The sequence below is a fragment of the Monodelphis domestica genome, chromosome 5 (assembly GCF_027887165.1).
Source record: "Monodelphis domestica isolate mMonDom1 chromosome 5, mMonDom1.pri, whole genome shotgun sequence".
NCBI lineage: Eukaryota > Metazoa > Chordata > Mammalia > Didelphimorphia > Didelphidae > Monodelphis > Monodelphis domestica.
In genome coordinates this window covers 215,027,025-215,278,315 of record NC_077231.1, presented here as the reverse complement: position 1 = coordinate 215,278,315, position 251,291 = coordinate 215,027,025, and the positions used below count along the sequence as shown (strand labels likewise).

Genomic DNA, 251,291 nt, shown 5'->3' with positions numbered 1-251,291 from the left:
GAGAAGGACATGGCAAACTACTACAATATCTCTGCTAAGAAAACCCCAAATGGGGTCACAAAGTCCACAACAAGAAGAGATTCAGGAGTGAATGCGTTCCAGTCTTGGGGAGACAGTCTGCAAAAATATGGAGGTAGGAACATAATAGATAGAGTGCTAGATTTGGTGTCAAGAAGACCTGAGTTTAGATCCTGCCTTAGACACTTTTTAGGCAAGCCACTTAACTGCTCTCAGCATTCTCACTAGGCTGCTCCCATCTGGTCTCTTCCAGAACACAGCCTCTAGGTAGCCTCCCCGAAATGTGTTGTCTCTCTGGGAGAGCTTTCTGCCCTGCCCCTTTCTGGGATTTTCAGCTGGAATACTATTTCTCCATCATGAGAAGATGGGGCTCTGCCTGGCTTTTAACATTTGAAGCCCCGAGGCTTCCTACCGCTCTTCCAGAAAATCATTAGCTCTAGCACACTAAGACTGGCAGGGGCTGGGAGAAGGAGAAGTCCTCTCAGCTTTGGGGGGGGGAGGGGGGAGGGGTTCCTCCATTAATAGGTTCTCTGGGTTCCTCCAAACTCTTGGGATGTGTAGTATATAGAATAGGATCTCTCTTGGCCAAATAGCGAATGCCCACAGGTTTAAGCTTTCCTTTAGAACTAAACCTTCTAGTCCCTGTTAGGGCTCTTACTTTAATTTAAAGTGGGCATTTCTTCCATCTCCCTGTTGTAATTTTTGATGTAGCCCCTGCTCCAGAGCTATTCTCTTAAATCCCACATGAAGAGATTCTAAGGCAGGGGTCCCCAAACTATGGCCTGTGGGCCACATGCGGCCCTCTAAGGCCATGTATCCAGCCCCCACCGCACTTCTGGAAAGAGCACCTCTTCATTGGTGGTCAGTGAGAGGAGCACTGTATGTGGCAGCTCCACAAAGCACGGCATCACTCACGTACAGTACTACTTCCGGTGACATAATCCTTTGCGTAGTGCCTTGTTCTGAGAGTAGCTGAAGGAGAACGAGGTGCAGCACAAAGGATTATATGGCTGCACAATGGAAGACGTCAGCATGGTGAGCAGTGATCTGGGAATGGGGATTCTACACTGTGTATTTTGCTGCCCTGTGTAGTGGTGGCAGTGATAGGCCTGTGCAAGGTGTGACAGGCCCATCCCAGCCAGCGCTGCAGCCTCCACTAACCCAGACAGGGGTATACAGATTTGTTCATCGTTTTTTTAATAGTCTGGCCCTCCAGTGGTCTGAGGGACAGTGAACTGGCCCCCTATGTAAAAAGTCTGAGGGCCCCTGTTCCAAGGGTATCTAAAGGATTGGGGGACATGTTTTTTTAACCTGTACCTTACATTTATAATCAACACTGCTCCAAAGCAGAAGAGTGGTAAGGGCTAGGCAATGGGGTTTAAGTGACTTGCCCAGGGTCACTCAGCTAGGAAGTGTCTGAGGTCACATTTGAACCCAGATTTCCTGTCTCTAGGTCTGGTTCTTAATCTCAATCTAGCTGAGCCACCTAGCTGCCCTTGGTGGTATACTTCTAATGTTCCATAGCTCTTGAGCCCCCATTTTTGTGCTTCCTCCTCCATGATTACCAGTTGTTATTAGTTAGCCATACTTTTAGAAACAGGTATTATGGTATGTTGTCTATGTGGAGTGAGAAATTAGTGCATTATTCCCAAGTTATTAATATCTAAAAGTTGGTGTTTCTGTGACTCTCCTATTGTATCTTTGTTTTTGGATTATTGAAGCTTCTTCCAGGAGGTCAAGCCCAATGGCTATACTGATCCTCTCATTGGCCCCTCCTAGTTCCACCTGAAAGACTCCCCTCCTAGTATTTGTCCCAACTTCTGGATCATTTCTTTAAAATATCAATTTGCTTAGATGTGTCCATTGCAAAGCTATTCTCCAATTTCTTGAAGATGTTAATTAGCTTGAATGTGTTCATCGTAAAGCCAATGTAAAACTATTCAACAAGGTCTCCAACTATTGTAAAATGTTATAATCCCTTCTGGGAGACTTGATTACATCAGGATTCTCTAAGTAAGGGATTTTTCTGTGAAGTTTGGGGCCATTTGTCTTGGGCCAAGGTCTTGAGACAGTGCCCCTTCCCCCATCTCTCTTTCTCAATAAAGCACATATTTTTACTGATGAATTTCCCCAGTCATATATATTTTTTAAAGTAGTAAATGAGGATGAACTTTGGTAAATTTCCATGGTCCCCTCGATTTCCACTCCATACAGTGTCCAAGTTGGAACAAGATATCATGTATAAAAGTCTGACATATTCGCTGACAAGCACATGTAGACCCCAAGGAAAGTAGGCTCAAACATAAAGATCACTAATGGCAAAGGGGTTACTCGTAGCTCCTGGAAGTCCTTTTTTCTGGAGTGCTCAAGATAGTCCCCTCAGGTAAAGTATAGCTTGTCTGCTAGGGTCCTTGAAGAGTCTTGACTTTGTCCTTTCTGATTGCATTCAGTCCAGTCAACTACAGACAACTGAAAGCAGTTGTTGCCCTCCCTAGTCCCAGGAGGAAGCTGCTAGGACATGGAGGTTAAACCAAGGCCAAGATGCCATCATCATTCTTATTCCAAGCAGTTCCTTCTCTCCACTATTATTGTTCAGTCATTTCAGTCATTTCAGATTCTTCTTGACCATATTTGGAGTTTTCTTGGCAAAGATACTGACTGGAGTGGTTTGCCATTTCCTTCTCTAGCTCATTTTACAGATAAGGAAACTGAGGTCAACAGGATTAATCTTTTGCCCAAAGGCACACAGCTATTGAGGCCAGATTTGAACTCAGGTCTTCCTGACTCCACACCTAGGTGCCCCCAGTACTCCCAAGCACCTTAGCAAATGTTCAAATACCTTATTCCACTTAGCTTGCTGGTTTTATATAAGGGCAAGAACAAGTCCTGCAACGAATCTAAACAGATTTCCTATGCAACTCACTGCAGTTCATCCAATGATTTTACTTTTCTTATTTAACCTAAAGCCTAGTTCAAATCTTTTCATACCTACTAAACAATCTGAATATATTGATTATCTGGTTAAATGATAACTGTAGCATCTTGTGATGCAGGGTTAAGTGGGGTTGGGTAATTGTTTGGGTTGCCCCACTCCTTACACTATCCAGCATCCCTCTAGAGCAGTGATGGTGAACCTTTTAGAGACTGAGTACCCAAACTTCAACCTTCACATGCATGCAAGCTGCCCTCTTACCCCAGACAGGAGAGAAAGGAAGCCCTCCCATAAGGCTTGTGAGAAATGTCCTTAGGCACAGTGGAGAGGGGGAGGAAAGCATCCCCTTCTCCACCCACATCCATAGGTTCCCCAATACTGCTCTAGAGAATACCACCACAAACTGCCAAGGCTCTCAGGATGCCCCACTTTTTCTGTCTCAAAATCCTTTCCTACACTTCCCTGAAAAGGGAGGGTTGGAAGAGACAGAGAGGGGGAAGAAAAAGAGACAAAACTATTCTTAGGGGATAAGAACTATCTTGTATGAATACGTGCATGAAAAGTAATTTAGAAGGGGCAGCTGGGTGGTTCAGTAGATTGAGAGCCAGGTGTAGAGATGAGAGGTCCTGGGTTTAAATCTGACCTTAGACACTTCCTAGCTATGTGACCCTGCACAAGTCACTTAACTCCTATTGCCTAGCCCTTACCACTCTGCTGCCTTGGAATAATGAAATATTTGCTATGTTTCAGGCAAGCTGTTAAACATTAGAGATCTGAATACAAAAGAGAGATAATCTTTATCTTCAAAGAGCTAATATTCTAAAAGGAGGAGATGATGAGTGATGTTTAGGAAAGGGTCTTGTGTTCTGGGAAAGTCACAAAGATAATTAATATAGCTACAGAGTAGACAGCTAACAATCCTTACAGAAGCATTGGTAGTATTAATTTGATTTTTGTTCATCTAGCAAGAAGTAGAAGTAGGAGAAGAGACACTTTCTGGATATCAATGTAAAAATTAAAAATAATATACAATAATTTCAATATTATATTTTAAGAGATTCATTAATGATCAATTAGAAATAAAGGAATTAAAAAAGTAACAAAATAAAAACCCATGTACCCACGGCTAATCAACCTGTTCAAAACCCCCGCTTGCCACCATAGTCGCAACCCCATAAGCAAAGAGCATGAGACCAGCAACCCCACTGAATATATCCCTACCTAATGACAGGAAGTCAGTGGGCTCCTGGGAAATGCAGTTTTTAGGGTAACAGATTTCCAATTACATACCAAAGGACCACACAGTCTCTGGAGATCCTACTCAGAAGATACTCCAATAGCAGGGCAGCCACAACTTTGTTCTAATTACCCCTAGATGTGGTCAGCAAAGCTTTTCCAGGCTTTTAGCTCCCTTTCACTTACCTCCCTTTCTCTCCCTTTTCCTCCTTCCCATTACCATATACTCGTCTCCAAAATTATTATATTCTCCCTAACTTGGCCATTGCAGAGTTCTGAATCCTGACAAATATTTCAGGAACTATGTGACTCTGGGCAAGAACTTAATCCTGTTTGCCTCCGTTTCCTCATCTGTAAAATGAGCTGGAGAAGAAAATGGCAAACCACATCAGCATCTTTGCCAAGATGGTTTTTGCCTTCCATCATGCCTGGGAGAAGGCTGCTGGGTTCTATCAAATTTCTGTCAAATGAGTTTGAGGGGAAAAGAAAAAAGGAGCTCTCTACCATTTCCACTACCACAGTATGAGGGCCATTAAAAATCATCCCATCAGACAGGAGGCCCTGGATTCAAATGTGGCCTTAGACACTTCCCAGCTGTGTGACCCTGGGCAAGTCACTTAACCCCCATTGCCTAGTCCTTACCACTCTTCTGCCTTGGAACCAATACACAGTATTGATTCTAAGATGGAAGAGCTATTTGTTATATGAGATGGTTCTTTAGTAGGGAGAAATGGAAGGATGCTGAGGGAAATTATTTTGATGTCAAAAACAAAAGACATCAGTGAAAGTATATTTTTTAAAAGAAAAAAAATTCATCCCATCTACCATGTTATGTCATACATATTTTGCCAACCTCTGGGTTATCAATCCTAGATGATATTAAGTTCTTGATTTCAACAGGTAACTCATAAAACAAACCCACTATTTCCCCAACTGAATCCATGGATCATCACCCTAAGATCTGGCCTTATATGAACTGGATTCAATCTTGATGTAAGCATAAAGAGTATCATGTTCTGTTTGTCTAATTATGATCTTTTCCAGAATTAACTCTGAGAAAATCTCCAAATATAGCTTGTGGTTAGGCCCCTATAGATGAAGGCAAAAAAAGGGGCTCCCTTAAGCCTCAGAGAAGCACTCAAGGTTACAAGAATCTTGGGGGGTATGAACTGCCTTCATTCTGTCCAACAGAAAATGCAAAAACATATAAAAGGGTTCCTAATGACATATTACCAAGCATCAAACTTGAGTACTCACAGTAGCCCATAAACCAGGAACATAATTTTCTTCTCTCTTCTGAATCCCTTTTTCCATAGGAGACTCCGAGCACCGCTCTGATGTATGAGCTCCCCTCAAGAGAGAAACAAACAGGTTTACCAATAAAGTCGTCTTCCCACATTCTGGTGAGTCCCATCTTTCATAGAGATGGGGAAAAGTCCCCCAGATTTATTATGACCATCCTAAAGTTTAGATTTTCTTTGAAAGGAAATGAATTCGGATTTTCTTGAAGATGGCACCCCAACATGTTGGTGAGTCCCACTTTCACCCCCATAGAAACCCAGGGACAAGAAGCATAGTTGGAGCTAAAAGACAGGCACCCTTTGTTCTTAGGTTATGTCCACCACCCAAATAACTCATGGTAATAGTGAGGTGATGAAGTCCAAGCCCAAGGAGGAGTTAGGTGGCCACATGGATAGAGTGCTAAGCCTGGAGTCAAAAAGGCTCCTGAGTCCAAATCTGGATTCAGATACTTATTAGCTATGTGGCCCTGGGCAAGTCACTTAACCCTGTTTGCCTCAGTTTCCTCATCTGTAAAATGAACTGGATAAGAAAATGGCAAACCAGTAAGTATCTAGTCTAGTATCTTTTCCAAGAAAACCCCAAATGGGATTAAGAACAGTCAGATATGACTGAAACAACTGAACAACAGCAAAAGTCCAAATCTCTTGCTTGTCTATTTATGGCTTGAGTTCCTTGCAACTCTTCCATTTCAGAGGCTCTGTGTATGATCCTTTTCTCCCTCACCAATTTTTTTTTTTCCCCAAGAACCCAGCTTCATAGACTCCTAAGTTTAATGTTACTGGAGAACAGTCCTTGAAGTGAGTGCTTCCCAGAAAAAAAAAAATCCCCCTTCTCTATCTAGAAGACTAGATCACAGGACTGTGTTTGCCTAAATACTAACGAGGACTTACTTGCCCATCTCTAACAGAAAGCTAGGTTCAGGAATCTTCAAACCTGGAGTGTCTAGAGTGGCAGTCCCAGAAGAGGAGCTCTCACTACTTCTGTAGAACCTGGACTTTGGGAACTGATCCCCTTTCCATGGCTTCCAAAAGGCCTTCCTTCCCTCTCGTTTCTGTCTCCTTTTTGGTGTTGTCCCAACCTTTAGAGTGTAATATCCTTAAGCACAAGGACTGTCTTTCTTTTTATTACTTGTATCCTGAATGTTTATTACAGTGTCGGGCACATAGTAGGCACTTAATAATTGTTTGTTGTGTGGAGAGCATTCTTTTCTTATCTCCTGCCATCTCTTGGACCAAGGGCTTTCACCTCTGAGGCACTTGTCTAAGGGACTTCCTCTCAGCTACCCTACTGCAGAGATGATGACATCCCAGTGCCAAGCCCTGAGATGCTCATTAATGGCCACACAGCCCCACCTCAGGACCCACATGGGATCCTAGCTCTACCAACAGGCCAGAGGACCATTTACAAGCTGCCTTCTGCAGGTTACAGGACTCTCTGATGGGCTGTCATTCACAGGCCAGTGCCAAGGGCAAGATCTACCCAATCCCTCTGGATCCATCCATCCAGTACACACCAAAGAGTTCTTCTACCATCTGAGAAACCCATCCTCTTGCAGGTGTGCTGCCCGTGCCCTCCCCCAGAAGATAAAATCAAAAGTCCCCAAGAAGTCGTCTTCAGTCAGTGCATTTATGGTTTTACTGGGGGGCTTGTCATGCATGAGTTTGCTCTTACAACAATGGCCAATAAGGAACTGTATTCTGCATGCCAATAAAACTAAACTTTTTTTAAAAGTCCCCCCAGAGACTCGCTTATCCGCTGGCCCAGGGAACTCTTCCAATGAGCCCCACTTAGCAACGCTGCCACTTCTTCCTTTGTCGGTCCCACAGCTAAGCTCATTCATCCCAGAGTTTGAAGTGTGTGTTTGCCGATTCTTCTCCCCCTTTCCGCGCTTCATCCTCCCTTTCCTTAATCCTAACTTCAGAAAAAATAGGAAGAGATCACATCTGTGTTTCTGTTTCCTGCCCTTCGGGGACGGATTTTCTTACAGTTTGGGAAAACAAAACAAGCCTCCCTTGAAAGTTATTGAGCTGGGCTTTCACTAGGTGGCACCCGTGGATTGGTGGAATGAATGCACGCCGGTCCCCTGCTCTATGCTTGCATGGAAGGGAGGAACAGAGACCCCGGGCTGTGCTTATCATCTCAGAGTTCCTCAGTTATGGCAAAGGTGGCATCTTGCATGGAGCACTGCGGCAGATGTCAAACACACACAAGTCTAACGCGGGTCAGCAACATCCTTCATTGAACACCCACCTCTCTATTAAGTCTATGCCACCCCTCCTCCCGCCTCCCAACTTCCTCCAAATGGGTACCATATGTTCGAACCCGAGGGTCCATATACCAGCTGTGGAAAATGGTGGGGGAGCCATCAGTAAACTGCTACACTTGGAGACCCAAGTTCAAATCATCCCTGAGACACATAAAACACCAGAGTCAATGTTAAAAGAAGAGCATGCCAAAAGGCTCTGCTTGCCCTGCTGTGGCCTGCATTCTGCATTTATTTCCATCCCTTTTTTTCCCCTGACTACATAAATATTTTTGGTTTATTATTTATTACTTTTTTATTTATTTTATTTTAATTTCTTATAATTAATTAATAAATTTTATATTTTTATATAAATAATAGACTACTGTTATTTCTACTAGTAACTAGCAGTTACATAAAACTTCTTATAAGGTTCACAGATGTTATCTCATTTTATCCTCTAATAACCTTAGGAGGTAGGAGTTATCACCATCCCCATTTTATAGATGAGGAAACTGAGGCAGACAGAGGTTAAGGAACTTGCCCAGGAACTTGCACATTAGCCTAATACCTCCTAACTGCCACTTCCACCCTGGTATTTTCTTTTTAAAATCTAGTTCATAAGGAGAGCCAGACCTGGAGTCAGGAGATCCTGGGTCCAAATCTGGGCTTAAAATACTTCCTAGCTGTGTGACTCTAGGCAAGTCACTTAACTTCAGTTGCCTAGCCCTTACCTCTCTTCTGCCTTTGAACTGATATTGATGCTAAGACAGAAAGTAAGGGTTTAAAAAAAAATCTAGCGTGTAGCTTCGGATCTCAAACCTGTAATATCCCCAGGCATTTCATCGTGAGAGAGCATCTCTGTCTCTTGAAACAAAGAGGGCTCTGAAGGGCTTTTTGCTCTCTGGGTCCTTTAAGCTCTTTGTTCTCCAACTCCACTAGACTGTGATAGCCTACCGAAAGAGCTAGTGAAGAAAGGAATGAAGGCACGTGATGCTTTTGTGGTGGCCTTTGATGTTGATTTGGGCTTGGGCTGGTGGTGGTGGGAGTTCAGCTTATGCCTCTATGTTCTACTATGTTGTTTATATATTTTGTTCTGCTAAATTCGTTAGTCTGAGGATATGATCCTCTTTCAGGGTCTTTGTCTTTGGTGTTCATAGACTCATAGAATTTTTTGTTTGGAAATCAGTCAATGACAATTTATTAAGTATTTGTTTTGCTCTTGGCATTGTAACAGCTAGCATTTACATAGTGCTTTAAGGCTTGCAAAACACTTTTATAGATATCATTTCATTTTATCTTCACAATCGTGGGAGGCAGATGCTAATATTATTCTCATTTTGTAGATTATTATTATCTATGACATAATATATTTTATCCATGATCCCATTTCAGGGATGTCAAATTCCAATATCCTTTCCTCACTCTCCTGACCCCCCAGTAGTTCATCTACCTGTTCACCAAAGGCTGAAGCTCCTTTGACAAAGGATAAAACATCCCACAGTTAGGTGTCTCAATGGACCATAGGAAGAAGGGAGTTAAAATCTGGTCTCAGACTATCCGTGTGACCCTGGGTGAGTCACTTAACCCTGCTTGCCTCTGTTCTTTTACTATCAAATGAGAAGGAAATGTTAGGCTCCTTTAATATCTTTGCCAAGAAAACTCTAAATAGGATCACAAAAAGTTGACCATCACTGAAATGACTGAACAACAACAAATTCCACAGTTTACTACAAGGCTAGAAACAGATGCAGTGTTTTCCCTGAGAGGTAAACTAGCAAAGTATATTCTGTTAAATTTTTTTTTTAATCCGCAGAGAGGTTTTCTGAAAATTGGCTCTATCAAGAAAATCAGGAAAAGGCAGAAGAATGGATTACTAAAAATTATTCCCTATACACAGGGTCTAGCTCCATATCTCTGTCATAGAATCATTGACTGATTCTGAGAGATTTTTTAAATAATTAAATGTTATTTTATTTCTTCCTAGTTACATATAACAACAGTTTCCAACCATTTTTCAAAGATTAGTGGTTTCAAATTCTCTCTGTCCCTCCCTTCCTCTCCATGTTGATATGATAAGCAATCTTATGTAGATTTTACACATGCAGTTATATAAAACATTTTCCCATAGTAATCTTTTGGAAGGAAATGATTCTGAGAGATTTCCAAAGGACCTTAGAGGTCTTCTAGCCTAAACTCCCAGCCATGAAGGCTTACCCTTTCTCATGCCGTTCACAGGCAGTTATCCAGTTTGCGAAATGAGACACTTCATGAATGTTTGATAATGACAGCTTGGAACTAGAAGTACCCATTAGAACTTTCTGGAGATGGAGGTATTGTTTGTATTGTTTGACCCCAGAAGTAATTGGAACACAGCAATGATAAATCCATAAACTTACTCAGCAACACCAAGAATGATTCTTTACCTCTTTTTTAATATCAATAAAATTTTTTATTTTAATTAAATGCATTTTCAGAAGCTGTTTCTAAAGCCAGTGCAGAAAAATACCAAAATTCACCCAGAAGACATAAGTAGACTTATTTACACCCTTTCATCATTTCTGTTAGAGCATCATAATTCCACCTGAAGATATACTGAAATATGAAATCTTTAATGTATATTTCCTCAGTTTTAATTAGATGCCTAATAATTAAGGTGCATTTTAAAAATAAAAGTGAATGGAATTTCAAATTGTCATAAGTTTATGATTAATTTTTTTGTCCCAGAAAGTTTCACTGTGGGGCTATTCTGACTCTCTTCCCCTGACCATCTACACCTCCCATAGTTTGCTTCTAGTTAGAGGGAGAAATTGGAGCTAGGATGGTAAGAGCAGCTGAATGGTCCCTTTGCCTTCTGGCATGTCCCCAGCACCATATTGGGCACTATGCTGGAATGAAGAACCATCTTTTTTTTCCCTCTCTTATTCTCTTCCCAGTCCCCAAAGCTTCTGAATTGAGAGAGATGTTGGAGGAACATATAATAAATACTACCTTCTACCCACTGATGTAGGATACATCCCACAGTATGCAAATAGTCGTAGATCTGACCTCTGCAGCCCTTTAGACTAACCTATTCCTTCTAGTCAAGAAAATAAGCCCCAAAGGAGGAAAACAATTGGTATATAAGCAGGGCACAAGATCTTCTAGTCTAGTGTGTTTTCTAGTTTACCAAGACATTTTCTGTCCTCCTATCATGAACTGAAATGAGGTAGTCAGACAAGTTCCTGTTGGAACCAAGACTGGTAGTCAGAGAGGGAATCATCAGGATTTTGGCTGAGAGTTCTGATTTGATTTTCTCCGAGCTAGAGGAAGTTTGTTTGGGGGGGCCAGTAGAGATTCTGTTTCCAGCCAGAGAGATGAAGCAGAAGGAAGAGTGGGATTAGAAAAAGAATACCCTACCAGAGATGAACTAGGCACTAGGCACTGGGCATACAAATAACTTCTGAATTTTAGTGGAAATTATTGTTCACTGTTTATCTATCAAATGTTTTTCCTTGAATAAACTTGGCCTTGCTTATCCTCTAGGCTTAGGACTTGTCCATCATTTCTGCTCTTCACTTCTCAACTACTTAAATGTATGCATGATTTCATCCATTCAAGAGATCCCTTCAGAGATGGAGATCAGAACCCATCCGTTGTCTGTCCATCTAGTGTGTCTCTCCTCCTTGGCTCGCCAAAGTCAGCCACAGGGGCTCAGGATCACAAAGGGAAGGAGAAAGAAGGGAAATGAGCATTTGTCTAGCTAGGTCTTACTATGGGCCAGGCACTGTGCTCAGAGCTTTATAGATTTTATCTCCCTTGATCCTCACAACACTGCGAAGTAAATACTCTTATGATCCCCATTTTACAATGAAGGTAACTGAAGCAAACAGAGGTTAAATGACTTTCTCAGGGTCACACATCGAGGATGTGTCTGAGACCCATTTGAACTCAGATCTTCCTTCTTCTAAGCCCAGCCTCCTCTCCATGGCTTTAAGAAATCAGCAGAGGGGGCAGCTGGGTAGCTCAGTGGACTGAGAGCCAGTCCTAGAGATGGGAGGTCCTAGGTTCAAATCTGGCCTCAGACACTTCCCAACTGTGTGACCCTGGGCAAGTCACTTGACCCCCATTGCCTAGCCCTTACCACTCTTCTGCCTTGGAGCCAATACACAGTATTGGCTCCAAGATGGAAGGTGAGGGTTTAAAAAAAAATGATGGCTTCAGAAAAGCTTGGAAAAATTTATATGAACTGATGCTAAGGGAAGTAAGCAGAATCAGGAAAACAACACACAAGATGCCAACAGCAGAAAGGAAAGAATGACCACAAAACAGTGGAACTATGGCCTCAAAGACGATATATGAGAAGGCACCTCATTCCTATTCTGTGGGCTTGGACAACTGCACATAAATGTCAGGGATTAAAAAAAAAATGCCTGTTTAGCTTTGCTGAGATTTTTTGCCCCTCTTTTTTATTTTTTAGTTACAAGGGATATCACTTTGGGAGAAGACGGGGGATATGATACATTGGAAAATCTAGGGGATATAAAAATAAAATATATTCATTTTTAAAATTTAAAGTTCCCTATGTATGTCTGTTATTGTGATTCTCATTTTGCAGATGAAGAAATTAAGATTCAGAGATGATGAGGGACTCTATTTTTAAAAGGGGACATAGAAGAGACACATTTTTTGCTTTTGTTATATTCCAGCATATATCATTATTTTCCTATTCACAATCATTATTATTCTATTCACAATAGAAATTGCATTGATTTTAGGGTTTGATTTAATGTTTTACTCAGAATTTTGTTCATTTATATTTATCAAGGGCTATTAAGCTTATAATCATCAAAGATGAAAACTGGAGCATCCTTTTCACCCTTCTTTGTGCAAGTATGCACACACACACATACACACACAAACATAAATACTTGCCATTTTCCTTCCCTCTTATCACCAACTTAAACACAGGGTTGGCCATGGTTGACCTTAAGTCCAATCCTACCCAGATTCTCCATGGTCCAGTAAAACAGAAAGCTAAGGGCAGGAAGGTAATATTCATTTGCAAGTGGCAGGAAAAAAGAAAAAGACGTATTTGGGGAATTCTCCTGTCCCCAAGTCACAGAACCCACTCTCTCCACTGGTCCATTGTGCTGCCATCTTGCATCATCATTCTCCTTGTAGCCTGAGTACCAATGTTTGAGAGTGGCCAGGGATCATGGGATCAGAGATCTAGACCAGGAAGAGACCTCAGCTGTCTGGAAGAACAACTATTTCATTTAAGAGATAAGGAAAACTAAGGACCAAGATAAATGACTTGCTCAGTCATCTGGATAGTAAGCATTTCAAGAAGAATTTGAACCCAGGTAGTATTAGCAAGCTGCCTCACTGAATCTGGCCAGCAAGAAAGGCAAAGGGATCCTCAGGTGAGAGAGAAGTGAGGAGGACTCGCAAAGTGACTGTGCCATGTTAAAATAGCATCAGAGTGGGGGCAGCTAGGAGGCACAGTAGTGAGAGCACCAAGTCTAGAGAAAGGAGGTCTTGGGTTCAAATTCGACCTCAGACATTTCCTGGCTGTGTGACCCTAGGCAAGACACTGAACCCCAATTATCTAGCCCTAATCATTCTTCTGCTCTGAAACTGATACTTAGTAAGAATTCTAAGGCAGAAGGTAAAGATTTTAAAAAGAAAAAGAAATGGTATCAGAGTGGCCCTGCCATAGAATAAATGGTATTAAAGGAACTAGAATGGTGGGATGTATGAGGCATGGTCATATGGAGCTACAAAAATAACTTGCTAAAAACACTGGTCTAAAAGGGAACAGGAAGTCTTCAGCAAATGCTCTCCTACAGCCCTTACAGAAAAGTACTTAAAAATCAGTAATCAAGAAACACAGCAAGATATCCTACCTTCTGTCTATCTCCCAGTTAACTGTGGCTATGACAGAATGTGATCTTTTGTAGGAAATCGCCTGTGAGATTCTGCCTTTTTCCATTTCATATTTTCATCAAGAATACTTGAAAAAATTAAGCCCCAATGTTTCCCCAACCCCCTCCCATTTATCAAGCATTTTTTTCCCCTTCCCACCTCCCTTTTCCTTACTGGAAAAAAAAAGGAAAGGAAAAGGAAATCCTTTTTAGCATTTATGCAGAACCAAGCCAAAAAAATTCCTATATTGGCCAAGTCCAAAAATATGAGTCTCATCTCACATATTTAGTCTGTCACTTTTCTGTTCTGTCAAAAAGTGGATAGCATTCTTCATCATTCATCTTGGAATCACAAGTGATTATTGCATTAAACAAAGTTCTTAAATCCTTCAAAATTGTTCATTTTTATGATGTTGTGATAGTGTAAATTATTCTAATTCTGATCACTTCATCTGGTATCAGCGCAGACGAGTGTTTCCACATTTCAGTGAAACGATCTCATAATTTCTTAGAGCATGGTAATATTCCATTACATTCATTTGTCATAGTTTGTTAAGTCATTCTCCAAATGATAGATATGCCCTTCGTTTCCAGATCTTTGCCACCACAAAAAAAAAAGAGCAGATTTAAACATTTTTGAACCTGTGGGGCTATTTCCTCCTTCTTTGACTTCCTTAAAGTATAGGCCTAGTAGTGGTCATTGTAGTTCAAAGAATAAGCCTAGTCTTGTAATTTTTGCAGAAGAGTTCACAGCTGTTTTCCAGTACTGATTCATATCTCTACAAATAGTGCATCAGTATGTGTGTTTTCCCATAGCCCTTCCAACATTTATCATTCTCCTTTTCTCTTGACTTTGCCAATCTAATGACACAAGGGGAACCTATGAGTTGTTCTCATTTGAATTTCTCTAATTATTGGTAATACAACATTAGGTTACCTTGGATGTCTTTCCTTAAAAAATAGCTATTTATATCATTTGACCATTTGTCAATGGGGGATTGGCTCTTATTCTTATAAATTTGAATCAGTTCCTTAAATATTTTAGAAATGAGACCTAGAGAAACTTAACTGCCAAGATTTTCCCTCAGTTAACTGTTTTCCTTCTAATCTTAGCTACATTGCATTCATGTTTACAAAAACTTTAATTTCATTTTATCAAATTTACTCATTTTATCATCTTGATCTTCTCTATTCCTTGTTTGATGATGAATTCTCTCCCTAGCCATAAATCTGAAAACAATTTCTTCCTTGATTCTTTCATTTGTTTATGATATGACATTTTATATCTAGTTACGTATCTCTCAATTTGGAGCTCATTATGGTATGTGATGTGAAGTGCTGGTCCATTTCCCAATTTCTGCCAGACTGCTGTCCAGTTTTCGTCAAATGATAAGTCCTTTCCCTGATAGCTGAGATCTTTGGGTTTATTAAAACACTTGGCTTCCAGGTTCATTTGCTTCAATATGCTATGTACCTAAACTGTTCTACTAATCAACCTATTTTTTAACAAACACCAAATTACTTAGATAATTACCACTTTGTCATTTAGTTTGAGATCTAGTATTTCTAGGTTTCCTTCTTTCCCATTATTTTTTATGATTTCCTTTTAGATTTTTCACCTTTGTTTCTCCAGATGAATTTCATTATTTTCTCCAAAGTAATTATCTGGTAAAATGATTGGTACAGCATTATATAAGTGAATTAATTTGGTTAAAATTTTCATTTTTATTATATCGGCTCAGCCTCTTTGCTAATACTTTATTTAAATTTTTTATGTAAATACTTGTTAGGGATGACAGTCTGTCATTTTCTTTCTATATTTTGACTCTCCCTGCTTTAATTATCAAGATTATATTTGTACATTGAAGGAATTTGTCAGAATCTTGTATTTGCTTGAAAACAATTTGGATAATCCTGGCATTAATTGTTTTTTAAATGACTGATAGAATTCTTTTGTAAATCTATCTGCTGTCCCCTGGGTTTTTTCCTTTGGTAGTTCATTTATGGCTTGTTTGATTTCCTTTTCTCAGATAAGTTTGTTTAAATTCTCCATTTCTTGTTCTGTAAATGTTCTGTAAATTAATTAAAATTTTGTAAATACTTGTTCATTTAATTTTGTTACTTTTACTGGACAGAATTAGACAAAATAGTTTCTAATAATATCACATTTCTTTTTCATTTGTTGTGAATTGTCCATTTTAATCTTTTTTTTTTTAAACCCTTATCTTCCTTCTTGGAATCAAACTGTGTATTGGTTCCAAGGCAGAAGAGTGGTAAGGACTAGGCACTGGGGGTTAAGTGACTTGCCCAGAGTCACCCAGCTAGGAAGTGTCTAAGGCCATATTTGAACCCAGAACCTTCTGTCTCTAGGCCTGGCTGTCAATCCACTGCCCCCTCCATTTTGATCTTTGATACTGGTTGTTTCTTCTTTTAAAAATCTAATTAAGTAATGGTTTATTTATTTTAATAGTCCCTTAGTTTTACTTATTTATTAAAATTTCAATTTTCCAAATTACATGTAATAACAATTTGTTACATATCTTTTCTGAAATTACAATATCCAAATTGTTTCCCTTCATTCATTCCCTCCCCACTCCCTGAGATGGTAAGCAATTTGATCTAAGTTATAAATGTATGATCTTGCAAAACATATTTCCATATTGGTCTTATTTTAAGAAAATGTTAATATAAAACCAAAACCCACAAATAAAATGAAGAAAAAATAGTATGCTTTGATCGGCATTCAGACTCTATCAGTTCTTTCTTTGAAAGTGAGTAGCATTCTTTGTCATGAGTCCTTCAGAATTGCCTTGGATAATTGTATTGCCGAGATTAGCTAAATCTTTAACATTTGATCATCATACAATATTGCTATTGCTGTGTACATTGTTTTTAGTCTGCTCACTTCACTCTACATCAGGTCATGTATGTCTTTTCCAGATTTTTCTGAAATCATCCAGCTCATCATTTCTTTTTTTTTAAATTTTATCCTTATTTTATTCCAGAAACAAATTTACATATAAGTTTTCCAAGGTTACATGATTCATATTGTCTCCCTCCCTTTTACTCTCCCCCCTCCCAGAATTGACAAGCAATTCCATTGAGTTATACATGTATTATCTCTTAAAACATATTTCCATATTATACATTTTCATAAGAGAGTAATCCTATAAAAACAAAACCCCAAATCATATACCCAAATAAACAGGTGATAAATCATATGTTCTCATCTGCATTCTTACTCCAATAGTTCTTTCTCTCAAGATGGATAGCATTCTTTTTCATAAGTCCCTCAGAATTGTCCTGTATCATTGTATGCTGTTAATAGCAAAGTCTATCACATTTCATCTCCTACAATGTTTCAGTTACTGTGTATGATGCTCTGGTTCTGATTTTTTTCACTCTGCATCAGTTCACATATGTCTCTCCAGTTCTTTCTAAAACCATCCTGTTCATCATCCCTTATCTGCTTATCATTTCTTAGAGAGATAGTATTCTATCACAATCTTATACCAAAATTTGTTCAGCCATTCCTCAGTTGGTGGATATTTCCTCAATTTACAATTTTTTTTGCCATCACAAAAAGAGCTGCCATAAATATTTTTGTGCAAACAGGTTCTTCCCCCATCCTTAAAAAAAAAAAAGTCTCTTTAGAGTACAGCCCTAGTGGTGGTATTACTGGATCAAAAGGTATGCACAGTTTTATAGCTCTGTGGAGCTCTTTCTAAATTGTCTTCCAGAATGGTTGGATCAATTCACAATTCCACCAACAATGCATCAGTGTCCCAATTTTACCACCACATCCTCTCCAATCTTTACCATTTTCCTTTACTGTCATATTAACCAATCTGAGTTTTACTTATTAAATAAATCAGATGTTTCAAGGGTTTTTTGTTTTTGCTTTCAATTTTTTAAATTTCTTATTTTCAGGATTTGTATTTTGGTGTTTAATTAATGTGTTTAATTTGTTAGTTTTCTCATTTTTAAAAATTGCATTCTATTAAATGTAATGTCTTGTATGTAAATGAACAATGGTGTATGAGGTGATATGGCTAATACTTTTCTATCATTCTCCTTTGCAATGTTTGAAAATGAACTTGTCCAAATTGATGTTGCCTTCTCCCTCTACTTTCAAGGAGATTGGTATTTGCTGGCAGAGGCATTTTCTGATCTTGTTTGGAGGCTATTTTATGTAGGTTAGGATTAGTAATCATCAGTATCAATATCTTTATTTTTGTCAAGCTCCTATGTTGCAACACCAACAACTAGATGAGATAAATCAAGTACAGGCTGTTATAATGTCACAGTCTTCTTTTTTGCTGCTATCCTTTCTAACATTGTATTGATTTTGTAGCCAATCTAGGATCAGGTAGTTAATTCCAAAATGATTCCCATATTGGCAAACTACTGTGGTTTTTTCCTTCTGTTAACATATAGTTTCATTTTTATACTGTTGTTAGTATATACCATTTTTTGTGCTTCTCTTCAAAAAGTATTTATTACATACAGGTGGGAGGCATCTAAGCAACCTAAACACATTTTTTTCCTTTCAGTTTTCACTGCTTTGTCAAGGTATGTATTAACTTAGTTTGAAGGGTATTGTTAAGTTTTGTTTTTTTTTAATGTTTCCATTCAAATGCCCATATATTGAGGATTGGCTCAACATATTCTAGTGGATGACTGTAAGGAAATATTACTGTTCCATAAGGAACAATGAATGTGAAAAACACAGATATGATAAGATATATGAACAGAGGCAGGTGGGTAGCATAGTGGTCAGTGAATCAGGTCTAGTATCAAGAGGACCTGGATTCAAATCTGGCCTTAGACACTTTCTAGCTTTATGATATTGATTCTAAGACAGAAGGTAAGTTTTTTTTGAAGACTTATATGAGTTAATGCAAAAGGAAGTAAGCAGAACTGGAGAAAAGATAAAGTCACTATCACAATGTAAATGAAAAGAAGAGGGGGGAAAATGTGAAATTAATAACCCACCCTGGCCCTGAGAAAGAAGATGAGAAAACAAAACTTTGTCAGGAGGGGTGGTTCTCTGGGAGAGGAGAAGGGAGTAGGATACATTAAATAATGAGGTTTTCAAGGGGTTATGAGATGAGACAGCTAATAGTTTTCTATCATTCTCTGTAATGTTTTGTGGGAGATGTTAAAATGAGTTTCTCTGCTTCATTCATAGAAACAGATGTTGGCACATAAGTTGCAATTATCTTCACTTTAATCTGATTACTTTCTTGTATCATGAATATTGTAAGGCAAAATGATAAAAGTATCTCATCAAATGATGTTGTTGTTGTTGCCTTTTATGTGCAAGTCTGCCCCCAGCTTGTTTGGACTGGAGCAAACTTCAACCATCTCTCTTCCATTTGTCCCCCTCCCCCCCCCAATGTCATTGTAGAGATAGCCCCATCTTTCCAGTTATGTTCCAATCAATTCATTGGCCATAAAATAAAGACTTCAAATTAAAATTTTGTAAACAGTTTAAGAACCATGTGAATCTTAGCACTTCTGCCTGTTTTAGAGGTAGCTGGTACACAGTGGAGAGAGATGGGTCTGGAGTCAAGAAGACTTGATCTCAAATCTGGCCTTAGAAACCTACCAGTTTTGTGACCCTGGGCAATTCATTTAATCTCTGCCTTGGTTTCCTCATCTGTAAAATGGAAATAATTTGTCAACAAAGTTGTTTTGAGGATCAGAGGAGATAATATTGGTAAAAGTGCTTAGCATAGTACCTGCCACATAGTAAGTGCTTGATAAACACATCCTCTTCTCTTCCCTGTGTGAAGATTGGATTTGGCTCTCCCCTGATTGTAACAATGAAGGTACTTAGCTCTTCCCTGATTGTGAAGATTTAAATTGTAACTCATGTCTATTTTTAGATTTTAATGAATTAGAGAAAAAACAATAATAAAGTTCATTTAGAAGAACAAAATATCAAGAATATCAAGGGAAATGAAAAAAATGTGCAGGAAGGTGGCCCAGCAGTACCAGATCTTAAATTGTACTATAAACCAGTCATCAAAACAATATGGTACTGGCTAAGAGACAGAAGGGAGGATCAGTGGAATAGACTTGAGGTAAGTGACCTCAGTAAGACAGTCTATGATAAACCCAAAGATCCCAGCTTTGGGGACAAAAATTCACTATTTGACAAAAACTGCTAGGAAAATTAGAAAACAGTTCGGGAGAGATTAAGTTTAGATGAAAATCTCACCCCCTAACACCAAGATAAATTCAGAATTGGTGAATGACTTGAATATAAAGAAGGAAAAAATAAATTAGGTGAACACAGAATAGTATACTTGTCAGATCTTTGGGAAAAGAAAGATTTTAAGGCCAAGAAAGAGTTAGAAAAAATTACAGTATGTAAAATAAATAATTTTGATTGCATTAAATATAAAAGGTTTTGTACAAGCAAAACCAATGAAAACAAAATTAGAAGGGAGGCAACAAATTGGAGAAAAAATCTTTACAACAAAAAAACTCTGACGAAGGTCTAATTACTCAAATATATAAGGAGCTAAATCAATTGTACAAAAAAATCAAGCCATTCCACAATTGATAAATGGGCAAGGGACATGAATAGGCAATTTTCAGATAAAGAAATCAAAACTACCAATAAGTACATGAAAAAGTGTTCTACATCTCTTATAGAGAAATGCAAGTCAAAACAACTCTGAGGTACCACCTTATGCCTAGCAAATTGGCTAACATGACAGCAAAGGAAAGTAATAAATGTTGGAGGGGATGTGGCAAAATTGGGACATTAATGCATTGCTTTTGGAGTTGTGAATTGATCTAACCATTCTGGATTACAATTTGGAATTATGCCCAAAGGGCACTAAAAGACTGCTTGCCCTTTGATCCAGTCATAGCACTACTGGGTTTATACCCCAAAGAGATCATGAGGAAAAAGACTTGTACAAAAATATTTATAGCTGCGCTCTTTGTGGTGGCAAAAAATTGGAAAATGAGAAGATGCCCTTCAATTGGAGAATGGCTGAACAAATTGTGGTATCTGTTGGTGATGGAATACTATTGTACTAAAAGAAATAATGAACTGGAGGAATTCCATGTGAACTGGAATGACCTCCAGGAATTGATGCAGAGTGAAAGGAGCAGAACCAGGAGAACATTATACACAGAGACTAATACACTGTGGTACAATCGAATGTAATGGACTTCTCTACTAGCAACAATGCAATGATCCAGGACAACTTTGAGGGACTTACAAGAAAGAACACTATCCACATTCAGAGGAAGAACTGTGGGAGTAGAAACATAGAAGAAAAACAACTACTTGATCACATGGGTTGGTTGGGATATAATTGGGGATGTAGACTTTTAACGATCACCCTAGTGCAAATATCGATAATATGGAAATAGGTCTTGATCAAGGACACATGTAAAACCTAGTGGAATTGCACATTGGCTATGGGAGGTGGGTGAGAAGAGGGGAGGGAAAGAACATGAATCTTGTAACCATGGAAAAATATTCTAAAATAATTAATTAAATAAAATTTTCCAAATTCAAAAATAAAATAAACTCAGCTCAAATGTAAAACAAACAAACAAACAAATAAATGATTGGAGAAATAATAATTGTTCATGGATGGGCAGAGTCAATATAATTGAAATGACAAATCTACCTGGTAATGACTAAGAAATAGAAAGGTATAACAATGGAATAGAATAGACACACGACAAACAGCAGTAAAAGATTATAGTTTGTATTTGACAAAATCATAGACCCAAGTTTTAGGTATAAAAAAATCATTATTTGGTAACAATTGCTGGGATAATTAGTAGCTAGTTTAGCAGAATCTACATATAGACCAATATTTTACACCATTCATTAAGATAAGATAAAAATGGATATGTTATCTAGACATAAAATGAGATAAGTAAATCATAAGAACAGGGAACATACTACCTATCAGGTTTATGGATAGAAGAGGAACTTCTGAGTCAACAAGAGATGGAAAGCATTGTGAAATGGAAAGAGAATATTTTTAGTACATTAAATTGATAAGGTTTTGTACAAATAAAACAAATGTTGCCAAGATTAGAAGGAAAGCAGAAAATTGGGGGGGGGGGGAATTATAGACAGCCTTTCAGATAGAGCTGTCATGTAAAATATATGTAGAACTTTATCAAATTTATATTAATAGGAGTCCAATAAATAAAGAGGCAAAAGATATGAAGTCAATTTTCAGATGAAGAAATCAAAGTCATATATAGGTATATGAAAAAATGCTCTAAATCACTACTGATTGTAAACCAAATGTAAATCAAAATAACTGAGATACCACCTCACACCCATCAGACTGACTAAAATGACAAGGGGGCAAAATGATAAATGTAGAAAAATAGGGATACTAATGCACTGTTGGTGGAGCTGTGAATTGATTCAAATATTTTGGAGAGCAATTTGGAATTATACCGAGAATTCTAAAACTGTGTATACCCTTTGACCCAGTACCCTTGCTGAGTCTGTTTCCCAAGGAGATCAGGGAAAGAGGAAATGAACCCAAATGTTCCAAAATATTTGGAGCAGCTCTCTTTGTGAAGGCAAAGAATTGGAAACCAAGGATGTCCATCAATTGGGGAATTGCTGAACAAGTTGTGGTATATGATTATGACAGAATAACACTGAGCCATAAGAAATGATAGAGACTGATTTTTTTTTTTAAACTTGGAAAGAACTACACAAGAGAATGAACAGGGAAATTAATCAAACCAAGAGAACATTATATATAGCCATAGAATTAATGCTGGATGAATAAACTGTCAGTGTTACCTCCAGAAAGTGAACACAAAGGTGAAACATGAAGAATTTAATTTATATGCATGTATTGGTCTCTCTGAAGATATTTTTTACGATGTGGGAAGGAACAGAGACATTTGTGAATGGGACTTCTGTAAATATAAAGAAAAGTAAGATAAACATATAGAAGATTTATTTCATTTGTGTACTATCTTCTTTTTTTCTTTATATATGCTCATTTTTATTGCTTTTATAAAATTAATAATAAATAATTAAAAATTAAATTAAGTTAAAAATTTAAAAACAAAACCTCAAAAAAATCTCATTTTATCTTCATAACAATCCGGCCAGGTAGGTGCCGTTATCATCCCCATTTTGCAGATAAGGAAATTGAAGTACACAGGTTAAGTAACTTGCCCAGTACACACATCTATTAAGTGTCTGAAGCAGAATTTTAACTCGTCTGATTCTAGGTCCTGAAGGCTATCTGCAATCTATCCCCCTAGCTGCTTTGAGGATAGTGTTGAAATGAGTAAGAACTGATTCAAATACTTACTAGCCTTGCGACTGGCTAGGAGCTCTTTTCCCCTCAGTTGCCTTATCTGTAAAATGAGGACAATAATAGCACCAAGAGTGGTTGTGAGGATCAAATGAGATATGTACATATAACTCTGCAAACGTTTGGTTTGCTAACTCCAGGATCTCCAACAACCCAGTATGACACACTGATCTCTTAGGAAGTGTCAGTCAGAAAGTGTTTCTAGAAAAGGCTAGTCTGGAGATTTGCCTCATTTTTTAAAAAACGTCACTTTTCGGCACTGTATTTAATTCTACCAATTAGAAATTCATTTGGATTAATAAACATACTCTTAAAAATACAAATCCCTCTGGGAGGATTAAAAGACTTTCCCATATTAGTGTGAATTAATTAAATCTCATTACTTTCCGCGGCGCTGAGGAAATAGGACTTTTGGTTGGGGATAAGTTAGAGCAGAGTGAGGTGCCAAACTTGGAGATTTAAGCCAATTTGAGAGCCCCACAGCTCAGCTAGATGGGCCTGGAAAAAAGCCCAATCACCCTTATTTTTATTTCTGCCCAGTGTTGCCCTTTACGACCCAGAAAAAATACAAGAAACTTTTCCTTCTCCTCCTCTTGTACTCCTTGCCGCTATTCCCCCCGCCCCAATCTCCCGCCTCCCCAGCTCTCATGCGGGCTTACTACTACTATAACTATGGTTGCTCTACGTCTTGCAGCACGTAGAACTCCATGAGCTGACCTGTGGGGCTGATCACCATTTAAAGCTTTGTTTCTACCTAGTTCCAGAGCCCCGAGCTTTGGGAACGCTGCAGTCTCGTGGAGTTGTCCCAGACTTTTCTAGTTTTAGGATTCCCCAGCAACCCAGCACAGTTAGGGTTTTGCGACTACTTGTTGCAATGAATTGCACGCGAATGTCAGTCGCGGATTTACAGCAGATAAAGAGTTAAATTTTACAAAGAGAGAGAGAGAGAGACCAGCAGAAGGTCCTGTTTACTGTAGTTCCTCCGAGTCCATCAAGTATTCAGAGCCATGGGTTGCCGTGGTAACTGAGTCTGTTCTGCAGCCAGCTCCAGATTAGCTCACTGGAAAAGAGTCAGGATGGGTCAGGCTAGGCAAGGGTGGGAAGTGAGACAGAGAAGGAGGAGGAGGAGGAGGAGGAGGGGAGAGAAGAGGGGGAGGGGAGAGAAAGGGGGAGGGGGAAAGAGGGGAGGGAAAGGGGAAAGGAAGGAGTGGAATGAACGTCACAAGAGATAGTCACAAAGTCAGGAAAGGAAAGGAAAAGAAAGAGGAAAGGGGGGGGAACATCCAGGAGGGCTCTCGAGCCGGAGGGTAGGAGGGGTAAAGGAACCCATCCCGCTGCAAGCAAAGAAAGTCCTTTAAAAGTGGGGAGAATGAATCAAACGCAGAAGCAGCGAGCCCCATGGCTGTGAGAGAGGAAGGGGTCAGTGGGGAAGCCAAGGCGGAGAGAAGGGAAAGAAAGATTTCTCGTGCATTGTGAGAGCCTCCAGTAACAAAAGGGCGGAGGGTCCGGGAGCCATGCAGCCCAATGCTGCTGCCTCCACCTCCCCCACCCCTCCTGCCGCTGGGTCCCGGCTGGACGCCCCCATAATGAACCGTGGGCTGCGAGGAGCCCGTCTGGGGGCCCTGGCAGCGAGCGAGGTGAGTGGGGAGACGCTAGTTGGGGTCCCCGCCCTAGACTCTAGTCCCCTCGGGCAAGTCATTGTCGGGAGAGCGAAGCCGTGGGACCCCAGGAGGGAGGGAGGGGAGTAGGGGGAGAGAAAGGAAATGGCCAAGCTCGACTTGTGGAACTTGGTTCTGGAGGAACTCCCCAGCTGGGAGTGGGCTCAACCCTGTGGGCTTCCTTTGGGATGGCTGAAGAAGCCGGGGTGGGGGTGGGGGTGGGTGTAGATGAGACCGACTTCTCTGTGTGGGTGTAGATGAGATTAAGTTCTCAGTGTGTGTATGTGGATGAGGCTAAATTCTTAGTGTGTGTGTATAGGTGAGGCCAAATTCTTGGTGTTTGGGAGTGTGTGTGTCGTTTTCTGGAGGTGGTATAGTAAAGATGAAGATAGGTTCCCAGAGGACTCCTCAGTTTGTCGCCTATATCTGTAAAGCTATACCACACCTTTTGGGGTGGGGAGGGGAGGGGCAGTGGTTGATAGGGGAAGACTGAGTGATTTTTAAAGTGCTCTGGGGAAGCCAACTGTTCCTCGGGCACCAGCCTCTCTATGGAGCCAGAAGGACCTGGAAAGGGACCCTCCTCCCAACCTTGAGGTTGAGGGAGGGAGAGGTGAGGCCCCTGAAAGTGAAAGGTAACAATAAAAAAGAGGATTATGCGCATACATTCCCCTTGCACCTGTGCCTGAGTTTTTGGTAGTTTGAGTGTTGACATAGCTGGACTTTTCTAGGTGGAAATGATAAATTGTTTGTGTTTCTTTTCCCTCCTTTCTTATTCTGAGGGTAGTGTAGAGGTGGGAAAGATTGAATAAAGGTGAGTTTTGACTGACATCAGATATAAACCGAAGTTCTGTGCATTGCTTGGACCTTGGAAGTGCAATGGTCTTAGTAGTAATGGCTAAGCTGCAGTCATTAGTGAAGGATCTAGGCAGTATATTCTCTGTGAGCAGGAAGGCAGGAATAATTCCTCTTTATAAGAGTGATGGAGAGAAAGGATAATATGCTAACTGCCTGCTAACACCATTTAATTATATTTCAGGGCTATAATCTAAACAGCAACTAACATTTCTTTGTAGTAAGGAGCCAGATTTCAATGAAGTGTCTGTAAATACTTTTTTAGGATTTGGTGGTTTTTGGTGTTGTTTTTTTTAAATACAGCCCTTGACCCCTTTGTCTTTACTGTGGAACAACAAGCAGATAAGTGCTTTTGGGTACAAAGTTTCTGTGCCTTTGTGTCTAAGGGATACAAAGACTAAAACAAAACACAGCCCCTATCCTCCATGAGCTTATGTAGTAGGAGGTAGGGAGAGAGATAACATGTAAATAGATAAGTAAATATAAGATAGAAAGCATGAAGAACTAGGAGGCTCTGAAGACAAGTCCTTAAAGGAAGCTAAGGATTCTAAGATGCAGAAATAAAATGAAAACGAATGACATTCCTTCTTTCCATATGAGCCCAAAGTACCAGAGATCAATCTTACTCTTAAAAGCTTTGGGACTGGGTTGTATGGGATGAAGAAAGTGGAATCTTGAAAGTCATAGAGAGACTTTACTGAGAAAAGGGGTCATGAGAAGCCTGAAGTGGGATGGGGAGACAAGTCTATTGCACTTTGGGAGTTACAAACTTTAAATAACAGAAAGATTGAGATAATTTTAAAATTTAAAGTGTACTTGCTAAAGGTAAAATAGAACTGAATCCATCTCAATGAAGTAAATGGGATACTTTCAGCCATCAGAGTTGAACAGATTGTATGACTTTTGGGGGGCAACAAATTTGGGTCTAGAGATTTCAGCCACTGAGATAAAAAAGAATAGCATTTTGGTTCTGTAGTTTTCATTTTTTCAACAACGAATACTATAAAGAAAAGTTTGCATGGAAAAAAGTCTTCACAAAAATAAAGTAAAGCAGGACTTTGGCACACAGATCTTTTAAAAAGGACACAATGACATAAGGGATACTTTCAATCTTGCTGTGACCTCCAGTCCCTTCATCTTTACCCTGGCCTTATTTTCCTCCCTTCAGAGTCTTGGCCTTACATGTTGACTAATCCATTGTGGCATACTACATTTTGCACCCTTGAATCATACTACCATTATGCCCTGCCAGTTTTCAACCTTGGGTCATCCCCAGCATTCTTCTTCTCCAATCCTTTGGAAAGCTAAATCATAAGGTTTTTTAAATAAAAAAAAAAGACCTTAAATATATCATCTAACACAATTCCCTCATTTTACAGATAAAGAAACTGAGGCAGAGAAGTAAAATCATTTGGTGAAGGTTAGGCCCTTCAAAAAACAAATCTGTTATTTCGACTGAACCCTTTTGAGTTTTTTCTTGATTTAAGACTGTCCTGGTCCCCTAATTATTTTTTCAAATCTACTTTAGTCTCATGCTTCCTACACCAACTTTAGAGATTTATTCTACTGACAAAATTAGGAAGACCAGAGTTCAAGTTCCACTTCTGATACATGCTATCTTCATAACCCTGGCCATGTTACTTAACTCTTTCCTGCCCTACATACCTCTCTAAGAATATAAGTTTCATAGAAAGTATTGATCTATACTGATAGAAGTTACTAACTAGGAATTACTTACACCAATTAGAACCCAGATCTGTTTTTTTTTTTTATTTCTCTATTTACTTTTCAGCCTATAAATTCTATCTGTCAATAAAATTTAAGTATGTTGAAGACAAGTACTATTTGGTTTTTGTCTTCGTATCCCAAGCACCTATCGCAGTGCTTTGCACATAGTAGGCTTTTAATATATGTTCATTGAAGATAGTAATTATTTCCATGACCCTTTGTAAAAGACAGAGTATATAACATCAAAATGCAATTCATTGAAGGCATTGCTCCTAGGAGGTAGAACATTAGTCCTGGCTCATAAGCAAGTGAAGGGAGGTCAGGAAGAGTTTCTAGAACTAGGAGGTAGGTCAGACCAGCAAGGACATAGCCTAAAGTACAAAATTCATAAACATATGTTTATGAATAAACATATATATGATTATGCTTGTTGTTCGGGCATGTCCAGTTCTTCATGACCCTGTGGACCATAGCACACCAATGCTGTTCATGAAATTTTCTTGGTAGAGATTCTGGAGTAGTTTGCCATTTTCTTCTCCAGCTCATTTTACAGGAAACCGAGGCAAACAAGGTTAAATGACTTGCCCAGGGTCACATAGCTAGGAAGTGTTTGAGGCCAAATTTGAACTCAGGTCCTCCTAACTCTAGCCTAATGCTCTATCCACTATACATACATATGTGTATATATGTTGATTTTTACTTCAATCCCAGGAGGTAGGTGCCATTAATATGCCCATTTTAGAGCTGAGGAAACTGAGACTGAGCAGTCATCACTACCTTCTGAACTATTCCCTTGGTCTTACCCAGCATTTTTATCAGACCTAAGGGAGATCCTGACAACCCCCAGGATATAGAATCAGATTAGGAAATCTTAGATCAGTGTCAAGCAAATGTGTAGCCCAAGGGCATAAGGCAGGGATACCAATCTAGAATCCACACCTAGGAGCAAAGAGGAGAAAACAAGCCAGAGTAACATCTTAACATCTGGTAAATCAGCACAACCAAGGCAAGGCTCCTGATCGACAAACAGGGGCCCTTTCTTGGGGTGGTATAGATAAGGGCTAGCATATTTTTTTAGTAGGATCATCGATTTAAAGTTGGAAGGGAATTCAAATACCATTTAGTCCAACCCCCTAATTTTACAGATATAGAAACTGAGTCCCAGTGAAGTTAAGTGACTTGCCAAAAGTCACACATGACAGAGATGGGATCTTTTTTTTTTGTTGTTGTTGTTGTTTTTTAAGTGAGATTAACCTCAGAGTTAAAATCAAGTGGACAGTGGCAAACAAGTATGCAGCAGGGCCTCAAGAACAGCATTTTTTAAAATGTGAGTCTTTGAGATTCTTTCAGGGGGCTTATTATGTATAGAGACAGTCCTGGGCAAAACCAAAGCAAGCAGAGTTTATCTTCCAATACCCTTTCAGTAGTTTTCTCTTCCCTCCAAACAGCCATGGTGACCTGTCTTCTTGGACAATTCATCATACTCTGGACCTTTCTCTCCTCTGCCCTCTACCAAAATTTTCCTGATTTGTGTCTAAGCTTTTATGAAGGTGGAGGGAGTCCAACAGTCTAATTCACAAAAAGGTGTAAATGATGTACAATATATATTAATGTAGTATACCTTTCAGGAAGGTTTGTATGTTAATTGAGGGTTGAGAGGTACCTCCTTAAGCCTATGATTCCCAACCTTTTCAACATGAGACTCCTCCTCTAGATGCTAGTAGTTGTATTATTTAGTTTCCAGTGATTAAAAAAATCCATGGCAACCAAAAATTACTATGAATTGAATTCGGTAATAATCTTAGATTTGTATTTCATTTATAATAATCTTCATATAATTTAAAAATATTAATACTTATATATGTGAGATACATTACTTATTCAGCCTGTGAAAGTATATTTGCTTATTATACTGAGCCATTTAATGAGATAGCTAGTGCTATTTTGTTGTACCTCTCAGAGAAAGGAAGTCTGGTGGATGCCCTGAAATTTCCAGCCCTTGATCTGATTCCACATTCAGCTAGTTTCATTATTTACATTTCAAAGCAACAAGTGTAGAACATCCATTTTCCCAAACATATGCTGTGGGAAGGGAAAAAAAGCATTAAGTGCTTCATAACCCTCCCCCCCCCCCAAGTTCTAGTTACTTATAATAAATATGAAATCAAAAGTCATCTAGGTACTTTTGTATAGATTTGTTTTCCAATTGTTTGTTTGTTCATTTAATCACTCATTCATTTATTTAAAAGACTGGATTTTCTTCTTGCAAGACAAGATTAGATACTGGCAAGATTGCTCCAATTTGTTTAGCATGGGAGTTTTGATCTGTTCCATATCCACCATGGACCATTCTCTTATTCTTGGGCTTCTCTGGAGTTCACCACTTTAAAGTCACGTTTAGTGTGGATACCCAATCAGTTTAATTCACTGCAGCCTAGGACTCCCAAATTTTCAGAGATCCACCAGCCTCAGTTTCCCTAACTGGGATTATAAGTACCTGGATTTATAGTCATAACCCATCATGCCCAGTTTGCAGGTTTGCTTTAGAGTGGTTTCCTAAGTGAGCACTAATAAAGTGTCAGTAATTAAAAACTAGCCCAAACTCCATTATACATTTTCAGAGTTGAAAAGAACTTCAGTGGCCATCAAGCCAACTCACTCCTGAAAAAAAGTCCCATTTACAGCATATGCATCATGGGGTCAATAAACAGTGAGAGCAAAATTACTACCTTTCAGGGCAGGCAATTCCTCTTTGAAAAATTTTCAAGATTCAGTTTGCCTCTTTTACAACAAAATAGCCATTGTTTCACAGTTCTGCATGCTAGCATCAAATAGAACCCTTCTCATTTCTCTTCCCGGTGATAATCCTTGAATATTTTAAGACTGAGAAATACATTGCCCTCCCTCTCCTCCAAGTTACCCATCCCAGTCCCTAGAATTGATCTCTGTGAGCCATGACCCATATATGAAGCCTTTCACCACCTCTTCAGGAAGTTCTCTGGCTCATCAGTGTCCTTTCTAAGATTCAGTAGCTCCATTATTCATACAGCATATTTTATTCCTAATAAAATCAAGATGCTGCTGCTTGATAGTTTTGTGAATTTCTGCATCCCTTGCCTTAACTCTGAAGGCCCCTACTGGGGTCCAAAGGTTGAGAGCTGCTACTTTAATCTAAAACGATGATCCTTCAGTTGTGAAATAGGAGGTACCTCAGGAGTCTAACTGGGGAGAGATTTGGGAGTAGGAGAAGCAAGAAGACCTTCCTGCTACTTTGCAAACCATACTAGATCCTAATAATAATAGCCAACATTTCTGTAGTGTTTTACATTTTATAAAGCACTTTACATAAATTATGATTATCTTATTTATTTGCCCATATAGGCAGCAGCTACCTATTTTGCCTTTGGGTAATGCTGACCCTAAATATAGGGAATAAGATTCTGGCTCCGCTTTTGTCTCTGGTGTGAATCAATAATATATTTGTTTATTTAAATCTTTACTTTCTGTCTTAGTAACAACTTGAAGACAGATGGGCCAGGGATAGACAGTTAGGGTTAAGTGACCTACCTAGGTCTTATGCAGCTAGGAAATATTCAACATCAGATTTGAACCCAGGAGCTCCTGTCACCAGACCTGGCTGTCCATGGAGCTGCTCAAATACACGGTAATTTCAAAGGAGAAAGAGAAAGGGCTAGCACTGGGGAGATCAGGATATGTGGGAGCCCTTGAGCTGAGCCTCGAAGGGAGTTAGGGAAGCCCAAAAGGCAGAGGTGAAGAGGGAGAGCATTCTAGGCTTGGCATATGGCCTGAGCCAAGATACAGAAATGGGAATGTTGTCTATAGCAGCGAGTCAGTTTGGTGAAAACAACACCTGCAAGGGGTAGTAATGTGGATTCAATCTGGGAACCCTGACTGCTGCCAGACTGTAAAGTGCTTTAAATGCCAAACAGACCGTTGGTGTTTTCCTCTAAGAAGTGACCAGGAGGGGCTGAAGTTCCTGCAGCTGGAGAGTGACAAGGTCAGACCTGGGCTTCAGGAAAACATTGGGGCAACTGAGTGAAGGGTGATGTAACTAGAGGAGAGAGCAGACGTAGGCACCCATCAGAAGGCTGCTGAAATAGTCCTGATGAAGGGTGAAGGGATGAAGGAGGGTGCTGGCTTCGGGAGAGATGGAATGTGGAGATGACAAGAATGCAGTGCTTGATTGATTATGGAGGGTGAGGAAGAGTGAAGGGTCAAGGATGACTGTGAAGTGGCAAAGCTGGGTGAGTGGAAGGACAGTGGTGTCCTTCACAGACATTTTAAAGACTTGGAGCCATGATATGTAGCAAAAATTGAGAGAATCAATGCTTTAGAGTAATGGTTCTTGAAGTTTTTGGTCTTTCTTATGCATTTGCACTACTTAAAATTATTGTGGACTCCCCAAAGAACTTTTGTTTAGGTAGCTTATATCTACTAATATTTGAGATTCGCATTAATATAGAGATAATTGAGATTCATATTTGAGATTCATATTAAAACTAGAGATATTTGAGATCAACATGTAGCTTTAATATTAATACTAGAAATGAAAAGTCTTTCTATTAGTATGAAAATAATTTTGACTTCACAGATCCCCTGAAAGGGCTTTGGGGATCCCCTGGGGACTTTGGACCATATTTTGAGAACTCCATTTTGGAACTTTGTTGCATTGGCCCAATCTAATATCTTTTTAAAATGTTGTTCTCACCTCTAATCCTTCTTTCTCACTGCTCCCAAACAAAATTGTTCCAGAATCCTCAAGAGTAGAAAACCTCAACTCTTAGGAGGAAAATAGAATTTATAAAGGCTATACAAGATGAAAATGTTATACTTGTGGTGGGTGGGAGGGAAGTCTCACACATACTGTGGCTGGTCTTCCCTTCTATTTCCTTTGCATGATTCCCAGATGGAAAGATTGACAAGCACATTTTTTCCTTTAAATTACATGGAGCAAAAGCAATAATAAATTGCAAAGCCAGAGCCCAATTTCAAGTTTTAAAGCTATAATATAGAAATACATGAATATATATACATTTCATGTGTGTGTGTGTTACACACACACTATTTCTTGCTGGAAAACAGCAATGGGATGGAGGAGCCACCTTTGCCCCTTTGGGATCCCTCATCTGTGGCTAAAGAATCTCTAAAATGTTCCCTATACCCATCTTTCATCAGCAGATTTGACTAGAATATTTTACCTCCTCACACTGGGGCTTCTGGCCCCAGTTTGTGTTTCTTTGTGTTGGTTGGACTAGACGTAGGCTAGGCATCTTTGTATAACTCTTGAGTCATAAGATCACATTGAATCAAGATCCTGTGGTCCAGGGAGGCTGATGTCTATGACTTCTTCAGATAAGATGACTATATGTGTGTGTGTGTGTGTGTGTGTGTGTATGCATATATATACACACTATATTTTCTAAAAGTCTTTCTTCATGCAGTTTTAAGCTATTAAAGCTTTTGGGACTTTTGGGACACCCTGTACTTTTGCAGAAAAATCTCTAATGCTATTCCTAACATGCCCCACTTTACCCTAAAAAATCAAAAGTTGATTATATTGCTCTTTTCCCCAACATAGTCACTCTGCTAGTAAGTGTCCCAGCCCAGCACAGGACTTCATGCATGACAACTTCCTTTGTGTTTTTAATGTCTTAAAATAGGGAGGATAGGATTATTGCTTTATTGATGGCCTAACTGTGACCCAGAGGGGTTAAGTGATTTGTCCAGGATCACCCAACAAGTCAAGGTTAAAAATCCAGGTCCTGTGATTCCCACCCGGGTCTCATGGAAAAGAATACTGATGATAGTTGAGGAGAAAGAGTTGTTTTCCTGTGGTTTGGTTTGGCGAATTTGGACATGGTTCAGGGGTGGGATAGGATGGAAGACATTCTTAGAACTCACACAGTACACAGAAATATTTAGTTACTCCTCTGCAGCCAGGAACTGTGACAGGAAGAGACTAGCAGTTTATCCAATGTAAGATAGGGGAAAGAGCACTGGGCTTTAGGAGATCTGGTTTTCAATCCTCACTGACTTCATGACCTTAGGCAAGTCACTTAACCTGAACAAAGACTTTTAATTTCTAATATGAGTACTAATTACAAATATGGTAAATATTGATAAGTATGACCCACATAAACAAAAGCTCTTTGAGGATCTGATGCTGTATCCACTGTGCTTCCTAGGGGCCCCCAAACCCTTAACTTTATCTATCTCTCTTCTATTTCCACTAACCAAACATCAGTCTCTGTTGACTCTTTAGGGTTCTGAAAGCTTCTTGACTTGGTGGCATAGTGGGAAGAGCACTGACTGCATTTAGAGTCAGAGAACTTGGGTTGAAATCTTGATTCTTTGTGACCTTAAGCAAGTCACTTAAGTGACTCCCTCCTTTGTGAAATGAGGGGGCTTGCCTAGTTGTCTTCTTTAGGTCTCTTTCATCCCTAAATCTATAACCTTAAAATTCTTACACAGTGGGTGAGATAGTTTGCTCAAGTTTAGAATGAGGTGAGAGAGAGGAGGACTTCTGACCCCAACTCTAAAGTCCCCTTCCTCCCACACTTGCCTGCTCTGTCTTCCACTGGCTCTGTGGTTCTATTTTCTCATCTGTGGTTGTGTGATCTAAGAAATATAAACAAGCTCCCAAGACTTCAAAGACTCACTCAGGGTCTCTGTTTAGCCCTCAGCTGGACAGAGGCATCTAATGGAGTGAAAAGACATCAGAGAAGAGGAATCCTCTTAAAGCAGCCCAAGATAAAGGACACAGAAGTAATCATGCTGGACACTTGAGACCCCAGTTCTTTGGATTTGGCAAGGAGAAGACTCTATCCAGTGCTCTCTACTTCTGGCAAACTGCTAATGGTGGCCAAACTTACTGACTGAGGGCACAAAGATGAGAGGGCATCAGGGAAGGGCAGGGAGCATACAGAGGAAACTTTTCCCCAGGTTTTCAACATCTTCCAGGGTTACATGTCAGGAGAGTATTTGAAGGTTAAAGAAAGGGAATAAGAACAGGTAGGTAGCACAGTGGATAGAGAGCACCAGGTCTGGAGAGGGGAGATTCTGGGTTTAAATCTGGCCTCAGACACTTCCTAGCTGTATAGCTCTGAGCAAGTCACTTAACCCCCATTGCCTAGCCCTATCCCTCTTCTGCCTTGGAACCAATACACAGTACTGATTCTAAAATAGAAGGTAAGGGGGGCAGCTGGGTGGTTCAGTGGATTGAGAGCCAGGTCAAGAGATGGGAGGTCCTAGGTTCAAATTTGACCTCAGACACTTCCCAGCTGTGTGACCCTGGGCAAGTCACTTAACCCCCATTGCCTAGCCTTTACCACTCTTCTGCCTTGGAACTAATACACAGTATTGACTCCAGTATTGATTCCAAGATGGAAGGTAAGGGTTTAAAAATAATAATAATAATAATAGAATGTAAGAAGTTTTTTTATTTATTTGTTTTTTAAAGATGGGGGCTGCTTTTAATATGATTGCTAAGTGAATCAGTGGAGGAAATACTGGCCAGGAGAGAATCAGCATAGCTTAGTGGACAGTTAGCTGATCTTTGAATCAGGCAAACTGGGGCTCAAGTCCTGTCTCTGATACATACTGTCTCAGTGACTCTGGGCCAGTCATTTGATCTCTCAATGTCCAAGGGGCTCTCTTAAGAATTTAAATTGCACCAAAGGTGCTGATCTGCTTTGATTGAGGGAGTGCCTGACCAGGGTTCCTTACACCTATGAAATCACGTATATAGTTTAAAGAAAGAAACAAAATAGTTGCTGGAGGAGCCTTGGGTGAGGCAGAGAAAAGAAGGGAAAATTATGAAAATGATCAATACATAATAATAATATTTGGCACTTGTACATTGCTTTCCATCCAGGATCTCATTTAATAAGCTTCACATCCACTCTATGAAGTAGGTACTCTAGGGTTAATGATCTCCATTTTACAGGTGAGGAAACTGAGACTCCCAGAGATTATATGATTTACCTGTGGCTGTGCAGCTGATATGTCCCAGCCCAGATTCAAATGTCCTGTACCCATGACTTCTTCAACTCCTTAAACCTTCTGTCCCTCTAATGGGGCGTCTGCCCCCACAATCACCAGTGACCCCTTCTTCCAAATCCATTGACCTTTCTCTACTCTCATCCCCCTTGTCATCTGCAGCATTTGAGATTGTAGACCACCTTCCCCCCCTTCCTTCTTCTTCCTGCTCCAAATGATAGTTTTTCTTGGCTTCTTTGATATGATATGATACATGCCTAATTCTCCTCCTCCTCCTTTCTTTATTCTGTTTGATGGAGTCTGAGCTTCCTCCCATTCATTCAATACTTTGGATTGAATAGCTACTGTGCCCTTCTCTGTGCCAGACTCTACCGAAACAAATGCAGGCTGTGGGAATCCCTTCACCAAATGGAAAGAGGTCCGTTAGAGGCTTCTTGGAGAGGGAGAAGGTAATAGCAGTCCCTGAGCTGATAGATTGCCTTGGCCAGTCAGAGCTCATTCTGTATCCAGCTGTTCTGGGGAGGGACCCCTTAAATCAAGAACTCAAGGGACTATTGTTCAAGTAGTGATTTAAATCCTCTTTCAGCCCAAGTAGTGACTGGGCTTGTGAAGGGAAAAGTATGGCAGAATGCCTCCTTTCCAAAAGGCCTGTGGGAATTTGGAGTGACTCTTATCCTGACTGAATAAAGTAATGGGGTTGAAGGAGAGTAGTTTTGATGTGAGAGCAAAGGGTGCCTCTGGAGCCGAGACAGAAAAGATCTTTGCTGCCTCTGGAACCCAAGTGGACTAAGGGAAAAAGCTCAGGGAGGGAACTCAAGTTCTGGTTAAAGGTGAAAGAGAAATTGGGGAGGGGGCAGTCAGGGGGCTCAGTAGATTGAGTCAGGCCCAAAGATAGGAGATCCAGGGTTAAAATATGGCCTCAGATACTTCCTAGCAGTGTGCCCCTTGGCAAATCACTTAATCCCAGTTGCCTAACCCTTATCACACTTCTGCCTTGGAACCAATACTTAATATTGAATCTTTTTTTTTCTAAACTGAATATTGATTCTGAGACACACGGTGACCCTGGGCAAGTGACTTAACCTCCACTGCCCAGCCCTTTCTGCTCTTTTGTCTTAGAACCAATACATAGCATTGTTTCTAAGCCAGAAGGTAAGGATTTGAAAAAAAAAATTTAAGCAAGGAAAACTTATTTCAGTCTTTTTAATGCCAATTTCAAATGCAGTACCATATATACATAATTATATTTTACTAGATATATGATTTCATAGTGTAGAGAGCTATTTGATGAGGAAACTCTTTCTACCAACACAGATCTTTACCTCCTCTGCAATTTATGTTCTTAGTAATATATCTGGGTCACTAAGAGATGAAATGACTTGTCCAAGACCACAGAGCCAATAAGTGTCAGAGAAAGGACTTGAATATAGGTTTTCCTAACTCCAAAGCCAGCCTTCTTACAACTCCGAAGTATAAAGCCCTTAGTAAATGGTCATTGTATTGAATTCTAGGAGTATCTCTTTAGAGGCAATAGAAAACTGACCATCAGCAAAGAAAGCAGCCTTTTGTGAAGAGAGGGCCTTTGCTGGGTCATGGGTTTTATTTTTTTAATTTGATTTTTTGATCATGTGTTTTTTATAAACAAATCTATATTCTATTTTCTTATTGCACTTACTTTTTTTTTTCTACCCATATGTCCAGGATTCCATTGGTCCTGGACCACTCTCTAAATCAGCATTTCTGTGGCATGTAAAATTATTCCAATGATTACTCGCTAATGTTGCTGGATCCATGGAAAGAAGACAATAAGCATTAGAGGCTGCCACTTATGATTAAGAACTAAATAAATGCTTTTTAACAGTATAAAGGGGAAAGGAAAGTAGATACAGGTTGAGGTAAATGGGAGAGGTAAGGCTTATGAGACAGAAAAGCAAATGAAGTGAATAGCAGAGCTAATTCAGGGTTTTTCTCCCTCTGCTGAGACTGAGGAAAGGCAGTACCTTTAGTCCTGACAAACCATCTAAGCTGAAAAGAATCTTAACAGAACATGACTTTTGGGTGGTCCTCTGATGAGGATGTATGGGCTCTGAGAAGAGTTCATTGGAAGGAAACACAGTCTCATCTCAGCCCTCTGCCTGGTGTCTCAGGTGTAGCTAAAGGGCATCCCACGTTCCAATCTCTTGTCCAGTTTTGAGACAGAACACAATTTTGTGTATGCCTTTGGAAAGACAGAAGACTTCCCTCAGGAGAATGCTGGTGCCCCTCTGCCCAAGTATTTCCAGCTCTGAGTCAAGGCTGGAAATTCTCTGTTCATGTAAAGAAAGAAAAAAAGGCAAGGAATATAGAGAAAGTTGGACAGAGGGAAATGGGAGGGAGGAGAAAGGAGGAGAAATGGTAGAGAAAGGGAGTGGGAAAGAGAAGAATTTCAGAACAGTACAGCTGGAACTGGAAAAGGGGTACCAAAAAAACAAACAAAAAATGACCTTAAGGTGTGCTATTTCTAAAATGTTTGGGAACCGCTGGACCCAAACAAGTGTGTGTCCCATGGGATGTATTAAAATTGCTCTTAAAGCTGTATCCTCTATTGCCAGTGACCAGGGCATCTCTAACAGAGCTGGGGGCCCCAAGGAAGGTCATGTATGCGACTTCCCTAGCATATAAGGGAAGATGAACATCCAGAGTAGTCTTGAAGGGGGACATAATTGAAAAAAACAAAAAATACGGTCTAAGGAGTGTATATGGAGGATAATAGGAATTTGCTTTGACAACTGGGTGTGTGGAGAAGACTAACATTTCCTTTTAAAAAAAGGTTTATTTAATTGATTAATTAAGAAAAAAATTTCCATGGTTACATGATTTATGCTCTTTCTCTCCCCCCTCATAGCCAACATGCAATTCAACTGGGTTTTACATGTGTCTTTAATCAATACCTATTAACATATTACTGATATTTGCACTAGGATGATAATTTAGAGTCTACATCCCCAATCCTATCCCCACCAACTCATGTGATTAAGCAGTTGTTTTTCTTCTGTGTTTTTACTCCCACAGTTCCTTCTCTGGGTGTGGATAGTGTTCTTTCTCATAAGTCCCTCAGAATTGTATATCCTAGATCATTGCGTTGCTGCTAATAGAGAAAAGACTAACATTTCCAATCAAATCAACAAATATTTATTGAGGTTCCATCATGTGCCAGAGAATTGATCCTTGCCTTCAAGTTTAGTTGGAGAAATAAAACTAATACAGAAAATTAAATAGCAGTAAAAGACAACCAATAAAAAACTTGCTATTACAGAGAATCTATTTTCAAACTTTTAGGTCTCAGGACCTCTTTATATTCTTTTTTTTTGCCCAACCCTGACCTTCCATCTTAGAATCAATACCATGTATTGGCTCTAAGGCAGAAGAGTGATAAGGTCTAGGCAATGGAGGTTAAGTGACTTGCTCAGAACCACACAGCTAGGAAGTGTCTGAGGCCTGATATGAACCCTGGCTGTCAATCCACTGAACCACCCAGCTACCCCATACCTCTTTATATTCTTAAAAATTATTGAGGTCCCCAAAGATCTTTTATGTGGATTATATCTATCACTATTTACCATATTAAGAAATCTAAATGACCACATCTTAAAATATTTATTAATTTATTTTAAAATAGCAATAACAAACTTATTTCATATTAACATAAATAACATTTTTGTGAAAATAACCATTTTCCAAAGACAAACAAAACTAGTAAGAAAAGTAGCATTGTTTTACATATTTTTGCACATCTCTTTAATGTCTGGCTTAATAGAAGACAGCTGGATTCTCATATTTGCCTCTGTGTTCAGTCTGTTGTGATATGTTGTTTTGGTTAAAGTATATGAAGAAAATCCAGCCTTACACAGATATGCAGTTGGAAAAGAAAGGAGTATTTTAAAAGGCAAATAACACTGAAGTATTATAGAAATAGTTTTAACCTCATGGACCTGTTTAAAGGGTCTCAAGGATGCCGAAGGATCCATGGGCCATACTTTGAGAACTGCTGCAGAAAGCATCCACTGGAAAATGAATTTTACCCAATGATTAATTATGACTGGATGGTAAAGGTACAGGATGAATTGTAAATGTCCAGACCTGCCAACAGCAAATTTGTTTTACTTAACTTTACTTCCTTGGTACAAATGAGGGTTCTGTTCAGGGTAAAGTTGGGAGAGTTATTAGGAAATGACAACAAAGTTTTCAAAAGGCATCAATGAAACATTTCCAAGGAATTAAGAAAAAGAGCAGAACATGAATTGTATGAATAGCAAGTGTTTTAAGAGTTCAGAGGAAAGGTTGTTACAGAAGGCTTTTACGGTAAACAAAGACTTGAGCTGGGTTTTATACACAGTAACCATAGGATTTGAATAAGGACCGACTAGCTGGATAGAATAGCAGGAGCAAAATGATGGAAATGAGAGAGTAGATGAATGAAACATTTTCTTTGGAGTGATGGTTTGGGGGGAACTGAGCAGTTGATAAAGGAAGGCCAGATGAAGTAAAGGTACTTTTGGATTTTGTTCAGTAGGCAACAAGGAGCCATGGGAGGGCTCTGATTGGAAGTGGCATGATCAAATGAGGTTTTTTGAAACACCAGATACAAGATAGACCAGATATTAAAAGATCAAAGTAGAGATACTGCAGTAAGAGATGGGACATATACCGATGACAGCTGAGCTAGCATGGTAACAGGAAAAATGAGAAGGAAAGGAGATTTCAGAAATATTAAGAAAGAAGAATCTGTAGGTCTTGCTGATCAGTTAGGTAGAGCAATGACTTAAAGATAACTCCAGTGTTTCATCTGGTTTCCTTTGGAAGACTGGTGGGACTCAAAACAGGAAAAGGGAAGTCAGGACAGGGAACCAGTTTGGGGAAGGTGGTGGTGGGGGCAACATGAGCTCAGTGTTAGATCTGCTGCATTTAAGAAAACATTGGGATATCCAAGTTTATATGTCCAAAAAGCAGATGGAAATGTGGGACTAATGTTTAGGAGAGAAATCAGAACCTAAGAGACAAGCTGCAAGTCATCTCCAGAAAGGTCATAATTGAAATATGTTCCATCTTCAAAAAAAGGTAGGCAGAAAAACAGAAAATCATTGATCAAATGCTGCCTCAGACAGTTATGACTCTGAGAAAGTCACATAATCTCACTCTGTGACTCAGTTTCTTCATCTGTAAAATGAGGGGGGGTTAGACTCAGTGGTCTATGATTCTGTGAGATTTGAATTCTAGACCCAGCCTTAGCACTGAGTTGTATGACCTTGGCCAAATCAGTGAACTCCTTTGGACTCCAGGCTGTTAATCTCTAAAGTAGGTAGCTGAATTAGATAATCCCTCAAATCCTTCCCATCCTAGAGGTCTATAAATCATTTTTATCTATTTAAAAGTCTCTCCATTTTCTTTGTCACTTGAACTACTATTTGCCAATTTTTTTCTAGTCCTAATATATCCTTTTTCTTTCATTCCCTTTTGAATTTCATTGCTTATTTATAAAGCAGAAAGAAATTGAGTGACCCTATGACAGTGGGGCGAGCCATCAGATCTGGCTAAATTAGAAGGCCTAGACTGGGGTAACTAAATGACTCAGTGGCTAGAGAGGCCAGCTTAGAGATGGGAGATCATGGGTTCAGATTTGACCTCAGACACTTACGAGCTGTGTAACCCTGGGCAAGTCACTTAAATCCAATTGCCTGAGCCTTGCTGCTTTTTTAACCAATGCTTAGTGTCACTTCTTAGATAGAGGGTAAGGGTTTAAAAATTTCATTTTAAAGACTTGGACTGCTGGTTCAGGAAACTAGTCTCTATAGAGAGATCATCAGAAGGAGGTTTGGCATTTCCTGTATGGAAATAATTTCCCTAAATAGATTAATATATGGGAAAGGGATGACCAACTCTCCTCCTGTCAATTCAGCTCTTCCATTGGACTTGCCAAACCTTGTTGTGTCTTACTGGCCTGAGAGGTACTCATTCTGCCTAGCATCATTTTCTTTTTAACTGTTTGGACCTAAGTAAAGAAAGGAAGCCAGTGTCCTTATTCTCTGTATCACTGGATTCAAACAGTAGGTGGTGGGAAGTTTCAGAAGAAGAAAATTTCCATTGGCATCCCTCTTTTTTTTAATCTTCCTAGGCTCAAAATAATTTCCAGGAGTTGCTTAACTTCTAGAGAGAACTGCTCTCTGGATCCAGAGAGAAGTATGTCAGTAGTAGCAGCATGTGGTTGGGCAGTGGACACCTGGTTTAGTCCACCAATATTTGTTAAATGCTTTGTGACTTTAGGCACTATCTTCCTCTCTGAGATTAAATTCCTTTATTTCTTAAATTCAAATAATGATATTTACAGAGTTTTTTTTATAGTATTTTATTTGATCATTTCCATGCATTATTCATTAAAGACAAAGATCATTTTCTTTTCCTCCCTCCCACCCCCCGTAGCCGACGCGTGATTCCACTGGGTATCACATGTGTTCTTGATTCGAACCCATTGCCATGTTGTTAGTATTTGCATTAGAGTGTTCCTTTAGAGTCTCTCCTCTGTCATGTCCCCTCAGCCATTGTAGTCAGGCAGTTGCTTTTCCTCCATGTTTCTACTCCCTCAGTTTGTCCTCTGCTTATGGATAGTGTTTTTTCTCCTAGATCCCTGCAGATTGTTCAGGGGCATTACACTGCCACTAATGGAGAAGTCCATTACGTTCGATTATACCACAGTGTATTAGTCTCTGTGTACAATGTTCTCCTGGTTCTGCTCCTCTCGCTCTGCATCACTTCCTGGAGGTCGTTCTAGTCTCCATGTAATTCCTCCACTTTATTATTCCTTTTTGCACAATAATATTCCATCACCAACATATACCACAGTTTGTTCAGCTATTCCCCAATTGATGGGCATCCCCTCGTTTTCCAGTTTTTGGCCACCACAAAGAGCGCAGCTATGAATATTTTTGTAAAGTCTTTTTGTCCATTATCTCTTTGGGGTACAGACCCAGCAGTGCTATGGCTGGATCAAAGGATAGACATTCTTTTATCGCCCTTTGTGCATAGTTCCAAATTGCCCTCCAGAATGGCTGGATCAGTTCACAACTCCACCAGCAATGAATTAATGTCCCTACTTTGCCACATCCCCTCCAGCATTCATTACTTTCCATAACTGTCATGTTAGCCAATCTGCTAGGTGTGAGGTGATACCTCAGAGTTGTTTTGATTTGCATCTCTCTTATTATAAGAGATTTAGAACACTTCTTCATGTGCTTATTAATAGTTTTGATTTCTTTATCTGAAAACTGCCTATCCATGTCCCTTGCCCATTTATCAATTGGGGAATGGCTTGATTTTTTGTACAATTGATTTAGCTCTTTATAAATTTGAGTAATTAAACCTTTGTCAGAGGTTTTTATGAAGATTTTTTCCCAATTTGTTGTTTTCCTTCTGATTTTAGTTACATTGATTTTGTTTGTACAAAAGCCTTTTAATTTGATGTAGTCGAAATTATTTATTTTACATTTTGTGATTCTTTCTATGTCTTGCTTGGTTTTAAAGCCTTTCCCCTCCCAAAGGTCTGACATGTATACTATTCTGTGTTTACCCAATTTACTTATGGTTTCCTTCTTTATGTTTAAGTCTTTCAACCATTTTGAATTTATCTTGGTGTAGGGTGTGAGGTGTTGATCAATTCCTAATCTCTCCCACACTGTCTTCCAATTTTCCCAGCAGTTCTTATCGAATAGTGGATTTTTGTCCCAAGACCTGGGATCTTTGGGTTTATCGTATACTGTCTGGCTGAGGTCACTTGCCCCCAGTCTATTCCACTGATCCTCCTTTCTGTCTCTTAGCCAGTACCAAATTGTTTTGATGACTGCTGCTTTGTAATATAGTTTGAGGTCTAGGACTGCTAGGCCCCCCTCATTTGTGTTTTTTTTTTCATTATTTCCCTGGATATCCTTGATCTTTTGTTATTCCAAATGAACTTTGTTATGGTTTTTTCCAAATCAGTAAAGAAATTTTTTGGGAGTTCCATGGGTATGGCATATTTACAGAGTTTTGAGGAAAGCTTCTTTTGTCATCTGTATTGAAATGGGAACTGTTTATTTTTATTAGAAATTTTAGTCTTTAGATCTGTAGAGAAAGGGATGCAAGCAGAGCCTTTGATTTCCCATTTCCTTACAGACAATAGATGGCTAACTAAGATTTGGTTAATCCTTTTTTGCTTCCCTGAATGGAAAAGTAAGACATTCTCTTATCATCTAGATGATAAGAATCAATTAATGTTTTTTTCTTGATGTAAGAAAAATCATAATCAGTTCAACCTTATCTTTAACACACTCCAAGAATTCATGGATCTCTCTGCTGACTTGAATTCATTCAGGTCAAAGAAGAACATTTCTTTGGTTACTGCAGAAGAGAGTCAAAGAATAGTTTGTTTTCTCTCTCTAATCCCTTTTGGTACTAGTGGTCTTCTATAGCTGTCCCATTTGAAAAGGAGCTTCCAATGTTTTATGGATAAAGAACAGTCTAAGAACTGTGAAAGGTTGCTAGCTATTCAATTAATCAGGCTTTCTAAGAGTGGTTAGAGAGGGTATGGTTTAATGGGGAAAGCATTGGATTTGGAGATAAGAAGGGTTAAGTAAGACTCTCAGCTCTGCTACTCACCACTTGTATCACCTTAAACAAATCACTTTTCCTCCTCAATTTGAGTATCTGTGAAATTGGGGAGTTAGGCCATTAGATGTCAGTAAACTACATCTAGAGGGCTAAATCTGATCTTTTTCCTGCTAGTTTTGTATAGGAAACTAAAAATGTTTTTTGCATTTTAAAACAAAATTTACTCTATTTATAAATGCAAAAATTATTCTTTGCTCACCAGCCTGTACAAAAACAGGTGACTAGCCAGATTTGGCCCTTGGGCTGTATTTTGCCAACCCTTAGACTAAATTTTTAATGTCCCTTCCAGCTCTAAATTCCATGATCTCAAGAAAATTATAACACTTAGAGCTCCACAATTAAAATGTACAGGAAATATGTGGCTAAATTGTATTTAGGCGTGCTTATTAAAATAATCTTCTAGTAACCTGGTTTGTTATTAAAAAAAAAACTTTTACCAGAAGTAGCAGATAGGATAGGAGGCACAGAAAATTTTTCTAGGACATCAAAAAAGAAAGATTGTAATAGCAATTTATGAATTAGCTGGCAGATGGTATCTGTCTCTAGAATACTCGAGGCAAAGAAGGTTGGCACCTGACATGAACTCAGTCAAGGAAGAAGGAAGGAAGGAAGGAAGGAAGGAAGGAAGGAAGGAAGGAAGGAAGGAAGGAAGGAAGGAAGGAAGGAAGGAAGGAAGGAAGGAAGGAAGGAAGGAAGGAAGGAAGGAAGGAAGGAAGGAAGGAAGAAGGAAGGAAGGAAGGAAGGAAGGAAGGAAGGAAGGAAGGAAGGAAGGAAGGAAGGAAGGAAGGAAGGAAGGAAGGAAGGAAGGAAGGATAGAAAAAGGGGTTAATATGAAAATCTCCTCATCCCAGCAGTTCCTGGGAATAGATGTCTAGAAGCTAAACTGAATTCAAGTCTAGGGTATTCTTCTCCAGTGGATTCAGTGGGCCCTTAGTTGGGCAGAGGGAAGAGGTATTCTATGAACCATTCTTTCTGATTCTTCCAAAGAAATAGCCCCACAATCTTCCCCTCAAGCAGGTGTTCTTAACCCTTTTTTTAATGAACCCCTATGGCAATTTGGTGAAGTCTAGGGACCCCCTTCTCCAAGTAGTGTTTTTAAATGCATGAAATAAAATTGGTAGGATTAAAAAATATTGAAATACAGTAGTAAAAATATTAAAAACATAACAAATTCATATACGAACCCTTTCCTGAAGGAGCCTAATCAGGTATACCTTCAGATCCAAAGTGGTCCCAGTTCTAAATCCCAAGTCTTAATGGCTTAAAGCTGCACAAAGACTTCTGAGACAATCTGTATATCTTCCTACTTGTTTCAGTCTTTTATTTCACAAGGCAAATGCACCTTTGAAATAACAATTAATTCAAACAGTGGACTAACATAAATGATTGAGATCAGATCCTATTTTGATTGGAGAACAAAGAAGAAGGGGCAGGGAATGGGAGGTTGGGGACTAATTTGGCAATTTTAGTTTTGCCTATGGTTGATTGTGTTCTCCTTCCATTGTGTGATAGCAAATAGGAGAAATCACAGAAGGGTTTATGGAAGAGGTGCCATTTGGATTCATTTTTAAAGGATAAGTAGGGATTCAACATGGAAGGAGAGGAAGAGAGGACATCCTGGGAATGGAGAGCTGTAAACAAAGACACTAAGGTGGGAAAAGTCAGGGTGTGTTTGGGCAACAGCATTCAAACCCCAGACCTTGTAAGACTGGAGGTCAGAACGCAGCCAGAGGCACTGAGAAATAGGGATCAAAACAGAAAGCCTGAGCGTTGGATATGGAGCAACAAAGAAGTGGGGATCTAGCTATCCAGGACCTAGCAAATGAAGATCCAGAGCTGTGTTCCTTTGGGGCTAGGGAACCTCTTCCAGAGCTTAGACTTGAAACCTGGATGTGCATGTTGAGACATGACCCATGAGTGGGAGAAAGCAGAAATACCTGATGGGGGTAAAACAAAGTCCAGGATCCCTTCTGCAAGCTTTGGCTCTGGCTATCCCTCATGCCTGGAATGGTCTTCCTCCTTACCTCCACCTCTTAGAGTCCCTGACTATTTCAAGACTTAGTTCAAACACCCCCTTCTGCCCAGTCACTTAATAGGTAGTACTGTGCCCTTTAAGGCTGCCTTCCATCCATTCTGTATGGATCTTGTGTACACCTGGATAAGTTGGTGCCTCCATTACCCCATGAGGGCAGGAACCATTTTCAATTTTTCTTTGTATCCCAGTATTTAACAGTGGTGTCTGACACCTTCTAAGCTTGTAAAAAATGCTTGTTAAGTGACTGAGTCAAGGAGCTGAGGCGGGGGAGCCATTCCCAACTGCATTCTCATTTATGTGTGAGCAGAAGGAAGGGAAAGTGCCCAGTTGCAAACTTCCTGTCTTCTTGTCATCAGTTTTAGTGTCTATGTTAAAATGGCATCACTTTAAAAACAGTTTCCATTGATCAAAGCTTTACATTTTTATTTAGAATTCCCATGTTTATTGTTTTGTCTCTCTCTTTGAGGAAGTTAGAGAAAAAGGCAGGGCTAGATTTTTATCTTGATTCTGGAGCTTTGTAAATAGAGTAGTTACTTTGATAACCTGGGTTTAGAAGCAGTGACTGGGGGGTCTCAGAGTCACACAGGAAGTTTCTGAGATCAAATTTGAATCCAGGACTTCCTGCCTTTAGGTATGGTATCCTATCCACAGAGTCACCTAGCTGCCCTTCATGGAAGCTTTTTGAAAAATCTAAATAAATTAAGTTCACTGAATCCTGCTTTCCTTATCACCTCAAAGAACTTAAGTCAATTAGTTAGGCATGATTTGTCCTTTCCTTCTGCAAATTATACCTTTTACTTGATTCATTCAATAAGCATTTATTTTATTTTTTAACCCCTTACCTTCCATCTTAGAATCAATATTAGGTATTGGTTCCAAGGGAAAAGAATGGCAAGGGCTAGGCAATGGGGAGTTAAGTGACTTGCCCAGGGTCACACAGCTAGGAAGTATCTGAGGCCAAATCTCAATCCACTGAGCCATCCAGCTGCCCCATCAACAAACATTTATTAATCAGCTCCTAAGGGTCAAGCACTGTGCTAGGCCCTGAAGATTCAAAGACAAAAATGAAACAGACTGTCCTCAAAGAGCTTATGTTTATTGGTCAGATAAAGTCAACAGACATTTATTAATTCCTTACTATGTGCCAAGCAAAAATACTCTCTGTCTTTAAGGGGCTTACAATTTAACAGGGGAGAAAAATGTGAGCACCTACATACAAATTGTTATGAGGAACAGAGAAGTTTCATAGGAAAATGAAGGTTTGCAGAGGACAGATGCATGTGACCTGCAGAGAAAGATTCTGGAATGCTGGAAGGAAGGGTTAAGCTAGAACTGAGGGGCGGTTGGTTCTTTCTCTGGATGTAACCTGGGAAGAGTGGCTGCCTGTCCTGAGGTTTCTGACTCTATCGTGCCTCCTTTTTCTGCTTGCTGTTCTTGTGGTTATCCTGTTGCTGTGTTTCCTTGGGAGAAGAACCCTGTGATCCTGACGTTAAACCTGAACCAACTATCTGCACTGTCAGTAAGCCAAGGCCTGCGTCCATTTGGACCTGGGACCTACCCTGGGGACCCTGCCAAATCTGTCCTCTGCAAACTTTCATTTTCTTACTAAACTTATCCCTCCCTCAAAGCAGTATCAGAGCAGCATGAGCTCAGAAGGTTCTACCACAGGTCAGGCACTAATAGCCCATATGAACCCTTGGGATGGAGATGTCTCTAAATTTGTGAATCTCATGTTTCTTTTAAGCTCCTGAAATTCTGCTTTGCTCATATAGCACAGAGCCTTCTTTGATGCTGGTGCACCATACTGGATAGGCCTATGCCAAGACCTTCCATGTCTCACAATAGAGACCATAGTTCTTCAGAGAGACCTTGAAAGTGTCCTTGTATCCCTTTTTCTGACCTCAGCATGAGCACTTGCCTTGTGCGAGTTCTCCATCAAATGGTCTTTTAGGCAAACGTACGTTTGGCATTCGAATAATCAGAGTGGTGCTGCCTGCAGCAGAGTCTGAATGCCTGGCAGTTCAGCTCAAGAAAGGACCTCAGTGTTGGGTACCTTATCTTGCCTGCTGATCTTCAGAATCTTCCTACAATTCAAATGGAAGTGATGCCATTTCCTGGCACACTGCTGGTTTTCTGTCCAGGTTTCATAGGCATACAACAATGAGGTCTTAGTGAGTGATCTTCCCCTTGGTCATAGAAATATTTCCTTTCACAAGAAGTGACAGTGACCAGGTACCTGAGAGGGGGCCATTCTAAGTGTTGGGGACACAAAGAAAGTCAGTAACACAGTCCTTGCTCTCAGGGTCTTTTTCCCTGCCATAATGGACCATCCTATTTATGACAGACTTCTTTAGAAGGAAATCTAGAGGCGAGAAAGTAAACGTAGAAGCTTCAATCAACAGATTGTTTCAATGGTTCTGGAATTGGGGAGGGTTTTAGATGCTTTCAAGATTGGAAACCCCTAGAGACTGTTTTCTAAGGCAGAAAAGATGATCTTTTATCCTTCCTTTCCTGACCTCCAATTTCTACCCATCAAATTCTACTCATCCTCCAAGACCTACCTCAAATGCTTTGGCTTCCATGAAGCCATCACTCATCACCACAGCTAGAACTGAACAATGACCACATATGGCATTTGTTTCATACCACTCAGATGGCACTTCAAATGGGTTCACTCATTTTTTGTGCATAGTTTATCTGCACTGTGAGATTATGAACTCCCTGAAAACAGGGACTGTGTCTTACCCGTTTTTGTCTACCAGCACGGTGCTTTGCATAATAGGTACTCAATAAATGTTGGCAGAGCGAATGAATAAATTCAATGAATATTTGCCTCCGCCATCCATCACTACACTATCTCTATTCACTTCTATGGAAACATCTGCTCAGAGCCATGATTAATACAAACTGGGATCTAAAAATTGGCACCCCTCGATGGTCACTATGGAAATAGAGATAATGGGAATAAACTATCTCTTACCATTTAGCTTGCCGAGAGGCAGTGGGGTAAGCAGTATAGGTCATCCACCCAGCTGGGCTCAGGCATGCCATGTGACTGTGTGCAGAGCTGCTAGGTAACACAAGGGTCTTCCAAGGGACACCACAGAGCCAGACACAGATGCTCATGGACAGTAAGGCTAAGTTTAAATTTTGGCTCCAAAGCAAAAATTGGAGAAGGGCAGAGGGAAGGTGGGGTGCAAAGCATGTGTGCTAAGGGAATGGGAAACAACAGTGTTTCCATAGATACGACCAAAAAGCTGGGATGGTTGGAGGCACTGGTGTTGGCATCTCTCTGGAGACAGGCATAGAAATATAGATCTACAATCAAAAATATATTTGTATGATACCAACATAGATACACAAAGCGACCCTAAAGAATGTCAGAACACTAGACTGGAAGTCAAGAGACTGGGGCTCTCTTCCCTGTTAAGAAACTGCCTAGAATCTGCAGTTTCCTTATCAGTAAAATGAGAGTATTGAATTAATATGGTGTCTGAGACCAAGTTCTACTCTAAGACTTCATGATTCTAGAGCTGCATCAGTATAAGAAAAATCTAATTATCATTCGTTCCAAGAGACTCCATTTTTTTTTTTAAATGAACTGGAATGTGGTTGTGTTTACTGTTGCTACAAATACACAGGCCATTGACATGGGCTTGGAAATATGACATAGAGGTTATCATGATGATGGTATTTATTTCTAATGGAATTTGACACCTACTTAGAAGGATGCTCATATTCAGATGATTTTATCTCAGTTAATGTGATGTGTTTCTCAAATATACTAATTTTTTTCAGTTCATTGAAACCTTTAGTTTTAAAGGAATAGCTTTCCTAAAACAATCACTTTACTACATGAATAATTACTCTGATTTATTTGTTAAGAGGGTTTAGCTTTTTATATATTGGTTTTTTCCTTAAAAGCACACATAAGGGCAGCTAGATGGCTCAAAGAACAAAAAGTCAGGCATAGAGATGGGATATTTTGAGTTCAAATCTGCCCTTGGACACTTCCTATCTGTATTACACTGGGCAAGTCACTTGACCCCAATTTCTTAGCCCATAGCACTCTTCTGCCTTGGAACCAATGCTTTGTATTGATTTTAAGAGAAAAGAAAAGAGGTTTTTTTTTTTTAAGTACATAAAGCTATGAATATAGTAAACTGAACATACCTATATGTACATAGAATTACACAGTCACCCAGACACAAGAATGCACATTCATGCATACATATACTCAACCACTAGCACCAATCAGGCATTTGTTGAGTCTTCATGAGCCTAGAACTGTGCTTGCTGTAAGGAGGATGCCAAAAATGAATAAGACCCATTCCCTGTCTGAGAGGAGTTTACAGAGAACTTGAAGTCAAGATATACATACAGGAAAAAAATTAGTAAGCAAGACTATTTAATATGATATTCAGGTGAGGAAGCAGCTAGAGAAATGACCATAGAAGCATAGTTTAACAATGGCTTAGTAATCCTGGCAGTGATGAGATGAAGGACAAGAAGAAATTGAGAGGGTAGTGGTTTTTGTAGGGGAGGAAAACTGCCTCCCCCCACTCTTAGCCATCCCTGAGCCAGACCACCCACACTGGCACTCTCCTAGCCACCTCCCCGGAAGCCAGCTGCTCAGCCAGACCCCCGAGACTTCAGTGCTCTCTTCACTACCTCCTCTGTCCATGATCCCAAGGCTAGAAGAGCCCACTGCCTTCCCCTACTCTAATTTATGCTCCTCTGATATCCCTTTCCTGAGCCCCTCTGATTTGGAGGACTCTAGCCTCAGGCCGGACAAGAGGAGGGTCTTCCTGATGCCAGGAGTCACCACACAGTCCTTAGAATGGCTGCACAATCCTGGCACAGCATCTCCCAGCATGGTAGGGAAGAGTCCACCCATTCCCCCAGAGAGAAAGAGTTCTGAGGTTCAGAAGTCAGATCTTTTGCTCGAAAATCAAAAGGTCATCTCAGGGCACGAAAAAGGGGTAATTCCAGTTAATATTGAATTTCCACAACTGCATTATAAAACAAAGCAAAGCAAAACATTGTGGAATGAAATATGTATTTCCTTATGCCAACAGGAGGACCAAATATATCCCTATATGTAAGATGCATTCCATAGACATTAAAAACAAAAAACAACCCTTCAGGGTTGTAAACATGGAATTACAATGAAGAAAGTAGAAGGCATTCTTCCCGTCATTCTCCAGGCAAGAGTACCCCTCCTGTTGTGGCTGTTTTATTAGAACATTTGTTCAATCCGTGCTCTCAAAACCCTAAGATTATAAGAAAATACCTAACGATAACTCTCAGAGGAGTCTATACATGCCCATTACTTGAAGGAATCTGTGATCTCATCTATGGGGAAGGGAGGGGGCATGCCCTTACCATACTCCTCTATACCTTCTCATCCTATATAACCTTTGTCTATGCCCTCCTGTATATGATACTTTACAGGGGTCCACCCAATGTCCTAGAGCCTTCCTCTAAATTTCATGTGCAAAAATCAAGAGGAAGTGTCACCCACAGTTGTAGATATGATTAGAAAATAAAGAATAAGCTCTCTAATTAACAAAAAAACAAAACAACTTAGGTGGTTTGTTTTTACACATCTTTATTTCCAAATGTATTATTGTTTCCTCCTCCAGCCAAAGAGCCATCTCTTGTAATAAAGAATTAAAAAAAAACAACAAATCAGTGCATTAACCAAGTAATGATCAGTATCCAGTACCTTTTTTAAATTATTCTTTCTTTCTTTCTTTTTTCATGAAACAGCCAACAATCTTTACTTGACCTCCTCCCACACTGGAAAAAAGGGACTGAAAAGTAGATTTGCATACGGGTGAAAATGTTACACAAAGAAGTAACAAAGCATAGAATGATCCCAAATTAATACAAAACAAAACAAAACATTCTCAGTGAATAAGATTAGGTGGGTGTTTGCAGGGATAGAACAATCTTTAGCAGTAACATTAAACAAAGAGGGAAATGCAATGTTGCACTTTAAACTAGTCAACTCTACCTCCACTGATTTGTAATTTAACAGTCATGAAAAGAAAACCTTATTTTCCCTATCTATATATATTTTTAAATAGCACAAATGGATACCTTGATATCAAGTCTGTATGTTAGAATTCAAGCTATTTATCACTTTACAGTCCAAGGATTGTTTCAAAATTAAGTAACAAATATTGTCTTTATTTTAAAGTTCCCAAAACATAAATATTGCTCAAATCAAGTTCTATGTCCTATACCAAGTAGGGAGGTGGTGCTTTTTCTCCTCTCCTCCTCAGGACTAAGTTTAGGCATTGTAATTACACATTCGTTTCTTTTTATATTATAGTTGTTCTTTCTATTTACATTGTTATAATTGTATGTATAGTGTTTCCTAGTTCTCTCTTCACTCTGCATCAATTCATATAAGCCTTCCCATGCTTCTCGGAAGCCTTCATTGCTTCTTATGGTACAGTAACTAACTAAACTCCTGAAGGAAGCCCTTTTTCTGTGACTACTTGGCCAATAACTAAAAAGGAGCCTGTCAGGAAACTTTTAGATTACTATGACTGTGTGCAATAGGAACATTTTCCTCCCTGAACCCAAGCAAGTTAGGTTAGTTTTCCTTAAAAGGTTATGAAGCCCATCCTTGATGTTTGATTGGTTCAGGAGAATAAAGGCTCAACTGTTGACATTACTTCCTGGACTCCCCTGTGGGGTCCCAGGTGCTCCCTGATGCTTGGTGGGTTATGATAGGCAACTCATGCAAAGGAACTTTCCTCAGTTAATCCATCTCAAGGTGTCTTAAATGTCCATCCTTTTTGCATATCTTTCTCTTGGTCTGGCTAAGTAAATCTCCTTTTGTTAACTGTTCAATTCCCTACAAGTATTCAATTTTGTTCTAATGTTCAGTTGTACAGTCTTTTTTTTTTTCAGTTGTGTCTGATTCTTTAGGACTCCATTTGGGGTTTTCTTGGCAGATACTGGACTGGTTTCCCATTTCCTTCTCCAGCTCATTTTGCAGATGAGGAAATTTAGGCAAACAAAATTAAGTGACTTCTTAAGGGTCGCAAAGCTAGGGTCTGAGGCCAAATTTGAACTCAGGAAGATGAGTCTAACTATTGAGACACCTAGATGCTCATTGTTAATATTGGAACCTAAAGTACCAGGGGACCAGCTGTGTCAGGCTCAGCTCAGAACACCATCACATTGCCCAGTTGCTTCATTTATTCAGTTAGTCATTCCACAACTCTCATTGTCCAGGAAACATTCTGGGCACAAATCATTTATTTTAGAATCAGAATACAAGGGATCAGCTAGGAGGCTCAATGTTTCAAGAACTGGGTCTAGAGTTGAGAGGTCCTAGGTTCAAATCTGGCCTCAGATACTTCCTTAACTGTGTAACCCTGGGCAAGTCACAACCCCAATTGCCCAGCCCTTACTTCTCTTCTGCCTTGATAGCAATACACAGTAGTGATTCTAAGATGGAAAGTAAGGGCTTAAAAAAAAAGAATCAGAATACAAGTGGATAATAAGGTCTATATTAAAAAAAAATCAGTGAAGGGATCACTTCATAATATTTACATGTTGATATACAAAAGTATAGGGATCAGTAATCCTAGACACAATGATAATAACAAGGCATTCCAAAACAATACTGTTTTTTAGAGAAGCTTCAAAACAAAGGACAACACATATACTAAAGAGTATAACACATATACTTTGCAGTAAAATTCTGGAGCCTGACGTGCTTTCTCTGATGATCAGTAATGCAAGTAGCCTGAAAAGAGCTCTCCCTACATAGTAGATGCTCTATAAATTTCTGTTATGTGAATCAATGACTAGTGAATGCATGCACATGGTCCTGCAATAGGATCTACATCCCATGGCCTGAGCTTGCTGCTATTTAATGACATCATGTAGTTGGACAGCCTCCAGGAGATCTTGAAGAAAAACAAGTTACGAAACATGTAAAAAGCTGCTCCTATATTTCAGCTGCCATCTTCAAGAAGAAAAGAATACAAGGAATAAGACAGTAATTCCAACACAGTATTCCAGTTTGATGGCATTCAAGGATGCTAGGAGGAAGTTAATGAGAATGATGGAAATTTTCCAGCAAAAGCCCTCATCTGGAAAATGTAAAATATTTGTATAAAATATAAAATAATAACAATAACAGTAATAATTAATAATACCCACCATAGCAACCTCTCAGAGTTGTGAGAATCAAATGAAATAATGTATGTCGAGTCACAAGCAAAATGTGAAAGGCGCTGGGGCATAGTGGCCTTGCAGTTGGGAAGCCCAGGGTTCAAATTCAGTTTCTGGTATAGACCAAATTGCTTAACAATGCACAAATCACTTAGCTTCCCAGTGGCCCCAGGCAACTCTCTAAAATAATAAAAAACAGATGAGCGATCTGCATTGGTGGATGGAGTTTCTACATGGTGAGTTAGTTTCCTACACCATTGAAATCAGATCCAGACCTCCTCTCCCTTCCCTGCCCCGCCAATAGCTCTCTATAAAAGCCTCCTCTCAGGAAGAGAATGCCAGGCGTACACAAACGTGGTGATGTCCCATAGGGCTAATACATGGATAGCTGTCACCCTCTTCTTCCTTCCACCTCCTCGCCTTCACTCCTGCCAGGCTGCTCCAGTTTTGCCTTTGTTGGATGTCTAAGAGATAAAATAGTTGATTTCCGAGGCTTTACTCACTCCTGACTTCCCTGATAAATGGAGGTGAATGAACAGAGCAAGAAGATACGTGTCCCTTGGAAAAGCGGCTCACATAGATAATTGGTGACAACGTCCCCCCTCCCCAACTGGTCCTGGGTGCTCTGCCAGCTGTATGGCCACTTGAGCTTGGAATGGCCGCCATTTTAGAAAGGGAGGAGTATGCAGAGGACTAAGCTAAAACAGAGCAAGACTAGATTGTTGCAGGTTTCTGTCTTAAGGCCTGAGCACAGATGTACTAAGGAGTGGGTGGTTGGGGGAGAACTGGGATGGCTAGTATCCTTGAAGTCTCTTTGGGCCTGGCGCCAAGCACAGGATAGAAGAGCAGTGTCTGGCAGGCCAGCCAAATGGAGGCATTCCAAAATCTATTGGCTGTGCAGAGCATTATGAGAGGGACAGTGAGTTCCTTCCTCTCCCTGAAAGGTCTTTCAGGGCCCTCGAATAATGCCTCAGTGAATATGAGAGGCCCTCTGGGCTGGCTTCTTAAAGGGCCATAGTTGGCTTCACCACAAATATGCCATAGATTGTGCAGTAATGAATGAGCTGTGTAAGCAAAGTGATTAGCCATGATGCATTAGACAGAACAGAACTGAGATTTCCCTTTCCTCTCCTCCCCCCTAAATTGACACAACTATTCTTCACTGGTCCTTGCTCAATTCTTCCTTCCTTTCATTCTTTTCCCCTCCAACCCCCCCCCTTCCTCTGCATCTTTCTCTTTTTCTTTTTTTCTCCCTATTCTCCCTGTTCATTGAAAGTTGTCTTTATTCACCAAACCACAGGGCCTTTACATTTCTTTTATATGGGTTAGTCACTTGGACTGGTGAGAGAGGTCACCAAAGCCTTCAAATCACCAAGCAGAAGACCGCCCTAAAAGCTTCAGTCTGATTTGAGAACACATCTTCTTTGGTAACAGGGTAGTTACCCTAATATAATCACATTCTAAGGGGATTTCTTAACTCTTTCCCACTTGCTACTTCTAATTATGTAAATATATGTTTACCCCCTTTAGAATGTAAGATAATTGGGAATAAGAATTATTTCATTATTTATTTTTGTTTCCTCAGTATTTTTGGTGTATCTGTAGAAGCTGTGACATTGGGTCTATGGACAGGAAGGCTCAAATTTTACATCAGACAATTAATGGCATTTGACCAGGGCAAGTCACTTATCTCTTCCTCAGTTTCCTCAACTGTAAAATGAGAATAATAGCACCTACCTCTCAAAGTTATTGTGAAGATCAAATGAGAAATTTGTAAAGTGCTTAGCACAATACCTGGCATGATAGAAACTGAATAAGTCCTTCCTTCCTTCTTTTCTTTCCTTTCTTTTTTCCTCGTTCTTTCCTTCCTTCTTTCTTTCCTTCCTTTCTTCCTTCCCTCCTGCCCTGCTCTACATTTTTCAAATAGTTTACATAGAACTTTGATTTCTTCGTCCAAAAACTCTGTTCATATCATTTGACCATTTATCACCTAAGGAATGACTCCTATTCTTATGAATTTGACAAAGTTCACTATACATTTTAGTTTTTTTTTTTTAAATAACCCTTAACTTCCATCTTAGGATCAATATTAAATGTGGGTTCTGGGGTAGAGGAGTGGTAGGGACTGAGCAATAGAGGTTGAGGGACTTGCATAGAGTTGCAGAGCTGGAGAGTGTCTGGGGCTAGATTTGAACCTAGGACTTTCTGTCTCTAGGCCTGGCTTTCAATCCTCTGAGCCATCTAGCTTCTTCCTCTATATATTTTAGATATGAGACCTCTATCTGAGAAACTATAATTTTTTTTATCAACTTGCTACTTTCCTTTTGATCTTAGCTGCATTGGTTTTGTTTGTACAAAGCTTTTAAAATTTAATGTATTCAAAATTATCCATTTTACATCTCAAAAAAAAAAATAGAATTCCTACTCTAGAGGTCTACTGGCACCATTGCTGCAGAACTTCTAAGTCCCAATGGACTCTAGGCACCAGTGGAAAGCACAGTGCCCTTGTGGCACATTGGTCAGGAATATAATAAGGATATTAAGGAGGCATGTTGAACTTGTAGTGGCTCAGGAGCCTCAGGAAAGGTAGGAGGAGTTCCTTAGGGTTGAATTCAGGGCTTTACCCACTGAGGATGGCATCAATCTTGCAGAATTCCATCTGGACACCTTATGGGGAAATTATATGTCCCAGGAGTTTGATTTCGGTGAGTCTGCATTTCTCTAGCTTGGCATATTCATTGCACGACTGGAGGCTGGCCAGGATAATTTGGACTTTCACAATATACTGAACTAAGTCTTGAGAATAGATCAAGATGTCATCAAGATAGATGATTGCTGACTGATCCAGTAGGATACATAAAATGGCATTCATGAATCATTGAAGTACCACAGGGGCACTCTGCTCCCTGAATGGCATTATGGTATATTACTAACTCCTGGACCAAATCTGAAATATAGTCCTCCAATTATTTATCCTCTCTCTATACTCAGAGCAGCTATATTTATTATGCCTTGTTTGTGAGTGCCTGTGTGTGTGTGTGTGTATTGAGGGGGTGAGTGAAGTCATTTAGAAAAATACCTCTTGACCCTCATTGCCTAGCCCTTACCATTCTCCTGCCTTGGAACCAATACACAGTATTGATTTCAAGATGGAAGATAAGGGTTTAAAAAAAAGAAAGAAAATTACCTCCCCTCATGGAGGTTACCAGAGAACTAGATAACGCACAAAATGTACATATATTAGAGAGTTACAAAGCACAGTTCAATGAGAGAGACATGAGGAGAGCTCTTTACTGTTGGGGGAATTAGAAGGATTTAATTCAAGTCAACAAATGTTTATTAAATACCTGTTAAATGCCAGACACTATGTTAGATGCTTGGAATACAAAACAAAAAAGCAAAACAATCCTTCCCTTCAAGGAGCTTATATACAAGAGACAATATGTTGTTGATGTTCGGTCACTTCAGTCATGTCCAACTCTTTGTGACCCCATTTAGGGTTCTCTTGGCAGAGACACTGAAGGTTTTCTATCTCCTTTTCCAGGTCATTTTATAGATAAAGAAATTGAGAAAATGGGGTTAAGTGATTTGCCCAGTGATTTGCTAGTAAGTGTCTGAGGGCAGATTTGAACATTCCTGACTTCAGTCTTGGTACTCCATCCATTGCAATAACTAGCTGCCCCTGGTGGAGTGGGGGGTTGGGGGCGTTCAACCATTTTTAAGAGTGTAAAAGGGTTCTGAAATCATAGTTTCCAAACTGATTCTATAAGGCAAATTACCCATCCGTATCCCTGGAAGGAGTTATTGAACTGGAAGCTCCCTATCCTGATGAAATCGTTGGCCCAGGCTAACATTCAAGGCATTAACATGCGATATTTTCAGGAGACAAGGAGTAGGTCAGTTTTTCTGATGCATAAAATGAATAGTCTCAGGTCCAAGTCTTGGCTGCCTAGATCCCACCAAACACATTAAGGGGCCAATGAATGGCACTGAGAGCCCTTTGTAGTTGTTGCCCAACTTAAGTGATCTAACGAGGAGGTGTAGGTCCTGAAGGGTGTCTTTTCTCACATTAACTTTGGAGGACCTTTATATAGGTGGAGGAGCCATGCTCCAGGTGCTAAATCTTGGTGGGTGGGAGGGAAGGACAGAACATTTGTCAGTCTGCTTCAGCATGGGAGTAAGCCAGATCCCTCCCTCTAAATTGATGCTGGTGACAACCCCAGTGATAGAACTCAGAAATGGTTATTAGGATCATCGAGTCCAACAGAATAGGAGGTTCTTGAGGTTAGGGACCTTTGTTTGCTGTTGTTCTTTTATCTTCAGAGCCCAGTACATAGGGGGAGTATAATAAATTGAATTATTGATTTAAATCCAATTGAATTAGATCTAGAAGGGAACTTAGAGGTAATTTAGTTAAACAGTTTCATTTTATGAAGGATGAAATTGAGGTGGTTTTCTAGCTGTACCAGATAAGGATTGGACTACATTGTTTCAGCCATCATGTTCCCCAAACCACCGGGAAGATGGAGGATTGAATCATATTAAATCACATTTGGGGTGCTTTTAGGGTTTCCCAACAATCATACCACTTTTGAATCTCATGTGTTACTGATCCTAAGACTAGGAGACTCTTCACTGATGGCCTTAACAAAGGGTTAGTCTTGGTATGGATTAAAAAATCCCACAAAACCCCCAAATCTAGCATGACTAGGATTTAGAGGCTATACTGGTCTAGAAGGTAGAGTTCTCTGGGCAACACAGTACAGTGTTATTAGCATACTGGGCAGGTTGGCACATCTACCAAGGATCCCTTTATATGAAAGTGTTCTTAACCTTAACTCCAAATATGTGTGTCCAGACACACATATATTTGTTGTTCAGTCATTTAGTCACATCTGACTCTATATGATTCTGTCTGTGGCATTTTCTTAGCAAAGATACTGGAATGGTTGGCTCTTTCCTCCTCCATTATGCTATCATTTTATAGATATGGAACTGTGGTAAGTAAGCTAAGTGACTTGCCTAGAGCCGCACAGCCAATTAGAACCTGACACTGTGTTCTGATTTAATTATATTTCATTTGTTTGTTTATTTAGTTTATTTATAATCCTCTTATGCATTTTAAAATATTATTCTGAGGAGTCCATATGCTTTACAAATAGGTCCCATGACATAAAAAAGGCTGAGAAACTTTTTTTTTTAAACCTTTACCTTCCATTTTAGAATCAATACTGTGTATTGGTTCCAAAGCAGAAGAGTGGTCAGGGCTAGGCAATGGGGTCAAGTGACTTGCCCAGGGTCACATAGCTAGGAAGTGTCTGAGACCAAATTTGAACCCAGGACCTCCCATCTCTAGGCCAGACTCTCAATCCCCTGAGCCACCCAGCTGCCCTCGTAAGAAACGTTTAAGATGAGGCCACCAAAGTTCCCCCTTTGAATCTGTGTGTCTCTTTTTCCTCATCTGCAAACTAGAAATAATAATAGCACCAACCTCACAGAGTGGGGAAGATCAAAGGAAATGTTCCGTGTGTGTGTGTGTGTGTGTGTGTGTGTGTGTGTGTGTATCTTAGCAGACCTTAAAGCACACTGCAATGATAAGGTCTTATATTAGTATATACAAAATTAATACAAGATAATTTGAGGGGAAAGGTACTAGCAGTTGTGAAGATGAGGAAAGGTCACTCAGAGGGGATGAAATTGTAGCTGAGTTCCAAGAAAACTAAAGATCCTAAGAGGGAAAAAGTGAGTGCATTCCAAGGATGAGGAAGAAAGCAATGGAAATGGGAGATGGGATGTCAGCACCAGGGTCAATTTGACTCAGTCATAGAATTAGAAACAGGGAGATAGAGATATAGAAAGATCTCAATATGGTTTGAGCCTCGGGAGTGAAGGACTTTAAATGTAAAACAAGAAGTTGTATTTGATATAGGGCTATCAGAATTTACCCGCCAGGGAAGTCGTACGGTAAGACTCGTCCTTTAGGAGCATCACTTCAGCTGTATAGAGAATAGATTGGAGAGGAGACACTGAAGGAAGAACAATTAGGAGATGTTGGGTTGTAACAAGACTGACGATGGAAGGAGACAGTTTTCATTCTGTTGGTAGGAGGGTTGGGGTAGAAATGGGGCAAAGAATCCTTTCTAGAATAAGAGGCTGAGCGTGCAAGGGGAGATTATGAATGGGAATCAAAAGCAGGTGAAGGGAGGGACAGCCAGAGAGAGGCACGTCAGTGAGCTGGTCTTGAACAAGAAATAAGAGAGATGCATTGGGGTTGGGCTGAGGTCAGAAGGAACAGCCAGAATGTCTTCCAGAAGGACAAGTTGTGCCAACAGAAACTTCCTGTGAAGTATTGCTACCTCTTAACAGGCTGCTCCAGGCTTTCTAGGCGGCTCAGGGAGGCTAAGAGGTGGGAGGAGTCTGTCTGGGCTTTAAGGGAGTCCAGCCACCTGGTCAAGACCTGACTCCAGCCTGTCCGCGTCTTCTGAGCCCCAGAATCCCCATTTGGAAGGACCTCTATGACCTCGGGTCAAAGGGGAGCTCTGCCAGGAGAAGCATGAGCAGCACAGAACCCTGCTATCTGATTCATTTTCAGGGTGCCTGCGAATGAGGGGATTGGGCCAAGGCTCCAGGAGGGGACGGATGTATTGTTCCTCTTGGGTACATAAGTATGCTTGCATTGTAACAGGAATCTCTAGAACAAGGTTCCTAACCTGGAGTCTGGACTTGGCTTCACTTATGATAAATATATATGATATCTATATTTGATATATGATAATATGTAAATTATAAAATATCATATAAAATATATGATAAATAGACAGACAGACATATATATATGTATATATACACACACAAATATATATATACATATTTGATGCATGTTTACAGGCACACACATATACATATATTATGTATATGCCCATATATATATATTTTTAACTGTATATAGCTATAAAGCAGCTAGGTCATTTAGTGAATAGAATGCCAGGCCTGGAATCAGGAGGACCTGAATTTAAATTTGGCCTCAGACACTAGCTGTGTGACCCTGGGCAAGTCATTTAATATCTATGTGCCTCCATTTATTTATCTGTAAAATAGGAATATGCCTGCCTAGGTGGTTGTAAGAATCAAATGAGATAATAATTATAAAGCATTTAGCACAGTGGCTGGCTCTATCATTATTAGATAATTGGTTTCCTTTTTACTCCTATGTAGTATGTTATATGCACTTAAAGGCAATATTTTGAAAAAGGGTCCATAGATTTCATCAGACTGACAAAGGAGACCATTGACACGAATGTGGTTAACAACCCTTGCTCTAGAGTTTATGTATATATAGATACATAGATAGATAGATAGATAGAGACAGACAGACAGACAGACAGACAGACAGACAGACAGAGACAGAGAGAAACAAAGGAGGTAGGGAGAGACAGAGACAGAGAGAGAGAGGTGCTACTAGCAGAAATTCCATGTCTAACTGGGAGACCAGTAAGAGAGGGATTTGGAGAACAGGTGAGCCTTTCATTTTCTCCCAAATCACCCCAGTGAGACAGCTACCTGTTCTGTCTGCCCATAGGGCTGGCCTCAGAATGGGTCAGGGGTGAAAGGGAATACTAATTGACCTACATGGCAACCAAAGTAAAAGGTGGGTGGTAGGATGGGCTGATAATGAGTAAAGAGAATGTTTCCCCAGTCATTCGTCTGATGTCCCCTTGTCTTTGAGCATCCCTCCTTCCCACCACTATGGAAGGAGACCAGAATGGGAGAGAAGTTCAGGGACTGGTCATACTTTGGTGCTGCCTTCCTTGGGAATCCATGGAGGAAGAGGTCAGAAAGTGTGAGGCTTGAAAAACTAGCCTTGTTTGTGTGACGGTAGTGATAGAGAGGAAAAGGAAAATAAGCCATCCTGTTGTCTAACAAAAGCAGATGTTGGACTTCAGAGAGGGAGAGGTGAGCTTGTGAGGAAAGAGGTGCTGAGTGCAATGATGGGACCTTCCATGAGGGAACAATTTGTTTAGATTCTCCTTTGGACTCTGACTTAGGTTCCATACAAACCCTTTTTGTCAAAAGATACTTTTGTTTTCTCTCTAGAAGACCACAGTAACCTGTCAGGACTCCACTGTTGAATCAAATATCATGAAATTTAATCAGATTCTTTCTCTAATCCATTTGGGGCTAAGAGACCTGAATATAATGAAATTGCTGCCTGCCTCTGAACTGTTACTGCCCTCTTGGGATCGGCTTGGTACCTGTTATTTTCAGGGCTAAGTAAACTCACATAACTCCTGGGTTCTGGAGCATCATCTCCTAAACCTTCTTTGGTATAAACAAGTGAACTGTTTGCTTTTTCTTGGGTGTTCAGAATCTGGGAAGATGATGGTTGCTTGAAGGTTTGGGGGTCTTATTGGGTTTTTTTTTTTAACCACAAAAGAGAAGAAGGTATGTCAAATTGATGCCAGTCAATGTCAGCAAAAGAGTAGATTACCCCTGTGTTGATAAATTTGCTTTCATCATAATGGTCTGTTTATTAAATGCTGCTGTTCTAATTAGGAGCTTCCAGCTCAGTTAAATGATTTTGAGAGAACCTGGCAAAGTGACAGACTAAAGTAATATTTACTCTGTTTCACAAGACAAATTTGTTTGGGTTTTTGGTTTTATTTTGTTTTTAAACCAGTCTTTTGATGACTTTGGTCATAAAATACAGGTCAGCAATTCATTCTAAGAGAATTTGAAGTCAGCTGGTTTGGGTTCAAATCTATAACTCTGGCACTTATTGTCCTAGCCTGCATATTCACAACTTTGTGCCTCAATTCTTTAATTGTATTTAATCTCCTATGAGGAGATTGGACTTAAAGGCTTCTGATATCCCTTCCAACAGTGTTTGAACTTGCTTTTTTAGAAAAAGACCTCAATTCCTGTTTCTCATTTGAGTCTGTCTCTCTTTGTTCCCACCTTAGGTGACTTGTACTTGTGCCTAGTGCTGACAGGATGACAGCTAGCAAGACAGCTGAGACCAGGAGCAACAGCCAGACGGAAAAGTTGAACGACAAACTTGTTAACAAGTGAGAATTTTTTTTTCCTTTTGGGAGTTTAAAATGGCGCCAGAATCCTGACCTCCTCCCATGTCCTACCCACCATCTCAATTCCAGGCAGAATAATCCTAGTTCCTTTCATTTCATAAATCTGACTTTCCACCTTCTAAAACATTTTTGGGTCTCATGAATTATCCCCTTGTTTTCTGCTTCCTTCACTTTATTAATTCTTTCATTTAAATCAAACCTAGTCGAAATGAGTATTGAGTATTTCAGTTCCACAAATATCTATTATGAGCAAGGTAGGCAATGGGACATACACAGTCTCTCACTCCCAAGATCTGACTGTTTAATAATGGAGACGGTATATAATAGAATGTTAGAAGTGCGTAAGAGAGGTACTAACAAAGTGCTGAGAGGGAGGGATCTGAAGAGGGAGGGACATATCATTTCCAGTTGGAAAATCTTCAATGGAAATAGCACTGGAGCTGAGCCTTACCCAAAATGAGTAGGATTTCAACAAGTAGAGTGGGGAGGGGGGGGGGGCGTCAGTGCAGTCAGGGAAGGAAAGAAAGGCTGGTCCCAAGCACTTCATACTGCTTTCCTCTTCATGTTTTCCATAATTATGTTTAATTTTAATCTCCCATTCATGCAACCTGGATCAGTTAGGTGGCACAGTGCATGCAGTTTCCACATTTGTGGGGAGAGAGAGGAGAGCTTATCTGGGAACTCACTCTCACTTTCTTATCTCTAAGAGGAGTATTGATCTAGAATTATATCTATCTACTACTCTCTTTTATGTATTGTCATCCCTAATCATAACATAAGCTCAGGGGCTGTTTCATATTTACCTCTGTATCCCTGGAATCTAGCACAGTGCCTGGCACCTAGAAGATGGTTAATAAATGTCTACTGAACTGAATTGAGGGAGGGGAGAATAATCAACAAATTCATATGCTATGTTTTTGTTTTGCTTACTGCCTCTAATTTCCTCAATTGCAAAATGGGGATAATAATAGCACCTGCCTCTGTAAGGGTTAAACGAGGCAATATTTGTGAAGTGCTTAGCAAAGTGCCTCTCGTATAGTGACTTTGGGTATTTATTAATTCTCACATAGTAGGTACTTAAGTCCCTTCCCTCTTCTATGACCCCCCCTAGATCTTTGGGGGCACATGACCAGTTCTTCTACCTCTCATATTATTGCCTCATATATCATATCCCTTCCCTCAGGTACCCTCTAGCATTCTGCAACTTAGTTGAGCATCTGTCCCCTCAACAGCTATATTTCCATTGTGTGGGAGACTTGAGTCGTGCCTCAGGCCATGTCTCCTCATAAGAATGAGGATAGAGTTCTAGAAACAGGAGTCCTGGAAACATACTCAAAGTTGCTTTGCCCAGAAGAAAAGAAAAAAACATTTCCCCTTTTCCTTGCCCCTCTGCCCACTTACTTCACCTGTATAATTTCATAACTCTCTTTCATTATGGAGTTTTATGAGCAGCATTCTTTCTTCCATCCTACAGAGATGGAGTGTCAGTACCTGAATCATCATTCCAGTTATTTACACGATTATATACTGATAGCATATAAAATATGTACAGACAAGTATTTAATGCTGAAAATCTAGCACTCAGCAATGCTTCATTGCATTATTCTTTACCATTTATACATGTTCAGTCTGCCCAAGTAAACTGTGAACTCCTTGAATACGGGGACTGGCTGTTTACTTCTTTGTATCCCCAGTTTCCTACACACAGTTGGTGATCAATAATTGTTTGCTGCTGATGTTGCTGAATATGGTCAGAGTCTAAAATCCAGATAATGTACCTGGTAAGACTAGAGCAATTAGCCTTGTTAGTTTATATATCATATTTCTGTTTAACTTTCAGCTATGAAGAACAGTCATTCATTTAAATTAAGACCTTCTGCTTTGCCTTGACCAAAAAATGACAAAAGATACTCATTTCCATGTTTTTAATTTACATTCAGGCGCTGAGCTTGGCAGGACACTTTTGGGATGCTCAGTGCCCCAGTCAAAGCAGAACCCTTTACTTTGAAACTAGCTCTGAGAATGGTGAATGAACCTGTTGGTTTATTGAATCATGGGATTTAGAGCTGATGGTGACTTTAGAGATTATGTAATCCAACCCCCAAAAGACAGCCATTTCCATGTATATTTTCTGCCCATAGCACAACTAATATCAATATATCTTTAGTCATGGGCTTTACTAGTGGAAGACCCTATTAATATTGAAAAAAGCAGAAATGACTCTTATGCTAGAGCCCAATATATAATTATTTCTTACAAAAGTAACTTCAAAGCTATATAAATCTGCACATCTTATTTCTGTGACCATTTTCTTTTAGGACAATTCCTAGAATTTTTTAAAACTTCAATCACTAAGATCAAAAGTGCTTAGATCTACATAGAGATTTTATGGACCATTCCCAGGATTTCATTCTTTATTTTTACTTTTTTTTAACATTCATTTAAAAAAATTTTGAGTTCCAGTTTCCTCCCTTCTTCCAGCCTTCCCCCCCACCCCCCATTGAGAAAGCAAGCATAATGTGTAATAATACCCAGTACATGTGTACTCAAATTTGACTCCTAATAGTAATCCTGGTTCTTTCTAGTTGAACTCGTTCAGCATTTCATCTCTAGGAATACTGTTTTCATTTCTAGATAACCCATACAATGGACCACCAAATGGATAAGAATAACAGTCAACCTCTTTTTTAGTAGTTTAAACTGAGACCTGTGCAATCTCCCTCTTCCCTCAAACAGCTTTATCCTTACAAGGGTCAAAAATGCCAAACAACAAATGAGAAAAACTCAGAATGGTAAAATTTGGTTGTCTTAATGTCATTGATTGACACCTGGCCCATTCCATCCAATCCAATCCAATTCAGTCCAATTAAACAAGCATTTGTTAAGTGATTGCACTGTTCTAGGCATGGTTCTAGGCACTAGGGTTACAAAGACCCAATGCTAATAGGCCCTGACGATTTTCAGTGGCTTAAACCAAGAACAACCACAATGAAGAGTTCCTAGCTCCCTTACCTGATATTTGTGTTTGCTGTGCAGGGGCAAGCTTGCAAGTCCAAAAGCGGCAGAAGAACTGGGAAGGTATTTCTTCAAGTCCTCCAGCAATTACTCTTCTCTGAGTATTTCCAGCCACTGTGGTCCTTTCCCAGGGACTGATCAGGATCTAACCACTAGAAGAAGCCCACTGGAACCACTGAACAATCTGATGCTGGGGCCAAGACTTGACTGTTTCCCTCAGAACATGCTTAGCCCCAACATGCTCATCAGTGACCCCGCTGTGGATCTTAGCTCCAAGGAAAGCACCCGGGCTATGAAGAGGCAGGGGAGTGTTGCTCAGAAGCCCTGCCCCACCAGCAGGGTCGGTGCTCGACACAATTCTCTCAGCATAAAGGACAAGATTTCTGAATGGGAAGGAAAGAAGGAGTCGGCAGCTCCCATCATAGGCAAGAAGGAAGATGGTCCAGGAAGCCCAGGGGAGTGTAAGGCATCTTGTGTCACAGAGAAAGTGGGTCGAGATGGTATACATATAAAGAAGGTTGGAGTGAAGAATGCCCCAGCCCAGGAACCCAATAGCAAGGAAAATGAAAGAAATATGGGGAAAATAAATGTCAGGGGGCAGAGCACAGAGAGAAGAAGGCAAGACCCAACCGAGAAGGATGGAGATTCCATCCCAGCCAGTGTGAGAGAGAAGTTGGGGAAACCAAAGGCTCAGAAAGATAGCCTGTCTGTGCTGAGGCAAGTCAAGAAACTGGAAAAAGTCTTGAAGGAGGGAGCAGCTGACTCTCATCCCCAGTTACCAGGTACTTATTACTCACCCCACTGCTTACCAGAGAGAGCGGACGAGGGGCCCCCTGGGGGTGTGTGTGGCTCTGAGCTTAGCAAGAGACTCATTCACTTGGACTTAGAAGTGAAGGAGCCCACATCTGAGACTGTGGAGGAGGTAAAAGGGCCATGCAGGAGGCCCTGGGACCAGAGTCTAGAGAACGTCTCCAAGGGCTCAGAGATGGCGCCCCCAAAGCCTTTCATTAACCCTCTGCCCAAACCTAGGCGGACTTTCAAACATGAAGGAGAAGCAGACGAGGAATGGAGCCAGACACCCAGCTTCAGGAGGGACAAGAGGAACTTGCCCCCACTGCCCTCGCTGCCTCCCCCTCCCCTTCCTTCGTCGCCTCCTCCCTCAGCTGTGAGCAGAAGATTGTGGAACGGAAGACAAAAAAACAACTCGGATCACAGGTGAGTGAAGGGGCAGAGTGGGTCCTTCCTTCCCCATGGAGCTCTGCATTGGTGATTGATTTTACTTTTCTCATGTTCCCCCTCAATGGTGTATGTTGCAGCTTGAGGATTTGAATGAATAGATTTTGGTTCGAAAGAATGTTTTTGAAATTTCACTGATGCCTGCATTCATCATTAGAACTATTAGCACAAGATCATTATTAGCATATTTAAATGAACACCCTATTAGCACCGACATAAAATTGGAGTGTTTGTTGAGCCTGGTAAAACGATGACTGATGTGTCTACTTTTTTAGTCTCTAATGAAGACAGCCACTGCCCACTATGTAAAGGAAGAAGCCTAACCCGGGGGATAGAGTACTGGGTTTGGAGTCAGGCAGGCTGAGTTCAAATTCTGCCTTAGATACTTATTAGCTTCGGAGTATTGGGCTAGTCACTTCAACTCTTATTTCCTACATTGCCAAAAATGAGAATAATCTTTTTTTATACCACCTGTCTTACAGATTTGTTGAGGAGGTACACTATGTAAACAGAAGTTAGTTTTATTATAAAGAACAAAATGCCAATATAGGCACAGACTGTTACTTTTATTGAGGACCATTATTATTATTAATTTATTTCTTTATAAGTAGATTATCAGGGGCAGCTAGGTGGCTCAGTGGATTGAGACCTAAAGATGGGTTCAAATCTATCATCAAACAGTTCCTACCTGTTTGACCCTGAGCAAGTGACCTCATCCCCATTGCCTAGCTCTTACTACTCTTCTACCTTGGAACCAATGCACAGTACTGATTCTAAGATATAAAGTAAAGATTTTAAAAAACAAACACACAAACAAAACCAAGTTGCTCATCTTCTTAGCTTTTTTAAAGCTCTGTTATCTCATTTGTTCCTTAAATACCCCTGTTGTGACTTGCTAAGGGAGGCTCATCTAATCAAAGAGGAACCTCAAAGACTCTTGGTGGGGACATGACTCTGAGGAGGTCAGAATGCTTATTAATGGGAGAGTCAGGACTTGCACTGGGGTCTTCCAATGCTATTCCTCACTCTTCTGAACCCTTTCACAAATTATATCATGGATTATTACAGGTATTTATAAATCATCTAGCCTGCCCCATGATTGTATAAATGGGGATGTGTACACAAATATTTTTGAAATTGTAAAATCAGGTATCTAAGATAAAAATGAAATTTAAAATATGTCCCAAAATAAAATCATTGTCTTAAAAACAGGAACATTGCCACAGGCGAGGTCCACCCTCACTCACGACTCCAGGGGTTCCTGACAGGTGGTGAATGATCAATCAAAAAAATAACAAATGGAAGATAGCTTTATCAGTACGGCCATGGGAATGCTTTGCATCTGATAGCTGCTCCACCATCCCCAGGCCTGGTGTTTATTTTTATACCCATTTTCCTTGCACATAGATATATTATTCAACACACATGTCCAAAGAGAGATAATTGGAAAAGAGATACATTAACTTTTAACAATCTGATCTCAGGTGCTTGCTAGCTGTGTGACCCTAGGCAAGTCACATAATCTTTCTTAGCCTCAGTTTCCTTATCTGTAAGATGAATAGCAAAGCCCAACTCCCAGAGTTGCTGTGAGGATCAAGTGAGTTGATATATGTAAAGCACTTTATAAACCTTAATTGTTCAATTGTTTCTGACCTATTGGACTTTTCATCACTCCATTTGGGGGTTTTGTTGCAAAGAGACTAGAGTGGTTTGCTTTTTCTTCTGTACCTCATTTTACAGATGAGGAAACTGAGACAAACAGCATTAAGGGACTTGCCCAGGGCCACATAGCTAGTAAGTGTCTGAGGCCAGATTTGAACTCGGTAACATCAGTCCTCCTGACTCTAGACCTAGAATTCTATCCACTATGACACCTAGCTGATTGTAAACCTTAAAACAATACATAAATGCTATCAGTTGTAGTAGTAGTAGTAGAAGAAGAAGAAATGGAATTTTTTTTTAAATGTCAGGTCTTATTAACAAAGTGGACACAGTAGGAAAGAAGTGATCACAGATGATGACATCCGCATATAAAAGCAGTAACAGTAATGTGTTCTCTTCCATATTTCTGTCTATGAATTGTAAATGATTTTCCTTGAATCTCTCATAATACTACATGGACTTCTTCAGTGTTCTATTTCAACAATATACGATGTGCCTACCAAGAGCCACACATTGTACCTGATTGCAAGGTTGAATAAGATGCAGTTCCAGCTTCCATGGAATTTATAATTCAGTAGGGGAATATGACACATCCACAAATAACTACAGGAATACCTCACTGAATTCCACTCACTTTACTGCATTTTGTAGATATTACAATTTTTTGCAAATTGAATGTTTGTCACAGCCCTGTGTAGGGCAAGTCTATTGATGCCATTTTTCCAACAGCATATGTCCACCTTGTGCTTCTGGGTCACATTTAGGTAATCTTCACATCATTTCAAACTTTTTCTTTAGTATTATATCTGCTATGGTGATCTGTGATCAATGCTATTTGATGTTATTATTAGAATTGTTTTGGAGCAATGAACCTTGCTCATGTAAGACGGTGAAGTTAATCAATAAATGTTGTGCGCATTCTAATGGCTCCACCAACCAGCAGTTCCCTCATCTTTCTTCCTCTCCTTGGGACTCTCTGTTCCCTGAAATATAATGACATTGAAATTAGGCCAAATAATAACTTTACAATGGCCTCAAAGTGTTCAAATGAAAGGAAGAGTCAGTCGGATGGGGCAAATTCCATTGTTATCTTATTTAAAGAAATTGCCACAGCTCACCACAAGTTCTTCCACCAGAAAAAAAATTATGACTTGCTAAAGGCTCAGATAGTTATTTTTTGCAATAAGGCATTTTTAATTAAAATATGTAATTTAGATATAGTACAACTACATACCTAATAGACTGAGGTACAGTATAAACATAATTTTTATATGCACTGGGAAACCAAAAAATTCACATGGTTCCCTTTAGTGCGATATTTGCTTTATTGTGGTGGTCTAGAACTGAATCCACTACATTGACTGGGTGAGCAAAGTCACAGAAGTGGGATCCAAAGTGAACTCTAAGAGTCAATATAGTGTAGTATGAAAGACCTGTGTTCAGATCGTGACTCTTGCACCTACTAGCTGTGTTACTTGGGCAAGTCACTTAATCTTTAACCCTTCTGAGTTTCAGTTTCCAGTCAATAAAATGAAGATAGTAAGATTGGCAATGAATCAATAAACATCTATTAAGCACTTACTGTGTGCCAGATACTGTGCTGGGTGCTTCAAAATCTAATTTGCTAAGGAATATATAACTAGGGGAGGGATCCCTGACTCTTATAGCATGATGGTGATATGAGTTATCGTGGTTTGTTTTAGAGAGAGTGTAGTACACACAGAGTTTATGTGGTTTGTTTTAGAGAGAGTGTAGTACACACAGAGTAAAGGTAAGGGGATGGAGCTAAACCTTTTGGGCTTCAACTGAGACAAAAAAAGCAGGAGTAGCCATCATGATCTCAAACAAAGCTAAAGCAAAAATGGATCTGATCAAAAGAGACAAGGAAGGTAATTACCCCTTGATAAAAGGCAGTCTGGACAATGAAGTAATATCAGTACTTAACATATATGCACCAAATGGTATAGCATCCAGATTTTTAAAGGAGAAACTAAAGGAACTTAAGGAGGAGATAGACAGTAAAACTATACTAATGGGGGATCTCAATCTTCCCCTATCAGAATTAGATAAATCTAACCAAAAATAAATAAGAAAGAAGTAAGTGAAGGGAATGAAATTTTAGAAAAGTTAGATTTAATAGATATCTGGACAAAAATGAATAGAGATAAAAAGGAATATACCTTCTTTTTAGCAGCACATGGTACATATACTAAAGCACAAAAACTTTACAACCAAATGCAAAAAAATAAAAAATAATAAATGCAACTTTTTCAGATCGTGATGCAACAAAAATTATAATCAATAAGGGTTGATGGAAAGGCAAATTAAAAATCAATTGGAAACTAAATAATCTAATTCTTCAAAATGGGCAGATCAAAGAACAACCACTGATTTCACTGAAGAGAATGACAATGGAGAGAGTGTAGCTCATGTGGAAAGGAATTGTGTGATATAAAACTTGAAATAGATAATGGTTCCAGATTGTAGAAACCCCTAAGGGAGCTTGACTTTGATATGGTAGACAATAGAGAATTATTGAAGGGTCTGGAGGAGAGCACAGCATTGATCAGATTGATCTATATTTAGATAAATTGACAGCCAGGAAGAAGTTAGAATGGGAAAGGGGAGTGTGCAAAGGTGGAAATATCAGTGAGGAGGCTACTTGCATCAGTCCAAGCAGGTGATGATAAGATTATGGCTCAAGGGGAAGCAGGGAGAATATAGAGGAGGGGAGGAGTATAAGAGATATCACAGATAGATAATTGAGAGATAACTAGATGGTGATCTCTGAGATCTCTCCCAGGGCTAAATCTATGATCCTGTTAATGATCAGATATAGTGAAGTAGAACAGGGACAAGATGTAGGGACAATGAGAAAACGGGAAAAATATAATACTTGTATATTCTAATTTTTATTATACTTATCCAACTATATATTTTTTTCTTTCCAAATAAGTTCCTTGAGAGTAGGGAATGTATTTTATTTTACCTTTTATTTCATCTTTGTAATCCCACTGTGTCTATTACTAGTAATTTAACATTTTTGACATGGTTAATAAATTGTTAACTGAATATAGATGATTGGAGCCCCAAACCCTTTTATAGTTACACCCATTTTTTCCTGTAGAAAGGCTTACATGTTAAGGACCACTAAATGGAGTTAAAGGTACAGTCAGTGACTTCAGAACAGAACAAAACTAAGTGGTCCACATAGGACTCAAAGCCTGTTGATTCTTCACACTGCATACAGAATGATTTTAATCCATGTTCTCCCCTAGTTTCACCCAGAGAATCTGCCCAATGTGCTCAAGGCCTCTATTTTAGGAATATTAACTTGACAACTTCAAGATAGGTGGGTTTAAGAGAAGAGAAACTAGAAGCAGGGAGACAATTGGGAAGCTATTACAATAGTTCAAGGAAGTGGTGATGAAGGCAAGTATTGGGCATGTGTCCAAATGTGTGGAGGAAAGAGAAAGCATGCAAGAACTCTTTGGTGTGATCTTAGCATATGCACTGAAGACTCCGTCTCTGCATTCTTAAGTCAATTTTGTTACAGTAGAAATGCAGTCCTCTATAGAAAATTGTTGGTGAAAGCTTAATGCTTCCTTTCCCATACTTACATCAACAATGTCCTCAGGCTACTTTTTTTATATGACCAATATGGAAATCTGTTTTGACTATGCATATTTGTTTTTTGTTTTTAATGAGTTCTGGTTTTGTTCCTTTCCAGTTGTGGGAAGGAAGTGGGAAAGAGAAAAAAATGCTTAATCATTTTTAAAAATTGTAAGGAATGCCTTCAATCCATTTGTAGTTTATTCTCAGAAACCCACCTTCTGAATTCTCTTATTTCAGATAAAGACACTACCTCAGCTCTTTATTTTCCTTCATCACATATTTCCAATCAATTGACAAATCTTGTCTTTCTACCAACACATTTCTCATGTCTCATTTTTCACTACTCACATGGCCACTCCCTTCATCCAGACTCTTTTATCTCCTTTCATTGGACTATTGCAATAGCTTTCTAAGTGTTCTCCCCGCTTTAGGTCTCCTCTAGCCCATCCTCTATTTAACTGTCAAAATTATTAAGGTCACACCAAGCCACTCCTTTACTCAGTAAACTCTAGTGGCTCCCTGTTGTATCGAGGATAAAATATAAACTCCTCTGTTTGACATGTAAAATCCTTCATAACCTGGTCCAAAACTATGTATGTGATGTTATTATACATGATTCCCTTTCTAGCATTCCACAGCCTTGGGCTTCCTCTTATGTGGCACTCCATCTCCCATCTCCATTCCTTTGCTCTGGCTCATACCTTGAATACATTTCCTCCTCACTTCTGTCTTGTAGAATTCCCTGCTTCCTTTAAAACTTAGCTCAAGCAACCTCTTCTACATGCATTTTCTGATTTCCCCCTTTTCCTCCCACCAGCTGCTAGTGTCCCCCCTCTCAAAACTACCCTGTATATATTTTCTATGCATTTACATATGTATTTATTGTCTTTTTTGTAGAATGTAAGCTCCATGAGGGCAAGGACTATTTCATTTTTGTCTTTATGCCACCCCTCAATGCCTGGTACATAATGTTTACTGATAAAGATTTTCTAAAGAGGAGTAAGCATATGAGTTAACGATTATGTATATTCTGATCTGTGGATTTTTTTCCATTCTTTTTATGCTCTTGGAATGTTTTAACTTAATGGTTACATTAAGTTGGGCTCATGTCAAAATTTCTGGATACATATTTTTACTTCCATTGTTTTCCATTTTTACATGAAGCACCATGTTTATAATTTCCCACCATGTTCCTCTGTAGTGTTTTAGAAATGAGTTTTTAGTATAAACTGGTATTACTATTGGCTGTTATATCTCTTTGCTTGACAGAGATAAAGGCAACTTTGTGGTTTTTGTCAGTTAGTCATGTAGGACTCTTCATGACTGCTTTGGGATGTTCTTGGCAAAGACACTGGAATGATTTGCCATTTCCTTCTCCAGGTCATTTTATGTACGAAGAAACTAAGATGAACAGGGTTAAGTGACTTACCTAGGGTCACATAGCTAGAAAGTGTCTGATACCAGATTTGAACTCAGGTTTTCCTCACTCCAGGCTCAGTGCCTATCCACTGTGCCACCTCCCTGCCCATATGGAGGCAACATAGTACAGTATATTGGGTACTAAAGTGGGTATCAGAAAGACCTGTTCAAATCCTGCCTTCAGACTGTAAGGGGCAAAGGTATTAATTTTATAAAAGGATTGGACTGGGTTATATTTAAAATAGGGTCGCCAGGAATTTATATTAATTTCAAAGAGATTTATATATAATTTATTTACAAAATATAGAAAGAGTGAGTAAGAAAATCAGAAACAGGTTAGGGTAAGATATCTAGCTTAAGCACTAAGTAATTAACTCCTGGCCCCTGACTCAACCCAGGCAGGGAGAGCTAGTCCTTGGGCCTTGGCAAAGCCAAAGACCTGGGGAAGTCTCCTGAGATAAGTTTCTTCAGAAAATCCAATATGAAAGGAGTCAACCTTTCACTTACCATGTCTTGGGTCCAGTCAGCAGATTCTCCACCAGCCTCTACTCCAAAGAAAGAAAGAACTGCCAGCCCAACCCCTTCAGGAAGTTGTAACTCCTTTTTAAAGACTTTATCTTGCATCACTTCCTGTACCTTCCCCTAATTCTATGTTTACCAATCACAGTTGAAGCCCTGCTTTAGGACTGCCCAGGGGCAGTTAGTTTAATTCTGATTCGTCACTCACTATCGCACACATGGGTCACAGACCTCCCATTTAATGATTACATGGGATGTTTACACTTTTGGTGATGAGATCTAAAAATGGGCAGATCTCCATACTCAACTTTTAAGTAGGGTATTTACACTTTTGATGATTAAATCTAAAAATAGGTAGGGGTTACAAATTAATCTTTACAAGACTTACTAGATGTATGACCCTGATCAAGTCAGTTAATTTTGCTTTGCCTTAGTTTCCTTAATGTTAGAACAAGAGGATTGAGCTTGACAGCCTTTAAATTCCCTGTCAGCTCAAAATCTATGCTTCTACAAAGAAGATGAAATGTTTGTTGGCTATAGCTATTTCTAAAGCTTTTGGAGCTTTCTTGATAGAGCAACTTCTTTACATCAGTTAAAATTTTTAAGGGTAATGATAATTAACCTGGTCAATATTTCTGCCTTTTCCCATCTCTCCCCTCTTTTTTTTTTCCCAGCATCAATGACTTATTTGACAAGTCTCACTGAATCTGCCATACCATCTTCTCAATTTTATCCTTTCTTTCTGATCTGATGTTGATTTTTGCCTTTGCTCTAATTTTGTGATTGTTGAGTCATTTTTCCAGTTGTGTCTGACACTAGTGGATGCTATTCCTACACAGATGGCTGACTTTCACATTACTGCTCCATCAGTAACAAGACTTTTCTGATCTACTGTTTATTAAGTTTCTTTTTGTTTGGAGCTTGACATGCTCAGTGTCTTCCAACTTTCTTCTGGTATAAGGTACAGAGAGCAGGAATTCATGTGTACCTGCAGGAATGCAGAACAAAGGTGTTCAAGACTTATGCAGAGACTTTAGTATTGCTCAAAGGAAACTCTAGCATAGTTTTCAGAGCCCTGATGTTAGCTATCTAGAGCACAAGGCTATGTGAAAGGAATTTGCTCACTTTGACCAAATATGTTGGCTTAGGGAGTTGCCCCTGGGGCAGAAACAAAACAGTACAAAAGACAGATTTGACCTAGGGCAGTGGTTCCTAACATTTTTTTTGCTAGAACCTCTTTCAACAACCAAAAAAACAAGTATTGGGAAGCCCCAGAATAATTTAATATACTACTCATAATATTCTTAAAAGATGTGCTTATAGTAAATATAGTGATAACTTTGGTCCCCACTGAATCACCCAGAAACAAGCCTTTAATACTTTAAACTGGCACATGCTTACAGTCAAAGAGGAAAAAGTATATTTATAACATAATTGGGTCATGATTTACTGCTGAAGGTACCATTAAAGAATTCCTAGTGATCATCCTCTTAAACCCCTTGATCTAAGATCCTTTCACTGTGATGGCTGATGAAACCACTAATATGAAATTTAACAGAGATAAAGATAAAGTCTGGGATTTAGGATTTTTTTTAAATTGTAAAAGCATAGAGTAGAAGAGACCTGTCTAGGGGAGAACTTTATGGGAAAAATCAGGAGAGCTCATTATGAGCCAGTCGCTTAACACAGCTACTAAAAGAGTTAATTTAGTCTCCTTCAGAACTTTAATGGGTCTGCCGTCTGTATTCCTAACCCATCTATGCTTTCTAATATCATGGGATTCTTGTTCGTGTACTTCCATAGGTCTTCACAACACAGGGGAGACTTGCCACTTTTTTAACATTAGTATCAGTCAGGTTATCATTCTTAGGTGATCTATCTCTCGTTTTCACTCCGTCACCAACCCGTCTACTTTTCTGGTTATATATATCATTGATGATATCTGTTCTTTGCCACTTTTTGTGTATTATATTATATATGATAATAATATAATAAACCCTTTTTAGTTGTATATGAACCCTACAGGGGAGGTTGTTGGTAGTAATGGCTTCAGTTTGTTTACAGTCACTTTACATTTTTCTGTTATTTTTCTGGTCATCAACAATTTTGAGTCTTTGGAGATTTGTGATGTTCTAAGATTTGCCACCATATAAAATAAGCAAGAGAATTTTGCTATCTTAAAAAAAATGAGTTTAAGGAGAACAAAATGTACATATACATATATATGTGTATATATATATAATTCCTACTATAACTTAGGTAAAAACAGGACTAAAATACAAACTTATATTAAATAAATACAATGATCTATCTTGGGCCCAGAGAACAGATAATGAAATACTCCCCTCTTTTTAGTAAAGAGGAAGGGGATTATGGGTACAAACATTACATATACATCAGATACCGTTGCCATGTGGGTCATTTTTCTTTAACTATTTTTCTTTATTATAAGAGAGAGTTTTATGGGTGAAGTTAAAGCAGAGATAATAGAAAATAATTTTAATAATTTTAAAGGCATCAATTTTTTAAAGATTTTTTTTTTAAAGATAGATTTTCATCATTGCAGGTGCTACACAATTTCCCCAATAAGATCTAGTCTGTTTCTTCCTCCTTTTTGGTTCTGAGTCTATCTCACTGGCCATTGGCAGTGCCTGTCCAAGATAGACATATCGCTGGAGCAGCTCAATTTATGTGAAGCAATGGACTGGCTGCAAGTCAAAATCTCAAAAGTACATATTTTTCATCCCCTTTATTGTCCCTGCATAGTAATAGTTAACATTTATATTTGACACTTACTATATGCTAGACTTTTGCTATGCAAGTGCTTTATCATTATTATCTTATTTGATCCTCGCAACAGCCTGGGAGGTTGGTGTTGTTATTATTACCATTTTACAGCTGCAGAAACTGAGGCAAATACATGACTAGAAATTGTATAACGCTGTACTTGAACTCAGATTTTCCCGACTGCCAGCCTAGTATTCTATCCACTGTGCCACTTAAGTGTCCCATGTTCCAAAGCTAATTTCTTTTGCTATTTCCAGCTTCCTAAAAGTAGATTTAAAAAAAAAACTTTTGTATTAAAAAATTGTAAATATGCATGTAAATAGTTATGTTAATCATGCACTGTAATACATTTGGAACATTTATTTGTGTTAGTTAATACAGTTAGCTTTCTGACTAAATTTCCTGCTTGTTTGTTTGTTGAACATCTTAGTTTAAAATAATTTTTTTTTTAAATAAAGAAGAATTTGGATGTCTTTAAATGAAGTCTTGTAGTGGTCACCAGGTTTTGATTTAAGTTGCTTTCAAAGTTTGTCTCACAATGTAAGCTTTTATACTGACCAATGAGAAAGAGATTTATTTTTATTTCTCTCTTAAATGTTCTGTTGATGTTTATTCTCTTATTGCTTTAACTTTGCAATTACTTCCCCAGACCATTACCATCACCCACCAATAAGCACCCTCTTTTGTAACAAAAAGTAGTTAAGCAAAACAAATAAACACTTTGGCCATGTTTTGACCAAAAACAAATATATATATATATATATGTATATATATATATGGGCCAGTTGGAGCAAGTTTTGAACCCTTAAGCACTTCTGCATCTGAAATGATATCAAGAACATTAAACTGAATACTACTATTACTACTACCAACAATAGCAATAAAAAGTAGCAAATCCTTATTTGATGCTTTAAGGTTTACAAAATGCTTCATGTGTATTATCTCACTTATTCCTTACAACCTTGTGTGGTAAATCTGTTATTATTCCTAATTTTGCAGAGAAAGAATTTAAAGTTGATCATGGTTAAGTGACTTGCCCAGGATCACATAGTTAGAAAGTGTCTCAAGCAGTATCTGACCTCATTTCTTCCTGCCCAGCTGTTTCTGCATTTCGTTGGCACTTGAGACTATGGAAACTTTAGGGCCAGACAGCCCCAAAAGTCACAGGGCTTGCCATGAAATTAAAATGAACATCTATCTGAATTCATTTGAGAGGTCACATGCATAGCTCTGCAGCAATTATTCTCCCAGTGTTAGAGATGTGCTATCTGCCCAAATGGAATAGATTTAGATGCCCAACCTCAAGATAGCCCCAGATGGACAGAGTTTATAAAAGGCACTCAGATCTTCTTTTGGTCCAATTCCTAGTAAAGTTGACTTTAAAATTAAAAACAAAACAAAACAAAACAACCATAATTAGAGTTTAGGTGATAAGGGACTCTGTTAGCACTTTATTATCTCTTATTTACATTTACTTCTCTGAGCAGTTTGAATTCCTGAAAAGAGTCCTTTTAAGCAATAGCAACAAAAAAGGGGGGAGGAGGTGGCCTGGAATTACCACCCACAAAGCCAAGAGTTGTTTAGAACAGAGAAGTCTTAGCTTGTTTTACGTCATGGACCTCTTTCCCAGGCTGGTGAAGAATCATGTTTTTAAATACATAAAAGAAAATTAATTGGATTTCAAGGGAAATCAATTGCATCCAAATAGTACAAATAATAAAAATATAGTAACTAAAATATTATAAAAATATTTTAAAAATCATGTTCACAAGTTAAGAGCTGATTTAGAGAGAAGATAGAATAGCTAGCTAGTTAAGATTTTATTTGATTGTAGTTCTTGCCTGTCGAATGTTGAAAGTATTTGAATGTGTGGAATGAATAGATAAATGGAAAAGCCTTCATTAGGTACTTTGTGCCAAGCACTGTGATCAAACCTGGAGGTTAAAAATACAAAAGTAAAGTCAGTTCCTATCATCAAGCTTATTTCTCTAAAGAGGAAGATAACATCTAACAGGGGAATGATGACCAGTGATGGAAAATCTTGTCTGGAGGTTTCCAGAGATAGTAAGTGGAATCACTGGAAAATAAGATTGACTGACTGTAATGAACTTCTTTGCAGCATTGTAGCAATGCAACGATCCAGGACAATTCTGAGAGACTTAAGAGAAAGAACACTATCCACATTCAGAGGAAGACCTGTGGGAGTAGAAATGCAGAAGAAAAAAGCTGCTTATTCACATGGGTTGATGGGGATATGACTGGGGATATAGACCCTAAAGGATCACCCTAGTGCAAATATCAATAATATGAAAATAGGTCTTGATCAATGACCCTTGTGAAACCCAGTGGAATTGCTCATTGGCTACCGGGGGAAGGAGGAGGAAGGAGGGGAGGGAAAGAACATGAATCATGTAACTGCGGAAAAATATTCTAAATTAATTAATTAAATAACATTGTTCAATTAAAAAATAAAATAAAATAATCTGGCATGTTTAAAAAAAAGGAAAATATGGCATACTCTTTCTGATAGCAATGGTAGGATTGATTTGGTTATGGTTCCAGAAGTATATGGGAACTTGGAGGGGTAAAGGGGATTGTCAATAAGATGGGGACAGGGGCAGGGATAGTAAAATGAAGCATGACTAGAGTTAGTTATTGGCAATCAGAGAGTATGATATTCAAGGAATATGTGAGGTCAGTATGGGAAAAACATCTGTTTAAAGATGAATGGTAATGCCAAGCCTGGAGATGGAAGGTCCTGGGTTCAAATCTGGGCTCAGACACTTCCTAGCTGGGTGACCCTGGGTAAGTCACTTCACCCCAATTGTTAGCTCTTACCACTCTTCTGCCTTGGAACCAATACATCATATTGATTCTAAGACAGAAGGTAAGCGCTAAAACAAATGTTTACTATGTACTTACTATATAGCATACTAGTCAGATATTCTTATTATTTGTACACTAGCCTTGGGAATATAATCCCCTCTAATCTCCTGTACCTCTTCACACAGTAAATCATGACATTCAGACCAATCTTGAGCTCAGCACTAAATATTTGCCCACAGAAAGTGAGGATGATATATTTATGCCTATTAACAAGTCAGGAAATGACAGGTATGTAGAAAAGATAGAATTTAGTTTTAGAAGGGATTTTTTATGGTTCTCTTATTTGATCTGGCTCAAATCCAATTTATTCTCCATCCAAGCCTCTTGTTTGGCTACCCAAAAAGAGCATTCTCTCAGTTTCTCTATCAGAGTCTACTCTCAGATGCCTGAGAAGTCCATTCTTTTACTCTTCCAAGTCTGCATCTTATCTAAAACTCTGTCCTCTTAAAAACAATTCTCCTGACATTCCCACGTCTCTGAGCCTGAGCAGGTCTATATCCCCTTATTTCTGGGGTTTGATATGTCCAGTCTGGGCACAGAAAAGAGGCATCCTCCATCCTTCTGAATGGTTGTCGTTCTGTTGCAGCATCCCAGAAGGCAGTTACATTCGGTACAAGGATAGAACCCAGGTCGCCACCACACACACCAGGGCTATGAAATACAACAAGACATCGTGTGCCCTCATAAGGATTAAAATTGGGGTTTTGACTCAATAAGAGAGTTATATTCTGGTCACCGATTTTAAAATATTATAGCTTAAGCCAAAATGACTTTTAGCAACTTTTATTTACAAAGAAGTGGAAAGAGTGAAAGTGGAGAATGTAGATAAAGAGGCAGGTTCTTAACAAGCCTGCCAGCCCTAAGAGCTTCTCTGGGGAAGTGATGTCCAGTTCAGCACCCCAAGAGGAGGCTTGCTCAGGTCTCCATCTCTGTGGAGTCTTCATCCAGAAGTCCAGATGCACAGTCTCCTGCAAAGCCAAGGCAGGACTCTCAGCCACTCACCCAGCAAGAGGTTGTTGATTGATTTCATTAAAATAGACAAAGAAAGATAATTCTGACTTTGCACAGTCTTCTTTGCTCTTTCTGCAAGAGTTAGCAGCTTGGTGCCTATGACCAGGGGGAGGAGGCACCCTCCAGTTCTCATAGCCGGGCATCTTTCCTCGCCATCCTGGAAATGGACTACAAAGTCATGGTGATGATCGTGGAAGAAAAACTAGGAAAATCCCTTCCCAGTCCAACTGTAGCCCAATGTGGGATCCTGCACACACTGTGATGGAAATCGTATTGGGTTTTGAGTCAGTGGACCTGGGTTCAAATGTTGATTTATTACATGTGTTATTTCAAGCTGTTTGTTTAACTTCTTTGGGCTTGAGCCTTCTCATCAATTCAAAATAAACCCCCACCCACCCCCAAAAGGAGGAGTTTGGTAGGATGAGAAGATCTTTGAGGCTATAAAACTCCAAACCCCAGAAAGGATCTCCTGTGCTGATGCTTGCTCCTAACTCTTCTGATTCAGAAGCAGCCCCACCATCCCAGCTACCATTATGCAGTAGGAAATCAGTGCCTTCATTTGCCTCTTAGGTACACTATCAAACTGCCATTTCTATCATTTTTTCTTCATTTCACTACAATCTGCTCTTTCTAGGTTTCTAGCAATTGCTTAAAACCCTGTTTTAAAACCAAAGCTAGGAATGCTTAGTCTCAGTCCAAAGTTTACATTTTCTTAGCCAGCTTGACATCAGCTGAGTTTGGGAAATTTGGAGTTATTTAGAGGTTATTTTGGTTACTTTGTATTTAAATGAAGCGGTGGTGGGAAGGAGAAAAAAGTATAGAATATGCTTTTTTCTCTTTAAAATTTTTTTATTCTTACCTTTGTTTATAGTCCTCTCTCTTAAAATTGACTGTAACTAGAAAGCCCCAAATTTGACAGGCCCATGGGCCTCTCCAATGCAGGAAAACCAAGTCAAGTTTGAAGAGAGAAATGATTAAGGATTTTCAGGTTATGGAAGTTTAGAATTACAGGTCTGGGCTATGTGCTTTGGAGAAGGTCTGAAACTTATTTTCATAAGCTGATTAATCTGTTTTATCAATCATCAAGCCAATCCACTTGACCATGACTTCCTTCTTCCTCTTTTTTCTTCCCTCTCACCTTCTTTTCCTCCCTCTGTTTCTCTTTCTCTCTATATCCTCTCCTCCTCCCCTTCCCTGATTCTTTGTCCTCCCTTTTTCTCTCCCTTTTTCTCTCTTCTCCCCTCTCTTTGCTTCCCTTTCTTCTTCTGACCTTCTTTCTCTCTTCCTTATTTTCTTCCCCTTCATTTCTATGAAATCTCAGGAAATTAAATAAATGCAAGAATTCTTTCCTCAAAATCATGATGGGAAATGAAAGCCTCCAAATATCAGGAAATTCCAGAAAAGATAAGGCTACTCCTGCAACATTGGCTTCTTTGTACATATTTTATTGCATACATGCATATAATAATATTGAAAGGAATGAGTAAAAGGCCACATTTCACACAAAAAAAGGCTCCCTTACACCAAAATATTCTCACATGTAGAATGCTAAATAAACAGAAGCTGTTTTACTCAATTAGATTTTAGTCAAGGGTCCTTAACTTTGGGTCTGTGAACTTGTTTTTTTAAATATTTCCATAACTGTGTTTCAGGGTAATTGGTTTCCTTCGTAACTCTATGCCTTTTATTTTATGCATTTAAAAACATTCCTGAGAAAGCACCAGATAGCCAGGAAGGCCACATGATACAGGGAAAAAGGTTAAGAACCTCTAGTTTAAGTTGAATGCACAACTGCATTGTTATTTTATGTGTATAAGTATTATATAACTAAAATATTACATTAAAATTGAATGCTCTAACTGCCTCATTTTTTAATTTACCTGAAAATAAATAACTAACCTGGTTGATTTTTTTTTTACTTTTTTAATTGTTGCTTTGGCAATATGCAAATACAGCCTTACTCTGAAGACTTATAAAATTTCTGGGGCCATAAAATGATACATATTTCTGGGCTTTTAAAAAACTCCAATTTCTTTATTATTTAAAATTTTTTTATTTTAAAAACAAATTTCCACATGAGTTTTCCAAAAGTATATAATCAAATTATCTCCCTCCCCCTTCCTGGAGCTGACAAGCAATTCAATCTGGGTTATACATATATTATCACGTAAAACATATCTCCATATTAATTCATTTTTCTCAGTGAATAATCTTATAGAACCAAAACCCCAAACATATACCCAAATAAACAAATGAAAAATCATATGCTTCCATCTGCATTCCTATTTCAAAAGTTCTTTCTCTGCACAGGTCGAGGGGATATGATTAGGGATATAGACTCTAAATGAACATCCCAGTGCTAAAATCAACAACATGGAAATAGGTTCTGATCAAGGACACACATAAAACCCAGTGGAATTGCACGTTGGCTACAGGAAGGGTGGGGGAAGGAAATGAGGGAAAGAATATGATTCTTGTAACCAAGGAGTGATGTTCTAAATTGACTAAAAAAATAAATAAATAAAAGTTAAATTAAATTTTTTTTTAAAGTTCTTTCTCTGGAGGTGAATAGCATTCTTTTTCTTAAGTCCCTCAGAATTGAAAAATTCCAATTTCTGAGTTATGAGAGGTTAGAGTTATTTCTGTGTATTCTGTACATTCTTAACTCTCATATCTAAAATCAATAACAATCATTGATGAACATTTATTAATAAGCACCTTCTATGTGCCAAATGCTAAGGATTCAGAGATATAAATCGAACTGCCCCTGCCTTCCATCACCTTATATGCTGTCTCAGGAAACAATACCTACACAGAGAAATCTATATAAAGCATAACAAAGTAAATACTTTGAATATGACATACTCAGGCCCACTCTTTCTTTCCTCCAGATTGCTACTGTTCTGTCTCGAGGTTCCAGAGGACTTTGATGGTTTGGGGATTGTCTTTTTCTCTGACACCATCTGATTGGAGCCCCATTAGCTGTGTCCTCCTGTTTATAGAGGTCTGGGAACTAGCACCCCAAATCTGTTTAACCGCTTAACCATGGGTAGCTTTTTTTTTTTAATAAACCCTCACCTTCGGTCTTAAAATCTATACTGTATATTGGTTCTAAGGCAGAAAAGCGATAGGGGTTAAGCGACTTGTCCAGGATCATACAGGTAGGAAGTGTCTGAGGTCAGATTTGAACCCAGGACCTCCTCTCAATCTACTGAGCCACCCAGTTGCCCTCATGGGTAACTTTTACAAGGGAAGGTTTGCTTCAAAGAGAAAGCAAGAACAATAGCATATTTAAGTGTAGATTAAAGAAGACCTTTTTCACTTTAGTATTCTTGCCTTTTTTTTCCCACAACATGGCTAATGTGGAAATCTGTTTTGCATGACCTCACAGGTATAATTGATATCATATTTCTTGCCTTCTTCATGGGGGAGGGGGGTGAAGAAAAGGAAATAATTGAGAACTCAAATCCTTTTTTAAAATCTCTTTTAAAAATGAATGTTAAAGTATAATTTTTTTTAAGAGAACAAATGTACAAGCATTTCCCCTAACACCTGGAAGGCATAATCCCCTTCCTACAGCAACCCCTGTCTCTGAATGGGGGTGGGAGTGGTGGGGTATTACACTTACAAATTAGCTCAGTTCCTGTGTAGCATTGGTTCCATCATATTTATATCCAAAGTTGGAATCACTGCCAACTTCTGCAGGACACGAATCCCACAGGTCATCCCACATGATTGCTCCATGCTAAGATGGCTGCAACATCCAGCCTGGATTCCTTTAGGCTCGTGATCCAAACCTCTGAGATTCCAAGGTTGGCTCCATTTGCTCATGTCATGAAGAAGAGGGTGAACAAAAAGGCCAAAGACCCAGGCTCGTTCTCAGGAGCCAGGTGGCCAAGGGATGGAGAGAAGGAAGGAGAACATCTCAAGGTCCTCCTCCCTCAGCTGGTCTCACCACCATGAGTGAAGGAATCACCTTGCTGCTCCCTTATAAGAAATGCAGCAAAGTGATGGCTGTAATGAACTCTGGCTAGTCTGTAGACATGGAGAGTGCCAGGTGGACAGCCAAAAGGAAAAAGTTCCTCCCAACCATGTAGGTGAAACTGAACTAGTGAAAGAATGCCTGTGCATGCTCTAGTCATCATGATTCTTCCAGAAGCTGCTCCTACTCTCCTACAGCTTCTGAGGTGATTGTCCCAAAGCATAGTTCATGCCCTTGTCACTCCCTTGCTTCATAAACTCCAGAGGCTCTCTAGTACATCTGGTGTCCACTGGTTTTCTCTGTCCCTTAAAACCCTTGTGGCATTTGATTGTGAGTGCCTCTCTGTATATTCCTGGCACTTAGCACAGTGCCCAGCACATAGTAGGTACTTACTAAATGTTTGTTGAATATCCAACTCAGACTCCAACCTGTTTTTCTAGCCTTATTATTTAGTACTTCATCGTGCCTGCTGTGGTGCAGAGAAATGGACCTCTTGGCTCTTCCTCACATATGATACTCCATCGTCCCATCTCTATACCTTTTCACAGGTTAGCCCCCATGCCTAGAATACCTTCCCTTCACCTCACCTCAGTCTTTTAGAATTCCTGTTTCCCTTTACACTAAGCTGAAGGAGACAGCTAGGTGGCTCAGTGGATGGAGAGCCAGGTCTAGAGATGGATGGTCCTAAGTTCAAATCTGGTCTCAGACACTTCCCAGCTGGGTGACGCTGGGCAAGTCACTTAAACCCTGTTGCCCAGCCTTTACAAGTTTTCTGCCTTGGAGCAAATATAGAGTATTGACTCTAAGATGGAAGGTAAAGGTTTAAAAAAAAAAGAAAAGAAAAAGCTAAGTCAAAGCACCACCTTCCATCATCTATATTAGGACTTTCTTGGCTATTCTCTGCTCCCACCCCCTACCCCCTCAAGCTAGTAGTGCCTCTCCCTGCTTGTACTGATGTCCTGCATATTTTGAATACACATATATGTACATATTGTTTCCCTGATAGAATATCAGCTTTTCAAAGGCAGAAACCAGTTTAATTTTGTCTTGAGGAGCAGCTGGGTGACTAGGTGGATAGAGAGCCAGTCCTAGAGACTGGAGTTCCTGGTTTAAATCCAACCGTAGATACTTCTCAGCTGTATGACCCTGGGCAAGTCACTTAACCCCCACTGCCTAGCCCTTACCAACTCTTCTGCTTTGGAACTGATAATTAGTACTGATTCTAAGACAACAGGTATGGATTTTTGCCTCAGTATTCCCAACCCTAGGGCACTATGAATAATTATTTCACATTGAAATTCAGCAAATATTCATTAAGCACATACTGTGTACATGGCACTTGATATAGGAATACAAAAAAGGGACTGTGTGATAGAGTGATCAGAAAAGCTAATGTAATCTTATATTCAGTCACAGAAGTACCAAGAGAATGGGAAGGTATAGAAATACTGTCTATATGTATATATATATACACACACACCCCTAGATCTACCGTGGCCGATAATGGTCCTATTATACTTGACCACACTGCATTGTGAGTGCTACGTTCAGTTCTGGGCCCCACAAATTAGAGAAAGCATTGAACCTTGAGGTCCCAAGAAGGACAACCAAAATGGCAGTGGGCCTGGAGACTGTGCCTTAGAAGATCAGGTAAAGGAAAAGGAAATAGTTAGCCTACCCAAGAGAAGATGCATGTGAGAGCATAGGACATGGCAGCTATCTTTGCATGTTTGTGTTGGTTTGTTTTTTTAATCTTGTATTATGGTTTTGGTTTCTGGGGTTTTTTTTTTTTTGAGACTAGGAGGAGTCTTTGAGGTCTCCTCCCTCCCTGCAGTAACCAGTCAGGCTCAAACCCACTAACTGATTGGAACCAGAGCTTGGACATGCCCTTTTTCCTGCCAGGGCTAGTTCCCTCCCTAGGCAGCCTGGTGTCTCCCACCCTGAAACCTAATCCTGAGACTCACATAGTGATGCCAGATTAAGTGTGGACACCTGGCCAGTTTATTCCTAATACAAGTCAGAACTCCCGAGTTATACCTTTACCTTCCCAGAGGCAGGGATTATGGGAATTGGCTGCCAGCTCAGCTATCTTCCCATATTTGAAGGACTCATTTGTGGTGGGAAAAGCTTCATTCTGCTTGGCCCTCACAAAACCAGAAACAATGCTTGAAAATTAGAAAAATTAAAAAGATTTTCTAACAAATGGAGCTGTCCAAAAATAGAATAGGCTGCCTCGGGATTTGATGGGATCTGCATTACTGAGTACAGATATCCCTTCTACAGTGCAGGTGTTAGGGGCCAATGATCTAAAAAATCTACGATTTTTTATCACCACAAGATGTCACATGAGAGACTGCCATAAACATGCTTGGCATCCCCAAACCAGTGTGGAGAACCACATTTCTTTTGCTACAAGGAAAAAAGTTGTGGAGCTGTTCATTTATGTTATTAAACAACAAAATGTGTACTCTACATGTGATATATATAACAGTATATACACTTTATGCACTTTTGAGTTACTAAATTTTTAAAGATATTTCTATATTTCTAGCCTTTGTATATCATCTGCTGGTTTTTGTGCCCTTTTCACAAACTTTAATTTTTTACTTATTCAAACTTAAAAAAAAGAAATTGTGTTTATAGTATTAAAAGATAAAATATATTGACATTATACAATACTATACATATATTTTTACATTTCTGAATTTCTAAACTTTTTCAGTGTCAGCTGCTGGCTTCTGCAAAGCTACTCCAAAATTCCCATTTAATTTCTTATGCTGACCCATGGTATATCGAAACCATGATGGAGAAAGTTGCAATGTGGAAGGGATACTTCTGTATTTTCTTATGGATACTGGGTGATCCCTTGCTCCGTACATTGCAGAAGAGATCCTTAGGTGTAGATTAGACTAAATGACTTCTAAGCTCAATTCTAATTCTTTTAGTCTATGATAGTACAAAAGCATATGTATATATATATATAAATAAAACAGCATCTGCCCTTGAGGCACTTACGTTCTGGTGGGGGGGGGGTACAACATGTACACAAATGAGTATAAAACAAGGCAGGGAATAAAGAGGACAAGTGAGAGATACGATAGTGCTTAGGAAAGTTTGAGAAGTAAGACAACACTAATAACTAAGTGAAATAGGGAAATATTCATTAAATAAAAGCTATTGCATTTTATATTAATCTTCAGTGAGTTCCTATTTTGACTTGAAATTTCAGTATTCTAGTCCCTTTTGCCCTTGGAAACAGAGAGCTGGCTTAGTGGACAAGAATCCTGGGCTTTGAGTCAGGAAGACCTAAATTCAAATTTGACCTCAGGTACTTACTAGCTCTGTGACCTTGGGCAAGTGATTTAGCCTCTGTTTGTTTTAATCCATTGGAGAAGGAAATGGTAAATCATTCTAGTATCTTTGTCTAAAAAACCCCATGGACAGCATTGTCATGCTATGATCTATCTGGTCACAAAAAGCCAGAAACAACTAAACAAGTCCTTTTTACCCTAATTACCAGTCTCTGAAGAAATACTTTGATGCACTAGGAACTACAATTTAAAGACATTTTTCAATAACTCCTTTCAAAAAGTCAAGAATTTGTTTTGGATGTAAATAATAATAATAGCTAGTGTTTACCTAGTACTGTAAGGTTTACAAAGTCCTTGTGTCATCTCATTTGATTTAAATTTTTATTTAGTTACTCTTTAGTTTCAGGAAGTTTCAGTTTTTAAGAATTGGATTCTGTATCCTTCTATTGCTACTTTATGCTGGCAATATCCTACGTATGTTAGAACATGAGATAAGGATGCATGATAGCAATGCAAAAAAAAGGGATCAATGTTAGAATATTCATTGTGCAGAAAAGAACAGAAGGGAGTGTGCAGAAAAGCTGGAAGCTTGAAAATAACATGTAGAATTTCCTTTACATGCATATATGTACATTTCAAAAGCACTTGGTTTCAAATGGAAATTTGCTTTCAAATAAATGCTTCAGAATAGATCTTTCATCATCAAATAGATGCTTTCAAAAATGCTTTCAAATAGAATCTTTTATCTTCTGTCTGTATGAAAATACTTTTTGTTTAAGTTCAGAATAAAAAAGTAAAATGTGAAAAATACAAGAAGACATAAAAAGATTGTGATCTGCATTCACATGCTTATGAAATCACAGATTCACCCAAAATGTCATGGATTATATCTAAAGAATAACTTAAATCTTTATTGAGCATCTTACTATTTGGTAAATGGGAAGGTAAGAAGTAAGTGGAACAAACACTTGATAATCATTTACAATGTGCCAGGCTTTGCAAACACTTTAGAAATATAACTTTATTTGATCCCCACAAAAATCCTGGATTAAACAACTATTATTGTTACCATTTTACAGATGAGGAAAGTAATATTTCATGTAGAAGGTAGTGTCTCACAGTCATTACTTTTTAATGGAAAATTAATCTATTTTATTTCTTATGTATATATGCATGCAAACTCTAGAATTCATTTCTCTCACAGCCATTAAAATGCAAATAAGCTCATATAATGTACAGGCCACATCATATCTGAATTCATCAGATTTTAAGGTTTTGTAGTCTTTGGCTATATTGAAGAATGTTATCTTGAATATTTGGAAGTCTTTTAATTATATTTTTGTTTTTTATTTTATTTTTATATTTTATACATATTATTATATTATATAGAGACATTTATTGTAATGAAATTTGCCTTGTACAAATATTTATGCTTCTTTAAGTTCTTAGGCCCAACGTTTAGTAATTTAAAAAAAAGAAGAATCAAGTCTTTCTTGATCTTATCCTAAATAAATAATCTTAAGTATTCTGACAATGAGATTATCTGAAATCCTTCTTGAAATAGTGAGTTTTCTGGTTCTGAACACCTGCTTTACAAAAGACCCATATATACTTAGGTTGTTGTAATTTATTTTAAGTGTTTACTGATATGTTTTATTTTTACACCACTTTGTTTCCTAATATAATCTTCTTCCTTCCCCTGAGAGAGATCATGATTTCCCTGAATGATTCTCCTGGGAGTCACTCAGTCAGTATGTGTCAGAATTGAAACTCAAACCCAGTTCTACCTGGTTTTCTGTCCATAACACTAACAGTTCCCCTTTAGTGGTTCCAGAAACCTTTGAGAATTCAGAACAATGGTACAAGAAGTTTGCACTAAATGTTTTTAATGGAACCTTCAGCAATAAATAATCGCCCTATCATGTAAAAAACAGTTTTTCTCTGTGCCAATAAGCATGTGCACACTTGAAGCATTATAGGTTTGTTTCTGCAGTATTTTGAACCTTCTTTTTGAGCAAAAGTTATCACTGTAGTTATTTTAAGCACTAAAATGAGCAAATCTAAAACAGTATTATGAGTCGTATATTAAATTTTTCCAAGGCTTCACAACACATTTCTGTTGATGGTGAAAAGGGTTCCAAGAAACTGAAAAAAGTTGAGAACCATTGTACTATACCACACTACCTCTCAATATTAACAAGAAGGAAAATAATATATATTGCATATATTTACATATAAGAAATAATATATAGTATGAAAGGAATTACCAGGCACCATTGCCTGCTCTGAGGTCTAAGAATTATAGGTCTTACTCAAGGTATTTTTCTTCATCTTTTCCTTAAGCAGAGAGCATAGAAAAATGAGCTTTAGGGTTGATGTTGGGGCAATAATATATTACGTTTGTATTACTCTCCATTCTAGTCTGATTTGTGCTCTTGTTATTCTCTTCCCTCTCCCATCCCTTCTTGCCCCACCCCCATCCCTTATTTTACCGCTTAAATAATCTAGGAAGTCATATGAGTTTGAAGATTTACTGCAGTCTTCGTCTGAGAACAGCAGAGTGGACTGGTATGCACAGACTAAGCTGGCACTCACACGCACTTTATCTGAGGAGAACATCTATGAGGACATTCTGGGTAAGAGGCTAGAACATGGATGAAGTTTGTGCAAAAGAAGTTTGTGATGAGAAAGACTTAGTAAAGCATGGGAGAGAGAAGGGGTGGATGGGAAGGATGACTTCTTTGGAATGAAAAGACACAACAAAATACACATTTCAAAGGATGGATGAATAGACAGATGAAAGAAAGAGTACCAGGTTGGTAAGTGAGAGAAAAGGCAAAGGCATTGAGTATGTGGAAGGAAGGAGAGTCCAAGGGAAGAGAGTGGGTTGACAATGATTGAGAAAAAAGGAAGATTGAGCATACTAGAATAGTGGAGGGGAAAGAGCAGTGGTTCAAGAGTCAGAAGACCTCCATTCAAATCCTCCCTCTCACACTCACTACCTGTGTGACCTTGGGCAAGTCACTCCACCTCTTTGGGCCTTAGTGTTCTTATCTGTGAAATGGAGGGGTTGGATTAGATGACCTCTGAGTCCCTTCCTGCTCTAAATCTATCTTTATGTCTAGATCTCTGAGCCTATATTTAATCAGAGCCTGACAAAGAGAATAATTTACCAAATTGGCAGGAAGCTTCAAACCACAGAGGATGTCTGGGAGGAAGATAAGCTTTGTCCAGCTTTGAGAGAAGTATAAAAAATGCTGAAGTGGGGTCTGGATTAACAAGTAAGATATGATCTCACAAGTTCTGAGACTTGATTTCCAATTTTCATAGAATTAAAAAAAAAAAAGCCTCACAGACTCCTAGAATAGGAAGGTCACCTAAAAAGTGAATCTTTAGTCTCTTTTGAAAACCTCTAATGATGAGGTGCTCACTACCTACTAAAATAGTGAATTCTACTTTGGACAACCTAATTATTAGGAAGTTTTCCCCTTATACAGAACAAAATCTGCCTTCTAACATATCTGACTCTGACTTCTCATTCTGCCCTCTGGGGCCAGTCAGTTACTAGTCAGTTAACAAGCATTTATGAAGTAGCTTCTGTGTCAAGCACTGGACTAAGGGCTGAGGATTCAAAGAAAAGCAAAAGACAGTTCCTGGCCTCAAAAAGCTTATGATCTAAAGGGCAAAGAGAAAACAAATATACTTCTATTTTATAACATCATGTGTGAAAAAGATGATCTTTACTTGGTCTTTAAAGCCTTGAGAGACTCAAGATAAAAAGAAACTGGGAACCAAAAATGGAAATTTAAGGCAGAGACGGGATATTAACTGGGTTGACATCAGTGACCTGATGGCTATTTCCTTAACTGGTTTCACTTACATACAATCTGTGGGAAAAAAGCAGTTAATTGCCTAATTTCCAACTGAACACTTGATATAGCAGCAGCTCACGTTTTCATAGTGCTTTACAAAATATCATTGTCACAGCAGCTCTGTGAGATAGGTAGTGAAGGTATTATTACACTCATTTTTGTAGATGAAGGAAGGAGCAGAGATCCAGAAAGGTTAGGGGAGTGGCCTGAGATCACACCTGTAGTAAGCAACAGAGCTGGGATTGAGGCTCCTGACCTATTGCCTTTGACTGCAGATCCACCACTGAAGGAGAATCCTTATGAGGACATTGAGTTACATGGTCGCTGCCTGGGAAAGAAGTGTGTCCTGAACTTTCCAGCATCCCCTACCTCCTCCATCCCTGACACTCCCACCAAGGTAGGAGAGCAGGCTGTGGCAAAGGCAGGGAGGGAGGGGTATTGGGACACTCCGAGCATTCCACCCAAGCTTGGAAGACTTCCCACTTGGATAATGGCAGCATCTAACTCCAGATGTTCTCCCTGTGTCTGATTAATCAAGTCAATTGCATCCCAGATTCGTCTTCCTAAAATTCTACTTTTATGATATCCCTTTCCTAAATTTCAGCGAATAAGATGCTCAAGGAAGATTTAAGACCTGTTTTAGGTTTGAACCACAACACTTAGGTAGATCTGTGATTTTTCAATGTGAGTAACCTTTGTCAAAGCAAATCCTAATCCTTTCTCATCCTGTTAGCTACAACATATATTCACAAAATATTATCATTTCAATTTTTTATCCAAATCCAAAAGTCCTAAAATGAAGGAGTGATTATTTACATTTTGAACATATGCCTTACAAAAGGGCCCATTAAAATTTTCTCTTCCTGTAAGAGAAGGTACTTCTTCCCATTTCTTTGAAGAGGTAGAAGATTATAGGTATGAAAAATTGTAGTATTTGATTATTTTATTTTTATTATTTTTATTAATTATGTATTTATTAGTTATTTGAATGTGTAGGCTATTTTTGTTTAATAGGTTCTTTTTTTAATTCTTTGTATAAAGGATGTCTATTTGGGAAGAGGAAGGGAGGAAGAGATATATTGGGAAATGGATGTGATACTTTAAAAATAAAATAAAATAAAAATACTCCACTTCTTTGAATTCCTAAAGCACTTATTGTCTTCATCACTCATCACTGGACATTTAATGGTGTATTATGTTGGGCTGTTCTCAGTATCTACCAATTATCAATATACATGGGATAGTTAAATAATGCTTAAAGACGATACCTCATTAAGTGCCAACATGAATTATTCCAAAATGAGTTCAATTCCACTTAGGATATCCACTTAAAATAATCCAATCCAGATTATTTATTGAGTGTTGTGTATATTTAATTGTGGAGAACTGTGAAGATTCTCTAGAATTCCTAACCCTCTTTACTGAAGACATCAAGTACAGTCAGTAAATCAAAGCATTCTTTAAGCACCTACCACGTGCCAAGTACCAAGCTTTGGACTAGAAATACAAAGACAAGACAAAACCTGCCCTTAAGTACCTTACATTTTGTTGGAGGAGCACATCAACAAGTATGCCTATAAATTCCTCTCCCACTTATATGGTAGAAAGGGAAAAGATGGACAAGCATTTATTAAAGAATGAAAGACACATTATAAAGGTTAAGAGCTTTTACCCTGGAGAATGGATTTGAGCTCACTGAGTGTATCCTCTCTGGAGGTTCTATGAAGAAATATAGATAGTTATCATCGTATAAGTTGAGAAAGCATGAATAGGTTGCAGTCTGCACCAGTAGAGGGAATACCCACATTAATAAGATCTCAGAAGTACATTAAAGTAAAGCATTCCTATTGGGTAGTCCTTACTCTAATCCCTGCTGAGTCCCTTCCTGGATCAAAAACCCCATTTCTTTTTTTCCTCTCTGAATCCTCTTCCTTTCCTTCCCTCATCTGACCTACACTTTCTACATCCTTGCCTTTTCCATCCTTGCCAGTTTACTCCTAGATGATCCAATTTTCTGTACTCAAATCTGCTTTCCAGCTTTCAGTTCCTTCTTTTTTTTTTTAGGAGCACCCCTACTCCATCTCCCTCTCCCTTTCCATTCCTTGGGCTCTTTCTAATTTCCAGCACTATTTAAGATTTGAGGAATACATGTAGAAATATGACAATTTGATGGTAGCACATGTCCTTCCTCTGTATGTTTGTTACAGATGTTTCAATAGAAGGATATGAACAAATACTTTAATAAATCAGGCTAATCAAGATTAAGCCCATGAGGTCAGCAAGCAACCTACCTGAACCTGGGGTGCAGCCCACCAAAGTTCTTTGGGGAAAAAAAAAGGTTTTACCTAATTAGTCAACTTCCATGAACTCACAGCCAGATTGAAGTTACTTTGAATAATGAAATCTCTGAAATGGTCATATATATTAGAATTTATAATACTTGTGGTTATAAATTATGCATAAAATACAGCAACTGGTTCTAACCTAGTAGAAATTTGCAGTGTGAATTTGAATAATACAAACATTTCTGGGGATTTTTTGTTCTCATTAATCAAGATCTAGTTGTACATTTTATAACTAATTGCTATCTGCTTTGGATTAATTAGAAATAGTCATTGAAGTGAAATGTAATTCAGTATATAACTAAATGACTTCAGCCTACACTCATGGATTTTTGTTCCTGGAACCCACTCTTGGATACTCTTAAGCTGAACCAAATGAGATCAGTAGTGTTCTTATTATTTTCTTTCTGTATGATAGAGAAGTTCTAAATGTAGACTAAGAAGCAGATAGAACAGGAACTCCCCAAATCATGTTGTACTTTTAAGCTCTTTGGGGGACAAGAAAGACAAGGAATTTTAACTATCATCCTGTATCAACTAAGCCCCAAATGACTTTCTATTTATTTGGAATCTTTCTCACTGGGATGTGAGCTCCTTGAAATCAGAGGCTGTTTTTGTGTTTTTGTCTTTCTTTGTATCCCAAGTGCTTGGTGTAGTACTAGTACTTACTGTAGTAAGGCTTAATAAAAGCTGGCTCATAGATTGATCTTTGGAGGAATAGTGCTATAGGAACTCCCAAAGTCATATAGTCACGGCAGGGTACACATAATGGCAAAATGTTGTAGTGTTTGATAGAGTTGTTGATTTAAAAAGTTTTGCTTTAGCAGCATCTTTTTAATGTTGCCCCCTCCATCTCTTCCTCATTAATTCATTCTTTTCTTCTTATGCTTCTTCTCCTACCAACAGTTAGCCTCCAAACCTGCATTTTTCCGGCAAAACTCAGAGCGGAGAAACTTCAAACTCTTGGACATGAGAAAGCTTAGTCGAGATGGCACTGGATCTCCTTCCAAAATCAGTCCACCTTCTACTCCTAGCAGCCCAGATGATACTTTCTTCAACCTAGAAAATCCCCAGAATGGAAAGAGGAGAAAAAAGATACCCAAGGTAACTCCTCCAGGTTTCCTCACCAATTGCCTTTTCCAGAATGCTGCTAGAGCTACAGTGTAACTGGTGGACTCCCTCCTCCTTATTCTCCTGTGTGTCCTAAGTGGGTCTCTTAACACTGATTTCACTCCACCATGACAAATTTTTGCACCAACACATTTAGGTACATTTATTGTGCTATTGGGTTGTCTCTTCATCTACACAATATAGCATTTGTCCTTCTTCACATGTCAGCCTGTCTAGACTTACTGTCTTGCTTTCTTAATGTTCTTGGCCAGAAAGGGAAAAATCCAAATTGAGAAAGGAATTACGCAGACTGAGGAAATCACAGACCCTTGAAATTGAAAAATGTTAGCTAGAGACAGAGGCCATCTGTCTAGAGGAAGTGGACTCAGAAGCTATCTAATCCAGCACCCTCGTTTTATAGATGAATAAATTGGGCCCAGGGAAGTTAAAGCAACTCCTTCCACTCAGGTAGTAAGCATCAGAAGTAGAATTTAAACCCAGGTCTTTTCCAGCTCAAAACTTCTTCCACTCTTCCACATTGCCTCCCTAGATCTTGAAGTAGATGGAAATCATAGATACCCACTTGAAAAAGATGTGAGTTATGTGTACAAATAAAATGTGTTACATATGTTCTTGCATATCTGTATGTGAGGTATAAATATAAAAGTGTATGTTTTGGTGAAGGTGGACCCCAACTGATTCAAGGTGCTTAACCCTTAACCCTTGCTCCTTTTCAATCAGGCAATAAATCAACCCATAGTCATTGATTAAACACTCATTTTGTGCCAAGTGCTGTGCTAATTGCTGGGAATACAAAGAAAAAGCAAAAATAGTCCCTGTCTTCCAAAAATCTATCTTCTAGTCAGAGAGAACCTACCCTGTACCTAAATGAGTACATAAAAGATAAATACAGAGTAGGCGAAAGGTAGCTTGGGAGAGGAAGGCACTAGCAGTTGAATATGCTCCCAAAGACAAATGCTGAGATTTTCTGGCACCACTCCCATATAATGGGTACTGTGCCTGGAAACATTTTTTCAGCTATTTCTTCCTTTTTTTGTTTTGATTTGGGAGAAGCTTCTCCCTAAAATGTAACACTGACATTTCCTCAAAATGTCAGTTTGGTAGGAAAGAATCAAATTTTTTCCCAATTAATGGGAACCCTCTGTGTGTGTGTATGTAATAGTGAAATATATATATGTAACATATACATATATATATGGCAATGCCAGAGTAACAATGTAATGCGTTATCCATGATTATTAGGCATTACTGACAACTACTTCCTCAACTCATTCAAAAGAGCAAATCAAGAGAACAGCTCAGCACAAGTGTGAAATGTTTCTCTGTCTACCCTTTGCTGGTCCCTCAAGCCTAGCTATGTGCATGAAGCATGGGATTTCAGGTTTGCCCATGTACTTAATCCATCTTCTACACACCCTTCAACTTGTGAGCCACAAAAGAACTAGACAGAGCTTAGAAACACAACTAGAAGACTGCTGACATTGTTTTTTCTTCTTTTGATGTTGGGTAGTTGGTGTTGCGGATCAATGCCATTTATGAGGCCCGCAGGGGCAAGAAGCGGGTGAAGAGGCTGTCACAATCAACGGAAAGCAATTCAGGAAAAGGTAGAGGCACTTGACTTAGAAATGGAGCCTTCTGGGAGGTGAATGAAATTAGGTTTTAATTGGTTCAGCAGTAGAACAAAACAAGCAAAGGTCTGCTGTAAACTGCTACACCCTGTGCCCTACATATGGTTTGATGATCAGTCAGGTGGCAGAGGAACTGGAGTCATTTCTGACTGTAAGGTTCTTGTCAGATCACCCTTAACCTGAGCACTGTCCATGTTACTTCCCTGTTCTGAGCTGAGTGACCTATTCTATTTGACCTTTCATGGTTCTTTTCTACCTCTGCAAAGAGGAGGCCAAAAGCATCATTTCTTGCTGATATTTATCTTAAACATCTTAAAGCCTTTTTATGTCACAGAACCCTTGGGAAATCTGGTAAAGTTTATAGACTCCGTTTTAGAATTGTGGCTTTAAATGCATGAAATAAAACACAGGATTACAAAAGAAAACAATTATGTTGAAATATTTTTTAAAAATGAAAATGAAAACAAGTTTATAGATCCCTGGTATCTGAGCCTGATTTTTAATATCAGTTTTATTAAACCAACTAAGACAATGATTTGTCAGGAGTAGGCTAAAATAGGAGCAGAAAAAAGTCCTTATGAACCAGGCAGCCAGATTTTGTGTTTCCATGTATCATATGAAAAATTTTATTTGTCAGGCTGTTTTGCATTCACATCTCTTTGCTTTGTCCCTTTTGGTACAGTGACAGATGAAAACAGTGAATCAGACAGTGACACTGAGGAGAAACTGAAAGGTGAGATGAGGAATGTATGTGGGACCTGACTTAGCCTATAAATAGTAGAATGTTTGATCATTTCTTGTTCTAAAGGTCAAGGAAAGAAAGAGGACTAGCAAAGTCCAGGAGGGTCTTTTCCATTGAATAAAGGAAGTCCAGCTCTCAAATTTGAAGTTAAAGAATGAAATTCTAGGAGGTTGGATCTTGGGGTAGGAGAAAGAGGGTGAAGAGAAGGAGCACAGAGGGAATTCAGGGGAGGGTCAACTATGAACATACACAATTATTGGCCAATGCTGAACATTCCAGTTGATTAAAACTGCCTGGAATAACTGACAGTCTCATTGCCTTTACATAGTTTCTTGTGGTTTTATCAGCTCCTTTTCTTCCTAGTGTAACCATTTAAAAAAAAAAGAAGTCTTAGGAGACCCAGATTCTAGTCCTGAATATGCTACTGACATCTTTATGACCAATGATGGGCCACGTCACCATTTTAGACTTTAGTTGCCTTATATGTATTATAAGAGGGTTGGACAAGATAAATTCTGAGATAATCTTCCAGCTTTGAAAGTTTTATTATATTTTCATTGTGCTGAGCTGTGATGAGTTTGCCACAGTCTTCTCTAAGGTTCAGTGAGAAGCCAAAGAATCTGATAGTTTAAGGTTGTGGGATCAGGTGATGGGTTTAACATTCCTTCACTATCCCAACTTCATCATTTTTGTAGCATTTACCTCTACTTCTTTCCTTTCAAGTACAAGTCTTTATAAAAGTGGTTGTAAAAAACTACTGTTGGGGCAGTTAGGTGACTCAGTGGATAGAGCAGAAAGCCTAGTGATAGAATATCCTGGGTTCAAATCCAGACTCAGACACTCCCTAACTGTGTGACCTTGTATGACCACTTAACCTCAGTTGCCTAGCCCTTACTGCTCTTTTGCCTTGGAACTGACATGTAGCATTGATTTTAAGATAGAAGGTAAGAGTTTCTTTAAAAAGGAAAAAAAAACAATGTGCCTTGTCTCTACCTATTTAGTATTTAGAATCACAGAATCCTGCTTCTATTATTCCACTTAACAAAATTAGCCTCTCTTTTCACTTTCTAGCTCACAGCCAACGCCTGGTCAATGTGAAATCCCGTCTGAAGCAGGCTCCCCGGTATCAATCTCTGGAGCGGGATCTCATTGAGTACCAAGAGAGACAGCTATTTGAGTATTTTGTGGTGGTGTCACTGCAGAAGAAACAGGCAGGGGCTGCATATGTACCAGAACTTACCCAGCAGTTCCCTCTAAAGGTAGGCTAGGCTTCTGATGAACAGAATTGTCTTCCATTATGGAACTTCAGATTTCCACCTGCAACCAGGCACTGCCAGAAGGAAGGTTATAGAGAAGTGGGGAAACCTAAAGAAATTGTAATAATTGCTAGAATTGTGCATGTAAGATAATGGTTAGGTCCTATTCAGAGTATATTAGATGGGAGACTCCATAGTGCAAGACAGAGAGAAAAATGTGCGGCATCCTTGGAAGAAAAAACAAAAGGACAAAAGGGTTGGAAAGTCCTGAGGACTCTCTTCTTGCTTATCTCTTCTCTGACTTATCCATTCACTCTTTCTTGGCCAGACTCCATCTTTTCTTACCTGACTACCTACATCCTTTTCTTTGTTTTTCTCTACGTTGTCTTTGTATCGTTTGCACTTAGCACAGGATCTGGCACCTAAAATGAGTGTTGACTATTGAATGAATGAATGTATATGTGCATATAACAGAACTCCATTGTAGCTTAATTTATCATATGGATTCAGGTTTTTTTAATTAAGACTTTTAACCCATCTCCAGAAAAGAACTACATGCAAGAAAAGTCTTATATGATATAGTTAACTAGTAACAGATGTTGGTGCTATTTCCCTAATGCCAATATGATAAAGGGGAACCACTGTTTTGGGGGAAGGAAAGAGGGAGGGAAGGAAAGAAGGAAGGAAGAAAAGAAGGAAGGGGTCTCTATCCACCTGATTTCAGAATTACTTCCCATACCAATTTGACTGTTAACTTCTTATTGCCTAACTTTCCAAAACTCTACAAATAAATATTAAGTTCCCATTGTTGACCAGATGCTGTGCTGTGTAACATCGAAATAAGATAGGTCCCGTGGCCTCTGGAGCTTACCAAGTGATAAGACTCTTACACAGATAACTAATATGTGATCATTGCCTTTGAGGGAATGTTAAACAGAGTACCATGGAACTTCCAAAGGAGAGAGATTATGACATTATGACAAAGAAGGGATTCCCAGAGTAGGTTTACTAGAGGAACTACCATTAAGTGTGGACTATAAAGGATATTGTAAGAGAGAAATCTGGAAACTCTGGGAATAGGCCTGGAAGAGCTGCAAGAATCCTGCAAGCAGCAAATGGGGGATGGGCAAAAAGGAACTTGGAACTTTGGAGGGGGAGAAAAAGCTAATCCGGGCAGTTGAAACTGACTCTTGGCTGAAGGGTTTGACTCTGACTGAATCTCGGTCATGGGCAGGGCAGCTATCTTAAGGGAAAGTACACAGGTAGTCATTACATAGGATTAGGATCAGACAGTTTGATTCCTAAGTAAAAAAGAACAACTGTAAGCAACAAAGAGGGTAGTCATTACAGGGAACCAAAATGATCCAAAAGATATTTTGGACAATGTTGGTGGGATCCATCTTGGCGTTTTGGGGGGACTGTTTTATTTACAAAACCATCACTGGTATGATTAATGATACAATTGAGGCAGTTATTGAATATCATTAAATACTGGAACAAACTGCCATTTGAGATATCAACATTATGGCAGACTCTTCCACAGGCATATGTAGTTCTAGTGGCTATTGGGAAGGCATGTACGTATATCACAAAGGAGATATGGATAATCCTGGGAAAGAAGGCAATGAACAAAAAAAAATGGACAACAAGCTTGATATATTATTCTCTCAAATACCAATTATAACTGAGATGTGCCAGGAACATAGCATGAGAAAGAAGGGGAACCTGGGGAATGGGACTGAGACAGTGACTGAGGAGGTGGGTAAAGACAACACAGACATGAGCAAGGGCACTGAGACATCCAACTTAACAACAGTAGTGGCAACAATAAAGTCCTGATAGACAAACACACTAGCTATGAACTTGAGGAAGTCCTGGGGGCACACAAAATCATGCCTCTCCAGGATTTCACCAAACTGACACCAGATTCAGGGATACTGCATGCAAAGGTGCATCAGTCTTTTACCACCCAAGACTTAGACTCATTGAAATGCAGGATGCCCCGATTTATATCTGAGCCATTTAAATGTGTAAAAGAACTAAAAAGAGGTTTCAGGCTTTATGAGCTTGATTTCAGGGATGTGGAGATCCTGCTTTCTGAACTTTTTATGCCCCAAGAACACAAAAAATTTATTGAGCAAACTTGCCAAGATGATAGTCTTACCAGTTGCCCGGAACTATATGAAGATTTTAACTTTTCAAGATCATTAAATATGAGTTATCTTTTTAAAAAAAGCTAGGAAGGGACTATAAAGGATATGTAGGAATTTAATAGATGTTCAGCTCTAAGACTGTTTTCCAATCTCTACAAGTTGGATTGAAACACTATTTATTCAGTGCCTGGATTTGCTGCTTCTTTTTTGTTCTTCTAATTAACTCTATTTCCTAATTCCAATACCATCCTTGATCCCTTCCTTCCTGTCTTCATTTCTCCCTCCCTTTTCCTCCAGCCCCCCATCTTCCTATGTTTTCTCTAGAGCAGTAGCCATTCTGAAAGTGTTGTCTAAGGATAAAATCCCTGTTTGGGATGGTGGGAGGGAATGATCCACAAAGTCAAACCATTTTCATAATGATTTTAACACAGTATTTGCCTATTAAGATACTTCTTCCTTTTCTGATTAAATGTTTATGCATGGGCTACGGGAAGGGTGGGGGTAGAGGAGGGAGGGATAGAATGTCAGATTTTCTTCATATGCTTCAACCAAAACAATAGCTCAATCAATCACAACAGACTGAATGTAGAAACAGATAGAGGAATCTCACTATTAGACCAGATGTTAAAGAGATTTGCAAAAATATGGGGAAATGCCACTTTTCTCATTAATTTTTTTTGGAAGACAATTTTCATTAAAAATTTAAGAATATATTGTTTCATGCAGAAGAAAAACATATGATTAATCACTTGTTTATATGGCTATAGGATGTGGGCTTTTGGTCTCAAAAGATTATTATAAAAATGAATAATATAGAAATAGGTTCTGAGTGATAATACATATATAGCCCAGTGGAACTGCTTGTCAATTCCATGAGGGGGGAGGGAAGAGAGGAGGGAGAGAAAATGAATTCTGTAATCATGGAAAAGTATTTAAAAAGTAAAAATTTTTTAAAGAATATATTATTTCAACACCCTAGGAACATTTTCCCAAATCCCAAGGTGCTGCCTCAGTTCTGCTAATTTTTCTCTCTGCAGCTGGATCGATCATTCAAATTCATGAGGGAGGCTGAGGATCAGCTGAAAGCTATTCCCCAATTCTGTTTTCCTGATGCCAAAGACTGGGTGCCTGTTTACCAGTTTACCAGGTATGTGCTGGCATCTCCCCTGGAGACTTGAGTACAAATTAGGAATTTCTATTCTCAACTTGTAGGGGATAAGGATCCAAAGTCAATCCTCTTTTAAGGTGAGTTTAATAAAACTCAGAGAAGCCACTTGGGAAATTTCCCCATTCCTTTTCTCTATTCCCACTAAGCATTCAATAAAATGTAACTTTTGTTTCCTCTGACTCATTTATGCAGTGTCACTCATCTCTATTGTAACGGAAAGAGTGCTGCATCTGAGTCAGGAAACTGGAGTTCACATCCCAACTATAAACTCACTTAGTAGCATTAAAACAAAAATTTTCTCTCTCTCAGGCTCAGTTTCCTCATCTGTAAAATGGGAATAATGTGCTCATTCTTGTCTACCTTACAAAGTTGTTGTCAGAAAAGCACTTTGTAAAACTTAAGTACTGTAAAGATAATAAAATAATGAGTGATTATAGTTCATCCAAAATTTCTGCTTTGCCCCTATTATGTTACTTAATGATCATTTTATTATTACTTATTTGAGCTTTTGAAGAAAACCCATTAAGCTATACATTGTGAGTTTTCAAGTAATACGTGGTTCGCTGAGATTGGTCTTATACTCTGTAAGGCAGAAACTTGTTTTGTGTCAAAGACCCCTTTGACAGTTTCATGTCTCAGAACAAAATTTTTGATGCAGAAGAAACCAGTTATACTGAAATAGAGTTATTTTGATAACCAAAAAAACAAGTTTTAGAATACAGTCTAAGAAGCTATACTATAAGGGATTTTTTCTGAATGAATATAATCAGATGTACAGTGTTTTCCTGAGCTCATAAAGCCATTTATAATTAGGCAGGGACAAGCGAGCAGCTACGATAGCCATGCATGATATCTGAAGGGGCACAAAGCTGTTGTTGGCTCGACCCCTCTCCCTCATTCCCCATGTCTAGGTCCATCACCATGTCTTGTACTTCTTTTCTTCCTGGTCTCTTTCCTCTCCTCTCAGAGCATCCTGCCCTCACACTAGGTATTCAACAAACAATGATGACCAGAGTTTGGTCCTCAGGATTTAGACCTGAAGTTCTTAACTTGGGATCCATGAACTGGCTTTTAAAAAATATTATGAAAGTATATTTCAATGTAATTGGTTTCTTTCGTAGCCCTAAGTCTTTTATTTTATTCATTTAAAAGCATTTTTCTAAGAAGTACTCCCTAGGCTTCACTAGATTGCCAAAGAGGTCCATGGCACACAAAATAGTTCAAACCCCTTGATTTAGGTAGAATTAGTAAGAACGTACTTTCCCCTTAGTTTTACACTTTCTATTTCATCAAGGAAGTAGAGCAGAGGATAGAGCAAAATAAATGGTCTAATTCTAAAGTAGAGAAATCCCTAGTTACCCTTTTCTGGGAAGAGCATATTAGACCCTGCCTCAGGGGAGCTCCAGTAATCCAGGTTACCAGGCTCCTCCTCGGCAGTGTTGGGAAGCTAGCAAAGAGCCCCTCCACCCCTATTACTTTCCCTTCACCCCATCTCTCTCACCATGAGCTGGTATACAGCTCTATAGAGAGATGATTATTTTTCCTTTCTTTAAAATGCATCTTTATTTTCCCAAACACAGTGAAACATTCTCGTTTGTCCTGACTGGAGAGGATGGAAGCAGAAGGTTTGGGTACTGCCGCAGGCTTCTGGTAACTACTTGTTCTCCTTTGATCAGGAAGAAGGCAAGGGCTGGGCTAGAGTTTTATCTGTCACTTACTCCAACAAATGAAATGGTTTAAAATCACCCTACTGGTCACTGGGAGGCAACAGAGGACCAGAGAAAGCTTAATGCCTTTCCTTCTCTCATGATAGATAGCTAAGTGCAGGGTCACTGCCCTCATTCAAAGCACTTACAGAAATTACCAAAAATACTTTCTTTAGGTCTAGCCCAATAGACAGCTTTAAATCATGGATGGATGACAAAAATGTTATTCCAGACTTCCTATGTGCCAAGCACTCTGAAGACATAAATTAAAAAGGAAGACAGCTCCCTGCTCTCAAAGGGCTCACATTCTAAAAGGGGAAGACAATACCTAGAGGAAATTTCAGCTGCAATCAAATTCTTGTAGAGTTTCATTTAGGTTATATCCTGGAAGAGACATTCATAATGGCACTCTCCTTCATTCCTTTATTCAGTGGATAAATATACAAAGTGTGACTATAAGGTGAGGTGATTTTAAAGAAGTGTTTGAGAGAATTCTCACTTGAATAAAGATTATTCCTTTCAAAGTGGTCACCTTGAGAAACTATAGACTCCAAAAGTGCTGCCATTCCTCAAAACTGCAAGTTTTGTTTAAAAAGACAAAAACAAAAAACTGTAAGTTCTCTTTTAGTATTGCCTTTTTTAAAACCTAAAGCACATCTTTGAAATACTGTCAGCTGCCCCCAGAACTACCAATCTTAAATGAAGTGAGTGACCAGCTGTATAATACTTATTAGAAATCAAAGCATGGGGGGCAGCTGGGTAGCTCAGTGGTTTGAGAGCCAGGAGGTCCTAGGTTCAAATTTGACCTCAGACACTTTCTAGCTGTGTGACCCTGGGCAAGTCACTTGACCCCCATTGCCTAGCCCTTACCACTCTTCTGCCTTGGAGTATTGACTCCAAGACGGAAGGTAAGGGTTTAAAAAAAAAAAGAAATCAAAGCAGGAGTTATGCTTATAAAGTGACAAGATTATTTGTGGGCAGGAAGGAGTTGATTTGACTTAAATTGCCCCTTAGAGAATTCCGTAAGAAGAGTTCAAAAAATGTTTCGAATGATGCTAACATTTCTTATTGAAACTTCTCAATAAGATTACTTGGAAGGGGATAACATTCATTAATGTGGTTATATAAATTCTGGTGTTTGCATAAAATAAATTCGTATCACTGGTTTATAGTCACATCTAGTATATAGCATTCTTACAAAATGCACAGGGCCATATTTGGCCTGCCAGAAGGGAACAAAGAACAAAGACATTCCCAATTTATATTTGAGCAAGAGGTGGGGCAGTATGGGATCCCTCTTGGAGTTTGCCCAGTTTAAAAAAATCTCTAGTTTTGCCCTGGAAGTAGTAAAATATTAGAACTCACCTGGAAGAATTGGGTCCTGTAAGATTGACATTGTTGATAAATTCTCTGGAATTTCTTTGTATTTCTCTTTTAAAAGCCTGGTGGTAAAGGGAAACGCCTCCCTGAAGTTTACTGCATTGTGAGCCGCCTTGGATGTTTCAACCTCTTTTCAAAGGTAAGAGCTTGAGTTATAGAAAACACCAGTAAGAAAGAGAGAATTTGGGGCAATTATATACCATTCTTGGATTGGTGAGGGAGGAATTTCTTCCTTTTATTTGAAGATTAAATCTTCCACATATTTTTAATGGCCCAGAGTTACCCAAGATGATTCTTTTGTTTCATCTAAACCCACCATTTACTGTCTGACTTTCTCTGAGGCTGTTTCTTCACCAGCATATGGGAATATTAAAATATATATATATATATTTTTCCCTAATTATAGGTAAAAACAATTTCCAACATTTTTCAAAGAATATTGGTTCTGCCTTGGAGCCAATAGACAGTATTGACTCCAAGACGGAAGGTAAGGGTTAAAAAAAAAAAAAAGGAATATTGGGTCTCCAAATTCTCTTTCTCTCTTCCTCTATCCTCCAGTCTCCTCCCACCGTCTTTGTTGAGATGGAAAGTTTTCTCATATAGATTTTACATATACAGTCATGTAAAACATTTTTTCCATATTAATCCTCTTGTGGAAAGAAACTCAAGTAAAAAGAAGTTAAGAAAGAAAATGAAAAAGTTTGCTTTGGTCTGGACTCCATCAATTCTTTTTCTCTAGAAGAAGATGGCATTTTTTTTTAAGAATCCTTTAGGACAGTTTTGTATCATGGCATTACTGAGAATTTCTAAGTTATTCACAGTTGTTCACTGTTTAGTATTTCTGTCACTGTGCAGTGTTCTGGTTCTGCTTATTTTATTCTGCTTCAGGTCATATAAGTCTTTCTAGGTTTTTCTGAGCTCCTCCTGTTTGTCATTTCTTACAGCACAATAGTATTCCATTACAATCAGATACTATAACTTACTCAGTCATTCCCCGATTGATGCATCCCCCCTCACTTTCTGTCTTTGATCTCACAAAAAGAAATGCTTTCGATATTTTTGCACATATAGGTCCTTCCCCTTTTTGTTTTTTTTAATCACTTTGGGTTACAAACCTAGTAAAAGTATTACTGGATCAAAGGATATGTACTGTTTTATAGCCCTTTGAACATAACTCCAAATTGCTATCCAGAATTATTGAATTATTTTACAACTTCCCCAACAGTGCATTAGTGTTCCAGCTTCCCTATATCCCCTCCAAGTTTTATCATTTTCCTTTTCTGTCATTATGGTCAATCTGATAGGTGTGTTATGTTACCTCAGAGTTGTTTTAATTTTTGTTTTTCTAATAGGGATTTAGAGCATTTTTTGCATGATTATAGAGAACTTTAATTACTTTGAGAATTGCCTATTCATATCCTTTTACCATTTACCATTTAATGAATGAGATAATCAACTCATTTCTCCATGTATTTGAGAAATTAAGCCTTCATTAGAGAAATTTGTAAAAAAAAATTGCACCATTGTGTCTACTGCATTTTATTCTCCATCCTATGCCTTCCTGTTTAGATTCCAACCACCACATCCTCCAATTGGTCCTCTTTTCTATCAGCTCCACCTCCCTTCTCTTATCCCATTTCTGTCTCTACTTTCTTATAGGGTAAGATAAATTTCTATTCTCATTTGAATGTGTATGTTCTTCCCTCACTGAACAGTTCCCATGAGAGTAAGGTTCAGATGCTCCCCTCCCCACTTCCTCGATATTTTCCTTCACTGTAAAAGCTCTTCCATGCCTTTTTATGTGACAATTTACCCTATTCTGTTTTCCCTTTCCCTCTTTTCCCAGTACATTCCTCTTCCTCATGCCTTAATTTTATTCAACTTATCCTTGTTCTCTGCCTGTGTGTACCCCTTCTAATTGTCCTAATAATGACAAAGTTGTTTGGAGCTATAAGAATCATCTTCCCATGTAGGGTTATACACAGTTTAACTTTTTTGAATGTCTTTTGATTTTTCTTTCCCGTTTACCTTTTAATGCTTCTCTTGAATCTTGTATTTGAGAGTCCATTTTTCCATTCAGCTCTGTTCTTTTCATTAGGAATGTTTGAAAGTTCTCTATTTCATTGAATACACATTTTCCCCTGAAGGATTATACTCAGTTTTGCTGAATAAGTCATTTTTGATCGAAGTCCTAGCTTCTTAACCCTTTGGGATATCCTATGCCAGGCACTGCAATTCCTTGATGTTGAAGCTGCTAATTTTGTGCTATCCTGATTATGACTCTATGTTATTCAAATCATTTCTTTTTTGCTGCTTGCAATATTTTTTCCTTAACCTGGAAATTCTGAAATTTGGCTATAATATCCCTGGGAGTTATCCTTTGGGGATCTCTTTCAGGAGGCGATTGGTGGAAACTTTCCATTTCCGTTTTGTCCTCTGGTTATATAGAATGTCAGGGCAGTTTTCCTTGATAATTTCTTGAAAGATGTCTAAGCTCTTTCTTTATCATGGCTTTCAGTAGGTCCAATAATTCTTAGATTATCTCTCCTGAATCCATTTTCCAGGTGATTTGTTTTCCCCCAATTGTTATTTCACACTTTCTTCTATTTCATTCTTTTGACTTTGATAGATTATTTCTAGATATCTCCCGGAGTCAATAGTAGTAGATATTGAAAGTTGGTTAAATTATAGTAGTGGGAAATTTTAGAGAAGTTACACCAGGAAATAAGCCAAGGAAGAGACTGAATCTTGAGCTCCTCCCCTACACTACTTCCTGTTTCTTTCCCAACTGTCTGGATAAGGATCTTTTCACAGATGGTAAGTTGAAGATTTTCCCACTAATAACCAAATCCTACAACCAGTCCTTTAACTAAAGGATATTTTATTCTTTGGAGAGAGGGGGTCAGAAGAGATTGGGGGGAAAGAGGGAAAATTAGGGTCTCCCTAATTTCTAAGTTATCTTATTGATTGAAGGTTTTGAAATATAGTCAATTCAGAAAAAATTATCATCCCCTAAGGATAGATATTAATAGCACTGCTGACAAGTCTCTTCTGGGCTAAACCAAATTTCTCCTCAGCTCACAGTCTAGGTAGAAGGCAATAGCTAGAGAGGAGATGAAGGGGTCTGTCTTCCATCTTCAGGTAAAAACAGCCAAGAAGGATATGAAGTCTCAGGCAGCTGGAGCTTCCTAACTGCTTTCTCCAAGGTTCCATTGGAACAGTCTCCCTTCCCCTGCAGATTTGTGTTCCAAAAGCTCTGAGCTCCTTTGCTTTTTGTAGATCCATTTTTCTTTGCCCAATATTTTCATTTACAGTATCTCCTGGAGTCATTAGCTCCCACTTGCCCAATTCTAATTTTTAAAGCATGATTTTCTGGAATGAGCTTTTGTACATCCTTTTCCATTTGGCCAATTCAACTTTGTATAGAGTTCTTTTCCTTCAATGAATTTGTGTACCTCTTTTTTCCATAGGACCAATTCTGGCTTTTGAGAAGTTCTTCTCTTCAGTGCATTTTTGTATATCTTTTATCCATTTGGCCAATTCTGCTTTTTAAGGAGTTCTCCTTCATTGGATTTTGGTGCCTCTTTTACTAATTGGCCTATTCTATTATTTAAGATACTAATTTCTTTAGTGTTTTTGTGCCTCTTTTACCAAGCTGTTGACTTTTTTCCATGATTTTCTTGTATTATTCTTATTTCTTTTCCCAATTTTTCTTCTACTTCTCTTATTTGATTGTTAAAATTCTTTTGGGGCTTGAAAGCAATTCATATTTTTCTTGAGAGGCTTTGGATATAGCAGTATCAACTTTGTTGTCTTCTGAGTTTGAGTTTACCCTGTCACCAAAATAACTTTCTATGTTGAGTTTCTTTTTTTGTTGTTTGCATGATCTCTCTCTCTCCTCTCTTTTCTTTCTTTCTTTCTTTCTCTCTCTACTCTCTCTCTTTCTTTTTTTCTTTCTCCCTCCTCTCTCTCTTTCTTTTCTTTTTAAAAACTATTAAAAATTGGGCTCTGTAACTGTGGTGAAGGGAGCACCATTCCAAGCTTCAAGTTCTTTGTGCAGCTGCCTTCAGAGCTGGCTCTGGGAATCTATCTGCTTTCAGTTCTTCCAAGGTGGTATGATGTAAGGAGAGGTGGATTTAATACTCTCCCAGCCTGTCCTCTGCTCTGTGAGTAACCCCAAGCACTCTTTTCTGCCTTGGAACTGTGCCCAGGGTCCCCTGCTCTCCTCTGGCTACAAGTGCTGATGTATGCTGGTGCTCCTCCTGACTCCAGGACTGCTTCCTGGATCTGTACGTGATCAACTCAATATGTCTTGCACCCAGAGTCAGCAAAGGGACCTCTGCAATCTCCTTCTGAGCAATTGTCTGCCCCCCCCCCCCCACTAGCTGTGGTTTTGAGCTCAGGAAACCTTTGTTGATGCCTCAACTGTTCTAGGACCTGCCCTGTTGTGATTCTTTGCATTCTAGTCATCCTAGTGCACTAGAACCCTCATATCATTCTTCTAAGTTGTGTTGGGCTGAAAAATTACTCCACCCCCTTTTTTTGTGAGTTCTGTTGCTCTAGGATTCGTTCTGAGGTATTATAGTTTTTTGGAGGGTAATTTGGTTGAGATCAGATAGGTCTTCTACCTTCTCTACCATCTTGGCTCCACCATTAAATGGAGATAATAATGTTTAAACTCACGGAGTTGTCTTCAGGATCTAATGAGGTAATATGTGTAAAATATAATGGCAGTTAGGTAGCATGGTGACTAGGGGGCTGACCCAAGAATGTAGAAGACTTGAGTTCAAATTTTCCTAGTCATTAGCTATGTGATCATGGATAAATCCTCCCTCAACCTCAGTTTCTTCCTCTGTAAAATGGAGATAATGATAGCACCTATTGCACAGGGTTCTTGGAAGGATTAAATGAGATGATATATGTAAAGTGCCTTCTAAACCTTGAAAGTGTTATATAAATAAATTCTAGGCATTCTTCTTAAACATAAAACATCACAGAAGTCAGAGGTCAGTTGTTACTATCATCTCCCCACGTTCTCTTCTGTTCTCTCCTCACTGATGCTGGAAGTGATTGTAAGTCAGTCATTGTGGGGAGCGATTGAGGCAAGAGAAGTCAGGATCATTGTGGTTTGAGAAGAAAGGACCCTAGACCCATCAGGATTCTTTTCATTCCTTTCTTTGAGCACCATTTTCTTTATACCGAAGTATTCTTTTTCTTATTTAGGCAATCAGCATTAAATGACTTGCCCAGGATCACATAGCTAGGAAATGCCTGAGATGGTTTATATCTTCAGTAAGCACATAGCCTTCCAGTATCTTCACAAAGCTTATATGGTGAATGGGCCAGAGATGGCGAATGAGCTTCTGGAAAAAGAGAAAGGGAACAATTATTGATTAAGTGCTTACTCTGTTCTAAGCCCTGTGCTAAGTACTTTATAGATATTTTTTCATTTAATAGAATAGAAGAGCATGAGATTTTTCCCATTGGGTTGGTGCCTTGGTCTGTCTAGTACATTTCCTAAACTTTGACAGAAATCAAAGGAATGTGTGCCATGTTAAGGATATGGTTGTTGTCCATTATGATGTCAACCTCAACAGGTAAGACATAAATTCAAGACTGTCTAATTTTTTTTTTACATTTATATAGATCTGGAGTAGCTAGGTGGCACAGGGCCAAGCCTGAAATCAGGAGACCTGGATTCAAATCTAGCTGTGTGACACTGGGCAAGTCACTTACCCTATTTGCCTAGCCTTGACCTCAGAGTTGTTACTAAGACTGAAAGTTTAAAAAAAAAACGTTCATAAAGATCTGAGGTTAATGAATATATTTAAACCTTTCTTGTACTTGTTGAACTTGTTGAAATAAATCCAGTAGAACAGTGTAGCTAGAACATAGAATACCTAAAGAGAAGTAATATGCAATAAGGCTAAAAGATTAGATTGGAGCCAGATTGTGAAAGGGCTTTAAATGCTAAACAAAGGAGTTTATATTTTATCCTCCAAGTAATAGAGTCGCAGGAGCCTTTCCACCAGGGGAGTAACATGATCAGAATTGTGCTTTGGGGAAGGCACTTTCTGTGTGGAGCATGGGTTGGGGAGAGGAGACCAGTTAAGCTACTTCCACAGGCCAAGGGAGAGGTGATGGAGAACGGATTCTGTGAGGAGGGGGAAGGTCGCAGCTGGGAGAGCTCTGATGAGGGTAGAACTGACTGATACAGCAGCTGAATGGATGGAAATGAGGAAGATAGAAGAAGGAAGAGGGATGCATTTTTCATCTTTTAAAGCTTGTAATGTATCACCAGTAGCAAAGACTTGCTCATTTCTGTTCTAACTGGATGACCTTTCTTTCATACGGATTTGTTTACAGATGAAAACAATGCTACTAGTCAGGAAGTTTCTGTTTGTTCCAGGGTTGGTCATTAAAACTGAGAGGGCTCTAGTTTAAGATAGGTAGAGTCAGATTTCAGGTCTAGCCTGTAATTCACACCTGAGCTCATTCTTCAATACCACCCCTAGAGGGAGGAAGAGTCATAATAATCATCCTTGTGAAATACCCATTTTACAGCTTGCAGAATTCTAGGAAGAATAATTCAGTGACTTCCTGAAGGCTGGTAAATCAAAGTCCATGGCCAATATCCAGTAATAGTTTGAAGAATTATTGTGTCATGAAGATAAGCACCAGCCAGGTGACATAGGGCAAGGCTGAATGAACCTTCCTTTTTTGTTTTTTGTTTTATTTTTTAGAAAATTTTATTTAATTCATTAATTTAGAATGTTTTTCCATGGTTACAAGATTCATGCTCTTTCCCTCTCCCCTACCTTCCCCCCCTCCTGTAGCCAACATGCAATTCCACTGGGTTTTACATGTGTCATTGATCAAGACCCATTTCCATATTATTGATATTTGCACCAGGGTGATCCTTTAGAGTCTACATCCCCAACCATATCCCCCTTGACCCATGTAATCAAGCAGTTGTTTTTCTTCTGTGTTTCTACTGTCACAGTTTTTCCTCTGAATGTGGATAGTGTTCTTTCTCATAGATCCCTCAGAATTGTACTGGATCGTTGTGTTGCTGCTAGTAGAGAAGTCCATTGCATTCGATTATGCCACAGTGTATCCATCTCTGTGTACAATGTTCTCCTGGTTCTGCTCCTTTCACTCTGCATCTGAGGTCATTCCAGTCAGTATGAACCTTCCTGGTTCAACATTTCAAGAGATTTAAATATTTTAAGTGATTTTTTTAAAAATTAGTATCAAATTTACCGCAACTCATTTTGAATGATGTAAACCTTACTTCAATTTGATATTTATGTTTTGAATATATAAATGTATACTTTATATTCTTCGTGTATATCCTATATTCTATAAATTTAAACTATGGAATGCATACTATATATTATATGTATGTATTTTATATAATATAGAATGTATTCTATATCTAGAATATATGTATCTACTACAAGTAGAATATATGCTATCTTATATCATCTGGAATATATACTATGTATACATATTCTTTATTATACATAGCATATGGAATACATATATCATAGATATTCTATGCACATGTCTTATATATCATATAGAATATAGGATATTTATTTATCTACTTCTTTATACTGGTAGGCAGGGAATTTGTGCTGCTTCTAAATTGCAATTTAGAGGTGAAATTTGAGGCTTTAGTGTTTAATAAACATGTGTTGAATGAAATTAAATTGAATGGAGGCTCACATCAAGGCATTTGGCTTGATAAGGATTATAGAATGAAACTTGTGACCAATCTAGTGCCATATAACTACTTGATCAAGGTAGGTTGTGATTGGCACCCTTGCAGAACTGTAATTAGAAATTCTTGTAACCAGAGCTAATTTAGTTGATAAGGAAGAAAGAAGACTAAAGTCCATCCCCAGTCAATGGTCCATCCCCAGTCAATTAGGCACAGTCATTTTGAAAGCGTTACCAGCAAGTTCCCTAGGTGATGAGAATCATCCTGTCCTAATTATGGCTCTGCCTTCCCATCAGTTGTGCTTCATTTTAATTTTTCTCCCTTATAGATCTTGGATGAGGTAGAAAAACGTCGGGGCATCTCCCCAGCCCTGGTGCAGCCACTCATGAGAAGTGTCATGGAAGCCCCTTTTCCAGCTCTGGGCAAAACCATCACCGTCAAGAACTTCTTGCCAGGCTCTGGAACTGAAGTGAGTGACTGGACTCCTCTTATCTTTGTGGGGAGAGGAGACCCCAGCTGCCAGAAACCGTATTCTAAGGACTAACAATCAGTGGGTAGCAGAATTTAAGTCTTTCCTACACTGGATTCCCAAGACTGATGCAAGGCAGCATTCTCATTCATTAGGATCAGTCAATCCATCAATAAACATTTATTCAGCATTTGCTGTGTACCAAGCACTGGGGACACAAAAAGAAGCAAAAGGCAACCCTTGCCCTCAAGGAGGTTATTGTTTAATGGGAGAGACAACATGCAAACAAATATGTAGATATAGATAAACAAGCTCTATACAGGATGAATAGGAAATAATTGGGGGAAGGTACTAGAATCAAGAGGGGTTGGGGAAGGCTTCTGGTAGAAAGTTGGGACTTACTTAAAGGAAGCCCAGGAAGTCAATAGTCAGAGCAGAGGAGGGAGAGTGTTCCAGGCTGGGGCAGGGACAGCGGGGAGAAAATATCTGAAACCTAGAGATAAAGTGTCTTCTTTGTGGAATGGCCAGGAGGCCAGTGTCACTGTATCAAAGTACTCTTCCTGCTAGGAATAAAGTCTAAGAAGACTGGAAAGATAAGATGGAGATAGATCCTGAAAGGCTTTGAATGCCAAATAGAACATTTTATATTTGATCCTGGAGGGGACAGAGCACTGGAGTTTATTGAAGAAGGCAGGGGTTAGGAAAATCACTTAAATGATTGAGGGGAGGATGGCTAGGAATGGGGAGAGGCTTGAGGGGCTGAGGACTTGTACTAGAATGGGGCAGTACCAAAGGAGAGATGGGGGCGCATTGGAAGATCTTGGAAGCAGATTGGATATGGAGGGTGAGAGGCAGTGAGAAGTCCAAAATGACTTGGGACTGGGAAATTGTTACTTTATGCCTGGCTTCAGGAATATTGGGGGGTGGGAGTGGAGTGAGAGTCTAATCCATCTTGTCTAGAATTATCCCCCTGATTTAAAGCCTATGGAGCAGGGGGAGGTTATAGATGTACACAACAATTTTCTTGCTAGTGTCACTGCACTTTCCTAAACCTCAGCAGTCTTTGGTCCTTTATTTAAACTAACCTGCTGGCATATCCTGTGGCCCTGAAAGTATGAGTGATTCTTGAATTCACAGAATTCAGAGAGAGATTGAGCTGGCTAGGTAGGACCTTCGAGGTCATCCAGTCAACCTTATTTTTTACAGCTACAGAAATGGAAGGTAACTTACCCCAAGATTTATGGCAAATGAGCCAGACCTGAATCTGGTGTTCATATTTCCAGCTCTCTCATTCTGTCTCCTTGATACTCTCTTCTCTTCGCCCCTTTCTCTAACATCTAGACATTTGCCTTCTCATTTCTTTCTTTCTCTTCCCTTCTGTCCATTTCTTTCTCTACAAGTTTTTAAAGCCTTTCCCTTTCTCACTCTATCCTGATTTCCTCTTCTGCCATTCCTTATCCTTGCCAGTAGTCAGCCTGACTGGGACTCCTTTAACATAGATTTGAAAGTCTAAAGACCTGGGGTCTAGTCTCAGCTCTTCTATTAACTAGCGGAAGAGCCTTGGATAAGTCATGGTGCTCCTGTGGGTTTTGGTTTCCTCATCGATCAAATCTTGGGCTAACTAGGGCCCTCACCACTGTTCTCATTCCTCCGGCAGGTGATTGAACTGTGTCGGCCCCTTGACTCCAGGCTTGAGCACGTGGACTTTGAGTCTCTCTTCTCGTCTCTCAGCATCAGGCACCTGGTCTGTGTCTTTGCTTCCCTATTGCTGGAAAGGAGGGTCATCTTTATTGCAGATAAGCTCAGGTACATACCTCACCCTTTTATTGTTATATCCCACTTTGTGGTGGTGATAATAGCTCATAGAATGCCAAAAGGTTTATGAAGCACTTTCCTATAACAAATCTTAACAAGCGAATAGCAATTGTCTGCTGCTGTCCAACTAAGTGTCCCTCCTGGCTCCAAGAAAAAATAAGACAAAGCCTAAAACAAAATGGTCACCCTAAGATCCCACCTAATTTAATCCCTAATTTTATATGGAGGTGCTTTAGTAAGCATGAGCTATAAGCAGAGAAAAGAAAAAGGAAAGGAAGGAAAAAAGATTGCAAGAAAGAGGGAACATAAAAGAGTAAGGAGGTAAGAAGAAAACTAGGTAGCACAGTAGAGAGAGCACCAGGCCTGGAGTCAGGAGAACCTGGGTTCAATTTTGGCCTTAGATACTTCCTAGTTGTGTGACCCTGAACAAGCCACTTAACTTCAATTAACTAGCCCTTGACATTCTTCTGTCTTAGAATTGATACTGACAGAAGGTAAGAGTTTTTTTAAAAAAGAGTAAGAAGGTAAAAGAAGGAGGCAAATGTGTTACAAAAAGAATAGAGAAGAGAATGCAAGGGAGACAGGGTTATAGAGGAGAAAACAAACTGGATTAGACATCCAGGGTCTTAGGTACTAGTCTTGGTCCTGCTTCTAAGATGACACAAGTCAAAGCAGAGCTAAAAAAAAAAAGCACTGATGTGAAACTGAATGAATCCAAATTCCCCAGAAGAAAACAGTAGTATTGTCTTGTTTCAAATATTAGAATTTGCAACTATATCCTTTTACCTTGCATTTTGGGTCCAAACACCTCATGTAGATGTTGGCTAAAATGACCAAGATCATGAATAACATCAATTAAATTTACAAAGTGTAATCCTGGTAACTCTTGGAACCATAACTTGTGGGAAAGGAGAGATATAACCAGCAGGCTTCACGCTATTAGGATTTCAGGCTGGCAAATGCAGGTGCAAAGGTAGGGACAATATCTAGCCTGGAAAATGTGGTTGGATGGATGGAGAAATAGAGAAACAGAGACAGCATTTATTAAGCTTCTACTCTGTGCCAGCCATTGGGCTACATACTAGAGATACAAAGAGAGGCAAAAGACAATCACTTTCCTCAAGGAATTCACAATCCAATGAGGCCAGCTATGTACAAGCAAGCTAAGTAAAAGATGAACAGGAAATATTCAACAGAGGGAAGGCACTGAAATTAATAGATAGGAAAAGTCTTCCAATAGAAAGTGAGCTTTTAGCTGGGACTTGTAGGAAGCCAGGGAAGTCAACAAGACAATTCTTACTCTCAAGAAGCTTATATTCTAATAGAAAAAAAGTCAATATATAAAAGAGAGCTGGAAATTTGGAAGGGAAAAGAAAAAGCGAGTGAAAAAGTAGAAAAAGAAGTCTGGAGAGCAAGTTGGGCTGGAAGAGTTGGAAAAAGAGTTTGATGACTGGGCTTAGCCAAGAGGAGATTAAATTAAGAGAGGGTTGAAAAACTTCCATCACAACTGAAAAATCTCTAAGGACCATGGTTTAGCAAGCAAACATGGTTTATACTGAATGAGAGAAAAAGGGAAAAGGAAGTAAATATGACAGGAACATAGTTAGATAGCATAGTGAATACAGTATTGGACTTGGGAGTCAAGAAGGCCTGAATTCAAATCCTGCTTCATACAAGAAATTCAAAAACAGTTGTCTTTCTTCCCATTGCAAGTCTGGTTAGACTAGTATTGTGCTTTCCTAGCCTCCATTTTTTTTTTTAATTTTAAACAATTTGCTCTATTTTGCCCATTCTAGCTTGGATTTTTAGATTAGTGTCTATTATTCTTTCCTTAGTCAGTTTTGGCAAATTAAGGAAAGAAACTCTGTTTCTTTAAGTTTGTAACTAGAGCCTGGTAGCTGGGCAGCTCTCCAGTTCCCCTGGTATTGGGGACTTCAGATGGGGGAATTCTAAAAGCCAGAGATGAGTAATGACACTTCAGTGACCAAGATCCGATTCCTCGGCAGTTTAGTAATACCCTCTCTATATTTTTGTCATTCTTGCTCCTTCCCAACTTCCCCATTTTGGTGACTTTTACAAGTAGTTCTATAGCCTTGGTTTGAAGGGGATAGAGGCAGGACTTCAGGGACCAAGGCAGAATATATAAGATAACTCTGATAAATCTACTTCGGTAGATAGGCAGGAGATATGTCAGTTGTGGGATGAGATACAGTGGGAAAAGCTATGAATATGTAGTCAAAAGTCTGGAGTTCTAATCATATCCCTTCCTAGAGGACACAGGGAAAGTGTCTTTGGCTTCAGTCTTTGTGTTGTCCTTGATTAACGGTTCTTAATCTTTTCATGTCTTGGCTCCCATTGGCATCCTGCTGAAACTGACAAAACTCTTAGGAAAAAAATTTTTTTTTTTATCCATAACTGAAAGAAATACTAGGGAGCAACTAGATGGCACAGTTGATTGAGAGCCTAGCCCAAAGATGGAAGGTCCTGGGTTCAAATCTGGACTCAGATATTTCCTAGTTGTGTGACCCTGGGCAAGTCACTTAACCCCCACTGCCTAGCCCTTACTGCTCTTCTGCCTTGGAACCAAAACACAATACTGATTCCAAGACAGAAGGTAAGGGTTTTAGAAAAAAGAATTTCAGCCAGAGGTTAGTGAAAATAATGATGTAATTTCTTTTTTTCCATCTAAGTTCACCAGTCCTCTGAAAACTATCTGGATCCCTGGTTAAGAGCCCCTGCTTAGATGATCTAGAAGTTCCTTTTGTTATGCTAACACTCTCTATGATCCTCTTTTGGATTTAGATGGAGGAAAGTACAATGTAGGAAAGATGAACAGAGTCATGATGGCTATGGAGAGATGATAAGGAGAGGAAAAAGAAACCAACCATCATTTCTCTGGGAGGGGAAATTATAGCAACACAGAATATTGCTCATAAAGACAGGGTGGTGTAATAGAGCACCAAATTTGAAATCAGAAGATGAGGGTTCAAATCCAGCTCTGCCATTACCTGTGTGATCTTGGTAAATATCAGTACCTCTCTGCATCTGTTTCCTTATCTATAAAGTGAGTAGAATGAACATCTATATTTCACTGCTTCAGTAGAATTAGCTGATCTTTAAAAATCTCTTCTAACTCAAACGCCCATGAAACTTTGTGAGATCTGAGAAGAGAATAAAGTCCCCACATCCCTGGTTCTCATAGTGCCAGATTATCATATACCCAGTGCCACGTGGCTTTGCACAGAAAGAGAGAAGTTCCTAATGGTAGTGAAAGATTTATTACTTAGCAATAGTTTGCTGGCAGACCATTAGGAATAATGGTTACCTTTCTTACTTGCCAAGGGCTGCTCAGAAATTAAAGAAAGCACTAGATAGAGAAATAGGTTCTTCCAGGTCTTAATTTTTAGCAAAGAACAATATAACATGTTCAAGTCAGTAAAGCAGGAATAATGAGGATCAAAGCTAAGATTTTCTTTATTCCAAGTTAATAATCTTAACCTTTTTTGAGGCATTGATCCCTTGGACAGTCTGGTGAAGCCTGTGGAATATTTCTCACATAAATGTTTTTAAAAGTGAAAATAAAATACATAGGATTACAAAGGAAATTAATTGACATTAAAATGTAATTTCTTCCCATCCAAGTTCATGGACCCCCTGAAATCTCTCCACAGTTCACGGACCACAAGTTAAGAATCCCTGTTTCAGGACAAAGGCTTAGGCACACATGTGTTTCTGTAACCAAGACCTTAAATATAGGCTGATGTTTCTTGCCAAGGGCTAATTGTTTAAGGGAGAAAGCATGTGCCCCACCTGAGTTATGAACATATGAAAAAGGATTTGTTGTTGTGAAATGGAAGGCTTAGAAAACATACTTTCACTCCAAAATGGCTGTGATCTAACAGAGGCCCCAAGTTCAACAAAAACAATTAAAATAACTTTGAGGAGAGAAGGCTAAAACGCAACCTCGGTCCATGAATTGGCCAACTGTTCTTGACTTATGGCAGACATTAGCCCGCATAGGTTTGCTAGCCATAACATAAACATCTATAGTCTTCTTTTCATGGTCACTGCTGCAGAATTATTAACCCACTGCAAGAGGAAATACCAGAGGATCACACCACATACTGGGTGAGCTGGGAGAGGATTTTTGAGTTGAGCCAAAAAACAAGTGTAGAGTGGCTGCTTGATTCTTTTTCATCTTTAGAATGGAAATTGAGTGTTTCTTAAGGTCCTGTCAAGCCAAAGTTTGGCAGATAGAGAGGAAAGAATGTTAGGGGCGGGTGGGATGGGGGTGGCATAGCCTACTGTTGTCATAGCAACCCAAGTAAATATTCCCATAATACCTCTATCCCCATTATGTCTGCGGATAAATAAAGAAGTTTATAAAGTTTATTCTCTCCCCCTACCTCTCTACCCCCCAAAGCTTTCATCAAACATGAAACAATGGCCAGTTCTACCATTCAGGGAAGGAAGCAGACACCCCTGTTTACAAAAAGACAGAAGAATATCATTCAGGATAAAGAAATTATCTTTCATTATCTTTTTAAGTGATCTCTTAGGTCTCTTCTAGGTCTAACTTTCCATGAGGCTACTTACTACTGATAAAACATTAATACATATTTATTCAATCTAAATTCAGACCACTGGCAGCTAGTGTAAAGTTTAGGCAGCCACCCTGAGTTTTATCCTAGTCATAACTTATGTTTATATGGTATATTTGTATAACTCTGTGAATTACTAAGCAAATAATGTCTCTGTGGATGTAAATATGCTTTTGTGTTCTATTGGCTTAATATTAATGATTTTCTCTTTTTAGCTCATAAAACTCCTCAAATATAGCTACTATATGCTCCTTGGAATTTTTAATTCCCCATAATGTTGGCATGGAGCACCCACTCTAGGCAGAATATTTTATTGGAGGCACTGTGACTGTAATTTTAGTAGCTGCTATAAGGCAGTCAATGTTGCTTTGGATTTTAGAGTTCACGTTCTATAATTTGCATAATACCAAACATGGATGATCTAGCAACTCGGGAATTAATATACATTATCTAGACAAGTATGCATTTTTCATTTTAAATAATTTCATTGCATTCATTTAAGCAAGTAAAGCAATATATAAACAAAAATTATAAGACAGAGAACTAGGAATATGGTGACCTTCCTCTGGTCTCAGACCTCCATGCTCATTCTTAGGTTCATAGGATTTAGAGGTAGAAAAAACTTTATAGATCAACTGGTTCAGCTAAAGTACTGAATTGTTATTTTAGGAAAACATCATTTGAAGCAAGATTTAAAGAAATACAACTTAGACATACAAACTGATGCCTTTTCACTGTAATCTTTATTGTTTATCCATTGCTATTTAATTTCTGATTTTTTTGCATAGAGTTAGATTCCTTCCTCAGTTATACTTGCACAGTTTCCCCATTTTGGAGGTTATGGATCAGCTTCATTGTGAAAATTTTCTCCTTGGATTTGCTCTCCCCAATCTTGCTAACCTGCTTAAAATGTTCCAGAGCCTCCCTGGACACTTTTATTGAATAATGTAGTGGAAAGATCACTCAACAGAATCAAGCATCAATATCTTCACCATAATGGAGATAATAATACTTTGACTTTCTTCCAAAGTTGTTGTGAGGGATGAACTTTTGCAAACTGGGAAGCAATACATAAATACAAAATTATGATGATCAAAATAATATAGCCAATGAGTCATAAAATCAGTTTCCTGTAGCATCTGTCATTCTTTTCAAATTCTAAAGAGAAAACTCCTATTGCCCACACTGAGTTCTTTTTTATAGACTTTATTAGAACCAGAACAGACCTTCAAGATACCTACTTTCATCCATTCATTTTATAAATGAGGGCACTGAAACCCCAGCATGTAAAGTGATTTGTCTATGGTTATTTGGTTGATTGGAGCAGAGTTTGATCCTTGAATATTAAGTCGCATACCTTTTCTACTATACTTTATTGTCTTTCCTTATCATTCAGAACTACAATAAAACATGGTAGCCACATACATACCACCCTCTCACAATACATGTGCACACACCCCAGTCCAATTGTCAATCTGACAATCCTAGCCTTTCCATTATTTAATCAGTCTTTTCTGGAGCTGACCACTAGTGTGAGCATCATTTTACTGAGTTCTGGAGTGGGTTAATTAAACCATCCTAACAACTACCAGAGCTTTTACAACAAATAGAAACAACTTGGTCTGTTCAATTCAGCACTAGACTGGGTGAATCATGAAGGATACAAGGATTGACAGACCCCACCCACAAGGAATTGATATTCTTAAAATCATTCACTTTTCCTATGCCCATTAGATCTCTAAAATTTCTTTATAACCAAAGTTTTTATTGGAGGTTTGTAAAAATCACCCAGTTGTAAGGAACTTCAAAGGTAATACAGTTGTCCCTCGCTATATTGCAGTTCACTTAATGAGGCTTCACTGTATCATGGGTTTTAAAATATATATATCTCATTCTGTATCACGGAGTTTTCACTATATCACAGGATTTTGCAGATGAATACCATACTGTACACAATGGAAATGGAGTATACGCCACTACCGCTTGGGCAAGTTTGCCAGCATGAGATTGTGCATGACACACTATTGGCTGGTGGAATGAAAGCTGTGTTCTGTATCCTGGTGCTGATTGGTTCAGTGGCAGTAGGTCAATAAGAGTGTGGAAAAGGTTTTGAGGAGAGTGGGAAGGGTTTATAAAGCCTTAAAATATATATGAATAATAAAATAAATATAACGCTACTACTTTTTGGATTTTCACCTATCCCGGGGTCTCTGGAACATAATTCCTGCGATAGGTGAGGGATCACTGTACCTGAGGGATCAACCTGTACCTGTTTGGGAACCCTCCATACAACCAAAAGTAGTATTCAGTCCCCACTTGAAGATTCCCAGTGAGAATGACTCTGATTGTTAGAAAAATCTCCTTCCTGTCAAACTAAAATCTAGTTCTCTAAAACTGCCCCCTGGTTCTGCTCTCTGGGTCCAAGAAAAGTCAAGTCTAATTCTTCTATATGACAGTCCTTCAAATATCCAAAGACATTCTTTTTTTTTTTCTTCTCCAGATTAAACATCTTCAATTCCTTCAGCTAATGCCTGTGTGGCATGGTTTCTTTTACTCTTACCATCCCCTTCATCTTCATCATGTGGTACAGTGGAAAGCAATAGCCTTGGAGTAAGAAGATCTGGGTTCCAATCCCATCTCTGCCATTTACTTCCTCTAAAAATTTGGACAGTTCACTTAATCTCTGCTTCTCAATTTCCTCATCGCTTGGAGTAGATAATCTCTAATGTAACTTCCAGCTCTAAATTTATAATCTAGACCTGCTTCATTTTGTCAATATCCCCCCTAAAAACATGGTACCCAGGACTAAACACAATACTCCAGATATGATATGACTTGTCTTATTTGCAGATAAATTAGGAGCAGGCTGGGCATAGCAGTTCCTGGTTTATGAGTAGGGAATGGATTAGTGGGAACATGCCAAAATCCTGACAGAGGAGGCCTCCTCCAAAAGGCCTTTAGAAGCCTGTGAGCAAGAGTGTGGAGCTGCTGGATCAGTGTAACACTCTGTGGAACTCATCCCCACCCGCCAAATTATTTTTGCAATCTCTTCCTTTGCTTTTCTGTCAACCAATGGCCAGATTGTAGTCTGTATCACTCCCCTGAGCAAACTATTCCCTTCCCCCATATGCTACAAGCCAAGCACAGCTGCCAGAATTGGTGATTGTCCCACCACCCCCACCTTAATTAAGGCCAGCTGTGAGTACACTCCTACCCACTTCAAGAGATCCTACCGCCCCATTCTCTTGACCTCCTTTCCAATCTAGTAGAAGCAATAGAAGACAGAGTAGAACCTAATCTGAGGAGGTGGGGAGAGGTGTCATCCTTAGCCATCTCTGAAATCAGCGTGCAGCTTTGTATGCTCCAAGAAGACTTCTTATTATTCCGAGACATAAAGTTCCTCCCCACAAGCCAGGCCCCTGAATAGAAAGGCTCCCCTGGCCCTTAGAAGTCAGGAAAGGAATTCTCATTAGAACTAGTGGCAGCTGAAGAAATGCACATAGACTTCTACCCTAGCCACTCTCTTTTCTCTTCCATCACCAAGGATTTTTAGGAAAACCTTTAAAAGCATACTTATATTTTCCTGTTCGTCCCCATTTGGACTTTGATAACACTTGAAAGGAAAGAAGATAGTTGCATGGGACAGCAGCACTTGGTCTGACCCACTGTGGAGGACTGACCATTCAACTAACCCACTTGCTCTTGCTTGAGCTGTCTTCCCTGCTGCTGGCCAACAGCCTTCTATCCACTCCATACATGGACCTAAAAGTGTTGTAACCAAATATGTTCAGCTCCCTCATTGGATCTTTTCAGGAAGTCTTCTGTTACACTCTTCCAGAACTTCAATGATTATAAATTAAATCAAAACCAAACTTGGAAATCCATGTCCTATAGCAAGAGGGTGCCTCTCCCCTCCCCTATGGTTTTTTTTTTTCTTTCCCTGAAAACTTGAAAAAAAGTCTGCTTCCTACCAAAGTTTGAGATGTGAAAACCTGCTCCTTCCACTAACTCTTAGTTTAACCTCCAACAGGCCACATATTTCTTGGCCTCCTCTTCTGTAAAATATGGGAGTTAAAGCTAATTGATGTTAATTGGTTTAATGAAACTGGGACAATAATCACTAGTGATTAGTTTGGGGGCAGACATACTAGTCTGCAGTTGGGAGCTGATAGCATTAGAAAAAACATTCCACTGACCCTCAAGGGTTCTCCTTGAACCCTGAAGGGCACACATACACAAGTCATCAGCCCTCTGGGACCTTGACTCATCAGTTCAAGTGGGAGTTAGGATAAAGGTCCCTAAAGCTTTATAAATACTACATATATAATAAATTCAACATGTAGCTTTTTTGAAAGGTTGATTTCAAAGGTAACCATCCCAGGAATTCTATAATCCCCTATTCTTTACTTTCCCATCGGCGAAGATGGGTTTATATATTGAGGAAACAATGAGGGGGTGGCCCAGGGTCTAGAGATTTGGGAAAAGAATGTCTTTCCTCAGCCACTATCTATTTCCTACCCTAAATGTTTGTGAGAAAAAGTACTATCTTCTGAAGGATGGCATTTTTTGAAAAATCTTGTGCAGAAGTCATCTCATTTCAAAGTTTGACTCAATTCCTTATGTCTCTCCCTCATTTGCTCTCATTTAGACTACTGTAATAGCCTCTTGTTCTTTCTGCCTTAAACCTAGTCTCTCTCAGATCCAGCTCCCACACCTGAGTAATATTCCTAAAAAATTGTATTTTTTTAAATTGTCACTTCTCTGCTCTGTAACTTTCAGTGGCTCCCACTTGCCTACAGAATAAATTATGAATTTGGAGGCAACTGGGTAGCTCAGTAGATTGAGAGCCACACTTAGAGATGGGAGATCCTAGGTTCAAATATGGCCTCAGGCACTTCCCAGCTGTGTGACCCTGGGCAAGTCACTTAACCCCCATTGCCCAGCCCTTACCACTCTTCTGCCTTGGAACCAATACACACTATTGATTCTAAGACAGAAGGTAAGGTTTTTTTTTAAATAAATAAAGTATGAATTCATCATCCTAATGTTCAGTACATCCCATGACCTATCTCCTACTCCTCTTTACAGCCTTTTCTCACACTTCACAAACCTGGCAAAATGGACTACTCATCAATCTCGCTTTCATCCTATTTTTTAATCTGTGCATTTCCTTCAGCCATCCCCCAGACCTACAGACTCCTCCATTCCCCAGTCACTCATATACTCATGTTCTTTCTTACCTTCTGTCCAGGTTTAAGTCAGATATCATCTCCTCTGCCAAAATCTTCCATGACTTTCCTCACTCCTCCCAAATGAAAGTGATCTTTCTGTCCCCAACTCACTCATGCTTTGGCTAAACCTTCCCCCTGGGAGACAGCTAAGTGACTCAGTGGATTGAGAGCCACACTCAGAGATGGGAGATCCTGGGTTCAAATATGACCCCAGATATTTCCCAGCTGTGTGACCCTGGGCAAGTCACTTACCCCCCATTGCCTAGCCCTAAGGCTCTTCTGCCTTGAAACTGATACATAGTATTGATTCTAAGGTGGAAGGTGAGGGGTTTTTTTAATTAAAAAATAAATATATAAACCTATCCTCTGCCTTCATGTAATTCTTCCAGGTTTCTTACTTATTTGTGGGCTCTGCTCCCCATATTAGACATGAAGTTCTTTATGCACTTCCCTGTAAGTGCATATAAATTTTTTATTACTTTATGTCCAGAACTGAGTGCAGCGCTGCTTTGTACCGATTGGGCACTTAATAGCTATTTGTTGAGTGCAGCGTTTGTTGGTTGAATTTCCCTTCATGGAAGGTCTGATTTAACTATACTGTTTACTCCCATCCTGATTAAGAGAAGGTTTATCTTAAGTATATCTTTATTTGTTTTTTAGCCCTTACTTCGTGTCTTAGTAACAACTCTAAGACAGAAGGGCAAAGGCTAGGCAATCAAAGGGTTAAGTAGCTTGCCCAGGGTCACAGAGGTAGGAAGTATATGAGGCCAGATTTGAACCCAGGATCTCCCAACTCTAGGCCTGGTGCTCTCTAGCCACCCCTTTGAGTATATCTTGTATATCTCTGAGAGGAGCAAGATGTGGACTATCCTTTCTCATCTCTGAAACGATAATTCGATCATTCGGTGGCAATTGATGTACCATAGTCCAGCCCCAGTAGGCATTTCAGAACTCCTTTGAGTATTGAGGAACACCGCTATTTGTGAAAACTGGGACCTGAGGGGACATCTGGGTAGCTCAGTGGATTGAGAGCCAGACCTAGAGATGCAAGGTCCTGGGTTCAAATCTGGCCTCAGGCACTTCCCAGCTGTGTGACCCTGGGCAAGTCACTTAACCCCCATTGCCTAGCCCTTACTGCTCTTCTGCCTTGGACCCAATACACAGTCTTGATTCTAAAACAGAAGGTTAGGGTTTAGAAAAAAAAAAAACTGGGAACTGGGGAGTTTAGGTGATCCAAGCAAGAAATAACAACACAATTTCACTTGGAAAACTAATGTAATCTCTCTGGGAAGTGGCGGTACTAAGGAGCAAAAAAAAGAGTGTACTATGTTAGGCTCTTTTTTCTTTTATCTTCAACAGAAGAAAATGTTTTCTAAGACAATCAAGGAGGAACAAGACAACATAAATGGTGTCACAGGTGGGTGGTGTAGAAACATGACTGACAAGCTAAGAGGAAGCTTGTCCCACCTCTATTTCTTTGAATGGGAATTCATCAAAGTAGGGAGCTCCTGGAGCAGAACTTCCCTTGCCAGTTCAGCACAGATTTTTGACTCTTTCTCCACAACTTGTAGTTTTAGAGAATTGCGCCTGGCACTGAGAGGTTAAGTGAGTTGTCTAGGGTGACACAGTGAATGTATCGCAGAGGTTGGACTTGAACCTAGCTAGGACTTTCTGACTCCAAGGCCAGCTCTCTATCCACTAGGCACTATATGCCTTTCCATTTGCTTTGTATATAGGGAGCCTCTTGCCACATTTGCCTAAGTTTGGTCAACAAATATTCATTAGAGACCTACACTGAATGCCTAATATGGAAATATGTTTTGCATGACTTCACACATATAATAGATATCATATTGCTTGCCTTGGTAATGGGTGGGAGAGAAGCTAGAGAGAGGAACTTTGAATTGGAAGCATTTTAAAGTAGATATTAAAGAATAATATGTGCATGTATATAAAGACCTGTGTTGATACTAGACATCGAAAGGTTACCTCCCAATAAAAATTTTAAGTGAAATATAAGAGGCAACCTCGGTAGCATAGTGGATAACGTGCCAGGTCTGGAGGACCTGAGTTCAAATTTGCCCTCAGACAGTTCCTAGCTGTGGGTCCCTGAACAAATCCCTTAACCCTGATTGCCTAACCCTTGCCCCTCTTTTTTAGAATTGACACCAAGATAGAAGGCAAGTGTTTAAAAAAAAAAGCATAATGTAGTTCTTGCATTTGGGAAGTCTACAGCTAATATTTTCAACAGCAGATCCACTAACTAAATGTTAATTCCACCCTTCAAAATGTTTTCCTTTGCCCATGAGGACTGAGTTAAAAGGGCACATGTGTGCATGCATGCGTGTGTGTGACTCCAAACAAAATCCATTTCCACTGCTAGAAAAAAGAATAATTTCTAAGCTGGAAAGGACCGTAGTAGAGAACATCTTGGAGAGAGGTAGAATCCAATATGGTGAAATGGAAAGAGAGCTGAATTTTAAGTCATAGGACCTTAATTTGAAACTCAGTTTGCCTAGAAGTGTGCTAATAATTGGTAATGCTGGTAAACTAGCCCACGCCCCCATGTATATATGACACACTTTGAAGCCTAATCTGCATTATTATTGACATTTTATCCATCATTTTCTTAAGTCTATGTAATAAAATAGTAAATCAAGCCTTGATTTGTTGCATTTGCAATGAATTGATTTCTGAGGTATAAGTGCTTACATTAAAAATTTAACCATCAGCTCTCCTGAACCAACTCCAGTAAACCCCTGGCTCTGTTTCTTACTATTGGGGTGACCTTGAGCAAGTCAACCTCTGTGAATGTCAGTTTCTTTCTATAATGAGAGAAGTTGGGCTAAAAATGTCAAAATTTGTGACCAAGTCAGAAATCTTTGAAAGTAATAAATCAGCCCTCTGACTATAGTCTAATTTCATTCAGTTTTCCCTTAGGCTCTATATTTCTCCTGCAAGAAATCTTTCTTATGGCCTCGATGGTCTATCCCTTTGCTTTAATAGGTCTTCATTTAGATCATCCCACGCCAGTGGTCTCTTCTCTTTGTAAATGTAGCTAATATCTAAGTAGTCCCTTAGAGGGTCAGTGCCCACAAACTAAAAGTGTGTGTGTGTGTGTGTGTGTGTGTGTGTGTATTAGTGTTTGTATTTGTTTTAAACCCTTACCTTGCATCTTAGAATCAATACTGTGTATTAGTGTCAAGGCAGAAGAGTGGTAAGAGCTAGGCAATAGAGTGACTTGCCCAGGATCACATAGCTAGGACGTGTCTGAGGTCACATTTGAACCCAGGATTTCTCATTTCCAGGCCTGGCTCTCTATCCACTGAATCACCTCGATGACCCAAGTATGTTTGAGTCTGATAAAGGAAGAGATTATCCTCTACCTCAACTAACATCTACATTAAGAAAGCCCAAGACAGTAATGTCCCAGCTGTCTAGAACCAGCAATTTAGCAATCTTGACTTTCTAGAACATGACCAAGAATCGTAAAAAAAAAAAGCAGAAAAGGCCTCAAGTATCAACAATAGTTCATACTGAATAAATACTTATTAAGTGTCTACTCTGTGCCGGGCACTAAGTGCTAGTGTTACAGATATAAGAAAAATATAAGAAAGGCAGCACCTGCCCTCAAGGAACTCCCCATCTAATGGGGGGAAGATAGCACACAAAAGGGGAAGGGGAGGATAAAATGGATACCTGGAAAGAGGGCATGATCAGTGACTGCCCTGGGACCCTTTCTTAAATGGAGGATCTAGAAGGAGCTCTCTGATGTCCCCCTTCTCCAGTCAGAGAGAAGGGGAGGCCTAGAACTAGGGGTTCCAAAGGAGGTGTGAATTTCAGAGTTGGTGTCATCTTTTAGGATGATGAGTTTCTGGAGATCATAAAGTCCAAGAGAGCAATCAGATGAGAAACGAATCAATCATTGCCCCACCAAGCTTGGCTCTCCCAGTTGTTGAGAAAATGTACTTTCCTGTCTCCTTCTGTGGAGCTGGGGGAGGACTATGAGTATGGCACATTGCATATATTGTAAGACAAAGTGGCATTCAGCTAAGTGGTTTTGCTGAATGAATTCTTTTCCTCCTTAGTTTTTGTCATAAGGGATGGCTCACTGGCATGAGGAACAAGGAGGGATATATTCAGAATTAAAAATGAAGACACCAAAATAGAGTCATTGTCACAAAATCCCACACCCTAGAGCTTGGGAACATTATTCACAAGATGACTCCCCAGACCTTTACTCAAAGATCCTTCTACTTTTCTTTTAAATATAGGTTTAACAACTTTTATTCTTGTTTCTAGACCCACATCTTGGCAGTAGCAAATGAGATAGGGAAGAAAAGGGACTTTTACAAGTATGTTGATAGTAAAGAAAAGTGACAACTAGTAGCCTAACAGAAACAGAGAGGGGAGTTAAATTATAAAATGAAGACCAGAGGACTCAAAAAGCACAACAGTCTGGGGACATTTTTCTTAGGCCTCTCTTCAGTTGACCTAGGAGGGATATTACAAAAATGGGCAATAATTAATGTTCCTAATGACTCATTAAGAAAAGAGCTAAATTCTGGTTAGCACTATCTGATTGAAGAGGCAAATGGGTATATCATACTTGGAAAACTTTTCATCCAAAATGATGAAGGGGGAAAAAAAATAAGGGAATAAATGGGTTCTATCTAGAAAACTCAGCTCTCTTGAATAACTCTTGCCTCCAAGAACTTGAAGTTTGGAAATGACTTTATAATGCAGAAAAATTAGCAGGTTATTATTATAGCTTATAAACAGATTATCTTTAGATTGGTTTCTACCCAAGGAACTGCCTTAGTAAGTTTAGGTGATGGCTTGGGAGAAGAATGGAAGAAGGGGATGGGTGGTAGACCGAGTCTCAAAGTTAACATGTTGGGACTTCCTGCTCATTGGTGAGTAATGAAAAATAAAGGCAGAATGTCTCTGAAATAATGAGTCACTAAGGAAAAAGGCTTTGATTGATGAAAATCTTAATTATAAGCATCTTTTCAAGAAGATGTTAAAGATAAACTCACAACTCTAGAGAGCAGCATTTCCAGTGAAATTTGGCCACAGAACATTTTGGGGCTTGAGCCAATATGTGATTTAGTTGGGAGCTTGTGTAATACCCCCAAAATCAGTTGGACTTTAGGGAAACTTTGGAACACAGTAGAAGAAATAAAGCCTATTTTCTTCTATCCCTACCTCCTCCCAAGCCCAACAGATAAAAATATTTGGGGTACAGACATAATTTCATGTTTATTATTTTGGGGGAAAGGGAGATAGATGTCTTCTAGATATAGCAGGTAGCAGCATGTTTTTCCATTCATGGTGCCTGATACATTGTAGGAGCACATGGTGGTTTCTCTTCTTTGCTCAATGGAGCACATACAATGTATCATGCACCATGCAAAGCATTGGGGATACAAAGAGAAAACAAAAAGAGTCCCTTCCCTCAAGGACCATACATTTTTATAAAGAACATAACATGGGCATAAAGCAATACAAACAAGAAAAATACAGAGTATATACAGAGAGCCTGTAAAGGTAGGTAGGCACTAGCAGCTAACGAAACCAGGAAGAGCTTCCTCTAGGAGGCAGACTTTAAACTGAATTCTTTAGGAAGCCAGGGATTCTAAGAGGTGGAAGAAAAGCATAAAGGCATGGAGAACAGCCAATGAGAAGGCAGAGGCAAAATCCTCAATATTATTCAGCAAAATGCCAGAGTTCCACGGAACTTAGTTTGGGGAATAGGATAGACAGTGTTTCACAGTCAAGGAAAAAATGAAAACTTTGGTTGAGATTTTTCCAGCCTAATGTACAAATATTCACTCCGTAAGATGGATCCACATTTAAGCAAGAGTCCAAGTTCCCAAGCAGTGTCCCCCATGGGCTGATCCTCAATATTTCTATTATACTTTCCTCATGGAGGTCTCACCACCCACTCTGAGCCCAAGGAGGCTATTGTAGACACGCTTAACACATCGAAGTTCACAGCCTTTATTCACCTTCCTAAAATAATCTTGTCTCTTTGTTCTGTGGCCTGGGCACCAGTACCCTCTCCAAGTGCTGCCATGCCATGGTGGCTCTCATCTATCCCTTCACCTGGCAACACACCTACATCCCCGTGCTGCCACCGTCCATGATCGACATCGTGTGCTCACCCACCCCCTTCCTGATTGGGCTGCTCTCCAGCTCGCTGCCTTTGCTCAAGGAGCTGCCCTTGGAAGAGGTGAGTTCTGGGAATGGCTCTGCTTCCCTCAAATGGAAACAACTGCTTTGTTATGGATCCCAAGCCAATGGAAGGTACTAACTCAGCTTCATTTCCTTAGATCCATGAGTAATGCTCCAAATGCCTTGATGTTGATATTTCCTACACCGAGGAGGCTGGGGTGCCTGCTTTGGGGTGAGTCACGATGACATGTCATGGAGGTGCCATTGGGGACCAAAGCATGACTAGACTTTCTGTAACTGGTTCCCAGATGCTAACCACCCAGTGAACAACAGCCTTGGAGGCAGTTGAAGAACCAGCACTGGGGGCTCCTTCCAAAGGCCTTACTCATTTTTCACTATTGTTTCTTGGGTTGCCTTCTTGTGGTTTGTCTCCTTTGCTGTAAGGTGAGAGGCCTCAGGCCCTTTCCCCTGTGAAGCAAGCTAAGGCCTTTGGAAGGAGTCCCTGGTCTCACTATGTATGTAACCAGTCACAAAGGCTTCTTCTAACCGAGGGCTTGGCAGGCTGGAACCAGTTACACAGGGTCTGCATGTGTTCCACAGTCCCTCCAAAGCAGTTCCATTACATTTCATCACAACTTTCTCAGAAGCAGATTCCTTAGTCTCTTCCGTGTGGGGCATAGTATTGGGGGTATTCCACTTATTGACCAGACCCTTATTTAGCATGAATCCTTAATTAACAGTTCAGTCATCTCAAATTTAATTACAGTTTTTATCCTTCTGGCCATTCACTATTATCCGTCTATTATGAACCCAGAGCACCACCAGGCATTAAGGCTATCTGTCCATGCTCTGAGATGCATCCTCCTGACCACAGACAAGTGTTGTTTTGAGTACTGAGCTGGAATGTTGTTTCTTTTCTGTTCAAAAGAGGCCAGTACCCCTCTCCCCAACTCTCCAAAATCTTTCCTGCTCCTCTTAGTTCCCCAAATCCGAAGCCCAAGATGTTAAAGAATAACAAGAACACTTCTGGGTTAAATGTGGATCAATTTTTGATATATAATTCTATTTTTTAAATATTTTTCCATGGTTACATGAAACATATTTTCTCCCTCCCCTCCTCCCAGAGCTAACAAGTAATTCCACTGAGTTTTACATGTATTATCACTCAAAATCTATTTAATATGGATCAGTTTTAACAGATGATGGGGACACTTGTTACTACTCTTTTCAATGGATCTTCTTTCATATAAATGTTTTTAGAAATTGTAAAGATGTAATCCATCGTTAAGTTCCTGTTCTTTCACAGCCTAGTCATCAAAGCAGGGAAAGGTCTAGTTAGCATTTCCAGCTTACATTCAAATGATTTTCTTCCTTCCTGCTTACAACATAACTTTTGTCCTTTTTTAAATTATTGGGCTAGCTAGTGATTAAACAGATATAGGGATAGAGGGTGGATTGGGAAACATTTAGAGTTCCATCACACAGTTTGGTCCCAGGTTATCACTAGAGATTATAAGAAAAAAATGTCCCCAGATATTCTAAACAAAATCTTAGGTATTAACTCAGTACTTAAGTACCCCCACAACTCTTCTTTCTTCCCCAAGACTGTTCAGTAGAAGCAGACAAACCCTGGCATCCCCATTTGGAAACACCCAGCCAGATGCCTTCTGGAATTCACATCAAATGTAGATTGCCAGTCACAAGGTATCTACTTTGAGTCTGGAAAGACCCAAAAAGAATGGTATCTGGCCATCCTTTTCAATCTTTCAAAATGGTCTGAGGAAAACAAATTTTGATGGTTGAGAAGCAGGTAGGGCCTTAAACTTAGCTTTAAAGTCTGTCTCCATGGCTAAGATTAGCACCTACATCCCTAAGTTACTTGCCATAGTCAGTATCTGGGTGCCTGGCTCTTTCACCAAAGTAGAGAACAGCTCAAGGCTCTCTTGTAGCCAGAGGTTGTCAGAGTTGAATCAGACAGGAAGGCTCTCCAAGGAGTTTTCAGAATACCAAGACAGGATGCACTGATTCCTAACTGAAGTTCTTTACCCCCATGGGAAGAGAAGGACAGAGGACTATATTGAAGCTGGGAACCTAGCAGCTGCTCCTTGAGAGCTGTGGGGTCTCTGGTCTCTACCTTCGTCCACCCTCTACCCCCAAATTTCCCCACTGAGAAGCTCTGATGACCCCATCCCTTTCTGCCTTGCTCTGAAATGACAAGTAGTATGGGATCAATTAACTTAGAATGAGATATAGATCAAAGGGCAAAGTTGTGTTTTCATTTGGAAGCAGAGATGTTTGTATAAGTGAGCAGGTATAGAATATGATCAGAATCATCTTTTGTACTTATCAGGATAGTCCAGGAACTAAGATGATTTGAGAAACACTTAAGAAAAGTTAGTCAATAGGGGCAGTTAAGGTGGTTCAATGAATAGAGAGATGGGCCTGGAGATGGGAGGTCCTGTGTTCAAATCTAGCCTCTGACACTTCCTAGCTGTGAATTCCCATTGCCTAGCCCTCCCTGATCTCCTGCCTTAGAAAAGAGAGAGAGAGAGAGAGAGAGAGAGAGAGAGAAAGGAAAAGGAAAAGAAGCCAAGCTTTGAAACAAGACTGTGAATGAGGCCAGTCTGTCACCTTTCTGTGTGTTCCAGCTTGTGTCTGAGTGTTGAATTAAAGCAATTGAGGACAACCCAGTAGACCTTTCCCCTATCATTAGTGGTGGCAATGACATGATCATGAAACCACAGCAAGTGCCCTATTTCCTTCAGGCCTCTGCTTATTTCTATGTGGCAACAAGGAGAGAAGGCAAGAGGTCATTCCTGCATTTTGAGATCTCCAGCAACAGTAAATAACAGCCCCTTTCTCTCTCCTATCCTTCAGGTCCTTGTGGTAGACCTTGTAAACAATCGCTTCCTGAGACAGGTAAGTCAGCCTATCCCTGCTGATTTCTCTTTGTTTTGGAGTCACTTTGGTTGGGACTCAACTTTCTGGCTATGGAAATCTTTCTGGGTTAAGAAGCAAGAGATAACAGAGGATTGGCAGCACTCTGGGCCATCTCCCTGCCAACAGTCAGGTTTGAGAAGGTCCAAAGAGGGCAGGAGAAAAGCGGAAATGCTATGGAGAAAAAGATTAATTTCTAGATGCTTTGTAACACAATTATTTTTATTAAGTAGTGTGAAGATATTTGTCTAGATAGTAAAAATAGCGACTCAAAATTTACGTATAAGTTTTCCATGGTTACATGATTTATGTTGTCTCCCTCCCCTCTTCCCTCCCCATTCCTGGAGTTGACAAGCAATTCCACCAGGTTATGCATGTATTATCACTCCAAACCTATTTCCATATTATTCATTTTTGTAAGAAAATAATCTTATAAGACCCAAATCTCAAATCATATAACCAAATGAACAAGTGACATTTATAGCTTTTTAAAGGCTTACAAAGCACTTTCCCCATAACAATTCTATGTTGTAAGTAATGTGAATATTATAACTAAAGCCTAAACCTGGTCAGTTTAATAATCTTAATACCAAAGAAACTTGGTTATATCAAAACTTGCATTGAACAGAGTTTTGTTGTTTTGGTTTTTATGAATTGAGCATACCGGGTTGTCAGCCATGAATCTGAAGTTCCCATTGACAGTAGATTTGCTTCCTTTTCCTGACAGCCAGTGTTGCAAATTTCTGTTTCATCTTCCAAAATTTCACACTAGGACTTACTCCCTTCCCCCAGAGATAAATTAATTCTAGGGCATCTATTGCTCAATTAAATCCTTAAAGCCTCCTCTGAGACCTCTCCTGGATGGAACTAGTCATCCTGATGCATATGCCCTGATTCATATTGGCAATGTTGAGGCAGGACCATGCCAGAACTGCCCTGGGCCTTCGCCAATCCCAGGGACATTGACCAGGAAGTTGATGCATCCTTGCTCATAGTACTGCTGTCTGCTTTTAGATGGAAGATGAGGAGTCCATCCTGCCCCGAAAGCTACAGGTAGCCCTGGAACACATCCTGGAGCAGAGGAACAACCTGGCTAGCGACCAAGATGAAGGTCCTTTAGATTGTAAATATGGTAAATGCTCAAGTCAACCTAAACTATGCCTGCTGCCAATCATTTCCCTTCCTTCACCCTGTGCTCTTGTCCATCATGAAGGGTAGGAAGCAAAGGGGATGATGCCTCAGGGGGTCTGTCATTCTTCCAAGCAACTTGAAAATAGGGATATTCTGGAACGACAGATAAAATAGAAATAGGATGAGAAATGCCCAGAACCAGTTTCTCATAGGATTTAGAGCTCAAATCCAATGGGGGTCTTAGAGATGATCTAATCGAGGGGCTCTTAACCTGAGATTCCCATAGACCCAGTGGATCTATGCATAGATTCCAGGGACTCTGAGGATTTGAATAGGGAAAAAATAATATATTTATCTCAATGCAATTGATCATTTCTCTTGAATTTTACTTTGTAAATCTGTCCATTTAAAAACATTATTCTGACTACTACTAAGTCTATACACCAAAGGTATTAAAGAAAGAGGGAAAGGAGTCATCTGTATAAAAAATACTTATAGTTTTTTGTATGTATTGTGTCAAAGAATTGGAAACTAAAGAGGTGCCTGTCAATTGGGAAATGGATAAAGAAGTTGTAGTATATAAACGTGATGGAGTATAAGAAATTACAAAAATCACAGTTTCAGACAAGCCTGGGAAGACTTGTATGAACTAATATAGAGTAAAGTGAGCAGAATCAGGAGAATAATTCATTCAGTAACAACAATACTGTACAGATAAACAATTTTGAAATATCTAGGAACTTTAATCAACTCAATCAATGACCAATCAGGTCATGTTGAAACTTGATAACCACCTCTTGATAGAGAGGTGATAAATATAGAATGTTGACTGTTTTTTAATGTGACTAATGCCAGAATTTATTTTGTCTGACTTACATGTTTGTAACCTGGCACTGAGGAAGAACGGGAGTTGGAAAGGAAAGAAGACATTTTCATTTAAAAATAAAATTTAATTTTTGAAAAGAAGGAAAAAAAACAACATTATTCTGAAAATGAGGCCACAAGTTACACCATATTGCCAAAGGGAGACAAACAAAAAAGTAAAGAACCTCTACTCTAGTCTTACCCTTACTTTATAGATAAAAAAAAATCCAAGACCTAAAATACTAAAGGATTTTGGCTAAATTCACACAAGTATTAAATAATAGAGGCAGAATCCAAACCCAGGTATTCTATTCTATTCAGAGGATTCTTCAAATCCTCTGCCATCATGCTGACACGAGGGGACAAGGACCGGACCTGTGATTTCATTGCTATACATAAAAAAATCCCCTCTACCAATATACGTTAGCATATTCTGTGCTAATTAGAGTCTATAGGAGTTAGCTGGAACACTGGGACGTTAGATGACTTTCTCAACATCACACAACCAATACATTTCAGAGACCCAACCTGAACCCAAGTCTTTCAGGCTTTGAGGCTGGCTCCTCTATGCACCATTCGACATAGCCTGCTAATTGTGGTTCATACAGAAGTCGTCTGGTGGCTCAATAGATAGAAAACCAGGCCTGTCTCAGGCCTGGGTTCAATCTGTATTCAGGGGGAAGCTCAGTGGATTGAGATAATTAAAAAAAATAATAAAACATTTACCAAAAAGAGTAGGAAATGAGTTAGCAAATCTGGAATATCTGTCCTACCATGGCAAGGCCATATCTGATTTTATGAACTCATCACAAAGGTGAATCACCATTCCTTCTCTTTCCTTCGGTCACACACTCCCCGCCTTCCCTCTGCAGGCCCAGAGTTCAGCCCCTTGAACGAAGTGGTGTCTGAAGCCTTTGTCCGGTTCTTTGTGGAAGTTGTGGGCCACTACTCCCTGTTCCTAACGACCAGTGAGCGGGAGGAGAGGACCTTGCAGCGAGAGGCTTTCCGAAAAGCTGTCTCTTCCAAGAGCCTCCGACGCTTCCTAGAGGTCTTTATGGAAACCCAGACATTCCGGGGTTTCATCCAGGAACGAGAACTACGGAAGCAGGAGGCAAAAGGTAAGGCTCTTTGTTGGGGGTTTTCCCCAAAACCCTGGGAGATGGGAGGGCCTAGGTTGTTGAGTGCTGGAGCAAATTGATGTGCTCAAGCTGGAGTCAGGCAACAGTTGGGGTTTGATTGGGGTGAGAAATGGGGAGGGGAGCCCAAGGAAGAATGACTAGAATTCCTATTTTTGTTGCTCTTCAGTCTTGTCTCAGTCTTCATGATCCCAAATGGGGTTTTCCAGGCAATGATACTAAAGTGGGTTGCCATTTCCTTCTCGGATGGAATAAGGCAAACAGGTTAAGTGAATTGCCCAGGGTCACAAAGCTAGTGAGTGTCTCAGGGTAGATTTAAAGTCAGGTCTTCCTAACTCTATCCATTTCACCTCCTAGCTAGAAAGCTTTAAATCCACTCCACTCTTCATTGGTGGGTGAAAACTTCCCCAAAGGCTTTTTACAGATCCCCTGACCTTCACAGTTATAAGCATGCCTTCCTGACTATTGTCTTATTTGGTCCTTGTAACCAAACTCTGAGGTAGGGAGGGCTTCCATTGTTATCCCTGTTTTATGGAGAAAGAAATAGACACTGAAAGATGTTCATTGAGTTGACCATGGCCACATAGATAATGGGTGTCTGAACTACATATCCCATACTTCCCTCTCCAATGTAAAGATAATTGTAGCATTGTGATTTAAACTATATTTAATTATTGGTCGCCATGGGATATCCAAAATAACAAAATACCCAAGTTAGCTGGAAATTATGGTGATTTTAATTAATATAGAGGAAAGAAATTAAGAGAGAGAGAGTTAATTTAAACTGCTCAGGCTCAGGCTGAGCCAGGCAGGAGTAAAAGGCCTTGACCAAAGGGGCCTCCCCTGAGCACCAAGGGAAAAGGAAGTCAGTCTTATCACTTACCACAAGACCATCTCAAGGAAGCTGTCTGAGGGAACTCCTCCAGGCTCAAGTTCCAGGATCGAACTGGTGCCCACGTCTGCTCACAGGAAGTCACCAGCCAGATTCACCTCTCCTGGGAAAGAGAGTGAAGAGAGGAAGTGACACGCCCTATATAGATGGTGTTATGTAATTTTCCTGCATCTTATCTGTACCAATGGTAGCTTAGCTTGACTTAGGATAGCCCAGGGGTCTGTCAGCTGTTTCTACACATGTCTATCAAAGGTCATCCTCCTAGATACTTAATCCTTAAGTATGGGTGCAGACATTCCTGATTCTGTTAGACCAAGTATCTCCATTGTTACAATTAGGAGATTACAACTTTATCTTCCCCTAAAGTACATCTGAGTAGGGTGGAGTAGTTTTAAAGTTCACACCAGTGCACAACTTTATTGCCTTTCCTTCTCTTCTTATGTTCATTTAGAATGATCAAGGAATGAATAATCCAGAGATAAAATGACTATAGCAGGTCATCTGGTCCAAACTTTTTATTTTACAAATGAAGAAACTGAAGGCCCAAGAAATGATAAGATTTGCTAAAAATTAACCTAGGTAGTAAGAACTGTCACACCTTGGATCAGAGATCCAGTGCCCTGGAGAGAGCCAGGTTTAGCCCAACGGCTTTCCATTTTAGAAAATGATCCCTCATTAGACTTGAAGTACATATACCTGTTCTTCTCCCTTGCCACAATAGAGGCAAGTGATCCCATTTACTGTGATTAGGAAGATATTACCCATGAAAATCCTGCTTGTTAACATTCCCATTTTCTCTTTTCATTGCTGTATTAAAAGTTAATTTTCTGTTTCCATAATGAGACACTGTCTCTCCACTGGCTGATTATCTAACAAAAACTCTGAGCAATCTGATCTGTCAAGTAGAGATATTCCACAATATCTTTGACTCCGAGCTCACCCCTTCATAATAACAATAGCTAATATTTATTCAGCACCTACTATGTATCACGCACAGTGCATACACTGTGCATCCATATAATAATTCTGTGAGGTAGGGACTATTATGATCCCTTTTAAATTTGAAGAAACGGAGGCAAACAGAAGTTAAGTGACTTCCCAGGATCACACAGCTAGGAAGTGTCAGAAGCTATATGAACTCAGGTCTTCCCAACTCCAAGCCCAGCACTCTAATCATTGTGCCATCTAACTGTGCCTACATTGCCCTAGTAGTAAAGACCATACCACTCCCCACTCCCTTTTTATTTTCTTTTCCAAAATGGTTTTCTAGTTCCTTAATGGAGTTTTAATTTCATTCTTCTAGTTTAAGTGAAAAATCCCTCAAAAATCTTATTTAGAAATTTCTCTATAGTCCATTTCATCCATGCTACCTTTATGCCATTTTCTCCTCTACTGTCTTTTCTCTCTTCTCTTCCCTAAAAAGAGAAGAGTGAGTGATTGAAAGTCAGGAGAGGGGATAAACCAGAAAATAACAGATTCTTCAAGTGGACGGATCTCAGATATCTAGTCCAGTCTCTGTGCAAAGCATGAGTTTCTTCTTCAACCTTTGGTAAGTGGTCACCCAAAATCTGCAGGAGACCTCTTATAACACAAAACTTTCTACCTTTAGAAATTTCCCATGTCCTTTGAAGAGAGTTTAAATACCCTTTTTCCCACCTCAAATCCTCAACACAAGCATTTGTTGAGATGCATGCATGCAAGATGCTATAAGAAATATAGAGAAATAGCAGATATATCCTCCACCTCCACTACTTTATCTTTAAGAGAATGGCCAGTTGAGTGTAATACAAGAGACTTTCAGGGAAGGGAATAAGTATTTGTATAACACCTACTATGTGCCAGACACAATGCCAAACATTTTTTATTAATATTACTTCCTTTGATCCTCACAACAACTCTATGATGTGAGTGCTATTATCATTCTCATTATACATTTGAGAAAACTGAAGCAAGCAAACAGAGGTTAAGTGGCTTAGTCGGGGTCATCCAGCTAGTAAATGGTGAGAGGACAGATTTGTATTCAGGTCTTCCTGACTCCAGGGCTGGTGCTCTTATCTATTGCCAATCTCACTGCCTCTATTTGTATGTCCCTTTGAGATAAAACAGAATCCAGCATCCCTAGATGGATTCTCAATGCCCTCTGCAGGTAGAGCTCATTTTCTTTCATCTTTGAAAGTCTTCATTCACTCTTCTGTCTTAGAATTATTACTGAGACAGAAAGTAAAGGTTTAAAAAAAGGAGAGGGTAGAGTACCTAGGTAGCACAGTGGATAAAGCACCATGCCTGCAGTTGGGAGGACCTGCATTCAAATCTGACCTCACAGACTTCCCAACAGTGTGGCACTGGACAAATTGCTTAACCCAAGCCAATTAACCCTTGCCACTTTTTTGTTTTATTAGAATTGTTATATAGACAGAAAAGTATTATATAGATATCATATACGGAAATATATAGACATGATAATATATTATATAGAGGTGTTATTAAGACAGAAAGTAAGGTGGGTTTTGCCTTAACTCATAACCAAAAACAAAAGTCTAAATGATCAAGAATATGATAAATACAGCTTTCATTTGTAGCTTCTGCTGATTTCTGAGCTGTAAATGTTCACACTGAAAATTTTAACTGAGTTCTTGAAAGCCAATTCAGACTGGCTCCAGCACAACTAGGAAAAGAACTATAGTTCTTGTTATTCTTCAATTGTTTTCAGTCCATTTCAACTCTTCATGACCCCATTTGGGGTTTTCTTTGCAAAGATACAGGAATGGTTCCCCATTTCCTTCTCCAGTTCATTTTACAGATGAGAACACTGAGGCAGAGTTAAATGACTTGTCTAGGGTCACATAGCTAGTAAAGTGTCTGAGGCCAGATTTGAACTCAGGAAGATGAGTCTTTCTGACTCAAGGTACAGTGCTATATCCACATCACCCACATAGCTGCCTGAAGAGGACCAATGTTAGCATAGGGTATTGTCGATACATGTTGATTTTTCATTAGGGAGATGACATTTAGAGCTGGAACACAAAGCCTTACAAAAGCAAACATTCAGAGAAGTTGGACAGATTTGGTCTTTACCAGTTCAACCTTAGTGTCTGACTGCAGGGACTTCCTGCCAACCCCAAGGAAGTTCACCCAAGCTCCTTGTTTGAGGCTCAGTAGCTAGGTTCAGGTGAAATAGTGGCCCATCTAATATTCCCAGACCTCTCTACAGAGTAGTACACCAGGGTACCAAACTTTAGGCAAATTTGGCATACAGAACTCTAATTTTTCAAAACAGATTTAAATTGAACACCCATTAAGTACCCACTTTGTGTAAGGAGCTACATTGGGTGCTCTGAAGGAACCAGAGATGAAGTTAGATTCAGGCCCTGACTGCCGTGAGATTGTGGCCTCCTCTAGAAAACAAGTAGCTCTAAAGCAATTGGAGTGTCCTATTTGCTTAAGGAAGGACAGAGTCCAAGGAGATATTTAAGGAAGAAGAAAGTAGATAAATTAGAAATTGGTTAGTTAGGCTGTAAAAAGAGTCTTCATTCTTTAAAAGGCTCTAAAACTCTACTAGTACACTTAAGTGTTTGTTTACATATTGCTAAATATTTCACTGAGTCTGAAGGCAAAGAAACTTTTAAAATGCTTTATTGATGCTTTTAGAAACATTGTTGTCACTTCTCAATAACCGTTTCCTCCCTGGAAAGACTCCTTCCTTATGATAAAGTAGTCATACAAGATAAATTGTCACCATCACCACATCTGACAAATGGATGTTTCATTCCATACCCATAGTCCACTACCTCTTTCTGAAGAGGAATGAGATAGACTCCAACACTAGTCCTGTGACTAATTGGTTATTGCATTGACCTGAGTTTCAAAGCTTTTTAGTACTGTTTTCTTTTATATTATTGTGATTATTATGTGCATTTGGTCTTCTATTTTGTTCTAACAGGTCTTTCTACTTTTTTTTTAATTCTTCATATTTGTTTTTCTCCTTGCTCAATAATATTGCATCACATTAGTGATATATAATTTATTGAGCCATTCTTCAACCAATGAGCAACCACTTTGTTTCCAGTTGTTTTGTTTTGTTTTTTTGCTACCACAAAAAGTGCTACTTATGGGGTAGCTCAGTGAATTAAGAGCCAGGCCTAGAGATGGGAAGTCCTAGGTTCAAATCTGGCCTTAGACACTTCTTAGCTGTGTGACCCTGGGCAAGTCACTTAACCCCCATTGCCTAGCCCTTACCACTCTCCTCCTTTGGAACCAATATATAGTATTAAGTCTAAAGTGGATGGTAAGGATTTTTTAAAATAAGTGCTACTTATGAATATCTTGGTATATTTTCTTTGTCTTTGATTTCCTTGGTGTATATACTCTTTGGTCAAACAGTTTAGTCACTTTTCTTGGTTAATTCCAAATTGCTTCCCTGAATGACTAGACCAATTTACAGTTCCACCAACAATGCATTTATATGCCTGACTTTCTACAACTTCTCCAAAATTGTTTCCATATGCTAACATAGTAGATTTGCTGCATATTGAAAATCAGTAAGAAATATAATATCTCTCAAAGGAGAAATGCGCCCAACTGAGAAAATTAGATTAAATTTACAAAATGAATTAAAAATTAAGTTATTTAGCTGTGAAAGTGTAATGACTTGCCTTGGCTCCAAAGAAGAGATATAAGAATGAATCTCTATCCCTTCTTTACATGGGCGGGGTCTAAGGATGTGGAAAATTGCATATTCTATAAGATTTGACAGATGCATTGATTAATTTTGCTCTCTTCCCCCACCTTTGTTTTTTATTCTTTGTCATAAAGGGATGGCTTACTGGGGGAGGAAGGGAGAAGGAATGTATTGGAAAATGAAGATAATATAATACCAAAAGATCTCCATTAAAAATTGAATAACCATAGAAATCTCACACCTCTTTGCAGAGGTACAGGTCTACAAATGTTACATTACACATTACATGTATTTTTATACTTTCTCAATGTATTGATCAGTTATACTGATTTTTTTCCTTTTTTCTATCTTTAAGAAATTACCATTTGTTTTATGGAATGGTTCTCTGGAAATAGAGGGAAACATTGGGGAAAACTGTGATGATATAAAAAACATAAATAAAAATGAATTAAAATTAAATTGGTATCTGGAAGACAACTAAAAAGACTTCTTTCTGTTTCCAACAGGTCTGTTTGAGGTCAGAGCACAGGAGTACCTGGAGACACTCCCCAGTGGTGAACAGAGTGGTGTCAATAAGTTCCTGAAAGGGCTAGGTGAGGGGGTGGGACACTATTTCCTCCTTCTTAATTGTTTCAAGATTGTTCTTCTGAATAATCCTACTTGCTCAGCTCCTATTAACCCCAGCAGATTAGACCTAGATTTGGATTTCTCTTTCCTCCTGACAAGGTTTCCCCAAAATGTCCCTCACTGATACAATCTGCTCATCTTAGCAGACTCTGCTCCTTTCCTTCTTCTACTCTTCCTTTTCTTCTTCTCACATAATACTTATTTGTTCAACTACAACCTGTGTGTGATCAGGCATGTGGGAAAAAATAATAAGAGTAATTCACAATTTCTGTTGCACTTTCATGAAGTTTACAAAGAGATTTCTTCACAACAACCATGTGTTTAAGGTTAGTAAAAGGACTATTATGTTTATTTTGCTGCTGAGTGAACTGTGGTTAGGTGTCTTGCCTGTGGTTTCTTGGCTAGTAAGTATCAGAACCAAGTTTCGAACCTGGGGACTCAGAATTCCAAGTCTGATATTTTTTCTACTCTATCACAATGTTTGCGTGGCATAAATCTTGTGCCCACTGCTAACTGTCCCCCTGGAAATCCACTGGGACTGTTAGAATTGAAGATACAGTCTAAGAGGAGGTAGAGGGAGCCAGTGGAAAGATGGACAAGACCAGAGAGAAGGTTAATTGGCAAATGAAGATGACTTGAGCCATTAAAATGTACTGGAAAGTGGAAATATGAACATATGTTTGTGTGTGTGTGTGTGTGTGCGCGCGTGTGTGTTAAAATCAAGGGTGCAGTTTCTTAAATACAAACACAGTGTACCAAAGGTCTTAGTACAACTTGCTGAAAAAATGAAGAAATAAAAGTAACAAGAAAAAGAGGCCAAATGTAGACCTACTCATTGAGGAAAAATGTGTTGAAAACAAGGGACCCATAAGTGGATACACTGAGGACAGAGAATTGAAATCTCAAACTATCCTGCCTAATGCTGGACAAAACACAGTGGAAATTCCCAAAATCCAGAACTTAACTGGATCCTTGGAATGTCCATGGCCATCCTACTACTTAAGGATGGCATCCACTGAATGCTCCTTTTGTCAGTATCTAGGAAGGAGTCCATCTCCTGGGGCTCTCTTCTGATACTCCCTTAGGTCCCAGTCATACCACAGAACCCCTCCGGGGTAGGGGCTGGTGAAAGGATGAGAAAAGAAACTCTTGTGGAGAGCTGAGATCCCTCATTCCTGAGAAGCTCCACAGATGGTAAACTCTAGTGCTATATTCATTCATCTGGATAACTTACGATTCCCTTTAGATTCGAGGAGATCACAAGGACCTCAATTTCATCTACAGAAAGCTACGTGGAGCAGTGGCTAGAGCAAGGGTCTGTAGTCAGGAAGACAGGACATCAAATCCAGCCTCCAACACTTCCTAGCTATGTGACCCTGGGCAAGTTATTTAATCTGTCTGCTTCAGTTTCCTCAATCATAAAATAAGGATAATAGTAGTACTTACCTCCCAGGATTGTTGTGAGGATTAAATGAGATGATATTTGTAAAATATTTAGCATAGTACCTGGCAAGTAGTAAGCATTTGATAATAAATAAGCATATTTAAATATAAATATATCCATAATTCATTATGAATAGTATCTATTATATTGCTGTATATTATCAAATATTATATATTATAAATATAAAAATATTTATATTTAAATAAACATATTATAATGATACATTAATGTTAAATTAAGCATATATTTATATTTAAATAAGCATATCATATGCCTATATTTACATTTAATTTAAAAAGCATGTATTCCTATTCATATTTTAATATACTTATTTATCATACTATAATCAGTAAGCATTGATAAATGCTTATTCCCTTCCCTTTCCCCTAGAGAGTGGACTTACTAGCTCAGAACTCCACGTCTGCTACACTTAGCCTATTTGCTAGAAGATAGAGGGACTAAGAAACAGGAAATGATTTGTCATTCACCTCTCTTCTCTGGATGATGCAATGTTTTCTTATTTTCTCTTTACAGGAAACAAAATGAAGTTTCTCCACAAGAAATAAGCTTTGGCACAGTTATTCAGATGACTATGACTCAGCCAAAAAGAGAGAGAAAGAGAGGAAATCCCACCTGTGCCACTGCATGTTTTGGAAACCATCCCTGTGGGCTCTTCTGAAGGGGGTACAATCTTGGGAGCTTGAGGTACAGGGAAGAAATGGAACATGTCCCAGGCACCAACTCAGCCTTGAAGTTTCTCCCAGGACCGAGAACAAGAGAGAGATATATACCCAGCCACCCTGGCGTCTTCTTCAGTCCTTGCACTGGAAAAGGACCTTGGGATCCAGCACATCACTGACATTCAAGTGGATTTATATATATATATATATATCTTAGATATTAAAAAAAAAGAAAAAATATGGGTTTTATTTTTCCTTTCTATTGAGGCTAGGAACAAATCTTTAATAGTAACGTACCTAATCATCTGGGGTTCGGTAGCACAGATTCCAAAGTGAAATATTGAAAAGATGTGGGCTGATGGGAAGGGGATTATAGCTCAGATTAGTCAGCACCCAGGGATATGGCACTTTACCAACATCCCAGTGAGACACTGAGGGCATATATTGCCCCCATTTTACAGACTTTCTACTTCTCAGAGTCTTGTTGTCAATAGGATTTATAGCTGGAAGGGACCTCAGAGATCATCTTATCCAACAAAATAAGGGCCCAGGCCCATTGGGATGAAATGACTTGTTCAAGGCCACACAGGTAGTAAAGGCCAAGATTCAAGCCCAGGTTGGTCTTCTGTCTTAGAAGCCAACATAGTTTCCATGGCACCAGATGACCCAAGACCACACAGGATATGTGTTCAGAGGTAGAAGTTATTCTCAGGCCTTTTGGCTCTAAGTGCATTCCATTATACCTTGGTGCCTCTAAAACAGTGGTTCTTAACCTTTCTAATGCCGTGACCCCGCAATACAGTTCCTCATGTTGTGGTGACCCCAAACCAAAAAATTATTTTGGTGGCTACTTCAAAACTGTAATTTTGCTACAGTTATGATTCGGAATGTAAATACCTGATATGCATTATGTATTCTCATTGTTACAAATCAAACATAATTTAAACATAGTGATTAATCACAAAAACAATATTTAATTATATGTTGAGAAATATTAATCCAGCAGGAGGCAGCCTGAGTGCTGGGGCGTGAGGTAAGTTCTGCCTGGGGAGGGGGTTTGCAGACACTGCCTTCTTCCTGTCATCTCCCTCCAGCTTGAGCTGAGGCTTCACTTTGCTGGGGTTACTCAGCTCCTTTATCCGCTCCAGGACTCATTCTTAACCCCTCCGGAGCCAGCGCCCAGGTGCTCTCTCTGGGTCTCTGTTTGAGTCCAGTCTCCAGGCAACAGGGTAAATCCATCACCCCTCATAGGGGAAGGGCTGCTGATAGGTAACTAATATTAGTACAACATGCGGGCAACAGGGTCCCCGTTCTTTCCAACATCTTGCTGTAAAGTAGTGCGATTTCTCAGCGGTTAAAGCCATTGGAAATATGCATTTTCCAATAGCAGTTCTACCCCCGCCAGGATCGCAACCCGCAGGTTGAGAACCGCTGCTGCTCTAAAAGGACATTAAAGAGCCTGGAACACGGGTTCAGAAGATGGAATAGTGGAATACTTGTGGAGAAGAAAGGAGAGAATCAATGGCAAAAAATCAAGGAGGATGAAAACTGGAAGATTTAAGCCACTGACACCCTTTAAGAGCAAATGGGGGTGGGGGGCAGCTGGGTAGCTCAGTGGATTGAGAGCCAGGCCTAGAAACAGAAGGTCCTAGGTTCAAATCTGGCCTCAGACACTTCCCAGCTGTGATCCCCCAATGCCTAGCCCTTACCACTCTTCTGCCTTGGGGACATCTAGGTAACTAAGTAGATAGAGTGCCAGGTTTGGAGTTGGGAGGATTTGGTTCAAATGTGGTCTCAAATACCTCCCAGCTGTGTGATCCTGGACAAGTCGCTTAACCCTGTCTTCCTAGCCCTTGCCCTTCAGTCTTAGAGTTGTTATTAAGAAGAAAATAGAAATTAAAAAAAAAGAGTACATGGGCATCAATTCTGTGATATGTTGTGCATCTTTAGAGGTAGCATTGGACTTAGTAGATTGAGCATTGGACTTACATTACATATTAGCTGAAAGGCCTTGGACAAGTCACTTAACTCCTTTGTCTCATTTTTCTCATTTATAAAATGAGAGATTTTAATTCAATGACCCCTAAACTCCCTACCAGCTCTCAAGTCTATGATCCTAATAACTCATGCTGGAATAGAACCAAAAGCTTTTCCCATCTTAAAGTGCAGGTGGGAAAGTATGAACAACAGATAATTTCTTGCAATGAGGCCATGTCCCTCAATTTATTCTAGGCCTATCAATGGTGTCACCTAGTGGTCTCAGCAAATTATGATGGCATATTTTATTCCTGATTTTCAAAATAGATATGCCAAGGGGGTCCCTTTCATTGGTACCTTTAGGTTCCCTCCCCTTAAAATGCAACATATGCTAAGCATGTCTTCAGTGGTTAAAAAGTGGCAATAGAAGAATCCCATTGGAAATCTCTTCCCTTCCACAATTAAAAGGCAAGGAATGGGCTTTATCTGAAACTGACTTGAGACCCCAAAATTAAACTTTTGAGGCTGCCTAAAATTTGGGAGCACTAAGACTTCTACTCAGGGGATACCCTGCTTATGCTGTAGCATTTATATTTTGGTACTTGAAGGATTTACGATTCCACTAGTGTGCATGCTCCCACCCTAGGTATCACTCAAAACCATATGCTTCCAAGAGTACCTGGTGCTCTTAAAGGATTTGGCATATCCCAGTCATCATCCCCCTTGATTGTCTTTGTCATTAATTCTCTCCTTCCCCTCCCACCAAGTAGCCCACTGTCTCATCTGGAGAAACATCCTCTGAATCCCCATTCCAATATCCTTAATGTCCTTTTAGAAGCACCATGGTATAATGGAATGCTCCTTCATTTTAGAATTGTGAGCTATTATAACTAAAATGCTTATCATAATGCAACCAAAGTGGTGATGATCCCAGGTGACTGTGCCCATATATGAAGCCTTTCCAGCATGGCAGAACTTAGCAGACTTGCATAGAACTTACCTGACCCTATCTTTGAGAACCAGAATCACCTCTACAACAAGATTAGTTATAGCATGGGTCCTGTGCAACTTTTAGTAGGTGATATATGTACCTAATCATGATTATGTATAAATGACTTGGGCCCCCATCCAGGACATTCTCTTAGACAAAGAACTATAAGTCAAATAGCAAAACTTTTACCTAAAACAGAATAGGAAAGTAATTTCAAAAGGGAAATCTCCGTTTATGAAGAGTCCAATCTTCCCTACAAATTTCCATGCTAATGGTGTGAGATGGGATGCTCCCTGAACACTCACAATCTTAGGGCTGCACATTGGCTATCATACCTCTCAGTTTCATCTCCTAGCAATCAGCTATACCTAACTATTGTGCCATTCAACCTTCGCAGCTGTTATTCATTTCTGCCAAAACTGCTGTTTGCTATTGCTTCATCAAGCTGAGGGTGTTATTTGTTGTTGGCTTTCTTTTACCACAATCTGAAATAGTAAATATAACACACCTAGAGCTAATCACTGTAGAGTCCAGCTCATACATAAAATTCTCGTGGGGGGGGTTTGAATCCCCTGTGAAGGGAAGTTGGATACTGGAAAGCAAAGGGTTAAGCTTATAGGCTAGAAAGAATGAGACATAGAAGAATCAGAGAAACAAGAACCACAGAAACAAGACAGTGTGGTGTCATCAGATGTGAATTTCAAAACTACTCAACCCTGTTCAAACCATTCTTTAGAGGATGGGATTTGGCTATTTCCTGATCAATAACAACAGAGATACTTGGAATGACAGAATCAGGTCTTGGAAACTACAATCTCCATCCTACTCAGGGTAACAGGATTTAGGAAGGGCTGCAGCAAAGCTCAAGATTTAATTATTTGAGAATATGACCTTCAACAGACATGTGCAAAGGGGACAGACCTCTGGGCGGTCCTGGGTTAAGCTAGAGCCACCATTGGCACAGGTGAGACACAGGAAGTGAGGTAGAGGAGAGCTGAGGAGGCTGGGATTTCCTGTGTGGAGGGAGAGTGTGGTGGTTGGAGGCTGGTTGCTTGGAGTGGAGGCCCTGAGATTGTTTCTCCATTTTGGTCAGGTGAGTGATAGGGACTGATCTCTTTTCTTTGCCTGGGCTATCCAAGGCCTTGGCCCTTTGACCCAACCTAAGCAGAGGGGGTATTTAAGCCCTATTCCTCTCTCTCTCTCTCTCTCTCTCTCTCTCTCTCTCTCTCTCTCTCTCTCTCTCTCTCCCTCTCCCTCTCCCTCTCCCTCTCCCTCTCCCTCTCCCTCTCCCTCTCCCTCTCCCTCTCCCTCTCCCTCTCCCTCTCCCTCTCCCTCTCCCTCTCCCTCTCCCTCTCCCTCTCCCTCTCCCTCTCCCTCTCCCTCTCTCTCTCTCCTTTCTTCCTCCTGTTAGTAATTAAAAACTCCATAAAAGGTTGACTGCTGACTTGAGTTTTCATTTAGCAATTACATAGCTGAATTCCTTGGTGACCTTAAATTAATATATATCAGTCTTTTAAAGTGATTTCCATATCACACAGATCAGCATGCCAGCTTCTCCTCAGATGGTCAGAGAGAGAAAGTGTGAGGGACCTGATCTGTTTATTAAGAATAGTTGCGTGGGGGTGGGGGGGGTGGCAGGGTATCAATCACACAGCCAGTACTTCAGAAGTTTTAATGGGTTAATGACAAAGCCAAAAGAGCAGATGATAACACAATAGATGCACCAGGTATCTGGGACAGGACCCTTCTCCTTTCCAGGATGCTGGCACCAGTCTTATCTTAAGAATGCAGGTGTAAATCTTTGACATTCCAAAGGACCCTAAAACTTTGTCTGCCAGCTTATACACAAGAGATAACAGCAGAGGTTTGGCTTTTAAGATAAACAAAATTTAAACCCCATCCAAATTTAAGGATTCAGAAATCAATCCATGTGACATATTAGAAACATATCCATAAGTCTGGTCCATGAGGACTTTGCTCAGTAGAGTCAGCTTTTGAATACATCTTTAATACCTTCATTATTTGTTATAACTGAAACCCTACAACCACATTTTCAGCTTTTTTTTTCCATCAGGCCCATGGCCACATGCAACTAACACTCTAAAGGATTCATAAAGTCAAAATCTTTTTTGTTAACCACATTCACTATTTCCTTCAACAGGTACCCTCTTAGGCTCCTCTGAGATAGCTATATTGGGACCCATACATTCCTATGAAGTCCCATTATGTTCCTAGCAGCTAGCACTAGTACCATGAAAATTACCTCCAGGAGGCAATAACAATATTGGAACTGATAACATTTGTCCTTTAATATCCTGCTCTAAGATCAGATCTCTAATCTACTTATAGAGGCATTAAAGAGGTTTAGAACTTCATAGTATTATATTGCACAACCCCATTTATAGTCAGTCTAAATCTCAAAGTCCTCATTGGTAAATGGGGAAGGTAAAGGGGGATGGTTCCAATTATCTCATATTCTATCTAGGAGAAACAGCACAAGCATAAGTAACAAAACATAAACAAAGTAGTTGGGAGGGAGGCACTAACAAGTGAGGGGAGGGGAGATAAGGATAGTCCTCCTCTAAATGCTGTCACTGAGCTAAGCCTCAGAGAAACCTAGGAATTCTAAGAAATGGAATAAATTTCATAGTCAAAGCTATGATAGAGTACCTTTAGGCTGTTTCAAAACAGCACCAAAATTGTTTGGGGTTTAGTTGGGAAATTCAAAACGTGCAAAGTGAACTTCCAGCAGGAAAAAAAAATGTTGCCAATCCCAAAAGGAAGCTGACCAAACTCCCTTACTATAAACCAGAAGGGATGGATTAGAGGAGACGTATACATTTTTAAGACTGAGCCAAGCAGTACATCCAGTGTAGACCAGAGGTATTAAACTCTAGGCCTGTAGCTGCATGACTCCTGAGTATGACCTAAACTAGAGTAAAATGTAATAGGGAAATGTTTAACAAAATCAATAAAAATACAACATAATGTGAATAATGTTCATTTTTGAGTTTGACCCCACTGACAGACAATAGGGGTGAAATATCCCATTTCTTATACAGCCTGTATAAAACTCTTCTAGGACAAGCAGTTGATGAGAAGTTGCTTCTGAAAGCACTTGGTACCCAGCAGTTATGCCAAAGTCAACAAAATTTTGATCACTTAGAAAGAGGAGAAATAGACTTCACTCTCATCAACTAAATTAAAAATTAAAAATTAAAATAAAAATCAACTCATTAACTAAAACATAGATGTAGTATACAACACAGAGGAGAGCAATGTCCTGGTGATAATTGGAAAAACAATTGTGGAAACCCTCAGATCAGCTACTGAGGTTGGGGATAGGAACCAAGGCAAAATGGAGGACAGGGCTAGATGGACTAAGGGATAATGATCCCAAGAGTTCATAACTAAAAGTAGCTCTCAACCCCTTAGCCAACTGGTAGTCTGGGGTCTTTCAAAGAGAAATGGTGAGAGAAGGATGAGAAGAGGCTGGCCCCTCCCTCTCGATTGCTGCCATGTAACTGCATAATGTGTTCTCCACATATCTGAACTGGCTGGCTATCTCTGTTGGAATTGAGACCACAATCCTGAGCTTGATCAATCAACCAAGAAGTATTCCATCGTGCAGGGACTTTAAGCATACAAATGTCATTTTCTCTCTCTTTTGGCACAAGTTGCGTGGTTTAGCTGGCAAATAAGGTGGTACTACAAAAAGAACAACTCTGATTTGAAAAGCAAATCTTTTGTCTCTCATGGTTGGATTTAATTTTTGGAAATAGCCAGACATCAATACTTAAAGGCAAACAAGCCTGCTGAATAAGGTTGGTAACTGACCGAAGCTAGATTGTTAATAAGCACAGGGCATTGTCATTTATTGTTTATGAATTGGTCCCAAAACACATTTGCAAAAAAGGAATTCTAGAAATATTCTAAACAAAAGCAGTAAAATACATGGGGAAAATTACCTGTCAGATTTATAAGTAGAAGAAAAATTCATAACCAAATAAGTGATAAGGATGAACATAGAAAATAAAGCATAAAATTTTGGCTGCATAAAATTAAAAAGGATTTGCACAAACAAATCCAATAAAGCAAAAGTTCAAAGGGAAACAATTACCTGGAGAAAAATCTTAGTAGCAAGTTTCTCTGATAAAAGTCTCATTTCTAAGTTACATAAGAAATTGATTCAAATTTATAAGGATATGGATCATTCCCCAATTGACAAATGACCAAAGGATATAAATAGACAGTTTTTAGGGAAAGAAACCTAGGCTATCTATATCCATATGGGGGGAAAAGTTCCAAAGAACTACAAATTAGAGAAATGTAAATTTAAATAATTCGGAGACTCCACCTAATATCTATCAAATTGGCAAAGATGACCAAAAAAGGAAAATAATACATGTTGGAGGGGCTGTGGTAAAATGGGCACATTGATATGATTGATGTTGGTGGAACTGTGGATGGGTATGACCATTCTCAAAAGCAATTGGGAATTAATAAATACAAAAGGTTGCTAAGCAGTTCATTCTCTTTGACCAAATAGGAAAAAAAAAATCCTCAATGACACATGTAAAGTCCAGTAGAATTGCGCATCAGCTACAGGAGGGGATTGGGGGAAGGGGAGGGAAAGACCGTGAATCTTGTAAACATGGGAAAATATTCTAAATTAGCTAATTTAATGAAATTTTCAAAAAAAAAGATCCTATATGTACATAAATATTTAAAGCAGCTCTTTTTGTGATAGCATAAAACAAAACTTAAAACTAGAAACTAAAAGAATATTCATCAACTGAGGAATGACTGATTAAGTTGTGGCATATGAATGTGAAAGAATACTATTATCTTTTAAAAAATGAGGAAATTAATTATTTCAAAGAGACATGGGAAGACATACGAACTGATGCAGAGAGATGTATTTTAAATTATAACATCATATAAACATTTTGAAGACATGAATTGATGAGGAATGAAAGGAGCAGAACCAGGAGAACAATTTATCCACTAACAACAACACTATAAAGACAAACAACTTTGAAAGCTGTAAGAACTATAATCAGTGCAATAACCATTCATGATTCCAAAGTACTAATGATGAAGCATGCTACCCACCGCCTCAAGGAGAGGTCCAAAATAAAAGTATATTTCTTGTATGTAATCAATGAGGAAATTTGTTTTGCTTGACTGCATAGTTATTACAAGAAATTTGTTTTCTTTTCTCTTTTTCAATGGGATGGGAGGTAGGAAAGAGAAAAATAGATTTGTTTGTTTTAAAATAGATGTTACAGATAAAGAATTATTGAATGTTATGCACTTTCAGATGAGGTCACTGTATTGTTAGTTCTGCTTACTTGTTTTTCTTTCTTACAAGAGATTTCTCATGAAGTAATGTAGAAACAAAACATGCCAATAAAACTTTTTTTAAATGGCAGTATCATTAGAACAAGTATGACTTCTCCCATGAGACGACTGCTTTCCTTTGAAGGAAGAACACTCATTTCAGGGTACAAGTGCTGGTGCATTCATTTTCAAAAGCAGGCATTCTTGATCATCCACTCCTTGAGGATCAAGGATGAATGTTGGGTTTTAAGTGTTTAATATGTAATGAGAATAATGATTTCCTATATTCTTTGTATGTGGATGTGTTCATGTTTGCTAATATTTGTCAAGAAAATTTGAGGAGAAAAAAGATATGTGATCTGAGCAGGGCAGAATAAAGTGGGCCATTACTTCTCTAATTGTAAACATAATATTTCATTTAAAAGAGCCCAAAATTTCATTAGTTTGGGGTTTTTTTCCTGCCATGTAACAATGTTGTTGGCTTATGCCATTTAGCAATACACCCACGTCCCGAAGTCTTTTGTCATATGAACTGCAGTCTCCTGGTCTATACTTAGACAATGGATTTTTTTGGACCCAAATTTAATTTCATTTACATGTAAGCAAGTTGGTATGTGACCAGTGATGAGTACACAAAAAATGAGGAGAGTGCTACAGGAATTAGGAGAAGGGAGAGGAGGTCAGGGGAGCCTTCACAGGAGCCCTTCCTGACAGAGAATTTGGGGTTTAATTTCAGTGGAGGTGAGATTTAAGCAGGCTCGTGAAAGACCCCTAGGATTTATAAAAACAAAGTGGGGAGGGGAGGAGTGGCAGTGTAATTATAAGTATGAGAAGAGATGAAGAAGTGCTGGTGGGGATAGGGAATGCTGAGCAAACCAGCTCAGACTTGTTTGGTCCTATTAGTCCTGTTAATGTCAATTAATCCTACTCTATGTTTTAAATACTAATCACTATATTCCAAACCCCGCCCAAGTCATGTAAGGTAATCCCAGGACTTTTGACCCTACCTCAGTCCTAGAGTTCACCTAGAATTGAGAGCCAGACCTAGAGACAGGAGGTCCTGAGTTCAAATTTGACCTCACACATGTCTACATGTGTGACTAGACACTTAATCCCCATTTCCTAGCCCTTATTGCTCTTTTACTTTAGAACCAATACACAGAATTGATTTTAAGATGAAAGATACGGGTTTGTTTGTTTTTTAAGTTAGTGGAGAAAACCAGACTTCACCTTTCATCTCTTTTCTAGTCTAATGCAATAGACTTTGTGATCAATAAAAGCTTGTTGGATGAATAAGGAAAAAAAAAGAGTTCACCTAGGCAGCATAAAACAGCACAAATTACAAAAGACCTTTGTCCTAGGACTTGAATTAAACATTGAACTTGAATGCTTTTCTGGCTGACTCTAACCTCCAAGACTCTGGACCCTTTTTGCCTATCTCAGACAGATATTGATTGGGTGACTGTGGGCAAGTCACATCTCAGTGCCCCAGATAAAACTCTAAGACTTGAAGGGAAGGGAAAAGGAATAAACATTTCTATATAGTGCCTACTATGTGCCAGTCATTGTGCTAAACTCATATCTCAGCAGGGAAAATGGCAAGATGCCAGTATTGGCTAAATGTTAGCATCCTAGTGGATTGTTTGATGGGATTAAGGAATGTGCATATGTATGTACATACATATACACATTCTCTATGTGTGTATATATGACATACATATATACATATCATATACATGTGTGTATATACTCACGAAACATATACACACATATAAATACATACACATGTCTAGGATATATAGATAGAAAAGAATTTTGACTTGATTATTCTCCAATAAATTGTATCTGCAAACCAGAACAAGTCCCAGAATTGAGTAAATTAACTCCCCCAGGGTGGGTAGACTAGTTTTTGCAAGCTGAAATCTGAAGTGACACTTCTGTTGTGAAAAGGTGGGCAAAGGCAAGATGCTTGCATTGGCTAAGCCTTGGTATCAAATCCACTAACCCTAGGATTTCCACAGAGTTCCCCTGGACTCTGGCCTCTTTTCCCTCTGTACTTCACTTGGTGATCTCATCAGCTCCATTGATTTAATTATCATCTTCATGCTAATGACTATCAGATCTTTCTGGCCACAATCTCTCTGCTGAACTGCTATTACCCCATATTCAACTGCCTTTCTTTTTAAACCCCTTCTAAACCCCTTTAAAACCCTTACCTTCTGTCTTAGTATCAGTTCTAAGAAGAGTAGCTAGGGCTAGGTAATTAGGATTAAGTGACTTGTTCAGGGTCACACAGCTAGGAAGTATCTGAGGTCGCATTTGAACCCAGGTCCTCCTGACTCCAGGCTGGGAACTCTACCCTCTGTGGTACCTAGCTGCCCCTTTCAGACAGCAGACCTAAATAGCCACATACATCTTAAACTTAACATGTCTGAGTGGAACTCATTATCTTTTTCCCTTAAACCCTTCTCTCCTTGTCAAACATCCCTATTACTGTAGAGGGCAATACCATCATCCTAGTCTCTCAGGTTCAAAACCTAGGAGTCATCCTGGATTCTTCACTACCTCTCACACTCCTCCCCAGAGCCAAATCCTGTTGATTTTACTTTGGTGACATTTCTCCAATACACGCCCTTCACTCCTCAGATACTGCCACTACTCTGGTACAGGCCCTTATCACCTCACATTAGATTATTGCAAAAGCCTTCTGGGGATTCTGCCTGCCTCAACTCTTTCCCCACTCCAACCCATCCTCTATTCAGCACCAGAGATTTTCCTAAAAAGGTAGTCTGACCATGCCATTCCCCCACTCAATAAACTCCTGGGGTTGGTTCCCTGTCACCTCCAGGGTGTGTGGCATTCAAAAGCCTCCACAGCCTAACCTTTTACCTTTCCAGTCTTCTTACACTCTACTCCCTACCACGTACTGTTGGATCCAGTGACAAACCACCTGGCTGTTCCACAAACATGGCCTTCCATCTCTGAGCTCTGAGCATTTTCTCTGGTTTTCCCATGCCTAGAATGCTCTCCCTCCTCATCTCCACCTTCTGACTTCCTTTAAAGTCCCATCTTTTATAGCAAGTCTTTCCCAACTCTTCTTAATTCTAGTGCTTCCCTCTGTTAATTATTTCCAATTTACTTTATATACAGCTTGTTTGTATATATTTGTTTGCATGTTGTCTCCTCCATTAGTGTGAATTCCTTGAGGTCAAGAAGGCCAGTCTTTTGCCTCTTTTTTTTTTATAACATTTAGCACTCCTCTTGGCATGAAGTAGGTGCTTAAGAAATGCTTATTGATTAAAAAATAAAAGAAATGCTTATTGATTGGTCTGTTGAAACTATATCAAGTCCTCTTTATTTACATGTCTACTAATTTGCTCAATCAATATTTATTTAGTGTCTATTATATGCATGGGGCAGCAAAATGGGGCAGTGGGTAGAGTACCAGGCCTAGAGTCAGGAACACTCATCTTCCTGAGTTCAAATCTGGATTCAGGCACTCAAAAACAGCACCAATACCCATAGACCTGGGCATTCAGGTATAGCAAGAAAGTCAAAGGATTCAATGAACTCTTCCACCAACAGAAACCACATTGCCTTTCCCTAATAAGTTTTTCTGGATCCGTGCCAATAGCTTTCTTGATATGGAAAATGTATATAAGGAATGTAGCTGACAGATTCATAGTTAAGGATATAATTATGGTTTTACCTTTAGTTATGAAAGGAATATTACAAATGCATACAAATCTATGCAAAGAACCAAATATCTGGTGACCTGGGTTCTAGAATTGGCTCTGCTCATTCAGTCATTTCAATAATGTCTGACTCTTCATATCCCCATTTGGAATTTTCTTGACAAGAATACTGGAGTGGTTTGCCATTTACTTTTCTACTTCATTTTATAGATAAGGAAATTGAGGCAAAGGGGGTTAAGTGACTTGCCCAGGGTCACACAGCTTGTGTCTGGCACTGGATTTGAACTCAATTCTTTCTGACTCCAAGTCCAGGGATCTCTACATTGTGTCACCCAGATGCCCCTTTAACCCTGCTAAGTAACCTTAGACAAGTCACTTAATCTTAAAAATGAGACCCTTGATCAATGACACATATAAAACCCAGTGGAATTGCTCATTGGCTACTGGAGGAGGCTGGGAGGAAGGGAGGGAAAGTACATGAATCATGTAACCATGGAAAATATTCTAAATTAAACGAGGGGATGCCCTCCAATTGGGGAATAGCTGAACAAATTGTGGTATGTGTTGGTGATGGATTTGTGCTGAAAGGAATAATGAACTGTAGGAATTCCATGTGAACTGGAACAACCTCCACCTCTAAGTGACTGACTGATCCTTCACTCTATGCCTGGGATGACTGACCCTCCAGTCCAACTCTGAGTCAGATGATCTCTATATCCAATCTTTTTTCCCTCTATTTAAAGACCTTTTTCTCTTGTGTCACCTCCCCTAAATTTTACATCTACCAACCACAGCAGAGAGACTCTACAGGACTGCCCACTCTTTAGTTCACACCTTTTTTGGTTAGATTATACCTTTTTTGGTTATATCACACCTTTTGTAGTTAGTTCGCACCTTTAGTAATTAGTTACTTTTTTGTAGATTAAAATGGGTAAATCTACTTCAAATACTGAGTTAACAGTTTTGGGGATTAAAATCTAAAAATAGACTGGGGATTACAATTCAATCTTCCAAATAAAGGAAGAACTAAGTACCTTCATTGTTACAATCAGGGGAGAGCTAAATCCAATCTTCACAAGCAGAGTGAGAGGAGCAGGACCAGGAGAACCTTATACACAGAGACTGATACACTGTGGTACAATTGAATGTAATGGACTTCTCCATTAGTTACAATGCAATGATCCAGAACTATTCAGAGGGATTGAGAAAGAACACTATCCACATCCAGAGAAAGAACTGTGGGAGTAGAAACAGAAGAAAAACAACTGTTTGATCCCATGGTTTGATGGGAATATGATTGGGGATCAAGACTCTAAATGATCAATCTAGTGCAAATGTTAATAATATGGAAATAGGTCTTGATCAAGTACATATGTAAAACCCAGTGGAATTACACTTCAGCTACAGGAAGGGAAGGTGGGAGGGGAGGAAAAGAACATGAATTTTGTAACCAAGGGAAAATGTTCTAAATTGACTAATTAAATAAAATTTTAATATATATAGCATCAATATAATTAATCATAACTTAATATCATATTATGTTATAGTAAAAGAAAGAAAGAAAAATATTCTAAATTAATTAAATAAAATTTTTCAAATAAAAAATGAGACCTTGGGCAAGTCACTCATCTAAAAAATGAAAGAGTTGGATGAGATGTTCTTGAGGGTCCCTTTTAGTTATAACACTCTTTTACTCAAAGAATATCTTACTTCCATCTTTTCTAATAACTTGATATGTAACTTTGGCTTAACTACCTACCTATGGATTTCAGTTTTCTCATGTGTAAAATATCCATTCTTCTTATGGCCATACAATATCCTAATTTTTATAATATTTATCTCTGTATATGTCCTACCACCAGTGCTGTTTTGTAAATTCAATGAGAACAGGAAGTAATGCTTATTTTTAGATCTTCCCTTTATCCTGGCACATGATAATAAATGCTTGATGGATGAATGAAAGACCAAATGAATAAATGAAAATGAGAGGGCTAAACCAAGTTATCTATGAGGTTTCTTCTGGTTCTAAAAATCTTTTTGTTTATAATTTGGTTTCCAAGGCATATTATAATGTTGCTTTAAAAAAAAGACATTTTGCCTGATTTTCCTTTTGCCACATGGAAATTCATAGGTGCTAGGTCCCTGGTGTAAAATTTAAATTATATCTCTAATAATGAAATATGCTATATTTTGAGGTTTATTAAGGATTATTAGAAATCAAGGATACAAAATAGAATCATGTGCCCATGGCTGATTAGCCCATTCAAAGTCCCCGCTCTTAGCCTAGCTTACCACTATACTTCCTACATCATTGCAATGGCACAGAAAGAGTGGGAGGTGTTACTGCCAGTTAAATACTAATTGTGATCTTGCCCAGGTGGAGACTCAAGTGAGATTATAGGGGATTCTGGGAAATACCAAAGACTTCTGGGGATTGAAGTCTAGGGTTCAAAATCTCCATTTTTACATTGGTATAGATACTTGTGCATTACAAACACACTTCCATATGCTAATGACTCTAATCAAAACAAAATACATTATTTAAAAAGCTGCTAGGGAGAAAAGGCATATTCTGTCCTGGTTTTTAAGCTGTGTGTAGCTTTCTGCTTTGAATTCCAGTGCTACATTTCCAACCTCCTGATAGCACTTCCACCTAAGTTCTCCACTAGCACATTTCGGATTCACTATGTCCACAACTGTATTCCTACCTCCCCCTAAACTTACTCCTTTTCTCTCGCCTACCTGATGTCAAGAATGAGTTAAATCTAACCAAAAAGTAAGCAAGAAAGAAGTAAAGGAAGTGAATGAAATTTTGGGAAAGTTAGATTTAATAGATAGATAGCTGGAGAAAATGGAATGGAGATAAAAAGGAATATACATTCTTTTCAACAGTACATGACACATACACAAAAATAGGCCATGTACTAGGGCAGGCTTGGTAAACCTTTTTCAAGTTTGAGTACCCAGAAGGCAAATTCTAGCTGTCTATGATTACTGGAGAGTCCCCAGATTACTGGAGAGAGTAGAGGGAGAAAGTGCTTGCTTTGGGTGACTGGACAGAGGGGTAGAACATGCTTAGCCAAGGCCATAAAAATTTCACAACCAAATAAAGAAAATTAGAAACAATAAATGCAACTTTTTCAGATCACAATGTAATAAACATTTTAATCAATAAGGGTTCATGGAAAGGCAAATTAAAAATTAATTGGAGACTAAATAATCTAATTCTTTAAATTGGTCAAAGTCCAACTACCTGATGTCTTTGGATGAACCCATCATCATCCTAGTCACTTAAGCTCAAAATTTTAGTCACCTTTCATTCTTCCCTATCCTCATAGTCCAGTCTAATAGGCCACACAGTGGATGAGATACTGGGTTTGGAGTCAGGAAGACCTGAAGTCAAATCCGGCCTTGGGTACTTACTAGTTATATGACTCTGGGCTTCTGTGAATCTTAAAATTTCTCAGACTACCTTGGAACATTATCTTAAGGTTATGGTTAAGGCTATTCCCAGTTTTAAACAATGGAGGTACTTGATCAGGAATGTATTGGGAATTTTAACATTACTCCACCCATACTTAGGCATACTTTAGGGGAAGATAAAGTTGTAAAACTCCTTACTGAACAATGAAAAGTACTTAACCCATATTTATAGTAAGGCAAAAGCCCTTAAGCTAGGCCTATTTTTAGATCTAATACAAAAGGGTGCTAAGTACCTATGAAGGTCAAATTAATCTCTAAAAGGTCAGGCAACTTGCAAGAGACAACCTTAGCAAAAAGGTGTGAACTTACTCAGAAGATAGAAGATATAATCTACCCAGAGAAGGTGAGAAGTAAAAACTAAGAATTGGTCAGTCCTTTGGAAAACATCTACTATGATTGGTAGATGTGAAAATTTAGGGGAGGTAACATAGAAGAAAATTCTCTTTAAAAGGAGGTCAGAGGCCTCTGGACTTAGTTCAGCTTAGGAAGCTGAATTGCAGGCCCTTGGTGGCTGAACTTAGTTAAGCTCAGGAACTGAACTGGAGGATCTCTCTGAACACTAGAGTTTTGCTTGGGACAATCTTGTGGTGAGTGATTAAAGACTGACTTAGTTTTCTCTCTTAAAAGAAAAGGCCTAGGCCATTGGCCTAGGCCCTAGCCTTCCTATTATTTCCTCTTACTCTGTCTCTCTCCCTTTCTTTAATTCCTTCATTTGTATTAATTAAAATCTCCATAAAACCCAGCTGACTTGGGTATTTCATATTTGGGAATTTTCCCCATGGTGAGCACTTATTTTTGATTTAAATCAAGACACTAAGAATTATCTTTATGCTTTTGGCAATTCAAAGTCTTGAACCCATATTTTCGTAGTCACACTTCTCACATAAATTCTGTTTATCTCAGTTTCCATGACTATAAAATGGGAATAAAAACAGCATCTACTTCAGTAGGTTGTTATAAGGATCAAATGAGATATTTGTAAAGTTCTCAGCACAGTGCCTAGAACATTATATTAGTAAAAATACTTATTCTTTTCCCTTTCCCTTTCTTTCCCCTCCTTGTAGCTCTTTCCTTAGTAATATAAATTACATCTGTCCTCTCCTTTCTAGTCTTCTTCTATCACTAATGCAGGTCCTCATTGCCTCTCACTTAGATTATTTGAATATATTCTTCACTGACCTCTTTGCAAATAATCCCTTTCCACTCCAACCCATCCTTTACACAGATATCAAAATATTCATCCTAATTCACATTCCTGACCATTTCTAGCTCTAAAAATATGTTAGTGGCTCCATCTTTCCTGAAGCAGGAGTTTTCTAAGTTTTTTCCCCACCTAAGTGGGTATCCACATAATCAGAGATCTATAGGTAAAGGTCATATGACATCAGTTTCATGAGGGAAAATTGTAAAATGGAGATTTGAACCCCAGATGTCCTTGGTATTTCCCAGAATTTCCTATAATCTCACTTGAGTCCACACCTGGGCGAGATCACAATTTGTATTTAAATTGATTGTAAAGCCTACTTTGCTCTCTCTTGTAGTGAGTAAGATGTGAATCGGCTAATCAGCTAATCTTTAATAAGCCTATTAAAAATATAATACTTTTATTACTAGAAACTAAATTTAATTTTTACAGAAATGGTAGCCATGAAGGGATGAGAACTTCTCAATTAAAAAAAAAAAAAGATAGCCTAGATAATTCTTCTAAGCCACATTTGTCACGGCTTTTCTCAAAAGCCTCTTGACTCAGCTTGCTCCTGTTGCCTGCTTGCCTGCTTGCCTGCTATCTGCTCCGGACCTGCTTGATCACTCTCCCAGTCCCGACCCCCCAAGCCCCAGGCCTGGCCCCAGCAACTCTGGCCTCCGACCCAGATAGCTCATTGCCCCAGGCCCAGCCCTAGCCTTCTGTTAGCTGTCCCAGTTTCTTCAGGACTCACAAACACCAGCTGGTAAAAATGGGGGTGTTCTTCCTTAGGCTACAGGGATCACGGGGGTGGGGGGGCAACGAGGGAAAGGAAGAGACTTTTCCAAACGGAAGTTGATTACAAGCATGGCATATTTCACAGGATATCTTTTGAGTGCACTGAATCTGTTACTTGTCTCACCTGGGATTCAAGGAAAAAATTCAGCTCCCTGCAACTCTTTGGCCCAACTTGAGATTCCAAAAACCCACCTTCACTATGGGGGAGTAGCTCAGTGGTTCAGTGGATTGAGAGCCAGGCCTAGAGACGGGAGGTCCTGGGTTAAAATCTGGCCTCAGACACTTCCTAGCTGTGTGACCCTGGGCAAGTCACTTGACCCCCATTGCCTACCCCTTACCAATCTTCTACCTTCTGACAATAGGCATCTAAATGAATAAAAACCAAGGAACTTTAAAGAGACTGAAGGTTATATTTTTATTTTTAAGACTTTTCAGACTTCAATGTTTTATAAAAATCTCTGTATTTTATTGCATTTTACTGATTGTTTTGTTTAAGATTTAATTTTGTTGGTTTTAAGTGCATATATTAATGCATTCAATACTACTCTGTTACACTGGATTGTTTTAATGTACAGGGTTTTAACTACTGTTATATTCTGTTGCTTTTCCCCCTATAACTATACTGAACAAATATTATTGAATAAGTCCATATAAAAACAGCTTTTCTATTTTTTTTAACTTTGTAAATTGTCACATAGAGGATAGATGGACTTCATCAGAACTGGTTACAATTGTATAATAACCTTTGGAAAATTTAATAAGTTTTAGCTAAATATCTCAAATTGATTTTAAGGGGTCTTTTAGACATGATTTTTAGATTTTTCCCCCAACAACTCTGGTCATTTTGCCTGCCCCTAACAGGAGGTAAGGTCCATTTTTGTAGCTGAAGTGAAATACAATTATAATCTCCACCTCCCACATTTATAAAAATGTGAACGGATGGGACATCACAATCTCATACCAAAGGAACTGGGAAGTTAATCCCAGGGCATGGTATCCCTCTGAATGACTCCCCAAAGAGGAGCATCTCTCATTTATAATTCTTCAACTCACTTTACTTCCACCAGAATGATATCTAGATTTCTTGATGATGTTCTAGACCCAAAATAAGTTTTACTTTGTTTAAAAATATGTTTGCCAAGATTGAAAGATTTGCTACATTTGCAAAAATTGTGACAAATATCCATCAGTTCATAGGCTTTTAAAAATGCCATACAGCAACTTATGTGAAATATGATAGTGGGTTTGTTTGCTATTGTGATTAATTGGGCTATTGAGAATTTTGGGGATATTGATACCTACATATTTGTACTACTATCCTTTATAAAAAACTGTTACCTTGTGAAATTCAGTTGCTTGTACTCACAGTGGATCATGGCCAGATATGAAGAGGAAATGGATCTCATTTTTGGTGAGAAAGCCTCGTATTCTATATTTTCTTAGCTGACACAGTGTGTCAATGATTATAAGCTACATTTTTGAATTTTAAAAACTTTTATTGTTATATTTTTCTTGCATATGCAATATACTATTTCAATCTTTTATTTTTTCTCTCCCTTTTATATTTGAAGCACATGTCACCAGTATTAAGAAGATTTTAACTTTTTTTTATTTTGCAATAATATAAGTTTAAAATACATTTGCTATAATGTCAATGCATGCCCCAAAAGCTTGAGACTGTAAAAATGATGCCACTAATTGTTTAAAAAAAATTATGGGACTTTGCTTAATGATTCTGTCTGATTCCAGGACAAGATATACAAAAGAGCCATTGCACAGGGCCAAAGAAGCACAAAGCTAAACCTGAATTGTGCCAAAAGAGCACACAGGTCAAAAAAAAGAAAGAAAAAAAGAAAAAGGAAACCAATCCAGGAAGGACTGATGCTCTTCTAAGCCAATACAAAGGACTTGAACCTAGTGTGAAGACTCGAGGTTGCAACGCTTAACATATGTTAAGATGTAGGCCTTCCTTATATCCATACTCTTTGTGAAAATACTTACAGAGGAGTATCTCAAATTTGGCTCTAACCTGACTCCTATAATCTAATCCCTATTCTGTCTTTCATAATGTGGCAACTTTCTGTAGTCCTGGCTACTGACTGGGTAAATGCTTAATTGCTTATGTCATTTTAATTGGGCCCTGTTTCAAGGACCTGTTATAGATTTATTTTTCCTTACTTTGAATTTTTACACATAAGACTTTGATAGTCTATATTTCATCCAGAAATTATCTTTTTTTTTAAATTTGGATTATCTGATAGGTTTTTTTTTTCTCTTGCCAATTGATTCAAATACCTCATAACTTAGCCATGCATCCCTAAATGATCCCTGTGTTTTTCAATCACCCTCTTCAGGGAGGTAATGTAAAATTATTATTATTCTAAATTGCAAAGCATACATTCCTTTTGAGAGTAATTTTAGGTTAAGAAACATGTTACCTCTCCAAATCCAGAAACTGAACTGTTTGGAGAAGACACTATAAAGATGCCTCCACAGACCACAAGCTGTGCACGAGAAGATCAAGAATGAACTTTGGGTGTGGTTGATTGAACATTTATTTGTATGTATACTTTCATGCCAAAGGGGACTACCCCCTAACTGGCTTTTTGTCAATGCGCCTAGCAATCACTGGTTTTGTTCTCTTTTCCTCTTATCCTTAAATTATTGTAATTTCAAAGTTGGTATGGTTACGAGCCCCAGCGGAGAGACTAGTCTTCCTCAGGCCTCAGGGGGATAATGTAAAATGGAGATTTCAACCCCAGACTTCAATCCCCAGAAGTCCTTGGTATTTCCCAGAATTCCCTATAATCTCACCTGAGTCCCCACCTGGGCGAGATCACAATTTGCATTTAAACTGACTATATAGCCTACTTTGCTCTCTCTTCTACTCGGACATGGCAAGATGTAGTGAGTAAGATGTGAATGGGCTAATCAGCTAATCTTTAATAAACCTATTAAAATATAATACTTTTATTACTAGAAACTAAATTTAATTTTTACAAAATATACATGTACAAAATTATGTAGAACCAAATATTGCCTAGGGTTTGGCCATATTGCCAGAAATTTCAGGTGGTTTGACCCAATTGTCCTACTAGTTCGCTGGATTATCACAAATTCATTATAAATATAGAATTGAAAGGTACTTTATAGGTCAACTAGTCAAACCTCTTCATTTTATAGGTAGAGGGATTGATTTTCTCATGATCACATAGATAGTAAGTGACAGAAAAGGAATTTGAACGCAGGTCCTCTGACTCCAAAGTTAGTCTTCTTTCTACTGCCTCATTCTACTTCTCATTTTTATGTGTACTAGTTAAATTCTATTTATGTTTTGTTTGATTTTTTACAAAAAATCTAAGGTAGGCCACAGCCTTGGGTCAGGTAAATCTCAGTGTGCTCATAGGAGGGCTTCATGTCAAGTCTATGGGGTATTCAGGGGGACTAGCACCTCCTGTATGGGGGCTTTTTAGGGATGCTCATTCAACTTTGGCATCTACTTTTCATTCAGTTCTCTCTTGTGGCTCCAAGAAGCTGTAGCATGCACAGCAGCTACCCCCAGAAAAACCATCTCAGCAGACCGGCTAAACCAGGTTGAGAGTAACCAACAATCCTCAAACCCACTGGTGAATTAGGAGATAGAAGCACAGGAATACTGCCCCTCGCAAAATGAGCAGAGGAGAACAATTTGTTCCAATATCAAAGGCAGACAAAAAGGCCATCCACAGCCTCCCAGGCCATTGCTTGTCATCCTGACTTTGGTTTTGCTGCTGGACTTCAGTGACTCTGGAAGAGAGAGTGAGGCTGACAATATTATTCAACTCTGCAAGGCAAAACATAATCCAATGATGCCACTGGTTCTCTCTGAAAAAGAAAGCTGAACAACAACATCAGATGAAATATACATTTTTCCACATAACTTTGTCTCTACTACTCTTTTGTCCTTAATTACATTGGGTTTATATCATAGTTATTTATATACATAAGTTCCATCAGACCAAAAACTATCCTCTTTTCACTTCTCTACTGTCAGGACCTATTAGAGCAATGTGGGTATGGTAGGTGCTTAATACATATCTTTTTTTTTTTTAAGAATATTTTTCCATGGTTGCATGATTCATGATCCCCCCCCCCCCTTCCTCCTCCTCTCAGAGCTGACAAACAATTCCACTGGGTTATGCGTGTAATACACATCTTTTGAAGTGACTCTAGTAGGTCTAACAACAATTGCTTAAGTGAAATTTAATTGATTTTGTGCAAAATAATAGAGGAAAGTATGTCTGAGAGAGGGAGGGAGAGAGAGACAGAAGGAGAGAGAGAAGGAGAGAGGGAGATGGTGAGGGAGTTGGAGAAAGGAAGAGGGAAAGGGAGAGGGAGAGGGAGAGGGAGGGAGAGAGAGAGAGAGAGATTGGTCAAGAGTAAAACTAGCCAGCTGGCATTAAAGAGACCACACTGCTCCAGTTAAAAACAAAGCCCCCCCAACAGTAGACTAAACTACCTCCTGGAATAAGGCTCTTGTATGCAAATCCAGAGAACTCTAGAGTAGTTTCAATAAGGAAGGTACAGTTTTTTAATGGGGCCAGACTCTCTGTGACAGAGTGATGGATTAGACTGATTTAGTTTTCATCATGCTCAGTCTTTGCCACTCCTGTCTCCCTAGATCGAGTGCTTCATCTTGCTGTCACCACCCCGAAATTCCAGAAGGGATGGGCCTTTCCCCTTACAGAAGGTATTTCTGGGCACATGAGTATCAGTCTCTCCTTTCCTTCCCACCTGTTCCCTGACTTTGCAAACATGCTGAGCTGGTCTGGTGTTCAGATCTCTTTACTGTCAGTAAAAGGGTAAGGGACGTTCAGATTACAGTGTATCAGCTCTTGGCTAAGTAACTAATTCCACATAAACTATGTAGCTCTTCCAAGTTAAGGTCAGCCTATGCGATTGCAGCTGGCTCCTAGATGAAATGCAGTCCCAAGGTCACGATTCTGACTTTGTCTTTTCATGCCCCTCTGGCCAATGACAATCCTTGGCAGCCCTTTCCTTCCCTCTGGTTCCTAAACTGAAGAGATAGTAGCCCCTGAGGATTCTCTCTGGTCTTTTGGACCTTTTCGGATTTAATTTACCTAACATTTCAAACCTTCAATAACAATCGTCCTTCCGTGCCTCTTGTAGCCTGGAGAGAATCCTGGGTTCTCCAAAGCTATGCCAGTAAGGGCACAAGTCCTGGCAGGTCCTATTAAGCTCAAAAGACTTTCGAGTATGGGCCCAGGGACAGACTGTATGTCATCCAGGGACTGTTATAACTATGTAGGAAAAGAGGATGGTTTTAGAATAATCAATTTTTCAGCTACAGTAATTATCAAAGATCAACACCTAAATTAAAGAAAGGTTCTGATGAAGGTGTGTGGATCATGGAGGGAGTGCCCACAGAACCCAAATCATGAGATCCTTGAAGTGTTGAAAATATATTTGCACAAGAACCCCAAATCTAGGAAATTGATGATATACTCTCTTTTTAAAATTTGCATCAAGATCTTTTCCTTCTATATCATCTCCATTTCCAAGGACATCCCTTCTCCCCCACCCCCACCCCAGAGCCATCCTTTGTAACAAAGAATTAAAAGAAAAGAGGAAGAAAAATCAGTTTAGCAAAATGAACCAAAACTCTGAGTCTGACAGTGTAAGCAACTTTCCATGCCCCAAGTCTCCCAATTCAGCCAAAAACAAGGGAATGGGATACCGTTCTGCCTTTTCAAAGGGAGCAGAACGGTATCCCCTTCCCTTTGGAACCAAATCAATCCTTCTAATTTTAGGGTTCAGATTAATAAAAATTAATCTGGAGGCATGCCAGGGGACTCTGGAATGCACTGGGTTAGAGGTCCCCTACTATCACACAATCTAGAGTAGACTTCTTTTGTGGCTGTTCTTTCCATGTACAGGGTTGTAATCATTGTGTAAATTGTCTTATTTCTTTTGGTGATGGAGTTCTCATTCTACTCTCCCACTCTCTCACCCCCAGCATCCCTGTCTGAGGAATGAAAGGACATCTCAGGATTGCCTTACTGCAGGAGGAGAGTACAGTGACAGAGGATACAAAAAGGCTCACACGCTTGTTCTCATGTACACAACCACAGCCACAGAAGGCTGTGCAGGTGGTGGATGTTGCTATAAGGCCTGGAGGAGCATTGGAATCAGCAATGTTAAATCAGGGTTGCAGCTAGCTGGAATATACATTTGTGTATTCCTTGCTTCTCCACAGGCCTAGCAAAGAGCTATGGTCACCAAACCTCCTAGAAAACCCATCGACCAGGCAGGAGAGATTTCTCTGACTTGTTTTATGGAAAGCATCTCACCCTACCAGGAGGTCACTCATTCACATGTACACACATGAAGGCTTATGCACATGCATATACATGTATGTACGACAGTGTGCTGGTCAATTTCACTCTACTCTGTTCCTAGACATAGACAAGAACTTGGGTTCCTCATCAGTCCATGCTTCATGTCCCCTGGAAACTTCTTCATCCTTTGTCCTTACTAGAGTGCAGACACTCTCACAAAGTCATCCAGAAACTCCTGTATGCCAAAGGTAGAGCATGCCAAAGGTTCCCTGTGCTCATGTGTCCTAAATGACTAGGGAGATAATATCTTACAGTTGTGTGATGCTTTACAGTTTAGAGGCACTCTCACCTCTACCCTTCTTTCAGCTTCCAAACAACCCCATGAGGGACCCAGGGTAGGTATTGATAATCAGTTTTACAGATGGGGACACTGCAATGCAGAAAAATTAAGCATTTTACCCAAGACCTCAAGATTGACAAGGTCCAGGAACAGAGACTGGGTCCCTCTCCTCCTGGGCTCCATATTTGCTCCATTATATCATTCAGACCTTCAAATGACTGATGAAGTTCCATGTTTGGTTAATGTCTGAATATTTTGTTGCACCTTGCTGAGAGTAAGCATTTAACAAATATTTTTATTCATTCATTCATCTCATCAAGTAGGGACTCCGTCTAATAGTACAGATTGCAACCCCTTTTCATCTGGTGTGACTCTTGCCCGTGTCCTTCTATAAATCCTCCACTGGGGATCCATCCAATAGTGCTAAGGGCTTTCCTCTATAATGCCACTGTTGAAAGTACAGTTGGAGCCCATCTTCAAGCTGCCATGATTCTTCACTCTACTTCACCCCATTTGGCATTTCAGTTCTTTCCTCAAGGAGACCCTACATTTCTTCTTGGTGAGCTTTCAGCCATATCACTCTTGATCCAGGCCATTTCTGGGACATTCTGCCTATGGCAACTGCACAAGCCTATTCTTGAATGACTCCTGACACACCTACGCGCACACACACACACACACACACACACACACACACACACACACACACAATCTCCAGTTCTTAGAAGAGTGGTCAAATCAATGCTACCATTTCTAGAAAGGATGTGACAATCAATTGCTCCATGACTCCAGTTACCATCCCCAAGACTTCATTCCCTGGCCTTGTTGTTGTTGTTTAGTCATATCCTCTTTGTGACTCCTTTTGGGGTTTTCTTGGCAAAAATTCTAGAATGGTTTATCATTTCCTTCTCCAGCTCATTTGGTAGAGGAGGAATTGAGGCAAACAGGGGTAAGTGGCTTGTCCAGGATCCCACAGCTAACAAGTATCTGAGAAGGATTTGATTCGGGTCTTCCTGACTCCAGGTCCAGTACTCTATCTACTGTACCACCTGCCTCCCTTAATAAATGCTTGTTGACTGTATATACCACCTGGACTATTCCAATAGCCTGCTGGTGCTTACTCTGTGTCAGGTACTGTACTAAGCACTTCTTACAAATGGCATCTCATTTGACCTTTAAGACAATCCCTTAACAGAGATGGTTTCATTTTTCTCATTTTACTGAGGCAAACAGAGGTTAAGTGACTTGCCCAAGGCCACATGGCTAATAATTGAAGTGGGATTTGAACTTGGGTCTTCCTGACTCCATGCCTGATGCTCTATCAACTATACCAGCTAGTTGCCTCTAAGATCAGAGTTAGACAGGCAGCAAACCTTCTGCATATTCTGAACTGGCAATCATCTGAGGGCAGAGAAGGAGGCAACATGGTCCCTGGGCATTCTCCCAGGACTTGGGAAGAGTTCCCTAAAGACTGGTGCCAACACATTTGGCATATTGCTTGGAGATGAACCAAAGAGTTTCATGACTAACAACGTTATAGGTAGCTGGCTACTGAACAGGGAGATTCTCTGAAACCAATTTAGAGCCAAGCCAGCATGTACTCGTGTGGGCCCAATAGGCTGAACTGTACTCTCATGGAATCCTAGAAGCATACAGCAGCAGAGGTGTGTAACTATGGGCCTCTGCTGCCCAGGTTTGTCAAGCCAAAGCAACATGCACTTGATAAGTGTCTACTATGTGCCTGGCTCCAGGCTAAACCCTGGGCATACAAAGACAGGCAAAAATAGCCCCTGACCTCAAAAAGCTCACAATCTAAACTATCTAATACTGTTAGTCTTTGCTTTCTACATATTTGTTTGTTTAGATTGTAAGCTTCTTAAGGACAGGAACTATCATTTATTTCTTTTGTATCCCCAGCACTTAGTACAATGCCTGGCACACAGAGGGTGCTTAATAAATGCTGACTGATTGATAGACAACATGTAAGCAACTATGAAGAAATAAGATAGATCCAGAATAAATTCAAGATAATCCCAGAGGGAAGGTAACAGTATTAAAGTGGTCTGGGAAAAGCTTCTCACAGAAAATGGGATTTTAACTGACACTTGACAGAAGCCAGGGAAGCCAGGAGGTTTGTTTTGGGAACTTGTTTATTGCTCCCCCCATTGCCTTTCTCCACCAAAGCAGCTTCATTTTATACTCCATGAAACCTCCCATCCAACCCCGTCTCTTATGCACATTTATAGAAGCAATTAAGGACTTAAAGTGGATCCCGATTTAATCCATGATTGTGGGCATTTCTTCAATACTTTGTCAACTTGGAATCTAGGAACCCCAGTCTTGAGATCTTGACAATCCCAAGTTTGTCAGACCTCACTGGTGACCTTGTCACATGAGAATTTCTCCCGGAGGGAAAGCCCAACTTCACAAGTCTCCAAATTATCAAAAGACCTTAAAGTAGTTTAGGTGGAGCCAGCTACTCAGATCAGGTGTTGAGTATCCTTTTTTGGCCCAGTAATTTCTCCACCAATTAGGTGTCAAGGCTAGATTAGAACCCAGTCTTCAGGACTCCAGGGCCCTTCCCTATCTGCTATATCATGCTGTCTCTCAGAGGTGGTAATGTGGTAGAGTGGGAAGAGCACTCACTTTAGAACTCAACAGTCACAGTTTGTGGTCTCAGCCTGACACTTAATAGCAGTATGATGTTCTCTTAGTATCAAGTTTCTTCATTTGTAAATGGAGAAAGTAAAAGTGAAGCTACCAGACTAAGGCCTTGCATAGAAAACATTTTGTAGACTGTAAAGCTTTCTGTGGGAAGGATTGTCATCATTCCTAGAAGAGAAAAGAGCTTCAGGCTGAGTCTTTATATATATCTGAAAACCCCCAAACAACCCAGTTAAAAACCTGCTGCTTGTTCTTGTCTACCTCCAATCTCTCGTCCTCTGATTTTCAAGATGTAGCGGACTCTCTTACTTTTCAGGTCATACTCATCCTTGATCAAATCTCTTATGCCTGTATTTGGCCACAGGTATAGTAATGGTGGATAATGCTAGATGACGAGCTCTAAGCCAGGAAGAATTGGGTTCCCATTCTAGCTATATTGGGAAGATTTCTTTCTCATGCTGTAACAGTTTTTATTTCTAAGAAATGCTCTATATAATTTTCTAAATGGGGCTTGATCTATGTTTCAAGCCTCTTTCCTCATTCCTTTGTCCTGACATTCTTTGACATTCCTTGCCTCAGACCAGCTTCTAAAATTAGGATGATTACAATTGTGAGAGCCCTGTCTTGTCTAGTAAACAGAAACTAGATACAACCACATATGTCCAGAGAGTATCTTTGGATCCCCACATTGAAAACAATTGGGCAATGTTGCTCTTAACCAGGTATTACCTGATATTAGAATCCTAGGATCAGGCATGTGATTTTTCCATCATCATCAAGGAATTAAGGAAGGATTTTAAATTATTAAACCCACCTCCTCATTAGGTATTCACTAATTAGAGATGTCTTGAACTGTCTAGAGGAAGGCTGAATAATGAGCCTCCAAAACAGTATTTAATGGGTCAAGATGCTGAATCATCTTTGTCTTTGTTCACCAAGAAAGATGACTGACCATTAATTAGTTATTGCTAGCCAGATCAATAACTTGATTTCCTTACCCAGAACTCAGTCTCTCAGAATTTTTATTCCTCACAGTATAAATGTGGTAATATCTCAATCACTTCCTGAATATTGCAGGTAATTCCCCAAGACAAATTACAGAGAAGGTGCTAATCTGCTCTGATAAAAGGAATAGTGGATTGAGAGCCAGGCCTAGAGACAGGAGGTCCTGGGTTCAAATGTGGCCTCAGACACTTCCTAGCTGTGTAATTCTGAGCAAGTCACTTAACACCCATTGCCTAGTCCTTGCTGCTCCTGCCTTAGAACCAATGCAAAGTCTTTATTCTAAGACAGAAGGTAAGAGTGGGGGGAAAAAAAGAATATACTCATTTGAAGAGAACCTTGTGCCAATGAAATCACAGGTCTAGTCCTTATCCTTTACCCATAAAAATAAAAATCTTGGAGAAACTACTCCATTCTCCCCATTTTAAAATGGGGAGATATATATAATAATCCTCACCCAAGAGAATCCTCATGTACTAAGGCTGCAAGGAACCTTAGAGATAATCTGTTCCATCAGTTCTCAAAGAGACACTTGGGTCCTTTTCACAGTGTCCATGAGTTCAAAATGATTTTCATACTAATACTATAACATGGAGCAGTTAGGTTGCTCAGTGGATAGAGCACCAGGCCTAGAGATGGGAAGATCTGGGTTCAGATTTGGCCTCAGATATTTCTTAGTTGTGTGAACTTGGGCAAGTCACTTAATTCTATTTGCCTAGTCTTTGACCTGGTTTAAAAATAATACTAAAACATTTTCATTTCTAATACAGCATATATAAATAGATATAACCCACATAAACAAAAGATAGTCCTCAATAATTTTCAAGAGTATAAAGAAGTCCAAAAGTTTAAGAACTACTGATCTAGTCTAATCTTTTCATCATATAAAGAAAACTTAACTTTCCCCCATGAAACTTCTGTCTTTTGTATGTTATATCCTAATTGGTCACTATAAGAGGGGAAACAAGCGGAAAAGAAAATAGTGTCTTGACTCAGTTCATTTCAGAATTTTCAGAGCTATAAAACTTTCTCAAGAGTTTCTCTAATCTTCTCCCTATTCCTTCTCTCCCAGACTTTCAACAGGATTGCAAATTCTCCTAGTGCAAACTTCCTCCACAAACAGGCTATTTAGGATTTGCCCAAGGTCACCCAACTAGCATGCCCTGAATTCCTTCATTTTCTAGATGAGAAAATCCAAGCTTAAAGGATTTAAGAGTAAATCTAGCAACTGGAGTTCTGGACTTGGAGTCAGTAAGCTCTGAGGCAAAGCTCCAGCTCTGAGTGACCATGATGTAGCCATCTAACTTCTTCAAACTCAGTTTCCTCACCTGTAAATTGGGGACAATAGTATTTTCAGTAGGGACCTCACAGGGCAGTCATGAGGACTAAATAAGACAATGTGTGAAAAGTGCAAACAGAATGTCCTTATCAGTTATTAGTTTTGAATGACTTTCAAATTCGGTCACTTGGTTATCATGGCAAAGCTAGGGGGTAAACACAAAGACTCCTAACTCGGGTCTGAGTGTTCTCTGCCTCTTCCCTCACTGTTTACTCATTGTGATCATTTAAATAACTAATATTTATATTGCACATGTTTGCAAAGTTCCTCACACATTTCAGTCTGGGGACAACTATGAAGTTGTGAGATCACAGATTTAGCTCTAGAAGGGAATTCAGTGATGTAGTGGATAGAGTGCTAGACTTGGAGGCAAAAAGACCCGAGTTCAAATTTAGCCCCAGACCTAACTCTGGACAAAACTCTTCAGTCTGCCTCAGTTGCTTCATTTGTAAAATGGGAATCATAATAGCATCTACCTCCTAGGATTATTGAGGCTTAAATGAGATAATTTTTGGAAAGCACTTTGTAAAAGCTCAAAGCACTATATAAATGCTGGCTATTATTATTACCTAGTCCTGTAACAGTTAAAATTTAGGGGAGATGGGGAGACTGAGGCAGGTAGAAATTAGTTTCTCTCTGCAAGGAGTATTATATTTTTTAGAGGTTTATTAAAGGTTAAAGATTAAAAAATATACAAGTAAGAAACATGTGCCTAGGCCAGAGGCCTAGACAAAATAACCTCACATCAAGCAAGAGACGCTCCTGCTGCAAAACGGAAGTCCAAAAGACCCCTCAAAAGCCTTTGAATCAGCTTAAATACCTTCTCGATCTCGGCCCAGGTGAGATTACAAGGCATTCTGGGGAAGTGGAGCAAAGGCTTGTGGGGATTGTAGTCCTGTATTCGAGTCTATTTTTTACATTCCCTCGTGTGATCATTTTGGAAAAATTAATTTTTCCCCAAAAGGATCATAAAAACATAATAAACTTAAAAGATTACAATAGTGTGAGGATAAGAGAAAAAAGAATAAAACCAATAATTGCTGAACACATTGACAAAAAGCCGTTAGGGGGCAGTCCCCTTTGGCATAAAAGTATACATACAAATAAATGTTCAATCAACCACACCCAAAGTTCAATTTTGTGCAACTTGTGGTCTGGAAGCTTCTTCATGGTGGCTTCTCCAACAGTTCAGTTCTGGATTCAGAGAGGTAGCATCTTCTTTACCTAAAATTCTTCTCAAAAGGAATTTAAACTTTGCAATTTAAAAAATGATTTTTTTTTTACAGTCCAGCTATCTCATTTTACAGATGAAGAAGCTGAACCTACAGAAGATGACTCTTTAGCACAGTAGACAAGAAGAGTCACTTGGTTTGGGCTTGGCCCCACCTGAGGGGATTGTCATTTACCTTAGGGTCCAGTATTCAGTCTGAAACTGCTAGCCTGGGATTCTCCTCAGAGTGGATACTCACCAGAACAGGGAACAAGTACAAGCTTTGAGGTCTCCAACTTACAAGCTAGTCCTAAAACTTGGGGTTCATCAGAGCTTACAAGGCTACAAGTTTGGGGTTTCTAGATTCCACGTTGACAAGTCCAAAAGTCCAAGATTTTCCAGTTACACATTCTTTACCTGCCCACCTGAAGTGATTGGTGGGCCAGCATCTACCATGATCAACTGAGAAAGGATTAGGATATAATTGGAAGGGAGGAGGTCCTTTTGTTTAATTCCTGAGGGGAAGCAAAGGTAGTGGTCCTGGAAGAATGGGACAGTGACTCCATTGCTCAATTCAGTTGTTCAGTTCATTAATGGAATGCATTTTCTTTGGTCTTCTAATAAATGCTGGCACAGTAGGTTTTGGTGGTCCCCCACCCTTCTTCTTCTATGTCTACTAAACTCAATTTTTTCTCTGCTGCCAAGTCCCATCATTTCTACCTTTGTAACCTCTCCCATATCTGCCCTTTTGTCTACTCTAACACTATCATCACTCTGGTACAAAGCTTTATCAAAATAGCCTGATAGATGGCCTTCCTGACTCAACTTAGGTCTCTCCTCGATTCCAGTACATCTTCCACTCAACTATCAAGAACAGCTTTCACCCTTAAGCTGCAAAAAAGTTGCTGAATATTGATTAGGTCCACTAGGCATTGATATTATCTGATCTCAATTACCTCTAATAGCAAATATAAAATCTTCTCTTTGGATCCTACTTTTCTAGTCTTCTTATACCACCTATTTGCTAGTATGAAAGGAATGTAAAAACACCTGAAAGTTTCCATTGTTTCGGGAAGCTTTGCTAGAATGTAAAATCCTTTGAGAGAAGGAACATCTCCATTTTTGTCTTTGTATCCCCAGCACTTAGTAAATATTTGACACATGGTAGGTGCTTAATAAGAGCTCACTGGGATTATATGGACCACAAAACTGTATAGGATGAGTTGTCAATAGGTTTCAACCTGTTCTATGTTGATAAGGTCATGAATCCATTAGTATAGAAATATGTATTAGGGGCAAAGGAGAGGGACCTCTGCCTGTCATCCTATTAAAGTAATGTGAATATTTCATCAGATCTTGATAAATGAATTTTTTTCTTCTCCTTATTAGCTAGTGCAAGTTGTTATTCATCACAAGATAAAATTCAGTTCAGTTCAACTAGCTTTAACCTGATGATAGCAAAGGAAAGCTGAAGCTGCTAATCTTCATTGAGATGAACCAGATTTCCTTCATTATACAGGATTAGAATGAATTAACAGTCCTCCTAATAAAGGATTACCCAAATGTCACTCATTGAACTGCTTTTACTGGGCCTCTAGCATTTCTTATACTTTCATTCTTACCCCTTACCACTCCCACCCTACCCCCAATTCCTCTTTGTTTTTAATTCTTCCTCCCTTGAGTAGGGAAAAATCCTATGGCCTTGCTAGATCACAATCTTTAGGTTTCTTTCATATCCATTCTCCCAAAACACTTTTTTGTGGCTGGTCATTGTATTTATTTATACACCATCTGTGGTCATGAAAGATCAAGATCTATAGGCAAGAGACTATTTTCCTTAAGTAGCAGGGAAAACTCAAAAATGTGCAGTCTGAAGACCATACAATTAGAACTGGAAGGGTCCCCAGATACCATCTAGCATAACAGCCCCATTTTCTTTCTTTCCTTCCTTCCTTCCTTCCTTCCTTCCTTCCTTCCTTCCTTCCTTCCTTCCTTCCTTCCTTCCTTCCTTCCTTCCTTCCTTCCTTCCTTCCTTCCTTCCTTCCTTCCTTCCTTCCTTCTTTCCTTCCTTCCTTCTCTCTCTCTCTCTCTCTCTTTCTCTCTCTCTCTCTTTCTTTTTAAAATTTAACAACTACTTTTTCTCTCTAACACTTGGGGAAAAAAAAGAAGAAAAACAAAAACTTTCTAACTTATACTTAATTAAAGCAGTTTTCCACATTGGTCAGGCCTAAAAATATAGCTCTAATTTTGTTCTTTGAGTCTATGATCTCTCTTTCAGGAAGGACTTGGGTAACATGATTCATCATTAGATCTCTGAGTCCATGGTTAGGCTTTGTATTGATCAGCAATCTTAAGTCTTTCAAAGTTGTTTGTCTTTACAATGTTATTGTTATTGTATCATTATTCTCTTGGTTCCACTTTACTTCACTCTTCATTAATTCCTAAACGTCTTTTTTGGTTTCTCTGAAACCAGCCTTTCTTATGGTGCAATAATACTCTCTTACAGTCATAAACCATAATTTGTTTGCAGGTACCCCCTGTAAAAAATGGAGACTTGAATCCAGGACTTCAATCCCCAGAAGTCCTTGCTCCACTTCCCCAGAATGCTTTGTAATCTCACTGAATTCTCACCTGGGCTGAGAGCAAATTATGACTTAAAGGGTCTTTGCCATAGGCGGGATCTCTTCTCTTTCTCTCTTCTCTTCCTATCTCTGCTGGCAAGCAGACGCATCTCATGATGTAAGTGAAATTTGGGTGGGTCTCATGGCCCACCTAGCACGTGCTTCTCTTGCTTGTATTTTCTTTAGCCCTTGACCTCTAATAAACCTCATAAAAATATCATACTCCTTGCAGAGAGAAACTAATTTCTACCTGCCTCAGCTTCCCCTAAATTTTAATTTTTACACACCCTTTGATTACAATTCTCTGCTGCTACAAAAAGACCTGTTATACTTTTGAACATCTGGGTCCTTTTCTTCTTTCCTCAATCACATTGGGGTATAGTGGCACTGTTGGCTATGCATAGTTTAGTGGCTTTTGGGGTATAGTTCCAAATTTCTTTCCAAAATGGTCATACCTGTTTACAATTCCCCAAAAAGTTCAAACAGTGTCTGTTTTCCCAAAGCCTCTCTGACCGGTCATTTTCCCTTTTTTGTCATCTTTGCCAATCTGTCAGTCATCCTTATTTTATCAATGAGAAAACTGAAGCTCAGGGAATTATGTTATTTGCCCAAGGACATTCCGGAGGCAGGATTTGAACCCAGGTTTTATATCCTTTTTTTTCCTTTTGACAGGAAAAGTGGCAAATAACTATAGTCCCTTTTGCTGGGGAGGCTCAGGCTGGTGGATTGCATTAGTTCAGGAGTTCTGAGCTACAGTAGGGCTACCTAAACTAAATCTGACACCAGTTCAAAGAGCTTTTGAGATCAGAGAGCTATCAGGCTGCCAGGGAATAGTGAATCATCCCATTAAGAAAAAAATGCTTAAAGCTCCTATGAAATCATTAGTATCAGGCAACTGAACAGTCAGTTCATTTCCAATTTGGTCAAGATAGAGAGGCTCTGTCTCAAAATTGTGAATTTGAAACTTAAAAAAATGTTTTTAATTAAGAGAAATCTATTTTTTCTCCCTTCCTTCAAACATTCTCTATCACCTCATTGAAAAGAAGTACAAATACACCAAATAAATTAGTTCAGTGATCACATTTAAAAAGTGTACATTATGGAGGTAAGTGACTCAGTGGATAGAGAGCCAGGCCTAGAGATGGGAAGTCCTGGGTTCAAATTTGACCTTAGATACTTCCTAGTTTTGTGACTTTGAGAAAGTTACTTAACCTCAATTGCCTAGTCCTTACTGTTCTTCTGTCTTAGAATCCTAAAGTAAGGGTTTCAAAAAAAGAGTATGTCTCATTCTGTGCTCTGAGTCCATTATCACCACTCTGTCAGAAGGTTAGTAGTGTTCTCCATCAATGGTCCAGTTTTTCAGTTCAGGTCTCTAGAGTCAGTGTTTACTAGAGCAAGCTGCCACCTCCAGTCAAAAGGTAAAAAAAAAATCTACTAAGCACATCCAGGATTAGAAGGGTTAATAAGCTTAGCTTTTGGAGGCCTTCAGAGGTCCTAGCAGCCAGGAAAGGTTACTATAAGGGTAGTAATTGGCTGAAACAGCTGCAAGGAAGCTTCTGCTGCCTTTTAAGCTAAAGTAGCTCAAACCCACCTTCACAGCCCTGCTAAGCCCAGCCAATCATTCTGGATTTAAAGGATCCCTTTTACTCTCTTACTAAACTCATAGCATTATTCTATTCCAGTGACATTCTCCTGGCTATTTCTACCCTGCATTCCTACTGTGGAGTCACACTAAGATAGTCCCTGTTTATTATTAACAGCTTAAGCACCTGTTACTCTCTCTGGGGTAGAGGTGAGAGCTGGAGAAGTGGTGTAAAGAGCATGTACTAGGGATGTTTCTCTTTAACTCAAGGGTCAATATTTTCTTAATCCAAGTCCTACTAGAGGAGCTAACCCACGAAATTCCCTTCCCAGGGACAATCCTCTTAGCAGAAGAAGTCTCTGCCCTTTCTTAGAAGTGATACAATTTTGGGGGGGATGATAACTCAATCAACAGATATAGCACCCACTGTGTGCCAGGCACTGTGCTTGAAGCCATGGATACAAAGCCAAAAATGAATCAGTCTTTGCCCTCAGGGAGCTTCTATTCTATGGAAGACAAGATAAGACAACCATTCTATGGAGACAATATATACATAAATAAATAAGGGTATATAAAAAATAAATACAAGATAATTTTGAGAGAAGAAAGGTAAGGGGGCCCTAGAAACTGGGTGGGGTGGGGGTAAGGAAATGTTTCATATAGTGGGTGTTGGATGACCAGTTTTGAAGAAAAAAGTAGGCGTGCATTCCAAGCATGGGGGCAGTCAGTGCAAAGGTGAAGAGATAGGGTATGGAGCCTCCTTAACAGCAGAAGACCTATTCAGCCAGATGGTAGAGTGAAGAAAATAAAGGTAGGAAACTGAGGTTGAGGGCAGAGGAGTTTATAAGTGGTCCTAGAGGCAAGACGAAGTGCAGTGGATAGAGCAGGGACTTGGAGACAGAAATTCAAATCCAGTCTCAGATGCTTCCTAGCCAAGAAAGTTTATTAACCTCTCTCAGCCTCAGCTTCCTCTGCAAAATGGAGATAATAATATGATGTTATAGATAATAATAATCTATAAAATAAGGACAATATTAGCACCTACTTCCCAAGGTTGTTGTAAGGGTAAAATGAAATAATATTTGTAAAACCTTAAAGTTCTATATAAATGCACTTTATTTAATATATTATTACTATGAGTCAGAAGTGACACTGGTAAAATCTGCCAATTATGATAGCTTAAAACTGCACTAAGGTTTTTGGGACACACTGTGGGATATAGACATATATATATATACATATATACATATATGTATATGAGTATATGTATACAAATATATATATACCTATATTAGAGATTGATAATGAGTTGAAGAGGGAGAGAATATTTTTGACTTGTTTGTTTGCAAGGTCAATAATTTTACTTTATGATTTCTTTTCATCATAAATTAGTCTCACCCTTCAGTTCAAAAATCTTCAACAGAAAAACAAAACCAAGAATTTTCAGTGACTTCATATTCCCTCTAGGATTCAAAATGTTCAGCCTAGTATTTAAAATCCTCTATATCCTAGCTCCCACATGCCTATTTAGGCCTAACTCCTATTACCTTTTTAAAAATTTACTTTAAAAAATGTTTTATAAAATATTTATTAATTTACTATTTCAGAAGTCACCTTTCTTTTCACTTTCTGGAGGTAACATTCAGTTTATTCTTCCAGGATTGATTCTGAGGCTGTATATAATGTCCTCGTGGTTCTCTACTCATTTCATTGTTCATGATCTTGTGTAGTTCTTTCCAATAAAAAAAAAAGTCTGGCTATAAATAGTTTTGTACAAGTCTTTTCCCTTATTATCTCTTTGGGGTACAAACCCAGCAGTGGTATTGCTGGATCAAAGGGAAGGCAGTCTTTTAAAGCCCTTTGGGCATAGTTCCAAATTGCCCTCCAGAATGGTTGTATTAATTCACAATTCTATTAGCAGTGTATTAGTGTCCCAATTTTGCCACATGCTCTCCAACATTTGTTCCTTTGCCCTTTTGTCTCCTGCTACTGTTCTTCCTGAAATTTCTTTCTCCAATGAAACTAGTTCCCTAGACAACATTCCAACTCTTGTCTCTTGTGAAAGTGGGTCTAGACCAGTGATGATGAACCTTTTGGAACCTTTTAGGGACCCCATGCCCGTGTCCCACACTCCCAGATTTCATGTCATGCTTGCCCTGCTATATTGGGGCATAGGGTCCCAGCTGGCTTATGTGGGGGAAAGAGGGGAAAGCTGCTACCTGTGGCCATGGGGACCTAAGCCCCTGCATCCAGGCGCCCCAGGGAGCAGGAAGAGCAAGGGAGCAACAGCCCAAGTCTGGTGGGGAAGTTGGGAGAAGCCTTGGTGGGGAGGTTGCTCAGAGATACAGTACTCCTACCCCTACATTCAGGGGTATGAATCTTAAAACTGCACAGACTCTACCTTGGAACATTTGGTTAAGGCTATTCCCCATTTAAACAATGGAGGTACTTGATCAGGAATGTATTGGGAATTTTAACATTACTCCACCCATACTTAGGCATACTTTAGGGGAAGATAAAGTTGTAAAACTCCTTACTGAACAATGAAAAAGTCCCTAACTCATATTTATAGTGAGGCCAAAACCTTAAGCTAGGTCTATTTTTAGATCTAATACAAAAGGGTGCTAAGTACCTATAAAGGTTAAATTAATCACTAAAAGGTCAAGCAACTTACAAAGGGCAAGCTTAGCAAGAGGTGTGAAGTTTTAGTCTACTCAGGGAAGGTGATTAACAAAAGAAGATGTGAATTAAGAATGGTCAGTCCTGTGGAAAACGTCTACTGTGATTGGTAGATGTGAAAATTTAGGGGAGGTGACATAAGAGAAATTTCTCTTTAAAAGGAGCTGGCTCTCTCAACTTAGAGGAATTTGGATCTCAGACTAGTTGGAGTAACTGGGCCTCTGAACTTAGTTGGAGTTTTTCTTGGGACAAAATCTTGTGGTGAGTGGATAAAAGACTGACTTAGTTTTCTCTCTTAAAGAAAAGGCCTAGGCCCTAGGCCTTTCCCTACTATTTCCTTGTACTCTGTCTCTCTCCCTTCCCTTAATTCCTTCATTAGTATTAATTAAAATCTCCATAAAACCCAGTTGACTTGGGTATTTCATATTTGGGAATTTTTCCCATGGCAACCACTTATTTTTGATATAAAATCAAGCCACTAAAATTATTTTTACAGTTTTGGCAATTCACAGTCTTGAACCCACATTTTTGTGGTCACAGGGGGAAGGGGCAGGGGCAGAGCCAGGACCAGGCACAGGTGCCCACAGAGAGGTGTCTGCATGCTATCTTTGGCATACGTGCCATAGGTTCACCATCATGGGTCCAGACTCCCCTCCCCCTCACCATCTCTGACCTCTAGAATTCCTAGCTTCCTTCAAAACACAATTCAGGTAAATTTCCTCTTAGACGTTTTTACTGATTTCCCTAATGAACTCTCTTGAAACTTCTTTTAAATGTATTATTCTTTTTAATTCAGAAGCATTTATATTCTCTCTGCCTTGTCTCCTGTCCCATGTGAGAAAGGGAAAAAACCAACCTTGTAACTAGTACTATATGACAAATCAAACAAAACAAATTCCCATATAGGTTGCATCCAAAAATATCTCATTTTTCATCTGGAGTCCATCATCATCTTTCAGTCAGAAAGTGTCCTCCTCTTGAAATTATCTGGTATGTACTTTGCTTTTATTTACTTAAGGACATGATGTTACCCTCCAATAAAGTATAAGCTTCTTCAGGGCAGAGCCCGTTAATTTTTTTAATTTGAACCTCCCAGCAACTAATGCATGAATGCTTTGCACATAGATTTTTATTAAATTAAATAAAATCTTTCCCAGTTGTAAGAGTTAAGCAAAGAAAGAAGCCAACAAACTGTTTAGAAATCTTGTTTTTAATTAAACCTGAAAATTCTTAGAATCCTTGGCTTCCTATAAATCAAGCCCCTTTTTATTTTCTACTCGAAGCCTTTCCTGATCCTTCCCAACTTCCTCCTTCCTCAACACACACACAAATTATGTGGTAACTATTTGGGGTATAGTGATAAATGTATATGTTATTTCCTTAATAGATTATAAGCTCTTCAAGGACAAGAAGTTTTTTTACTCTTGTCTTTGGCTAGCTCCCAACACAGTTCCTGGTACTTAAATATTTGTAGATGGATTGATTAATTGATGTTTTCTCAGCATCTGTTTTTTAAATAGGGAATTTAGCTATTTCCCAGTTTATCTGGGTAAGCTTCACAAAAGAGATACTTAGATCAACTTCTAAGACAAATTCTGTTGGGTTGAGAGTAGGGCTGAAGGTGATTGACAGAGACTCCAATCACTATGCAGTGCAGCTAACCTCATAAAGGAAAGCCGTATTTTAAGCAGTTATTCTCCCCACCTTGGTGCTAAAGGAACTAAAAGGTCATTAGCAAATCTAGATTCCATTTCCCTAGATAAAGGTTCTGATTTTCTGTAGTGTCTTTTGCTGCTTTTAATACATGCAACCTGACTAATGACTATATGACTACATATTTCCTTTGAAAAGCATATTGGCTGAAAAATGATGGTGACTGTTAACCCTCAACCACCTGCATGCCCCCTTACTTTTGTAGCATTTGAATTCTACTATGCCCCTAAAGAAAGGAGGGCTAATTACACAGGAGTGAGCCCTATTGTGGAGATCTATTCAATTTTCATCTGATTGAATAAAGAAGTTTTATATGTTGAAAAGTCTTGGACATAGTTCCATTCTCCATATGTTTTAACTGTAGATAGACAACTAAGAGACAGGCTGTGAGTGATTGACATCTCATTAGTTCACTCAGTTCAGTTCAGTAAAACTGAATTAAGCACCTACAATGCAGAAGGATTTGTGGAGGTATTCAGAACCTCCTCCCTCCCCCACAAAAAAGAGTTCCTGAATAGCAAGCTTATATTTTATTAAGTGTGTCATATGTCTATAACTATCTATATGGATATGAAATGGTAACCTATATGTGGATGTGATAAATATGTATCTGTATACATATATTGTCTCAGTGGGTTTGACTTTTATTATTTCTCTAATTTTCAATTTTCTGCTAAATTTGAGATTATTTGTTGGGTTTCTAACATTTAAAAATGCATATTCAGTTCATTATTTCCCTAATTTTCTATTTGGCTAATGCGTGATTTTAGGGAATCATTTTTCCTTTGAGGATTGTGTTAGCTGCATTCTAGAAATTTTGATATTGTTTCATTATTATTAACATCTGTTGTTATGATTTGTTTTTTGATCCACTCGTTATTTAGGATTTCATTATTGTCAACATTTAAGTCTGTTTTTTTGTTCAAGCTCTTTGATTTGATTACTATTTTAATTGAATTGTGGTCTATAAACCATATATTTAGTATTTCTGCCATTTTATCTTTACTTGCACTTTCTTTGTGCCCAATACATGGTTAGTTTTTGGTAAAGTGCATTAGAGTTCTGTAAAATATGTATATTCTATATCAGTGGTTCTCAACCTTTCTAATACTGTGACCCCGCAATACAGTTTCTCATGTTGCAGTGACCCCAAACCAAAAAATTATTTTGGTGGCTACTTCAAAACTGTAATTTTGCTACAGTTATGATTCAGAATGTAAATACCTGATATGCATTATGTATTCTCATTGCTACAAATTGAGAGGTTGAGAACCGCTGTTCTATATGAACACAACTACAAAACACTCTCCACACAGTTAAAACTAGATCTAAACAATTGAAAAAACATTGATTGCTCATGGGTGGGAAGAGCTAACATAATAAAAAATGATAATCCTACCCAAATTAATTTACTTATTTAGTGCCATACCCATTGAACTACCAAAAAACTTCTTTACTGAATTAGAAAAAACCATAACTAAGTTCATTTGGAAGAACAAAAGATCAAGGATATCCAGGGAAATCATGAAAAAATATGCAAAGGAAGGCGAACTTTCAGTCCTAGATCTCAAACTATCCTGTAAAGCAGTTGTTATCAAAACAATTTGGTACTGGCTAAGAGACAGAAAGGAGGATCAGTGGAATAGACTTGGCGTAAATGATCTCAGCAAGACAGTTTATGACAAACCCAAAGACCCCAGCTTTTGGGACAAAAATCCATTATTTGATAAAAACTGCTGGAAAAATTGGAAGATAGTGTGGGAGAGATTAGGTTTGGATCAACACCTCACACCTTACACCAAGATAAATTCAGAATGGGTGAATGACTTGAACATAAAGAAGGAAACTATAAGTAAATTAGGTGAACACAGAATAGTATACATGTCAGACCTTTAGGAAGGGAAAGATTTTAAAACCAAGCAAGACTTAGAAAGAGTCTCAAAATGTAAAATAAATAATTTTGACTACATCAAATTAAAAAGGTTTTGTACAAACGAAACCAATGTAACTAAAATCAGAAGGGAAGCAACAAATTGGGAAACAATCTTCATAAAAACCTCTGACAAAGGTTTAATTACTCAAATTTACAAAGAGCTAAATCAATTGTATAAAAAATCAAGCCATTCTCAATTGATAAATGGGCAAGGGACATGAATAGGCAGTTTTCAGATAAAGAAATCAAAACTATTGATAACCACATGAAAAAGTGTTCTAAATCTCTTATAATCAGAGAGATGCAAATCAAAACAACTCTGAGGTATCCCCTCACACCTAGCAGATTGGCTAACATGACAGCTATGGAAAGTAATGAATGCTGGAGGGGATGTGGCAAAGTAGGGACATTAATTCATTGCTGGTGGAATTGTGAATTGATCCAACCATTCTGGAGGGCAATTTGGAACTATGCCCAAAGGGCGATAAAAGACTGTCTGCCCTTTGATCCAGTCATAGCACTTGGCTTTGTACCCCAAAGAGATAATAAGGAAAAAGACTTGTACCAGAATATTCATAGCTGCGCTCTTTGTGGTGGCCAAAAATTGGAAAATGAGGGGATGCCCTTCAATTGGGGAATGGCTGAACAAATTGTGGTATATGTTGGTGATGGAATACTATTGTGCTAAAAGGAATAATAAAGTAGAGGAATTCCATGGAGACTGGAACAACCTCCAGGAAGTGATGCAGAGTGAAAGGAGCAGAACCAGGAGAACATTGTACACAGAGACTAATACACTGTGGTACAATCGAACGTAATGGACTTCTCCATTAGTGTCAATGCAATGTCCCTGAACAATCTGCAGGGATCTAGGAGAAAAAAACACTATCCACAAGCAGAGGACAAACTATGGGAGTAAAAACACCGAGGAAAAGCAACTGCTTGACTACAGGGGTTGAGGGGATATGAAGAGAGACTCTAAATGAACACCCTAATGCAAATACCAACAACATGGAAATGGGTTCGAATCAAGGACACATGTGATACCCAGTGGAATCGCACATTGGCTATTGGAGGGGTGGTGGGAGGGGGGGGGGGGGAAGAAAATGATCTTTGTTTCCAACGAATAATGTTTGAAAATGACCAAATAAAATTAAATTAAATTAAAATAAAATATGTATATTCTTTAGTGGCCCCACTTAGAAAGTACTATAAGCCTTTTAAGTCATGTTGCTTTTAGATACTGATAATCTCATTCTCCAGAAGGGGGAAATAAGGATGTTGAATTGGTAACTCATTCTCCACAAGGAGAAGTGAGAAGTTTCAACTCAATTTTAAAATAAAAAATTAAATATTTAAAAAATGTTTAAAAATTTAAATTTAAAAATAAAAATAAAGTAATTTTAAAATAATAGACTCATTTTTTTCTTATATTTCTGCAGTGCTAGGGAAGGTGACTGACCTAAATAAAAGATCCTCTCTGGCCTCTCTCCTCATTCTTGATGAGCACAGATAGGCACCACCCAACCTGCTCCTGATAAGCATCTATTTTATATCCCAGATATTTGATTATTCTCTAAACAGAACAGTTCACCCCCTTTTGATTTTGAGGCATAGGACATAACCGCATGGCCCATCTTGGATTCCAGAGATCAAGTAACATGCCATCATCATCCATCTCTAGTTATGTAGGCCCTGTCAAAAGGGTATATAAGGCCCTAGGAGCCAACATTCCACCCCACTCTGCCTCCCTCAGCCATCCCATTTGATTTAACCATTTGACTTACATTCAAAGTAATAAATCTCTTTTATTTTTTAAGCTAGCTATTGGAATCTGTCATTCTTGACAAGGGCAACCTGTCCAGAACCTTAAAGCTCTCTTGCAACATTAACTTATAGTAAACCTAAACAAAATAAACAATTAAACAATAACAATAAAAATAACTGAGTTGAACCTTTCCTGCTTTAGTTAGCTGTGAAAACTTTTAGCTTTTTTCTTTTTGATTTTTATAATAATTACCCATCTTAAAAGGGATCTCACTCAGTGTAAGTACCACTAGAAATCCCAGGGGGAAATAACAAAGTCATATTCTTTATCTGAACCAGGGACATGGATTGAAAGAAATCTAATGAACAATGGAAAGGAGAAAAAAAAAAGAGAGAGGATATTTAGCCCTATTAGGAGTCTCTGGAGACTTGGTGAAATCCTTTCCATTTGGCTGTAGGGTATCCTTGAGCAGGGGTCTTAAATGGACTTCTTCAGGTTCAGGGTGTAGAAGGTAACCTTATCTGGGAGTTTTGACTCCCCTAGGAAATGACTGAAATAATAGAGCCCCAGGGATTCTGATTTAGTTCTTTTTTTTTTTAAACTGCACTCTCATCCATATCTCCAAGAAAAGATCATATTTACATCAGCTATGCCCCAAACATCTCTCAATTGGTCTTAGGCTTCTCAAAGAGGAACTTGGGCTATTCAATTAAAACTCTCAGGGTTTTTTTGTTTGTTTGTTTACCATTAGTCACCAAATATTTTCTTTTTCTTTTTTCTTTTTACTGTCATGCAAAATACACTACCATATTGGTCATTGTTATAAGACCAAAACCCCGAATTTTATTATAAATACTGTGAATCTTAAAAATTCTCAGACCCTACTTCAGAACACTTGGTTAAGACTATTCCCCACTTTAAACAATGAAAGGACTTAGGAATGTGAGAAGTCTACTCCACCCATACTTAAGCATACTTTAGGGGAAGATAAAGTTGTAAACTCTTTATTGAACAATGAAAAAGTACTTAACTCATACTTAAGCTAAGTCTATTTTTAGGAAGGTGCTAAGTACCCATGAAGGTCAGGCAACTTGTAAATTTGCAAGTGGCAAAGAGGTGAGAACTTACTCAGAGGTTTTTTCAGGTGTGAATTACTAAAAAGTTTAGTCTACTCAGGTGTGAATTAAGAATGGTCTGTCTTTTGGAAAACATCTACTGTGATTGGTAGATGTGAGAACTTAAGGGAGGTGACAAAGGAGAAAATTCTCTTTAAAAGGAGATGAGAAGCTGAGAGCAAGGGACTCTCTCTCAGAGAACTCTTTCTGGAGATGGAGCTGGCCAAAGCTGAACTGGTGAGTTTCTGAACACTAGAGTCTTGCTTGGACAAATCTTGTGGCGAGTTGTGAGTTGTGGCAAGTTGATAAAAGACTGACATATCTCTCTCTTAGGGCTTGGGCCTAGGCTGGCCTGGGCTGGCCCAGCCCTTTTCTCATTGTTTCCTCTTACTCTCTCTCTTTCATTAATTCCTAAATTTGTATTAATTAAAATTTCCATAAAAACCCAGCTGACTTGGGTATATTTCATATTTGGGAATTTTTCCCTGGCGACCACTTTATATTTGATTTAACTCAAGACAATATCTTGAAACCATATTTCTGCAGTCACAATTTAAGAAAAACACTCTTTTAATTCTAACAGTTTATGGCTACCACACTTTTAAATGTTACAATACACTGATGTAAAAGATATTATGCTTTGATTCACATCTGTCTGACTCCAACAGTTCTTTCTCTGGAGGTGGATAGCATTCTCCATCATATGTCTTTCAGGATTATCCCAGATCATTGCATTGCTGAGAGTGGCCAAGTTTTCACAGTTGATCCTCATATAATATTGCTGTTACTGTGTATGATGTTCTCCCAGTTCTGCTTATTTAACTCTGCATCAGTTCCTACAGATATTTCCAGCTTTTTCTCAAATCATCACCAAGCATTTTCCCAAATATTTCTTGTCTGTTCCTTGGAGAGACTTGTAAAGATTAAAATTTAGGGGAGACTTAGGCAAGATATAAATTAGTTTCTCTCTGCAAGGAGTATTATTTTTAGAGGTAAGATTGAGAACCTAAGAATATACAAGTAAGAAAAGCACGTGTCTAGGCCAGAGAGAGGCCTAGACACCACCACTCACATCTTGCCTGCTAGGTGGAGAGCCGCGTGTGCTCTGAAGCGGAAAGTAAAAAGAGGGCCAAGCTTATTCACAACCAAGTTTAAATACCCCATCTCGCTCTCGGCCCAGGTGAGAATTCAGTGATATTAGAGGGCATTCTGGGGAAGTGGAACAAGGGTTTCTGGGGATTGAAGTCCTGGATTCGAGTCTATTTTTACAGACTTTTTGCAACTCAAGAAGTTAGGATGATGACAGTTATCTTAGGAAATCTCTGGAACCCTTCCTGGTGAGATAATGATCCTCTTATTAAAAAAAGCTTCCTAGGATTGTTCTTAGTTCAAAGGATTACCTCTTATGTATCAGAAACCTCTGGAAAAATGGAGGCTTATACAAATTCAACCAATTATTATAATTAGTGTTCCTTTCATTTTCTTAAAGGAAAACAATAAAATATAATGTCATGAATGATACCTGGATCACAAGTTTGTCAACTGGGTTTTTGGGAACCCCAAGTTTGCCCTTGTCCCCCGAGAACACACTCAGAGAGAAATCCCAGACTGACCCATTTCAGACTGAACAATAGACCTTAAAGTACTTAATAATCCTAGCTTAGGTGGGACTAGTAGATATAATCAAATGTTAAGTATCCTTTTAGTCTTAGTTTTCCCTGTTGTATCAGAGATTTGTTCCCAAAAGACCAACAACTATGCAGGAACCATCCTTTTAGTATCCATTGTAGTAGATCACTCCATGACACCCCAGTCTCTGGCTGCTGCCTTTTTCCCAAGCCTGCTAACAACCTATCAGTGTATGTTTAATGTACTTAATTCCTCCAAAGGGTATATAAAAACCTTGTGTTCTATTATTCTTTGGAGAATCCTCTCTGAGGTGACCTTCTCAGAGATACTGTTTCCAGGGCCCTGGACTCTTTGTGGTTTTTAGACATTTGACTCTGTGGCAGTCAAATATTGAGCACTATCTCTTTCCTGTTTAAAGACTGGGTTTTACTGACTACTTTAGTGGTTCTGTGTTTTCTCCAGGTTGACAAGTTCTATATTCTCAGGCTTTTGGGGAATCAACAGTGAGTACCATTTCAAACATTAGTAGCTGACATTTAAACTGCAAGCATTTAAGGTCATGATAGAGAAATGTTCATCTAAGAAATACAATATAGACTAAATATAGCTCAAAACTTCAGTTTTAAGCTTCCATAAGAAGCTTTAAAAAAAAATTATAACCATTATACCACAAAAAAACCCTTAAGTTATAGCATTTTATACCATGAGGAACTTTCCTCCATTTAATTTGTCCAAAGCAGTTACCCATTCTTAGATTAAACATATTAGGGTTTAATAACCTAGAATACCTCCAGGCTTAACAGATACAAATTTGGCAAAAAGTGCTTAGGGTCAAATTAGGTAACTTTTGCCAGTTAATTATCTCAACACTTACAGGTTGTCTGATCTACAATTGAGAATATACATCCAACAGCAATCTCTTCCTCAGTACTTGCTGGGGCAGGCATATCTCTATAATTGCCCATTGTTCAACAAACTCCTGGTTAAAGAGTAGTTCAGTTTCTCAAATACATGAATTTGTTGTTGAGAGTTTCACTCAACTTGCCAAATTGAGTCCAAACTGGAACTCAATAGATTCTTATGGATATCACACATCTAGGATCACTTTAGCAGGTGGTTCAGTCAGTAACAACTTGTAATCTCAGTGGAACTTCCAAATATGTCAACCTAGAAAAACACAGAACCACCAAAGCAGTTACAAAAGATCAGGTCTTTAATTTGGACAAAAAAGACAATGCTCTTATGGCAACCGCGTAGGCATACACACAAGCAAAACCACTCAGAGCTAAGCTCTGAGACTTTGGGAAGGGTGCTCAATGGATGCTTGATGGCCTATTGTTTAGTCTGAAAGTTTCTTGAAGGAAAGGGGTTTTATAAACAAGGTTGTTAGTCTCTAATGGTATGTCTGAAAATCAAGGTAAAATGATAGACTACCAGTACCAATTGAGTCAGTGGCCTCTCTTAATGACCAAAGACCCTGCATGAGTGCTGACAAGGTCTTCTAAATCTAAGTGTGTCTTCCTTATAATTGGCCTGACATAAAATAAAGGTAAGATTGCTTGTAGACACTTTAATAAGTGAGTTGAGTCGCCTCAGTCCTCATTACATCCTAGTTGGAAAAGAGGAGTAAACCTCAGGTTATAGGTTTAGTCTTCAGATGTGGGTGTAGTCTGCAATGGTCTTAAATGAGTCAACTTGAGGTGATAATACTTAGGTGGAGATGCAAACTAAGACAACAGAATTGAGGCTCAAATGAGAACATATTTTGAGTTAAGGGTAGAGGTAATTACAAGACAAAAGCTTGACCTTTAGGCAAGTTTCTTTCGAATGTAGATGAAGGGTAAAGTGACAAGGGTAAGGAATTTAAACTAACCCAGTTTTGAAAGAAATGCCAGCATGGCTAAGTCTTAAAAATGGAATTAAAATCAATTTTCAATTTTACATTAGAAATTTGTTCTACCAATATTTTCCCTTTTGTTTCTGTTTCTATTAGATATGTTCAACTCTGAGAAAAGAATAATAAAGTTCCCTACTATTATTGTGTCACTATATGTTTTTAGTAATTTAGTTAATTTTTCCATTATGAATTTAGATGTTCTGCCATTTGGAGCATAAAAATTTAATATTACATTGGCTTGTTGCTTGTGATCCCTTTTAGATCTATTTAATTTCTTTGTCAATCTATGTATGAGTTTTTGTCTTTGCTTTTTTCTGATAGCATAATGGCAACTTCTGCTCTTTTAGATATACTTGATACAGGACAAATTTTGTTGTAGCATTTCATTTTTGTTCTGTGTGTATCTTTGAAAGGTTTCTAGAAGTGTTCCTAGTAAATAATAGACAGGTCTTTAGTATTGTCTCCCCCCCCTCCCCAAATTAGGATTTTTGTTTGTTTTTGTTCCTTTTAGTAGGTTCAATATAGGAAGCATGTATTCTCTTAACTTCTGTTCCCTTTACTCCCAGAGTTACTTTGAAGCTCCATGGCATTATCTGAGAAGATATTTTAATTCCATTTCTTTTCCTGTTCTGTCTGCATTGACTTCCTCACCCATAATTAGTTATTCCCCACTTTGCTCCCTATATCTGGTCAAGGCTGGCTTCTCCCCAGAATTTCAGGTATTGGTTTGAGAACAATCTCTGAATGAAATCTAAACTTAGAAAAGGTTCTGATGTCAATGATAATATTTGGGAAGGGACTGCTGATGAGGCTGTAGTTGGAAGAATAGCTAGAGAGAGTGAAGAGTACAATTTCTCCACAAAGAGAAAAGAATGACAAAGATAACTGGTTTTCCTGCCACTGGACCCTCTGTCCTTGCCCTAGTTCCTGAGAGATAAAGTACAAGGCTTAGCTTCAGTCTGTGCCATCAACTCTATTCCTAAACTTGGCATTTCTCCTGGGTCCTCTTTTCTCCAACAGAGCTAAAGAATTGATTGTCAACCTTCTTCAAACATGACCCTAAGAAATTAATTCAAATTCATGAAGGGATTGTTTTTCAGGTCAGAGTTAATGATAGTATATTCACTAGTCAGTGATGGAATAAGGAAAGGTGCTATTTTTTTAAATTAAATTTTATTTTTTAATTATGAGGCAATTATTTTCTTAATTATTTCTCAATTCTCAAGCAATTTTTTGCTCAAATAAGATAATATTTGTATGGAATTAGAATAGTGACTGGCACATAGTAGGCATTATATAAATGCTAGCTATCATTATTATTCTTGTCCTTCCACTTCTCTCTCTTACTGAAAACAACAACAACAACAATACTTTGTAATAAATATACATGGAGAAGCAAAACAAATTCCCACATTGGTTCTATATAAAAATGTATTTCTCTTTCTGCATATTATGGCCATTACCTCTCTGCTAGGATGTGGGTAATATACTTCATTCTTAGTATTCTGAAATCATGGTTGATTATTGTGCTGATCACTTTACCTTTTTGTGATCATCTTGTTTGTAATTTCTTATGGCATAATAATATTCCATTACAACTAGTCAGATCATAATTGCTACCCTTGCTTTTTTAACTTTGACCAATACTATACTATAGTATTTTATTCTAGCACTTTACCTTTACTTCTTGTGGTGTGTGTCTCCCTGCTTTAAATATGGTTCTTGTGGACATAATATTGTAGGATTCTGGCTTTTAATACTTTCTGCTTTCCTCTTTTGTTTTATGGGTGAATTCATTCTGTTCACTTTTACAGTTATGATTCCTAGGTGTTTCCCTCTGTAAAGATTAAATTTAATATACAATGACTAAATATTATATTTTATAAAGTTTTATTAATAATAACTATGGCAAAAGAACTGCCTGAATTCTGTGACAAGGAAATCACTTTTAAAAGACTGATATATATTAATTTAAGGTCGCCAAGGAATTCAGCTATGTAATTCCTTAATGAAAACTCAAGTCAGCCGTCAACCTTTTATGGAGTTTTAATTACAAACAGGAGGAAGAAAGGAATTAGAGATAGAGAGATAGAGGGAGAGAGAAAAGGGGAGAGAAGGGAATAGGGCTTAAATACCCCTTCTGTTTAGGCTGGGCCAAAAGGCCCAAGCCCTTAGATAGCTGGGGCAATGAAAGGAGATCAGTCCCTATTACTCACGTGACCAAAAATGGAGAAACAGTCTCCGGGGCCCCCACCTTCAGCTTCCTTCAGCGAGCACACCGCAACCACTCCGACAAACTCCTCAACCACCTCCAGTCTTCAGACCTCCCTATCCTTAAGGAAACCATCCAAGTTCCCTCCCCTCAGTCCTCACATCTACCAATCACCTGTCCATCAATTTCCCTGTGCCCATGGAGGCTCTAGCTTAACCCAGGACCGCCCAGAGGTCTCTGGCTTTGCACATGTCTGTTGAAGGTCATATTTTCAAATAATTAAATCTTTGATCCTTTGCTACAGCCCTTTCTAAATCCTGTTAACCTGAGTAGGGTAGAGATTAGAATAATTAAATTTTGATCTATGCTGCAGCCCTTACTCAATCCTGTTAGGACTGAGTAGGGTGGAGATTGATTCCAAGTATCTCCATTGTATCAATTCTAAAATCAATCATGACTCAAAGAAATTCCTGTTCTATGCTTAAGCATAGGTCAAAGTCCTTTCCATTGTTCAGCAAAAGGTTTCTGTCCTAAAGTAATCTTAAGAAGGGAGGAGAAGGAACCTCCCATGCCAATGGGGTTCACATTCCAATAGTCAAGACCCACTATCAATAGGAAATTTTTCAAGTATGAAATTTCCCAATGGTGAAATTTCCAACATTTATAAGTCTAAGAAATTTTGAGGTTTACAATTCAGCCTGGTTGCAGATCAAAAAAAAAAAAAGAGGGAGGAGTTACAGCCACTTAAATATAATCACACAAAATGTGGGGATGCAGGAAAAGAGAATTTGGGGAAATACTAAGGAACTTCTGGGGAATGAAGTCCAAAGTCTCAAAATCTCCATTTATGGGGGCAGCTGGGTAGCTCAGTGGATTGAGCCAAGCCTAGAGATGGGAGGTCCTAGGTTCAAATCTGGCCTCAGACACTTCCCAGCTGTGTGACCCTGGGCAAGTCACTTGACCCCCACTGCCTAGCCCTTACCACTCTTCTGCCTTGGAGCCAATACACAGTATTGACTCCAAGACAGAAGGTAAGGGTTATTTTTTTTAAATCTCCATTTATACACCCCATCTTATTTCCCCCTGTTTATCCTTCTATCCCTCTCATTTCAGCCTTTTCCTGTAGATACTTAAGAAGTTTATCACTATTAGGGCAATGAATAGGAGCATATATAAAAAGAAAATAGATATTGAGTTAAATAAATTTCCACCAAAACAAAGCAAAATAAAATCAAAGGATGAGAAACAGGGATGCACTGGAAAAAGAGAAAAGGAGAGAAAATTGGGGGCAAATTATCTCACATGAGGATGTAAGAATCAATACAATAGAGGGGAAGATGGGGGGTAGCAGGCAATGTTTGAACCTTAGAATCATTGGAGTTGGCACAAAATGGGAATAATCCTCATGCTGTTACCTCTAGAAACCCATCTTACTAGAGGGAAATAAGAAGGGGAGGGGAACAATAAAAGGAGAGGCAGACAAAGGGAGGGCTAAGAGGGTAAACTTGGGGAGATCGTAGTCATCCTGAATCTTTCAAAGCTGTTCAACTTGACAACATTGTGGTTATTGCATAAGTGGTTTCCTTTGGTTCTGGTCCCTTTAGTCAACAGCAGTTCATATTATTCCTTATTTGTTATGACTCAATTATATTTCATTAAGATCATATACCAACATTTGTTGGACTATTCCCTAATTGATGGGCAAGCTTATGGGAGAGTATGCCAGTTTGAACATATTTCTCTCTTTCCAAGCTATAAATTGCTTGGATAAATAATGCTATATATTAAATAAAACTGGTTTTGATAGACTAGTACCTAAATGTGGAATACAGTATTAGTACTAATTTTTTTTTCTTCAATTAGGCTATCTTCTCTCTTTCATGCGGCAGGTAGTACCTATAATATGGGTTCTCTGGAATAGTCTTGGGTCATTATAATGATCAGCATAACTAAGTCTTTTAAATTTTTTCTTTACACCTATGATTTTATTATATAGATTGCCCTCTTGCTCCTTCTTGTTTTGTCCTACATCTTTTTATACAAATCTTTCTAGGTTTCTCTAAAATGGTTTTGCCATTTCTTACCCATGCTTTTTCTACACAGATATTCTCTATCCTTGAAATGTTCTCCTATCCTTCATAAAATCCTACCCTTCCTACCCAATAGAGGAGATAGGATGGTACAGTGAAAAGAATCCTAGCTCTAGTACTTAAATATTTGTATGACCTTAATCAAGTTACTTGGTCAAGGTCACAAACTTCCTGGGGCCCAGGTTTCTTGTCTCTAAAAGATGTTTGGAAGGATGGACTCTGAATCTATGACCTTCTGATCCACCTTTCAACTATACTCAAATGTCAACTCTGCTCTGCTTGTTTGTGCGCCCTTTGATTTTCTTCTATTCTCAATGATCTCTTAAATACCAGATTCGATTCTTTTTGAATTTATTATAGTTCTTTACTTCTCTGCACTGTGAACTATTTTTTCTTCTTGGATGCTCTCTCCAGTCTGCGGTTTTTAAGGCACTATTCTCTCTTGGTTCTCCTATCTATTCAACCACTCCTCAATTTATTTTGCTGGATGACTCTGCTCTTTGAAGTCTTCTTTTCTTCTCTCTTTATACTTCCAAATACCACATCAACTCTTATGATAAACTCCTATGATTGTATTAATAAAATCCATGTTGATCATTCTTAGGCCTCGATGGCCATCCTTAAGGTCCCTCCTGAGCTTCTGTTGTGAACTGTGTTTTGGGCACAGATATATGTCCCATAGGCATATCAAACTCAACATTTATAAAATAGATTTATCTTTCCCCTAAGTCACTTATCTTCTGAGTTTCCTTATTTCTGTGGGGAGCACCACTATACTTTTAGTTATCCAGGTTTGACAAGAGTTGGAATGTCTGTATTCCTATACTTCTCACTTTCCCTTATTCCATGTGTCAACATGGAATCTAAGAACAAGGCCTAGTGGGATATGATGAATCCCAAGTTTCTGGACTAGTTTATAGGAGACCCCAAAGCTTGTCCTTGTTCCCTGTTCCCATGGGAATCTACCCTGAAGGGAATCCCAGGCTAGCAATTTCAGGTTGAGTGGGGAACCCTCAGGGGAATGACAATCCTAGTTGAATTGGACTAAGAATATGCTAAGGACCCTCTTTGTATTAGTTAGTCTCCTCTATTGTATTAGACCCTTTCCCAAGAGGATCCACACCTGGGCAGGAATCATCCTTTAGTATCCATTGTAAGTAGTCCCTTCCCTTACACCCTAGCCTCTATTTAGGATTCCTTTCCCAAGCTTGATTGTATCCTGCCAATGTAGTATGAACACTCCCATTTTCTTTGTAGCTATAGTGATGTCAATCATCTTTCCCTGCCCCTGGATTTCCCAAATGGTATATAGGTTCCCCAAATTCTTTTGTTTCCTGGAGTCCATCCAGTGTAGTGGCACTCCCAGGGGTCAGTGACCACAGAGTTCAATCCTCGGACTGGCACGCAGCTTGTCAAGGCCTTGATTAAAAAGTGATTTTGACTATTTAATAGTTCTGTGTTTTTCCCAGTCAGACACATATATCCATTTTTTTTTAATCTTGTATCCCTCCCTTTCCCTCTTTTTACATAGCTACTCTAGTTTAGGTCCTCTTGCTTGGACTATTGCAATAGTTTCCCATTTCTTCTCTTTGCCTCAAGTCTCTCCCTTCCATGTGTGGACCTGACTGGTAGCACTGTTATAGGTGTTAAACAGGAAAAAATACAAAACTATTAAACAGTCAAAAAAACCACTCTTTAATTAAAAAAAAAGGGTTCAGTGCTCTCCTCAAGGTCTCCACACAAGAGTCCCCAGATTCTGGTTGGTCTAGTGCAGAGTCCTGGATGACAACTCCAAAAATCCATGAAAATTGGGAAGCTTATATACCCTTTTTGGGGAACTTGGTAGGGACTGAAGATGGGAGAGTATAGTTGATTGGCTTTACAATGGCTACAAAGAAAATGAGAAGCCCTAGATGGGGAGACAGATGCTTTACAATGCACACAAAAGGGAGTATCCAGACCAGGGCTGGGATGCCACAGTGAAGGACTTTGGCCTAAGGGGAGAAACCGTGGAGACAAAAAGGGCACTCAACACCTGATTTGCTAGCCCTACCTAAACTACTTTAAGGTCTATTGTTAATCTGAATTTATGAAGTTGAGCTTTTCCCTCAGGGGAAAACTCATGTGACAGAGTCAAACTTGAGATGTTCACCTTCAAACTAACTAAACTGGGGAGTTATCAGACTGTAGGAGGCTATAAGTTTGGGGGTTTCTAGATTCCCCATTGACAAGGGGGTATAAATTAGATTACAATGATGCATTCAGAAATCATTACATGTTTAACAAAAGAAGGTTCACTTAACCCTAATATAGAAAGGATATTCTGGGATAGCATAGTAGGTAGAACATGTTCAAAAATGGCTTCAGATACTTCCTGAGAGACCTTGGGCAAGTCACTAAACCCCAACTGCCTAGCCCTTTCTGTTTTTCTGCCCTAGAATCAAAACTTATCAATTCTAATACAGAAGGTAAAGGATGTCAACATGGAATCTAGGAATTCCAAACTTGTGGCCTAACTGATGGGAGCTAAATCCAATCCGAAGTAGAGTGACTGTCTCCAGAAGCCTTTCCCAGTATATCACACCCTCCTTCCAAGGACTTCAGCTTGTGAGACTGAAGACCTACTTAGACTGAAGACCTACTTGGGCTCCCACCTGAAGAGGATTGTCAATACACAGTATTGATTCTAAGACAGAAGGTAAGGGAAAGAGAGTGAGACAAGAGACACACAGAGAGAGAATGAATAAATATTCAACAAGGATACAGTAGCACTTAGTTTATATATAGAAACTAATCTGGCCATCAGGGCTGGGTGTGAGGTCTTAGGAGCCTGGAGGGTGTAGATACCACCTAGTTGGACCTTTTCTTTTTTAAAAAATTTAATAGATGATTTAGAATATTTTTCTATGATTACAAGACTCATGCTCTTTCCTTCCTTTCCCCCCACTCCCCACCCTTATCTGAAGCGTAATTCCACTGTCATGGATCAAGACTAGGTAGACTTTGTTATGAACTTAGGTGACCAGAAAGCCATGAGGTTTCTAGCAAGCTGAGTCAAGGAAGGTATAGCTTGAACTTTACCCTATCTCCTCTGGTCAATTAAGTCCAGCATTGTTGCCTTTTAAGGAAAATCTTGCCTAAGCCAGCAGACTTCCCTTTCCCCAAAGGGAACTCTGGTAGGTGCTGGGCTTACTTACTTCCTTTATCCATCCTTAATGGGTGGCAAAAATGATTTTCCTAAAAGTGTAGATCTGACAAAGTAATTCTATTCGGTGAACTACAGTGGTGTAAACCTTAAAATTTCTCAGGCTTATGAATGTTAGGGGTTTCCCCCATTGGGGAATCTTCTACTTTAAAAAATTCCCTAGCAGATGGTGAGAACTCTACTTGAGTGTGGGGGCTCCTAGCTATGGGAGTGTCCCTGCTCCACCCTACTTAAGACTGCTTTAGGACAGAAAACTGTTTGCTAAACAATGAAAGTACTTTGATCCATGCTTATGGAAGGGACAGGAAGTTCTTTGAGTCATGACTGTTTTAGAATTGATACAATGGGATACTAAGTACCTATAAAGGTGGGGCAACTTGTACACTACTTAAACCTAAAAGGGTGATAACTTATTCAGAGGTTTTTTCTTAATGAAATTTGTCAACACAGCAGCATTTTTTCCTGACTTACTAAAGAGATTAAAACTACTCAGCTGTGAATTCAAAATGGGCGGTCCTTTAGAAACATCTACAGTGATTGGTAGATGTAAGGACTTAGGGGAGGTGACAGAGGAGATTTTGCCCTTAAAATTAAGAGCTTGGATCTCATTCAGGGATCTCGATTTCTGACTCTCATTCTGGAGGAGAGCTCCTTGAGGAGCTCCCCTAAGGGGCTCTGTCCCTCTGGGGTAGGAGCTCTGGAGGCTCTTGAGAGAGGCCCTTTGAAACAATCTCTGGCTGGAAGACTCTTTGGGGAAGGACGCTGGCCTGGTGTCACTAGTATCCTTGTTTAGTCAGACCTTGTGGTGAGTGTTAAAAAACTGACTGATTTCTCTTTTAAGACTCAGGTCTAGGCCATATTGGCTTGAGGCCCTTCATACTTATTCCTTTCTTACTCTCTCTCTCTTTCTTTGATTACTCATTGTATTGTTAATTAAAAATCTCTATAAACCCAATTGACTTGGGTATTTGAATAATTGGGAATATTTCCCTGGCGACCACCTTATATTTGATTTTAAAACCCAAGACACTGTAGTGAAACATATTTCTGTGGTCAAATTTACTCACCCTCTCTTATATCTATCACAATTTATATCTTCCACTATTTTAATCACTACAGTTTAAGACCTCAACCATTTTAAATCTCACATTGGCTCCCTATTGATCCTATGATCAAAAATAAAATATTCTATTCTTTTGCAACTAGGCCCCACCCTACCCTTTCCTGCCTTACTACACATTACTTCCCTTCTCTGTATGATATGGAAGTACTTCCTTAATGACATGGGCACGGTATCCCAGAAACCCAGGCCAACTATTATCAGGGAAACTCTCTTGCTTTACCTCCTCCTGACTCTTAACCTAGAAACACCCAATGACCCCACCTAGGGTCCTGAGATGTTTATCCTCCTTAATTGTCCTCTAGATTTAAGATGGACAAAGAGATGAATCTTTATGCCTCCAGGCAGACCCCAGTCAGATGACCACCTCACCCCACCAAATGCCTGAGGGACTAATACTCTAGGTCATGTCCACACCAGGACATAGCATCTAAAGAGTATATAAACCCCAGAACTGATGTCATCTGGGTGACAGCCTTTCCATCCATGCTGTCCTCCCAAGGAGCTGCTCCCCATCTTGCTGTTCCACCTTGCTATCCTCCTGGCCATTCTCAACATTACTTTCTAAATTAATAAATCTCTTTTTTTGTTTTTAAGCTAAGTTTTGGAGTCTTGCATTCTTGCAAAAGGTATCCTTCCCGAATCCCAAGGGTATCCTTCCTGCCCATAACATTTTGGTGTCCACATTGACCCCCATAACACTTAACAGCCAAAATCACTGTTTCCCACATCATCTCCATACTTCTGAACTAGCTGTTTCCCATGACTGGAATACACTCTCTCCTCACCTCCACTTAGTACAAGAACTAGCTTCTTACACATGGAAGCCTTTTCTGATTCCCCACTCAGTTACTAGCACCTTTCTTTTTATTTTATTTATTTATTTTTATAAAAACCCTTACCTTCTATCTTGGAGTCAATACTGTGTATTGGCTCCAAGGCAGAAGAGTGGTAAGGGCTAGGCAATGGAGGTCAAGTTGACATGGGCACTGTACCCCCAGAAACCCAGGCGAACTATTATCAGGGGAACTCCCTTGTTTTTTTCCTGACTCTGAGACTAAAAACACCCAATGACCCCTCTAGGATCCTGAGATGACTATCTTCCTTTGATCGTCCTCTAGATGGACAGAAAGATGCACCTTCAAGCCACACCTTGATCCTATCAGACATCTGTTTGTTCCCTAAAACTAAGGAATCTTTATGTCCCCAGGCAGACCCCAGTATGATCACCCCACCTCATGCCTGAGTGACTATTGTGAAAAATGTATAAAATCCCCAGAACTGATGTCATCTGGGGGACAGCCTCTCCATCCACGCTGTCCCCATGGGGGAACAGCCTTTCCTTTCATGCTGTCCTCCCAAGGAACTGCTCCCCATCTTGCTGTTTCACCATGCTATCCTCCTGGCCACTCTCAACATTACTTTCTAAATTAATAAATCTCTTTTTGTTTTTAAGCTAAGTTTTGGAGTCATTGCATGCTTGCAAAAGGCATCCTTCCCGAACTCCAAAAAGGTTATCCTTCCTGCCCATAACAAAGTGACTTGTCCAGGGTCACACAGATGGGAAATGTCTGAGGCCAGATTTGAACCTAGGACCTCCCATCTCTAGGCCTGGCTCTCAATCCACTGAGCCACCCAGCTGCCCCCTACGAGCACCTTTCTGACAATATTATATTTACAAAATACCATTCTGTATATACCTACTTATGTACACATCTCCCATAGACATATTGCTAGTTCCTCAAAGTCAGGGATGGTTTTGCTATTGTCTTTCTATCTTTAGTGTCTAGCACAGTACCTGACACATAATAGACACTTAATGTTTGTTGACTGATTGATCAACCTGCATGGATACAATCTAGGAGAGGGTATCATGGATCCCTTTGGCTGACTGGTGAAGCCTACAGAATTCTTCTCAGAATTATATTTGGTTTTTGTTTTTTAATTTATACTTGAAATTGCAGCTAGAGGTTAATGAAAATAAAATTGTAATTTTTTTTCATCCAATTTCATCAATCCCTCAATTGACCCTTAGGTACCTTGGGAGTTCAGGAATCCCATGTTAATAACCTCTGAGCCAAGGCAACTTTACTTAAATGAAGCGAATTCCTTCTGCATCTTGATACAAAATAACCAAGTTTTTATTATAACCACATAGCCAAGATAATCTTGTCTTGTTATTGTAATGTTATTGTCTCAATCTTGTAATGTTATTGTCTTTAGTGAATTGCTTATATCCAGTCTAGAAACTGTGGGCAGGGACCACTATAACTTGTAACACACTTTGATTAGCTGACCATTGAATTTTCCTTCTGGTTTCCTTCTAATTGTTTCAGATTACCTAGATCTTCTCTCCTTAGTGAAACCATAAACTAAAGTAGGATTGCAATGAAGTCTACTTATTTTCTACCATAGATCCTTTCAGTTGGAAGGGGCCATAGAGGATATTGTGGGGTACAGATGTGTTTCCCTGGGGTTCGGGAAGGATACCTTTGCAAGAATACAAGACTCCAAAATTAACTTAAAAGTAAAAAGATTTATTAGTAACGTTGCATTTTCGGCAATCAAGACAGCAAGAGTGGAACAACCTCCCTCAAGTGCCTCAATTCTGGGGTTTTTATATTCAATGAAGACTTGACTCTGGGGCAAGAGTTTGGGGAGGAGTTTTCCCTGAAGGCATGGGGGTGCTTCTTATGATTTGGATCAATGGGACAATCAAAGGAGGATAATCCTCTCAAGGTCAAATGTTTTGGGTTGGGAGTCAGAGGGTGTAAGGGAGCAAAGGAATTTCCTTGCTAATAGTTTGTCTTGAGTTTCTGGAGGTACAATGCCCAAGACAAGATCACAGTTCAACCTCCCTTATCTTAGAAAGAAGGAAACTGAGGATGTGAGGTTGAAGGGTCTCTAAGGTACTATCTAATTTTAACATTCTATTATTCTCTGAAGATTGAGAATTCAGGGAGTCTAAATACAACTTTACAGCAATTATGGAGGGCATTAGAAGGTAGACCAAAAGTTAACTAGCATTTAAGTGCTTACTATGTGCTCAGAAGTGCTGGGAATACATAGAAACAAAGACACTCCTATATTCAAGAAGTTTAGATTTCAAATAAAGAAGAGCACATACTACACAGCAACTTGAAAAGGTAGGGAATGAAGGTAGCATGAGGAGTATACCTTTTGAAGAGGCATGGTAGGAAAAGTCTGGAATGCAACTGTGAAAGTAGCCTGGGTGCTCTCTTTAAATGGAGGTTCTGGGAGAAGCTATCCAATCTGAGGAGCAGGTCACAGAGATGGAGGGTTTTTCCAAAGTTTTAATTCCAGGGCTGGCCTGAGGCTTCAGGATGAAGATCTGGGTTATGGTAGAGGAAGTCCAGAGTGTAGCCTGGAGAGGAAAATCAGAATGGTTTTTTAAAGCTCAGTCCACAGTATCCTATCTCATGTGAGGGAATTAATTTCATTCAGGTCTTCAGTTATTTTACGATATTGTCAAATTCTGACCTTAAAGACCAGAACAATCTGAACCTTCATGGACAAGAAATGGGTGGTTGGCACTTGAGGGAGGTTGTTCCACTCTTGCTGTCTTGATTGCCGAAAATGCAACGTTACTAATAAATCTTTTTACTTTTAATTACAGGGAATAGATTACAGGTATACCTTAGTCCCAATAAAATGCATATTTCTGAAAAGTAGTATATAAGTAGATTCCCATTTACTCATTAATACCCTTTTTCAGAGATGTTTTATCTAAATTTTCTGGATTTCAAATATGGGGGGTATTATAAGTATTACAATTAATTATTATCATGCTATATATGCTACATTATTGAATTTATATTACTATTATATATTATGTAGCATGCTACATAATTATATTATCTATATTGTCATATAACAATGTAATAATTAATTCTATAACATTGATATTTAATGTTATATAAATTAATATATATTTTTATAATTGGTTTTTCATTTACATAATTATTATCAAATAGTTGTATTCATTGTTAAATAATTACATAACTTCATTATACTTCTATAACTTCAAGTCCCCTTAGCTAAATATCTAATCTTCTACAAGAAGCCTTTCTCGAATCCCCAATACTAAAGCCTTTCCTCTGCTGATTATTCCCAATTTATCCTATACGTCTTATTTGTATATAGCTGTTTGAATATTACTTCACCACTGGACTGTAAAATCCTTGAAAACAGGGATTGTCTTTTGCTTTGAAATCTCAGTGCTTGGTACTTAGCAAGATGATTAATAAATGCTTGGTGATTGAATGATTAAAAACTTATGTCTTTTAAGAGAGGCTATATGAAGGGAATATGCTCCACTAATTTGGGCCAAAGTTTTTGTCAATCGCAGAGCCTTTAGGTAATAAAACATTAGGTATATGTTTACATATCTCCTACACACACAAATTTCAACTAGTCAACCGCTGAATAAGCATTTGGTAAACTCTTACCATGTACCGGGGGCAGCTAGGTGGCGCAGTGGATAAAGTGTCCTGGAGTCAGGAAGACAGGTTCAAATCCGACCTCAGACAAGAAAACCCCCAAAGAGGTCTATGAATCGGACATGACTAAAAATAGCAATGCAGTAGGCCCTGGGCAAAAAGAAAAAAAAGAAAGGCATAAGACGGTGCCTGCCTTTCAAAGGGCTTACAGTCTAACAGGGAAGACTACATGCAAACTGTAGATAATTAATGGAGAAGGCATTCAAATTTTCCATTATCAGGATGCTGAGGAGGAGGAGGAGGATTGGAGATGGAGCACACCTGTACAAGGAACCAGTTATTAGCCCCTCCTTTCTGCCGGTAGAAATTGCGCTCCACCAATCAGAGAGGAAGCTAGAGGAGCCGTGTGGGCGGGCAGAGGGAGCTCTAAGGCCGGGTTCCTCCCCCTTTGTTCAGCGCAGACCGCAGGATGGGGGGATGGGGAGGGGTGGCGCGACGCGATTTGGAGAGGCCGTGGGGAGGAGGAAAAGGCGAGCCTGGTCTCTCCTCCTTTTTCTCCTCCCTCCTCCCCCGCCGCCTGACCGGAAGTATGTGATCCCGGAAGTTCCGGTGCCATTGCTGTGTGGGATAAACAGTAATGGCGGAGGCTGCAGCTCCCGGAACAACAGCCACAACATCAGGAGCGGCAGCGGCGGCGGCGGTGGCAGCGGCCTCCCCCACCCTCACCCCCACAGTCGCTTCCCAGTCCCCAGCGGCGGGAGGAGGAGGGGGAGGCAGCGGCGGTGGCTGGACCAAACAGGTCACCTGCAGGTAAAGCGGCTAAGAGGCTGAGGGAAGATGGAGGGGGGGCGGGGAGGAGAGAAAGCCGGCGTTTCCATGACCCCCGCCCGGGGGCGCCGCTGCCCCCGCACCCCGCGGCCTCCTCCTCTTCAATTGGGGCGCCCCCAAACCTAGGGACTCCCTTCTGGCGGCTTCCCTGTTTCATTTCTGGGTGTCCTTGCGGGGACCCCCATTCCAGTCTCACCCCCCCTTTTTTTTAAGTCATCGCAGGCCATTAATTGGGGGGAAAGCGCCATTCCAGGAGGAAGGAGTGAAGTGATCGCCCCCTCTTTCCTTGGCCGTGTCATGCGCGAACTTGTTCCCCAAATCCCATCGCCCGGGTTTCCTTGGGAGGAAGTGGGGGTTGGGGGGTGTCGTTCTTCCTTGTACTCTCAAGGTCTTTTCTTGGGGCCTTGGGAGTCCCTGCAGAGGGCCCCAGCAAGATTGCCCTGTCTCTCCAGCCTTCTTTCCTCTGGGCTACCCGGCTGCAACCGGTTACAAAGGCTGTTATTTATCTCCCCTGCTGTGAGAAGTCGCTTTTGTATTTTTCCTCTCCCTATTTAATCCGACTTGGGGATTCTGGGCTTTGTCTAGAACCAAATCCGAGGCCCAGAAAGCTATCCTACCCTAACTTATCTCGAGGATGCAACTCACCTCCCCGGTTTAGAATCTACCTCTTCACTTCTGGAAGCAACAAAATCTTGGTGTTCAGATGATTGCTGCACTCCCCATAAATCAGCTTTGCTCTGGTACAAACAAGGATTTCTGCTTTGTCTTAGCCCACTTGATATTGTACGCAGTGAACTAAAGGATCATTTTCAGAGAAAAAATACTGTATTTGCAGCATGGGTTTTAATCACTTTGAAATACTGAGTCAGCATTCAGTCTTTCTTTTTAATATTGCTGATTTTTATTTTACGATTGATTAGAAAAGAGACTCTTGTTGGTGAGTAAGATAATGTGAAGAAATGTATCTGTTTTTTTTTTAAACATGCTGTGCATTTTTTTATGTTGTAGGCACGAAGTTTACTATTTTTTTAGTATTAATTTCAGGTCCTTTTTCCCCTCTCTAAATGCAGGTATTTTAAGTAGTCAGAGACATGCAAAATTTCATTTTAGTAAGTCTTCCCTTCAATAAAGACACTTAGCTAATAGAGAAATAAGCTTGACCGCATAACTATAAAACATACTGGGTATTTATAAGGAATTTCAAATTTCTTTTTCATGAAACCAATTTTATGTAAATGGTTTTCATTTATTTTTGTTATACTCAGCTATCACTATGGACAGCTTAGAATTTTAGGTTATATTTGAGTCTCTTTTTGATGTTAAATACTTTATCCTTGGAGTACTTTATTAGTTTTCTGGGTATGCCAGTCTTTTATTCTAGCCTATAGTCTCCCCAATACAATTGCTTGAAGTAAAATTCTTTGAATAGTTTACTTTTAGACTTTTGCCCAAGATTTCATAATTACTACTGATACCTATACCCTTGGATTTAAGAGTCACAGAGACTTGCTTCAGCTGCTTATTACCTGTGCAACTCTGGGCAAGCCACTTAAGGTCTTTTAGCCTCAGTTTTCTCATATTTAAAATAGGGATGATACCCCATCTCATAGGATAAGAGTCAAATAAGAGAATAATTTGCAAACTTCCAGTATATTCATATTAGCTCTTATTGGCAACAATGCATAATTATATAGCTAATCCTAATTTAGCCTGTTGGAACTCACCATCAGCTTGATCTTTTCAAACATCTATTTTTGTTTCTTTCCTTTGACTCCCTTCTATTCTTGGCCAGTCTTTCTATCCCTTATACCAAAATTGCTCTAGAGAAAAGAGAATTGGATTCTAGTTTCAATTTATTATGTGAACTTAGACAAGTCACTAGTTATCTATCCCAGGAGTCTTAATCTTTAAAATAAATCTCTTGTGACCCCTTCCAGCTCTAATATCCTTTAAAGATATATGCGATTACTCATGCAGAGGACTTTGTTTCCTTCTCTCTTCCAATTTGTGTGCTACATTACCCATGCAAAATACTTTTCCCTTAAGCTTTACTGATTTCCCCTCATCAGTCATTCCATGAATTCTTTATTTTCCTTAAGCAACATAATGGATCAGAATTAGTTTGTAAACCAATAAAATAATAGTTTAGAAGTTTGTTACTAATCCATTGTGGGAATCCTTTTGTGTCATGGACAGTGAAGAATTTTTATAGTTCAGAAACTTGGTAGACCTGATCTGTACAGGGTTTTGTAAAAGATTATGCTGCTCTAATCCTAGTATTTAGTTCTTATGTAAAGCAGTGAGAGACAGTTTGAGTGGGTAAATAGAGAGTTAACCTTGGAATACTGAAAGACCTAAGTTCAAACCCCAATTCTGGCAACTACTGATGTTGTGACTCTGGTCACTTATCTTCAAGGCGCAGCAGACAACTCTGAAGCTACAAGGTCCAGAACGGTTGTTGATGTACATTTGTGGCTGGAGTTTCCTCACCAGAACTTTCCTACACCAGTGAAAACAAGAGTTTGACCTCAGTATATATTTACAACTTTGGGCTTAGGTGGATTATATAGTACCTAATAAGAATTATGATGAATTTGCCATGCTTAATGGGAGTTTTCTTCAGAATAGAATCATTATGTCTATTAATTTTCAATAGACTCCATTTTCAACTGCAACTACCATCTATGTAGTAGTCTATGTAGTAATCATTCTTAATTTCCTTGCATAGAAGAATAAGATACCTAAAAGAAGAGACTCTTTGTCAGACTTGTTAAAATTACTTCTGTTTTTTAAAAACAAAAAAGAAACTAGGGAGTTGGAGGGCAGGGAAATGAACAAGGGATGACTAGGCATCTTAATAAAAATCATGTTTCTTGGAATTAAACCAGAGTCTCTCTGTAATGTGGTTCACGATGTAGGATGATTTTATAGGTAAGACTAAGTTATAAATAGCTTCTTCCAGTACTCCTTGTAACTAAACCCTTTTGGAAAGAGTCCAAGGTGGTCCTGTGTTATACAGTTGGTGTTACAATGAGGCTGCAGTGTACATGTTTCTTTACCACATATCATCCACAGATCTAGGCATTTGTCCAATACTGCCTTCCTCACAAAAGGTATAATGCCTTCTAGAAGCTGCTAAAGCTACTTCTCTCCATCCAAAAAGCAAAACTTGTTCACTTCTTTTATTGGAGGGTACCAATTTTCATTGATTATATCCAATTTTGTATTGTTATTTCTCAAGATATTTTTCTTCTGTTATTTAATGTTAAACATTTCATGGTTCTCTTATCAGTGCAGCCCTCCATCTCCCCCAAACTGTTAATATTTCCATACATCTTAAGGACCAGGATGAGACCTGAGGATTTTGCCACTCTTTAGCATCTCTAAGGAAAAAATGGGTGAGGTTAAAGGAAATGGCTAGGTATTACTGTGGATTGAGTATTTGACCTGGGGTGGAGAATGGGGCCTAGAGTTCAGAATTGATTTCATATCTGGCCTCAGACACTTGTCCCTTCACCCATTTTGCCATGGTTTCCTTGTCTATAAACTGAGCTGGAGAAGGAAATGGTAAACCTCAATATCTTTACCAAGAAAATCTCCAAATGGGGTCAGGAAGAGTTGGACACAACTGAAATGATTGAATTTAACATACAAAACAATTAAAGGCTTAATCATAACTCACAAATTTTATGGTATTTCAAATGCATTCCTCAGAAGTCCCAAAGGAAATTGAAGTCATTTAGCAAGCATTTATTAAGCCCCTATGTTCCAAGACATTGTGCTAATTACTGGGTGTGCAGAAAATTAGTCAGTGCTCTCAAGGAATAGTCTAATGGTGGAAACAGCATGCAAACAACTACTTACAAACAAGTCACATACCAGATAAGTTAGAAATAAGCAAAAGGGAAAAGGTACTACCTTTAAAAGGGGATTGAGGAAAGCTTTTAGGAGGAGAGATTTTAGCTGGGACTTGAGGGAAGCTAGGGAGACCAGGAGGTGGAGATGAAAAGAGAGACATGGTGGGGATAGCCAGAGAAAATGTCTAGATTTGAGAGATGAAGCATCTCCTGTCAGGAACAGCAAAGGGAGCCTTTGTCACTGGATCATAAGAGCATGTGTGGAGAGGAGAAAGTATATATAAGAAGATTGGAGTGGTAGAAGGACTCTAGGTTACAAAGAGCTTTGGATCCTCAGTAATGGGGAGCCACTGGAGTTTATTGAATAAGGGAGTGACATACTCAGACCTGTACTTTAGGAAGGTAGGTAGTTTGACAGTTAGGTGGAGGATGGTCTGGAGTAAGGAGAGACTTGAGTCAGGAAAACCAACCTGAAGGCTGTTGGAATAGTCCAGGTATGAAGTGATGAGAGCAGAGTGATATGGGAAAAGGGGGGTGTTTAGGAGATATGTTATGAAGGTCAAAAAAAATGACAGGACTTTGGTAACTGACTGATCTGGGAGGGGTGGGAGTTTGAGAAATTCAAGGGGCTTCTCAAGGCAAGACATAATACTCTGCATATTGGAATTTCATTTACTAGTGTAGTATGTGCAATATTCAGGTAAGTGTTCTGCCAAATATTTATAGCAAGTCAAATCTATTCTTCATCAACCTAATTAGAGAATCATAATTTTACTCTCATTAGAAACTTCTTAGACATAGTTGTCATCATCACCTTAAATTTTTGGTTTCGTTAAAGGTTGCTAATTTAGAAATGGCCCATAAATAATTGCTGTATATTTATAATGTTTGGATTTCATGCAAGCACTCTTATATTATTGAGTAGTTTTAAGAATACCTTGCTACAGAATCTCCATTAAAAATAAAGCTGCTATGATGGAAAAGTTTTTCTGGAAATGGTGTTCATGTACTTTGTTACTCAGTTTTTTAACCTGAAAACTATTTGGTATTGCTTTTCTGTGTAAAAGAAAAAAACAGCAACCCACCAATAAAATTTTTTATTAATAAAATAAGTTGACCCGATGAAATCAATTAAGTATTAACTAATATAAAAGCAAATATCTTGAGTATCTGCAAGGCACAATGGGGAATTCAGAGAACTAGGACAAGCATACACCTAGTTGCAAAGAGTGTTATACCAACAAGAAGAATTAAATTACAGTATAAAATATTTCATGATTAAACATCAGATTAATCAGCAAATAACATTCCTAAATCTCTAGGGAATTGTAAGTAATACCTATTAACATACTGACTGGATCCAAGAAACTTTCACAAGCTCCCAGTGAGTTCCATCTGGCCACAGTGTTTTAAATTATCAAAAGATTCAATTCAAATATTAAGTATGTACTCTGTACAAACTGCTGGGGATACATGAAATAAGGAATGGGCTTGGAATTAGTAAGGATAAGATAGGGATGGTTGAAAGAGTACAAGAAGAATATTGAGATAGGCTGGACAGGTATATTTCTTAATCAGGGAAGTGCCATGATTAGAGTTCTAGAACTTGAAGGTTGAGCAGGGAGGTGCCAGAAGAGTTTATTACAGTAGTCTAGGAGAAATACTGAAAGTCTAAACTAGAATAATGGGAATGAAAAGGAGAAACATTTAAGAAATGTTGAGTTAGAATGCACAGAACTTAGTTTGGGAACTGAGTGATTATTGGGAGAGAAGAAAGAAGCAAATATCCATAAGTTTTCCTACCTGGATGACTTAAGGGGAATGCTGGTACTATAGCTGGAAAAATTGGCGTTAGGGAGGTGGACAGGTCTTTGAAAATAAATTCTGCTTTGGGCACAACTGACTTTTTTCCAGGAGATGAACAACAGGCAGTTAGAAATGTGAACCTGGTGCTTAGGGGAGAAATTGGTCCTAGAGATAAGATTAGAATTATATGCATACAGGTAATTATTAAACATGAGATAATCAAGAAAAAATACCTAGAGAAAGTCAAGGATCCATCATAAAGTTACTGTGTCCAAAAATCCAGAGCTTCTTATGGAGATTTTGAAGGCTATATAATCTACCAAATGAAGAATAACTTCTATTCCTTGACTTTCTTAATTCTTTAGTCTCCCCCCTCTTCCTCCCATCCCCAACAAAGAGATTTTATTAAATTCAATAAAGGGATTCATTATGGTCTTATTTTTAAAATACTCTGCTAAGTGCAGGGCATACAAAGATAAAAATGAAACTATTCCTCCCCTTGAGTTTACAGTCTATTTGAGGGATACAAAATTTACAAATGTATATAAGTAGAAAATACATACAAAGTCATTCCAAGAGGGAGATAGTAGGAATATCTGGAGGAATTAGGAAGGCCACTTATAAAAGGTGGCACCTAAGATGTGCTTTGAACAAGGTTAAGATGAAGGAAGAATGCATTATAATAAAGGGGTCCCACTTGCGTAAGAAATGGAGATTTCTACATCTAGTTTGGGACTAACTTAGTTCTCCAGAATATCCCCCCCAAAAAAATGGTACCATCCTACCATAGGTCTGTATTACCTCTCACCTACCTAAAGTGATCTTCCTACCTCAGATCCCTCCAAGTTAATTCAACACAGTATTGCCCCATAAAACTTAATGCAATGCCCTAACCTTGAGTTATGCCCAAAAGTGTTCAATGACTTCTCATTGCCTGTGGAATAGAGTACAGGCCTGACATTCAAGGCCTTCCATAATTTGCTCCAACTCATGTTTAAAGAAGCAACATGGAATGGTGGAAAGAGGACTGAACTTGGAGTCAGGAACTTGGGTTAAAATCCTTCCTCACTGTAACTCTGGGTAAGTCACTTAATCTCTACCTGTTTCAGAACAGTTGTAAAATGAAGGTGTTGGACTCAGATCTTTTCCAGCTGCCTCTAAATATGATTCTAGGACTTTGCTCTGATGCTCAGTATTTTCTCTTTCATGTATTCTCTGCCTCCCAGAACTGGCCTATATTTTCCCTCATGTTATTTTGTGGAATGTCCTTCCCATCTTATTTAAATCCTATCCATCCTTTGAGGCTCAGCTTAAATGTTAATTCCATGAAGCTTTTTTGATCTTCCCCAGGTACAAATAATCTCTCTTTCCTTCTTAACTTTTACATTGTTCTTCTTAAACATTTAGGTTCTCTTTTACATTATAGTTTGCATTAGGTTTTCTTTTACATTATATATAATAGTTACTTTATTTCATAGACTTTCATGTCTTACAAAGCAGTTTTATATGTATTCTCAATTGATCCCTGTAGCAACTTTGTGAAATAGATAGCAACTTAAGTATTTCAAAAGGAGGAAACTGAGAGTCCTAGGGGGTCATGACTTTTCTGAGGATATACAACAGCTAAGTGGCAGATCTAGAATCTGAACGCAAGGCTTTTGTTTCCGGGCCAGTATTCTCTTAGGTATTATTTGACTTACTGCAGCTATTTTGCTAGGATATAAATTCCTTAAGCGAGGGACCATGACTTAACTTTTTAAATCTCTTTTAGCCCCTAACAATGATTTGTACATAGGTACTTAACATTTAAAAATTTGAACCCCGGTCACATGATTATCCAGCTTCTTCAAGTGACAATTCCAAGTTGAACTCACTCTGTTGTTTTAAAAGTTATTTTGTTGGGGGCAGCTGGGTATCTCAGTGAATTGAGAGCCAGGCCTAGAGATGGGAAGTCCTAGATTCAAATCTGGCCTCAGACAACTTCCCAGCTGTGTGACTCTGAGCAAGTCACTTGACCCCCATTGCCTAGCCCTTACCACTCTTCTGCCAAGACAGAAGGTAAGGGTTTAAAAAAAAAAGTTATTTTGTTAAGTCAGCATCAGTCCTTTTGTAATTTTATGCTTATTTTTCCTCATTTTGTCTAATAGCACAACACAGATATTATAATATCCTGCTCTTCAGATATTTGATGTAACTGTTATGTCTCTGGTAGTCTTTTTCTGGACTCACTTTTAAATTTCACACCTACGATAAAGTTTCTGATCTGCTGGTCTGTGTGGTGGTAGTTATTCTCTGAACATATTCTATAGTTTTTAAGTGGCTGTGTTAAGACGTGGCACTCAGAAATGAACACAGTGCTCCACTGTGTAGTCCGAGTAGCAGAGTACAGTGAGACTATTACTTTCCATGATCTAGGTACTATATTTTTTTAATGCCGCCTAAGGTTATGTTAGTTTTAGCAGCCCAGTTACACTGTTGACTCATTTACCCTGCAGCCAACTAAAACTCCTACAAGTCTTTTTGGTGTGTGTGTGTACTCTCTCTCTCTCTCTCTCCCTCTCTCCCTCTCTCTCTCTATCTCTCCCTCTCTCTCTCTCTCTCCCTCTCTCTCCCTCTCTCCCTCTCTCCCTCTCTCTCTCTCTCTCTCTCTCTCTCTCTCTCTCTCTCTCTCTCTCTCTCTCCCTCCCTCCCTCTCTCTCTCTCCCTCTCCCCCCCACCCCCCAGTGGCTTCAAGAAACTAGAGAAATGTAAATGCCATTTTTGTAAACTTTTTAAAAGCAATAACTAAACCTATAATGCTTGTTCACCTGCTGTGGAGCTATGCACAGTCTTAAAATTGGAATATTGAATGTCTTTAATAGGGATAAATCTCCTAGTCTCAAAATTACTCTTTAGCCAAGATAGACATATAGACCCCCCCAAAAGACGGGGGGGGTGGGTATATTTGACAGGCAGAGAGAGTTATATCTAGATAGGGTGGGTGCTTCCTTGGACTTGCTTTATTTTGAAGAGGAAAGGGAACTTGGGCTATCAACCTAGGTTCCTTTGCTTTTGGCCCCAATGACTGGTATACATTTTTCCTCTAATGCTTCTTTCTTTTTCTCTTCCCCTTCAAGGTGCAAGCATTTTGAGTATTTTCTTGGCACAACTTGGGGGAAGGAGCAGAGTGTTCAGTGTACATCATCAATTTTTGAAAAGCAAACTCCCCAGTCTTCCTGTGATTTTATTAGACCTATCTAATTTAGATCTATTTAGATATACCAAATCTTTTACTTATTCAGGTGCTTTTTACTTAAATGTGGAGTTTTAAAAAATATTTAATTAGGACTTTTTTTTCTTATTTTGATTGATAATTTTGTTCTATCTTATTAAAAAAATATATCTCCATCCTTCCCTGCCCAGCAAAATATACTCTATAACAAAGAGGTGGGGGGAAAGTTCAGCAAAACTAATCATATAAACCAACATATAATATAAAGTCTGACATCATGTACAATTCCACCTTTGCAGCGAAGGGAAGAAGTCACATTTTTTCAGGTCCTCTTCTGCCCAAGTTTGGCTATTATGATCTCTACCCATTGTACCACCCAGCTGCCCTGTGAAATGTCATCTTGATATAACCATGGTGGTTTTTTAAATTTTCTCATTTGGTTACCATCAGATTGATTCAATCTTATTGTCACCCCCTGATCATACCTATAGCATGAGCAATGTTTTTCCAGCTTAAGATCATGTTGAATCTCAGTTCTGTCATCTTGTCTGTTGGCCCAGTTTTCAGTAATCTAAAAATTTGATAAATGTATTTCTCTTTCAGTGTCACTGACTTTGTTGCCTAGGCTGACATGACCATTAGTCAATACTTAAATGTAATTATTCATTAAGGTTCAAATCCATGCTTTTATTAACCTTTAAAAAAATTTTATCAACCAGGTTGTTATTAGAGATTCTTAAAATCTTGGCTGCAACAAATATAGATACAGCATTCTATTTGCCTATCAAGCCTTATTAGAAAAGGAAAAGCAGGCAATTAGTAAATGTATGATTATCTTGGCCTGACTTGGCCTATGAACCCATGTTGGCCACTAGTGATCACTGTATTGGTTTCTAAATGCTTAGAAACTGTTCCCTAAATGATCAGTTTAGAATTCTTTTGACAAAAGGGCAAAAGTGACACATTGGAGGGGATGTGGAAAATAGGGACACTAATGCACTGTTGGTGGAACTATGAACTGATTGAATCATTTTGGAGAGCAATGCAGAATTACACTCAGTTATAAAATACTATTACTGGATCTATTTCCCCAGGAGATTAGGGAAAGAGGAGAAGAACCAATATGTTCCAAAATATTTATAGCAATTCTCTTTGAGGTGGCAAAGAATTGGAGATGGGGATAATGGCTGAACAAATCGTGGTGTGTGATTCTGATGGAATTCTCCTGTACCATAAGAAATGATGAACAAACTGATTTTTTTTTTAACCTGGAAAGAACTATACACAATAATGAACAGTTAAATGAGTAGAACCTGATATACATAGCCACAGAACCAATACTGGAAGAATAAACTGAGAATATTGCCTCTAAAAAGTGAACAGAAAGCTAAAACATGAAAGACTTAATTTAAATAGACATGTTGGCCTCTCAGACAATATCCTTTTGATGTGGGGTGGTTGGGGAGCAGTTGTGACACTTGTAGATGGGATCTATTATGTAGATGTGCAAGTTAAACATATAGGAGAATTGTGATTTCATTTATGTAATATCTTTTATGTATGGAAATACTTGTTTTGTATTTGTAAACATTTGGAATAATAATTTTTAAAAAGAAAAAATCATAGTTGATCAACACATTGAAATCTTCCAAAATGTGCAATATACAATACCTCTGGACTTCCCAAGTTCATGAAGGTATGAGATGAGGATATCCTTTCATATCACTTAAGAGTCATATTTAATCTTTATAATGTTGCTGCTTTAACTTTTGTTGTTGTTTGTTTGCCTGTGGTTCTTTTCATTAATATTGTTATAGTCATGTAAAAAAATTAGAGATAAATGTCAAACTTACCTATAGTTTCTGGGATTCCTCTCACCCCCATTTTTAACATAAAGTTCAAATCATTCTAATCTTCTATCACTCTATAATTCCTTGGATATTACCAATAAGCTAGTGGTTCTGAGACTATTTCTGCAAGTTATTTAAAGAATATAACAAAGACCTGAAGACTTGAACACATTTAAAACTAGATATTCTATTCTGACCTAACCTATCTCAAAGTGTAGCCTTGTTTATATTATTTGTTTCCTACTTTCCATTATGAAGACTAGGCTTGTTGAAGATGAAATTAGGAGTTGAGAAGTTCTATATTCTCACGGTCTTCTGGTTAACAGTATCATCCCTAATCAGTGGTGCTATCCATCACCTTTGTTTCTTTATTCTGAATACAGTATTTTTAAAATTAATAAATTTATTTTGAATACAGTTTTAAAAAAATGTTGTAAGCTTCAGCTTTATAGGCTTTTAGTTTTTTTCAGGTTTATGTATATTGTATTTGTTACATGCTCCCATCTTTTTACAGACCCTTTTATAATTGTGATCTCACAAGTCAGTCAACAAATATTAATGTTTCCTATGTATCAGGGCAGCTAGTAAGTGCAGTGGATATAATATTGGAATTAGGAAGACATCCTGAGGTTTATATGTGGCCTCAGATTTGTGTGACTCTGGACTGTACTGTTTGACTCAGTTTCCTCATTTATAAAATCAGCTGGAAAAGAATGGCAAACCTTTCCAAGTATTCTTGCCAAGAAAACCCCAAATGGGATCACGAAGAATTGGACAACTAAAGTGAGTGAACAACAGCAGCAGTATGTCGGGCACTGTACTAGGTGCCTAAGATACAAATGCAACCTGCATTGTTCCTGCTAGCAAGAACTTTACATTAGGTGAATATAACATTTTTAAAATTAAGTAAATACAGCATATAAAAAATACACAGAAGTTAGAGGGGAAGAGTACTGGGAGAGGCCTCTTCAGGGTGGCCTACAGGGCTCCAAGAGTTAAGCATTCCAGGCATGAGGAATGGCTCTGTGGCAAAGAAAGAGAAAGAAGTGGCACCATGGGGTTCAAGGAAGCTTGTCTAAAGCCAGTTTGATTGAACTGTTGGGGGCCTGGGGTGTAGGTGATCAGCCTGGAAGAACAAATTCTGGAGCCCGATTGTGAAGGACTTTAAATTCCAGGCAAAAGTTTGTATTTGATACCAAAGGGATCTATTAAAGTCTCATGAACAGAAGAATTATATAATCAGGCTTGTGTTTTTAAGATATGTAGAAGATGTAGAGGGGAGAAGTTCAAGGAAATGAAGCAGTTAGGTGTCACAGTGGAGAGAGAGCTAAGTTTCAAGTTAGGAAGATTTAAGTTCAAATCCAGCTTCAAACACTAGGTATCTTGACTAGCTGGGCAAGTCACTTTAACTGTCTACCTCAGTTTCCTCATGTGTAAAATGGCAATAATACTTTGCAGGTATATTTCAAGTAGAAAATGTGATAATATTTACAGAACACTTTGTAATCCATAAAATGCTATATAAATGGTAGCTATTAATATGGGAATAAGAACTAATATTCTCTTGCAATAGTCTCTATGCACTGCCTTGATTAGGGTCATCTCAGAATGAAGAGGATAGATGGGAAATTTAATGTGGATTTGGAATTGATAGATATTAGAAACTGATTGGTTAAGGAAAGTGAAAGAGTGAAAAGTTGAGGATGATTTATAAGTGACTGGAAATGGAAGTACAGTGGTGACCTCAACAGACAATTGTGACAGGTTGGTGTAGTGGATTGAGGTTCTGTTTTGGGAGTTCAGGAAACCTGATTGAAGTCACATCTCTGACACATTTTAGCTGTGTGGTCACAGACAAAGTCAGTGACTTTTAGTGTCCCTAGGCAATTTGCCAAGATTTAAATTACAGAAAGTTCTTGATATTTCGGTTGAGTTTGACTATATTATTAGAGAGCGTTTTTATATTAGAGAATTTCCTACACAGAAATCACCCATCCTGCCCCCCAAATGCTTTTAAAATGTGCTAGCTAATTATTTCTTTCAATATTTACTAGCATGGACACTTTATATTTTGAGACCTAAATTGTGTTCATATATCATAAATAGCATTCCTCATTGAAATAGAAGCGCCTTATTTTTAACTGATATTTTTCTAAGTTTTCTACATGACAGTAAAGTCAATAAACATTAAGTCCTTAGTATAGTGCATGGCATATAAGTAGGTGCTTAATACATGTTTATTGAAGGGAAGCTGGGTGGTTCAGTGGATTGAGAGCAAGGCCTAGAGATGAGAGGTCTGGTTTAAATTTGATATAGACAATTTCTACCTGTATGGCCTTGAGTAAGTCACTTAACCCCCATTGCTTAGCCCTTGTCCCTCTTTTGCCTTGCAACCAACACACAATATTGATTCTAAAATGGAAGGTAAGGATTATTAAATAAATACAAGTTTGACTAAGTGACTAGTATGTACTAGGCACTGTGCTGAGGGCTGGGATACAAAAAAAATAGATATTCCTTACCTTCAAACAGCATACAGCCTAATGGGTGAAGATATAAGGCTGAAAAGGAGGAGGAAGTAGGGAGGGGAACATAGTGAGAAGTCAGAGAAGTTCCAGAGTAATGAAGCCAGTAAGAAAACAGGGCAATAACTCCTATTAGAATATTTGAGATAGAACTCTTTTACATGAGATGTTCATTCTTTTATCTGTGAAAAGAGGTTTTAATAACTTCACACACTTGAATAAAGATTTTATATATTTCCAACTCGGTTTTCTTGTCTTATCTCCTGAGGCAAAGAAACTGCATTTTAGCCAAATTCAGTTCACTTTCCCCAGATTATTATGCCTTGCTATGTTTTATCTTTATTCTCCATGCCAGAAATGTTCTTTCCCGCCCAACCACTGCTTATCAAAAACCTTGTCCATTTTTAAACATCCAACTCAAATGCTACTTCTTTTATAGCAGAAAGAATACTTCCAACCAGAAATCTTTTCTGGTGAATTTAGTATATAGCATTTTGGTTGTTCTGCTTTTATGATGCTTTGTGTTTATTCCCTTGTATTGTAGTTACTTGTGTAATTTGAGACAAACATAATTATACATATGTTTTGCTCTCATAGAGTTCAACATCTTATAGATAGTATCCATTTAATATTTTTTGAAGAAATGAAATACCACCAGTGTAGAGAATGTATTGTTCTGATACAGTTTTGTTCTGGGGAGATTTTTCTTACCTCATGATTGGCATTACCATACAGTTATAACACTGTCACCCAGTGACTCCTAGAATCATGCAGAAATACGTTGCATCTTCTCTATAAATAAGGATGGCTCTGTAACTTCCCATTAGCAGTCACTAGCTTTATAACTAAACTAGTTATAAAGAATCCAAAAGAGATCTTGTCTTAACTTTTTACCCAATATAGACCTTTCTAAATCAGTCACAATAGTTACTCATCTGTATCTCAGCCAGATTACTCCCAGTGTTGAAGGACAGCAGTTTGGTCCATTGTGAGGTAGCTCTCGTGTTCCTCATGTTGCCCAAATTCTTCATCTAGTGATTCAAGTTCTGTCCCATGTTACAATTTAGACTTGGAACAAATCTACTCACACTTGGACAAAGCAACAATATCTGTCAGTGTATCTTGACTATAACCAACATTCTGAACCAACATGTTTATCCATACTTCCCTTTAACCCACATGGGACGTTCTCCTTGCTTAGGTTCTAGATTTTGTTTCCTTTTCTCTTGAACTTTTTCTTCTTTTCACTAACATCTATATCTTCTCAGCCTTCTTTGTGAATCCCCACCAACACTGTGTTTCTGCCACCTCAATCTGAAATAACCTTTCCATTTTTGAAACTGTCATTGCATTTTGTAATTTTATGCATTTGTGTTAATTTGTACCTTATATTTTTAGAGGTTATAAGTTTCTTGAGTACTGGCTCCCCTGTTACCTCAGTACTTTTGACCATAATTAGGGTTAAATACATATTTGTGGAATGAATACAATATCTTGGATACATATTCAAAGAAGACAATATAACTTCCAGGTCTGCCTTTGGCAATTCTGTGACCACCTAGGAGGCAGTCAACCAGCTATTAGTAATAGGATTCCTTTTTACCTGCTACTGGCCAGGTATCTAACCTCACAGTTCTATTGGGCAGTGGTTCTCAAACTCTGGCCTTGGGACCCCATTACAGCCTTAAAAATTATTGACCCCACCCCTCTTTGTTTATATGGTTTATATCTCTATTAGAAATTAAAATTACTTAGTATTGTCCAGATTCCCTGGAAGGGTCAGAGATCCCCAAGAACCTCTGTTATATAGTATGGAATGATCCTCCTTCAGGACATTTAGAATTCCTCCAGAGAAAGAGCTTAATTATTTGTTGCATTAGGTCCCAGTCCTCCTACTTGAACATGCTTTTTCCTTCCAAAATTGGTTCTGTTTGAGACCCTTACTACTTTTAAATGAATGACATATATAGAAGCACTCACTAAAGAAAAGTGGCATTGTGTGTGTGGGGGGAGAAAGAGTTGCCTTCTCTCACCTCCCCCCCCCAAAAAAAAGGCAAAGTAGAATAAGCTAGCATTCTATAGTTTGAAAAAGTCATTTAACCTCTAAATTCCAGGTCTCAGTTTCTTCATGTTTAAAATGAGGGCTTGGGTTGGACAAAATAATGTTTTAGAAGATCTCTGTTGTGCTGATATGCTGTGTAGTTCTCGGTATTCTTAGCACTTACTGGGGATCACCATCCTGTTTCAGTTTTTTAAAATGTTAGATTTCTAGGATGAGACAATGTAAAAATAAAGCTCTTTGTAAATCTTCAAGTGAAAGCCACCAGACTGTGACTCTTTTTTTCTCTCAGGAAAAAAAAAATGAGAAAGATTAAGAGACTTGCCCAGACATACACAGTTGGTAAAGATATGTTGGTAAGATTTGAGCTAATTTGAACTCAAATCCAGATCTCTTGACTACTAAACTACTTAGCTATTTAAGGATTGTGTTGAGGTTTTTGAGGAAGAGCCATGAAAAGGTCCCTTCAAAGAACCCACAATCCCTTCTTTGCCAGTCAAACAGGAAAGAGGAGGATGGAGGAGATAGGACACAGCTGGGGAAAGAGAATGTCTCTAAGGCTGTCCCAATGCCTTTTGGCATGGACAGGGGTAGTCCAGGCTTTGTTCTGTAGGGGAAATAACATCCATCATTTAGGCAACATCCGTCACTACTATCTTTACCTCTTTACCAGTATTTTGGGAGGGGGGAGTAGGACAGAATAGGTGAACTGGTAACCCCTAGACTCTATGATTATATAGATATATTTTTAATTTTTTTCCCAATTAAATGCAATAATTTTCCCCTTAAGTTTTCTGAAGTTATATGATCCAAATTTTCTCCCTCTTTCCCATCTTTTTCCCCCTCTCAATAAGCAATTTGAATTGGGTTAAACATGTATTATCATGCAAAACCTATTTCCGTATTGTTCTTTTTTTTCTAGGAGAATAATCATATAAAACCAGAATCCCAAAATAAACTAAAGAGAAAAATAGTGTGCTTTGCTCTACATTCCAACTCCAACAGTTCTTTCTCTGGAGGTGTTTAGCATTCCTTGTCGTAAGTCCTTCAAAATTGTCCTGGATTATTGTATTGCTGAGAGTAGTTGAGTCTTTCACAGTTCATTATTCCATACTGTATTCCTGTTATTTTTCCCCCAAATTGCCTCATACTTACATTTGCGTGGTAAAGTGAATCTAAAGGACTGTCCTAGATAGCAGTGTTAACAAATATGATAATGTACATTTTACTTTTGCTTCTACCCATACTTTTTGTACAACATTAAAGTGAATCTCTTTCTATTTGCATTTTTTACTTTCTTTTAAATCCTTTTAAAAAGCATACAATGTTGTCCCAGTTCTGTTTCACTCTGCATCAGTTCACATAGGTCTTTTCAACTCTTTCTGAAATCATCCTGTTCATTTCTCACAGCATAATAATATTCCATCACCCTTATGTACTACAATTTGTTCAGTCATTCTCTAGTTGATGAACATCCCCTTAATTTCCAATCCTTTGACACTTCAAAAAGCTTCTATAAATATTTTTGGATAAATGTCCTCTCCCCCCTTTTTAAAAAATCTCTTTGGGATACAAAATCAGTAGTGGTGTTACATACTAGGGTATGCACTGTTTTATAGCCCTTTGGGCATAGTTCCAAATGAGCAATCACCATCTGAAACTAGAAACTAGGTCTTTGACTCCAAGTCCAGGAGCCAGCTGGATTCTCTTAGGTGCCTCAATTTTCATTGTTTTTTTTCTTCTTTGGCTTTTATATTGCTCTTAACTACAGATTCATACTTTAGCCCTCAGCCCTTTGTCCTTTTTTTTTGTCCTCTCCCTCTATAATCATCATCTTTTAGAATCGAAGCTTCAACTATTGTCTTTGTTCAGGTGACTAAAAGATCCTTATCCTAGGTTTTTACTTTTTACATTTAAGTTTCATTTTTATACTAGACACTTCCACTTGACCTTCATTCTTCTGTTCTTCACTATTTCTTCCTATTTAGTACATTGAAAATCAAATTTGTTATCTTGCTTCTCCCAACTTTTTTTTTTTTTAATTTAGAATAGTTTTCCATGGTTACATGATTCATGATTCCCTCTCTCCCCCTCCTGGAGCTGACAAGCAATTCCACTGGGTTATACATGTATCATTGTTCAATGCCCATTTCCATGTAATTCATATTTGCAGTAGAGTGATCTTTTAGCAACAAAACCTCAATCATATCCCCATCAAACTATGTGAGCGATCATATGCTTTTCTTTTGTGTTTCTTCTCCCACAATTCTTTCCCTGGGTGTGGATAGTGTTCTTTCTCAAAGTTCCTCTGGATTCTCCTGGGTCATAGTATTTGCTAGTAGAAAAGTGTATTACATTTGATTGTGCCACAGTGTATCCCTCTGTCTACAGTGTTCTCCTGGTTCTGCTCCTTTCGCTCTGCATCAGTTCCTGGAGGTGTTCCAGTTCACATGGAATTCCTCCAGTTTATTATTCCTTTGGGCACAATAGTATTCCATCACCATCAGATACCACAATTTGTTCTGTCATTCCCCAATCAATGGACACCCCCTCCATTTTCCAGTTTTTTTGCCACCACAAAGAGTGCAGCTATGCATATTTTTATACATGTATTTTTCATTATTATCTCTGTCTCCCAACTTTTTTATGTCTGCCAGTGACACCATAATCAAAACCTTATAGTCAACTTTGTCTGTTCTTTTACCTTTACCTTTCACATCAGTCAGCTATAGCATCACAAACTTTTTGTGCTATGTCATTAGCGTGACAGGTATTTCAGTGGATAGAGAGCCACACCTGGAGATGGTAGGTCTTGGGGTCAAATGTAGCCTCTGGCACTTCTAACTATGGGCAAGTCCCATTGTCTAACCCTTACCACTGCTTCTATATTGGAAGATACATTCTAAGATAGATGGTAAGGATTAAAAAAAAAAGTCATTAATGTTCATGTAAGAAGATATAATCCTATCTCCTACATTGAAAATTTGTGGCTATTTCCTTTCCAAATTCCTGTTGAGCTGATCTAGATCCTTATCTTTATTAGCATTTTAGATTTCTCTGCCTCCAGCTTCTTCCATTCACTTTACTATCAGATTATTCTAGAAACATAATTTTCAACTTTTTTGCCATATAGGTCAAAAGCCTTCTGATTCCTCAGTTCCCAGGATAAATTCAATTCTGCAAACATTTATTAAGGACCTGTCATGTGTGGAATGTGTTTACTGGACTAAATAGTGAAAGAGATACAAAGCCTGTTAACTACTTCAGACTGGCATTCAAGGCCTTTACCAACCTACTAGTATAATTAGTAATAATGATATGGTGGTGAATCATATTGGACTAGATGGCTTAAAATTTTTTTTTCCAATACCATAACTATTAGCTGTCAACCAAAAGTAAAATTTAATGATATTTCAGGGTGAGTTGATACTCTAAAAGCTACCAATTGTTTTCTAACTTGGTTAAGTTCAGCCTTCTTTAAACCTGCATCAGCAAATTAGCACACTATTTTGGTGTAGAAATTATATAACCACATTTTTATTTGACTCAGTAGCAATGAAGGAAATGGCCCAGTACAGAAGTCAAGCAAGATTTTGCCAGAAGTGGAGAGAGAAACCATAATTGGCACAGCAAGTTTTTCTTTTTTGAGTTTCTTCCATGTCCCAGATATTGAGAGAGCCAGTGAAATTAGCTATGCAGTTGTCTCCCATTCTCTAATGCTATTTGCCTTACCCGTCTTCCCTTGAAGACCTCAGACCTAGGTTCCTGGAGTTTTTTTCTTTTTAGTTAAATTAACTTTTTTTTTTTACCAATTACATTCCTTACAAATAATAAATTTCCACTTAAGTTTTCTGAAGTTTTGTTATCCAAATTGTCTCCATTCCAGCCTCCTCCGGGAGTTGGCAAGCTATTCGATCTGAGTTATACCTATATTGTCACATTTTTTAATAAACAGTAAACAAGTGATGAATCATATGCTTTGATCTACATTCTGACTCCAACAGTTCTTTCTCTAAAAGTGGATAGCATTCTTTGTCAGAATTATCCTGGATCGCTATATTGCTGAGAGTAGTTAAGTGTATCACAGTTGATCATTCCACGATATTGCTGTTACTATGTACAATGTTTTCCTGGTTCTGCTTATTTCACTCTGCATCAGTTCACATAGATGTTTTCAGCTCTTTCTGAAATCATCCTGTTCCTCATTCCTTATAGCACAGTAGTAATACCATCACATACCACAATTTGTTCAGCCATTCCCCAATCGAGACACATAGTTTCCAATTCTTTTCCACCATTAAAAAACAAAAACAAAAAACCAACTATAAATATTTTTGCATGAGTAGGTCCTTTCCCCTAGGATCCTGGAGTTTTATGGGTATTTATTTTTCTCCTTGCACTAGTGACTGCCCCCCTCCATTTCTTTTATTTGTGTCTTTTGTTTTCTTTTGCATCAAGATCATTTCTCATCATACCCTCTTCTGCTTCCTAACCAAACCTTCCTTTTTAGCCAAGAAAAGTAGTTTCAGTAAAACAAACTGAGCAAGCAACCAAGTTTTAACAACATAGACTACATTCATGCTAGTAGTTCCTTCTCACCATTAGGAGAGAAATGTTTTATACCCTTCTCTAGAACTATGATTATTAGTTGTAGTTAGTCCAAGTTCATCTGACTTAATGTTGTAACTAGCTATTGTGTTTATTATTCCTTGGTTCTACTTTCTTCCATAGGTAACATTTCAGAGCCATCTTCCTATATTTCCCTGAATTCCCTATTTCTTATGGTGGAATATTATTCCAGTTCATTCATGTAGGGAAAACTAAGTAGTGACAGTTAATAGTGTTGAAACTGATGTCAGGAAGCCTTCAATTCAAATTTTGTCTCAGATACTTAGTGACTCAAAGGCAAATCAATTACTGTTGCCTCAGCTTTCTTACATAACAAATGAAAATAATAATAGCAACTGTGGCTAGAATAAAATTAAGTAATATTTGTACAATGCTTTGCAAATCTTAAAGAGCTAAATAAATGCTGACTGTTATAATTATCATACACCAGTTTGTTTAGCTTCTTCTGAATCATTTGGTACCCATTGGGTTTCTAGATTGTTTTGCTACCACATCGTACTTCCTTTACTTGCTATTATAAAAAAATGAAACCTTTCTCTTACTGTCTTTAGGATAAGCGCCCATGAATATATTCATTGGGTCAAAAGTATAAACATTTTAGCAACTTTTTTTACCTGGTTCCAAATGGTTTTCTAGAGACATTAGATTGATTCAAAGTTCCACAAAATGTATATATTAGAATTCCTTATCTTTCCACAACCCTAGCCCCTGATTATTCCTGTTTTTTTGCCAGTTTTTTCTGAGTTAAATCTCAGAGTTGTTTTACTTTGACTTTTATTAGTGATTTAGACCATTTTTTTCCTTTGTGCAACACACTTTTATTCTCTTTTTTCCTTTGAATAATCATGTAAACAATGGAATGGAATAAAATTGCATTAAGTTTTGTGCAAAAGGCTGTAGAATATCTTAACAGTTATGATAAGGCAATTATAATAACTTTTCCTTTCAAGTATATTTTAAAGAGTCACCATATCTAGGGTTAGCTAGGAAAGTCATGGCATTGTTCAATGCTCCTTGACAGTCCACTCCCAGTTTTAAAAACACCATTTCTTCTGAAAGGTCTTTCTTTGTCCATATCCCTTTTACCATATATCTATTGGGAATGACTCTTGCTCTTGTATGTTTGTATTAATTTCCTCTATACCTTGGATATTAAACTTTTATCTTACATTTGCCAGAAAGATTTTTTCCTCCAATTGACTTGCACTAATTTTGTTCAGCTTTAAGTAGTCATTAACTTTTAGATCTTATTTTGACTGAATGTTTTAACACATGTGTTTTTAATTCTCTTAAATTCTTTAAAGTGAAGGATGGGACTTCAAAAATCTACCTTGTCTGTATTATGTCTTGGTTCTTTTTCTTCACTTTATAGAAACAATGTGGCTAATATTGGCAACAGTGGAAAATAACAAGTCAGCTCTCCAGATGTGCTGTGTTTTGTGTGGTTAGAAACTTTTACCTCTTACTACTATCCTCATTGTATTGGTGAAAATACAGTTAACTCATCCAATAAGATGGTGAAATTTTAGTGGTGAGATGGATAATTTGCATTGAGATGGATAATTTGCATTGCAAAAACCTAAATATTTTTTTTATGCCGCTACTATCAAAAGAGAAATATTTCTATAGTTTAAAAAGTTGTAATAATAAAAGTTATTGTCAGTTCAGCTGAACTTCTTTTCCAAGTGGTTTTGTATGTGTAGAGTCTGTTTAATTAGCATTATTAGTATGATGGGAAACTAATCTTAATTAAGCAAACTGATTTTCATATTGGTATACTTATGAGTTCCATTTTTTGTTTTTGTCCCTTTTTACAGGTATTTCATGCATGGGGTTTGCAAGGAAGGAAACAACTGCCGTTATTCCCATGACCTCTCCACTAGTCAGTCTGCCATGGTGTGCAGATATTATCAGCGAGGGTGCTGTGCTTATGGAGACCGCTGCAGGTAAGGGCCTGTTATTCAGTTTTTGCCGCCTTTTTAGTTTTAGGAGAAAGGAGAGGAAAATAAAAAGGGAGAGATGGAGGAAAACAAGTTGATTTTGTAACTCTGAATTTAATAAATTATAGGTAATGTGGGTTAGTGGATAGGAAACTGACCTTCCTACCACTGACTTGTAACCTTCGAGTGCCTTGGGCAACTCTATGCCTGTAAAATGTGGACAAGGTGCCATTATGCTGTGATAGAGGAAATTCCTTAGCAAGAGTTTCATACACCAGTGAAATCACCAGTCTAATACCAATTTTTAATAAACACATGTCTAGATTTTTAAACATTCCTTATAATATGATTCTATGACTGATCCAAGTCTCTTTGTTAGCCTATATATACTTGTCACACTAGTAAGAAAGATGAACTTTTATGTAAAGTAACTAAAACAATTCAAGTCATTTCCCTTTGTGTTTCTATTCTTTTGTCTGCTCTCCTTTAATACATAATATGTGTATTTTGTTTTTCTTTTGAATTATTTACTATAATCTTTTTCTTATAACTTATATTTTTCCCTTCTTTACAGTGCACTGTAAGAAGCTCTGTGGCTTAGTTGATAAAGAGCTGTCCTCAGTCAGGAAGATTTGGAGTCAGGTCTTTGACTCTTCTGGCTATGTAATTCTGGACAAATCACTTAACCTCCCAGTGCTCCAGGCAACTCTTAAGACTATAAGCCACTTTGTATCTGCATTGGTAGAGGGAATTTCCTCACTGAGAAGTACTGGACTTTGACTATTACCTCAGATAGTTACTAGTTAATGTTACCTTTCTAAGACTGGAGATAATAATATTTCCCTCACAGAGGTAGCTAGTTAGTACAGTGGATAGAGCACCAGGCTTGGAGTCAGGAAGCCCTGAGTTTAGATCTATCCTTACCATTTGTGTGACCCTGGAAAAGTCACTTAATGTTACTTTTTGCCTCATTTTCCTCAACTATAAAATGAACTGGAGAAGGAAATGGCAGATTACTCCAGTATCTCTGGCAAGAAAACCCCAAATGGGATAACAGAGTCAGACACAACTGAAAGACTCAACAATACCACTTTACGAAGTTGTGAAGATTACATGGGATAATAAATGTAAAGCATTTTGCAGCCATAAAAACTTTAGCTATTATGCCAGTAAAATTATAGGTGTGGTTGTGGGTGTGCGTGCGTGTGTGTGTGTGTGGGTGTGCATGTGCGTGCACATATAGGAGTATAGAGAGGGTGAAGGAGAGAGCTCACTTTTAAAATTTGTGAAAAGATATACTTCTTTGCACTGACACACCAGAGTTGACTTTTACAAGGCAAGTTCCCCAAACTCTAGATACTGCTTTGATACTTTAACTAGAAACCATATTTCCATTAACTTCAAAAGTTGGCAGTGACTTTCTATAGCAAAATCATTTGGATCTATGGTTGGATGTATAGATTTGGATGGGTGGAACAAATATTTATTAAATACCTAATATGTGCCAGTGACTATATTAAACAGTTTGCAAATATCTTATTTTATCCTCACAACAACCCTGGGAGATATTTGCCATTATTATTCCCATTGCACTGATAAAGAAACTGAGGCAAATAGATTGAATAACTTGCTTAGGTTTTTGTGCTTGATTTGAACTTGGGTCTTCCTGAGTCATTAAAGTTGTCTAGTTGGAGCCTTTATTGCTGCATTTCCATTTAACAAATCAAATGTTTTTATAATTAACAAAAAAATAAACATAACAAAATCTTGTGTTTTCTATATCTTTCAGTCAACTGTACCTAAAGAAATCTGTAAAAGACTGAACACTGCCTCCCTGTTCCCTTCTCATTATTTAAATAACAGTACTCTTAATTCATGTTTAGATTAATCTTAGAAAGATTTAAAAAATTCATTCTGACAAGTTTCCCTATGATCATTGGAATTTTTCACTTTCATTATTTCATACTATCAATAATATTTCATTACATTCATAACTGACAAATAATAAATTCAGAGAACTCTGAAAAGCTTTGTATGAACGGATACAGAATATAAGGCTAGGTCCTTGTTTTTTACTCTATTCCTTTATTTTTTTTTAATAAATGGATCTTTATTGTATATTTTACTATAATACTCAACTTGTTTTCTAAACTTACTTAGAGGATAATAAAAAATGTTTTCACAACTCTTTACGTGACTATTAAATCCTTCAAATATTATATGAGAAAGAAAATCATATATTGAGTGTTAATTTGGGAATTCATGATGTATAGACTCATTTTAAAATTTTGAGCATCTTGTATATGGAAAACATTTTACTTGTAAAACAGATTTGGAAACAGGTCTTGCTCTTAGGAACTTAAAATTGGGAAGCAAACATACATACAAATGACTATGATAAAAAATGTGCAGGAGAGATCCAAACAAAATGTTAGGAAAAATTCGAGGCTTGAGAACATGTTCAAGGGGTGAGAGAAGTAATGTCATGGACTTTTAGGGAGGTAGAGAAGGATTCTAGTGAGTTAAATGGGTGAGGAAAAGCCCCTGCAGGGATTTTGAGTGGGCAAAAATATAGTGGAATAAGATCATGTAATAGAAGAGTTCATTGTATATAAGATAAGGTTGGAAAGGTCATTTGGCTGGAGACTGTGGGATTTTGATTCCCATGATCAAGAATTATGCATCTATCAAGTACATAAATGGGTCGATAATTACTCTTAAGATTTTTAAGCTTAGATGACTGTTAGTCTATAAACTTTTATTAAGTGCCTACTATGTGCTAGGTACTGTGTTTTAAGTGCTAGGAGGATACTGATTTCTTCAGTATGTATAAAGAAAATTTTTTTAAGTAGGGGGAAAAAAAACCAGTGAAACCAAATCAATTTATTGAACAAATATAAAAATATATGCAGTTTTCCACACCCATGAAGCTCCTTTTCTGCAGAGGAGTGCAGAGAGGTGTCTTCTCACGTCTCAAAACCTTATTACTCTTTTCAAAACTTACGGTTATTGTTTTCAATTCAGAAAAATTTCAGCCTATTGGGGGAGTGCTACCTTGAATAGCCTCGAAACTAATGTATTAGGGAGCCAGCTAGGTAGCACAGTGGATAAGTTGCCAGGCCTAGAGCTGGGAAGACTGGGGTTCAAGCCTAGTCTTAGATACTTCCTCGCTGTGTGATCTTGGGCAAGTCACAACCCCAATTTCCTAGTCCTTACCACTCATTTGTCTTAAGGTGAGGGTTTAAAAAAAACAACCAGAAAACTAATATATTAGGGAAAAGAGAAAAGGTCTCACATAAAAACAAAATATTTTGATAAGAATTACAACATTTTTTATAGCCTTTTCTAGTTTTCTTGGCTGCTGTATCACTGTTGATTCAGTGAACTAGTTCATTTAAATTTCCAATTCCTGATGGGATTGTACCCACTTTCTTTAAAATTTTTTACTGCCCTAAAAAATGCCACAATGGATATTTGGGCACATATAGGACTTTTCTTCATCATAACACAGCATTTAAAAATTGAAACCAGATCAAGGATTATTCAGTGACATTCTCCCCTTTACCCAACTGTCCTATCTTGTGATGCACTGCCTACAGTCCCTGTGTAGTCTATCACTAACCAGACTGTTGTCTGAGACTTCAGGTTCCCTTGCAACATATCTAGTACCATAATTGTATATGTTTAGGTTTACAGATTGGATTTAAGAGTTTTTACTTAACTTTAATTAGAGTGTCCTGCCACCAGATGGCAATGGTGCTCCAGCAATGGCCAAGTAATGATTAACAAGTAAACCTTTTGCCTTCCATGTAGCTTGCTTTCTTCTGTTTTGCAAGCATAGAATTTTTAATTAAAAATTAATTAAATTGAATAAATTATTAATATTTTATTTATTATATAGTAAATATATTACTTATAATACAAATAAATATATAGATAATAAATTAAATAATAAATTAATTTGATTAAATAAAAATTAAAGTTAAAAATTAAAATAATTTAATTTTAGTTAATTGATTTAATAATAATTAATCGAAACAGTTGAATTCAAATGACTAAACAGGGCTAAAGTTACACAGGTAGTTCTTACTTTCAAAGAAAACAGGCTAAGATAAAGATAACTTTAAAAGCTCCCAAATTCTCATCCCAATTTAATTTAACACCCAGATCTTATCCCAATACTTAATTTGAATGATTTGGACTCAGATGAAATTCCTGACTTGAAAGTTAGCAACCATTCATTAAACATGTCCTATTTACAAACTACTAGAGTAAGGCAGCAGGAGGAAAAGTAAAGATACATAAGAAAGGGGCCCCAGTTCTGAGGCTTGAGGTGTGTATGAGCCCATGTGTATCACAGCTGTTAGCTTTGGTCTTAATGAGTGATTTGTCTGTTCTAGTCTTTACTTAGCCATGAATTTCTTGGCACTGTTTAGAATCAAAGAAAGTTAAAGCTAAGGTTGAAAGAAGACCTTAGATTTTATTTTATCTGAAGCTTCTCATTTTACAGATGAGATCACTATCTTCCCAGTCTCTTTTTCTTAAGTAGTATGGAGAAGATATTTCTGGGGCAAGAAAGAGTCCAATCTCTTTCCCTTTCTTTTCACCCTTATTGCCATAAGAGTTAGTTGCAAAATATACTTGATTAGGAATCACAAGACTTTGTGACTTCCTCCATTCACAAGAAGATAATTTTTCTTCTTATTATTTGTCACATTTTGTATAGCAAAGTTTTGTATAACAAAGCAGTTATCTAACTTAACTTACAGCTTGGTGTTTCTCAAAATTTGCTGACTTGCTTTTTTTTCTTTTTAATTTTTTGTTTTTCATGTAACTTCCATTTCCAATTATATCCTGCCTTCCATACCCAGGAGGCCATTTGTTGTATCAAAGAGCAAAAAAGGGAGGGTGGGAAAAGCAATTCTTCAGTCACCCCATGAGCTGGGTATAATTGTATAGGAATTGTTTCAAACCTCCAAACCTGTTATTCTTCAATTTCCGCAAACCAGAGATGGAAACACATTTTCTTCAACTCTTTTTTTCACAATTATATAATAGTCCATTTCAGGTCCATTTAGTCATTGGGGGAAAGTTCTGTTTACTACTCACTGCATCAGTTCATGAGTCATCCCATGCTTCTAAGAATTGTCTTGCTGTCAGCAACATTCTATTGCATTCACGTATCTTCAGAATAAGCCTTTTTTTATTATTATTATTATCATTATTATTATTATTTACATGAAGAGGATCCTAATGGGGTTTTATGATCTGTTCTAAGGCAGTTGTTTCAAACTTAAATTTTATGGTTGCTTTCATGCTTAAGCTCATCATTTCTTTAAGGAAACGTGGAGACTTCTGCTTTAGCCCTATGGAACCACTACTATTTCAATTCTTCCTCTTCAGAAATTCTTAATAATAAGATTACATATTCTTCCAAATAAATAGTATAGTAGATTAGGATAGTTTGAGATCCTTTCTGTCTTCTCAGCAGAAGGATAAAAAAAGGAAGTTAGGTTAGTAGTATGGCTTGAGATTGCCAGAAATAAAAGAAGGTAAAGTAGTTTTTTAATACACATTGAAAACCTGTGCCAGCTCTATTCTGGAGAGTTGTAGCTTATAGGAACAGGCAAGATACTTCACATCAGCATTGTTAAATATGATAGCACTGTTATATTTGAATCTATTTCACAATCCCATCTAATGGAATGGTTTCATTATTTAAACTAATGGAAATTGCCTTCCCCTGATTATAGTTGAGTTTTGCCAGTAAGGGACTTACCTCAAGTGTCTCTTCCAGTGTCCTATGTATCTACATGTTGACTTCAACAAGATAATAATAAGCAACTTGTAAACATTTTTTTTTTAGATATGAACATACCAAGCCATTGAAACGAGAAGAAGTGACTGCTGCCAATCTAGCTGCAAAACCTGACCCGCCAGCCTCTTCAAGCCTCCCAACACTGGTTGAAACACTTGCTGAAGCCAGTACTGGTGAAGCTGAAACAGAAAATTCAAATTTTGCAGCTGCAGGAGCAGGTGGGGAAGACTGGGTAAATGCCATTGAGTTTGTTCCTGGGCAACCCTACTGTGGACGTGGTGAGTATTTTGAAGGATAAAATTAAAGATGTTGGCTACATAATAGTTTCAGCCTATAGAAGTTCTGACATTATAGACTAAGTAGACAATATTTGGCCTAATCTCATTTTTAGAAACTCAATTTAAAGTAACATGAAGATATAGAAGGAAATCATTAATGAAGCAATTAACATGTGTTCAAGAACTAGAAATTTAATAATCTTGCCTTGCTTAGGAAACGGTATTTAGACGTATATTTTTAATTTATTTCTGAAGTGAGGGAAAAAATTAGAAAAGTTGTTTTGGGTTTTAAAGTAAACGTTCTTTTGTTTTCCTTTTCTTTAACCAAGAAGAAGTACTTTTTAAAAGTATTGTGTACCTCCAAGGCCCAGAATTTACAAGAGATAAACATGAACTCTTAATTCTCTTAACCATTTCTTAAATATTTCCCAGCAGCCCCTTCTTGCACTGAAGCACCCCTGCAGGGCATGGTGATCGAGGAAGAATTAGAGAAACAGCAAACCAATGTGGAAATGAAGAAGCAGCTTTGCCCCTACGCCGCAGTAGGAGAATGCCGTTATGGGGAGAATTGTGTTTATCTCCATGGAGATGCCTGTGACATGTGTGGTTTGCAGGTCCTGCACCCAGTGGATGCTGCTCAGAGATCACAGCATATAAAAGTAAGTCAACAAAGAGACTTAATACATTAATGAAACTCTCATTTTTAATCTGCTTCACAACATAATCATTTCTTTCTTTATCATTTTGTAAACCCATAATATTTTAACCTTTTAAATAAAATTATAGATATTTCTTTTGTCCTACCTACAGTTTTGATGTTAGGCTCATGTTTTACATCATTCTGAGAGATGTTGTCTTTCCTGTTCATGGAGTTTGAGGAACAAGGGGTACAGAGGAAGAATGGGGAAATTGGGAAGGTTCCAACTTCTCTGGAATCAAGTCTTCACAGTATAATACAGTTTTGTGTTTTTTTTTTTGTCAGTTCTCAGAATATCAGTTTTATCTTTGTTCAAATGTGAAGAATAAAAACACATTTTTAAATACAAGCATAAGTGGTTTGGGCATTATTCTCACCATTACCCCCTCCCATTAGTGTGTATACCCAAAAATTAACTATAGTTGCTAATTTGTATGTGAAAATCTAACCCCCAGTTAGAGCATAAACTCCTCAAGGAGAAAGACCATGTCCTACTTATTTTTGTATTTCCCTAGTGCAGTGCTTTGCAAGATGGTTCATAAGTATTAGTCGAATGAATTGCTAGGTTTCGGTTTTCTCCCTTATCCTTTCTTCTAGTCTTGCATTGAGGCTCATGAGAAGGACATGGAACTCTCATTTGCTGTCCAGCGCAGTAAGGACATGGTGTGCGGGATCTGCATGGAGGTAGTCTATGAAAAAGCCAACCCTAGTGAGCGCCGCTTTGGGATTCTCTCCAACTGCAACCATACCTACTGTCTAAAGTGCATCCGCAAATGGAGAAGTGCTAAGCAGTTTGAGAGCAAGATTATAAAGTGAGGTTCTTTTCTCATCTGGACCAGGCGGGTGGTAGTAGGAAATGCATCTTGTGCCAACCTAAACACAATCGACAAGACTGCGTTGAAATAAAACTTAGTGTAAAACTGGTAATATTCTCATAGACTTTTTCCCCTTGTATTCCAACTAATGTCTTTGTTGGCAAAATAAGTTGTTCCATATTTGGATATGGAAGCTTTGTGTAACATTCCTTATGGTATTTTGTACATTTAGAGTAGATTTTGTTTAACTGGTAGCCAGTTTAGGCAAAGTGAATCTGGTAGTTCCAGCCTTTGTATTTCTTAGCATTTCCCCTTTAATGGTATTATTATATATATAACTAATAATTTGTCACCTTTTAGATATTGTTTTCATTATTGAACAAAACTGCAGAACCCAAACAGTAAAGATAGAAGAAATAAATTCATTTAAGCAAAAGAAAAAGGAGTCTATTTTGAAATGCCTTTTTTTCTTAAGTTATTTCAAAATGCATTGGCTAGCCACAGAATAAAATTCGTTAAAACATGTCTTGTCTGAAACAAAATGGTACGGCAAGAGTTTCCCAGGTGTCTTCCAGTGAAGCTTTCAATGTGCATATGGCCCACAGGATGTCTCCTCGGAGAAAGGATCCATAATGAGGAATCCACATTGTAACCTGTTCCTTGTTTCCCAGGTCCTGCCCAGAATGCCGCATCACATCGAACTTTGTCATTCCAAGTGAGTACTGGGTGGAGGAAAAAGAAGAAAAGCAGAAACTCATTCAGAAGTATAAGGAAGCAATGAGGTAGGAGCCCTGGAGCCTTCTCTTTCATGGGCCCCTTGGCACTCTTGGACAGAACATGCCTTTTCATGTACTTACAATGCTTTACTCTCTCCATAGCTTTCCTCTCTAGTGTATTTTTCCATCCCTAATTCCTGTCTATCTGGCTATATTATAATATAGAACTCAGGGTCCATATAATGAATCATATAACCATAGAAAAATATCTGAATTAATTAAATAAAAATTCTTAAGAAAAGTATTGATTTACTGAGCCATGCTATAGGGTTGGGGTGGGGGTTATTTTTTTGTTTTTGTGAAACTCATTTTGTTGTTGTTGTTTTAAAAACCCTTGACTCCTGTCTTAAAATCAATACTAAAAATCTACTACTAAGACAGAAGAGCAGTGATAGCTAGGCATTTAGGGTTAAATGGCTTACCTGGAGTTGCACAGCTAGGACTGTCTGAGAGCAGATTTGAATTCAGGTCCTCGCAATTCCAAGCCTGCTCTTTATCCACTGAGCCACCTAGCTGTCCCAAAACTCCATTTTTCTAAATAGGTATGTATAGGAAGTGATGCTAGGGTCAGACTGTTGATCTCTAAGGTCCTTTCTAGTTTTGACATCCTATGATGCAGTAAGATTTTTTTTTTCTGTCCTGATTCTAAGAACCTACAATCACTAAATAATATAGTTTTGTTTTATTGTTTTTGTTTTGTTTTTTTAAACCCTTACCTTCTGCTTTAAAATTATTGGTTCTAAGACAGAAGAATGGAATGGGCTAGGCAATCAGGGTTAAGTGACTTGCCCAGGGTCACATGGCTAAGGAAGTATCTGAGATCAGAGCTGAACCCAGGCCCTCTCAACTCTTCAGGCCTATCACTCCATCCACTGTGCTTCTTAGCTGCCCCTAAATAATATGGTTTTGTAAAGAAAGTTTATTTCTAGCATTTCTCCCCATATGGTGTATATATACATAGAGGTTATATCATAGAAAGAATGGAGCAGTGGCGGCTATATAGAGAATCATATTCTTTTCATTGTTTTAATAAATTAGATCACAGACTTAAAGATTGTGTTCAATTTCTGTGAGATAAGATATGCAATGTGTTTTGTTTTTTCCAGCAACAAACCATGCAGGTATTTCGATGAAGGACGTGGGAGCTGCCCATTTGGAGGGAACTGTTTTTACAAGCATGCGTACCCTGATGGCCGTAGAGAGGAGCCTCAGAGACAAAAAGTGGGAACATCAAACCGATACCGGGTAAATTTTATTCTTTTTTAGGAGGGAAAATTTCAGAATTTGTCATCATAAGTTTTTATATTGGAAACAGGGAAGGAAAGAGAAAGGTGATTACTATGTAGGAGCATAGGTAGGCCATGTATGCCCTATTAGAGAGAGGTACGAAAAACTGGAACGGATGCGAAAATGAACATAGTAATTCTTCCCTAGCATCCTAAGCAACAACAAGTAGCTAGAGGAGGGCAGTTATTATGAAAGCCCCATACGGGAAGTCTGCTTCCACATGCCCATTGGCATGTTGGGAACTTTGCCTTACAAATAAATAGATTAGAGGACATTTATCAGCAGTGCTGTCCCTACCATGTCCACCATGTCTCTTACAGGCCCAAAGAAGGAACCGCTTCTGGGAGCTTATTGAGGAGAGGGAGAGCAGCAACCCCTTTGATAATGATGAAGATGAGGTTGTAACCTTTGAGCTGGGCGAGATGTTGCTTATGCTTTTGGCAGCAGGTGGGGACGACGACCTGACGGACTCTGAAGACGAGTGGGACTTGTTTCATGATGAGCTGGAAGATTATTACGACTTGGATCTATAGCACCTTTCATTGGAGTTTGGACTTGTCTGCTCAGCCTCAGACAGTAGCTATTTCCTGTGGTGTTGTGGCAGTGCCTGTGTTTCTCTCCTAGGCAGGCCTATCAATTCCAGGTGCTGTTGTAATAATTTTTACCCCCCCAGGGTCTGTCTCCCTTTCCTTCCCAACTCCCTGCCTTCTTCCCCCAGGAGTGTGTTGTTTTCTCTGTTAAAAAAAAATAACAAGAAATAAATCTTAAAGTTAGTTTTTGTAAAATGAATTTAACTGTCAGACAGTTAGCTTAGGGTTTGTTGTATCATCTCTGTTTTCAACGGGATTCACACAGTTCCAGGTTAGTGTTTACAGAACTTCCACACTCATTTTGAAGAGCCCAGATACAAACATGAGCAATGGCCATTCTGGGGGGTTTGGGGTGGGCAGGAATAGGGGTGGTGGGATAGGGGAAGGAATCTAAATTGGCCAAGTAGTCTTTTGTCGCTACCCGACTTAAGAGTGGTTACTTCAGATTTCTGGTCAGATCTCTACATTTGGCTGTTTTCAGCTCTATTCCGCACCCCTGTAATTCCACCACACGCACTTGTTCAATTGTGGTTTTGGTCTCTTGTTTACTTGCACATAACTTACTACTGGGTAACCAGAACCAGGTGCGAATGTGTTCAGGTTTTAGTGTGTTTAGCATGAAAGGAAAACTGTTTGTATGTGAAAGAAGTTTATTATCAAATAAATTGTAGAATTGGCTCTCAAGGGCTGGGAGACTTGGGTGGCTCCTGGGTGTGGTTGTGTGTGTATGTATGTATGTGTGTGTGTGTGATAGAAAGTTTTCATCCCTATATTGGTGTATTTCATCCTGGTATAGGTGCATGAAATCTAGCCTCCGGTCAGATGGGAAAATTGGTTTAGTGGTCTCAGCCCAGTCTGTGGCAGATACTGATCCTAAAGGACATAGAGGTAATTTGATATTTGGTAGTCACAAATATAGCAGTGCTCGCTCTCTCTGTCTATATAAATAGAGAAATGGGGTTAGCCATAGAGTGGCACCATCTGGTTATCCAGAATAACAGCACAGTTTGGGATTCAGTCACATGGCTCACTTTATTTAGTATTGTATACAATCTTGAGCCTCTTCAAATAAGGCACTTTGGGAAAAATCTTTGTTCTCGTTTGAGAGGTTTTGGGGGTTTTTTTGTTGGCTTTTTTTTTTTTGTGGTGGGTATTTGCCTTGTTCCACCCCACCCCTAAGCTGTGCAGGTAGCATAGTATAATTCAACATCAGTTTGCAGTACTAAGCCTTCATTAAGGGGACTGATCCATGAGAAGAGCTCAAGTAAGTCGTTCCCAGATTCCTTAAGGAGGAATTTTAGCTTTGTAATTTGTTGCTCTTTTTCTTGAAATAATTCATGGAGGTCCCATGATCTGTCCACCTACTGCTCTGGTTCCTTGGACCCATCCATCCTTTCACTTTAAGATAAAACAAGTAATTGTTGCAGAGGTCTCTGTATTTTGCAGCTGCCTTTTTGTAAGAAGCACTTTTCCCAAATAAACAACGGAAAAAAAATAAACAAGTAGTCTGTTTTTTCTTTAATGAATTAGTTTAAAATGTACAAATTTCAGTGTATATCCACTTGTTTCCTTATTGCCATTAAATCTTTGATCCCTCATCAATTAATCATTTTCTCAATGATATGATTTCATTGAGAAAAATGCCACCTTTCACAAATTATTTGGCCTTCTGAGGAAAGTGTATGAAATATAAATAGAGAGAACGAAAACACTTTTAAGAATCCTGCCAGCTGAGACCACCAAACTATTCCAGGTTGAAAAGAGTTGCAAGATGATCACTGTGTAAGTAGAGGCCGTGTCCCTTTGTAAAACAAAGACCAGGCCACAGCGTCTCCTTGCCAGAGGGTATTACCCATCTTACACTAGCGTGTGCTTGTGGCATGAGCATGGTTCACGTCCTTAACTAACCTTCAGGTGGGTCACCAACCACATGCTGTACTTTCATAATGTATTTTCTGGTAGATCACCCCTATTGCTTTATGCTCCTCTGTATATGCATATATTCTATTTTAATAAAATAAACTCCATTCCCGTGTTCCTTCAGTCATACGGAAGGAATTCAGGTAACTTTTTTAATTGCATGTTTGTGAAAATGTAACTCAGCTTTAACATGTATAGACAATTTTATGCTGTTAAAACTGCCCCCGATCTAGCAAATGTATTTGTTGTGGTGGCCATATTAATAATTCATTCTTGCCCAGCCATTCAGCATTGTTGCTGACTTGTTATGTGGCCAGAATTTATTCCCCTTCCCAGCAGCTGCTAAAATCTGGCATCACATCATGCTGGGACTCCCATCCCACTTCTTCAGTGAGGGGAAGAGCTAAGGCAATCCGACTGACAGGATGATGCGGTTCGATCTCTACTACTTTCTGTAAGGTCTTCATGTTTACATTGTGCTTTTAAGGTTTACAGAGCACTTTCTTCATTTGATAGGAAATCCGATGACCATTGTGACGGATGAAGCTAAGCGACTTGCCCTTGGTCAATTGACTATTAAATGGTAGAGGTAGGACTTGAATGTGGGTTTTCTGACTCCCAAGACCAGTACTTTTTCTGCTACACCACATTGCTTCTTCTTGGCAACCAAAGAAAGGTGCTGTGGAATAGATGGAGCTGGCTAGTTAGTCCTGGGGAAAAACCCATTAGCAGCCACTTAGGCATGTCTGGTTTTATGTGGGAAATGAAGTTGAAGTGGGCCAATTCTGTTTTCTGCTTTAAAATTCAATGGATGCTTAGGTTTTGATTCCAAAAGCTACTCTTTTGTGGTCGTTCCGATTTCTAACGACTGCAGTGAAAGTTGAGTTTTTCCTTCTCCAAAGCCATCTACCACAGCTTGGCAGCTACTGTTGTTATGACTAATAATAATAAAAATAAAAATAGCATGTGGCGCTTTAATGTTTGCAAAGCGCATTATAAACATCTCGTATCCTCAAAACAACCCTGGAAAGTAGGTACTATTATTCTCCCCGTCTTACAGAATGAAAAAGAGGCAGAGTGTTAACTGACGTGTTCAAGGTCACACAGCTAACTAATAAGGCTCTAAGGCTGGATTGGATCCTCACCATGTTCCACTATAACAGCTAGTTGTCTAGTGAAGGATGTAGGAGGTAAACAGGTATCCCAACTAAGGCAAAGACCAGTTCTATACAAAGGAAATGGACAGAAGTCCCAACCCACCCTTTGGCTTAACTGACCTCAGATGAGGTTGGATACGTTTTGACTCATTATATATCAGTGTCACAGCAATCCCTTTTTAGGAAGTCAGCCCCACTGGACATACATATCTGTTATTGTGGGATTTAGTCTTTTTCTTTCCCTAAACCCTTACCTTCTATCTTCAAGTTGATACCAGGTTTTGGCTCCAAAGCAGAGTGGTAAGGACTAGGCAATTGTGGTTAAGTAACTTGTCTAGGGTCACACAGCTAGGTAGTCTCTTGAGGTCAGATTTGAACTCGAGACCTTCCATCTTCAGGTCTGGCTCCTTATCCACTGTGTTACCTAGCCGTCCCTAAAATTTAGTTTTAGAAATATAGATCAGAATCATTTCCACAGTCTGAGGATGAGAAGTGATGGAAGATCCCTTTTCTATCTATCCTTCATTTCAGCCCACTTTAAGATACCCAATTCAAAATTTTGCTGCCTTTATTCTTGCCAGATTGCATTTGTCCTCCTGAACTTTTGGAACATGTCTATGACTTGAGACAATCACATTCTTCTTGTGGTTATTTATAGGCATGTCATATGATGGGTAAAACCCAAATGCAGCATGTTCCTAGTGATGACAACACATAAGTCCAAAAACAAATTATTGCCAGCAAGTGATAAGAACCGGTTTGGTAGGGACAATGAAACAACAAATGGACAACCCACGTGATATGTTGGCACCTCATCCCCAAGATGATAAAAAGAAACTTTGGTCCCGTGGAGGCTTTATAGACAAAAGTAGCACAGAATAAGAGGACTGAGAGAGCTCCAACCCCTGTGTGTCGTGCAACTCTGCCCTCTGCCTCCAGTACCCCCCCCACCCCCCTTGCTGCCATCAGATTGTTATAGACATTGCTCAGAAACTCCTGTTTTCCCCTGAACAACCCCCTACCAAATGTCACGTGATAGTGATGTCAATGGAATACAGAGTGTATAATGAAATAGAAGTCAGCTTTCACTCAAGTCATCCATTCTCTAAAGGTTCCTCTTGAGAGCTACCAGGTTCTGCATCTACCAAGAGCAAGTGGTTTGCCAAGAATAGAAAGCTGTAGATGCACCACTGCAATTTAGGTGAAAGCAAAGAGGTGGTAGAGGTTAGCCATGGATCCAACCCAGGAGTCTCAGCATCTGAAAGGCACTGCCCTGGGTGAGCAAAGCTCTGAAGTCTTGAAAAAATATTTTGCAGAATTGGAGCTGAGATTAGCAATTCAGCTGCCTTTGCACATTAGTGCAGAAGACAAAAAGCCTGTACATGGTGGTTTTAAGGTCTGGTCTAACACCATAACCCTGTTGAGGTTTAATTTGGGGATGAAATGAGGTACTAAAAAATCATTTTATTCCATTGATTCAGCCCCAACACAGTAGGGATATATATAACAAGGATACAGCCACACCCAAGTTCTTTCGATTCAATTCCTATAGACACGTCTCCATGTAAAAGACAAGGCACAGTGATTCACATAGTACTCAGACATCCATGAAGTTGGCTACATTGAGGAAGGCAGGGGGCAATAGTTCCCTGGGACAGCTTTGTTCTCTTAGAGAAAAGTAATCACTGTTGAGGGGAATGAGGCAAGATAAGTGATAGGATAAGCCCCGGTCCCTCTCGCAAATGTCATGATGTGAGGTCATGATGTGAACATCATCCTGGCTCTGGATCTGTTTCGGCCTCCCCTGGTGTCCACTATCTCACCACATTTTAGCCTCCCATCAGGAATGTTGCCTAGCCCATTCAACTAGAATCTGCTGGGGCAGCAACACCTGCTGCACATTGGTAGAAGATGTAGTTCCCAAGGTTCTCCTATGTCCCTGCCATCTCCCCCAAATTAAAAAAAAGATCCTCCAAAATTATACTGGCTATAAAAGTACAACTGAAAAATGCACCTGAATGTTCACCAGTATGTAGCCTAATAATGGGCAGTTTTAAGAAATAATACCCATGCGGGGTACCTAATATTTCTTCACGTTAGGATTGCATGCTACCAAAAGAGCACTAGTAGAAATGACAAATCGGAGGGAAGGGAATATTTAAGTACCTATTCTATGGCAGGTAGTGCTAACCATTTTACAAATATTTGACCCTGATAACAACCCTGGAGAGTAAGTGCTATTATATCCCCATTTTACAGATAAGGAAATCAAGGCAGGTTAAATTGACTTGACCAGGGTTATCCAGCAATAAGTGCCTGACACTAAATGTGAACTCATCTTCCTGACTCGAGGTCCAGTACTCTATGCACTGTGTCACTTAGCTGCAAGATGTGACCAACCAAATACACGTAACTGGGTATGTGCAATATACTACAAATAGCATCACAAAGTGGCATACGATGCAGCAGGTCATATTAAGAATCACTGCATGTGACAGCCATACTAAAGGTGCATATGGTAAAATAAATAGTGGTTTATGTTTTGTATGCCGTGTCAGAAGGTGAGGATATATAACAAATGGCCATAAGATGCATTTCTAGCAATAGTGATCTTTCCTTTCTTCTTATCCCAAACTTGTAAGTCAACCTGGTTTTTGCCAGCGTGGTCCAGACTCTTCCAGTATTACCTTCTGTACTTTGGTATTGCCAACCTCATTGGCCGTTAGCCCAAATCCTGAGCTTGGATAGCCCAGATGAGTGAGCTTCGAGATTCAGACTACCCTCTGTCTGGACAGAAGAACTTCCTTGGGTCTCTTGACTACCCTCAATATTCTTTCCTCCTTCATCAGAATCTCAGCCTAGGTTATTCGCACTTGAGCCATTATCCAATTCTAACAGTCTATCGATAGTGGGTTAATGGAATGGGCAAGATCTTTAAGATTATGAATGCTGAAGAGGGGCTTTTCTGGAAAGTAAGATGCTAGCCGATTCTGTCCTCACTCTAGGAAGAGCTTGTAGACCAGCACCTAATTTAGTCTGATTAGGTTTAGGGGAAATGTAAAGTTTATGACTGTGTGGTGCTCATAGCCTTCCTGCTTCCAACTACCCCCTCAGAGCACACCTTATTTCTCTTAACTCACATTCACAAAAGATCAACTTTTATCTCTGCTGAGCTGGAAGAACCTGCAAAACTAGCTGGAGTCAGTCAGAGAGTGTTGGGATTTGATGGACAATAATATGAACTTACCTCAGTTGAGGCTAAATAGTACCTTATCTAAGAGTACCTCTGAGGTATCATTAGTAATATAGTGGTAAATGTAGAACAACTTGTGGGGGGACTCTGAGGGGTAGAAAGAGAGATAGGACAGAGACCTACTTTTCAGTTTAATCCTTATTTACATTTTCTTCACTTTTTATAGTCCAGACTAGAGGTGTCAAGCACATGGTCTGCAGGCTTCATACAGCTATTAGTACTCTCAAAGGTAGCCTGAACTTGATTAAAATGTAATTGGGAAATAGTTAACAAAATAAGAAAGAATGAAATAAACTATAGATAACATTACATTTTAACACTAAGTCAATATGCTGCCCAAAGGGATCTTTGTGTATGGATTAGTGGCCCTGTTCCTGTTTGAGTCTGACACCACTGGTCTAGACAATCAATAAAACAATAAATCAAGCCCTAATTTGCCCATTTCCAAGGTCTAAATGCTAACACTGAAAATTTAACAATTTGTTCAGAGGCCCCAAGGCACACCTGGGTCCATTTTATCTCTATTATCAAGGGCCGGAAGATAACACCCTCTTGGTATAGGGATGGGGGCTGAACCAATGATTTTATTAACTGGGGCAATTCCCAAATGAGTAAACTCTAGTAATGTACATCAGTCCCTTCTCTGTAATTTATAGTCTTAGAGAGTTTATTAAGGCATCAAGAGGTCATGTGCTTTATTGGGTTACAGAGTCAGGATGCCAGAGGTAGCAGAGGTAGCCAGGCCTTCTTGATTCCAAGATCAGCTCTCTATTCACTTGGCCTCAATATTTCTCTGTAGTGGTTCTTCCCCCCCCATCCCCCCATCCTTATTGTGGAGGAAATTCCAGGATCCTGACAGTAGGGCAAAATGGAGAGTTGGATTTAGACTCATGATTGATGTTTAAATCTAAGCTGAGTCACTTATATCCTGTGATTTTAGGCAAATCACTAAACCCCCTTCAGACCTGAATTTCATCATGTATAAAATGAAAGGCTGGACCAGGTGGCTTCAGAGTCCCTCTTTAAGCTGAAAATCTATCCTATGATCCTGGCTCATTTGGGATTGGGTTTATTTGCAGGCTTCCAACCTTCTTATGCCAAGTATTAATACCTGAAGGCTTTAATTCAATGATTAACAGAGAGACATGCTAGCGTACAACTTTCTTATAAAAGGCATTAACACTCAAGAGTTCAATAAATGATTAACAGACTCTCTCCTCTGGTCTCTGATTTCCTGAGAACACAGCGATAGGGCACGTCTCCCCTGTGTCCCCTTTTTTATGCCATTACCTTCTTAATGCAATGAATCAGGGATACCCAATTCTACACAAAGGAGTTCTCCTGCACTGGGAGTAGAATTCTCCCAAGTACCAAGTCCTGTACAAGTGACTCAGCTCTGGAATAACTGGGTCATTATTCTGCAAAATCTAAATTGATTTCAAATATCAGCGAGTTCTTGTCATGGTCAATATGTTTCTAAGTCAGGGATGAAGAGGTAGCAATTGATGACACAATGACTCTAGCTGTATTGAACTTTCTCTTGGACTCTTCACTATAATAGCTGGTTCCATGGGTTATATTGGGCAAGGCTTTCCTTCCTGCCAGGTGCCCGAGCTCCAGGGCCCCGGGGCCTTTCTCCATTGTCAATTGTGATGAATTCAAGCAGCTGACATATTCCTGACATCCACTAGACGCCAATATAACAAGGTTCCTCTTGGCTTCTACTTCTGTCAACTAAGTCCAGTTCATTAGATGCCTGTCTCTATGTGTTCAGAACAGTGCCTGGCTCTTAGCAGCCATTTAATAAATGTTTGTGAAATTGGATTATATTGAATAACTGTAGTTTTTTTAGGAGAAAAAACTTTCCTACTTGCAATTAGGATTTTAGGACCTGGACATCCAGTCTTTTGCTTTTCCCAAGACCAGCTAAGCATGAAGAGGAAGGTTATGGCAGTCTACTTGGTCCATTCGAAGGAGAAACTTGAGTTTTTTGAATGAGGTACAGCAAGAGATCAGTTTGCCTGGACCTCAGTGTGAAAGGAGGGAAACCTATAATCCAATCCATGCCCCACTCCTAGTTACAAAACATACATATACACTGTGTATCCTTGAGACTTATAACTTGTACATTTTGGCCTGGAGCCTCTAAAATTCTTTAAATTCCTATGGAAAAAGTCAGAGTTCATTTTAAAACACATTATACTAGGTAACACTTAGATTATCATTTAAAGTTTGTAAAGTGCTCAACATATGCAATCTTTTTTGACCCTCATCCCCATTCCCAACAATCCTATATGGTATATTATTACTCCTATTTTACAGATAAGGAAAGTGAGGCTGAGGAAAATGAAATAACTTTCCCAGGTTCACATAGCTATTTTGTGTCTGAGATTGGGCACCAAAGTCAGATCTTGATGACTTTCTCTCTCTCTACATTGTCATATGGTGTTCATGTAAATCCTAGTTGATGTGATGGCTATAACTGGTTTTACCGAGCTTGTCCCTGTTTACAATTCTGCTTCTTAGACATACAAAGAATGGCCTGAAGTCTTTGCTCAGTAATAAGGATAACAACATTTAGATACCCCTTTAAGGTTTGCAAAACATTCTGCACACAATGTCTCATATGAGCTTCAAAACAATCCAATAATGTAGGCAAGGAAAATATCTCCATTTTCCAGATGAGGAAATGGAGACTTGGGTTCAGTGACTTGCCCAGAAAGGATCTGAATTTAGCTCTTCCTCAATCTAAATTCAGTTCTCTATCCACCCTACCATACTGTCTATTTTCATTCATTCACTTATTCATCTGTTCATTTGTTTATTCACCCACCTACCCATCCATTCATCCATTTATTTATTTAGTCAACCGTCTATTCATCCTATTATTTATTAAGACCAAATCTCCCCATTTTACCCAAGCTATAATGTAGGAACTACTCGTGTTCATTATTGAACTTAAAGACCTACTTTGTTTCCCACCTAGATAAGTTCTGCCCTCCTCAGACAAACTAGTTCCCACCTATCCCCACAAAGATTCACCATATTGATCCTGATCTCAGTGTAGACACCTAGTAGACATAGCCTAATATTGCTCAGACCCCTGGAGTATAAGACATCCATTAGCCTTAGCCTTTCCTTTTTTAATTAGATTGACCAGTACTTTGTCTATTTTATTTGTTTTTTTTTCAAAGTACCAGCTTCTAGTCTTGTTTATTAATTCAATAGTTCTTTTACTCTCGATTTCATTAATTTCTCCTTTAATTTTTAGAATCTCTAATTTAGTTTTCATCTGGGATTTTTAATTTGTTCACTTTCTAGTTTTTTTTAATTTGTATGACCAATTGTTTGACTTCTGCCCTCCCTAATTTGTTAATATATGAACTCAAGGATATGAATTTCCCCCTGAGTACTGCTTTGGCTGCATCCCATAGATTTTGAAAGGATGTTTCATCCTTGTCATTTTATTTAATGAAATTAATTGTTTCTATGATGTGTTCTTTAACCGATTTTGGAGAGTCATATTATTTAATTTCAAATTAATTTTTGATTTGTCTCTCTATATACCCTTACAAAATATTATTTTTATTGCATTATGATCTGAAAAGGTTTCATTTATTATTTCTGCTCTTTTGCACTTGTGTGTCATGTTTTTATGCCCTATTACATGGTCAATCTTTGTGAATGTACCATGTGCTGCTGAAAAAAAAAGTGTATTCCTTTTTGTCCCTATTTATTTTTCTCTATATATCTATTAACTCTAATTTCTTTAAGATTTCATTCACATCTCTTACCTCTTTCCTATTTATTTATTTTTTATTTGATTTATCTAGATCTGATAGAGGAAGGTTCAGGTCTCCCACTAGTGAAGTTTTACTATCTATTTCCTCCTTCAACTCCACTAGTTTCTCCTTTAGAAATTTGGATGCTATACCATTTGGTGCATACATGCTTAGCACTGCTATTTCCTCATTGTCTATATACAGCCTTTTATCAGGATGTAAATTAACTTCCCTATCTCTTTTAATCAGATCTATTTTTACTTTGGCTTTGTCAGATATCATGATTGTAATTCCTGCCTTCTTTTTCTCATTTGAAGCCCAGTAGATTTTGCTCCAGCCTTTGACCCTTAACCTGTGTGTGTCTACCTGCCTCATGTGTGTTTTTTGTAAACGACATATGGTAGGATTTTTGTTTCTAATCCACTCTGCTATTTCTTCTGCTTTATGGGTGAGTTCATCACATTCACATTCAAAATTATGATTACTACCTGTGTGTTCCCCAACATTTTGATTTTCCTTGTCCTGCCCTTTCCTCTTTCACTATTTCCTTCTATACCAGTGTTCTGTTTTTAACCAGTCTCCTTAATACCCACCCTTGTTTTACTTTCCTTTCTCCCTACTCCCTTCTTATTCCTCTCTTGTTTTTCTTTTGGGGTCTTTTTAAGCTACCCTACACACTCTCCCTCCATAGTATTGCTTCTCTCCTCACCCTCCCTTTCCACCCCCTCCCTTTTTATTCCCTTTTTATTTTATTTTTTTAGGGTCTATTAAATTCCCTTCCCCTTCTCTTTCCCTCCCTTTTTTTAACTCACCATCCCATTCTCACCCCCCCCCTTTAGTTTTCCCCTCTCAACTTCCTTATAGGGTAAGATAGAATTTCATACCCCAATGGATCTAGATGCTCTTCCTTCTCAGAGATGATTCCATTGAGAGTAAGGTTTTAGTATTACCTTTTAACACTCTCTTCCTCTCCTTCTTAGAGTTGTATTCTTCCCCTCCTACTCCCATATACCTTTTTGTGTAGTATAGATTATCCTAATTTTCTTATTCCTTCAAGTTTCTCTTGGTGCCATCTTCTCTCCTCCCCCATCCTTTATTCTTTATATATATATGATTTTAAACCACTTAGTACCCCAATCTCTACCTATGGATAATTTTTCTAATTACAATAATAGTGAATACAATTTTTGAGAGTTACAGATAACATTATTCCATATAGGAATATAAACAATTTGGCCTTATTGAGGCCCTTAAAGGAAAAAAATAAGACCCCTCTCTTTCTCATTTACCTTTTCATGTTTCTCTTGGTTTTTGTATTTTGATGTCAAATTTTCTGTTTAGTACTGGTCTTTTCTTTAGAAATATTTGGA

General features: G+C 38.8%; 2 protein-coding genes and 1 long non-coding RNA gene across 11 annotated transcripts; 2 read left to right on the top strand and 1 right to left on the bottom strand.

Annotated features, from left to right (window-relative positions):
- The first annotated feature begins 24,119 nt into the window (after nt 1–24,119).
- DENND2A (DENN domain containing 2A) lies at nt 24,120–146,549 on the top strand. Of its 4 annotated transcripts, none has more exons than XM_056799792.1 (20): nt 24,120–24,611; nt 63,105–63,209; nt 66,264–67,457; nt 91,179–91,306; nt 92,818–92,939; nt 95,791–95,988; nt 97,526–97,619; nt 98,326–98,376; nt 99,457–99,644; nt 102,832–102,941; nt 104,543–104,612; nt 106,110–106,187; nt 114,103–114,243; nt 115,901–116,049; nt 131,948–132,125; nt 134,945–134,986; nt 136,019–136,136; nt 137,872–138,117; nt 144,212–144,298; nt 146,311–146,549. In XM_056799792.1, exons 2-20 carry the CDS (start codon nt 63,136–63,138, stop codon nt 146,340–146,342), a joined length of 3,300 nt encoding a protein of 1,099 aa, XP_056655770.1. In that variant the 5' UTR covers nt 24,120–24,611; nt 63,105–63,135; the 3' UTR covers nt 146,343–146,549. The 4 variants fall into 4 exon arrangements, with proteins under 4 accessions (XP_056655770.1, XP_056655773.1, XP_001375287.3 ...); XM_001375250.5 differs by lacking the exon at nt 24,120–24,611 and adding an exon at nt 47,288–47,457; XM_056799793.1 differs by lacking the exon at nt 24,120–24,611 and adding an exon at nt 47,288–47,461.
- On the bottom strand, nt 138,799–207,300 carry LOC103097522 (uncharacterized). 3 transcript variants are annotated; one of them, XR_001625037.2, is made up of 4 exons: nt 207,165–207,300; nt 206,853–206,993; nt 205,561–205,768; nt 138,799–139,130 (listed from the first exon to the last, which is right to left on the bottom strand). It is a non-coding gene; the product is annotated as an uncharacterized LOC103097522 (long non-coding RNA). The 3 variants fall into 3 exon arrangements; XR_008912325.1 differs by lacking the exon at nt 138,799–139,130 and adding an exon at nt 182,424–195,593; XR_008912324.1 differs by lacking the exon at nt 138,799–139,130 and having other exon boundaries at nt 204,900–205,768.
- Nucleotides 207,301–207,480: 180 nt separating this feature from the next.
- MKRN1 (makorin ring finger protein 1) lies at nt 207,481–241,888 on the top strand. Of its 4 annotated transcripts, none has more exons than XM_056799796.1 (8): nt 207,481–207,653; nt 229,426–229,554; nt 235,415–235,644; nt 236,080–236,303; nt 236,939–237,153; nt 237,828–237,938; nt 239,039–239,177; nt 239,667–241,888. In XM_056799796.1, exons 1-8 carry the CDS (start codon nt 207,481–207,483, stop codon nt 239,682–239,684), a joined length of 1,239 nt encoding a protein of 412 aa, XP_056655774.1. In that variant the 3' UTR covers nt 239,685–241,888. The 4 variants fall into 4 exon arrangements, with proteins under 4 accessions (XP_056655774.1, XP_007504486.1, XP_007504487.1 ...); XM_007504424.3 differs by having other exon boundaries at nt 239,540–241,888; XM_007504425.3 differs by having other exon boundaries at nt 236,077–236,303.
- The last annotated feature ends 9,403 nt before the right edge of the window (nt 241,889–251,291 follow it).

Bases quoted from the DNA above. Each gene is read 5' to 3' on its own strand.
- DENND2A (XM_056799792.1), top strand. From the start codon at position 63,136: ATGACAGCTAGCAAGACAGCTGAGACCAGGAGCAACAGCCAGACGGAA. The intron at 91,307-92,817 runs GTAAGAGGCTAG...CTTTGACTGCAG, and splicing joins CATCTATGAGGACATTCTGG to ATCCACCACTGAAGGAGAAT. The intron at 98,377-99,456 runs GTGAGATGAGGA...TTCACTTTCTAG, and splicing joins CACTGAGGAGAAACTGAAAG to CTCACAGCCAACGCCTGGTC.
- MKRN1 (XM_001367980.4), top strand. From the start codon at position 207,481: ATGGCGGAGGCTGCAGCTCCCGGAACAACAGCCACAACATCAGGAGCG. The intron at 236,304-236,938 runs GTAAGTCAACAA...CCTTTCTTCTAG, and splicing joins AGAGATCACAGCATATAAAA to TCTTGCATTGAGGCTCATGA. The intron at 239,178-239,539 runs GTAAATTTTATT...TGTCTCTTACAG, and splicing joins GAACATCAAACCGATACCGG to GCCCAAAGAAGGAACCGCTT.